This window comes from Ictidomys tridecemlineatus, unplaced genomic scaffold (assembly GCF_052094955.1).
Source record: "Ictidomys tridecemlineatus isolate mIctTri1 unplaced genomic scaffold, mIctTri1.hap1 Scaffold_110, whole genome shotgun sequence".
Classification (NCBI taxonomy): Eukaryota; Metazoa; Chordata; class Mammalia; order Rodentia; family Sciuridae; genus Ictidomys; species Ictidomys tridecemlineatus.
The window spans coordinates 56,206-344,563 of record NW_027521036.1 but is presented as its reverse complement, the minus strand read 5'-3'; the positions used below and the strand labels follow the sequence as shown (position 1 = coordinate 344,563).

At 35.3% G+C, this 288,358-nt stretch overlaps 2 protein-coding genes, 4 long non-coding RNA genes, 1 other non-coding gene and 1 pseudogene across 15 annotated transcripts; 1 reads left to right on the top strand and 7 right to left on the bottom strand.

Annotated features, from left to right (window-relative positions):
* Window positions 1–64,898: 64,898 nt before the first annotated feature.
* On the top strand, window positions 64,899–226,470 carry LOC144372485 (transport and Golgi organization protein 1 homolog). Of its 5 annotated transcripts, none has more exons than XM_078035837.1 (24): window positions 64,899–65,075; window positions 95,561–95,615; window positions 190,766–190,902; window positions 207,186–207,317; window positions 209,613–209,634; window positions 210,555–210,643; window positions 210,880–210,957; window positions 211,045–211,155; window positions 212,377–212,448; window positions 212,628–212,732; window positions 213,376–213,498; window positions 213,596–213,701; window positions 214,723–214,778; window positions 214,867–214,957; window positions 215,129–215,267; window positions 219,960–220,061; window positions 220,917–220,977; window positions 221,092–221,127; window positions 221,204–221,271; window positions 221,391–221,491; window positions 221,673–221,810; window positions 222,781–222,857; window positions 224,463–224,625; window positions 225,643–226,470. In XM_078035837.1, exons 1-24 carry the CDS (start codon window positions 64,914–64,916, stop codon window positions 225,924–225,926), a joined length of 2,508 nt encoding a protein of 835 aa, XP_077891963.1. In that variant the 5' UTR covers window positions 64,899–64,913; the 3' UTR covers window positions 225,927–226,470. The 5 variants fall into 5 exon arrangements, with proteins under 5 accessions (XP_077891963.1, XP_077891965.1, XP_077891968.1 ...); XM_078035839.1 differs by having other exon boundaries at window positions 224,463–224,563; window positions 225,643–225,866; XM_078035842.1 differs by lacking the exons at window positions 224,463–224,625; window positions 225,643–226,470 and adding an exon at window positions 222,983–224,456.
* Window positions 73,364–75,236, bottom strand: LOC144372487 (transmembrane 9 superfamily member 3-like; annotated as a pseudogene).
* Window positions 164,320–181,735, bottom strand: LOC144372488 (uncharacterized). Of its 4 annotated transcripts, XR_013432486.1 has the most exons (5): window positions 181,628–181,735; window positions 179,046–179,176; window positions 175,870–176,042; window positions 168,640–168,733; window positions 164,320–167,427 (listed from the first exon to the last, which is right to left on the bottom strand). It is a non-coding gene; the product is annotated as an uncharacterized LOC144372488 (long non-coding RNA). The 4 variants fall into 4 exon arrangements; XR_013432485.1 differs by lacking the exon at window positions 168,640–168,733 and having other exon boundaries at window positions 164,320–168,575; XR_013432483.1 differs by lacking the exons at window positions 164,320–167,427; window positions 168,640–168,733 and adding an exon at window positions 174,876–175,277.
* Window positions 186,131–231,214, bottom strand: LOC144372489 (uncharacterized). Its single transcript, XR_013432487.1, has 2 exons — window positions 230,512–231,214; window positions 186,131–187,642 (listed from the first exon to the last, which is right to left on the bottom strand). It is a non-coding gene; the product is annotated as an uncharacterized LOC144372489 (long non-coding RNA).
* On the bottom strand, window positions 193,928–194,034 carry LOC144372496 (U6 spliceosomal RNA). The gene has a single exon (XR_013432489.1). It is a non-coding gene; the product is annotated as a U6 spliceosomal RNA (small nuclear RNA).
* Window positions 231,215–231,306: 92 nt separating the features above from the next.
* Window positions 231,307–248,883, bottom strand: LOC144372486 (axin interactor, dorsalization-associated protein-like). Its single transcript, XM_078035843.1, has 4 exons — window positions 248,795–248,883; window positions 248,422–248,528; window positions 233,318–233,440; window positions 231,307–231,566 (listed from the first exon to the last, which is right to left on the bottom strand). Exons 1-4 carry the CDS (start codon window positions 248,881–248,883, stop codon window positions 231,436–231,438), a joined length of 450 nt encoding a protein of 149 aa, XP_077891969.1. The 3' UTR covers window positions 231,307–231,435.
* Window positions 248,884–257,939: 9,056 nt separating this feature from the next.
* Window positions 257,940–261,141, bottom strand: LOC144372484 (uncharacterized). Its single transcript, XR_013432482.1, has 3 exons — window positions 260,791–261,141; window positions 260,264–260,530; window positions 257,940–259,699 (listed from the first exon to the last, which is right to left on the bottom strand). It is a non-coding gene; the product is annotated as an uncharacterized LOC144372484 (long non-coding RNA).
* A 22,994-nt stretch (window positions 261,142–284,135) lies between these two features.
* On the bottom strand, window positions 284,136–288,124 carry LOC144372483 (uncharacterized). Of its 2 annotated transcripts, XR_013432481.1 has the most exons (3): window positions 286,453–288,124; window positions 285,795–285,923; window positions 284,136–284,488 (listed from the first exon to the last, which is right to left on the bottom strand). It is a non-coding gene; the product is annotated as an uncharacterized LOC144372483 (long non-coding RNA). The 2 variants fall into 2 exon arrangements; XR_013432480.1 differs by having other exon boundaries at window positions 285,795–288,124.
* Between the last annotated feature and the right edge of the window lie 234 nt (window positions 288,125–288,358).

The window sequence follows — 288,358 nt, the reverse complement described above, 5'->3', positions numbered from 1 at the left end:
TTGTAATTTAGTTTTTATTACCACCTCTGCTGACATCTATTTATACTGAGCATTATTAAGTACAAAAAATGTTCACATATTTTTTTTCACTGGGCCCACAATGTAATAATATTTTAAGGTACGAGGCATCATTATCAAAACTACACTGATGAAAGTATGAGGCCAGCTGAATACAGGAGGTTGACCTTGACCTTTCTTGATTATTCTGTGTAGTTGTAAAGAGAAAGAAAAAAGGTTTAAAATCATTATAACTATTTAAAAAGACAAGAAAACCATCTTTAAGAACTAAAAGAGGCTTTTTGTATATTTTGAATTCAGCTTTGCTTGAAGAAAGAAATCAAATTTAAAACAAAGTCTCCGTGTGAATATAATCTATTTGCCACTTTGAGCTCTAATTGGTTAACAGAAATTGATTTTTGCTTATTAATTTGCATCTTGTTTTGCCTGTGCTTCTGGGAAATACATAGACACATGGGTTTTCATGACTTAAACATCCATTTAATCTTTCCCCCTCACCATCATATCTGTTAAAATATAGACTTTTAACATTAGAAAATGACCCTCTTAATCAGGTTACATTCAGAACTCTGGATAAAATGTGGGAAATGCATTAAGCAATCTGTATTAACTAATTTCATTGAAATTAAATGGGGTCATCAATAAAATAAGTAAACAATCTTGATAAATGTAGCACACTATTCATGCAAATGTGTTGATGTTGTTCCTGAATTTCTCTGAATCCTGACCTTACCAAGATTGGGTTTGTGATTGTAACTCTTATTCCTTTAGGTGCATAACATTTTCACTATTACCAGTTAATGATTTGCAATTCTTATAGACTAAATTCCCAAATTGAAAATGACAGTCTTGTTGTGTTGAACACTAAATGTTCGAAAATAAGTAGAAAAAAGACAAAAAATGAAGAACAACATATTGAGCCATGATATGATTTAATTAGAAAATATTGTTTGATATATGTAGTTTTTCTTTTATTTTCTTGAGAAATATAGACTTTCAGATTTTCAATCTTTATTCAATACCATTGTACTGATATATAGATATAGATATAGATATAGATATAGATATAGATATAGATATAGATATAGATATAGATATAGATATATAGATATAGATATATAGATATAGATATAGATATAGTAAATATTATATAGATATAGCAATATGTTTTTATATCATATACTATCACTGATCTGCAATAATTTCATTTTGGAATCCTGTTTTCCTTGTTTATTTTTTCTTGGGGGTATATTGAGTTTTGGATATGTGAGCTTATAGTGTTCATCTAATTTGGAAAGTTTTGGGCCACTTTTCTTCAAATATTTTTTTACTGGTCCTCATCTTCTTTCTCTTCTTTCTGAAACCTCACTTGCATGTCCTTTAGTCAGCGTAATGTTGACCCATAAACTACTCAAGCTTTTTCTGTAGCTGCCTTTAATACTTTGTGTATTAAATTTGTATAGTTGAAGTCATTGTATTTTCAATGTCACTGATTTTTTTCCTTCTGTGGTGTTTCATTTGCTTTTAACCTCAACCCATATATTTTTCATTTCACACTGAAATTTTCAAGTTCTACTCATTATTATGTTTGTGTATGTGTGAGTTTTTATAACTTTTCCCTATATTTTTCTCCTTAGATTCATTATTACTATCAAATCCTGGAGTATTTTTGTTATAGCTGTTTAAGGAATTTGTTTGCTGATTGTAGTATTTCTACTACTTCTTAGTCTGTTTCAATTCAATGAATTTTATCCAATGTATAAATGAAATTTGATGTTTTTGTGTTTTTCCACTGATTTTTGGACATGACTTCTTTTCATTAGATACTGTCATTGCATTTATGATGTTGCTGAATATCTCCTTAAAACTTTGGGCATTCACTTGGCAGGCAGTTAAAATGCCTGTTTCTGGCTTGTTCTTGAATTTTCTTAGGAAGGATGTGAAGTAGTTAGAATTGCTATGTACAATGTAGGAAACTCACTTACATTTAAAATTTAGATACAAATCTATTTTTTTAAGGATAAGTATGCTGCGTGCAGAATTATAAATAAAAGTTTGTGGCACTAAATTGAAATTTTTTGAGATATGCTTATGTAAAATTCTTTTTTATCTAGAATTAAAATAAACAAGGCATCCTTTATTTTTACTTTCTAAATTTGGGAACCTTAGCAGTTGATTGTCAGGTTTCTCATTTATGTTTCTTTAATCCCTTTTTAATCTATCATTTTGAAGTTAGATGACCTGCACAGAGAGTTCATTAGAAGGGCTCATAGTACTCACTGAAGGGTTTTATACTCACAGTTTCAGTTTATTATAGCTGAAGATGCTGATGGAAGTCAGTCAAGGGAAAAGTACACAGTGCAGAGTGCAGGAAGGACCCCAAAGTGGAGCCTCTAATGGTCCTGTCTCCAGAGTCATGGATAGCATTTTTTTCCCAGGCTTTCTGTGAAACAGTACATGTGGAGCATGTCCAACCAGGAAAGCTCACCTGGGCCTTGGTAGGTTCAATGAGTACATGGTGGGAAGGAAGGTTCACTGGGAAAAGGACTTTTAGGCAAAGTCTTATAGGAGATGAGGTGAGGGAGCATGCCATAGATTTGGGGGGAAGTATGATTTATGGTTAGGAAAGAGTATGACCAAAGTCCTCAAATATAGAGTGTTTCAGGCATGTTCAAGAAAATAGTTGAAGCTAGTGTATTTGTACTTGAAGGAGAAAGGACAAAGTAGCAGTCATTAAGATCAGAGAGGTAATCGGGCATAGTGGCACACACCTATAATCCTGGTGACTTGGGAGGCTGAGGCAGGAGGATCTGAGTTCAAACTCAGCCTCATAAATTATTTTAAAGGCTGGGGATGTGGCTAGGTGTTTAAGTACCCCGGGTTAAATCCCTGGTACCAAAGTGGTGAGGGGAAGGTCAGAGAGATGAGGCAAGAGCTAATCCAGCTTGGGACTTGCAAGTGAGAACAAAAGCTTTGGCTATTGTCCTAGGAGAGATCAGAAGGAGTTGGCCAGAGTGACTTGATCTGTGTTATGTTTTAATTATATGACTTTCACCATTGGGTTGGTAAGAGACCAAGTGGAGTATGGGAAAAACAAGCAGGTAGAGTAGTTAGGAGGCTAAAAGCTAGAGTCAACTTCATCACCAGATACAGGTGGGATGTAGAGCCAAGGGGGTCCAAGATACCTGCCTAGATTTTGGCTTGAGAATCTGAAAAGATTGAACTTCTCACAGTTGATATGAGAAAAGTTGAGGGAGCTGATTTGGGGAGGAAAGTGAGGTGCATTTTTTTAAACATGTTAAGTTAGATCCTGGTAGAGCTTAACATAGAGATGAAACATAGGCAGTGTGTTTTCTAGACTGTAATTCTGGTGTGAGGGCAAGACAGGCTTCTGAGTAGGCAGACTTTGTTAAAAGCTGCAAGACTTGAGGAGCTCACAAAAAGCACAAGTACAGAGGAGTCAACCAAGGACTGACTTGAGATGAACAGCCTTAAGAGGGCTGGGCAACAAGAAACGAGTCCTAGGTGAGTGGGAATAAAAGCAGGTTGCTTGAAGCATTTCCCTGAAAAGCAAGCAAAGTGATGCAAGTAAATTATGAGGTTTATTTTTCCCCTTAAATGCTGTAAGTAGACCTACAAAGATCCAAGTCTAGCCATTTGATTTAGGTGAAGGTAGTTGGTGACCTGGATGACAGTACTTTCTGTGGACTGAAAAGACAGGTCCTGATTTGTAGGACTGAAGCCCCATAAGGCTTCTTGTCAATAATAAACTCCATAACACTCAAGAAGGCTGTTGAAGGCAAGGCCAGGGCATGCTTGGTAGCATTGGTATTTCTTATGTGAACTTATCTACCTTTTCTAAATTTAGAAACATGTGCTCTTGAGTTGCCCTTGGATATGTTGGAAGAGGAGAAGAAAAGAAAAGAAAAGAAAAGAAAAGAAAACATGTTTAGTAACTTTCCTATGGTGATAGGTTAAGGTCGGGGCAATCCAAAATTTTTATGGGATTGTATTGAAGAGACATGCCAAACACATAGAAATGATCTTCAGAGTTAACATGTCCAGAATTCTTCTATTCAGATTATATAGGCAGTCATCTATTCCATTCTTATGGAAGGGTTTCTTGGTGACGTTAGGGGAGAATGTGTTTTAGGTGTTTGATTTCATTATTGGTTTTACTTTAGTAGAGACACTGAATGGAAATATGTGTGTGTGTGTGTGTGTGTGTGTGTGTGTGTGTTTGAAAATAAAAACTATATAAAGCCATAAAGAATATGGATAATAGTTCAAGAAACTGTTTTTCTGCAATATGTATTTGTTCCCCTCTCAATTAAATTTGAGCCTTTCTGCTGCTTTGGTTTTGAATACATCTATCATATTAGTATAGGAGATTACTTGGTACTATGTACTGAATAATAGCTTTTTAAATATAGCATCATCTTGCTAAGCATGAAGTAATTATACCCATTTATAATCTCTCCTAATCAGTAATAAGTTTATAAGTATGAAGATTTTGTGATGTCTTGCCAAAAAAATGAGTTGATTGCAATTGAAATCTATTTTATTTTATTTTTATCACTTACCAATAACATCTGTGTGTGTGTGTGTGTGTGTGTGTGTGTGTGTGCATTTGAGTCTAAAAGGAGGCAAAATACTAAGTGCAGGTGAAGTTGGAACATTTCTGGTGATGCAATTCTTTGGCATAGACTTGTTTGATCCATGAGGACTAGCTAACCCCTTTTATCCTTTTTTCTGATCAAATCTCTTCTGTCTTTTATATACTGTTACTTCTGTTTCCCACAGACCCTGACATTTTTTTCTAGTCCCTGTAAAACTATGTAACTTTAAACTCAGCCCTGTTATCTGAGAGACACAATATACTACACTAAAATAGCACTGGATTCCGAGGTAGAGATATTTGGGTTTTTGTGACTACCAGATAGGTAATTAGTGGTCTTAGAGAAGTTTCCTTAATCTTGTGGGTAAGTTTTCTACTTTAGGAATAAAGGTGTTTTACATCGACTAGTATTTTGCTTACCACCAAACCAGTGGCCCTCTTGTCCACATGCAATACAAATGAAATACTAAGAATGAAAATAAAGTTGCAGACATGCAATTTTGCTAAAAAAGAACTTTGAAGAGACTTACTATTACCATTATAAGAGTGGAAAATTGGATACCAGAAAATTTTGATGAGATTTAATCTTAAACTTTAATGTTATCTTAGCAATTGCTACTAGCTTATTTCCCCTCTAATGCTAAAGGTATAATTTAGCTATGAATACCTACCATTCTACAAATGGCCTAGACTTGTGGTTCTCAAACTTTGTACTCATTTACATAACTACTAGGACCATTTCAAACAGACTGCTAGGCTCCACCCATGATATTTCTGTTTCCATATGTCTGCTTGGGGTTTGGGAATTGGTATTTCCTACTGTGTTCTAAGGTGATACTGATGCTACTTGTTTTGGACCATGCTTTAAAAACCATAGTCTAGGTAGTTTCTAATATTCTTACCATACAAATTTTGTGGCTATGTTAATTATTCTGTAATTAATCATAGCAATCACAGTGACACAATGAGAATAATGAATGAAGCTATTTGCCACCTACTAAAGACTTTTAGTTAGATTTTAGTAAGATTTTTAGTAAGTAGGATTTTAAAAGGCAACATATAAAATACATTCAATATAAGTAAATTTGAGGAAATTAGAACTGAAATATTTATTTTTGTCATACCAGTGCTACAAAGTATGCATTATTTATACAATTAAAATTTAAAACTATATGAAAGGATTTACATCATACAAAAAAACTAGGTTGCATAATTTATTTTCTTATAAACAAATCTTTAAAGTAAAAAAAATCATAAAATATTAAAAAATTACCCCAGAGTGATTGTTTTAAGGTCTCATGTATAGACTTTGTTTTGATTTTTAAATTTTGTATATGATTTATGTAAAAGGGAAATGGCTACATTGAACATCCTTTTTAATTTTAAATAAAGTGACTTCTTTTAAAAATTGAAGAACTCTCAAAATATTGGAAAGAATATTTTTCTAACTAGCAATAAAGGAAGGCTTCAGGATATAAATGCTCTGCAATTATTTGCTTTCAAATATAGACAAGGAGGTAATCAGACATAATTAATAGTGTTGCAGTATAACTTTAATGATAGTGTGTAAATGCCAAGGGAAAAATATCTGACCCTAGATCTGTAATCTCATAGATGTTTAACTTTATACCTTGTGCCCTATTTAGGAAGCAGATTGAATAAGCCAAAGGAGCAAAATACCTGCCTTTTAGTATTCAGCCATTACCTTGACAACTGGTAATTGGTATTAACTGTTGTTTCATTTATAATGTGACTGATTTTTATTTTAAGCCGGCACTTTTATTAACAGCAGTTACTTTAAATATATAATTGTGAGCATCTCAGCACAATTGGAATTGTACATGCAGATGACTAAAAAGTGTTATTGTAATTGCTTTTTAACTACAATATCCATTCACCAAGCAAATACATATGTTGTATTTAACTTTCTGAGGGTTATGGATATAAAGATTTATTTTTTCTATTCTTCATATTTTTTCTTTTCCTGACTTTTTCATCTCTCTATATTTATACTTAGCTTTAAAATTTTTTTCTTTTTAAACTATTCCTTTTTGGAAATTATATTTTAGGGAAATGGTATAGGCTGTCTTTCAAATGAGCAAATTAAAGAAATCATTATAGGAAAGGCTATATATTGCTTATGTTTCTGCCATTAATATATACATGATAACTTTCCTTATGGATATAAGTCTTTATATGAAGAGCATAGAAATTTAAAACCCCCTTCTAGGACATAATTAAGGACAGGATGCATTTTTGAATGGGAAATGAAAGTATGAATTTTCTACAAAGCTTTTACATTATCAAGATTCAGAAAAATATATACCAGTAGGGTATCTGTTAATATTCTTAACAACGACCCAACTGTCAGAGATGGTTACTCTGGGGGATACAGACAGTATTAATACAGGTATTGTATCAAAGATTTCACCATTAATTAGAGGATTTTTGGTAACTATCTCTAATAGTCCAAATGATGCCTCCTGCTTATAAAACTTAATTGGAATTACATGAAAAGCAGGGGCAAAAAATACTGTTGAGTGAATACTTTAAAGCAAGAAATTGTGACAATGACAATGTCAGAAGATAAAAGTTGAAAAAGTTCAGGAGATATGTTGGAGGTTGTATCTGCAAAATTTGATAATAATTGAATATGTGGCGGTACAATATGTGGAAAAGTCCATGATTCTGGGAGCAGCTAGGTGGCTTTTATGTCAACAGCACAGAGAGTATAATTTGGGTATTTGAAATGCCAGTGAACAATTAGGACTAAGTAATCAGTAGGAAGATGGAAGGAGAAATATAAAATTCAAGAGGCAGATCCAGATTTGGAAATCCTCAGGTTATAATGGAAGTTTGCAGTATAGGTATAGCTAGATTATTGGAAGAAAGTATATGAAAAACAATATTAGAACAGAATTGGAGCCTATTCTTTGGAACATCAACATTTGAGAGGAATGAGAAACCATTCTATCTAATCTTTAAAGAAGAAGTAATAGCTGTACTTCACAAAATGCCCTTCAAAATAGAGATGGAGAAACCACTTATCAACGGATTTTATGATGCTGATAATATAAAATCCAAAAATATCACAAGAAAAAAATTGGGCTCTATATTAGTCATGCATATAGTTATAAAATCTGCTAACAAAATATAAGCAAATCAAATCCAGCAACACATGATAAGAATGTTGTACCTTATCCAAGGAGAATTTACACCTGAATCCAAGACTGGTTTAATATCAGAACATTAACTAACATACAGTATTAAGAACATAAAGGACAAACACTATATTATCATCATTTAACAATATCCAACACAAAAAACTTCCATCAAACTAAGAACATAAAGGAAATCTCTCACCATTTTAATTGGTGGCTATGAAAATCTACAGCTGACACTGTACTTACTGGTGATGATGAAAGTCTGAAAGCTATTCCCATAAAATTAAGGGCAAGGAAAAGTTGCTCTCACTGTTCCTATTCAACAATGAACTGACAATTTTACTACCATAATAAGGGAAGATAAAGAAAACAAAGGTATCTAGACTATAAAGGAAAAATTAAACTTGTCCTTACTCACAGGTGGTGTGACTGTATATGCAGAAAGACCTGAAAAATCCATACCACCTTTTACAGATCTAATAAACAAACTCAGCAAGCTCCCAGGACACAAGAAGAATGTCCAAAAATCACTAGGGATTTTACCTTGGCATCAAGAGTAAAATACATAGGCGTAAATTCAACAAAAAGTGCCAGGCTAGTACACTGAAGATTAGAGATGTTGTTGAAAGAAATTAAGAAAAATATAAATAAATCAAGGGGTATTTCACATTCATGTATTTGAAGATACTTAGTATTGTTAAGAATGACTATCTCTTAAAAACTCCATTTTGCAGAAATGGGCATACCAATATTAACATTTATGGAAATGCAAAGGATCCAAGACAGCTACAACAGTTAAAGATGAGAACAGGAAGATTTACACTTTCTTCTTTTATCATGAAGTGATACTAATCAAGACAGTGTTATACTAACATAAGCATAAATATTTGGATTTATGGAATAGAATCATCCATTAAAATTTATGTTCATGTTCAATTTATTTCCAACACAAACAAAAATAATTCAGTGGAAAAGGATAGTCCCTTTAACAAACAGTACAGGAACAACTAGACACCCACATTCACAAAGACTGTATTTCAGACTACCTGTGTTTACCAAACCAAAACAAAACCCCCAAATCTCACTGAATAATTGGTATATGGTAAAATTATAAAATTCAGAAAAAATATACCTGTTAAGACCTAGGTTAAGCTAATAAAAAGCATAACAAAAAAGAAAAAAATGAACTAAACATAAAAATTTAAAAATATTTGACCTTCAAAATATGTTTTTAAAAAGATGAAAAATACAGATTTTCAGAGAAAATATTTGAAAAATAGATTTCTGATAAAAGACTTGTATACAGAACATAAAGCAAACTCTGAGAAATAAATCGTAACAACATAGCCATTTTTTCAAAAGCAAAATATTTAAGTAGTATTTCCACAAAAAAGATACATATAAATAAACATGAGAAGATATTCATTATTTATGAGGAAAATGAAAATTAAAAACACACTGAAGTATCACTTTACAATCCCTGAGGTGGCTATACTAATAGTATTGAAAAGAACAATAACAAATTTGGCAATGATGTGAGTAAATAAAGATATTGCACATTACTGATGGAAACGTCAACTGGTACTGCCACTTGGAAAATAGCTTAGCAGTTTTTAAAAGTTGTGAAATATATGTAATGTAAATATTATTTACATTCCAATAATTCCATGAGTAGGTCTCTAACTCCTAAGTAATGGAAACATCTATCAACACAAAGACTTACACTTGGGTTTTTGTAGAAAGAATATTCAAGTAATCAAAAAGGGAAAACATTAAAAGGTCCACCAACTTTTACATAGAAAAACAAACAAACAACAAGATTCTCCATTCAGTTGAACACTATTCAGCACTAAAATGAAATAAACTCCTGGGACAAGGTAGGACATAGATAATCTTCAAAAGGATTAGATGAAAGAAGTCTGACTCAAATAATTATATAGCGTATGATTTTCAGTATTTGGGAAGATGACTTTTAGTGTTGAGGTAGGAATGCAGAGAGTGAGAAGGCAGGATAGGACAGAGGTGGAAAGGCTACCAATTGCAAGGGACACATAGGACCTCTTCATAGTGATGGAAATATTTAGGGTGAATTCTGTGGATGGTTATACAACTGTGTCAATTTACTAAAAAGCATGCAATTGCATGCATTATGTGTTGTCTGAAATGTAATTCAAAGCCAAAGAGACAGTAAAAATTAAGGAAAAAAGGTATTTTCTTAATATGTTTTATAAGCAAACAGCTGTCAAAGCAGAGTGTAACTGCTATAAAAGTAATTTAAAAGTATGAAGGAAAGGCATGTAACTTAAACAGAGCTGTAGGCATACATAACACATTGAAACCTACTTAAAATGCAGAATGTATTTAAAATGTGAAAGCAAATACATTGAGAAATTTCTCATCATTATATATGCTAAATAGATAAAGCTAGTTAATATGTAAATATATTTAACATATTGTATAATATCTATTTTAAAAAACACTGGGGAAGGTGAACTGAATCTTAAAAAAATTAGGATGTTTATTTGTTTACAGTAGAAATTTAAATGAGAAGGATATAAATTATATTTGGCTCTTTAAATTCATTGAACTCAATGCCTCCTTATGGTGTATGTGGGCCTCTTGATTATTTCTAGACATATAGTTGATGAATTTTCATATATAAATCATTTAGATACCAAAAGTTAATACTATATCCCATCCAAATAAAGATTTAAAGAAAGTCACTGGCATTAATAACATGAATAATTGAGCAAAAGTCATGATTATAAATTAATTTAAACTAAACTTAAGGGACTCAGCAGGTTGAATATAAGAAAATAAGGAAGAACTCCCCAGAGCCATAGCTGTTGCCATGGTCAAGGCACCAATCAGAGTTTCCAATGAGTCAAGTGGAGAAGTAAGAGGATTAAGGAACCTGAATTTTTAGGAGGCCTCAGGCATGTCTGGGTATGGAGAGTTTAGAGATCAACGAAACTGCCCAAGTAAATTGAAAGGCATGCTACACAATATCCTTTTTCAGGAAAGAGACCACATCTCTTCCAGCTGCATGTGGAGACAGAGGAGAAATCAATTTTCAGCCAAGGTGCAGGGGCAGCAGCTGGGGTATCAGATTCCTGGAAGTTTGGCCTGAAACACAGGCCTGGCAAACCCACACTGCATGACATAGAATGTGCCTAAGCTACCAGGAGAAAATCAAATGTGGAGAGAGGTTCACACAGGATACTACTAGTTATGGAAATGCACCTGGCTGCTATCCCCTTTCCCCTCCACCTAGGCTGTTTGCTGGACAGGCTGGGAGAGACATGCCTGGCCAGGAATTTGAAGGGGGATGGTAGGAGAGATTTCATTTGGATATTGAACCCAAGACCAGGAAAAATGAGGTTCACAAGTAACAAAATGTACTAAGAATTGGCTCCTCCACTACATGAGTAGAATACAGAGGATATCCCTGATATATAGTATTCCAGGGTGGACCAGCAATTGCTGGGCCCTGGAGGTGCACGGATTTAAAATTTCCAGACCATCTGGCATTCAGTGAAGAGCCTGGAGCCTACTTAAGCTTCAACCCCAACCCCACCTTCTGGAGTTTCACCTACAGGATTACCTCTTTCCAGCAATCCCACCCTGAAGGTGAATCAAGCATCACACACCAGACAACCCCACATAAAACTGATGAGTAGGGAAGTTGAGACACCAGGAAAAAATATTCTTTAACTTTTCATCAATTCTTTTCTTTTCTCTGTTTAATTGTGACCTTAGTGGTTCGTGAACATTTATACATGTTCATATTTGGTTTTTTTTAATCATTTCTAGCATTTTTTCAGCCAGTTATTTTTCATGGATTAGTCATTTTGAGCTCTAGGATGTTTGAATAATATACTTCAGTTTTGTGTTGTATTCTTTTATTTTATATTATATTATATATTATATTATATTTTAAATTTTATTATTTTTGTTATATATTTTATTTTCATATATATATATATATTTTTTTTTCTCACTTACCAGTTTCCCTTAATTTCTGTTTATTGTGATAATTAACACTGTAGGCATCATAGCAGGAAATGTTTGTTTTAATGATTGTTAATATTTGTCTACCCTTAAATGGTGAGGTAGGGGAAACCTTCAGGGATGCTATAATTCCACAGGGTAGAAATTCTCCTGGCTTCGATCTATACTGTTAGATGAGTATACCTATAAACAACATGAAAAACCAGAGAACAAATCACCTTAAACAAACCAAGATATTTCAATAATAGAATTCCTCAAGTCATAGTGGAAGAAGTATCAGAGAAAAAATTTAGAATACACATAGTAAAAGTGATCAGTGAGATAAAGGATGATATAAGGAGTAAAATCAGAGTTAAAATACAGGAAGTGGAAGATGAATTTCTCTTCAATAAAGAGAAATTCTGAAATAAATGAAGAAGAAATGACTGAAATAAATGAATCAATAAACAAAATTAAAAATTCAATGAAAAGCATCACCAATAGGCTAGAACTGTTGGAACACAGAGTTTCAGGCAATGGAGACAAAATATGTAGTATTAAAATTATGCTTGACTGTATTAATCAGAGTTGTCTAGAGGAATAGAATCAACAGGAAGCATAATTATAAAAAGGAGATTTATCAGGTTGGCTTACATGACCAGAAGTTGGACAGTCCACAATAGTAGTCTGAAGCTGGGGAGCTGGAAGAACCAGTAGCTGAGCAGATCAAGAGGCTAAAGACCCAGAACAAGAAGCATCAATGATGCTACCCTAGTCCAAGACTGAAAGCTTCTGGAGAATCACTGGGAGAGTCCACTTTGAAAGACTGAAGAATCGAGAGTCAGATATCCTCAGACAATCAAAGTAACAATCAAGAACCCATTCAAGAAGAATTGAGCTTACATCTGCTGCAGCTTCCTTGTTCTTTCAACTTTCATTTTATTCAAGCCATAATCCTATTGGACAGTGCTGTTCATGCTTAGGGAGTGTCTCCATTTCATTTTGCTATCCCACATGCCAATCGTTCCTAGACACACCCTCATTGACACACTAATAGCATCTCAGTCCTCAGCATCTCTTAATCCAATCAAGTTGACAATTCAAATTAATCATTACAATTTGACCATGGAGAAAAGATGTTAAGAGACCAACAGAACTTCCAAGATATATGGGATAGCATGAAAAGACCAAATTTAAGGTTTATTAGGCTAGATGTAGGCTCAGAGATACAAACCAAAGGAATGTAAATTTTTTTTCAATGAAACATCAGAAAAATTTTCAAAATCCCAAAAAATGAAATGAAAAATCAAATACAGGAGACTTACAGGACCCCAAATATACAAAATTACAACAGGACCACACCACAGAACATTATTATGAAAATGCCTAACATAAAGAACAAGGATAGAATTTTAAAGACTTCCAGAGAAAAAATGACAGGTCACAATTAGAGGGAAATTAATCCAGGTCTCAGCTGGTTTCTCCACCCAGACCCTCAAAAGTAGAAAGTCTTAGAATAATATACACCAAGCCCTGAAAGAAAATAGATGCCAGCCAAGAATAATACCCAGAAAAATTAAGCTAAAGAATTCACAAAGTAATAAAAACCTTCCATGATAAACAAAATTTAAAAAAATTTACAACTAAATAGCCTGCACTATAAAACATACTGAACAAGATATTTCATAAAGAAGGAATCAAAAATACAACTGAAAACCAGCAAGGAAGAAACTACACTAGAAGAAAAGTCAATCAAAAAAGAAACCAATTCAAATTAAACACCAGAAATAATACAAAATGACAGGGAACAAAAACCATTTCTCAATAATAACATTGAATGTACATGGCTTAAACTCATCAATCAAAAGACATAGACTGACAGATTGGATTAAAAAACAAAACCCAACAATATGCTGTTTCCACGTGACTCACCTCATAGGCAAAAACATCCACAAGCTGAAGTAAATGGATGGGAAATTACATATCATTCATACATATGGATCTCATAAACAAGCAGGGGTTTCTAGTCTCATATCAGATAAAGTGGACTTGAAGTCAAAGTTAATCAGAAAGGATAAAGAAGGTAATTTCTTCCTTCTTAAGGAAATTATATATCAACAAGATATAAAAATTCTAAATATTTATGTCCCAAAATATGAAGCATCTACATACGTTGAACAAATCTTTTCAATTTCAAGAATCAAATATATCACAACACAATAATACTAGATAATATCAACACACCTTTCTCACCCATCAATAGATTTTCAAAACAAAGCAAAATAAAGAAGCTATAGAATAAAAATGCAATTAAAAATTTAGACTATAGAGATAATATATAGAATATTTCATCCATCAATGACTCAATATGCTTTCTTCTCAGCAGCACCTGAATCCTTCTATAAAATACACCATACATTATGCCACAAAGCAACTCTTAGCAAATACAAAAAATAGAGATAATCCACATTCTATCGTATTATAACAGAATGAAATTAGAAATCAATGATAAAATAAAAAATACAAGCTACTCTAATACCTGGCAATGAAATATATGCTATTGAATGACCAATGAATAGCTGAGAAAATCAGGGATAAAATAGAAAAATATGAAAGAATATTGACTAATTAGAGAATGAGAATATCAACAAACATATCAAAATCTCTGGGGCACTATGAAGAGGGACTAATAGTAAAGTTCATTGCAATGAGCTCAGTCATTAAAAGAATAGAAATTCACCAAATAAATAACATATATATATATGTAAAATTTAAAAACCTTTTCATATTGGTTATCTTAAAAAAAGCCTAAGTACATAATTAAAAAGATAATAGCCGAACTAAAGACATAATATAAAGATATAATTATAAAATGTATAAAAATAGTTTTTATATAACTATACCATATATAAAAATGCTCTATCTGAAGTGCAGTTTGTTAAGATTTTCTCCCATTTTTGTAGGCTCTGTCTTCATGATCTTGATTGTTTCTTTTTGGTAGTGCAGCCATTATGACAATATTACTTCTGCCTATCCAAGAACATGGGAGATCTTTCCATCTTCTAAGGTATTCAAAATCTTTCTTTAGTGTTATTTATAATAAGATACATTTCAATATATTTCATATTTCATTTTCAATAAAGTGATTAATATATCTGTTATATTTCGAAGTATATCATTACATTTGTATTCCATAATTCTCAAAATCTTCCATTTCCAAATGATGCAATGTCTAATGAACAATTTTCAACAATTCATTGTCAGCTTAGCATAAAATATATTTACATTTCAAAATTATTGAGTACATAAAATTTACTGTGGGCACTTAAATTTTAGAAAAAAAATATTTTGGAAGCAAAATAAGTCTGTGTAATGACTTTGTATATTGTGAATTGGAATTTTATACTCTTGCAGTATATGAGTAAAAATGAATTCTATTTTGGTAACATGCTTACATTGTATGCCGACACATAAGCTTATGATTATAGTAGTTTAAATGTGCAGAGAAAGGTTATTTTCCTATAATAATTAAGTTATAAAGGCAGAATTTATTCTTTTAAGCTTGCAATGTGTTTAGCCTGTAAGACTTGAAAATTCTAAGTTGTTGTTAACATATTTAGTGGGGGAAATTTTTATTTCAGTATAACTTTAAACTTAGAGAAAAATTACAAGAATAATAGAGTACAAATAATTTATACATCATCTTTGCTTGTCCTTATCATTTGTTAACATTTGTCCTTTTCATTTTAGCATTTGCTCACTCTTGCTCACTCTCTTATTTTCTTTCTTTGTTCTTTTTTCTCTCATCCTCTCCTGTTCTCTATTTTTCTATGGACACACATACACACATGCACGCTTATCATTTGAGAGTACACAAATAATTAGTTGCAGCATCAAAGCATGCACTTCTAACCGTAAATATTTACTTTTATTCCTAAGAGTAAAGAAAAATTTCTTTCTGAACCAATAGTCTAAATCAGGAAATTTAATATTTTGCAAGGTTGTTATGTAACCCACGGCTCACTTGAAATTTTGCTCACTATCCTGCTAATGTCATCTATGGTTATTTTTGTTCTCTGCTTAGAACCTGATCTGGAATTCTAGATTGTTTTCAATCGTAACATCTTTTTAATTCTACTTCAACTTAAAAAAGGTTTTAAGACTTTTGTGTTTTATGACATTGACATTAGGCCAATTATTTATTGAATATTTTTGACATGTGTTTGGGGGTTCATAATTTTTCAGAAGATCAACATTTCATCAGACATTTTTTTTTTTGCAATGCATCATATCAGGAAGTACATGATTTCAGTTTCTCCTGTTCCTTGTGCTGTTAAATTTGATAACTTGGGGGGTTTTGCCAAATTTCTTCATTGTCAAGTTATTATTTTCCCTTTGAAATCAATAAGCTATTTGCGGAGATATGCGTATAAATCGCCTGTTTCTCATCAAACATTGATCTCCTAGATTCAGCCTGCATTGGTGATTTTTCCTCAAAGCAATTAACATTGTGGGTAAACTGTCATTTTCTAATTCCCTCATTCATTCTACATTTATTTTGCCTGGCAATTCTACACAGCTCTCTCTTCCTTGACATTTTAGGAGTCTTTCCATTTCTTTATATAATTATAGACTTATGGATTATTTTACTAATACTTAATTTAGGTTGATGCCTTGCTCTCAATTTGATCAGTAAAAGCCACTTGAAGATGGCTTTCTATGCTTTACATAATTCTCCATCATTTTAGTTTCTTTAATCTTATTTTTTTGTGGTGGTAGGATTAACCAATCTATATCCCCAGCCTTTCCATCATTTTTTGATAGCTTCCTTAAGTCACAAAGTATTTCATACTCATTTATATGAATTGTGCTTAGATTGGCAATCAACCGTTTTTTCAAAGGCCCTCGGTTCTTTTTGAGGAAAAAGTATCTAGGAACCAATATTAATAACTATATCTCCTAGGGTATCATTGTTTCTAAGCCTTATTTGCAGACAATGGTAGGAGACTGTCATCTATCTGTGTTATCCAGAAAAAGAAAAACAAATGAATGTATTCTGAGACTTTCAATTCCAATATTAACAGTTAATTCTAGTTCCAAATTTTTCATACTTGAAACTCATTTCTCCAAGAGTAACTTTCTTTTTTATGAAATCTCACCTCCATAATTGTAACATGGTTCCTCATTTGATTAATTCTGCAGAAATATGCAGAACAGATAAGTCCACTGGCACTATGATAAAGATGTCTGTTAACCAGAAGTCAGTATTTTTTTTTCAGTTTTGTCTTGTGTTTGGACAAAATATGTTATTTGAACTAGTTCTTTCTTCACTTTTCAGTGTGGACATTGTGTATTTATTTGAAGTATGGTTTGGTTCATTTATTACTATTTGATATTCTCTTTTATGATAACTGCCTTTTTTTCCTTATGGAAAGTTATCAATATTGTTTCAGCTTCTATTTTTGCCAACTGAAGTAAACATCCAAATCACAGTAGCATAAAAATTCCTTTAATTATGTCTATTGACCCTATAAATCCAGAATCCAGACAGGGCTCATGGAGAGGTTCCATGATGTCTGGATTCTGGCTTGGAATGTCTTGAATAATGGTATTCACAATGACTGGTTCTATTATAATTCGGAGGCTTCTTAAATCTGCATTTTGATGACTCTGGGTATTGACTGGGGTTGTTGGCCAAAACTGCATACATGGTGGGGCAGTCATCCAAAGTTGAATGTTCCATCACAAAACAACAAAAGTGCATCACTTTTTAAGAACTAACCTCAAAAGCCACAAAACATTACTTCTGCCACATTTTATTGGCCACAAGTGAATCACAATCCTGCCTAGACTCTAAGATGAGGGCAATTATACTTCTTGGATGATAGAATAGCTAGTTTCTTAAAGAGGGTACTGGATGCAAAATAGTGTTATATATCCATGGGAAATAAATATACTACCTGAAAGAAAAGTGACCACAACACTCAGAGCAACCAAGAGATCTTTATTGCAGCAGTGCAACAGAGGAGAAAAGAGAGAAAGAGGAGAGAGAGAGAGAGAGAGAGAGAGAGAGAGAGAGAGAGAACAAGAGAGAGAGACAGAGAAAGCGAGAGAGATAGCAAGAGAGAGAGGGGCCTGGCAGGAGGGAGTTTTTATAGTCCAAATCTAATGAGGTCTCTGGGTCTTCAAGCTGCCTTGTTGGCACAAGGGGGGTTACGTGTTCAGCCTTGAGCAGAGGGTTGAGTGTTCAGCCTTGAGCGGGGGCTTGGGTGTTTGGGCTTGAAGCAAATAGTTGATAAAGAACCAGAGGGTTTGAGAGGCCAGGTCATCCTGCAGCTAACTTTGTTTGGCATGCCCTGCAGACAGCTTACTCAGCCTGTCCGGCACCTAACACTACCCACTAGACACAAGAGTAAACATGAGTTATGAACTACTCACTAGCCATAGTAGTTCACATCTTACCACATGCTTCCTCTCAATAATACACATGAGTTTTAACTGAATCAGGCTCAGGCTTGTGGTCCAGGATATCATCATTTCAAATCGGCCTAGGCTTGTATAATTATCCTCAGATGAATTCTCCATTTGATCTCTCTTTTTATTTAAAGACACTCTTTTAAAGACTAGTAACCTAAAAAGACTTATCTGCCCATGCCCAACATACAATGTCAGAACAAGGATATACTTCTCAAAAAATTGAGGAAACGGGAGGCAAACAATAGGTATTTGTCCATAGCAGTTCTGAAAGTCAGTGAGGGACAACAGTCTTTCATTCCCTTATTAGGATTTGGTCTTTCATAGGATGAGGTGTATTCTCTGGATTATGGCTGTATTCCCTGGACTTTTGATTCTTTTTTCCTAATCATCCATTATTTTCTATAATAAATGGCTTGTATTTCGAAGTGAGTTATTATCCAGCCAACAATATGCCAGTTGAAAAAAAAAATGGGGATTCAAAGATGTGTTTTTATCTTCAGTCTTCCTGTTTCTTTCAGTAAAATCTGATATTTTTTTCAAAACATTATGGGATTAAAACATATGAATATTAATTTATTATCAATAAATATGGACAAAAAGACCCATAAAATATTTTTGAGAAAGGCATTTGTTGTTTTGGTGGTGGTGCGGGTCCTATGTTGTGAAAGAATTTCCTGAAAACTTGCATATATAATGGAGTAGAGTGGATCTGGGAGCATTTTTTAAGACTCTTTAACAAAAATTTTTTCAGTGAAATGGCAGATAAAATTATATTTTTGAGGTCATAATGAGAATCTTTCAGCTTCACCCTGAGTCTGATTTTTTAAAGTCATGATAAATCATGAACATTTAACATTTTTTTAAATTCTAATTTGTTATATCTGACAGCAGAATGTATTATAATTCTTATTACACATACAGAACACAATTTTTCATATCTCTGGTTGTATACAAAGTGTATTCACACCATTCCTGTATTCATACAAGTACTTAGGGCAAAGATATCTTTCTCATTCCACCATTTTTTTTTACCCCCATGGACCCTGCTTCCCCTCCCACCCTTTTGCCCTATCTAAAGTTCATCTCATTCTCCCATGCTACCCGTCCCAACTCTCCTTATATCAGAGAAAACATTTTTTTTTTGGAATTGGCTAACTTCACTTAGCATAATCTTCTCCAACTCCATCCATTTACCTGTAAGTGCCATAATTTTATTCCCTTTTAATGCTGAGTAATATTCCATTGTGTATAAATACCACATTTTCTTTATCTATTCATCTACTGAAGGGCATCTAGATTGGTTCCATAGTTTAGCTCTTGTGAATTGTTCTGCTATAAACATTGATGTGGCTGTGTCCCTGTTGTATGCTGTTTTTAAGTCCTTTGGGTATAGACTGAGGAGTGGGATAGCTGGGTCAAATGGTGGTTCCATTCCAAGTTTTCCAAGGAGTCTTCATAGTGCTTTTCAGCTTGGTTGCACCAATTCGCAGTCCCACTAGAAATGTAAGAGTGCGCCCTTTTCCCTAACAACTTATTGTTGTTTGTATTCTTGATAGCTGCCATTCTGACTGGAGTGAGATGAAATAGAATAGTTTTGATTTGCATTTCTTTAATTGCTAGAGATGTTGAACATTTTTTCATATATTTGTTGATTGATTGTATATCATCTTCCGAGAGGTGTCTGATCGGTTCTTTGGCCAATTTATTGATTGGGCTATTTGTTTTTTGCTCTTTGGCTTTTTGAGTTCTTTATATATCCTAGAAATTAGTGCTCTTATGGGTGAGTGGCAAAATTTGCTCCCAAGCTGTAGGCTCTCTATTCAACTCACTGATTGTTTCTTTTGCTGACAAGAAGCTTTTGAGTTGAATCCATCCCATTTATTGGTTCCCATTTATTAATTCTTGTGCTATAGAAGACTTATTAAGGAAGTTGGGACCTAATCCATCATGATGGAGATTTGGTTTTACTTTACAGTTTTACTTCAAATAGGTGCAGTGTCTCTGTTTAATTCACTTTGAGGTGAGTTTTGTGCATGGTTAGAGATAGGGGTTTAATTTCATTTTGTTGCATATGGATTTCTAGTTTTCCCAGCACCATTTGTTGAAGAGGCTATCTTTTCACCAATATGTTTTTAGTGCCTTTGTCTAATATAAGATAAATGCAATTATGTGAGTTAGTCTCTGTGTTCTCTATTCTGTACCATTGGTCTACCAGTCTATTTTGGTGCCAATATATGTACTTTTTACCTTGATTTTATTTAAAATTTATTATTTAAAAAATCATATTGTATAATTTCCAACATATAGTTTTCTAGGGTTATTTTTTATATTTTTTTTTACAATTAATTATTACTCCATTGTTTGGGTATAATGTTAAATCACAATTTCAATTCCTTCTGTATAAGTTAAAATTGATTCAAACAGTTTCCAGTTACAAAATTACTAATATATTTTGCAAATATACTTATTGTTGTTTGTATTGTTGTTTGTATTCTTGACCCAGCTATATATAAATATATATATATATAGCTATATATAAATATATAAATATATTTTGAAAATATATATGTATTTCATATATGTGTGAATGGTATTAATTTAATAACTTGAGATATTAAAACTTGTCTAAAAAGTTTGAATTCTATTATAAAAGTTCAAGGTCATATAAATTTGATTGTTAATTTTATGTGTCAACTTTACTGGATCATGGGTACTCAGGCATTTGATCAAATATTATTGGTTATGTGAGTGAAGATGTTTCTGGATGAGATTAACATCTAAATTGACAGATAAGTAAAACAATTATTTTCCCTAATTGGAAGAGCCTCATCCAATCAGTTGAAGTCCTGAATGATTATTGAAACTGGAACACTGGTCTTCTTAGACTCAAAGTATGACAGTATATTCACTCTTCTTCATCTTGTTGGTTTTCAAATTGGAACTTAAACCATTAGCTCCCTGGTTCTCAGGTCTTCAGACTCAGATTGATGTTACACACTAGTTCTTCTGGGTTAGAGTTTTCTATTGGTTCTGTTTTTCTGAAGAACCCTAATGGACTATATTTAGGAATGAAACAATTCTTGATACTACTTAACAGAAGACAGATTGGGGTGCATTCAGAACAAAAACACTAGTATAAAAAGAAACTTTCATGCTCTTTCAGGAATTATAAAAGGAAAATTAGAGTCTTAGAAGAATTTGTACAAAGAGGAGAAATGATAACTCTTTTGATTTAATTGATTTTGTTTTTAAAATACATGACAGCAGAATTTGATCCAGTTATCCCTCTCCTTGGTCTATACCCAAAGGACTTAAAAACAGCATACTATAAGGACACAGCCACATCAATGTTTATAGCAGCAGGATTCACAATAGCTAAACTGTGGAACCAACCTAGATGCCCTACGGTAGATGAATGGATAAAAATAATTAGCATATATACACAATGGAGAAATGATAACTCTTAATAAGAAGAGAAATGTCAGGAAAATGGAATCACTTGCTATTTGATTTGGATTGACTGGTTGAAAGAAAAGGAAGAATTGCTTTGAGTGGAGACAGCATATGGGCCACAGGGAAGAATGAATCCATTCCTTACTATTGAACTTGTATTATTTTATTATAAAGAAATAAGTTCCCAGATGTTGGAAAAGCTTAAATGAGGAACATATGGAAATACCTCAGAAATGCTGAAAAATTTCAAATAAATTCTTTTCCCCAAATTTCCCCAAATATATAAATTAGTGAGTCTCTATTGAAGTTAATTTTATAACATAGTAGTTTATGTTTAAGCTATCTGTTTAGACTGTCTAAAAGTATAAATACACTTATTGTTTCTGCTAAATTTAACATATTTGTTTCTGAGATGAAAAAAACCCTAATGATCATTTATTATTATTATGACTATTAATAACATGTGTGCAACAATGTGGACACTAAACTAAATTTTTCACAAGTTTTATTTTAATGAAAAACATAGCTTATTAAATAATTTCAAAACTTATAAGAAATAAATTTACTTTCATAGATTAAAGGGAATGGTGGTAATTATAAATTATTTGTGATTCTAACCTATTACACTTTGCACTTAGCTTAGCAACTGTATATTTACTTGCAATGAAGCCATAAGAAATTCAACATTTTGTTCATATAAAAGATTTGTTGTAACTAGATAAAATTTAAAAATTTATACTGAAAGAAAAAATTCAAAATTGCTTTTATTTCCGTTTAGAATACACTGTTATGTGATAGATACTCTGCTCTGATTATGCAAAATGAAATTCATTAAGCTATCTGGCTTATATATCAGTTATTCCTTTATATTAATATATGCATTTTCATAGATGGATCTCTGGATGCTGATTCATGTGCCACTATGAAACAAAATCAGTTATATTCTAATTAAAAACAAATCACTAATATGTATCGACAATCTCTAGCTTTGTTTACACTATCATTGAATTGAATTTACTCATTCATTGTGTAAACTAACATACACTTAGTCCCAGGTTTTAAGGTGGCTTGTATATAAGTTGCCAATTTTTATTTCCTTATTTATCTTTTTATGTCACAAATCTTATTCTTTTTGAAGGCGAGGTATCAGGGATTGAACTGAAGTGCATTTAACCAGTGAACCACATCCCCAGTCCTATTTTGTATTCTATTTAGAGACGGGGTCTCATTGAGTTGCTTAGTGCCTCACTGTTGCTAAGGCTGTCTTTGAATTCAGGATCCTCCTGCCTCAGCATCCCCAGTCGCTGTAATTACAGATGTGTGCAACTGTGCCTGGCACAAATCTTATTCTTATGTCTCAGGATATTCAATTCATTGAAACCTAATCATTTCTCCAACCCTGCCTAGTGTAAGTGCTAATACAATGCTAATGTAGAGATAAGATATGCTCATAAATGTTTGTGCTGGAAAGATTTTCATCTTATGGTATTAACCTTCTCTTTTTCTTACTCTACTTTGAATGTTGCAACTCATATTTGAGTTTCTTTTCTTAACATTATCACAGACACTATGCTTGAGCATATATTTTAGCTGTTAAAAATCAACTTTTATTTTAATTCGATGCAAGACTGACAAAGTTATCTTAGATGTTTAGTGAAATTATTGCCAGAATGTGAATCCTTATGGAAACATACAAGTGAAGTCAAAATATTTCAACAATTGTCATAAATGTTTGCTAATGAAGACAGTCTTTAAAATTCAAATGGTTTCAAACCCTTCTCATTTAAAAAATACATATTCAGCTAAAGAAAATCACAGTAGTCTTCATATTCCAACAGGCTTTTTTTTTCTCCAATAAATTATGCATGGCAAGCTAGCTAAGTTGCCAACACTGAGAACATGTTCCTTCTGAGGTGCTCTGAAAGCCTTCTGTTTGCTAAAAACTTACTTAAACACATTCAATGCTTCATACTCATAAAATTTCCCCAAAGCACACAAAGTCAGTTAGCTAAAGGACTATCTGCTGCTGGTGTAATAAATTCTAATATGAAGATATTTCTTCCAAAGAAACCCTTTAGTAATTACTGTTTTCTTATTAAAGGACATTTTATAAATAAATATAAATTGTTTAAATGTTGTTAAATACATCTTCAGGTCTATGTGGTATATTGTTAGATATTTTTCTTTGATATTAAATTGTTTTGTGGCAATCACTAGAACCTGAATGATTTATTATATTTTATTATAGCCAATGTATTAATCCCTGTGATATCACTTACCAAAGAAATTTGTCTAATTTTTTAAGAATTCATATATTGTCTTTCTCATTGCTACTGTTGTTCCTAATAAACTTGTACAGTGAACCTAAAATAGCATTTGGACTTGACATATTTTAGGGTTCTCTCACAAATCTACGGATCAGGGATACATGCCCAGGTGACAAACTTAGAAACAAAGGTTGTGTGTTAATGAATTCAGTAATGAACTTGAACTGTTAATTAAGTTTTATTCAGGAAGGGCAAGATTGAGGGAGTGAGATAAACTTAGTAGAAATTTATACAAAAGAATTAGTAAGTTTGGAAACCAGGAGGATTAAATAGGTCTTTACTAAATTAAATAGGTTAAATTTGTCTGTTACAGATTTAACTATCAGTTTGGTTCAGAATTCTGCCTCATAACATGAGGCAATTAAAACAAACTGTTGTATCTTGATAATGAAGTAAGAGTATAAGTAAGAGTATTGAGTAGATAACATTTGCAATTAAAATATTATGTTTAAAATTCTGCTTCTGTTCATATATTCCTAGTACAGAACTCACAGTCTGCAAAGAAAAACAGATAAAATATATGAAATGTCTGTTTTTAGGCATTGGTACAACAGGCAACCAGGGTTTCAAACATGAATTGAAAAGACACAAATGAGTCTTAAAATTGCACTGGGCTTCTTAATTGAAAGAAAAGAGGACACAAGCAGAGCTATGAAAATTTCTCTTCTGTTGAGAGGTTGTGGGAGGTTGAAGCAGCTGAAATTTACAGGGCAGATTGACTCAGGTTATTTACTGATCTAGGCCTGCACATTTTCAGCAATCCCAGCAAGAACAACTCCCAAGAACCTATAAATTAAATAATTCATACTGTTCACATTGTGCTGGAAAATATTTGCATGCCCTTCAGCCAGGTAGGAGATTGCCTTAAACACTAGATGTTAAACATACAATGTCAAGCATGCAATCCAAAATTACTGAACACATAGAAGGGACTACAGGGACCCATAACCAAAGAGGGAAATAGATTAATAGAAACATTCCTATAGATAACAGAGATAATGGAATTTTTAAATAAGAATTTAAACCAGATTATAAATACAACATACTCAGAGATCTAAAGGGAAGGAATACTGTAACTATGAGAGATATGTAGGAAAAGAACAAAGAGGATTTTTAAAAATGAAAAATGTAATGCTTAAAATGAAAAATTCACTGAGTGAGCAGAAGACAATGTAAGATGCTAAAGAAGCAGTCAACAATACAAGAGAACTTAAAGGCATTAGAACTAGACGTGATTTGGGCCAAGGTACACAGCTTAAAAAAATAAAAATAAAAAACTGAGAGGCTGGGGTTGTGGCTCAGTGGTAGAGTGCATGCCTAGCATGTATGAGGCCTGGGTTTGATCCTCAGCTCCACATAAATAAAATAAAATAAAGATATTGTGTCCACCTAAAACTAAAAAATAAATATTGAAAAAAACTGAAATTAAGTGAAGATAGCCCTAGTTACCTGTGGTACAATATCATACATGGTGCATAAACACAGTTGCAGTTCTAATGGGAGAAGAGAAACCATTTGAAGGAATAAATTTTAATAGATACCAGTATTTATAAATCAAAATAGTCAGTGACCCTCATGACTAATCACAGATATTACTGTATCAAAGACTATGCTAATAATTTTTCTGAAATCCAAGGATAAAGAGAAATATAAATTTATGCAGAGAAAGGAAATAGGACAAATGAGAGTGAATTAAGGTTAACTTCAGACTTCTCATCCAAAACAAATAATAGAGCTGGAGCTGTGGCTCAGCTGTAGCACACTTGCCAGGCATGTGTGAGGCACTGGGTTTGATTCTCAGCACCGAGTATAAATAAATAAAGGTGTATGAACAACTAAAAAATATTAAACATACAAACAAAAAAGTAGTCTGAATGACAGAAGAAGAATGTCTCCCATGAGCTGAAACAGAAAAACAAAACAAAACAGAAGCTAAAATGTGGCAAACTAGAATTTTGTATGCTGTGTAAATGTTGTTTACAAATTAATGTGAAATAAAGACATTTTAGAAAACTGAAGCTGAAAGAATTACCTAAGATTAAATTAGAAGTGAACTACTGTTTAGGTTTTACTCAGCAAGTTTACTAACGTTTAGAGAACTGGAATGACTATATCCATACCAGCTAATATGAACTTGAGGAGAGAGGAAGAAAAACATTTTATAATAACCAAAGTGTAAATTCATTAAGTCAAGGTAATCCTAGTGGCTTGGGAGCCTGAGGCAGGAGCATTGTAAGTTCAAAGTCAGCCTCAGCAACTTAGTGAGGCCCTGAGCTACTTAGAGAGACCTTCTCAACATGAAAAATAAAACTGAGCTAGGGAGCTGGAAATGGGGCTTAGTGGTTAAGAGGCCCTGGGTTCAATTCCTAATACAAAACAAACAACAAAGAAAAACAAAAGAAAGACATATATGTATTTTTTAAATATATAATTTTTTTTTCAGAAGAAAACACAGTATATAATAACTTCTGGAATGAGTTAAGATAGTATATAGAGAAATTTAGATGACCATATGAGAAAACAGGAAATTACTGAAATAAACAATCCCCAATGTAACAAATTGTGACTTGATGGGATTAATTGCTCTTAAAGAGGTATTTGATAATGAGAGTTTTCCACCTTTACTCTTCCTCCTTTTGTCATGTTAGGACTTAACATTCTTCCCTTCCAGATGCCATGTCATCTTGGAAGCAGAGACTAGACCTTTACCAGACAAGGAAACTTTCATCACTTTGCCATCATCTTGAGCTTTTCACTTCTAGAACTATGAGGAATAAATTCTTGTTCCTTTTAAATTATCCAGTCTATGACATTTTGCCATAGCAATACAAAAAGAACATCTTTAGCCAAATTGCCACTGCAGATAATCAAAAATCTAAAAATCCAGAAGGCTCTGAAATCTGAAACTTTTTGAGCAATGACTTTTGGAGCATTTCTGATTTTTGGATTTATGAATTAGGTATGCTCCTCAATTGGTAAAATGTATGGAAACATTGCAATATCCAAAAATTCTAAAATCTAAAAAAAAAATTATTCTCAAATATTTTGGAAAAGAGATACTTAACCTAAGTAGCAATATGTATTATAATAAATAAAAAGAGAACTGCAAAAATGATAAAAAACCCATCATGTGATTATAATAATTAATAGATCACTTAAATAGAAAATAATAATAAAATAGGACAGTATGGACATATTGACCCTAAGGGGAAAATAGAAATCATTGCTGTTTTTTTTTTCTCATGCAATTTAATTTAGAGCTATTTTCCTTACCAAAGTGATTCAAAGTAAACAGAAAATTTGGTATCTATTTTTTTTAATTGAAAAACATTCATTCTGTGTATTTATGGGGTACAATGCGATATTTGATATATGCATATATGACCAGGTTGTATAGCACAAATAAAGTAGCATATATCAAACTATTTGTTTAAAAGAATTTATTTATTTATTTTAGTTAGGTATATATGGAAGCAGAATGCATTTAGATTCATTGTACACAGTTGCAGAACAACTTTTCATTTTTCTGGTTGTACATGATTTAAGGTCACACCATATGTTCAGTCATACATATACCTAGGGCAATGATATTCATTTCATTCCACCATATTTCTTTCCCCCTTGTCCCTCTCCTCCCCTCCTTCCCCTTTGCCCAATCACAGTTCCTCCATTTTTCCCATGCTCCCCACCCCATTTATGGATCAGCATCACTTATCAGAGAGAACATTCAGCCATTGGTTTTTGAGGATTACCTTACTTTGCTTAGCATGATATTCTCTAAATCTAAGCATTTACCTGCAAATGCCATAATTTTATTCTCTTTTAATGCTGAATAATATTCTATTTTGTGTATATATGCCAAAGTTTATCCACTGATCAGACTATTTAACATACCCATCAACTCCTTCATCATATTTTGTAGTGAGAACATTCAAAATCTATTTTTTTTGCAATTTTGAAATATGTAACACATTTTTTACTATAGTAACCTTGATACACAGTAGATTTTTTAATTTAATTCTCTGACATCTGCTTCCTGAAGCCCTTTATTGCCTATTATGACAAGAAAAACTACATTAGCACTCTATGAGACAGAACTTTTTGATCCAAAATGTTAGAAAGACATTCAATAGAAGTTGTTCACTCTTATCCTCAAAAGCATTATTGTCTGTCTCTGGTGTGTAGCCTCTAATTTTCTCTTATTTTTCCCCACATTTTAAAAAATTGGTACATTATAAATATATATATATATAATGATGGGATTTGTTGTTACATATTCATTCATGCTCACACTCTACCAATATAATCTACCTAATATCACTCCCCAGCACTCCCTTCTCCCTCCTTACCACCCACCCCTTGGTCCCTTTCCTCTACTGATCTCCCTTTAATTTTTTTGAGATCTACCCCCATCTTTCTTTTTCTTTTTCCTGTCTAGCTTCTGAATATGAGAGAGAATATACGACTCTTGACCTTCTGAGTTCGATTTATTTCACTCGACATGATGGTCTCTAGTTCCATCCATTTTCCTTCAAATGAAATACTTTTATTTTTCTATACTTTTATTTTTCTATACTTTTATTTTTCTATATGGTTGAATAAAATTCCATTTACAATAGATCTGGAAAGCTTATTTCCTCTAACTAGAACATTGTGACCTTCTCACCATGTCCCTCCTTTTCCAGATTATTGTACCCACCATTCTATTCTCTAATTTCACCAGTTTGTTTATTTCAGATTCCATACATAACTGAAATCTGTAGTATTTGTCTTTCTGTATCTGTGTATTTCACTTAATACAATGTCCTCTACATTTTTCCACGCTGTTGCCAATGACAGTATTTCCTTCTTTTTCAAGACCAAATAGAACTCCACCTTGTATATATATTTAAATTTCATTGTCTATTATTTCATTCATGGACACTTAACTTGATTCCATATCTTGGTTATTGGTGAGTGCAGCTTATTCATTTTGAGCTATTGTCCTCTACTAAGTAAAAGATGCATCTTGGAATCAGGCATCCTTAGGTTCAGTTTCTAGATCTACCATTCATTGCTATGTGATCCTAGAAAAACTACAGAACCTCTCTGAACTTTAATCCTCATATTTTAAAAAGTCTATAAGACAGTTATAAGTGTAAATGACAGTTAATGTCAAATATCTAGTGGTTCTCATATAGTGACTACTCATTCATTGAAGGTTTTTACTAAAGGAAGAAGTCAAATCTTTCCCTAGTTGCCTCTAATTTGGCTACTTTGAAGCCATTTTACATGTTTTCAGGGCTAAAAGTGAAGTAGTCTTATTCCCCAGGGACATGTTACCTTTGAATGCTGTCCTGCTGCTTATGGCCAAGGTGATCATTGTCCTAGAGCTCTCCCTGGGGGTAACATGGTATGCTCCTCACAGAAGCTGGGATTTTTGCCCATTGGAAAAGGGTATCATTTCCCCCTGGCATCTGTTATGGAAACCCACCTGGAGCAGACACTAGGTGCTCAGACTTATGCTTTCCCTTTTAATTTTCACAAGCTGTACCCTGGTCTTTTCCACCTGTCTCTACTCACCTTGTTCCACTTCATTCCATATGAATCACAAGAACAATCTTCAATCTCTGAGCTCAGGATTTGGTTAAGCTTTTGGAGAATTTAAGATATGAGACATACTGACTTTATCAGATTGTGTGTCCATTCATACTGTTATTTGGCTTCTACACCAAGGAATGCTTCATGAGGAGTCTCAAAAATTATGGAAATGGCTTAGTTACCTCTTAGAACTTCCGCATATCTACAAATCGACTAAGAGTGATTTCTTGAGATAGATAGTGGCATACCATAGGGTAGGAAGCACCTAAAAGATGAAAGAATATGGATTTTTTTTTTTTTTTACATCTCAAGCTTTCCATAGAGAAGAGGAATCGGTTACCTAAGGCATATATGACAGAGGAGCTTGAGCTAGGGGTGATATTTGGGGCCATGTGTTTATTTCAACACACAAAATGAAACACACAAAAAGAAAAACATTCTGATCTGGTGATTTCTATTTTCCCCAGAAAATGGAGCTTCAGAAACAGGGAGGAAGATACTACCTAGGTATACATAGAGAAGAAATGATAAGGCTTTATCTACAAGGAAGGCTGGTAATAACTATTGTGTCCAAAATTTTATTGCCTTTTTTCATCTTCATTTTTGTTCATCAGAAAAAAATAAAATACCTCAATATTTAGGTATGAGATTCTACGACTTCTTATTGATGTCCTCTAAACAAATCTAAACTGTCCAGTTCTTTATCAGTCACAGATATTTATTCATTGACTACTAAAATAAAGGAAATTCATTGACTACTAAAATAAAGGCAATGAAGGAAATGACCAGGTTGTATAGCACAAATAAAAGAGCATATAACTGTAGCAGGCAGTTTTAGAACTTTTTTTCTTCATGGACTCTGTGTTCAAGTTCCTTCCTGCTTGAGGAAGTCTCCCATATGAAGCTCACATGAGATGGAATAAGAATAGACAATGTCCCTTCCTCCTTACCCTTCTTGTAGCTAGCATTTGGATGTATAATGTAGGCAGAGGTCATTTGTCCCCTGAAGAGAAAAACTTTACCCTGAAAACCAGTGACACAAAGACCAAAGGACCACTTAGAAATTATTTACCACAGTAAACAGAGTCCAGTGGTGATGTACAATGAGCAGAGAGGGCGTGGCCTGCAGCAGTGCCTATGCAGGGTCATTCCTGTGGCTTGAGTTGGACTCTGATTCTTGTTATTGAGTCTCTGGTGTTTTAGAACCTATTTCTTCAGTCTCACTTGGATATTTTGTCTGATTTCTGTTTCTTGTTACCTAACAAGGTTTGACTAAGGAAACATAAATACAGCTCCTTTCCATATACCCTTTCTCAAGGATTCAGTCTGTTTCCATCTGGTGCCTTTATTTACCATTTCGGCATAGTTTGCATGTTGCTGTAGTCCCAGCTCCTCTGAAGATGGGGTGGGAAGACCACTTGAGCCCAGGAATTGGAGACAGTCTGGGAAACACGGTGAGACCATGGACTGTGTAACCAAGCAAGGTTTTCCATCCTCACATCAGATGAAGTAGACTTCAAACCAAAGCAAAACTGACTTGAGAAAAAATGGAAGGTGATCCTGTGTGATCACCAAGGCTGCCTATGCTATCACTTGATTGTCAATTTTTTTTCTACACAAAGGAGCAGAAAATCATTTAATTTAGTGCAGAACCACGTGACATCCATGTTTTTTTACTCCTTGGATGCTAGAGGAGAATATTTTCTTCATTCCAGTTTCTGTGAAAGCTTATGTATCCTCCTGCGTCAATGCTAGCTGCAATTAAAGTTTTGTAGGCTGGGAGGTTCAAGGTTGAGGGACTGCCTCTGGTAAAAGCCTTCTTGTTGGTTGTATCTCTCTGTGGAGTCCCAAGGTGGCACAGGGACCATGGGGCCAGATAGAGCAAGCTTGCTTATTTGAATCTAGTATCTATTTCTAGGTCTTTGCCAAAACTAGATTGCCCTGAGTTTGAATAAACTCACAGACACAGCCATTCTGAAAATCATTAGAAATACTATTCAATAGCAGGGTAAAGAGCTGAATTAAGGCTAGAAAAAAAAATAAACTTACTTGAAAGATAGCTGGGGAAATATGAAATGCATTAAAGGAAATCTGCCATATGATAATGCACGGTCAATTGACAAGATTGTAGAGAGAATTTAAGAAGTAGTTGGAAATTTTCCAGTTGAAATGCATTTTGACAATATCTCAAAAATCTAGAAAACACTTGACTATTGAATACATTCACTTAGAGTTACAAAATAAACATGCCTTTGACATTTAACTGCTTTTAATTCACTATGGAAGTTCAGCATCATATTTTTACTCAGTCTTCATAAACTCAGTTAATTCATTGCCACCGATGTACCACTTTCCATAATAAACCAGAGAAATATGAGCACTTGCTCTGGGATTTTCTAGTATCACCATTTGGGACCATTTGATGTAAAATTGGCAAATATGACAAGATAGATTCTTTCTGGTGTCTCAGCAAGAGAGTGGTAGAGCCAGAGAATCTGAATACTTAGGTCTATAATGATGTGACTGTTCCCTCTTTTGGTTTTTAAATTTTTATTTGTTTTAATTAGTTATACATGATAGTAGAATGCATTTTTGCACTTTTATATATCATACATAGATGAGACATAATTTCTCATTTTTCTGGGATATAATTTCTCATTTTTCTGAGTGTACATGTTGCAGAATCATATTGGTCATGTAGTCACATATATACATACAATAATAATGTCTGTTTCATTCTACTGTCTTTCCTATCCACACATTCACTCCCCTCCTCTCCCATCACTTCCTTCTACCTAATCTAAGATAATACTATTATTCCCTAATGCCTCCCACCTTATTATAAATTAGCATTTGCATATTAGAGAAAACATTTAGCCTTTGGTTTTTTGGGATTGGCTTATTTCACTTAGTATGATATTCTCCAACTCCAACCATTTACTGGCAAATGCCATAATTTTATTCTTTAAAGCTGAGTAATATTCCATTGAGTATATATATACCACATTTTCTTTATCCATTCATCTATTCAGGGACACCTAGATTGGTTCCATAGTCTAGCTATAATGAATTGAGCTGCTATAAACATTGTATATAAAGTATATGCTTTATACTTTACTAAACTTAATCACAGGATTTTTAATTTGTTTGGAAGGAGAAGTGTGTTCTCAGGGGTTTAGTGTCACAAACGACTTACAGCATGCCCTTTGATAAATATGGAGGTGCTGCTCTTGACTGTGAGACCCTGGACTCATGATGCATGTACTCCTTACAGTAAAGTGGGACTCTCAAGACACTGGCTGTCCACTACAGATGAGGTGAGGAAGCCAATTCTTCTACTGTTCCTTGGCTTTTTAATTTCAGATTTGCCTTTTCAGGTGGCTTGAGATCAATTAGACATCTGTGTTTCTGCTTTCTCATATCTAATTGGAACGTTTTACTAGATAATTCTAACTTTGATTATTTTTATGAAGCATTTGCTGAGTCTCTGGGTTGAAAATTGGAAGATAAAAATTAATATCGCTGCTACCACACCTAATAATGATATCTCCTTTATATTTCTACTGTTAGTTTCATCTTGGCAACTCTGTTGCAATTTGGTTTTGTTCTATTCTTTCTCCTTCCTCATATGTTCTGTTCAGTTAACTATATTGTTTACTTACTGTATCCTAAGTGACATATTTACCTATTGATTTTTCTTTTTTTTCCAAAAGTTCTCACACTTCATTATCTCAAAATGGAAAAGAAAACAAATCAAACACTTAATTAAGCTTAAGGTTCACCCAATCAGTATTCTACTTTGCTCTGTCAATCCCCACAAAGTTGTTGAATTTATGATCGACACTGTCTGTCCTTGCTTTCTACCTTATTCTTCTGATGAATCTTTTGAAAATGACTTAACTGATCACCAGTACCTTTCTTAATCCAAACTCAGTAGGTTTTCTTAGTCCCAATATATTTGCCTTTCTTCTGTAAGACTTTGGTAAATTTTCAAACCTCCTAAAATCTTCTCCTTTCTCTGATTAAAAGATCTGACTCTCTCCTAATTCAACAGATTATATTATCCAAGAAGATCCATACAAGCATGACTTCCTCTCTAAATTTTGTTGTTTACTCTCCTCTTCCCTTAAATTAGTCACTTTCAAGCTTATAAGATGACTCTGTAGTCACCTTAGCAACTTATTTAGGTATAAACTTTTGTGTAAATTCCTTTGAATTTTCTCATCACCTTACATCACCTTTCTCTGAATGTGTACATGAGCAAAATGGTGATCAAAACAGGATTTTGTTGAAGCACTGAACTTAAAATGAAAAAAGAACAACATCTATTAGCACAGGTAATTTTGTTTCTAAAGTTTTGATATCTTAAAATGAAAATGTGGTTTTTTTTAAATTCAGTAAATAAAGTTGAATTTTAAAATGAGCATATGTACTGAAACTAAATAAATTTAAGTAACCCAGATAGACCTCCAAACCCTGCTCAATGGTTTTGCTAGACTATCAAGTATCCTGTAATAAATTTAAAAAGCTTCCACCTGCTTATGTCAGAGAAGAAGAAAAGAAATTCAATACAGAATTCATATGCCTTTGTGAAGAAAATGGATATTTGACTTTGGGTGAAATTATAAAGTGGAGAATAAGGAGATAAATTAACTTAATATCCAGAAGGCAGCTCAATAATATTTTGAAATAAGATCAGGAGACAATGTCATCACACTACCTGGATTTTTGCTAAGAACTAAAAGTTTGATCATCATGGTTGCATTTTGTGTTATTCAAAGCTATAAAGGATAATAGGTGTTTCTTAGTTGTATCATTCACAGAGCAAAAACTATTGATGGATTTCAATCTTTTTCTCAAAATTGTATTTTCATCTTTAAGAGGAGTAATGATAAGGATGACTTAAACAATTTTAGTTAAGCTTGCTATTTTTTATTGAAATCATTTTAAAAGTCGCACATAACAGAGTCAGTAAATAAAAACATATCTTAGAAAAACACACCTGAGCAATAATCTTGGTGGCCAAGCAAGTGAAATTCAAGCAATGAAACTAAGGTCATTCAGTACATTCCTGAAAGATGACTTAATAAATGTGGCTGCTTGGAGAAATGTATTGTGTTTGTTTCATCGTGATAAAAGCTATTTGTCTTTAAAACAAATAGAAATAACTTAATAAAAATAACTTAGCACCTCTCAAATATATAGGGAGTATGCTAAAGAGTGTGTCACAGGGAAGAGGAAGCTATTAGCTATTAGATCCTCTATTGATCAATTAGGATCAGAATATTTTTATGTTGTGATTTAGAAATTCTTTGGGATTCATGACGTAAAAAATAGAAATATGGTGTAAAAAGTTGTAAATTGATGTCTTTGCTATTATTTCCAACACACATGGGTTGTGTCCATGGTCACTAAAAGCATTTCAAAGCAGTGTTAAATTTACATAGTATTTATTGTAGGATTTTGAGTGATGTACACATCATAGAATATTTTTTTTCATACACTTCTTACCTCTGATTTTAAGACGGTGGAACAAATGAGGAAAAAAAGGAAGATAATACAAATGTTCTGTGAAAATTTGATAGAAAAATAGAAAGAATTGGAAATACTTAAGCTCTTACAATAAAATTTAAGTATTTAATATGATATATACTTTTTAGAATCTATTTTTTTCTATCCATCTTTCTTTCCCAGAGCACAGATCTATGCTTCTATGACATGATATAAAAAACAATATGAAGCCCAGTGTGGTGGTATACACCTGTAATCCCAGCAGCTTTGGAGGCTGAGGCAGGAAGATCAGGAGTTCAAAGCTAGCCTCAGCTAAAGTGAGGCACCTCCCACTAAGGTCAGTGGGACCTTGTATGTAAATCTAATATAAGATAGGGCTCGGGATGTGGCTCAGTGGTCAAGTGCCCCTGAGTTCAATCTACAATACCAAAAAAAAAAAGATAAGAAAGAAAGAAAACCTGGAATTATGTAAAGAAATTTAAAAACCATGGCTTATGGGATGTAGCCATGAAAGTTAACATCTTGGTTCAAAGAAGCATGCAGCTAAGACTAAACTATAAATTATCATTACATAATATACTTATTACTATAACTCTCATACATTCCAGAGTAAATTATGATTTTACTGGTAACATTCATTAAGTTATATATCACTGCACTATGTAAATTAAACATGTGAATCATCGCCTTGGGATGAAACAGGTGCACTCTAACACACATATAAGCTATACATGGGTGATGGTGATGATTCATTGTGAAGCCATCTCTTCAGTGAGGAGGGCACCCTTTTGAAGAAATATCTTCAGTATGAAGATCTATTTTAGCTCTCAGTTTTTCCTAAAGATATTCCATTTTTTCCTGCTGTACAATTACAGAGATTTAATGCTAGTAAAAACTTTTGAACACACTTCCACACAAGCAGAGTTTACTTTTATTCACTTTGAAGAAATTAACGCTACTATTGATTGCCCCCCCACAAAGATGTAGAGATCACTTTCAAATAGCTGTGTTATTGCTTATTATGACTTATTCTTGCTAGGTAGGAAAAAGAATGGGAATGGATATACATATACATATATATATGTGTACACGTATATATATATATATATATATATATAATGTATATATATATATATTATGTATATATATATATATATATTCTATATACATATATATATGTGATCTGTTACTGGACAATTAGGTGGACTCCATATCATGGCTATTGTGAGTAATACTTCAATGGACATGGGAATGTAGGCATCACTTCAACATACTGACTTCATTTCCTTTGGGTATATGAACAATAGTGGAATTTCTGGATCATATGATTATTGTATTTAATTATTGGAGGAAATTCTATATTGATATTAATAACAGATATACTAATTATATTTCTACCAACAGTTCACAAGGGTTCCTTTTTCTCCATATCCTTGCAACACTCATTATTTTCTATGTTTTTGATAATAGTTATTCTAGCAGTTAGGAGGTAGGTTTTGATTTTCATTTCCCTGACAATTACTGATGTTGAGTGCCCTTTCCTATACCTTTTGGTCATTTATATTGTCATCTGTTGAGGGAAGTCTACAACATACAAATACTAAATCATGAAAACAGAACACCTGAAAAGATCAATGACAAATAAGAATAAATCAGTATTTTTGAATATGCCATCAAAGAAAAAGCTGAGTCTTCCACAAATTAAGTCACAAAGGATCAAGCACCTAAATATAAGACTTGAAAGTGTAGCTGAAAGGAAAATATTAGAGAAAAACTCCATGTATTTTTTCTAGGCAAAGATGTTTTGGATATGACCTCGAAAGCCTGAGCAACGAAACAAAAATTGCCAAATGGTATTGCATTAGAAATAAAAGCTTCTGCACAGCAAAGAAAATGATCATTAGAGTGAAGAGATAACACATGGGCTGGGAGAAAACATTGTGAAACCATGCATCATTGAAACAGCTAATATCCAAAACATATGAAGAGCTCAATAGCAAGAAAACAAATAAGTTGATTCGAAAGGGAACCAAGGGGAGGAAGTAGGAGAAGAAAGTTAGTAGTGAATAGAATTGATCGAATTATGTTGTATGTATTTATGGATATGTAACAATAAACCCCATAATTATAATGCACTTTTATGGTTTAGTAATGAGGTAGGCCCTAAAAACCCATGTACCAGACACTGCAGGAATGTTCAATGGTGAAAGAGTTGGAGTGTGAGAATTGTAACTTAATCAGTGGGTCAATCCACTGATGCAGGTTAACTGGAATGGTAACTGAGTAGGTAGGGTGTAACTAGAGAAGATGGGTCCCTGGGGATGTGCCCTGGAAATGTGGTTCTCTCCTATGGCCCCTTCCCATTTCCTGGATCCCCCATGAGGGGACCAGATTTCCTCCACTGGGCCTTCCCCCATGAAGTTCTGCCTCGCCTTGTCCCAGAGTGATGAAGTGGGTAGTCCATAGACATATAGAGTCCTCTGCTACTGTGAGCCAACATAAGATTGTTCTCCTCTAAGTTTTTCATATTGGGTATTTTGGTCATAGCAATGCAAAAGCTGGTTAAACTATGCCTATATTTTGTTAATATAAAACATTATTTCATACAAAATAGGTGCTACTCTGATGAATTTTGTATTTGCCTTCTTCCTTTCTAATTTTAAATGCTTCCAATTTTGAACATCAGTTATTCTCATTTAAATGGTGTTTAACAGTAGAAATATCATTGTAAACCTTTATTTTTCAACTACCACAAAGAAGCTATCAATCAGAAGATGTTTGTTATCTTTTTTATTTATATGGTTTTTTATTCCATGCAACTTTTTATATTTATACTTTTAAAATATTTTTATTCATAACTTCACAAAAAATAAGTAATACACAGGTATCATCTTTTATATATTTTATACACCTAATAGTTACTATGAAATGACTACTTTTTGTATATGTTTATTCTTCTAAATTTAAACTGAGTTCATTCTAAATATCTCCACTAACTCACAATATTTTTTATCCTAAAATTACATCATGATCATTTATTGAGGCAGCAGTCAACTTTTCTAGCTTTTGTTAAACTACATTCAAATGACTCATAGTTGGTTTTGCATTTGACAGAGATTATTCAGTAAACTTCTGTCTAGCGAGATAATGAAAATCACTTCCACTGGGATTAAAAAGAGAATCTCATAAAATGTTATTATCACTGAAAGAAATAGTTAATAGAAATATCATGCCTTCTAAGAGTTTTTTTTTTAATAAAAGGCTAAAATTTCTACCCAAGTTACTTATATTCAACATTAATATATTCCATAACACTTTGGAAACATTTGTGTGTGTGTGTGTGTGTGTGTGTGTGTGTAAGCTTTGTCCATACCCCTAAAATCTATAACCATCTTAAAGGCTTGTTCAATGCCAGGGAACTTAAATGAAGAATCAAAAATCAAATCAGTGAATATTCTTATTATACGGATCCATTCAAATTCCAATAGGGGTTACAATCAAGTTTTTCAATATATGATTAAGAGCTGTCATGTCTTTCTGTTTTTCTCTACAAAACCATTTGTGGAGGTGTCTGGAATTCTGATGAAGCCCAAGGTCAATCCCCCTGAGTAGACTCAAATCTAGCCAGAGAATAGTTTGTCTGCTTCAGTTTACAAAAGAGAGACCAAACATGACTTATCTTGGCATGTTTGAGTGCTTCGCCTAATCCTAAAACATTCTCATTTTTTCTTCCATGAGCAAGCATGTAAGCAAACAAAACAAGACTATCTTTACCAATGATGTATTTGCCTATTAAAGGACAAGTTAATATGAGACTCCAAAGGCTGGCACATTAAAAATAAGTGTAGCATGGTTTGAATATTTCCCAAGAACTTTCTTGATTTTATATCAACATTCAAAACATTATAAAATAAAATATCATAAACTCAGAACAATGATGAAGATAATCAGAACCTCCTTAAAATTTTCAATGAAATAAGAAAGTGTGCAAAAAGAAGGATTTGAGAATTATTCCAAGAACTGGAAGAATTATTCAGAAATCATCTTCAAATTTGAAGGCAGAAATAGACAATGTTTTCCAAATTGAACTCTTATACCTAAAAGTGACTTTGGCATAATTATTGGGGTAATTATACAATTGAACAAAGGCATCAGAAAGCAAAACATAATCAATTTACTCTGAAGTTGAAATATGCAAATTATATTTTATTTTGTACTAAATTTTTGAACAGCATACAATTAGAAAATGTATATCCATGAACACTAAACATTACCATGCTCTATTAGAAATCTAAGCAACATAAATGTAGTTACTGTTTTCAGAAATAAATATCCATATAAGTTGTCATGGTTCAACTCTTCATATACATCATAATGACTGGAGATGTAATATTGACACTACCCTGGGAAAAGAATAATTTAACTGATTGTACACCTTAACCCTTCTTAATTTTAAATTAATTTTTCACTATAGGTTTATTACTGAAAAAGAGTAAAAAAAAAATACCAATGTAAAGATTTTAGTATGGTCAAAAAATTTACCATAAAAAATTTTAAACAAGTTAGAATCGTTGGCTCTGCAAAAGGTTGCAGAGATTTTATAGTGTGCTGTATTTTAAGGACCAAACAGAGTGAAGCAACATAGTCAAGCAATTAAAAATAGCATTAACAACATACATTAGGCCCCAAGCGATTGTAAGTAATCCAGCCAAAATATAAACCTACTCAGCCTTGAATTGTCTCCTTTCTTCAATGTCAAACTCATGTCAATAACTGACAATAGGTACCTTTCAAATACAACTCTTTTATCTATGGCAAATGGATGGAAAAATTTCTGAAGAAGATATCGAAAGAGCCAAAACATTTATATCAGAAGTTGAACACCTGAGGGTAATCTAATTCAAAGTACAGGTAATTTTTCAAACTAACTGGTAAGCCTCCAGAGTGATAGTTCAGCTATTAATCTACAAAAATATATCAATTTGACACAATTATGAGGGCAGTAAAGATTTCAGTTTATAGTAGTCAATTAACATTTGAATTGTTCTTACAAATATTTCACTAAGAACTTTCTACTTGAGGTTATGGCAGAGTAACTGTATTGGAGAGAATTCAATACCTATTTATGATGAATGGCTTTAGTAAACTAGTGACAGAAAGAAATATCATTACCTTGACAAAGTCATTTATGAAAACTTGTTACTATAAAAATTTTTACAAAACACACTGCTTTCTTCCTCAGTGTGGGAACAATACAAAGTTTGTTTTTATCACTTTAAGTAATTTATGAGTCAATATTTTATGGAATGTCTTGGTCATCACATACAATACAACAAGGCAATGAAAACCTGCAGATTGCAAAAAAAGTAATGTTGCCATTATTTATAAATGACAAAATTCTGGCATAGAAATTCTTAATGCATCTTAGAAACTTCAGTGAATAAGTAAATCTTTCAATGTTGTGTGATGCAAAGTCAATAGAGGAATTTTAAAAGAAAATTATTTAGAGAATTTTTTAATAGAAAATATATTTTAAACTTTTAATAAAAATTCAAAAATGAAGTTATACAACTGGTCAATGGTTATAAAAAGATGCTCATTAACTTCAGATTATTTTCCTTTTTTTCAGATAGGTTCAAGTTACTATCCATGTACATATTTAAAATTTTGTAAAAAAAAAAAAGTATATCAAATTGTACCAGATTTCTTTTCCTTTTCTATCAGTCTTCCCCCTATTCTCTTGCTTAGTTACTCATAAGGGTAGTATTTTAGTTCTTCAAATACTTTCAACTTCAGGAAAAGTTCTCTTGTCACTTGTCTTATTTTTCTACCACCTAAGCATATGATCATTTTTATCATTTTCTTCTAATTTAAGTTGCCAGCCTGTTTCTAAGTTATCAAACTCATAACATGGGTGAAAAAAACTACCCTCAGCATTTCCTACAAACCACTTCACACCCTGAGTACTTCACCACAAACTATCAATTTAATTGAAAGGTCCACAGTATAAATGGCAAGGGACTAGAAACTGCAATATGTGAGAACATATGGTAATACTTACGCAAATGAATTACAGCCTACACACAGTTTCCTCAGAGAATAGTGACATGCTTGGTTTGCTCTTTGCAGTTAGCCTGCCCCAAGATGGAGTATGGTATCAACTTAGTAGCTTCATGGTGGAAGAAAAGTCTATAAATCCATATGGATACTCTTCCTGAATGCATTGCACTTTCTATTTGGAAACATCATGTTTGCATAACCAGCTACTCCAACAGATTCTTTGCTAAAATCAAGAATAAAATCCACAGAAATTCTACATGAGATTGGTAGGTACAGAATTTCTTAAAAGCTGACAAACGAAATAAGAAATCAGCAGAAGAATAAAGATCTAAGCAGGTTTTTGCACAAAGTGTGGAATGGAGTTTTATGAAGACAAAAAAAAATTACTCCTCTATTCTGTAAAGAAAATGTCACAGAGGCCCAGGCCTCCTCCATACTCGACCTCACACCCATGCATTTTGGAGTCAGAGTAGATCTCTGTTGGTGAGTTTTTCCTTCACTGCAGGGGCAATTTAGCTCAAGGAAGGAAAGTGAGAATTGCCTTAGATTTAATGCCCCTGGAAACAGTTGTCAAGTAAGACATGATGGGTGAGGATTTGGCATCTGAAAACCTAACTCTCTTGCCCATCATGGTACATTCTGAGAAATGATGTGTACAGTGTTTCCTAGAATCCTCAGTACCATCAGGGTATTCCTTTGCCCACAGTGAATAACTTCCTTGATAATGGACACTTTTTTGATTTCCTTTCTCTTTATCTTACTTTCCCGTTCCCTAGCAGTATTTTCTGAAATTTATTTGTAAGTAACTAATCACATTGAGATTCTTGTTTTAGTGACTGTTTTTTGGGGGAAGACAAAAGAAGAGGAAATAGAACAATTAAATACAGAGAAGGATATCAAAGGCTGTATGTATGTCTTTGGTAAATGAAATATTTTAAAATTGCAAATAAGATTTATATAAATTCTGTTGGATAATTAGATACCCCTGAGTCTAAACCGAATAAACACATGTAATATTCCATGAGGAATATTAATCCAAAAAGAGAAATTTTAAGCACAATTCATGCCATTCCAAAGTTTAGAAAAATGGGGATGATTGTTCTAATCTCATATCTCTTCTATCACATACTTTACCTCTTAGCAAGCACAAGGAAAATTTTCTAATTTTGCTATTTTTAAAGTCAAATTCTGGGTATCACTTTTCATTGAAATTTCTGGAAATATGAGGGACTGGCTTTCTCACTTTTCACCTTGTTGTTTTTATATAGCCTGGTAATTCAATTGGCTTTCTGGTCTGTGTTATTTTGCCTCCTGTGTGGCTTGAAGGGTAATCTGCTAGCCTCCTGTTGTGGCTTTGATCAGGTATGTACCAAATTCTCATGTGTTGAAGATGTGGTCCCCAGAGCATTAATGTTCAGAGGTAGGGCCCTGGGGAAGGGACTGGATCATGAGGGCTCCCACCTCCCCAGTGGATTAACAGATTAATGGCATTAGTGGGAGATGGTGAAAACCAGGAGGGGGGACCTAGCAGAAGGAGTGAGTCCTTGGGAGCATGCCCTTGGAGTTTATATCTTATTCCCAGTCCTCTCCTTCCCTCTCTTCCTCACTCCTTCTTTCTCTGCTCTCTGGCTGCCACAACATGAGCAGTTCTCTGCCCTGCCCTTCTGCATGGTGTCCTGCCTTATCTCAGTCCCAAAGCAATGGAGGCAGCCAATCATGCACCAGAACTTCTGAAATTATGGGACAAACTAAATGTTTCCTTCTTTAGGTTTTTAATATAGAAAATATATTGGTCACAGTGATACAAAGCTAACACAGCATGCTTTCACCATCCTCCAACCAATCTACTGCCCATTCCTCCTAATAACATCTCACTACAAGAAAGTCAAGATGAAATAGGCAAGGAGGACCACTCCACACAGGCACGAGCGTCAAATGCACTCTCACTCCATTTCCAAGTCTCCATTTCTTTTGTCACTGACTGGATGAGCATTGCATTGCCTTTAGTTATCAAATGATAGCATCTATGATTTTATTTTGAATGTAGGGCAGTAGAAGGCCCAGAATTATAGAAAATAGGCCATATACTACAATTCAATTTTAACAAAATTTTGCAATATGATTTTCAGATAAAAGCACGGCTAGCAATTAGATTTTTATTTTTGCCATTTTGATTTTTTTTGGTGGTGTTGTTATGGAGGAGAATAGAAAAATAAGGGAGATGGGAGGTGTAGGATCATATATAGAGTACTTGCTTGCTTACTTGAAAATAAAAAAATAGAAACAGGAAAAATTTTCTCTCAAGATCAGGGTATATGAGCTAAAGGGCAAAGGGGCAAAGAGTAAAGATGTTGAGGAATTGTGGAAAGAAATATTCTGCAGTTTATTTTTCTCTCAAAACTCCTGCATGGAAATAACAATATGCTACACATGTTTTCAAAACCACAAAGAAAACTATTATAAGATTTTTTTTTAAGAATGGTATATGCTATAATATAAAATTAATAGGACTCTTATTATGTTATTGAAATTACCATGACAGGTGGGTAGAAGCAGAATATTTTCAATCCCTCATCATAATACAGAAGAGAGAAGACCCTCTGGACTTGCAGAAGACAGATACAACAAGGAGCATATCAATAGGGACCAAACATGAGCTTGATATTTCACTGGACATTTGATTTATTTATTCACGTAATTTCAATTGAGCAACTAGTATGCACCAATGTGATAGATAGCATTTGTTAAGATATAACACATTATGTATTTATGTTTTATTGGGGACAAAGGCAAAGAAAGAGAGAAAAAAGACTGGGTCAGGGTTGGTGTAGTTTGTTTAGTAAGGTGATCAAAGAGTGTCTTGATGAGAAGGGCAACTTTGAAAACGGATATAAAGAAAGTGTCGAACTGAAAATAAAGAATGGAGAAAAATCATCTGCAAAATCATTAGGGAAGCCTGACTGGCATGGTAGTGTGGGTAGCTGAGAGGAGGGCCAACTAGAAGACAATGAGATCAGAGAGATCTCAAAGCTGGAGACAATGTTCTTCTCACCACTTGGTCCCATCTAAGAAATAGCTGCCAAATCTAAACACATGAAAACATATTCCCATGTTTTCTTCTAAGAATGTTATAGTTTTGGTTTTACATTTCTGTTTTTGATACATTTGAGTAAATATTTTTGTGTGTGGTACAGCAGATTCAACCCAGGGCCTTACACACACCAGGTAAACACTCTACCACTGAAGTACACCCCTAGTCCTTTGGGTTACTTTTTTTTATTCAATGTTAAGTATTTTGTACTCAGTGTTTTTGTCTGTGGATGTCTATTTTCACAAGCACCATTTATTAAATTTTGTTTTTCTCCATTGAATTGATTTATCACTCTTGTCAAAAAAAAAAACAAGATATCATAGAAATGAATGTTAGGAGTATATTTTTAGACATTGAATGCTATTGATCTCTATATCTATCTATGTTATTACCACATACTCACGATTACTATGGCTTTGTAAGTTTTAAAATAAGAAGTGTGAAACTTCTAATTGTGTTATTCATTATGAGATTGTTTTGTCTATTCTAGTTCATTTGCATTTTGTTATGGTTTATATATTAGTTGTCCCCCCCAATGCCCATATGTGAGATAATGCAAGAAAGGTCAGCGGTGAAATGATTAGGTTATGAGAACCTTACCATAATCAGAGCCTTAGCCTTAATCTACTGATGTGGATTAACTAAACAATAATTGTAGACAGGTAGTGGGTGGCTTAAGGAGGTACATTATAGAGGGGTTGCCTTTGGGTTCTAGATTTTGCTCCTTTTGAGCTGAGCTCTCTCTGCTTCCTGGTACCATGTCCTGAGCTGCTTCCCTCTGCTGTGAATTTGTTCTTCATGTAGAGCCCTAAACAATTGACTGTCTATGGACTGAGTTGTTCTTGTCAAGTCTTTTGATTGCAGCTATGAAAAAGTTGAGTAGAACACATTTCAATATGAAATTTAGGACTAACTTTTCTTTCCATTCCTTTAATTAATTTAATAAAATTTTATAGTTTTCAGTATATAAGTCTTGTACTTCTTTTGTTAAATTTATTGCTAAATATTTTTGAGAGGGAACAAGAAAATAAAAGGAGGTAAGAGGAATGGAAAGAAGGCAGTTACGGACTTTTGATTTCAATCTGTTATTGCTTTGAGAGTAAAGGGGGTTTATTGTAGACAGAATGTAGTTGAATCTTGTCAACCCCTCAAATCTACCAATCTCTAGCTTCCTACTGGATATTTAATCCATTGATATTCAATGCAATTACTGATAAGCTAAGATTTATGTCATATTTTATTTCTCTAATCCTTTGTTACTTCATTCACTTGTATTAAATAGATATTTTCCAGTGGATCATTTCAATTTTCTTACTTCTTTAACTACTTTTTTAGTATTCACTCCAGGGTGTAAAATTTAAATCTAATTTTATAACAATCCACATAGATTAGTAGGATTTAGGCTAGGATTCCTATGCACTGGATCTCATCTTTGTGGCAAGAAATTAATGGAGGTAAAGACAGGGAGGGAAGAAGGGAGGGGGGGAAAGAGGAGCGAAAAGAAAAAAAAAACACAAAAGAATTAATAAACTTCAGAATTTTATGCTCACAATTAGTTTCAATGTTTTACAAAATATTTATCATTAAAATGCTATTTCCTCTCTACCTGTTATGGTTTAGATATGAAGTGTCCCCCGAAAAGCCCATCTGTGAGACAGCACAAGAAGGTTTCAAGGTGAAATGATTGGGTTAGGAGAGGCTTAACCTAATCAGTGAATTAATCAGGGAATAACTGAAGGCAGGTAGGGTGTGGCTGGAGGAGGTTGGCATTGGGGGCATATCTTTGGGGTATACATTTTACTATGATAAGGAGAGCTCTCTCTGCTTCTTAGGGCCATGTCCCCAGCTGCTTTCCTCTGCCACACACTTACTCCACCATGATGTTTTGCTTCATCTCAGGCTCCAAGGAATGAGTTGGCCCTCTATGGACTGAGGCCTCCGAAAAGGTGAACCCTAAAATAAACTTTTTCTCCTCTAATTGTTCTTGTCAGGTCTTTTCATCACTGCAGTAAAAATAAGCTGGCTAAAACACTGCCCTCAATAATATTATTGACATACAAACTACAAATTTTAAAATTATAAATTCATCAAAAAAAACTTATAATTACTATTTTATAAAATTTTCTTTTAAATTATATAGAGAAAATTACATACCAAAACACACTTCAAATTTTAGTATGTAAGTATGTTTTATGGTGCTTTTAAATTATTACTGTGGATTTAAATAACTCTGTACTATCCTATTTTTTATGTAATGTAAATGTTTCATTTGATCATAAAAAACTTTTATAAAGAAAATATGATATCAAAAATGCTTCATTTGTAATACCTCTGAAATAATAAAGGAGAAATTAATAACAATTTTTGGCAAAAAAATTTTAAAAATAGAGGAGGAGATTAATTCGCCAGTTTATTTTATGAGGCTAGCATTATTGTGATAGTAAAAACCAACAAATACATAGCAAGAATACTCTGTATGAATCTCACGAGTAATATAAATGCAATAGTCAGGCACACAAGTTAACACCTAAGTACCACAAGATTTATGAATGATAATACATAATAATAATACATAAAGTATGCTTTATCTCAGGAAACTAAGTTTGGATAAGTTTGGATTGACATCATTCAGCATATTCAGAGAATTAAGAAGAAATAATTCACATGATGTTCTGAATAAATAGAAAGCTTTTTACAAAATCAATAACACTTTATAATTAAAAACCCTATGCACTATATAATTACATGGCCAATGTAATTCTACAACATATACAATCAGAAGACTGAGAAGTTATACTCCATATATGTATGTCAGAATACATTCTATTATCATGTATATATCATAAAAACAAATAAAAATAATAAAACCATGAACAAGAATAATAACAAAAATCTTCAATCCAGGAATATTTTGGGAACTGACTCAAACTGATAAAAGGCATCTCTGAAAACTTGTAGCTCAGATTATACTTCACGATCAAAGACCAAATGCTTTCCCCTAAGACCGGGATCAAGAAAGGATGTCTGCCTCTACTATTCCTTTTCATTATCCCACAGGGACTCTAAGTCTAACTCAGAGATTTTTCCTCAGGGCAAAAAAGGTGGCAAAATACCTTCTAGTTACAATTGTCTTCATATATCAGCCAATTGTAAACAAGAGCATCTGTGTGGAGGAAATACATCACATGGAAGCAAAGCACAGTGAACCACCATAATTCTGAGAGAGAGAGAGAGAGAGAGAGAGAGAAAGAGAGAGAAATTAATGTCTAATCTGTAGTTTTTCATGGACACTGTAATAGCGAATGTTTTCTTAGAGTCTTACTGTTTTGGTACATTGGTCAGAAAACAGAAGCCACATTTATAATGTGAACAGGAATTTTTATTAAAATGTTAATAACTATTAACATGAGAGTGCCTGTTAAGACAAAGAGAACTCTTAAAATATCCCCAAAGGAGCAGATACAGGAAGCATCCACCAACTCTAGGGCTTATGGAGTAAATATATAATAGAAACCCCTTCAAGGCTGATATTCAGAATTAGTTGGGGAACGTGATACTGTGGGCTACTAGGATGTGGAGACTTTGATGAAGTGCCATCAACCCAGTCTGATGGGTAGGGCATTGATGGGAATCTGTTCCTGGAGTCCCAGAGAAACTCATGAACAAGGAGCTTGCCTATGTGCCAGCCAGAAGGGCTGAGCAACTCTATACTGAGAGGGCAGCAGGACTGACTGGAGATTCTTCTGATGAGATACAGGCAAAATGAAGAGTTTGCACTGATGTGTCTCTTGCATAGTTCAATCATGGAAAATACTCATTGGGAAGGACCTATTTGCTGATAAGGAAGCTAGAGGGGAACCTTCTGCTGGTAGCTGTGCCATAGGAGCCAAAGGAAAACAAGCAAGGAGCAACTTTTAAAACCAGTAAGAGTATCCTTCCTTATGTACTCTCCCTCCAGTATCTTCTGACAAGTCTGTCAGTGTGCCAGCTGGCAGAGAAGAAATAACTGTGGCTCCAGCTCAACTACCGTGAAACCAGGCAAAGGAGGGTGGATCTGGCAATACACCTATCACCAGCACACTTGGCTAGAGGTACACACATCCTTCTTTTACCTCCAGGAAATGGGAATGCCATTGCCCGAAGTGAGCTGAGCTTTCTTTAAAGAGGATACCACTCTCAGAGCTCTTTATTCTCTCGTCTGTGATCTTGCATTCATTAACAGTGGATTAATACTCTTGTAACTTGCTTAGAGCTAACCCTAGGATGTACCCGTATGTGGTGTTCATTCTGTATTTCTTTACTGAAGTTGTCAAAATCTGTAGATAAAAAGGACACCTCATTAAATACCCTTTTCCAAAGGCCTGTTAAATTTTGATGGTTTTCTTATCTGATAATGTAAAAGCACCTGAGAACTGAGCATAGGTGTATGTGACAGAATCAATGCAATATAACACAATTCTTACATTTTTTTTTTCATGGTTGTCAAAGAAGATAACATAAAGACAACTGATGTAGTTATGCAGAAGCAAAAGCTGACAAAAGAGCACCTATGTTTTAAATCAAGGACAAGACAATTTATCTTTAAATTTAAATTCAAATTGGGATTATGTTTTGTACTAGGGATGAAGCTCAGGGGCCCTCTACCACGGAGCCACTTCCTGGGTCCTTCTTATTTGTTATTTTGAAACAGGGTCTTGCTAAATTGCCCAGGCAGGTCTTGAAGTTGGGGATCAGCCTCCTGAGTAGATGGGATTATTGGTGCACGCCACTATGCCCGGCTCAAATTAGGTCTAATCAACAAAAATATACAGGAACAAAGATATTTTCTTTAATGTCAGTCTGCTATTTTCTTTTTGATACATCTTGTAGATTGAAACAAAAATGTGAAACTAGCAGAAATAAACATCTTTATCTAACAAAAACACAGTTTTGGGTATAGAGTAAGTTCATAAGTCTAAATTATATCAACAACCATTTAGTAGTATATGATAACATTTATGTAGTCTATAGCAATCATGAATTTTTGGTAGAGGCCTTTTATATGTAAACTATATTCTTTGTTATTTCTCAATTTTTTTAGTTAAAAGTGAAAAGAAATTCAATGGATTTTTCTCTTTTGACTCAAAATAGTTCTAAAAAGTCACAAATATCTTGCTTTTGGTTGAATTTCAAAATAAAAATAGAGTCACCAACTACATTTAGCTGCATATGTATGTGTATACATATGTATACACATATATATATATATGTGTGTGTGTGTATATACACACAGGCAATTTTGCAAAGAATGAAAATATATATGTACACATACATATATACACATATCTGCAAAGAACAAATATGTAACAAATATAAATATATTCACATATTTATATAATTTATTTTATAAGTAATTACATACTTTCTAAAAATAAAATATCATTACCCATATTTATATCATCAGTTTTGGAAATTTTATAGTATGATAACTGTGTTATTTGAAATAGAAGTCTGCAACTTCTGTCATAAGAAATAATAGCACTTTGAAAAATGGTTATTGTAATTGCAAGGTTGAATGTAAGGTATTTATTTCAACATTGCAAAATACATTTGTAAACGGAAAAAACTGTGCTCATGTTTAAAAATCTAACAGATAATGTCTCGGGTACCTTTGTACAACTCTACTTAGTTTGATTTCTCATTTTCACTTGAAATTTTATAGTTCATAGAGGTCACACTCATTCAATAACCATGTAGTGATATACAGAGATGCCATAAATTTATTTCATTTTGGTACTATTGTTCTTGTAAAAATGTCTCTATTACATGAATAATACAAGTAAGAAAATAAATAGAAACAAAAGCCACAGTGATAACCACTATGGAAAGATGATCAATGTCAACACTTGGAAAAAGATTATTCATATGTGTACATGATTTTTGCTTCTTAAAGCAGAGAGTAAAATGTACATGACCTCTTGTAATTCTTCTTATATTCTTTTTTGGGAAAACAGTCTTTTATTTTAGCATTTTCTTACCTGCTATGAGTCATGACCACACAGCTCAAAGGCGTTCAGAGAAAATATATTAATATAAAAGTAACAGAGGTATTTGTGGGTAGATTACATTTACTAAAGAGGAAGGCTAAACTCTTCTCTATATTGTCAAGTCCTTCACCACATTGAAGTCTTCTCCTGCAATTACCTGACAAAATTAACACTGTATATAATAAATAAAGTTCTCACCAAGAAATAAAAATTGAGGCCATTTTTGAGATTTCTAAAAGTTGTCAGTAAATCTCAGATGTGCAAATAATTGACAATTATATTTTTCTACTGAAATCACTATTTGAGTCATTTGTTATAATGTGAAAAGAAACTACTTTTAAAAATAATCCATTGTATTGCTTTCTATTCTCTTGTAAGTACAACTAGTAAATATGTAATTATGAATAGTAAACTCAAGAGAATTCTCCTTTCTCATGAATAAATAAAATGTCTTATTTTCTAAAAAACAATTTTGTTTTTTGTTTGTTTTGTTTTGAGCATAAAAATGTAGGATTCAGTCAAGTGAGAGGAGAAAGAACTCCTGCAGGGTGAGAGGGGACCCAATAGGGGTTATCCAGCAATATTAGGTGATGCATGTCTTAAGTGAAAATGTTTCTACAATCTTAGTTGTTCATTCAAATTGTATAAATATATTGCCATATATATGGTAATACACTTAATGGTGTTTCATGATATGAAATTCATACTAAATCAAAATTAGAGATCACCAATGTAAAAACTTCATAGCTGCTTCTAACATGAAAAAATGCTAGGTAGGAACTCTGAACATACTTATCACATTGAAAAACTTTGTGTCTAAACATGTCTGCATCATGATTATATTAATCAGAGATTTCATAAATAATAGAGCTCTGGAAACACATATATGATACAACAGTGACATAGAAAGCAGATCAATATAAAGTGCTCAAACTAAAGCACCAAATAAAAGAAAGATGAAAAAAAAGGGAGAGGATATGAGTCAAAAGTGATAGTCATAATATATGTATAATTGAAATTTCATAAAGAGAGAATAAGCCCAAAGGAATATTTGAATAGATGTGTCTGATAATTTTACAAAAAACATAACATAAGACATGATCTTATTGGTTCAAATATTGAGGTGAAATCTAAATTGGATAAATACAGAGAAAATCGCTTCTAGGTGTATTACACTTGAGCAGTAGAAACTCTCTATATAAAGAAAATATTTAAACAGAAGTTATCAACAACTTGAGAATAAAACATTGCCTTGAAAAAAACAATAATGAGTTTGATCAATAAAAGCCAGGAGAAAAGGTAATGGTATCTCCAAAGCCCCCAACCATTATACAAAATAAAAACAAAAATGAAAGCTGTTATCCTAAAAGTCTGAACCCAGTGATAAAATCCATCATAAATGAAGGTGAAGTGAATTTTCAAAGAACAAATTGGGCATATTACAGATATAACTGTGTTAGAAAATATTAAAAGAAGATTTTTCTGACAAAAGGAAAATGATCCCAGGTGAAAACACAGAAATATGAGAAAAAATGAAAAGCATACCAAAGTTAAAGTAGAAGAAATTTATAAAAAGGTATAACCTGCAAACCTTAACCATGGAAATATTGATGCAGCTCTCCAAATATCAGGCAGTATTGCCTTTCAAACAGGGGACATTAGTAAAGAGCTGAATAACCTAAGGATAAAGGAGTTAAAATATTGGAGTTATATCACATTTCCAATTCTGAATGCACCCAATAAGCTCATTTCAAAATACAACACAACTTTTTTCTCAGTGAAAAAGAGAAATAAAAAAAATCTTTGAATAGTTGTGTAGAATCATCCCATGTGTCTAAATAGATGATAAAATCAACAGAATCATTTTCTATAAGGGCTGATTAGCAAAATTAAAAAAAATTAACTGCATCTCACAATGACACAATTTATATTCTTTCATGTACATGTTATACATCCAAAGTGATCAAAAAGTCTTCATAACTTTATAATTAAAACTATTTCAAGAGTGTGTTCTCATAAGATATCTCACTTATTTAGTGGATCTCATGGAAGTAGAGAATAGAGCTGAGGTCACTAGGCTGTCTTGCATAAGCAGTAACGGATTAGTAGAAGAGTTCTGTGAAGCACAGATATCAGAGATAGTGACTCAGGAAGGTGCCTATGCTCATTGCCTGACCTAATTTAATACTTTTACAGCTGCTCAGGTGTGGTGTTGTGATGGCAGTCCAAGTGTTGGGACGAAATTTGCAACAGTGATGACCCAGCAACCACTAGTCAGATTTTTGCAAAACCCCTTCCTCACCTGGTTGACGTGGCTCAATTAATCATAAATTATTTATGAATAAGGGTATGTAGGGAACAAAAGCAAAGGGACATGACTGATTTCCACTGACAAAGTAGACTGTTTTACTCGTGGATTTCTCTCACCATCTGCATTTTCTAGGTCTTTCTTCTACAAGATTAACTGGGGTTCCCAGACCCTGGACATTCCTGCAGCAACTGAGAGATTTAATATTATGAACCTTGTCACGCTGATCTATTTCTGACAGCATTTTCCCTTTTAGACCTTCTTTTTGGCTTCTGGCCTTGGTGAGGTTTGAATGTCCTGACAGATAAATGAAGCAATTTCAGCATTTTTGAGTCTGAGGTTTTGATCTGTTCACAAAAGGAGATAAAATGTCTTTCTGGAAAAATATCATGATGAAAGTCATGTTAGACAAAATCTTAAGAAAAGGCACATAGGATGCAGAAAGAGGACACCAACCACAAACAAGCATTTTACCAAAGAATGACCAGGGCTTTATGCTAGTGGTAATGATATAAATCTAAATGCTGGTATCTAAAAGTGGATTTAACCTTGAGTAGGAGCATGTGTACTGTGCCACCCAGATGAGTGGATCTATAGCCAGGCAGAGGAAGAGAGGAGAATTAAACATAATAGAAAAATTAAATATTTTAGTGATGGAAATACAATAGTTATTATGATATAAAACCTCTACAGTAGTATTTTAATGTATATGCACGTATACATGCTTTAGGTATTACAACTACAGAATAAAAATATAAACTTGTCAATAAGATACTTTAACCAAATCTACTTTTTTGATAAAAAGTAAATCAAACTTCTTAATAATAAATGCTTCTTTTTAAATTCAGTATTCATCAATGTCTAAAATCATAAAAGCAGTTGAATAGTTTCACAGATATTTCCTTAAGATGAAGATGCTTTTAAATAAACTGTGATATTCCAAAAGGATATCTGAAATTGATGTTGTTACTTAATTCTTCATCATAAAATTATGAAACTTTTTATACCTTGAAATATTTTAAAATAATTTTTCCATTAGAATTTTATTTTTCACACTTAGAAGCATAAAATTTTTTGAAATATTTTTCATTATAATGATTATATTTTAGTGTCGTTATTCAGGGATAAAATATTGAGTGTTACAATTAAATATTTCCTCAGTAATAATTATATTTGAAAGAGTTAGGGGTCAAAAATTGACTCTCCATATCATATGCTCTGTTTGATGGAAAGTAGGTTTTATGGTGCTTTTCAAAACTTTAGACATAATGAATTTGACTTTTTTTCTATCTCTCTGTACACTATTGCCAACGCAACAAGTGAACAGATACAAGAGGAACTTCCAGAATGCAAACAAGAGTGGAAAGATGATAGACATGGATATCACAGCAGCCTTGCGCTGAATCTGGGGATGTGGATATGTGTTGGTGTTTACATCACACATAAATTAACTGTACAGCATTGCACCCTTGCAGATAATGCACTTGATGAACAGGCTGAGTTTTCATTTGAAGCAGAGTAGCAAGCTTGAGAGCTAACAGTTAATTGATTTGAAAATAGGGGGAATTCTTTCTCATTACAAAAAAAGTTGTGATTAAAAAAATACAACATCACTATGTGTTTGCATTTATCTATATAAAACTTTTACCTAGTTGTTTTCCTTTAATAGGATGTTTTATTTCATGCTGATTTAGATGTTTAACTTTGGTTGAACAGAGACTCTACGAGCTAGCACCTTTATTATGCCTTGGTATCCTAGAGCAGATACTAATTTCTGAAATAATCTAAAAGTTCAAAAAATTCAACAGTGCACTCCTACAATGAGTTATCAGCCATTTTATATCACAGCAACCTTGTTTTTATGCCAGGCAAGGTGGTGCACACCTGTAATTCCTGGCTCAGGAAGCTGAGACAGGAGGATCATGAGTTCAAAGTCAGCCTCAGCAAAAGGGAGGTGCTAAACAAGTTAGTGAGACCTTGTCTCTAAATAAAATAAAAAACAGGGCCAGGGATGCAGCTCAGTGCCCCTGAGTTCAATCCACAGTACCAAAACCAACCAACCAAACAAACAACAACAACAAAACCCCCTGATTGTATTTATAAAGAATCATTTCATAAAGACTTTAATACTTGAAAATAATATTTTTTTAACAATTCTTCAAACCCCTATAATTGAATAGTATAAAAACTGTTTGAAAAAGAGTATCTGAGATATGGTGGTGGTGTCTATAAAGATCAACATCCTGAGCCTGGACAGAATGAGGATGGGTAAGTGCCAGATGGAAGGATGATTCCAGCAAGGAATGGAGTACACACCATGGACAATGTCATTGGTGAGTAAATCAATGTGCTATCAATGGTTTAAGAAGCTAGTCTCAGTTTAGTATAAATAGTTTAATGGAAACCAAATTGAATATATTAAGAGAAAAAATAAAGTAAGCTTTAAGGAAAGAATCACATGTGCAAAAGTTTTAATGCCCTGTTACTATATGTGAAGATGCACATGGCCAATTTATTAACTTTGGCATCCTTTGAAATGGATGAAAAGTCACTGATAACACACTGTTCTTGGCTGCTGATGTGAAGAAAGGTTATCATTTAGTGCAGATTGTGACTCTTCTTGTGGCAGTGAAAGTGCATTTTCCAGAAAGCATTCCAATATCAAGGGAAAAAAATCACAAAAGTTAACAAACACTGAAAAGCATTATGGATTTCATTATGATTGTCTATAAGAATATGTAAATGACAATGCCTGGAAGTATTTTATTGATCTATTTATTTTCTATTTTGGCTTCTCTCCACCCATATATCCAATCAAGGCGCTGAATTAGATAAAAGCCTTTTGTTGTTTGCAAGATGATTTACACAAGGGCCCAATGTGGATCTGTGTGGTTGGATCTAGAAGGTATTTCTTCTCATGGTGTTGGCTAAAACAAAGTGTTTGGACAAGATCTTTTCAAAACCTTCAATTATGGCAATGGTCTCATACTGGTTTCCATGCTCACTATCTTATGATAGATGCATACAAATAATGTCATGTTGACAACATGTTTAGCATTTCCAGTGCATCCAGTTATTGTCATTATGTCTGAAACCAGAATGTGATCATAGAGCTATGTTACACATTTACATATCAATTTCCTAACTTAGTTTTAATATATATGGAGATGTTCACGATTCTTGATGTACTACAGACTACAGATGCTCCTTGACTTATGATGGGGTTACATCCTAATAAACTCAATGTATTTGATACCCCTATGTGAACGTCTAGTGCGTTCGGGTCCCTGGGTAAGGGTCACAAAAAACCAGGACACAGGGGATGCAGAGCAAAGGCTGCAAATGCAACTGCATGCTGACGTTTATTTCTCAGCTCCTTTTATACATTTCTTGACATAAGGCAAACAATTCCTTAGTTACATAGTGCCCGCATTGCCCTAATAACATGCTTCAGCAAATATACAAAGCTAAACTCTGATCGTTCCTGTTTATTTGCACAGTAAAGCTAAGAGTTCTTTTATAGAGTTTTATAGAGTTTATAAAACCCTAAAGCTGCATGTGTTTCTTTACTATGTACTGTTCCCAGGCTAAGTATGCCAAGAGCCTCTCCCTTTTGGCCCAGGTGTACAAAGCTTGTGACTTAAGATAAGGGGAAGAGAACATTTTCTCCTCCTAGCTTGGCTTGCCTTCAGCTGACCTTTGTCTTAGCCACTGCTTTAGCACAACCTTGGGCTTTAGGGGGCTTCAACAAGCATACTGAACCTCAACACCCCTAAGCTTAGCTTAGCAACACAGGGATCATAGCTCAGCAACACAGCACATGCATGGCTGACTGGGGGCTGTGGCTGCCTGGCATTATGGGGAGTATTGTAGTACATGTCACTACCTGGGGGAAAAAAGCAAAATTCAAAGCGAAAGCACAGTTTCTATTGACTGTACTTGGCTTTCACATGATAAATAAATTTAAAAAATCTTTAGTTTAAATCATAGTACATCAGAAGCTTCTGTGCATCCTATAGGTATCTGCTGGAAAAATCACCTTTGCCTGTGGAAATACAAATGTCCTTTAAATTACTATTAAAAACAGCATGATCTACACATTTCTGTAAAAATGTATATGTCTCTTGGAATTAATATGTTATCATGGACTAAAATGTGCTATACTGATGATTAGAATTTAAAAAAAAAAAAGAACTTGATTAGTTAAGGCCCCAAACTCTGTCCTGGATCTATCTGCCCAATGGGCACTTTGCCAGCTTTATTTATAATAACTATTTTCTTCCCTAATATTCAAATATAACAGCTAACCAATGTTTTCATTTATGATGGTGGCTTTGAAATTAATTGTAGTATTTAACTGGCATGGGTTTAACAGTTGGATTTTATTTTTAATGAATATTTTTAGAAGATGTGTCAAGGCAGTGTTAAATATGCCTTAAGCAAATAGTAAAAAAATTGATTTTTGTAAATTAAAATAAGCAAAACTATCACAGTTTGGGCTTAAAATACACCTATTAAGATACCATTTAATTCACAAACATTATTTCTTACAGCATTTGTAAAAAGCAATTATTATTTTTTCCCAGAGAACAGATTATTGTATCTGATAATTTATTCTTCATTCAGTTCAATTAAGCTAAACAATTTGGTGAAATGTTTTTTCAATAGTATTTGAAACAAAGCTGGGAATAAAACAACACACATGTTATTAACAGTCTGTTATGCACAAGTCACTATGCTGGTGGACACAAGAGAGACAAGTGTTAGAGACACTCCTTTGAGAATCTTACAACCTGATGGGAACCTATAAAATCAAACCCAGTCATATTGACATTGCTTTATATAATTATAAATAAAGAATACTGATTAAAACTATAAGTAAAGTTTGGTGTATATTTATTGAAACGAGACATCAAAATTTAATCAGTAAGTAAGAAAAGATTTGATAAAGAAGGAACAATTTGTGATGGGTCTTAATGATGGGTAGGTTTGCATGAATAGAGATAGAAATTGATGCTGAACTTGGGCCTAACCTGTGCTGAGGCTCCCTTGCAAATCTGCATGGTCAATCTGGGCAGAGACTGAGCTCCTGCTGGGGTCTGCAGGTAGTGTGAAAGACCAGGTCTTACCCTGTGCTCCTGCTCCCGTTCAGGTCATAGAAGCTGATGTGGGCCAGTACTGAGCCCCAGCTGGTGTCTGTCTGTGGCCAGAGGAGATCCTGGGCCATGCCTGAGTTCTGGAGAGAGTTCCAGTGGGCGAAGGCATTCCTGAGCTCCAGCATGGTTGGCTGGTGGGTGCAGGTTGTCCAGACCAAACCTGAGCTCTGGTGGAGGTCTCACAGAGGTTTTATGGACCCGGGCTACCCTGTCCCCTGGCTCTTGGGCATGTTGGCAATGTAGATCTAGGCAGAACCTTAGATCCAGCAGGGATCAGTTGGTGGAGGAATGGACCCTGTGTTACCCTGGGCACCATCTCCTGTGCAGGTCGGCAAGGCGTACCTGTGTGAGACCTATGGCTACAAATTTCCTAGAAAAAAACAGGAGAAAAAAATCCTTCATTGTCCAGTCATTCTCATTAGTCTTGGCAATGATTTCTTTCTTTTTTCTTTTTTACTTCCTTCCTTCCTTCCTTCCATCCTTTCTCTCTCTCTCTCTCTCTCTCTCTCTCTCTCTCTCTCTCTCTTTCTTTCTTTCTATCTTTCTTGATACAACATCTATAGCACAGACAACAAAAGCAAGAATAGATAATGGACAACATCTGCCCATAATACAGAAGGGGACAAAAATCAGTGCAGGAGACAACCTGTAGATGTGAGGAAACACTTGAGTCTGAATTTCCAAAATATATAAGAATGTCCTAGAGTTTAATGGGAAAAATGTTACCAATCCAGTGAAACTATGGCCCAAGAGCTGAGAGAGACATCTCTGGAAGGAGGGCTGTTTATGATTGTAAGCAACCCCCAGGAAAGGCATGGGTGTGAGCAATGCAATGGTGCCCAATGACTTTCCCCAGGGACCTGAGGTCTGATCCCTAGCCAATGGGGACCTTGATTACAATGATCAATTTCATGGTAAAATTTAAAAATTTGCCATAATAACTATACATAAGTTATTTGAGTTGGAATTCTTGGGTTAAAGGAAAGTGTGCACTTCAAATTTTGATATATATTTTAAACTTCTCTGCAGAAGGGTTATGACAATTTTTCATTGCAATTATCAGAGCATGACAATTCCATTTTCCAACACTGTCAACATTAGGTTTTCTCATTTTCTTTATTCTTTTTATGTGATATGCACACACACAAATGTACTTTATATATTCTTTGGATTACTATATTGACATGAAATGCCATCTCAAGTGTATGGTATGTGATATTTTATAAACAGCCTACATTTGTCTTTTCGCATTTTTATTAAGGTGTTTGTTTCTTTTTCTTGAATTTTACGAGCTCCGTATATGATTAACCTCTAGTGAGCTGTTCAGAAACCCAAAGGAACATCATCAAAGTACTGTTTTCTACCAACTGGGAACAATTTTGCCTCATGTAGAGAGCCCTTTGCCAGCTTGGGAATTCTGGTTCTATTTCCAAATTTCAGATGTGAAATCAAATTTTTCAGATGGGGTATTCTGGTGAATATGATTGATATTGGTGAAAGTCAGGGAAGAAATCTTCAATATTTTACAATGATGTTTAATTTTTACATGGATAACATTTGGGTCACCCAAATCAGGCTTAGGTAATATAAGTAAGTCTCTTGCATTGAAGAATAGAGTCAATCCATGATGTCCTACTGAAAGTAAATGTGAATAAAATCAAGAATATGAATGAACTAGTTTTCTTTCTTTTTCCTTCCTTCCTTTATTTATTTATTGTTTTGGCTATTTATTTATTCATCAGCTCCTGGGGGGTTTCCCCTAGTGGGATTGATCCATACCTAATTAGGATCCTGGCAGCCATGCAGATCCATGAGGAGGATCTGGCCTTACCTGAGCTCCATTGGGAGTCTGCTGATGGGTGCATACAGTCCTGGGCCCTGCCTGAGTTCTGGAAGTGTCTGCCAGTGGACTGAGATAGTCCTGGGATGAGCCTCAAATCTGGTGAGGGTCTGCTGGACTCAGGCCTACCCTAGGTAAGGACACCCATGCAGTTGCAATAGGCTGATCTAGACAGAGCCTGAGCTCCAGAAGACGTCATCCAGTGGTGGGATGGTCCTAGGCTTACCCTGAGCATGAGCTCAGGAGAGTTTGGCCAGGCAGATCAGATCTAGGCATAAGCTCCTGCAATGGTTGGCTGGTGGGGGAATGGACCTGTGGCCATTCTGTGCCCAGGCTTCCACTGCAGGTCGTCCTCACAGATCTGGGGTGATCCTGAGCTCCCAAAGATGTGTGGCAATGAGTGGAGGAAGTCCTGGGCTGAGCCTAAGAACCACAGATGTCAGGTGGTGGCAGGTAGAACCAGGGCTTTCCCTGAGGCCTGGCTCCTGGGCAGAGCTTGAGGTCCAGGTGAGGTGTGCAGGTGGTGGGATGGAACCAGTCCTACACTTGCCAAGGTTCCCGTGCATGTTGGAGAGGCAATCCTGAGCCAAGCCTAAGCTCCACCTGCTATCTAGCAGTGGAGAAATGAACTCAGGCCTACTATTGGACTCCCACAGGTGTACTAGGATAGTGTGCGCTGAGCCCAAGCTCCAGCAGGAGTTAGCAAGTGAGCAGAGGCAGTCCTGGCCCGGGCCTGAGTCTGGTGTGCATCTGACCATAGATAGAGGTGGTATTGGGCCGAGTCTAAGCTCCAGCGGGGATCAGACACTGGTGGGATGGCACTATGTCTATCCATGTGTAGGCTCCCAAGTAGGTGGACTAGGCTGATCGGAGAAGAACCAGAGTCCAGAAAGTGTCTGCCTTTGGGGTGAGGCTATAGAGCTTGTGGCCTGAGCTCTACCAGGGGCCTACTTGTGGCAGTTGATCCCAGGCCTACCTTGGACCAGGCTCCCACACCTGTCAGCACTGCTGATCTGGGTGGGGTTGAACTTGGGTGATTGATTGTCAGTGGGTAGAGTCATTCATGAGCAGAGCCTGAGCTTTGGTGCCAGTCTCATGATGACTGGATCGACTTGGGCTACCCTGGGCTCTGGCTTTGTGTCCTGCCAGGACACTGAGTTGGATCTGGTTAGAGCTGGAGCTCTGGTGGGATTCTGCAAGTGGCAGGATGGAACTGGGCCTCCCTTGCACAGGATCCTGCGCAGGTCAGCAAGGCCAATCTTGGCCATGTTTGAGCTCTGCCTGTGGGCAGAGACGGTCCTGTGTCTGGCCTTAGGGCTGCTTGGGGCCTGCTTGTGGCAGTTGGTTTAAGGCCTAACTTGGGGCAGGCTTGCTTGCCTGTCAGAGGGAGATCTGGACTGGGGCTGAACTTTGGTGACTGTCTGACAGTGGACAGTCATTTCTGGGAGGAGCCTGAGCTCAGGTACCAGTCTGAAGGTGACTTGATGGACTTGGGCTACCCTAGGCTCTACCTCTGTCTCCTACCATATTGTCGAGTTGGATCTGGCCAGAGCTGGAGCTTGGTGGGGGTCTGCAGCTGTCAGGATGGAGCTCAGCCTCCCCTTGCCTGGGCTCTTGTGCAGGTCAGAAAGGAAAATATGGGCTATTTATGAGCAGCAGGGGACTGCATGAGGGTAGTGGTGGTCTTGGGCCAAGCCTGAGCTCCAGCAGGGCTCAGACAGTAGAGGAATGGAACATTCCTAACCTTTCCCTGGCTCTGGTGCAGATGCTCCAGCTAGACCTGGGCTGGGAATGAGCTCTGGAGAGTGTCTTGCCTGTGGGCAGAGTCGGTCCTGGACCAAGCCTGAGCAGAGGTGGAGGTCTGGTGATGGCCATGTGTTCCCAGTGTTACCCTGTGCCAGGGCTCCTGTGCACATCTGCAAGGGTTAACTGGTTGAATGCTAAGATACAGCAGGGTGTCAGCTGTTGGCAGGTGCTGAGGGCCATTACCAAGTAGGAATGACGCATCAAAATCCTTGCCAGCGTACCCCATGTTAAATGGACTTGCCTTGGAAATTTGCTGCGACCTTGCTTGTGTGTTTGAGAAAGGTGACCCTGCTCAATCACCAGGGTGGATCCAAGATTAGGGTGTATTTTGCAGGAAGTATCCCCGTCCTTGGGTTTAGGGCGTGACAATAGGAGTTTTAGGGAAGTTGGAGGTTGAAGATTATTCCTGCTGAGGGTAGGGCGTGCCTGCTGCCTGAGTTCCCGCTGAGTTCTCCTGGAGAGAAAGTATTTAGGACTTGAATTGTGCGGGAGATGGGGATTGCCCCTGTACCTGTGTGGAGGCAGTGTGAGATCGGGAATAAAGAATCGCTGTTTGAACCTACAAAGGTGTGTGGTGGCTCGTGATTCTGGTGCCAAGCCGAGACCTTGGCAGGCAGGAGGGAACAGGATCTACCCTGTCAGGACTTCTCAGTGGATCAGCAAGGTGGATTGGGGCACAGATGAGCTCTGGCAGAGGTGGGCCTTTGGGCAGAGACTGTCTTGTTTCTGGCCTGATCTCTGCTCAGAGCCTGCTTGTGGCAGTTGGATCCAGGCCTACCTTGGGCCAAGTTCCTGCACCTGTCAGCAAGGCTGATCTGGGTGGCTGCCAAAATGACTTTTGGTAGGGTAGGCCTTTGGGCAGAGACTGCTAGTCTCATGGTTACTGGATTGCCTTGGGCTACCCTGGGCTAGGACTTCATCTCCTGCCATATCATGGAGTTGGATCTGGGTAGAGCTGGAGGTCTGGTGGGGTTTTGCCTGTGGCGAGATGACATTGGGCCTATCTTTGCCTCTGCCTTCAAGCAGGTCAGCCGGGCCAATCTTGGCCGAATTTGAGCTCCACTTGTTGATCGGAGGTGGTCCCGTGTCTGGCCTGAGCTCTTCTTGGGGCCTGCTTATTTCAGCTGGTACCAGGTCTACCTTGGACTATGCTCCCGTGCCTGTCAGTGAGGCTGATCTTGGTTGGGGCTGAAGTTCTGCAGCTGTCTGTCAGTGGGCAGAGTAGGTCCTGGGCAGAGCCTGAATTCCAATGCAAGCCTCTTGATGACTGGAAGGACAGGGCAACCCTGGACACTGGTTTTGTCCTCACAGGTCCTCATGGTGACTCTGGACTGGATCTGAGCTCCTGCAGTGGTCTGCTGGTGGGCAGAGGCAGTCACCACGGCCCAAGGCTCAGCTCTGGGGAGGGTCAGCCAGTGTTGGGATGGACCTGGACCTACCCTTTCCTGGGCTCCATACAGGTTTGTGAGGCTGATCTGGGCAGAGCCTGAATTCCAACAGGTGTCTGCCAGTGTGGGGACGTGGTCCTGGGCCAGACTTGAGCTCGGTGCAGGTCTCCCAGTTGAGGGATGGACACTGGCCTACCCTGTGTCTGGCCTCCTGCCCAGGTCAGCGGGGGCAGATCTGGACTGTACATGAGCTCTGGTTGGTGTCTGCAGGTGAGTAGAAGCATTCTGGGCTGGGCCTGAGCATCCCACTGCAGCTCCAGTGCATCTGGAAAGGGCCTGAGCTCCGGTGGGTATCTCTGGACCTTTATTTTATTCATTTGTTCATAGAAGGTACTGAGAGTCAAACCCAGTGCCTCACACGTGGGAGACAAAGGTTCTATCACTGAGTCACAACCTCAGCCCTATTTGCTTCTTGTTGACCTTTAATCATACCATATTTTTGTTCTATATCATTTTTTTCATGCATGAATTTGAATTTTAATAAATAGCTATTATTTGATATCACCAGCAATGCTTCCCAAGCTGGCCCCAAATCAGACCTTGATCCTCAGCAGGATTACATCCCACACATCCACATCACCTCTGGCATAGGTGCGAAAGAGAGATAACTAAGACATGGTCCATGACTCTCAAGTTTTGGGAAAAATTGCTTTGAAGAGGTAAAGGGTAAGGCGACACTTGACAGAGATCTGCAGAATTTAGAGCAGGTATGTTTTTGAATAAGATTTATGTATTGATAGTTTGTTTATTTCCTTTTTGCTGATGTTGATTTATCTGTAATTTGTTTTTCATTTTTCTTTTTGGAACAGGGATCCAACCCAAGGCTTTGGGAATGAGAGGCAAGCACTTTGCGGCTTTGCCATTGATCGCTTCCCAGGCCATTCATTCATTGTCAGCGTGGGAATTTGGGGCTGATTCTATGAATGAATCTACTATGAATATTAAAAAGAGACTGACCAATGGCATTAGTATGTGTCCGACCCAATCAGCATAACTTTGGACCAATAGCATTGGTACTTTTTTCAAGTCCTAATTAGCATAAGTTTGGACCAATAGCAGTGGTACTTCCTTCAAGTCCTAATTAGCATAAGTTTGGACCAATAGCATTGGACCAAGTGCTATATAAACCCCTTGGAGGCTGTTCTGCGAAGAGAAGCTGCCAGTCCATCCAGATTGCCTCGCCGGAGCCTCGCCGGAGCCTCGCCGGAGCCTCGCCGGAGCCTCGCCGGAGCCTCGCCTCGCCGGAGCCTCGCCTCGCCGGAGCCTCGCCTCGCCGGAGCCTCGCCTCGCCGGAGCCTCGCCGGAGCCTCCCCTGGCCGGAGCCTCGCCTCGCCTCGCCTGGCCGGAGCCTCGCCTCGCCTCGCCTGGCCGGAGCCTCGCCTCGCCTCGCCTGGCCGGAGCCTCGCCTCGCCTCGCCTCGCCTCGCCTCGCCTCGCCTCGCCTCGCCTCGCCTGGCCGGAGCCTCGCCTCGCCTCGCCTGGCCGGAGCCTCGCCTGGCCGGAGCCTCGCCTCGCCTGGCCGGAGCCTCGCCTCGCCTCGCCTGGCCGGAGCCTCGCCTGGCCGGAGCCTCGCCTGGCCGGAGCCTCGCCTGGCCGGAGCCTCGCCTGGCCGGAGCCTCGCCTGGCCGGAGCCTCGCCTGGCCGGAGCCTGGCCGGAGCCTGGCCGGAGCCTGGCCGGAGCCTCGCCTCGCCTCTCCGGAGCCTCGCCTCGCCTCTCCGGAGCCTCGCCTCGCCTCTCCGGAGCCTCGCCTCGCCTCTCCGGAGCCTCGCCTCGCCTCTCCGGAGCCTCGCCTCGCCTCTCCGGAGCCTCGCCTCGCCTCTCCGGAGCCTCGCCTCGCCTCTCCGGAGCCTCGCCTCGCCTCTCCGGAGCCTCGCCTCGCCTCTCCGGAGCCTCGCCTCGCCTCTCCGGAGCCTCGCCTCGCCTCTCCGGAGCCTCGCCTCGCCTCTCCGGAGCCTCTCCGGAGTCCCGAGGAAGTTCCAGCCTGCTTTGTTTCCCGGAGATGGTTCCTCGACTTTGTAGAGACTGCCGAAAGAAGAAGAAATGGTTGAGGATCTGCTGGGGTCTGCTGCAGCCCTGCGTGGAATGGCCCGCCATGAAGAGCTAGGACTTCTCTCTGCTGCCGAGGCCTCCCTGCCCCTCGCGGGCAGCGCCTACCTGCCAGCAGAAGCCATGGAGCTTCGTCTTCGAACTCCGGTTTCAAAGGTATTGTTATATTTTAGATAATTAGTCTAAATATTGAAATTTGTTAATTTTAATTTCCAATAGTGAAAATTATGAGATTTATAAAGAATAGAAAATTATTTCCCACAGTTCTGGAGGTAAGAAGCCAGAAAAAGTCTGTCCCAATAGTTGAGTCATCATTTGGCAGAAAAGTGGGAGAGAGTATACCCACTCTTAAAAGCCCTTTTACTTTCCATTCATTTGATGTTGATTTGAGTGTTATTAAATATGATTTTATTAATTTTCACTTATTGGTTGTTTAAATTATAAAATCCGTTTTAAAGATTTTTTTAAGTTGTTAATGGACTGTTTATTTTATTTTGTTTATATGCGGTACTGAGAATTAAACCCGGTTCCTCACACATACTAGGCAAGTGCTCTACCACTGAGCCACAACCCTGGCGTTTTTTTTGGTGTTAAGTTTTGTGAGTTCTGCATATATCCTAGGGATTAATGCTCTGAGGTGCATGTGGGGAAGATTCTCCCATTCTGTAGGCTCTCTTTTCACATTATTGATTGTGTCCTTTGCTGAGAATATACTTTTTAGTTTGAATCTATCCTGTTTATTAATTATTGAATTTACTTCTTGGAATATAGGAGTCTCCTTAAGGAAGTCAGGTCTTAGGCTGTCATAGTCAAGATGTGGGCCTACCTTTCCTTCTATTAGGCACAGGTAGTCTGTTCTAGTGCCTAAATTTTGATTCATTTTCAATTGAGTTTTGTCAAGAGTGAGAGAGAGGGCTTTACTTTCTGTTTTGTTTTATGTGGCTTTACAATTTTCCCTGCACCACTTGTTGAATAGACTTTTTAAATTTAATGTATGTTTTTGGTGCCTTTGTCTAGTATGATATAACGGTATTTTGTGAGTTTGTCTCTGTGTCTTCTGTTCTGTACCGTTCATTGGTCTCTCTGTTGTTTTGGTGCCAATGCAATGCTGTTTTTTGTTACCGTGGCTCTGTAGTACAGTTTAAGCTATACTATTATGGTGTGTCTTACTTCACTCTTCTTGCTAAGTATTGCTTTGGCTATTCTGAATCTTATTTTTCCACATGAATTTCATGGTTGCTTTTTCTAGTTCTGTGAAGAATTGTCTTTGGGATTTTAATATGAATTCCATTAAAATTTATCCCCAAGCACAAATTAGTTAAAACTGAAAAAGAATCCCAGTTCACTATGGACCTGACAGCTATCTGGTCACTGGTGTCTGTTGAGCCAGCTACTATCTCCTGCACACTGGGTGGTGGCTAAGCTGAGGTTATTTGTTGCATTTCGGTGTTAATGGTGTCTTAGAGTTGAGTCTACTCTGCATGTTGGTGCTGACTTCTAGATTCAGGCACACTTTTGCCACCACACAACCTGGGATACTTTTCTGGTTTTTTTAAACTTAAATGTGTCTGAAAATTTCTTTGGGTCCTTTAACCACTTTGCTTGATCAACGTCTGTGTGCTAGGCACTACACTAGGTGTGGAGTACAGAGTGAATAGGCCAAGTCCTTGCCATGGCACTCAATGAAGTTTGTAGGATAATCATAGCATCTATATCTACCTCAATGTTACTGTGAAACTTAGAAGACGGTATGTCTGTTAATAACTGCAGTGCTGAGGACTGTAATATTGTTGAGGAAATTCACAGACGATTTCATCAGGCACCACCTTGTTTTTGTCTGGGAAGTCAGAGCAATATAAAGTTGTTACTTTTTCTGTAATAAAAACAGACATTGTTTTATTAGTTACACATGACAGTACAATTCTCTGGACAATTCGTACATTTGAATCAAATGGGGTATAATTTCTCATTTTTCTGATTGTACAGGTTGCAGACTCACATTGGTCATACACTCACCTATATATACATACAGCAATAATGTCTATTTTATTCTGCTGCCCTTCCTATCCCCCCTTCCCCCCTCCCCTGAAATCTCTCTACCCCATCTAATGTGATATACTTCCTTTTTTTTTTCTCCTCGCAACATCATACATGTATTCTGTATAATGATGAGGGTCTCCTTCCATCTTCCGTGCAATTCCCCTTCTCCCTCTTTTTCCCTTCCACCTCTCTTTCCTATTTAGTGGTAACCTTCTTCTCAATGCTCTTCCTCCCTATCCCATTTTGAGTCACATCCCTTATATCAGAGAAGACATTCGGCATTTGTTTTTTAGGGATTGGCTAACTTCACTTAGCATAATCTGCTCTAATGTCAACTATTTCCCTGTAAATGCCATGATATTGTTATTTTTAGTGCTGAGTAATATTCCATTGTGTATAAATGCCACATTTTTTTATCCATTCATCTATTGAAGGGCATCTAGTTTGGTTCCACAGTCTAGCTACTGTGAATTGTGCTGCTATAAACATTGTGGCTGTGTCCCTGTAGTATTCTCTTTTTAGGTCTTTTGGCTATAGTCCGAGAAGGGGAATAGCTTGGTCAAATGGTGTTTCCATTCCCAGATTTCCAAGGAATCTCCATACTGCTTTCCAAATTGGCTGCACCAATTTGCAGTTCCACCAGCAATGCATGAGTGTACCTTTTTTCCCACATCCTCCCCAGCACTTATTGTTGCTTGACTTCATAATGGCTGTTATTCTTATTGAAATGAGATGGTATCTTAGAGTAGTTTTGATTTGCATTTTTCTATTTGCTAGAGATGGTGAGCATTTTTCATGTATTTGTTGATTGATTGTATATCCTCTTCTCAGAAGTATCTTTTCAGGTCCTTGGCCCATTTGTTGATTGGTTAATTTAATTTTTGTTGTTTTAAATGTTTGAGTTCTTCCTATACTCTAGAGATTAGAGCTCTATCTGATGTGAGGGGTAAAAATTTGTTTCCAGGATGTAGGCTCCCTATTCTCCTCACATATTATTTCTCTTGCTGAGAAAAAAAACTTTTTAGGTTGAATTCATCCCATTTTTTGATTCTTGTGCTTTAGGTGTCTTATTAAGGAATTTGGGGCCTGCCCCCACATGAGAAAAACAGACATTTAACACAGTTTATATCTGAAACCTGTGAATTTCAGGGATCCCTGTGAGTTGCCTGTCTCCAGGTCAGACACACAGTTCTGTGCTTACTCAGTACAGGCTTGGAGACCCTTGAAGCTTCTCCTATAACCATGAGAGCCAGTGCTTCATAGTCGGTGGCAAATTCCGAGTCTCCAGCTCACATAGATGACATATCCCTATGGTGCTGACTTCCCCCCAATCAGTTCATCTCCTGCCTTCACATACTCACTGGCTGCCATTTAGCTGGAAGGCCCTGTTCCATGATGGGAATGTTCTAGACTTTGCCTTAATTGTTCAGAGCTCTTGGAGAGGGGCCTGGCCTTTCCTAATCCCCAGAACAGTGTGTCCTCTTCATGGTCCTGTTATTACTGGCTGTGAGTGTGCTTTTTGCAGATGGTGGTGTACTGCAAGCTCATACCAGATTCATTTTGTGTCCTCTTCCTTATAGCACTTAGCAAGGTGCTGAGAGTTGGTCTGAAAAATGACCCAAAACTTCATGACCATATGGTTAGGAAAACCTAGGGGTTGGAGGCAATGATAGTCTGGAGAGAAACCAATTCCTCCTAGGGAAACACATGCACAATCAAACTTCATTTTAGTAAAACAACATCCTGCACACTAAAACCAAGTAATTCTGGATGGATTTCGGAGAGTTAAAAAAATGAAGGGAAAACAGAAGTAGAACATAAAATTGAATAGTTTTTCAATTTCTGCTTGGGATCCGGTTGTCACTGTCAGATCACACTGTGCTCTAGCTGGGGATCATGAATATATCACATGAAGTGAGAGATGTAGAAACACATATTCAGTTATTTGTCTTGTTGCGACACAGCACATTTCCTTAGTCTTTTATGAGGGAAAAATTACACATTTCCTTTAAATATTGCTCCTAATGAATGCTATGCTAAGGCTGTTCTGCCTCAGCCAATAAAGACCTGGGCTTTGTTCAGAGGGTCCCAGATTTTTAGAAAAAGGCTAAGCAGCAGAGAGAGAGACACATATCAAATCAGTTGTCAGAACAGGACTCCACCATGACTGTAAATATTGAGCAATCACTTCTGGTTCTGTGATTTAGTATCTGTGCTGCCTCTGCATCTGGTGGTCTCTAACTGATAAGCTGGCTTTTGACATTGGCCTGCATGAGGACACCACAGGTGAAGACTTGGGGATGGTGGAGAGCCTGGCTGGGGTTGGGTTGGACCATTGTGTGAGATGCCATGGAAGATGCATTAGACCAATACCTGGTGGGTAGAATCAGGAAAAAGTGCTTTCTTCTTGACATTGATAGAGGGAAGGAAGTCTGAATTTTTCCTAATGGCAATCCCCAGGTAATTAGTTGGATATTCAAACTAGGTTTCAAACTCTACTCTTTCATGAGTTTGGAGGGGAAAACTAGTACTTACTATTTAGCTTACTGGGTGTTAACTATCATAGTGTGCACTGGTTAGTTTATAAAATATCACTGCATATCTCTCATTTTAATCAGATTTTAAGTTTACACATGTAAAGTCCTCAATGTCAACATACAAACAAAATAGAGAATGAGAACCTCCTTCATTTCTCTGACCATAGGCCATTGTGCTGAATTTAATATCTGTTAAGGAGATACGCATTTCCATATTTTTGAAACAAATATAGGTATATATTAACATACTTATACTTTTGGAAAGTCAAAATAAGAGAACTCTTCTCAGTTCTCTGAGGATTTAGACTTAATTGATAAACTCAGAACCACATTTAAATAAATAAATAAAATTAAGGCTCATTGGCAAATAAATAAATAAATGAAAACCAATAGCATACATTTTCTGGAATGCTATTGCACAGTAAAGTGGTGAGTATTGATAACATTTAGATATGGTATATTTCAACAAGGTGGAAGAAAAGATCCCACATGTTTTCACCATATAAAAAGGGGAAATGTTTAAGGAGGTGGGTGTCTAACCTGATATAAACATTGTACCTTATTTGGTGTATCAAATCATCACATGGTACTCTATAAATACATAGAATTTTTACATTTTATATATCAGCGACAAATTTAAAATATTTTCCATATTCTCTGAAGTTTTGTAAACAAAACATGATTAAAAAGTTATTTATTAATAAATAACTTCTGAGAATCCTAGGCACTCTCATTTCATTTTCCATAGGCTCAGTAATACTTCTGTATTTTCTCTAGGCTTTTGGTATTCTCATCTAATATATTTTGGCACACTGTTAAATGAAATTAAAGTGAAGGTTGCTCTTCAGCAGACATATAAGACAGGTTCTGGAGATTGTGTTCCTATGATAAGATGTTAAGATGATACAGTAAGTCCCTTCCCCTGCATCAGATCCCTTGTGATACTCTGCACCCCCATAGATCTACTTTTACTGAATTACTGGATTATTTATTGTATTTGTTGTCTGCTTCTCTTCATCAGAATGGCACCCACAAGGCAGGTGACTATTTTTCTTGTTTATTGATGTATCATAAGCTACTGTGAAACAGTGGTTGGCAAATAAATAGTGGTTACAGTATAAATGGTTGTGTGAGTGAATGCAAAACTAACTACAACTCTAAAATGTGGATCTGGTGAATAAAGATAAGGAATTCTGCCAGGTGACCTGCAAGTAAGAGAGATTGTGTAAGGAAAGCGTCATGAAGCACAGGCTACATATTGATGCTAAGGATGCTTCAGAAATATTATTGGATTAGTCTTCATTGACTCATGCAAAATTAACTTTAACAGGAGATTTTCTACCTCAGGGGCAAGTCTTTTGGGATAAAGGTCAAGGCAAGGTGTATATCCCTATCTGAGCTACTCTTTTCTTTGGCTCTGAATGTAGATTTAAATGCAGAAGTACATGGAAAAGTAAATCCCCTTTTCTTAACAAATAAGATAACTGGGAATCAGCAGTTTCTTAAAGCAAACTTTTTCACTTTCCCCCTTTTCCCAAAGCAGCAGATTTCTGGTCTCACCAATCAACTAACCATGTGAGTTGGGGGAGGAGGCATCTGCATTTGTCACTGGGATCAGTTCCCTCACTCCCAGGGCAGGTGGCTACAGACTCCCCAGTCCCCACCCTGTAACAACTGAAGCTTCAGACAGCCTTCCTTCCAAGAGCACCTTCCCAGTGGGTGATCTGGTGACACAGGGGAACCAGGACTCTTCTGGGGTCTAGACTGACAGTTTCCCTGGACCAGGTAAATGCTGCCTGCTGGGCCCTGGCCAGGCATCCTCAGCTAATGGGATAACAGAAACAAAGTTACAGTCCCCTGTCAGGGACAAGAATGAAGGCCAGGGGAACTGGGGCTGTTATTGCTGCAAAGCAGATTTCTCTGACATCTCCCTGCATTTTGCTGTTTTTCCCTAGTGGTGACCAATAACATCCTAGGCTGAAAGAGTTTTGTATTGTCTGGTTGTGCAACAAAGGAAGGAGAAACAGAGGCCTGACCTTGTGTCTCCTATTTATTTCTTCAAAAAAAATTCTCTTGTTCTGCAAGGGATAGAATCCAGGGCCTCACATATGCCAGGCAAGTACTGTGCCCCTGAGCTCCACCCCGCTGCCATCTTATCTTTTTTTATGCTCCATTCAGTAGTCAGCAGCTGTGCTGGTTCTTACTTCCAGTGCATCCAGAACCTGGCCTCCACTCTATGCCTCCATTGCTCTGGCCTCCCTGGTCAAGCTGTGGCCTCTCCTGGTGCCTGGGATGACCCCAGTGGGCTCTTGGCTTCTCCACCTCTAGATTTCTATCTGTAGGAAAAGACCAGTGGAGGGTATACTTCCAATCCTTTCCTTTTTAAATGAAGCACTGCCACTACTAAAGTTTGAATCTGGAATGATCCCTACAGGCCCAGGTGAGAAAGCTTTGATCACAGCCACAGGTGCTATTGGGAGGAAGTGGGATCTTTAAGGGGGAGGCTAGTGGGGAGCTTCCTGTTAAGGGCCTCCTTTCATGGGACTGAGGAATCCTGGTCTCTTAATTTCCCACTCTCTGCTTCCCAGCCACCATTAAGTGAGTCACTTGCCAGCATGCACTGCCAGGTAGATATGTGGTTTCACCCCAGGTCCAAGAACAACAGGGCAACCAACCACGGAGTGAAGCCTGCAAAAGTCAGCCAGAACATACCTGTGTCTTTTAAAGCTGATTACCTCATATATTTGTCACAGTAATGGAAGGCAATGAAAGTACAAAGCAGGGGAGGGGACCACAGAGAAAAAAAGTGTAACTTAGTGAAAAATTATGTGGAACACCCTAGAACCAAGTCAACAACAGCACCTTGTCAGCATCCCACATGGCTGCATCCTAGACCTAGTCCCTCCTTCCTCCGGAAGTAACCAGCACCAGGGCACACAAGCTCAAGGGCTAAGACAGACACCCCATACACCACTTGGTATGTCTTTGTGCAGTTCTTGGTTTGCAGGTTCTCCGCCCTGTGTGTCTTTTCCTTGGTCTCTTTGTTATAGTGGCAGGCCCTGGGATCCATGGACGTCCTCACATCTGGATTTTGCTAATTCATATTTAGAATATTGCACACATCTTTCTTTCTCTTTCTTCCATATCTCTTGCAAAATGGCAGCTGGATGTAGAGACCTGTTCAGAGTAATCTGTGATGCTGAAAAAAGTTCTGAATTTTAAAGTAGATATTGGGACCTGAGGCAAATAACATTAAAAACAAGATCATGATGCTAATGTCCACCAATTGAAGCTCACCAGGCTGTCACCTGTGGTCAGAGTCAGTTTACCTAGATTTCTGGTGGCTCCACAGCCACACAGAAGCATTTCAGAAAGAAACATGGAGCAGTGACCCTTAGAAGATTCTGTCTTTTATTCAATGACTCCACGATGTGAGTCAGGACAGGGGCAAGAAGTGAGGCAGCTTGGTGATTGAGCATCTTCAATCACTTTTGTACTTTTGTCTCAGGGGTGGGAAGATTACTGGAGAGTCACAGTCCATGTTGGTAAAGAGGTTGCTCGCTAAATGGCCATTTCCCCTTGTTCTGGGCAAACCTGGGGTAGGTAATGCCTGGTAAGAAAAAGGTTGGCTCCGTAATTTCTGTTGCCTCAGAGTCAGTTTTTGATATGACCACCATGTGGTCCTGCCTGAGGTTTTTGTTCTATTAGGAGTGCTTTTGTTGACTTGTGGAGATCATGGACGAGCCACCTATTATCAGGAAGGCCATTTCCCTTTCTCAGTTCCTTTCAGGGTTTAGATGAAAACAGCACTGACTTCTACCCATATAAAAGAGAAATTGATCCAAATTTCCAGGTTTTCTTGTGTCTCTAGTCAATTTACACATTAGTATAGATTTTTTTGACAAAGGCCCTTGTTCCCATGTAAACAAGTGCTCCACACATTACCCCAAGGCTGTGCTAAATACCACCATATATCCAAAGTAAAATGATGTTTGAAGTAAGCCATACATCTTTGTTTCAAAAAAAAATATTAGTAAAACGAATACGTGTAAACAGGGATTGAAGTTGATTCAGCAGAGAGAAAACTTGTCCACTGCCACCTATAATCCCATTTAGCAAGAAGTATGTGCACACAATATCACATAGATGGTAACAATGCAAAGGATGGCCAGAACCAGCATTATGAAGTCATAGACATAATAGATGTGAAAATGAAATACATTTCAATAAAGATAGAGCCAAAAGGTAAAATACTTCCCAGGCAAACAATAACTGCAGGCTACATAAAATATTTTTTCTCCAGTATAGGACAAGGCACAGCATTGGCACAACAAAGGAAGTTGGGCTGACCTAACAAATTTCAGCCAAGTATTATACCAATAAGATTTAGATTTTTGTTCCAAAAGGAATGGCTCTTGAAGCATGGTAATAAATAAATATAAAATTGAAGAAGGCCTGCAGCACACTGAAGCTGGGATAAGGAATGCCCCAGTGAACATCTGTTTTACCCATCTCCTTTCTCCTTGTCTAGCATACAGACTTCTTCCAAAATAATCATTCATTGGTGATGTAGCAGCATAGAAAAATATATAAATCTTCTATCATTGCAATAATAATAACAATGAGAAACACAGGAAATATCTGAAATCCAGAACCAAGTAGAGAGGAAAATATTAGCTGGTGTCTTGATGATCTAAATACATCTCCATGCACCTGTTTCTATCCATATCCATCTCCTAAGTCTATCCATGTCAGCCATTTCTTCATTACTGAACCAGACATAATCTTTCCTTAAGTTCTCATTAAAATCATTGAAACTAAGCCTATCAAGAAGATCACCATCCTGAAGGAGTTGAAAATTAAAAACCAATGAATCCCCTGTTGAAAAAAGGATGGATCACAAGATATTTGTGCAATCGTTCTTCAAATTTTACATCTGAATTTTTCCATTTTACCAAATATGACATCTGTATTTTGGTATTGGGAACAGTTTCACATTTCCTCCAACAATTAAATTTCCATTAAAATCTATTTCAAGCTTTTTGTAGGTCCAAAGATAACAAACTTGTACATTTTCATCTGCTTCACCAATAATACCCCATATTGCTAAATCAACTATGTGCATCTGGTACCAGTAGTGAATTTTGATAGCATAAACAAAGGCATCTCTTTTCTTTATCAAAATCAATTTCACAGTAACTGGCTGGCATCACATCATCTTTAAATTTAATATCTAGACCACTAAATTCCATTTCAACTCCTTGAAATGTTTCTCCTAGAGCTTCATGGTAATGACTGTTACTTTTTTTGACCCCACACAGATTAGAAGTGAAAAGTACTTATATGTTTCGAGGCAATTTTGGAAGGGTCCAGCAGTTTTCATCCATAAGACAACTTCTTCTGTATCTTGAAACTGACTTTCCTGCCTTGCTCCAGTTCACCATTCTGAAAACCATCCAGTCCTAAGTGAAAGCCACTCCTAGAATTCTTAACATCCAATCTTGAATGTGAAAATGCAATTAAACCACCGATCAACTTTAGACCAAATGCAAGAGATTGTTTTGGGGCCAGGCCTTCCACTGGGAAACTGGAGACTTTAAGGTCAGAAGTGGCCTAAAAGACTACCATATGGAGCCTCTGCTGGGAACATGTGTTGATGCTCCTCTGCCTGGGCCCTGGGCAGCAGCAGCAGCAGTGCAGCAGAAGCTGACAGGCCAGGAGCGCCCTGCAGAGGCCTCATCCTGAGCGCTCATGCCTGACTGGCCCATCAATTGCTCTGCCTTTGGTGTTTGTGCGGCAGTGATTCGCATCCACAGGACACTGGCAGACTCAAGGCCTGGGCCCAGCTGCTCTGCTGATGCCCCTGCCTTAACAGCTCCTGTGCCGCCCTCCTGATCCTGCCAGCCTCTTTCTCTGACTCAGCCACAACAGCATTGTGCAGATTTAAGTGAGTTTTTGAAAAATGCTTATCCCACCCCCAAAAGATAAAAAATTCATAGGGACAAGGATATCACTTGTTCTCAATTTGAATCTCCCACACACCAGGCATAGAGCTTGCCAAAGGTGACTATATTTTTTGAAAGAATATATAAATAAATTTCTTTCAAATAGGTGAAATAAAAAGTAAATGAAGAAGTAATGAGTTGAGTGGAGTCAAGGAAGTAATTTTAAGAATGCTGTAGAGGGAGGGGTTGACAAAAGACTGAAGACTGGACCATGCGCCCTGATTGACAGACTGTTGGATCCTAGTGCCCCACAGTGCCCAGGAGCTGATCAAGGATAGGAAGCATTCATCACAAGACCTGATGGGGAGTCTTTCCCTGATTGTGTAGTTGGCTGCGATCTATTAGCTTACTTTGGATTCTAGTTCCATACTGTGTATATAGTAATTGTGTGACAAGCCAGAGACCATCTGTCACACAATTACTATATGTGCAAAGACTGGTTTTCAGACTGGATGGTTTTCAGTATGTGCAAAGCATGTGAGCATTAAATAAAGGCTGTTTTCATTTCTTCAGCTCCCTGTGCAGTTCTTTAGCATAATAGAAGATAGATAAGGAAAGCAGACAAACAGACATTTTAAAGCAGATTTTCAGAGTGGTCATCAATATATCATTATTGTAATTCTTCAAAGTTCTTGGTATTTTTTAATTGTATATCCATCAGGAACAAATCTAAGCTTATTTGTCTAAGGTAAGGAATTAAGGAATTTGTTTTTGCCTCTTATTTACTAAACTTTTTTAAAAGTCCAAGTTTTTAGAAAACATTTATTCACATGTCAGGCTTGATGTTGGGGTTACTAAGATAAAAAAAATTGATTTTTATCCCCAGGAAGTTCATTGTACATGGGAAATAGAGATGCACAAACCATGCATTTCTTTACACTGTGATAAGTAATATAATAGAGGTATTCACACAACGTATAAAATTGCAAACAAAGGCTAGAGGCATTTTATTTAGCTTCAAAATTGACTTTGGCAAAGGAGATTTTGTAAGGCAACTGTAAGAGTTTCTTTGTTTGAAGGAAAAGAAAATAGGAATCAGAGGGTGTGTGTGTGTGTGTGTGTGTGTGTGTTTGCAGTATCTTCATGGGGGGGTATAATTGGTATTTCAAGTGTGTTCAAAGCATGTGAAAAGTCATTAAGATTTCATATAGCAGTTTCTCACTTTTCATTCTATATAGCATTTCTGTTTAGTAATCATTGATGAGATGCTGTGGCAGACAAACCGGGGCCATAATGACTCTTTATTCTAAGGATAACGTGAACCCACTGGATTTTATTCAGAATTGCTTCTTAGCTTTTCTTTTTCCTTTCCTCTTTCTTTCTTTACACCACATACTCTTGTTCAATATTCACAAAAAGAATATGGCCTCCTTTAAAAGATTTTGACAATTCTAAATAAACATTATAAAACAATTATGATTTTGTCGATAATATTTTCCCAGTTACTCTATGGTGAATGATTTATTTAATTAAAGATGTCACCCTCCTTTTACCATACCCCCCCAACTCTTAGATGAAATTGTTATATGATTTCTTTGCAGTCACTGTGTTGAAAATAAAAGATTTAGGATCAGTGTGGTTAGTGGATAGATAATTTTCAGAATGAACTTAGGGGATCTGTTAGGAGTTTACTGTGTACTTCACGTAAAAATGATAAATGCCTGAATTGAAATAGTAGTGGTAAGAGCAGAGAGAGCAGGGTTGGTATGGGAGATACTTAAAGAGGTTGGATCAATAGGACTGGGTCAAAGTTTGAATGTGGGTTGGAAAAGATAGAAATGTTCAAGTTGACTGCCCAGGTTCTGACTCAGCCTTTTGGGTAGAAGGTGACCATATTACAGTGTGTTGAAGGGTTAGGTTCAGAAATAAGATAGGAAAAATTCTGAGTGTACCTGGGAATCTATTGATTTAGAGATGGATAATGTATAAAGTATATGGACATATTGACTGTAGCTCAAGAGAGAGATCTGATAGGCAAACAAAGATTTGAAGCTCATTGCTGAACAGACAGTAGTTGAAGTTATAGGATTGACTAAAATGTTCCAGGACAAAGTTAACTGGGATCATAAGAAGAAAATCCCATATTTACAGGGAGGAGGAAAAATAAAACCTGAAGGATACTAAACAGAATATCAGTGTAGTAGGAATTAAAGAAAATTATCAGAATCTTGGGAGATGATAGAGAAAATAATTTTAAGATTTTAAGATTATTCAAGAAGAAGGAGTCAATGTTAAAAGTGATTAAGAAGTCAAGGGGGTTAACCTCTACAATTGTCCATTTAATTTTGATGTTAAAAAAGCATAATGGCCATCATGAGGTGGCATTTTAATTTTTTTCTTTTAAAAAAGTGATTTCATTTAGAAAGAGAAAACAGAACGAAACCAAAAGTATACTGATCACAAAAACATCTACTTAATTTTCTAAATGTTACAAAACCAATTGATCATTTTTATGAAAAGGAAGAGAAATGGGTGTATTTTATTTGCCACTTCCATATCATTATTTCAGTAAATTGTTGATTTTAGTAAATCCATATTACTAAAAATGACAAAACTGCCTTCTCAAATCTTTTTTTTCAGGACATTAGCTGTATTTTCTTTATTATGTTAAGGTATAATTCAGAATGTTATTTTCTAACATATTATTAACAATTCTAGATTCATGTCACAGGGGTTATAGTTTGAAATTTTTCATCAAACTATTAATTCATTTTAAAGCAACAGCAACCAAACCTTGTAGCATCTCTTACGTGATTCACCAAATTAATCAGCAATTAAAAACATCAAGGAAAATGTATTCCCAGAGTGAGAATCTGCTCTTTGATTCAGGTCTTCAAGTTTAACTTCTAAGTATGGGAGACAACATATACAAAGTTAAAATCTGGTGTCAATGAAGACAGGAAAGAGGAAGAAACTATAAAGTTTCTCCTCTATTCCCTAACAATATCTGGTAAACAACAGGTCAACAAGTATTTCAAATTAATGTGAACACAAAGCTCAAAATAGCTTTGGCAATACAGGAGAGCAGAGAAACCACTCAACTGTATGCCAAGGACAAAAAATCAGATGAGAGGGTACAGGTGAAAAAACTGGCAGCAGGAGTAACATTTTGAGATGAGGAAGGAAAGAGATGCTTCCCTGGATTTGCCCACATTCTGAAGCAGGATTGTGTGAGTTATGCTTCCTAGATTTGTAGCACTTACAACATGCATGGCTAGTAACTCTGGAGATGTTAAATCAATTATGTATTTAATCCCAGGTCTCAATAAATTATTTCCTCAATAAATAATCTCTTCAATTAACTAAAGAAGATTCCAAGAATACATAGCATTTCCTATGTGAGGGTATCCTTTGTGAATAAATACATGTCTTCTTATTTCTTTGGTCTCTGTTCACCCAAAGGGCAGAGACAAGACAGCTAAAATGGGATTTATTCTCTCAATAAATTTAGCATTAAGAGTCTTTAGCCTTCAGAACATCTACAGAGCAATGGAATTATCTAATTCATATTAGGAGGGACAGAAGATTGTGTCTCTATAGAGTCAGAGAGGCACTCTAGATACTTCAGAAAATTATAAGCAGAGAACTTTCCAAAATCTCCTATGAAGCTATATCTGGTAAATGTAATTTACTTTCTAATTGACTTAAAATATTTTCAATTGGGAAATGAATTAGAATGTATAACTAAATATTTCAATAATCTAGCACAATGCATGACTTTAAGACTTGGAAAATCACAGCACATGTCAATATAAGCACATGGACACACACATGATTTGTATATTTCATTTAGGATATGACATAAGGAAATGCAAGATTAAATTCTGACATGGAAAATTGTCAAGTCTTCATGAAATTACATGCAGTTGAAGAGATTTAGAAAAGGCTTCAACTTGATGTGCATAAATAATTTTTGAAAGAACTGCAAAAAGATACATTGTAAAAGAGGCATAGCTCTAGAAAGTTTATTAAACCAATGATAGCCAAAGGATGCCAACAAAGAAAAAGTATTTCGATTTCTGTGATCCTAAAGAACATCCTAGTTATTATTAGAAATAATAAAACATTATTTCATAAGATTGATTCCCAGTTTTCCAAATGTGAGAGCTGTTGGGAACAAATTAAAAAGCATTAGAAAGTGCATCAAAATCTCTGTTTGGAATGAATAAAATTGACACTAGAGATGTTGAGGCAGTTTCTTAGCTCCTGCTTGTGAAACCCTGGCCACATATGGGTGACTCCTTTCTGACACCCAGCTCCTATCTATTATTCAACCAGATTCATAGGTTGTATGCTACCTAGAAAATAACCCTTCCCTTGCTCCACTTAACCAAAATCTTACATGTTTTCAGGTTGTTTCTGAAATGTCACCTGCTTCATAAAGCCTTTTCTAAATCTCTTCAACTGAACGTAATCTCTCCTTCCACTGCCCTTGTAAAGAATCTCACTTCTCACCTTGTGACATCCATTTGTGTTATTGCCCACACTCCTTTTCAACTTCCTAGAAGGAACACAGTTTCTTGTTGAGATATGTATTCTTTCTCCCCTTAGACCAACATCAGATAGATGGATAAACAGACAACTGATGCTCAAATATTTTATTTTTAATTCAATTAAATTACAGAGAGGAAAAGCAGGCAGGTATAAAAGGATTTTAAAGGACAGACAGAAGACACTTTGGCCAAAATGTTGTTTATCAGAAGTGTGCAAATGGGCCTAAATAGAAGGTATCCTGCCAGTCTATGGATGGACGAATTCTCTTTTGTCCACACATGTTTTTAATTTTTCACTCTTATCACCATGGCTTGTTTATTATATTTGTGTCTTACTCACTTGCTTCCTACAGTTGATTTTCACAATGGTCATGTGCCAGTTGGCTAGAGCATGAAATGTTTCTTTGTGGAAGTCAAAAGTGGTACAATTACAAGGTCATTTTATCTCTGCACTTTTAATCAACCATTTAATTCATCCTGATATTTGACTTTTGTGTACTTCCAACTCATGAACATAATTTTACTTCTGACTTTAGATCCCATTTTAGAAATGTCAGCTCTGAGTTTTGAGTATTATTCTTCTTGGCTCTCCTCACTCTGACTCTTTCAACCTTGGCATCCTCCTTTGTAAGATCATTTTAAGCATTTTTTATTGGATTAAATGTAAAGAAGAGCCAGGGCATGGTATAGAAGACAGTATTTGTGATTGCTTTTCAGTATTACTTAAGTTTTGAATTTTTTTTGTCATCTAGCTCTTCCCCTTTAGTTTGTCAGATGGCTATTTCTGTGCTAAGTGGTTCTGAAGTCTTTGTTAGGGACAGTTCTGTTTCTATAATGATCCCTTAAATCAAGTGCAATATAGAACATTCAAAGATGTGATTTTATCTTCTTCAATTACTCATTCACTCCAAATTCCAATATACAGTATATAAGTAAAACTTCACAGAATTAGTTAAAAGTCTTTACGTGATTAATTTCAAAGTACATGTAAATTTATTTCCATGGAATATCAAGATTAAAAAGATGATATTCTAGAAGGTAATATTGTGGTCCTAAAATAAACTTTGTATATTCTGAGATAGTCTATACCATAGCTTTCAAAAAAATTTAAAAAATGTGAATTGAATTAAGATTCAAAATACATTTTAGGAGGAGTAAATTATGCATTTAAAAACCATTATATGTCTACAGTAGAAAGGATGTGCATAACATTAATTTATTTTAAAATTAATTACATTTAATTAAAATATAGGAAAATATTTCATGATAAGAAAATTAATAATTTGAGAATAACCATTTTTCAATTTGATAAAGGTTGTCTCCAAGCAAACAAGCAAGAATAAAAACATGCACCACCAACAAACAAACAAATGATAAAAATACCTACAGCCAACCACACACCTAATGAGGAAACACTAACTGCTTTCCTTCTAGAATTAGGAATAAGGTATGTTCACTTTTTCACATGTTTTCAACTGAAGCAACTGAAGTTTTACTGAAGCTTCTATTTGAGAAAGTAAAGCAAAAAAGAAAGGAAGGAAAGAAAGAAGAAAGAAAGGAAGGAAGAAAGAAAGGAAGGAAGGAAGGAAGGAAGGGTATTTGCATAAGAAAGAAAGAATTCAAATTACTTTTATTTGCCCAGAAGATTGTCACTTATGGAGAAAAATTACATGGATTGCACAAATATACTTCAAAAATGAATAAGTTAGTTTACTATGATTGCAGGATACAAGATAAATATACAATAAAATTGCATTTAAGTTAGGCACAATTAGACATTGAAATAAAACAAAATAGCATACATAATAGTAAGTTATATATAGTTACAAACATACAAAAAGTCAATTATGAACAATTACCAACAAGACATTTAACTTAACTTTTACAGAAAGAAATGCCATTGAAGTAATGCTCAATATTTTTGTCATTTGGGAAATTTAAATATTAAAAACACAAGATTACAGACATTCCCATTAGAATTTCAAATAGTTAAAAATTAACAAAATGTGATAAAATGCAATCATTAATTTTTATGAGTTGGCAAGGAGAAAGGGAAGGGAGTAAATTTAAGGTATGTTAGGAAGCTTTTAGGTGTGATGGATTGATTTTCATCTTGACTGTATTTATGGTTTCATGGATGTATCTATGTTAATAATTAAGTTGACTACTAAACATATCCAGAGTGAATTAGTAGATATTTTCCAGCTAACCCTGATTTAGAATGCTCATTACAACGTTTACAGGTTTACAGCGAGAGACCAAGAACATATCTTCTTACCTCAAGAAGAATGATAAATTTATAAATCAGGAAAATCATACCTGAACATATATATGATATATTTATGTTTGGATATATGTTTGAATATAACAACTGGTTGTAAATAACACCCCTATTTTAGCTCTCTTCCCCCCTGCCATTTGAAAGATGCTCTCATGGATGTGTACACATGTCAAAATTTATCCACTGTACACTATAATAATTTCTATATATATGGAAATTCTCTTTTCTACTTATGCACAATTAATGAATTTGTGTGTGTGTCATATTTCATCAGTTTCTTTAAAGTTTGGAATTCTAATAGGTATGTAATGGTATCTTAATTTGTGTTTCTCAATTTGCAAAGGATGTTGAGACTTACTTCACACACTTCGTGTGTGTGTGTGTGTGTGTGTGTGTGTGTGTGTGTGTGTGGTTGTGTATAATATATGTATTTTATATAGGTTTATGTATATGTATATATATGAATTAGGTTCAAAAATTGAACATTAAAATTAAATATTAAATTGCTTCCCTGGTAAAGTTAGAAAATACACACAAACATACATATTCATGTGACATAATTTTATAATTTTCAAAATGGGTCAAAACATAAACACACATATTTATGACACAAATTTATCGTTTTCAAAGGGTTTTGAAACATGACACCTATTTAACAAAGTTGTTTTGAAAATTAAATGAGTTAATGAAATTAAGATATTTAGAATATTATCTAAGCCCAAGGTAATTATTTAAATGCTATATATTCCTCCTGCTTACAATTGGTAGCTCTATGTAGCCATAATGATTTTTAAAATGCTATCAATAAATGTTGTAAAGAAATTTTAATCTTCCCCTGTTAATCCAATAATGTCAATTGGGTAAGTATTACTCTTAAAATCTGCCTCTCTAGATTAATATTTTAATATTCTAAATGTACCTAAATAATGCAAAAAATATATATTTTACATTTTCCTTCAATGGTAAGTTCTTTTGTATATCTATTCAATTCTTTTGTGATTTGTCAATCTACTCTATTGACTTTCCACTATGTAAGTTTAAATTATAAACAATTTTGACATAAATGAAATTGACCTTAGATCCTCTCATGATAGCAGGTCGAGATTCATCTGGCTAAAGTTTTTTTTTTCCTGGTGACACATCTGATCTGTTCACAGTGGAGCAAAAGAGGAAAAATTGATCTAGAAAAAATAATTATACCTTTTCAAAATGCTATTTGATTATTTAAAATTTGTTTTAATGTTTTTATTATCTAATATTGGAAGAGGTCATGTATAAGTAAAACAAAATTTACTTACAATATATAAACAATAGGGAGGCAGAAGAATAAACATCTATAGCTGTAAATCACAGTGTGACAATTTAAATATTTATGTTGCCATGATGACATCCTTAGTGCCTATTTAGAATCGTGATGGACATCTTAAAGAAATAAATATTTCTATCTTATTCAATGGGCATAGACTCACTCTCTCTCTGTATAATATATATGTACATATATGTACATGTAGTGTGTACTGGCATGCAAGTTTTATATGTGCATTTCTATAGAAAATCATAAGTAGACATAACTATGAATATTTTGTATATGTATGTAATATTTTACACTGTATTTATATACAATGTCTGATAATTAGCATATGTATGTTCAGGAATACATCTACATATACATATATATGCTCACACACATCATAGCTTTATTAATATTGTTCATAAACACAACTAGTAAAACACTATGAATTTACTGTGCATAGGCATGTAAAGTATATGTGAATGTTCTTTCACAATGTGCAAATTATAGATATTAAAATTGGTTAGGCAGGATTGAAGAAGTAAATGAGAATTGTTAAATGAGGATTTGGTCAATGCAAATTTTGTGAGCTGTACATAAATTTTGTAGACCTAATGATTTTTGAAAACCATTTCCAAGGCTGTTTATGGCTCATATGGAAATCTAAATGGAATCTTACAGGAACTGGATTAAGGAATTAAGTTCTTGTCAAATATTGCTGGTCTCTGCTTTTTAATTTTTCTTGCCCTCAGAGTTCTCTTGCCTTTAATACATGTTTATACTTTGTAGGCCAGAAGTGGAACTCTCTAGCTAATATTTTTTTCTTCCTATTGTGCAAAGAAATCTTCTTTAATGCTTACATGGTTATTTGAATTTTGTAGTAGAATGCTGTGCACTACAGTTTTGTTTTGAAATGAATGATCCTCTTTTTTTGTTTGTTTCAAGGTAAATGATTTTCTGCAGTTTTGTTGTGCATCCTTAGGAGACGACTCATCCCATTGCTTAGATGTAGAAGGGGATTTTTTTTTTAAATCACTGCTGTGAACAACTAACTGCTTGATCATCAATGTTCCTCTTTTTCTTCTCCTTCCCTTTGTAGTGGTCTTAGTCCGTGCCTGTCCTCCATGGCACATCAGGATTTGACAAACTGGTGCTACTCAGAGTGGAAGCAATGTATTCTTTGTTAGAAAAGTTCCCTCTTTCTCAGAAGTCACATAAACATCTTAGGAAGAATGGTTGATTAAATTGGCTCTGCCAGGAGTTATACTTATCTGAACACATACTTTCTTTGTGTAGGATTTGGAAATTCTACCCAAACCCCACATCCTTTCTCTATAGAAGGTAAAATTAGTCTTGATTTCTTCCTGTATGTGCAAGCTTTGTTCTTTGTGCAGTTTCCATAGAAAGAGTGATTTTCAGTATTCAGGTCTTATCTTTCAGTATGAAAACTTAGTTATTGTTCAGCATTTTTAAACTTCCAATTGGGCCTTTGTCTTCTAGACAGTAAGTAGAAAGTTGTACTTCATAAATGACATTTTACTTCATTATATCGTTTCTTCCACTAAGCCATAGGTTGTGCATACATTATAGTTAGGTGAAATATTTGCTTAGAAGATAGTAAAAATCAGCTGAAAAATGATGTGCTCACCTGCCGAGAGCCTATTCTAAGTGACTTTACTTTTCCTGTAACATTACAGAAAAACGACACTTGGTCTTCTTTAGGACTAGATCAAGGGGATTTTGGAAACCATAGGTTTCTCCAAATACAAGGCAGTGTCTGAACTAAAGGCATACAAAATACTTTTTTGATTGAGTGAATGAAGGGTCAAAAGCAGGAAGAAAAATTAACTTTTGGTTATTTTAAATATTATGAAAATAATTATATCTTAAGTTTACGTGAATGTATAATTTGGAAATGATTATTCTCCTCTATTAACTATTAAGCTTTTGTTGTATTTACACCTATTTTGGAAATTATTCCATAGAGCATGAAAATTAGGTTTTGTATACGTATTTAGAGATTGATTAACAAATTATAATAGATTTTTTAAAAATTATGCTTATTAACCCTGAAAGTCAATCATTGACATTTAAAAAACAATAGTATAAAAATTGTGAAAGGGACATTATTTGAAAGTGGAAGAAGGATTATAATTTTTCCAGGTTACCTTTATGGGGTATAAATGGAATATGTAATATTTTGAGAATACTTTGAATTCTGAAATTTTATCATGTCCAGGTTAGAAATATGCAATGCAATACTATCCTGTAGGTAGAAGCAGCAAGCTATAACTCTCAGTCAACCACACAATCACAAGGGTAAACTGTGGATGCCCCAGCTTACACTTTGTTCCAGCTTACACTGCATTTCTAAGCTATGGTGTTCATTAGATTGAGTATATTAAATGCATTTTTTTCTTCAATTATTTTAATTTCACAATGGGTTTATCAGGATGTAACCCCGAAGTCACGGAAATCTGTAGTTCTCTCCTCTGTGGTATATATATGAATACACACACACACACACACACACACACACACACACACGTGCACAATTGCTGGGGATCAAACACAGAATCTCACGTGTGCCAGGCAAGTACTCCATCACTGAGATGTGCCCTCTGGTCCCTTTTCTTGGTTTTTAATGTTCCATATGATAAATGTTCTTAGTTCATCATGCTTAGCCAGAAAGTAACAATAGCCTATCATATAAAACAGCCATATTTTAGAGGACATTTGATTAAAAAAACCTGATAATTTTGCCAAAGACAAAGTTTCCAGTGATAACAAAATAAATTCTGGTTGCAGCCAAATCATTTTTGTTTTGCATTGTGCAGATGTCTATAATATTTTTTTTGGATAAATGCTTTCTGTCAAATTGGCAATTTTGCTTTTTCTTTCTGAAAATTTCTTTGGAATACAAATGAAATTAGATTTGTTTTTTTGGGAGGAGGGGTACATGTGAGGAAAAATGTCTGTATTATCTATCACTTGGTATTCCCCACCAGTCCTTCATGTTGTATTAACTATGTTTTTGCACATTGGAAATAATTCCTTATAAATCCAGCTGGCTTTCATGTCTCCATTATTGGTTTACAATTTGTTTCAGTTATATATAATCATGGAGCAGCCCCTTTAGTCAATAAGATGTTGGTAATGTTTTGTTGCAAACTATAAGGATGCTATAGGTTTTATTAGTTACAAATAGCTATTGCTAAAAACTAGCAATAGCATATTTATAAAAAGCCCTGTAAAATAGCAATATCTTTTTCCCATATAGCAATACTCAGGCAAAAATTATATTTTCTGTCTGTAAATATTAGTAGATGAAACATTCAATAGCTAGCCTTGCTAAAATATTCTCTAGGAAATGAAAAAATAAATGTATTTTGAACCCTATAGAAGAAAGAGAAGCACAATGTACCTTCACTTTTCTAATTTTACCTTGTTCTACTAAATATCAAGTTTTTGCTATGAATTTTGTCAACAGTATTTTAATAACTCTGCTGAAATTTCAGATACAAGTCTGTGATTACCTCCTTATTTATGTATAAATAGCACATCATTGGTAAAACATATACATGGATGGTGATTATTTATATATATATAAATGTGTTACAAGGAATTTCTTCTTGTAACCAAATTAGAAAAGTATATTCCTATGGTCTATGATATAAATGTAGCTTATTTCAGGACAAACTACCTCTAGTCATTAGATTGTGAACTTTAGGAAATTTATGAAAGTATATTTTCACTAATCTTAAGTTCCATGATAAATGGTGTCTGTATTTGAGAAAAATCAAGGCATTTTAATTTAATTTTGTTTTAGTTTTGCAGTGCTGTGGATATAGTGCAAGGTCTCACATATTCTAGGCAAGTATGTACCATTGAGCAACATCCCTAGCCCGACACTTCTATTTATTATTTATATTCCTTAAAAATCATGACTTTTCATTCATTAAGCTACTTATTTTGAGATAATAGTAGCATACATTTGTTTTAGTCAGCTTTTTTGCTGCTGTGATCAAAATATCTGCCAAGAACAATTTTAGAGGAGAAAAAGTTTATTTGGCACTCATGGTTTCAAAGATTTCAAATGGCCAACTTTATTGTTCTGGGTCAGATGTAAGAATACCATGGCAGAAGGTTATGGCAGAAGAAAGCGGTTCAGGACATCCAACCAGGAAGCAGAGTAAGAAAAAGTGTACTCATCAGGGACAAAATACATGTCCTAAAGGCATACCCCAATGATCTACCTCCTCCAGTCATACTCCACCTGTATTTAGTTACCACCCAGTTATTCCCTATTGGGGGATTAATTCACCAATTTGGTTAAGACTCTCATAATCCATTATTTCACCTCTAAACCTTGCATTGTCTTGCACATGAGCATTTTCAGGACTCCTCACATCTAACCAACAGCAATATTCAATTATAAAGCTAATGCATAATAGATCTTATCTATCCTTTATCCACTCACCACTATAGTAACATCTTGTCAGACTGTAGTACAATATCACAACCTGAATATTGACATTTGTTTTAATCAGTTTTTCTATATTGTAACCAAAAAATCCTGACAAGAACAAAGTGTATTTGGAGCTCATGGCTTTAAAACCCTAAATATAACTTCACCTTTAGAACTTTAGAGGTCTCGGTCTATAGAGAGCCATTTCTATTGCTCTGGGCCCAATAGAAATGGCAGAAAAGTATGGTGGAGGAAAGTAGCTCAGGACATGGCCATCAGGAAGCAGAAAGCAGTTCCACTTTCTAGGGATAAAATATATTCCCCAAATGCCTCCCACAATGACTCACTTGCTCCAGTCATACTCTACCTGCCTAGTTACCACCCAGTTAATGCATTCAAGTGGATTAATGCACTGATTAAGTTAAGGCTCTCATAACATAATCATTTCACCTTTAAAGTTTCTTGCATTATCTCACATGAGTTTTGGGGGACCACGTAATATCTAAACCACAACATGATGCAGTTAAGATACAGAATATTTCTCTAGTCACAGAGATCTCTCCTGTGGCTTTTACATAGCTATAACCATCCCCTCACCATATCCATTGACAACCACTAATCTATTGTCCATCTCTATAAATCTGTCACTTCGAAAACATTATATAAATGGAACTCTACAGTGTAGGATAACTTTTAGGATTGTTTCTATTTTTTCCCTCAGCATAAATCTTTTGACATTTATTCAGATTCTTGAATGAGCATAAATTTTTATTTTTCTGGGATAAATGCCCAGGATGCAATTGCTGAGTCATATCATATTTGCATGCTTAATTTTTAAGCAAATGCTAAATTCTTTTTCAAAGTAATTGTGCCATTTTATATCTCCATTAGATATGCATAAGTGGTACAGTTTACATTCTCAACAGCATTTTGCATTGTCACTATTGATTATTTTAGTGATTCTGATTGGTATATAGCCATATTTGATTTGTGGTATTAATTTGCATTTTCCATTTACTAATGATGTGAAACATCTTTTTATATGGTTGTTTGTAGGCTGTATAGCTTTTTTTAATATAAATTCTCTGTCCATACCTTTGTTTGTTATTGCTGTTGCTGTAGTTTTAAGCATTCTTTGTGTATTCTCAACCCTAGTACTAAGCTGAATTTGTGATTGGTAAACATTTCTTCAAGTCAGTAGCCTGTCCTTTCATCTTCTTTAAAGAATGTTTTTCTAAGTAAAATGTTTTAATTTCAATAAAGTCTAACTTACTATTTTTTTCTTTTCTGAATCATGGTTTTGGTGTCAAATCTAAGAACTCTGCCTAATCATAGTTGTGACAAATTTCCTATAGTTCTCTCTAAATATTATATCATTATATCTGTTACATTTAGGCCTCTGATCTACTTTGAGGTGATTTTATATGAGATTTGAAGTTTATATTAAGGTCTTATTTTTGTTTAAGGAAGTATAAATATCACAACACCATTTATTGGGAAATTTAAATTTCTTCTATTGCTTTGATTTTTTAATTTGTCAAAAATGGAGTATATTGTAGTTTGTATTAATTCCATGTTCCCTTTTCTGTTCTATTGTACTATGTGTGTTCTGCAAATAATAAAACAGTCTTGACTGTTGTAGAGATATAATAAATTTTGAAAGTGATTAGATTTCTTGTTTTATTCTTTTTCAAAATTATTTTGCCTATCCTAGTTCTTTGGTTTATTCATAAACATTTTAGAATAATTGTGCCTGGGGGCTGGGGATGTGGCTGAAGTGGTAACACCCTCACCTGGCATGCATGGGGCGCTGGGTTTGACCCTCAGCACCACATAAAAATAAAATAAAGATGTTGTGTCTACCGAAAAGTAAATAAATAAATAAATATTTAAAAATTCTCTCTCTCTTTAAAAAAAGAAGAATAATTGTGCCCGTATTTATATAGCTTGCTATGATTTTGATGAAATTTTATGAAACAAGTATATAAATTTGTAGGAAATTGCTATATTTCCTCTCTTGTTTCCAATCCTTCTACATTGTATATTGTCTCCTTTATTTAGGTTTTCTTTGGTTTATCTCTGTTTCATCAATATTTTTTTGATTGAACATATAAGTCCTGTCTATTTATTTTGATTTACAGTTTTATTCTGAGAGATTATTAATGGCCCTGTATGTTTAACCTTTATATTTACATGTTTATTGCTAGTGTATAGATATAGAATTAATTTGTATATATTGGTCTTATATCCTGAAACATTGATGGGCTCAGTTACTAGATGTAGAAGATTTTATCTCTTTGATTCATCAGACAGGTTTACATAGTGAACTGAAAATAGTACAAATATTTTTTCTGATCCACATTCCTACTATTTTCTTTCTTGCATTATCACAAAATCTTTCAGAACTATGTCAAATAAGATTAGTGATAGAAGTCATCCTTATTGTATTGCTATCCTTAGGGATAAGGCATTTATTCTTTCTTCATTGACCATTTGGTAGTATTTTCCAGTAAACCATCTGGGCCTTGAGAGTTACAGATGTATTCAAATTATGTATTTCATATTGGATGGGCGTGGTTGTCCTTTAAAAAACACTGATCTATTTCATCCTGTTGTCCAATTTATGAATGTATGGTTCTTCATTGTACTGCTTTATTTTCCTTTGGGTATATTTTGAAATTCTATTGATATGTCATTTTCTTATATTGGTAATTACTTGAAATATTGCTTAGTTTGACTATTTGAGTTGTTGGTCATAGATTTTTTAATTAAAATTTGTATATGTGGGTATTATACAATTATACTCCTGAGATTATTTAAATCTTAAAGTTTATTTTGTTTTTCTCAGATTCTACTCTCACAGAGGAAGGGGTTGTCCTATCTAATTATATGCAGGGTAGAGTAGACATGCAGATTTCTCAATCTGAAGTGGGAAGAATGCCTGGTTTTCCTCTGGGCCCCTTTGATACTACCAGTGATTAAGAAAAACAGGAGTGCCGTGTTATTGCTCCTCCACTACCACCAATGGGGGATGACTTCATTTCTACTGGAAAATAGTGAACAATCTGGCTCTCTATCGACTATTCAAGGACAGCACATGGGTGAATACAAAGGAATTATGTAACATGAACAATAACTTATCAGAAAAAAAGCATGTTGAAACAACAACATATTTTTCCAAATAAGTGATTATTGGAGAATTCCAATGCACACTACAGGGGTTAGAAAATAAACTTAGGAAAATTTATAACAAGGAGGAAAATGATGAAATATAAAGCCTTGGACTCTCCTTTCCATGATACACAAACTGTTTCACTAGTGGTAATTAAATTGATGCCATTTGTGAGAAATCCACAAACTAGTCAGAATTTCCCTGCATCCAGGTGAAAGCAAAATCAACCACATCAAAAGTAGTAGAGAGACTGGAGACACCCTGTGGTCCCTTTCCCTTGCATGGCACCATGTAACAGAAGAAAACCTCAACTCCAGGTTTCTCTCTAAGGAGGAAAAGGTTTTGATTACACATCCAATATTGGAACTTTTCCTAGTGCTGCCTGAGAGATTGGCTTGGGCCTTTGACAGGATCCATCAGCAGGGAACAAAGGAGCATGGCACTCATCATAGCTTTTGTTCATAGCCCAATACAAAGCAAAGAGAGAACAAATAATCAAAATGCTCCCTGCGAAGGAAAAGTGTGGAACGTAGCATAAAACACTCCAATTTCTCCAAGTCATACCTGGGGGATTGGATTTGGTATTATCTATTGTTGAACACTGATGACAACATGGCCTGCTCTAGATAACTAGGTGCCACTAAGAACAAAATCTATGGTTCTGACCATCACAACTGTTTGAGGGGTCCACAGAATCTCTGGCTGGTTTAATCGATGATGTATCTTCTCCTGTGAAAAACCAATCTATGAATAGAAAAGGTAGCAAATTTTCTCTTGTGTGCATATGAACACAAAGAGTAAAAGACAATGAAGAAAGAGAAACAGTATTGAAACAAGGAAGAAGGTAAAATCACAGAAACTGACCCAAATTAAGCAAAGATATATGAATCTCCAAAACAAGAATTTAAAATAACTACCATTAAATTGTTCAATGAGAACAGGAGAACAATAAATGAATAAAGTAAAATAGTGGCTGGAAATTTGTCTCAAATAGGGAAGGAAATGACATTTAAATCCAGGAATTCCAAAGGACTAGAAAGAAGGATAATTCAAAGAAGTCCAAACTGAGATATAATCATATCGCCAGTAGTTAAAACAGAGAATTTTAACAACAGTAGTAGAACACCAAACCCCCACGTATAAGGAGATTGTCCTAAGACTAAAAGCAGATTTTCAGCAAAAATCCTGCAAGATAAAAGAAGTGGGATGATTTATTCAAAGCACCTCAAGAAAAAAAAATAACATAGCAACCAAGATTACTATACTTAGCCAAATTGTCCTTCAATAATGAAAGGAAAGACAAGGACATTTACAGACGCCCCCACAAAAATGCTGAGGACTTCTTCGGCATTTTAAATAATGTTTGTGTTTTTGTTGTAAAAACAGAAAAAAAATTTCTAACATTCCTAGGGAATCACAAAAATCCCAAATGACCAAAACAATCTTAAGAAGGAATAGCAATGCTGGAGGTATAGTACTTCATAACTTCAAAATATATTTAAAAGCTACAACAACCAAAGAGTATGTTAATAGCAGATGTACCAAAGGAATAGAACAGAGAGCAGAAATAAACCTATACTTACATGGTAAGTCTTCAGGAGAGATTCCAAGAATACACAATTGGAAAAGGATAGTCTCCAACAAAAAATGTTGGGAAAACTGGATATCCACATACAAAGTGTGAAATTATACACTTATCTTATATTGTGTGGAAAAAATACTCACCATGAGTTGAAGATTTCAACCTATAATCAGAAACCAAAATCTCTGGAAAAAATATGGAGGAAAACCTTTATGACATTGGTCTTGGTATTGACTTCTTGGATATGGCACCAAAAGCACAGATTTAAAAAAAGCAAAAAAAAAAAAAAAAAGAAAAGAAAACAGGCCAGTGTAACTACATAAAACCAAATCATTTCTGCAATGCAAAAGGAACAATAAATATAGCAAAAACACAAGCTATAGGATGGAAGAAAATGTTTGCAAACCATATGGTAGGCTATTAAAATCAAAATTATATAAAAAGATCCCACAACTTAATAGCAAAAAAATAATAATTCAATTAAAAATGGTCTAAGAGTTGAATAAATATTTCTACAAAGGGAAATAAATTCCCAAGAAATATATGGAAAGATGTCCTTTTCACGAATTGTTATGAAATTGTAGAATAAGATATCTCTTCTCATTTGTTAGGTTAGCTATCTTATGGGGAAAAAAAGAAGATAGCAAATGTTGGTGAGGATATGGAGGACATGTAAACTGTGTATACTTTTGTACTGTGAATGTAAAATTATATGTATGCTATAAAAACAACATGTAGTTTTCTCAAAATAATAGAACACCATATCAACTACCAATGCCACTTCTGGGTTATGTAAAATATAACTTAAATCATGATCTTGAAGAAATATTGGCACTCCTATGTTCTTTGCAACACTATTCACAATGGTCAAGATGTGGAAACCATTTTACTCTCCATTTCCCAACAAAGTAAAAAGAACACAAATGAATGCAGCTGTAGAAGATAATGCTAAGTGAAGTTAGCCAATCCCAAAAAACAAATGGCGAATGTTTTCTCTGCTGTAAGGTGACTGACTCATAGTGGGGTAGGGAGAGGAAGCATGGGAGGAATAGACAAACCCTAGACAGGGCAGAGGGGTGGGAGGGAAAGGGAGGAGGTAGGGGGTTAGCAATGATGGTGGAATGTGATAGACATCATTATCCAAAGTACATGTATGAAGACATGAATTGGTGTGAACATACTTTATATACAAACAGAGATATGAAAAATTGTGTTCTATATGTGTAATAAGAATTGTGATGCATTCCACTGCCATGTATTTAAAAAATAAAAGCATTTTCTTTTTTAAAAAAAAACATGGTATATACATACATGAAATTTTTCTACTTTAAAGAGAAGAAAATTCTATAATATATGATGAGATGGATAAACCTTGGTGATATTATGCTAAGTAAAATAATCCAGTCAAAGAAAAACAAATACTATATGATTTCTCTAAGTGAGTTTCTAAGAGTTATAGAAGTAGAGAGTATAATGATAATTACCAGGCGGTTGGTAAAACGAGAAAATGGGGAATTGATAATTTAAGAGTATCCAGTCTCAGTTATGCAAAGTGAATAAGTTAGACAACTACTGAATAATGGTCATGTGCTGTACAATATCATTTTGGTCAATAATGAATCACATATTCAATGGAGATCTCATAAAATTCTAATGGAGCTGAAATTTTCTATTACCTTGTATTTTTACTGTATTTTTCTGACATGTTTAGAAAAATAAACATGCATGTTTATGTAACTGTGTTATAATTGCTGATAATATTCAGTACAGTAATATGCTATGTAGTTTATAGCCTAGGAGTGATAGATTATTTCATATGGCCTAAGTGTGTAGAATGCTTTACCATGTAGGTTTGTGTAAGTACAGTCTGTGATGTATGCACAACAGTAAAAATCATCTAATAATACATTTTTATCATTATGTGACACCTGAAGGTAGTGAATATAACTCAATTGGATTGTGTTCCTACTAAAAAAATATTACATGGTACTCTGAAAAATCTTTAAAAGGTAGATCTCATGTTAAGTGTTCTTATAATAAAAATAAAACTAAATCATATTAATGTGAAAAACAGACTTGAGAAACAGATGAAGAGACAGCTATGAATTTAATATTATTACCCAATGTAGGGTGATAGGTCAGGATATATGGAGAAAAAGTAGCAATCAACCAATAATAATTACCTCAATTAAAACCTTAAAGAATTTAAAGAAACCTGGGAAATTTAGAAAATGAAATTTAACAAAGAACTCAGGAAAACTCTTTTTTTTAAGAGAGAGAGAGAGAGAATTTTAATATTTATTTTTTAGTTTTTGGCAGACACAACATCTTTGTTTGTATGTGGTGCTGAGGATTGAACCCGGGCTGCAAGTATGCCAAGCAAGCGCGCTACTGCTTGAGCCACATCCCCAGCCCCAGGAAGACTCTTTTAAAATATATCAGTTAAAGTTCTGACTTTTAAAATTCTCAAAAATACACATAGACAAGAAAAGTTAAAAAATAAAAGTTAAAAATAGAATTAAATTACCATTAATTATATACAATATGATTTTTCTACTTAGAACACCAAGAATACTTGAATTAATAAGAAAATTTCTTTAAATTTCTAGTTTCAAAATACTTTAAAGATTTAATATCATCCATAAAATGATAATGATCACATTTATTTGGCTCTTACTATGTGCTTACTTTTTACTTAATAAAGTGCTTTGCATAGATTATCTCAAAGCAGTATTATGATATATTTATGATGTTATTATTTTCATTTTACAGATAAGAAAATGGAGGCAAAGAGAAATCATGAAACCAGTCCAAGATTACAACACTGGTAAGTAACTCATGAACAGTACACAAATATTTCTACTCTCATACAAAATACAATATTTAATTTCTAGGAATTTGACTTACATGATCACAAAATTAAGCTTGATTGGAACATAGAAGGTAGGAATCGAGAAGAGTTACAGGAGCTAGGAATCCTTAAGAATTGTGACACCTGGCCCCCTAGAGAAATCTTCAGATTATTTCAGGTTTTCCCTCCTGTGTCTTTACCTTCAAAGTTTGGAAGATAAACTATCTTGGTGCAGCTTGGGGCAAGTGTCTACTCCTGTGTTTTTCATTGGCATGAGAAAGTAGTGGAAGATCATTGATTAGAAGCCTCACTACAAATACATGGATTGATTGGGCAAGCAGAATTAGGCAGGGAAAGGGGCTCAAAAAGAATTAAATTCGGTGTCCATTTAAGACCCCAATTCTTTAGAGGAGAAGAGCAGAGCTAGGTGGCAGCGGGCAGTGTAAATGTACAACCACAGTAATGAAAGGATTGATTTTGCTGCTGGAACCTGAACAAATTCTCTGCTTTCAAGATTATTCGAGGGTTCTCATGTGGGTAACAGTCTATCTCAGATTCATTCTAAGTGGCTCTTTCTCTTTCTATCTTGAATCAAATGAAAGACTCTGCATAGAAGTATACTCCAGAGAGTTTGAAGGATTCAAATATTGTTTTTTTTGCTTGGTCAAACTGGTAACTTTTGAAAGTACCACTCTTATGGTACTATCAGTCACTGCACGGAAGTTTAAATTTTATGAACAGAATATAATGTATAATTAAATTGCTGCTACTTTGGTGTCATCTATTTTATGAGCTTTAAGGGGTTTTTAATTTGGATCATGTTGTTATTTAATGTGCCCTAAGAAGGACTTTGACTAGACATATTATTATAGATACTAGAGAAATTTAAAGATAAGCCTCTTAAGTAAATGTTTTGTGAGAACAAAATTTCTCACCTTTGGCACTACTGAATTTTGAGGGCAGATAATTGTTTGCTTAATGTATGGAAAGTGTCTTATGTAATTCTTGTAGAAAATTTACTTACATCTCTGGCTTCTACTTAAGAGATATCAGTAGCATCCTTAAAGATGTTGCAATAACAACAACAAAAATATCTCCAGTTATTGTTGAATAATCCCCAAGGGAAGAAATATTGCCAGTACTCCATTATGCAAGATGAATAAGTTCTAGAGATCTGCTATTTATATCTGCATGATGATGTTCTCCAGTCAATGATGGACCATGTATATGATTATACCATGGTGTTCTCATAATCTTATAACAGAGCTGAAAATTTCTATCAGCTAGCAATTTTACTGTTACTTTTCTATGTTTAGACATATTTAGATACACAAATACTTAGCACTGGGTGGCAGGTGCCTTCAGTATTCTGTATGGTAACATGCTGAGCAGGCTTATTGACTAAGAGCAATAAGTGGTATCAGAGAGCCTGGGTGTGTAACAGGCAACATCACTTAGGTTTGTGTAAGCACACTCCATGGTGTTTGGATAATAACAAAATTGTCCAACAATGTTCCTGAGGCTTTATCCCACCATTAAGTGACACGTGACTGTGGTGAAAGGCACTGAATGGACCTACCATGGTAGATAAAAGAGGGACTTCTTGACAATGGACTAGTAGAACACATTCCATTCACAGTGCTCAATAAGGTTAAGAGGACAAATTTCTACCAGTGTAAGAATTTTCAGTTTTGGTGTTCCTTAGGAAATTGGCATGCATACTCTTTACTTAGCAAGCCATGGTAGGAAGTGATTCTTAACTGTGGAGGCACAGTGATATTAAGACATTAGACTTTTAAAATAATACTGATTCTCAGGCCACATTCTTGATGAATTACATTAAAAATTCTGGTGGTTGCTATATTTTGGAACTGAAATGTTCCCCAAAGGTCCATGTGATAAAGTCTTGGTCTCTAGGCCATGGGAATACTGGGTGCTGATAGAGCCATAATGACAGGGGGTCTAGTTGAGGAAAGTTAGGTCAAGGGGTCATGAACTTGAAGGAGCAATTGGAAGCAAAGCTCCTTCCTCTCTTCTTTTTTTGCTTTCTGGCTTGGATGAGGTGAACAGGCCACATCTTCCATGAGCTCTGCCATGACACTTTGCCCCCATGAGCCTAAAGCAACTGGAGCAGTGGCCATGTACTAAAACTTCTGAAATCCTGAGTCAAGCTAAATCTTTTCTCCTTTCATCATTTCAGGTGTTTTATCATAGTGACAGAGAGTTGACTAATACAATGTTATAAACAATTTTTTTTAAAGTCCGCTAAGGGATCCTAACATATAGCAAATTGATATAAACTAATATGAAGTGAATCTCCTTGAAAATTCACCCAAATCAAGCCCAGGAATGTATGCAAGAGTATATAAAATTTATCACAACTGATTTCCTGCTTTACTACTTATAAGCTTGCAAGAATTGCATCATTTACAGAAGGCCCAGTGACAAAGTGCTCCAGTGGTTCAGTTACAACATCATGGCTCCATTGCACCACTGGTTGATAATAAACTAAGAAAAATAAACTTTGGAAAGAAAATTTACAGACTAGGGTACTTTCTGATAAACTGGTAATTTAAATATCTATGTAGTTCTATTTATCAATATTGGATATAACTCTGTATGGATTCTGACATTGTACAAATTAAAATAGAAAGCTAGGTATTGTATTTTTAGCATTATTCAGACTTCAACATCTGTGCTACACAAATGGCCCTGGATTTAACAGGAGAACTAATTCATTCTCAATCTGCTTTTGACTTGTAGATCTAACTTGGAAGCAATTTTTTTCATAAGAGAATTTAAAATAATCAAGTATATATATATATATATAATACAGGAGTCCTTAATATCAGTCAAAGATATTCAGACTGGGTGTACTGGGTCAGAGTTATACAAACTAATTACAAGTATTTGTTTCTTGGGGCTTATTCTTAGGAGAAAAGGAATAAAGAACAGGATAAAAATGAAACAAGAATGTGGCTCCTGTATGCAGCACTCTGTAGCCCAGATTACAAGGCAAATTTAGCCCCACTTTGAGGTAACGTGGACCACATTTGTGGACTCCCTATCAGTATGTCATCAGCTTATTTGGGGAGGAGGGAAACATCTCTGAGATTATGTTTTGTTGAGTGAAATTCTATGGGTAAAAGGTATCTGGTTGGTTATCAGCTAACATGCAACAGCAGCTATGGAACTAGTGTGCCCATTGACAAGGAGGATATGGGCCAGTCACCAGGAAAATTCATTGAAGTACATAACATAGTCACCTCATTTCATTTAATATTTTCAGATGCAGCACTTTAAATATTGGATCGAGGAACTTGAACTGGACATACAACTTTAAGATATGTACATTTTGGTACATTTAAATCATGTACAATCAAATCTCTATTATTTTCATGTGGACTTATGAGACATTATGAATCAGTGCTGAAGGTATACTGCTCATGAAGATACCCACATACTTCCAAAATAAAATATGCGCTTTTATGTGGCTAAACCCCTTCCCCTTCTAAACTGAGAAACAGAAATCTCCAAAATAAACAAATATTTCATAGAGCTCATGCATTCATTTACCCAAAAAATGTTTATTTATAATACCTTCTACATATTTAACAATGCTATGTAATTTTTAGCTGAAAGTGCAAAAAGCAGATAATTTCTACAGGCAGTTCTCCAAGTTGTGAAGGATGATAAATTTAAATCCCTCCTACTAGCTTAGGAGGAAATAAGTGCTATAGGGAAATATAAAGAAGGATAATGGGATGGGAAGTGGTAGGTGCTATTTGAGATCAGAGGGGTTAGAAAGGCCTTTCTGATAAGTTGATTGCTAAACAGAGAGCTGAGCATGTGAGGAGCAAGCATTACAGACACAACATTTCCTAGATAAAAAGTGTTTGTTGAAAACACATAACACAAAATGCTTTAGTGAATCTGGGGGTTCTTCATGAAGGCACAGACAACTCTTACAGTTAACATGACATAGCACCAGTGGATGCCCATCACGGTCTACATTAGTGACAAGTGGTCTCTGAGTTATACCAAAGGAAAGAGGCAGCAACACAGACCTGATGTCTTATTTAAGGACACATGCTCTAGAGTTTGATTTAAAATAATAAAAGAGATTGCCTACTGTAGGTGCTAAGGAACTGTTTTAACTCTGATGCATGACCAATAAAACAAATCCTCATTATTTTCTCTATAACATTTAGGAATAATTTTATCATAATTTAGTGCTTATAAAATCTATTTTTTCCCTTCTAAAACATCGATGAATATAAAGGGGCTACTGATTCTAAAAAGTTTCACTTAGATGGACATAACTACTTCAATCTTGGAAAACAAAACAACATAACTACATTTTATGACTACAAAAGGGATGAAGAATGATGTTAAATGAAACTCTCCATGGGATCTCATAAAATGAATTAAGTAGCAATTTTAGACTAAATTGTAATCAAGGAACCAAATATTTACGTAATTTATTAACTATGTAGAAACTAAAATTTTTAAAAAGTCGTGGCACATTATTGACAGAGTTCTTACAACATCCTAATGGAAAAAGACATAAAAAACTTTTTTCTATACATTTTCAATAAAAATACCTTTCAACTGCTTAAAGCAGCTTTTAAAAATATCACTGGTGTTTTATTTAAATATAAGAAAGTGTTTTGTTTACTTAATCATATTATACCTGTTACACTCAAATTTTTAAAATGTGACATATGCAACATAATAAATTGCATATAGAAATATTAAAAGGTTGTTGGAAACATTGGCTGTTTACCAAAGCACATAGTTAGGCTTTATGTTTAAAATGACATTCAAATAGCCTAAATCATTAATGGAAAATCAAGCCAAGTTACTACAATAATGTCCTTTGTTAGAATTTGAGACGCTTTTTTATTCTTATTGTCAGATTTCTGAGTGAAATAATTGTTGTTGGGAATAAATGGAAATATTTAATTTCAAATAGTATCATCTGTGAGTCAATTACTTAGAGTGTTATGGGCAGATGGTTTAATCAGAGAATTGAAGCAAGATGAGTCTTTCTAGCTCTTTATCACTAACAATACATGGCTTTACAGATCTAAAAAGATTCCCTGAATTTTGACTTATGAACCAAAAATTATATCTGCTGAAATTTATATTTGGAAAAGCCCAGATTGTGTGTGCTACTGATGGTGTATATACCTCTCTTCAGGTTTTATTTCAATCATATCTATGTTAAAACAGGTTAAAGTTTTAACATAGATTATTTTCAGAATCTAAAATATTCCTCTAGTCTTGAGCAAAACTCATTTATCCAAAGTTATTCTAAATAATGATTCCAGAATAGATATTTTCACATTCAATGTTAATCATGAATGTTATAGAAGTACATTTATTTTAAATTATTGGGAGAAATAACATTAAGATATTGGTAAAAAAACTCCATCTCATATTCACATTTTTAAGTGAAATATATGAATCTTCAAATAAAGACCTCTAAGTAAGAGATTAGTAAGAATACTATTCTACTCACTAGAAAAATAAATCTATGCAACAACTGAAATTATTTGAAAATTCCACTATCAATTGTTTGACACTAGAAATAAGCAATTAGACATACTTACTGACCTAAAAATATTCTTGAAAATAATGGCAATTGATTCATCAATTGATAATTCCAAATATGCATTTTCTATTTTTTAAATACATTCCATTCTTTTCATCAGGATGTTGTTTTTGTAACATGAATTAAATCCATGACATCTGCATGACTGTGATCATGCTAATCTAGCATTTGTATACTAAGATTCATGAACTCAGGTCAAAAAACATAATATAATATGAAGGCAAACTAAGAATAGTGTTTAGGTTATTTTTCTACCAAATGGTAAAAAAATATGCTGTGTCTTCCTTTAAAACATGTGACTTTCAGAGATTTTGGGGTAGAGTTTATATGAAGTGAAAGATATATATCTGTGGGCTCAACCAAATTATACAGATTTTATTTAAATCTTTTTAATAATTGAATATCTAAGTGCCCAACACAGTGTCAAGTCATATTCTTTTTTATGGTGAGAAATATCCAGTCACTCAAGCAAAGACTTTTTATAAGATTCCCTAATTTATAATGGAAACAGCACCTCAGTAATGTTTAGTTTAGTATCTAAATTGAGAGTTGAATATTACTGAGTTATCCAGAAAATAGGACAAATGATTCTAGAGGATGATGAATCATATGTCTAATAATCTGAGGATTTTTTAAATCTTTTTTGTTTCTGAAAGAGTAGATTAAAAACCTTGAAAACTTTCAGCAACTCTAAGTAAACTACATTAAAATCTTGACTAATAAACTTTTAGATAAGAACAAAAGCATAAAGGAATGAAATCAGAAGCATGATCAGAAAGTATGCTGACCATAGATTGGTTGCTTTGATCCTACATTTAAGTAGTCTACTTTAGGAAAAGTTTATGAGGTACCATAAAAGTGGACAAAAAAAATACAAGCAAAACAGGAAAGGATAAGGTCACAGATGATATCTTTCTTACATAATGTTCCCTCACTAGCCAAAGATGTGGATCCTTCCCCAGAAACAAGAAATTCCTGGAGAAAATAGCCAAGTTATTTTTACCGAGGTAAGCTTGTGAGGAAAATACCTGAGAAAATCAAGATACAGGAGGAAGGATTTACATTGGCTCACAATTTCCGAACCTTCAGACCATGATCAATTGATCAATCTGTGATGAGGCAGAAAACCATGGAAGGAAGGGTCACATCATCAGCAAAGGTGGTCACATCATTGAAGCCAGGAAGTGGAGAGAGCAAGCAAGAAAGGGGCTGGGGACAAGCAATATTCTTTCAGGGAACACCCCCAGTGACCTACTTCCTCCAACTAGCTCCCACACCCTGCAGTTTCTACTACCTCCCAATAAGCCATCAGCTATAAATAATCAATGGATTAATCCATTTGAAGATGTCAGATCCCTCCTGATCCATCCCTTTCTAAGAGCTCCACCTGTGCACATTGCTGCACTGGAAACCAAACCTCCAGAACCTCTGGGAACCTTCCAGAGTCAAACTATAAACATTGCTTCAATTATTTATTGCTTAGATTACTTATTGTTAAATATTCTATTGATTAGATTATTTATCATTAAAACTGGAGTGTACCTTTTGTCCCACAATGGATTAACATGGAAAGAGGAAAGTATAGTGGTTGCATTTCTTAGCTGAACCCCATTTTTTCTTTATAATGAGTTGCTGCTATAGAGAAGTTGTAAGTTATTAAGTCTACACTGTGACATAATCCTCTTATCATTTATATGAAAATATGATGCTGACATAATTGAATAATTTAATTAACTTTTCATTTCTACTTATCACACTAGTATTTCGTGTTTTTATATATTGGATTTCTAGCAATAGTTCTCTTTTTTTCTTTAATGTCTTGATTCCTAGAAAACCTATGAGCAAGCAAAAAAAAATAACAAAATCAATGATAAAGAGCATAATCTAGAGAACTCTCAAATCTGTGATTGATTTTTTTGGTTTCTACTTTTGACTTGGTATGATCTTGCCATTGGAATACCTTCTGTCTTAAAGGAGAAAAGATGTTTGTTTGCCTCATAGGCTCAGTTTTAGAAAACTACCAGAGGCTACCCTTGAGCTGAAATTAATATGCCAAAAACAATTGCCATTTCCTTCATTGACAAAGCAAATCAGCATTAGGTATGCAAAGCCATTAAGAGACCTGGATCAACTTTATCTGCTTTCCAACTTTTATCAAAGCAAACTGACATCAGATTTACACTTTCATATTAATCTAGGTGAGCAATTGTCAATACTGGCCTGAATTGTAAAAACATTAAGAATAGGCATTTAAGAAAGGGAAGCTGTTATTAATCTGTTAAGAATGATAGCACCTTTGGCTTGATCTTGTTTTGTCACTATTTCTTATTGACAGCAACATTTTTCTTTTTTTTTTCTCTGTTGCATATTTCCAGTAATGATGTTAACTTTTAGATTTTCTTTTTTCCTATGAATAGCTTTTTGGTATTTTTTAGTCTTCCTATTCTAAATTCAATCTATGCCAATGGTCATATTAAGAGAATTTCACCATTCATCTCCAAAACATGACTATGAATATGTTGCAATGCAATTAATTTACATTAGGAGTCTATAAATCTAAATTTTAGTCTTGGACTTCAAAACAACTATTTGTGTAAATTAAGGAAATCCTCTGCATAAAGTTTTATCTAAATAAAATGGAGATGTTGGGTTACTTAATCAATATAAATTTTCTGTCTATGAAAGTTGAATTTATCTTTAATCATAAAATATCCACAGTAAATTATATTGAATGTTGAGGGGAATGTTAAAAAAATAAACAGATCCAAAGATGATGCTGTTCATGTCCAATTATTTATATGAAATATACTGGTCTTACATATAAATAATAATTTAAATTAAGAAATTGATTTAAATTAAGAAAATGATTTTCAAGCACATATTCATCATAAATTTGAGTTATCAGTTTACTGTCATATCTTCCAGGAACAAATAATTCCTGGAGAAAATAACCAGGTTATTTTTACCTGGTCCCTATGTAAGAAAAATGTCTTATAGAATAAAAAATTGCTTATAAAAGAAAATATAAATATCAAAACGAAGTTAAAATTTAGAAATAAAGTTTTAAAAACAACAGAGAATTGGATATTTAAGAAAACTTGAAAAAGTTTTAGTTTATAAAATGAATTTTATTTAGAGCAAATTGAACATAAAGAATGCAATGTTCCTAAATTTAAAAATGATTTTTTTTCTTTCCCATCTCTGGCCTTTCTGCTGGTAATGTTAAATTTCATCTCAGATACATGCTCCGGAAAACAACAGTGATTAAGAAGTCAACCCCAACTTTTTGTTATCCTAAATCCTCATCTTTGGGGTTTATGGAAAACAGCATATCTCAAAGAACCATCCTTTTGCAGGTGAATCTCTGTCCAGCCTGTTTTATGATTCTTGTTAAGATTTGCAGATGGCTCCCTTGTTCACCTGTGACAAAGTCAGCCATGTAACTTCACCTCTTATGTCCGAACCTGCCAACAAATCTAGACTGACCTTCTGCATCCCATTCATTGTCTCATGAATACCGAGTTTAGAATTGTTCCCTAGGAAACCAGCTAGATGCAAGGATAAATATTTCCATTTTAGCCGTCTTTCCTGATTAAAAAAAAAAAATCCAGTTGTCATCTCTCTACTTTAACTTGTCAACCTTTTTTTGCTGAGACAATGATTTTTTTTTATTTCCCCATCTCAATAACTCAAATAAAATTAATCTCCATACTTTTGGGGGTTTTGTCTTTTATGCTGCTTTCCATTCTTCTCTTATTCGTTGTTTTCACTTCTCTTCTTCTTGTCTTTAATTTTTTAGATTATAAGAACCACAGGGTTTCTCAGATTTTATCCATGGAGAGACCTGAATCAGATCAGACACTTACCTTGCCTCACTAAGCCAGAAAGAATGATGAGTAGCAGATGGGCACATATCTACCAAAATGAGACAGGAGATCAAATGTTTACTAAAATAATAATAATAATGCTTTTCAGCTGAATAGCATTAGATGTTGATGGACCTTTATTTTATTCATTTATTTATATGCAGTGCTGAGAATCAAACCCAGTGCCTCCACATGCTAGACAAGTGCTCTACCACTGATCCACAGAATAACGTTGTAAGGGCCACACAGCACACAGTTTTTATCAGAGAATTTTTTGTCATCATTACAAAGGCTTGAATTTCAAATTTTCGTTAATAAGCTCCTCAGAATAATTGAGGTCCAAACTAGTCAGAGCCAACTTAAAAAAAGTAAATGTATGAACGCACATTGTGCATTGCGTTTGAATTTTAACTCGTTTCCATTTTATGCAATATATACGATTTCTTTCTGTCTTATTCACTCTCTTTCTCACTCTTTCTGGCTCTCACTCTCCACTGCCTCACACACACTCTTTCTCTAACTCACACATAACAAAAGAATCGTATGTAAAATATATAACTCCTTTATAAGCTGTTTTCCCATTGTGAGTGGTAATTCAATCTATTAAAATGTCTGAAATGCTTTCAGTATTAATACAGTTTCTCCAGCTTGAGAATGATTCTTTCATATTCCTTTAATTTGTAGCAGTGACTTATATAAAGAAATGCTGATTTCAAAGAGTTCCTGGAATTCTTGGCTTCTATAAACATAGCTCACCCTATGCTACAGCTCTATAGCATTTTTTAACCTCTAAAATATTTACAGGTGGGCATATCTCAAAAGATTTTATGTGGATTGGAAGCAGAAAGGCACAAACATTCCTGTCTCTCTCCTGTTCTGGAGGAATCCTCTCCCTCTCCTTGGGCAGGCACATTACTCTAAGTGATAGGGTTCATGGCACCACACAGCATGCTTTCTTGGATCAACACCAGCTCTTCAATCCCAACATCTCTCAGAGTGTATTTTGATGAATAAATTACCAAACTAATGAGACACACTAAGAGGTTAAGGATTGATGAAGTACTTAATCTTTTTAAAGAAGGACACAGCATGAAACACATTCCTCCAAATAGATACAATAAACAATTGCCTAAAACCTAATTAGAATAAAAATATGGAGAAAGGTGCACAGTCTTAGAATTTGTGCACCAGACAATAACTTAGCATATTCTGCAACAATGGAAAAGCTTCCTGTCTAGTGCCCTTATTTATATTTGAATGAGGTGAGTCGCAGGAGTTCACCAGGAGAGAATAATGGTATTTTAATATGGAATTTTAATATAGATTCATGCCTTTTGGGTCCATGAAAATTGCTTCAAATATAGCTTTTGAGCTTTTTTAGAACTTGCTCAGCCTTGAAGAGACTTAGCAAATATTTTGGAAATCAGTATATACACTTTTTGAGGCATTATGAAATGCATTTAGCTTTTTAGATGGAAACTTTTCATATAATTTATATCAATAAAATTTTAAAATTTTTATTGATTTTGAAAATTAAAAATAAGTTGTATATCTTTAATGAAAGGTATAGTGAAAACTGCTACTGGTGAATTGATTTTTATGACAAATCTATATTTAAAAATAGGATGTTAACAATAGGAATTAGGTAGCACAGTGAACCAAGTAATACACCTGAAGTAAAATAAAAAAAAATATGACAAAATGAATAGGCATTTTAGAGAGCTGAATCTATAAGAGTCTAACATTTGACTTGGTGATGTACATATTTACTGGATGCTTCCTTTCAAAGTTGATAGTGTAACACACTAATTTCTGGGTATCATCGCTGATTAATTATATCATAATAGTGCTACACAATATGCATTTGGAGTAATGTCCTTTTAGTCTCTAATTTTTCGTATTGTCTTTTGAGTTGAATATTTGGAATGTATTACTAAGCGTATCTACTTCAGATATCACTATGGTATTTAATAAAGCACAATTGCATAATCCAATTTTCCTTTTCTCAAACTCTGAGATCTGTTGTGAATCCTTTTTAACAAAGGGCTGTGTCCAAACGGGGATATCTGCACACTAGGTTTTACTCTTTCCTGATAAAGAACATGTGAGATATACCATCCTCTTTTCTTTCCTTACATTTCAACTGTATAACATTTCCTTTTCAATTATTTTACTACCTGCATGTACTTTGGGCAAAAGAGAAACATGGGCCCTATTTATTCTTCTGAATCTCAACCTCACGGTAACTTTTTAAACCAAAGTAAGTGTGCATTAAGTGTTTGTGATCTAAATGAATTCAATGTCAACCTTTCCATTTTCCAAATCAGACAATAATTAGAATATTTTTTCATTTGATCTATAAAAAAAAAAACCTTTAACTTGAACTTTTGACTTGATGACATTAAAAAATCTATAGTTTTCCAAAATACAGATATACTTTTTGTTCTGTGTAATATAAGAACCCGTGTAGTTTCCTTTTGAGTAAATAGATATTTTAAAAATATTTCAAACAATAGCTAAAACTACTGTGTTTTTCTAAAGCCATGAACTTTTTCTTTGCCAATAGGGAAAAAATCTAACAGAAAGAGGTAATTCTACTTTAATCTCTAAATCAATACATAATCATAGAGTGAAATTACTGAATTCCAATGAATTGATAGCTACTACTCCATAGTGCATCAATGACTGCCAAGCTTTCCTGTGGAAACAACGAAGGAATAGGCCAGTGGGCTAGAAAAATGTTTTAAAAAGAGAGAAGAAGAAAAAAAAGGCAATCAACCAGCTAAGTAATTCCACTGCATGAGAGAAAATGATGAGATATATTAAATTCAATCTTCGGGCATCATATTGCCAACTCTCAGAAAGTCAATATAACAAAGTAAACATTTTCTAATTTTTTTGTGTGTATTTTTGTGTAGTTCAGTCCAGAAAATAAATTGAAGCAGAAAATAAAAGGAGTTATTTTTCTGTTTCCTCTAGTCATAGATGGTTTTAAATTGGCCCTTGAGACAGACAGACATTTTCAATCATAGAATCAGATCTAAGTGACTCAGTGATTTTTTTTCCTCCATGAAGAATTTTTATTTGATTTTCCAGCCCAGTTTTTTTCCTTCTATGTGTATCGGACTGTTTAAATATAGTGTCTTCCAAGCACACTACATTTAAATTCCTATTTCTAAAGAGTCATGTCAACAACCTACTTGAGCATTCATTAATTATTTGCATTTGTAAAATTCTTTGTGTTAAAAAAGCACTTAAGAAAAGCTTTTGCAGATACAGCCTTTTTTTTGTTCCCATAAAACAGTGATATAGTCCTAGCAAAGGATACCATGTGCCAATCTCTTCTTTTAGCTTGGGAAGTGGTTAGTTAAAATTACCTAGGAAATACAATAGGGATTTGTTTCCTCATCTGGTCTTCCTTCGAATGGAAGCCATATTTGAGCTGTGCAGCAAAGCAGAGGGAGAAGCAGAGAAATTAGAGAAGCCAGCAAACAGATGGCTTAATTGTGTAGTCCACTCTGTCACCCAGCCATGTGCTATTTTGGCAATCCAGGAAATGTTCTTTCCAGGAACAGCAGGAGTGGCTATCAAGGACAGCAAGTATGTTTTTATAGTAATACCATTGGCCAGTATCACTGAATACCATAATACAGACAAACCAGTAGCTAACAGCACGGATAGTGGTATTAACTACTTAACATCACAGGTATAATAATATTGTGTTGTTAATGCCATCTCTAGTGATATAGTTGCCTTCCTTTCTCACTGTATCCTAAGAAAGTAGGACATCACAATAATCCTTGAGTGACTTTATAATCATTTTTAAACTCTAAGACCAACTTGTGAGGTTGTGGAGTGTTATTAAAACATCTACACATACAATAAATATTATTGTTTTTTTGTTTGTTTGTTTAAAAGTGTTTGGCAATGTTTATTTTTTTCCCTAGTATGATGAAAATTTATAATACCATATTTGGTCATATTTTAATAATATTAAAAATATTTGTGGTATAGTCCCCAGCTCTTACAGAATATTGGATGATAATCAGGTTGAAATGAAAGCTGTATGATTTTCAGTAATCAGATTAATAATAAGTAAAACCAAATGAATGTATTAAAAAAAGAGAAATATTATATCACTCAACAATCTATATTTAAAAGATTTGTAGTGTGTGCATGAAGAGATAAAGAAGTAAAAAGAAGGAGGGAGGCAATATATTATGGATAGTACTTTTACATTTCAGCTTTGAAAAATAATTTACAGCTTTGTAAAATACTTAATTTTACTCATTTATTTAAAAAAGTATATATATATATATTGCCTATGGATATTCATACATGATTAATATAAGAACCAGTCAAGTTCTGAAAGAAAGAAAAAAAGAAAAATATCTGTATTTGGTATAAAATGATCTATTAACTGTCATGTCTCTTTATTTGGCAAACATCTGCATTTATTTCCTTAGAAATATAAAGAACTTCATGTCTAGATGTTCACATAACCATCATGCAAAGGAGGACTATTATAATTAAAAACACAACTAATACATAGTAAATACCATAAAAGTAGGAGGAACATTTGGATTATTAATCCTTTTTAAATTTTGAAAATCATTTTCCAAATTTCTTTTTTTTCCAAGAAATGAACAATATATTTTTTAAAGTTGACTTAACCTTTTGTGTCTGCAGATTCCCCAAATGTAGACTCAACCAACTACAACTGGAAAATATTAGGAAAAAGAATTATATCTGTATTGAATATTGGCAGAGTTTATTCCTTGTCACTATTCCCTAAACAAGACAATATAGTAACCATTTACAAAGCATTTACATTATATTACATGTTGTAAGTTATGTACAGATGATTTAAATATATAGGAGAATATTCCTAGTTTACATGAAAATATTACATCATTTTATTTTAGTTTTTAAATTTTTTATTTGTTCTAATTAGTAATACAGGATTGCAGAACACACTCTGATACACCATACACAAATGGAGCACAACTTCTTCTTCCAAATTCCTATTTCTAAAGAGTCATGTCAACAACCTACTTGAGCATTCATTAATTATTTGTATTTGTAAAATTCTTTGTGTTAAAAAAGCACTTAAGAAAAGCTTTTGCAGATACAGCCTTTTTTTGTTCCCATAAAACAGTGAACAATCCAAAAACCTATAACTATTTTATTGAGAGAGAGAGCAGGGAATGGTTAATGAATTTAATATTCCACACAGAAACTTAGGAGGTAGGTTGAGGGTCACTACATGGAAGCCATCCTCAAGTCCACTGTATGTTATAAACACTTTTACATAATTATGACCCAGATCCCTGAATTCTCTAACTAAAAGCTCTAACTTCCCTTCATTCTCCCAGTCACATTGAGCCTCTGTTCACAATCTTGGATTAGCTTTCTCAGCAGCAGGCCCTGATGCAAGAATTTAGGTACAAGTGATTTGTTAAGGAAGATCCCCAGGAGAAAGCCAACAATTGATTTTCCTAGAGTCCAGACCCAGCTGGAGCCCTCAGGGAGCTCCTCAGGAGATGCCTTTGTCCAGACTGGAGGCCAGGGAAACTGCCTCTTCACTCCTCAGTCACTGCTGGGTTCCTAGCTAGGCAGCCATGGTCAGTTCATCCATTCTTATGTCTTTCCCTCAGGACAAAGTGCCTGAGAGTGGCAGGAACAAGAAGTATGCTGTAAAGTGCTCTGAGGGACAGACATGGTTGCCCTGAGACTATCCAAGGGGTCTGAGGGTACTACGAATGTCTGCTACAGCCCCATTTTGCCTAAGCACAGAGGGTCCAGGTCTCCCTGAGTTACTTCTGTGAAATCCCAGCAAGGGTCTATCTCCTAGCAGTAGCTTGTTACCTGTTCCTTCCTTCTGACTTCTGAGAGACAGTCTGCCCCTGGGCCCTTGGATCATTTGGTGACTGCTTCTCAGAGTGGTCAGCTATAAACCTAAGACTGGTTCCAGGCTTTTCTTTCTCTTTAATCACAATTAATACTGAAGGCAAAGCTGTGAATGGAGTGGACCTAATTCTGCCTTGATAACACAACTGACTTACAAGGCAGAAAAGGAGAACTGAAAGAGCTCCTAAGTGCTCTTGGTTCTGTTATTCCTTAGAGTGAAAATCTCTTTGGCTGTTTCTCTGTTCTGCCCACCCCACCCCACCCCACACACACATTCTTGAGATCTAACCTGCTCCCTGGCCTAAATAAATAAGAACACTCCTCTTAACTGGTGCATTAATAAACCCTATTTAAGGGACTATAAGAATATTTTTAAAGGGTCATTATAATTCTCCAGGGAAAGGAAAGACCACCATAGTGTCTTACATACAAAAAAGAAATCTTGACAGTCTCCAATTTCATTTATGTACCTGTAGTTGATCCATCTCTTCTTACTGTCTGAATAGATCTGCAAATAGGGCCTTGTTTGACATACATACAACTAATTATTCACACAAAAGATGCAGGGCAGATATTAGATAGATCCTAGAAAACAGAAACTATTGTTGCTGCTGCTTCTTTTTTTAAATTCAGCATTGTTTTTTTCCTAGTCTACATCATTCAATGCACTTACCACTTGTACATTATTTTTGAAAAGCTTTAGCAAGTTTATGTAATTTTCATCTATCACATAGTTACTATATGGCATTAAACCACAGACTGCTTTCTGAATTATACTACAAATATGATTTTTCATACAGTTTTAGTTTTATAAACAAAATATAGCATTTTTTTTTCAGGGTTTAGGAAACCATTTGCCACATTGTGTGGCCTCTCAGTGTGTTCAGAAAATGCTGCTGTGTTTGGATATTGTTCCTCATTATAAATCCTTCCTTTTTAAGACAGTAAGGAGAACTTGCTTTAGAGTCTACCTGAGTGTTCAGACAAAAGAGTGCATGCCAAGTCCTAGAGCTCAGCTGTGAGAATTTATTAAGAAGGGAGCAATGTACGGAGGAAGGCATGGAACCTGTTCATGAGAGAGAGCATGGTGGGATTGTGGCTGACTTGTGTGGGTGATATTAGTAAAGATTCTGGCATTTGATTCTAAGCACTGATTGTATAAGCAGTAGACTCATCTCCAACTTGCTAACATGAGGATAAAATTCACACTGATCTGTTTCGGTGACTAAAAGATTAAATGAGATATTTCATTTATCATACTTAAGTGTTCTTAGCACAGAAGTAGTTCTCAGTATAAGTTAGAATTTTTGAGACAGAAGAATGAGAGGAGAAGGAGGAGGATGAGAAGAGGGAGGAGTAGGAGCAGAGTAGATAAGGGTGATTATGATATTCTTTCTCTAAGATGCTTTAATGATCCCCCAGACATTTCATGATAGAGGTCAAACTCCAAAGCCCATGCCACAGTGGCCTACATGAATTTCACCTCTTCTCTTGACAAAACTTTTCTTTTTCCACATGGGAGACAGATAGATTCATACATAAGTTACATTCACCTACTTCCAGCTTGTGAATATATGACATTTGCAGAAGTTTCAGTGCCTTTACTCAGGGTATGCCTCATTTATCTAGAATTGCCCTTTTCATGGCAATTTAAGTCACTTGTTCTTGAAATGGAAACATCTCTGAGAAGATTTTGATGATGTAATTTGAATTGGTGCTTGTCTCTCTTCTTTTAGGGTGATATGAATTTCTCAATCTCCGTGTTTAAAATCATTTGGACTTAAGGATTTGTCACTAACCCTTTTGAGAGTATGAAATGGATCTTATTGAAATGGCACCCCTCTGCCTTTAATCTCAGAAAGCCTCCATGAATTAAAAGAATTTTGTTGGAAACATTTGGTAGGATAAATAGGAGACTCTGAATCAAAAAAAAAAAATCTACTGGTGAGAACATGTATTCTACCCAAGCCCTACAAGAACAATCTATTATTCATTTTTAAATGTGTGCAAATATTTCCCTATTAAACACCATAGCAGAACTTATTCATTAACCTGTTCCCAAGAGGCCACTGCAATTCCCCCTCCCTTACCAAATTTTCTTTATCCATGATGTCTGCTTTATCCCCCATGACTCTGCAATCCATTCCAACCTAGAATCACTACCACCTCCACTATACCTCCAGACACTTTTTAAACAAGGTCACCAATAATCTTTATGTCAGGAAATATAATGAGCCTGTTATGGTTTAGATGTTGTGTCCCCCAAAAGCTCACATGTTACACAATGCAAGAGGATTTGGAGGAGAAATGATTGGATAATAGCTTTAGTCTAATCAGTGAATTAAGCCCTGATGGGATTGCCTGAGTGGTAAGTGGAGGCAGGTGGGGTGTGTCTGGAAGAATTGGTTCATTGGGGGCGTGGCTATGGCGCATATATTTTGTATCTGGAGAGTGGACTCTCTCTCTGTCTACTTCTTGATCATGACTTGAGCTGGTTCCTTCTGCCACATACTTCCTCTGAGATGTTCTGCCTCACCTCAAGCTCTGAGGAATGGAGCCGGACCTCTATGGATGAAGACCTCTGAAAATGTGAGCCCCTAAATAAACTTCTAGAGTTGTTCTGGTTGGCTTCTTTCATCACAGCAGTGAAAAAGCTGACTAAAACAGAACAGCTTTGTTTCTTTACTTGCTAGATATTCTACCTACTTCAAAAAAGTTTGAAACAACTTTTTTTAAGGCTTTAGAGACCATTTTCACATTGTGTGGCCCCCATGCTCTCCTGCTGTTCCCATCTCCTAATTTTAACCTTCTTCTCAGTCTCCTTTCCAGGCTCAATTTCTTCTATTGTCTTTAAATCTTAAATTTCTTCATGGCACCATTTAAGATCTGTATCTCTTCTTTCTGGATAGCCAGAATGATGTTTTCAACACTAAGTGCATCGATTTCTCTAATAAGAAGCCATATATTAGTGGTTGTCACTGGTAAAATATCAAAAAAAATATATTCCAAAAGCACACCATGTGTAAATACTATATAAATATTATATAAACTCTGTATAATACTATAAAAATGCCAGAGACCAGACACATGCAAGAGGCCAAATGTCCTGATTTCCTAGAGAGAATTAGAATCTACCATTTGTTTAGGAAACAAAAGTGTAGAAATACTAAATATGTGAGCCTAAGACATAGAACATATATCTGATACCTAAAACACAGCCTGTAACTTGTAAGTATTCAAGAAATGCTTTCTGGGTGACCAAATTAATACATTTAACCTTTAATTATATATATATTTTTCTTTTTCTTTATTTGGTGAAAAAAATATACATTAAGAATGGGCAGGCTGGGGTTGTGGCTCAGTGGTAGAGTGATTGCCTAGCACATGTGAGACACAGGGTTGAATTCTAAGCACCACCTAAAAATTAACACATAAAATAAAGGCATTCTGTCCATTTATTAGAAAGAAAAAAAAATAATTGGCTAGCTGGAGCAGTTTGTATGATCGAATGATTATTTGGTAATATCCAAAGCATTCATAATCAGGAGGCAGTTGAATCAATCAGACTTGATCAGGGATTGACCTTGACCATATCAGTTTCACAGAGCTTCTTCCCAGCACGGTTGATCTGGTCTTTTCCAGTCTTCACAAGGAACATCAGTTTGCCACTGTTTTCTGTATTTCTCATGACAGGGTCAGTAGTCAGGGAACACTTGATAAAGGTACGGTGGTCAAGTCTGTTTCTCCTAATGGTATTTCTCATTTTCATTGTGGCCTCTGGAGACACAATGTCTTAGACTACCAGAAAGTGGGTGAAATATATGGACTTACTCTTCCCCTGCTTCCGGGGCTGTATATGCTTTTTAGCACAGCTGCCTTCTTGGTCTTCAAAACATTTGCTTTCGTTTTTGCTTTGGGAGAGGCAAGAGTTTCCTTCTTCCCTTTCAGCACCATCTTGCTTCTGGTGATGACTTTGAAAAGTTCAGTATTAATCATTTTGTTCATGATAACAGAGGGTATTCCTCAATGAAATGTTTGGGTATGTTTACTGGATGAATTAATGTTCACTGTGAAAAAATTAATGAACGAGTAAATTTAAAAACTAGCTGTTGTATTCTGAATATTAAATTACATTATGGTGGGGCAAAAATATTACTAGACAGAGGAAATATATATCCTTCAAATTGTTCAAGATTTCTAGTTAAAAAGGAGGATAGTGAAAATAAGTTCATGTTTGCATCTCAAAACCTCACATATGTTATAATAAGATTACACAAATTAATATTGGTATATCTTTTAAGAGGTTGGAAAACAAATAATATGTAAGAGTCCCAGAGAGATAGTGTATCCTCTTAAGAAGGTCCATTGTATTATGTAGTGGTGAAACTTGAGACTCATGTGATATTTTCAAGATACCAGTTTGGTTCTTCTACTGTTAAAATTTTGCCAATAAAACCTTTACCAATCTCTTGAACAATAGAAAAGATAGCGCATTTAGGAACCTAAGAGTTAATGACATTATCCAAGTATCCTAAGTGATCAGTTCAAATCATCCCTAGAAGTACATTTCTTGCGTCATCAAATGGACTTCATATTCTAAAGAAGAGTTTTAGAAATATGACTCCTGATCATCAAGGCTGATTAGTGTAAGAAAGTTAACATAAACTTATATTACAGGAGACTCATATATAAAACATACTAATTAGTAGTCTTACATTGGAGATTAATCACTTTCCTAACTATAAACTTTTCCTTTACTACACAGACCTTCTCATTGTTACAGAATGGGAAAACTTGAAACTGCAACTTTAGAGTAATTTGTTATGGCTGAAATCAGAACAAGGGAAGTAGAAGGTTTAGGAATATTCTTTTTATATCTTGTATGAATTAACCAGTAGCATAACAAAGAATATGTCTCTAGAAATAGAAAATGTTTTAAAATCAGATGTGTTGGAAAAGTTAGAAGTATATTTAATAAATGATGCTCTGTGTGTGCATGTGGCATGTGTGTTTGTGTGATATATATATGTATGTATATATATATATATATATATATATATTTCAGTTTCACAGATGTTCAAAATAGGAATGAGCTTAAATTATATGCACTGGTTATAGCCTTGTAATTGACTTAAGAATTCATATTTTAATTGGGTTAAAGTTTATTCCTAGAAAATTTTATTATTATTTTTTTTAGAGAGAGAGAGAGAGAGAGAGAGAGAGAGAGAGAATTTTTTTTAATATTTATTTTTTAGTTCTCGGCGGACACAACATCTTTGTATGTGGGGCTGAGGATCGAACCCCGGGCCGCACGCATGCCAGGCGAGCGTGCTACCACTTGAGCCACATCCCCAGCCCCTAGAAAATTTTAAATTATCAAACTAAGCAGAGAGTTCATGGAGGTATCTGATACCTTGAGGGGAAAAAAAACTCTCAGGGAGCAGTAGACACTTTCATTCTAATCATTTTAAGGCAAAGCTTCAAACTTATATAGTTTTTTGTTTTCTGATGGTTACATCAGTTCCACTTATAACACCAATTGTCCTTCCTTGTTTATATAAACAACTTGCCCGAAAACCTTATTCCTGATTCATTCATTGAGCTGATCCATAGGTATCATACACTGGTTATCCAACTTTTGCATATATCAAAATTATCCAGAATATGTATTAAAATTTCACATTACTGGGATAAGCCCTGCTTTTTCTCATCCTCATGATCTGAAAGATATTGGCCAGGCACAGAAGCTCACAATTCAGGAGGTTGAAGGAGGAGGATCACAAGTTTGAGGACAGCCTCAGCAACAACTTGGAAAGACCCTCAACAACCTAGAGGGGCCTGTCTCAAAAAATAGTGAGACCCGGGAGCAGAGGGATGTAGCTCAATATGGATCAGACACCAGGCTTTGTGAAAGACTCTCATACACTGATTTCATGACATCAGCCAATGTCCATCAGTCGCATTACCCTTTGATGTTGGCTGGGCTGGTGTCTGTTCTCATCCAAATGTCAAAATGAGTTATCCTAGAACTCCTAATCTGGTCTAGATGTCAAATGGTATAATCGGTGGTGTGTGTGTATCCAGCACATGTTCAAATGGAAAGACATCTATTCTCATCAGTGGTTGCTGAAGTACTGTTTAGCATTCAAAAATTATTCCTGCTACAGCAGTTCTTGATCCATCTATTTCCTAAAGAAGAATCCTTTCTTCAGTTATTTTTTTTTCTTTCTCTGGAGAAATATATCTGCTCAAATTTCTCAAAGAAACAAGGCATACTTTTTGCAAGTCAATAAAGCCTTGAAAGACTTGAAGTCTTTACTGGAAGACTTGGAAATAGAGAAAGACTCAGCCTTTCCTTGTTTTCTTTGTATGTAGGATTGACATAGTCACACATCTGTAGTCAAGATTTCACATTTTAAATCACCCAGTTCCTTCTAAAAGTGTCATAAGTATTCTTAGGCCCAATATTTAAATCTTGAAACTTTCTCTACAATTAATAAGGTTTGCATACAGAAAAGAAAAAAACAATCACTGAATTTAGAATTTTAAAAGAAATTTTCTATCAAGGGATTGTTAAAAAACCAAGATATAGGATCAGAAGAGGCAGATTTTTTTTTCTTTTTTTGCATTACAGATTTTAAATAAGTAGTTTAACATTCTACATTCAGTCATTTTAAATAAAACATTTAACATTCTATATTCAATACATGCTAAGTATACTTTCTAGCATGGTAAGATGGTAAGAATGATGGTTGGTGATGGTGATGAGCAATGAAGAATACAGGGACCATGGAGATCCAATCCATCTCAATGAGTGAGTTCTTTCCCCCTGTTCACATGTGCCAATGATGGATGTTTCTTGCATATAATACAATGCCTCCAGCTGGAACTTGCATCATGATTTTAATGAGGGAGGTGCATATCTTGGCTACTTGTCTGTTTAACATTAACTTCGAACAAAAGCATGTTAAGCACAAGTGCTTAATTGTTTTTATAGATATGCTTTCTCTCTGTGTTTGGAAAAGTACATTTGAACCACAAATTATATGTATTTAACCTGATTTCAACAATCTAGAGTGCTTTATTTTATAATATCTACTATTTAACACATACTCCTTCTCTCTTCTTTCCTTACCCTTTACACTTTTGCCTTTAATTCAAATTATTACTATAACCTCTTCCATCTTCTAACTTGAAGTAATTAATTTTATGATATACTTGGAAGTAGTTGCATATCCAAACACTAATGAATCTTGTGTTTATCTCTTTATATTTTGTTGTTAAAAATTCTATCTAATTAACAAGGGGCACACTGTTGCAACATGTACCAAGCCTTCATTTATTTGTGCATTTGTTTCCCCTGGGGGCATATAACATTTTGAAGAGAGAGAGAGAACTAGGGTGGAGGGGTGGCAAAAGGAAAAAGAACCTACATATTTTTTTGTGTGCTTTAAAAATAAAATAATTAATAGTGATAAACATAAAACAACTTTTTTTTCTCCCCTAGAAAAGCTGTTTTTGGAATTTGCTTTCTTCTGTCATCTTCTATTATATAGCAATTCCTTGGGGGCACTGTAGTTTGTCTCTGCTCATTGGTTTGAAAGCAAATCTTGAGCTCTTCCATCAGTGTGCTGTACTCTGTTTTCCTATATTCATCATCATAATTTTGATGTCTGGGTATCGAAATTGTTTCAGGGCATAACTGGATAGGTCGTACAATCTCCCTGAAGGTGGTGTTATTCTGATGTGGCTGATGATAAATCTGAACTCACCAACAAGGGTATCCATGCAGAGCAGTAAGCAATGACTTTAATAAAGATTCTAAATGTTCTTCTGATTAAACTGCTTTCCAAAATCCTTTGATTTTATGAAGTCAGTTTGGGTGCTTTTGTTTCTCTTTTGTTGTTTCATTCCCCCAGACTGATTTCTCTTAAAAGCTAAAGCTAAAACTAAGACAAAAATTACTGCTATTTGCCTATAAATCACTTTTTGTCTTGCATGTGAAGCACATACTGTAACTGTTGCTTATAGTAGAAAAAAAGAAAATAAATGAGTCCTTGATTTTCCTTGTTACTAACATTTTCTTTTAACCTATAGACAGGGTGCTGAATAAAACTCTAATTATATTGATAAAATTTGAAATTTATCAATTCAAATTGATAAAATTGAATGAATGAATGTTGACTCATAGCTGAATGAATGAGTGGTGGTTGATTGAAGGCTGTCACCTTAAATAATGGTCTCTCATTTCACAAATGCTGCAGTCACCTTGTACACTTTTAATTCAAAATTTTGGAATTGTTTTTTAAAAATAGGTTATTTTTATGCTTTCATTTTTTTACTTCCTTGCTTTATCTTCCTACTATCTCTTTCTTTACCTTCCCTCTCTCTCATACTTTTCTTCTGATTACTTCCTGGTTGGACTCCTAGAGGTAAAAGCCACAAAATTATAGCTGTTTCTTTTATTCTGGGTCCCACTGGAGTTTTTAATTCTCACACTTGTCCAAATTGAACCTTCAGCAGCTCATCAATTACAGTTTAATCTGCCTACCCCAACAGTGGTTCCAACAAAAATTTTTGCTTCTTGGTTTTTATTCCAGCAAGGTGTGTATTTTTGTATTTGCCTGTATTTACTCTGATTGTTGGGGCATTGCATTTACCCTCTGACCTTAGTTCTCATTTGTATCTAGGAAAACTTATCAATTTTTAGTTTGCTCAGCCCTTTTCTTATTACAAAGCCAGAATTGATGACTGCTAAGCTTTTTTCATGCTAGACCAGATATCAGAAGTCTCTTTGAGTACCTTTGAATGTAAAGGAAATTTAGAGCTTTGCAGAGAGTCTGGTACATTATAAGTCTTCTCTCATTTTTAGTTGTCAATGTTACTATAGTTAATGCATCATATCCTATTATTTTGAAAACTATATTTTTAGATTTCAACAATTCTGAAATTATGATATGGTGTCTTACATTTACTTGTATTTAATTCATTTTGCTTCTGACCCTGACTCCACCAAAAGAGAAGCTAAGAGACTATTGATAGAGTGAGATCTAGGTATTTGCCCCCTCCTTATGTTATACCTCCAAGATTCAGTCTATGCAGTGCCATTCCACTGAGGCCTCCCTATAAAGTACAGCCTGTAACAATACTAAACCAAGTTTTACACAAGGCAGGTTCACTGGAAGCCCACCAAGATTTGTCTGAGCCCTGTGTTAATCAGCTTTTCCTTATTGTAGCAAATACTTGAGATAATCAAAGATAATCAATGGTTTGAGAAGTTTCTATATACGATCAGTTGGCCCTCATGGCTTTGGGCCTATGGTAAAGCAGCATATCATGTGGGGAGAGCATGTGGAATTCATGTTGATCTCCTAGTGAAGAAATAAAGAGAGAGCAGAAGAGGAAAAGACCAGGGTCCCCAAATCCCCTGCAAGCGATGCCCTCAATGATCTAAAAATTCCCACAAGGCCTCACTCTAAAAATTTTCCTCACTTCCTAGTTGCAGCAGGCTGGGGATCAAGCCTTTAACACATGAGCCTTTGGGAAACATTTAATATTATAGTAGACCAAAACTTATTTTTGATATTTCTAAACTGTGATGGCACAACCATCTAGAACTTTCTCTTCTATTTCTCTTTGCATCTCTTTCTCTTTCTCTGAAGTTTAACAGAAGATAGGGAAATCTTCTAGGCCAGAGAATGTTTTTAAGGAGCCTTTCTAATAAATGCAAACATTAAAAATAAATGATAAAAAATTTTCATAGTTTAATGGGCAGCATTATTTCTTGCATATATACACATATATAAAAATATTAGACAATTGGCAGCAAATTATATTTGATCAAATTATACAGTGGTATGCTGAAGACAGCTCTTACTGATCTGTGAAGAAGATCATGTGTGTCTCTTCCCTCCTGTGTGTCCAGTGATGTGAATTCATAACTTGAAGTTAGTCATGGAGGGAGTATTAAGTCTACATTTGCCGCAGTCTGGCTGGGCACAAAATAACTGAGCCACCACACAAATTTGTAGATTCAAACAGCAACTCTTTATTGCCGAACTCTCACTGACACTCTACCCACACTTCCCGTGAACACACTGCCTCCATCCAGCTCTGGGCACCAATTCTCAGAATACCCCCCCACCCCCCACCCCCCAACTCAACGGGAACTCCAAAGGAGTGGGCTACTAAGGTAGCAGAACATGCCCTAATCCCAGCAGGATCCACCCTAAACCCGGAGCCACTTTAATCCCTGATCAGGGTCACCTTTCAACCCAAAATGCCATGCGTCATTCCTACTTGGCTATGGCTCTCAGCATACATTAAGATGCAAACATTAGAAATTAGCATGCCAGCCCCAACAGCCAGTTGTAAAACTGTTATCAGAACACTACTGATTTTATCTCTGAGTTACCAACTTCACTCTGGAAAAACTTTATATGCATATGATTGATCTCATAAGATACCAACATGTGAAGTTAAAACATTTTAAAAATGTGCACATATCACCATTTATTTAGATGCTAATTCTCAGCATAAAGGTTTATACAAAATAAAAATTATATTCAAGTTCATAATAAAGATATAACTCCAACAATTTTTTCCTCTTCCTTTGAAAAGCATTGAGTTTAAAAGTTTTTAAGCAATGTTTTTTAATAGCAAATCAAGTGATAACATTTTGTCTGTAGGTTGCAGTATGGAAATGTTTATTAATTCAGAAGACAAGTAGAACTAAGATTTAAGTGAAATTAATTGCATACTAATAATGGACATATCAGATTTAAACTTCAAAGTCCATCTTGCCTTCTGGTTTGAGATTATGGAAGCATCAAACATAGAGAAATGAAGGAAAATATCTGCTGTTCATCTGGCTGCATGTCCTAGAGGAATACTCTAAGCTTGTAGATCCTTGTCTAATTAGGAAATTCTGTACTTGAGTGGGTGCTGTAAGGTGATTTTTAATGTAAGAATTGAACTTATGTAATCCTGCTTCTATTTTATTAAACTATCGTAACCTAAGAAACTTCTGATCAGTTTATGATTATTTTAAAAAATATTCATTCTAAATGTGTGGCAATTACCTATGGAAAATATTAATCTTGAAGTTAATCTCCAGAGAGGAGTCATCAGGAGCCTTTGAAGGACACACACACACACATGCATGCAAGTGCACACTCATACACATACACACACACACACACATACACATTTAAATTTCTAACTCTTCATTTAGAAAGTCTTGGAAGACTGGTATTTGAAAAAATGAGAAGACTCTGGCTAGCAGAAACAAACAATAATGATCATAATGTAATACTTACTTATGATCTGGTCAATCAGGTCATTCATGGTGCCAATTTTGAACCTTTATTTCTTTAGGGTTGAGAATAGTGTTACTCATCTCTCAATAAAATGAATAAAAAAACCCAGAAATTAAAGATAGTACAACTTAATGTTTACTGCTTAGTAATGTTTACTGGTTAGTATCTTCATTTGCAAAATATTTCTCATATAATTAAATATCACATATTTGATATTCATATACTCTTTAAATGTTTTTAGATTTTAAAATTCTATTAACTTTAATATATATCTTTCCCTTTTCATTAGCCAGTCTTTTACAAGAAATGTGCAGAAGAAGATCACATGTGCCCCAGAAGGCTGACTTTAGTTTGGTGAAGGTAACAAACAAACAACAAAGTGTGTCTTGAAGCTCTTGAGTTATAATTTAGCAGTGAGGATGAAGGGTCCTTTGTTTTCATTTAACCACCTGAAATCAGCAATCATATTATTAAAAGAGGCAGGCAGGTGATTTTTGTTCAGATTAAAAGAAAAAAATATCTTTCAATTCTAAAGATAAAATCAGTCAGAGGGATAATATTCTGAACTGAATATATAATTAATATGATTAAAAAATTAACAGAAATTTCACTCAAGATTTGCGGTTTGCCTTCACACAAATAAGAAGAGGAATTTGTTTTTATTAATCTGGACATATCTAACACTAGAGACAGTGATCTTTCTGTTTCTCAACAGCCGCTGCGTATCCTGCCACTAAACATGGGTTTCAAGTTTTCAAAATGAATTATTTTTGTGTAACTATGTCAGAAATACGTGGACTCTATAAAGTTTAAATAATTATTGAATGTGGCAAGATATTGAGTTAAATCAAGTTTGATTAATAAGACCTTGAACATAATATATATAACAACCCCAGAACATTCCTTTTGTCTGAGTTAATGATTATTAATATCATTCAACCTGTGATAGAAAATGAAAAATAAATGCATCATAAATATCAGTTACTATAATGAATACCAAACAAAAAATATTAGAACATAGAGTAGATAAAGTATATGAGTCAAAAAAAATCCCATTTGAAGTCCAAGTCATTTTCCCTACTAGTTGAACTTAGGACTCCTTCTTTTTTCAAAAGAGTACTTTCTTCATCTGTGAAATAGGATAATATTGCCATGTGTTCAGTATGTTGAACCTTACAGAAATGATTTGGCTTGTGAATTACTCAGAAAAACTAGCTTTAATAGTTTTCAAGATATAACATTTCAAAGAATTAAAGTACCATAGCATAGTTACAACTTTTCAAAGGTGTTATTTTCTATTTAATTCCATAAGCTAGTGAAAAACTTATCTTGTTATTGGAGGGATATAAATAAAAGTTAATTTAGACTTTTAAAATGTATCTCTTAGGGGTTGGAGTTTTGGCTCTGTGGTAGAGCACTTGCCTAGCACATGTGAGGTACTGGGCTCCACATAAAAAGAAATGAATAAATAACACCACATAAAAATACATGAATAAATAACAACTAACATTTTTTTAAAAAATGTATCTTAGAATTACAGAATATGTGCATTTGTGCATACACACATAGAAATTCCTATTTGTCTGATATGTTATTATTATTAAAGTAACTCAAGAAATAATACAATTTTGTAATAATTTCATTATGTTTTTTTTTAATGTGGTATTGGGGATTAGAACCAAGGGCCTCTTGTATGCAAGGCATGCTCTTTACCAACTAAACTATATCCCAGCCCTCATGATGTACTTTTAATAGATTTACAAATTATTCCTAATGAAAAAATGTTTAGTATCTCTAAAGTAGATTTTCAAACCTATGCCATATTCACTTCTGAATCAAATCACAAAATAACCCTTCCGAACATTTTTGGTATTCATTATTTTTTCATACTTTCTTTGATTTACTTGGGAAAAATAACTGTATTTTTCATCATTAATTTAATATCACAATATGATAGATCTTACTGCTCCATCTACATTTTAAAATACCAAATTTAGAAAAGGATCTGTGTCTGTACTCTGTTGTGTTTTTGTACGTTATTTTTCTGTTTAATTTTGTTACAAATCTATTGAATCTGGTTCACAGATGCATTTTATTTGGTTAGAACAACTGGTATTTGTCTCCATGTTCATGTTTTTGCATATAAATGTACAAATAAACAATCAAGGGAATGAATATCTTTTTGTTGGGGTGTGCATTGTCCAGTTCACCATAGGCTCTGCCCCCCTCCAGTGCCTCATTCTGAGCAGTTTCACATTCCATGTGCCAGGAAGATGGATGAGTTGTGACTCCATCTCTAGAGGTCTCCAGATTGACAGAGCCCTGTAATAAATCATGACCATTGACTGGTTGAGACACAGTCGTTTTAGTGTCCTCCAACACTTTTTCTCTGCTTATTTTTGTTGTTGAACTTATTGCTTAAATATATGACAATTATTTATTTTTAAAACCATGCAAACTAAATTGATAGACCAATAGAGATCATAGTGTTCTATGTAACAGATGGCTAAATCTATGTAAAATATTCAGAAGGTTTTTATTCTGATGACATTACATTTATCAGATATAAAAAGCAAAACAGCTAACTTTTGCTATGAAAGCACTTTCAGAGAAGAAACTGAGATATTTTCACTTTTTTATGTGTATCTAATGTAAAAATGAAGAACTGAGTTTTGCTAATTTCAAACTACAATTTTACATACATATGCCCTTGGTGTATACACTATCATTATTGTTTCCATAAAAGGGCAGGTTCAATCAATTCTAATTTTTGCAAAATGACAAGCAGACAGCATTTGTCATTGCCAAGACTAATGTGGGCTTGTACTTGGTCCTTTTCCAAGAACAGCTCTTCTAAGGGTCAGCAGACATTTAAAATTTATTTTTGAATTTTGTGCTTCTCTTAGTAATTACAATACATGATGTCTTATCTTTAGAGTTCTAAGTTTCTAAGGAAAGAATATAACATGTATATCTATATATTCACATACATACATATGTAAATATAAAAAATGCATCTATGTGCAATAGTTATATAATTATATTCATGTTTATGTGCATGGACATGTATATTCACATGTTAATGTATATATACATATCCCTACATCCCTTTTGCATTAGATGGATTTAGGCATTACGTCTAATAACACTGTAAGAGCATAATGATTTGTTTGAAAAGACTGGGCTGATGGATTGTAGGAATCAGCACTGAATCAGAAAAGAGATCAAAGGAATTGAAAAAGATGCTGACAGTGGAATTTGGAACAAATGAAGACAAGACAGTCTAACTTTTGTGAAGTTTGGTCAATACAGAAGGAAACATTAATTATGTCTGTCTGAGATGGAAAAACAGGGATTGTACCTGGCATCAGAATCTATGTGGTTGTCATTTATGTCCTTCTACACAAAAAGATTCAAAAATTTAGTACAAGGTAAATAAGTGTAAAACTTAGGTTTCAGGTAAAACTTTTTTTCTTCCAAGAAAATCTCTAGCAAACATGCTGTGTTTTAGTTCTCATCAGAAGTTATGGAAATTGTACAGAAAGCTTGGGGATTTATGGAGTGCTTGATACTGGGTGCTCTGATGGAGTAGGAGGTTAAGCATGCATTTAAAACAGGTTGGGAGAAAACACCCGGAAATGGAAGAGGCAAGCTCCCCGAGATTGGGGAGCAAACAGCCAGGTCCCAAGGACTCTATGCCCAAAACTTGACAAAGAAATTCTCCCTGGACAGCTGAAGGACAGAAAAGGAAAGCCAAGACATCTAAACAAAAAAACATGTATTAGGGCTGTTCCTTCTTTAAAAAAATATTGTTTTTTTTTAAAAATAGATGACAGTGGAATGTATTACAATTCTTATTACACTTATACAGCATAATTTTTCATATCTCTGGTTGTATATAAAGTATGTTGACACTAATTTGTGTCTTCATAGTGTACTTTGGATAATTATATCTAACACATTTCACTATCCTTGTTAATCCTCTTCCCCCTCCCTTTCCCTCCCACCCCTCTGTCCTATCTAGAGTTCATCTATTCCTCCCATGTTCCCCTACCCCACACCACTATGAGTCAACCTCCTTATATCAGAGAAAACATTTGGTATTTGTTTTTTTGGGATTGGCTAACTTCACTTAGCATTATCTTCTCCAATGCCATGCATTTCCCTGCTAATGCCATGATTTTATTCTCTTTAAAATTCCATTGTGTGTATATTCCACATTTTTTTTTATCTATTCATCTATTGAAGGGCATTTGGGTTGCTTCCACAGTTTAGCTATTGTGAATTGGGCTGCTATAAACATTGATGTGGCTGTATCCCTGTAGTATGCTGCTTTTAAGTCCTTTGGGTATAGACCCAGGAGAGGGATAGCTGGGTCAAATGGTGGTTCGATTCTCAGTTTTCAAAGGAATATTCATATTGTTTTCCATCTTGGCTGCACCAATTTGCAGTCCCACCAGCAATGTATGAGTGTACCTTTTTGCCCACATCCTTGCCAACACTTATTGTTGTTTGTCTTCATAATAGCTGCCATTCTGACTGGAGTGAGATGATATCTTAGAGTAGTTTTGATTTTCATTCCTTCTTATAATCAAGAATAGTTCAGAATCTTGAGTTCCAACTGGCCTCATGTAGGGTTTTGACTGAAGTACAGGTATTGGAGAGATGGAAATAAAAAACTAATATTTATGGCTAAGAATTAGTATTTAAATAATCAAGTTTAAATGAGCCATAGTTCAGATTAGTAAGTGAATAATTTTAAACGTATAAGTATCATTCTTTTATACAATTGCAGTAATAATTCCAATTTATAAAATAGGTATGCTTAAAATGTACATGCATATAATTATTGTTTTAATAAATTGTGTTGGTTTTAGCTGCATAAGGAAATTCGCTTAATATATATATGTGTATATATGTATCAAAAAATATTATCAGAAACGTGAACTTTGTTCTTCGGTGTATATCTTATATTTTTATAGTGATTTACATTTATAACATGTGTATTTATTTTCTCATCTCATTTGAATCTCATAACTCTGCAAGTTACACAGAAGCAGTATAGTTAGTTATATTTTATGGAAGTGGTAGAGATTAAGAAAAAGAAATATTCCCAACATCACACAGCTTTCAAAAATCAATTCTCAAGTCTGGGGCTGTAGCTCAGGGGTAGAGTGCTTACCTAGCCATGTAGGACACTGCGTTCAATCTGTATCACCACATAAAACTAAATAAACAAAATAAAAGTATGTCCATCTACAACTAAAATATGTTTAAAAATCAATTCTGGACCTTGGGACATCCTTGTATTTTTTTTTCTCTCATTCTTCTTTTTCTGTTTCTGCACAGGATGTTGCCTCTTTGTTTTGAAAAATGCATTCCTTCTTCCTAAGAGTTTCAGCGCAAGGGTGGAGTCTAATTAGTGAGAGAAGGTTGCCTTCTCCTTGGTCACATCAGCAATAGTTTAGCCCATTCCCTCAGCATGCAGCACAGCAGCTCAGAGCTGGAGAATATGGCTTCCCTTCCTTACACCTGGCTCCTCTCTCTGCATCCCTTGTTACTTGTGCTCAGTTTTCACTCTGAGCCTCTGATTCTGTGCCCAGGAGACCCCTCCCATTGCTGTGTGATCCTTCTTTATAGAGCTTAAACTGTAAGTCATAGAGCAGCCTATGTAGTAGCCCATGAGTACAAGGCATGCTGGAAATTTCCTCTTCTTATTTCAAGTCTGTTGTTACCACCGAGATTCTGTTTTGCTGCCACTCTGGAAGAACATAACTGACAGGGCACTTGCAATATTGAGGATAGCCTGTTACTACACCTTGGTTTTAGATGGTGCATAGTTCCTCATTGCTGCAGTGATCTGTTTGTCTTATAAATGATTTCAATGTTCAAGGCATGTATCTCAGTATAACTCTGTGGCTTAAAAGATTTCAGTCACCAGAAAAATGAGACACCTATCAATCTTACATTAATTACTTTCAGGTAAATAATTTTGTGACTGGACAATTAAATTATTATTTTTTTCTTATTGGAATTACACAGTGTTTCACATGTAGAATAGGTTAAATTGTAAATTGTGAACTAATTTGAAGAAACAAGCTGCGATCGTTCATTTGGGAGAAATTCATTTCAGATTCCCAAAGACTCATGCAAACCTAAATTTAAAAATAAAATCAACCTGTTTGCAGTTTCAAGGTTGTTTTGAGATGAAGCACATCTGCTTGACTAAAATTTCTAGTACCTTACTTATAATTTCTTCTCGTACAGCTGAATTCCACATACTATCTGCTCAGTAAATTAACTTAAAACCCTGTGGTGGGTAAAGTGAAGTAGTATCACCTTAAAAGCTTGATTATTTAATCATACTTTAGTTGAATTCATGAGTTGTTTTTTCATAAAATGATGTTTGACCTTTAAAGTATCAGAATTCACAAAATAACCAAGAATTACAACATATCTTAAAGAAGAGTGTATTTGGAAAACTTTGCCAATTGAATGAGTGTTAAGTTGAATGGGAAAAGAGAAGGGAGTGGTCGATAGATAGATTTGATGAATAAATGAATTATATTGAAATGGAAAAGAAAGATTATAATAAAATAGGTTACTAGTACAAGTCAGAGGGAAATAATGGATAGAAGAATGTTATGGAGACTGAATACTATTTGAAAATTCAGATGGTAGAAGCAAGTAGAGAGAATTTGAGTGACAGTTAAAGGAACACAAATGTGAGAGACAGCTACAAACAACTAAGCTACAGAAAATAATTCACATGGTTTTCCCTAATAGAGAAGCAAACTGCACAGATGAAATATCCCACATTGATCAAGGAAATTCACTCTTATTATTTCTGTATGATCCTAATTTTTTGAAAGCAGACAATCTGGTGAATTTATATCTTGTCAACTTTATTGTTGAATTTTTCAACAAGCAATGTTGAAACTATGTACGTACTGTTGGTATTTGATTGATGGGGATTCAGGAATATGATCATGGCTGTTTTCAAATGAAGAAAGCCATGTAGTGAGCAGAATATATTCCTTAAATTTTAACAGGCAATACCAGAGCCTATACTTAGGACAAAAGTACAGATATTGAAGAAGTCAAGTTAACTCAAAAAACACAAAAGTTCTTTTTTACTTATTCATTTTTAATGAGTATGGACACAACACAATGAAATGAGCTTTCCAATGAGGAAACAAGGGGATAATCATGGGTGTATCTGTGGTTTAAAAGTTCAAATAGGTGAAGTCTCTGAACTTTCTAAAACTTATTAGAAGAGAAGAAAATGGTACCACTATTACTATTAATAGCCACAGTTTACTGAATGCTTACTGTATTTCAGGCATTATTTAATCTCATTATAAGTTTTTTTTTTTGAGAAGGGTGAGAGTCATCAAAGAGCTGACAACAGTCTAAAGAAAGTCTGTATAGAATCATGCTTTAAAAGATTAGGTAGGCTACTGGTGGTGTGGGTGGATTGTAAATATTGGCTTCTTGAGCTAGATAAAACACAATGGCATGAATATCTGAACCATTTGTTAAAAAGATACTGATAACTTCCTGGGAGTGATGGCACATTACTATAATCCCAGTGGCTCAGGAAGCTGAGCATGAGGATCACAAGTTCAAAGCCAGCCTTAGCAATTTAAAGAGATCTCAAGCAACTCAGTGAGACTCTGCCTCTAGATAATATATATATATATATATATATATATATATATTATGTAATATATATGTGTGTATATATATGTATATATATATAAATACATCCCCTTGTTTAATATATATATATATATATATACACACACACACACACACACACACACACACATATATATATATATATATATATATATATATATATATACACATCCCTATCTTTAAAATATATATATATATATATATATATACACATCCCCATCTTTAAAATATACATACAGAGATCTCTTTAAATTGATATATATATATATATTTTTTTTTAAAGATGGGGATGTGGCTTATTGGTTAAGTGCCCCTGGATTCAATCTCCAGTATCACAAAAAGAAATAAAAAACCTAATAATGTAAAGAAGGTACTTTCATTGTAATTTGAAAATGGTCTAAACAAACTTAAATATTGATTAAGACCCTGGCTATAGAAATTACTATTTAGAACATCAGATGAGTTGTATGAAGAGGGCAGAGAGGTTGTAGGAGAATAATCAAAACATTAGAAATATTAAAAGTAGGGTTTTTAGTATCCAAGCAGAATAAATAAATTTAATTGGCTTCTATCATATTCCCTGAATGTTTCCTTCTAATAAAACACTGTTATTTATTAGTCCATGATCAATTTATAAGATACCAAATCTGACCAGGCACTACTATTTTCTTATTTTTAAAAAAATAATTTTTAGTGTCAGTAGATTTTTATTTTACTTTGTGGTGCTGAGAATCAAACCCAGTGCCTCACACATGCTAGGAAATCACTATACCACTAAGCTATAACCCAGCCCACTACCATTTACTTATTTTATCATTAAAAGTATATTCTACATATATTTTAGTCTACTCATTCTTATTTCAAGGCACAATAAGAACAATTTCAACATGGCATATACTTTAAATAAGTATCATAGAGTGTATTCTGCCAAAAGCTTTTCCCTTCCTTTTCCTTTATTTATTTATTTATTTTTATTTTTTTAAGAAACAGAAATTCACTCTGTCTCAAATTGAAACCTGAGATGGGATTGTTCTAAAGAATTGACAAGCAGCATCAAATAACATTTTTGGGAAGGAAATTCAGTAGAGTGCAGTATCATATGAAATAAATTTAAGAAGTGAAGTAGCTGGAAGCAGATTCTTTTTCTGCTACTGTGTTCCAAAAAGTAGTTTTCCTTTTTGCTCCCATAACTAACTTATTTAACCTCTATTTCATAAAGACTCCAAACAGAAAGAAAATTATGCTAGGAGTAATAATCATGGGTGTATCTGTGGTTTAAACAGAAGTGTAAACAGAAGTGCTCCTGCTAGAAGTATTCAAAAATAATCTTAATAGGAGTAGATTGCTTATGTATTTTTAAAGATCTATTTGACACAGTCATCACTGACACAATTAGTAGTAGTACACTCTGATTTATTTTCATTAGGCAAACAGAAATTTCCACTTTCAATAATGTGTTTCCTTTAGAGATCACCTATACTTAAATTATTCTTCTTGGAGACAAGAAGTTTAGTTTGTAAGTTATTTAAAGATTTTAAAAATATTCTTAGATTCTGGACTTCACCCAAAACCTTGTAAAGACTTAAACAAAAAGTGATGTTCTAAGTATTTTTAATTAGTAAATATATGGAATGTTAGGTTCCAAAAGAGGATATCGGAGTTTCTGTGATGTTTCCTGCTTACTGCCAGCATTTATTCAAGTGGGAAGATCCCCTAATCTAGGGACGAGAACCTGAAATTGTATAGATTAAATTGTTTAACATAAAGAAATCTCAATGAGGCTTTGAGAAGTCATTTTTGAAAAACCTGTTTAAGTCACTAGAAACCATACTTACAGGTATACTTTCTAGAGATTTGTCCATGTCATTTCTAAAAACCAATTAACGAGAGAACAATTTTTCACAATCTATCATTTAAAGTAGTAACTATAGCAACTATATAATTTTTATCATTTCTATTCTGGCAGAAACACAATTACTCAAGATTTATTGGTCATTTTTATATTTTGGCTTCCACGTTTCTTTGAAGAAATGTTTTAATATTTTATACATTAATCTGATACAAAAAACTGTAATAAGCAATATTTCATAGTGAAAGTTTGACAATATTCCCTTTAATGTTAAGAACTAGAAATATGTGACTGTTCCAATAACTGTTCAAAATTAGATATTCAGTACAAAGGCAAAGAAGTAAATCATACGCACATGAAAGCAAAAATATCAACAACCAAAATTCAGTTATTTTGTATAGATCATGATCATTATGAATGAAGACACATTGATAGAATACATAAATAAATTATTAGAATTAATCACAGAGTTTAGATATGGGCTTAACAAAAATCAAAACACTAGTGCAAAAATATATGGAATTAAAAATAATGAAAAAAAACCCCAGTTTGAATGACAGCAAAAATACAAGTCGTCTAGAAAACTTACTATAAAAAGCTGTAAAAATGTATTTTTTAATATACCTAAAAAAATTTAAAAAGTTAAATAAATGGTGGACATACAGGTTCATTGCTCAAATAGTCAATAATAATCAAAATAAAAATTCTTCCAAACTTGTTTAATAGTAATATCCAATAGTATGTGAATTTATGTGTATACATGTATATTTACTTAAATTAATTATTTTAACCTAAAGTTAAAGGGAAGTAAAAGGAACTAACAGTATCTAAGCTAATTTTATGTAAGAATACACAGGGAGGAATCTCAGTACAAAATATCAAGATTTATGATGCAGTTATAATTATTAAGAGTACAGGGTTGGTCAAAGATATATAGACAAATGTAGCTGAACAAATACACAAGGAACTCACTCCTACACAATCACATATAAGGGAGTCAATGGGGAAGATATTTCTAAATATGTTGCCTTGGAGTTACTGATTATCATCCATTCTTTTTTTGTAAAGTGAGAATTAATTTTTTTCTATATATTATAAACAAACATTAATTCTATATAGATTTAAAATCTAAATATGAAAGGAAACCGTAGAATTTTAAGAAGGCAAAATAGTTTTACAACCGCAAAAAAGGAATGGATTTCTTTATTGAAAAAACAAACAAACAAAAAAAACACAGATGAAAATCATAAAAAGGAATTGCTGGAGGCGGCTACCTTTGAAAGGAATTTCTATATATCAAAATATACAAGAAAAATATAAAACATGCCCCATATATAATAAATGCAAAACACTTCCAGAACATGTGAAAACCTCTCATGAGTCTATATACAAAAATGATAAAAATCTAAATGTAATATGCCAAGAGTTTTCTACATGCACTGCATAGAGGGGATGGTCTAAAATGAATTATAATTGTGTAAATTATTAATCAGGAAAATGCAGATATAATTATTTTCTGATACATACATTATTTTACACAAAGAGAATGTGAATGGCACACTTTTTGCCTTAATGTAAGCTTGAAATTGTCCCAATTTTTTCTAAGCTTTAATTTTGTAGATAATTAGTCTACAAGTATTTTCTCTTTATATATAACCTATTTTTATGACAATTTTTATCACTCTTACAATTTACACATTTCATAAGACTGTGACTTATTTGCCAGACACTTAACACTTAATATTTTTTATGTTAAAAAGTAATTATACTTAGAAACTTAAATATGTGTGTATGTATGTGTGTACATATATATATATATATATATATATAGTATTCATACATATGTAACAAAGTTTGCAAAGAAAATAGACTATAAATAATAAACTTTCAGGAAAAAATATATTTCTCAGTTTTTACCTCTATAATAACCATAAGGATTCCTATAGAAAAGATTTCCCAAATTAATCCTCCTTTTTTTTCTTTTTTTTTTCACTTTTCTATCTTCCATATTTTTTATTTTTGGAGTATGGAGAATTTCCTGGTATTCTCTTTTATTTAGTTCAATGATTTTGATTTGCTTTTCTGACTTATTCAATCTATTTTTCACAGTTTTGGGGAGAAAACATCCCCAGCAATCATGATTTATATTTCCAACTACCTTAATTAGCTATATTCCATGTGACAATTGCCAGTTCCAGATTTACCCATGCAACATGCTTTCTAATTTTCCAAAAATTAAAATAATTCCTATTTTTCTTGCACCTACAATTATTTACAGAGTATGATTTGCTGAATTCTCATTTTGCATGACATAAAAATGTGATCATTGTATAATCAATGTTTTTCGATTTATAGATTTTTTTCTTTTCTCTTTAATTCATGTAAATGGAAAGGCCTATATAACCAAAATTAATATATGAAGTCCTCTGATTTTTTTAAAAAAAAGGAGGGGTGCAAGAGCATAGAATAACAGATGGCTAAATTTAGCATAGACAAGAAAACTATAAGAAAAACTCAAATACAAATTATAAAGTCCCATACTTACACAGATATGAAGACTTTCTTCTATAGGCTCAAGAGCAAACTCAATAACTGAAAGCAGAACCAGTGAATGCAAAGATAGACACTGGAAATAGAAATTAGCTTTGAAAAGCTACAAAAAATAAAAAAAATGAACAAGGTTAAACAAATTCATAAGTGAAAAATAAAAGAGAATACAATAGCCATATATTAATAGTAAAGTTCTAACACATATAACTGACATCTCCTCAAGAAGAAAGAATGAGAAGGGAGGAGATAAATGAGGAAAAAATAAATAATTGAAGAAATAAAGGCCAAATTTCAAAATTTCCCTCCTCTCCTCCCCTCCCCTCCCCTCCCCTCCCCTCCCCTCCCCTCTCCTCCACTCCCCTCCACCTCCTTCTCCTCCTCCTCCTCCTCTTCCTTTTCCTCCTCCTCCTCCTTCTTCTTCTTCTTCTTCTTCTCTCTCTCTCTCTCTCTCTCTCTCTCTCTCTCTCTTAGAAGTGGATATCCAATGCAGGAGAATAATCTCCTATTGAACTACATTCACAACCCATTTTATTTTGAGACAGGGTGTCACTAAGTTGCATGCACTGGCCTCAAACTTGTGATACTCCTACCACAGGCTCCTGAGAAGCTGGGATTACAGGCAAGAGCCCCTGTGCTTAGCCCATCAATGTTTCTCTATATTGAAGGACAGGTATCAAATCATACATGCAAGTCATAAAAACACCAAATAAAGCAAGAATGAAAGAAATCATATAAATATTTAAAAACAAAGACCAAGAGAGAATCTTGAGGGCAACCAGAAAAGAAAAGCCAGACAACATACAGAGAAACAAATATAAAAAATACAATAGAAAATCTAGAAATGCCTTTAAATTGTAGTGTTGAACAATAATAACAGCAGAAAGTTAATCTAGAGTTTTAAATAGTAAAATTTCCTTTAAAAATGAAGTAGAGGGCTGGGGATGTGGCTCAAGCGGTAGCGCGCTCGCCTGGGTTTGATCCTCAGCACCACAAATAAAGATGTTGTGTCCGCCAAAAACTAAAAAAATAAATATTAAAAAAACTAACTCTCTCTCTCTCTCTCTCTCTCTCTCTCTCTCTCTCTCTCTCTCTCCCCCTCCCTGTCCCCCTCCCTCTCTTCTCTCTCTCTAAAAAAAAATGAAGTAGAAATAGAGCATTATCAGAGAAAAACTTGAGGAGCTCACTACTAGAGGATCTCATTTACAAAGTTGTTAAAGGTTTTCATAAAAGGAATGCTACACTGTATTGGAATTTTAATATTCACAATGAAATTATGTATGTTGGAAAATACAATAAATGAGAATTAAAAGTAAACTTTATTGGCCTTCATATTTATAATGTCTCGGAAAAATAACTGAGTGTGTGAAGCAGAATAATGGCCAAGTATACTTTTTTCATAATTTTTTATGAAACACATAAGAGATTAAAAAGGGAAATTAAGCATATAGTTTTCAAAATTCTCGTATAACACATAAAGTGTTTCATTTATTAGAAATTATTGATGTATTAAATAAAGATATATGTTTTAATCATAGGATAGCCAATAAAATTTGAAAAGGGATAAAAGCAAAAAGTGAATAGAGGAAGTAAGAGGGAAAAATACTAAATCAGTCCAAAGAAAAACAGAAAACAGGGTAGAAGAGTGAGAAAAAGCAAAATGAATAAATAGAGAACTGCTAAAATATATTAAATTTTGATTCTATAATATCAAAATGTCACATTAAATGTGAACCAAATAAATCTACCAATTAGAATGAAGAATATTTCAGACTGAATAGAAAAATATGATACAAGTGTATCATTAGATTAACTTTAATATAAAAAATTATACCTGGATGATTTTCAACACATACTTTAAAGAAATAAATGGTGTCAGTTCAACTATAATATGCTAAAGAATGAAATTGGATCCCTAACTCACATCACACACAAAAAGTTACTAAAAATGGATTATAGATCTAAATGCAAGATTAAAACCAAAAAAAGAAAAAGAAAAAAAAAATACAAGAAATTTTTCACAATATTGGGTTAGTAACAATGTATTGAGTAAGATGCCAATAAGCAAAAGCAACAAAACCAAAAACATACAAGTGAATTGGACTTCATCTAAATGAAAATCTTTGTGATGTAAAAGATAACTCAAAGGATGGAGAGTCTATTTGCAAAAAAGAAAATATGATAAGAGACTTGCGTCTGGAATACTTCAAAAACATTTAGAGCTCAAATACTAAAAAAAATAATAATGATATAGGGAAAAATTGAAATAGATATTTTTTAATGAAGATATAGACAAATGTTCAATATATACAATAACCTTATTACAGATATTCAACATTACTGGAGATGCAAGTAAAAAACACAAAAGAAATACCACTTTTCACCCACCAGGAAGGTAAAACAAGATAAAAAAAAATTAATAAATAACCAGTGTTGGTGAGGATATAAAAAAACCAGAAACTTATTCACTGCTGGTAGGATTGTAAAATAGTACAGCTGCCTTGAAAAACAGTTTGGAAATTTCTCACAATATTATGCATAGAGCTACTGCATAATTCAGTAATTCTTCATGTAGGTCCTTGTCCAAGAAAAAAAATACATAGCCATACATATAAGAAAACATGAAATTTTTATGAAAATTTTATTCATACTAGACAGAAAATGGATACATCCCCAATATTCATATTCCCATTCAAATATACATTATTTTACACACAGTGAATAAATAAATAAAATGGGATATATCCACCAACTGGAATTTTATTCAGCCAAAAAAAAGGAGACAAAATACATATGCATGGTATAACATGAACTTTGAAAATATTATACTAAATGAAAGAAGCCAATCACAAAGATCACATATTATATGACATTATTTATGTCAAATATCCATAACAGGCAAGTTCATAGAGCCAACAAATAGGTTAGTGTTTGGTTGGGGTTGAGTTATGGGGATAGGAATAGGGAGATATTTCTATTCGATACAGATTTTCTTTTAGGAAAAACAAAAATATTATAAAGTTGATTGTAGTGAATATTCTAAATATTCACACAGTTTTATGGTATACTCAAACCACTAGACTCTCAATGTTCTACAAGTAAATTACGTGGATGACAGTCATATCTCAATAAACTTGTTTCAAAAAGTTCAAATAAAAAGATGTATACTACTTAAATAGTAATGAAAAGAACTAGATTAATATCAGAGAAATAGATTTCAGTACAATATCACAGGGTTAAGGTAGAAATTTGAATGATGAAAAGATCAATTAAGAGACTATAACAGGTATAATTGTATAAGCACTTACCAACAGAGCTTCAAAATAAATAAAGCAAAAACTGATAAGACAGAAATATGACAGAGATATATCCACAATTATAGCTGAAGACTGCAAAACTGCTTTTTCATTAATTGACTTAACAAAGAGAGACAAAAGCAGTAGGAAATAACTGATCTAAATGCAAGAATTAAAACCAAATTCAATAGATATAAAACCATTCAAAATGATTGATAAAAGTTTTTCAGTAAATGAAAAACTTTATCAATTTGAATTAATTGACATAAAAATCTCCATGCAGCAGGAGCAAAATACTTACACTTTAAAAATGAGCATGTACCAAAGGAGACCATATTCTGGATCTTAAATCAAAATTTAACAAATTAAAATAATAGAAATTACACAAAATATATTCTTATAATACAAGGGCATTAAACTAGAAATTGGTGATAGAGAAATATTCATATATCTTCAACCGAAAATTAAATATCACACTTCTAAATAACTGAAGAGACAAATAAGTAGTCTCAAATGAAATTAAAATATATTTGTACTTTTTTGAAAAAAAATTAAATAGCACATAAGACTAGAGGCAAGAAGATGAATAGAGGTATGGTGAAATTAATAGCTTTTAATAATTTTATTAGAATAAGGCTCGAATTAGTAACCTAAGTATCTATTTTAACAAAGTAATGAAAGAAGAACAAAAAATAAATGAATAAATAATTTAAATTAAAACTTAAATACCCAATGAAGAAAGAAAGAAGGAAAACAAGAATAGAAATAAGAAAAGTTAAGTAGAAAAACAGCACAGATTATAAATAAAACCAAACTCTGATTCTTTGAACCAGGCAGTGAAATTAATAAATCTCTAGCTGAGATAAGAAAGAAGAGAGAATATTCAATTTATCAATCACATGAGTAAAAGAGTGGGTATCATTTCAGCCCATATAGATACTACATGAATAACAAGTCAATACTACAAACAACTCTATGCCCATAGATCCAATATTTAGGAGAGAAGGACAAGTCTTTGAAAGGCAAACAAAAACAAAAACAAATGCCAAAACTAACCCAAGAAACAAATAATATGAATGGCTTTATATTTATTGAATAAATTTAAATCACAGTAACAACAAAATGTTTTTTTTTAAAAAAGAAAACAAATGGGTTCACTGGAGAATTTTAGTATACATTTAAAAGGGAAATTCTAATAGAAAAAGCTTGTTCTCAAATCCATGTGTCATGATGTGATTATCACACTACCAAAATTGGATGAAGATATTACATGAAAAGAGAGTACAGATTGACATCCTCATGGATATAGATAATAAAACCATCAATGAAACATTCATATATTATAGTTGACAATATATCACATATAAGTAGTTTTTATCTCAACAACTAAAATCTGTTTTATTGTTCAAAAATTAACAAACATGGACTGGGGATGTAACTCAGTGGTGGAGGCCTTATTTAGCATGAGCAAGGTTCTGGATTTGATTTCTACTACCATGAATTTCTAAAAATATAAATTATTATAATTTATACAAAAAGTTCAGAAAAGAAAAAAAATGACCATCTTTATAGACTTAGAATATGGTTGAATAATTTAACATCTATTCAGCATATTAAAAATGTCTATTGTAGGAACACACTGATGGTAGGATGCATCACTTTTACACCTGGACTGAGACAGTTCTCTGGGGATGCCTGGATATCTGACTTTGAGTCTTAGCTAAGATAAAGTTCACAGGCCCACTAACCAATTACCTACTGGTCTATGAAGTGCTGTTTAAAGTTCAAAAGTACCCTGGAGACACAGGCAGCCAGCATGTTTGTTCATGGCTTTTAACTTGTGTAATCCTTTAGCCAGGTGGACTTGGTTACATGACCAGTAGGCCATTAGAGACCCTGCTGGGAACTTCCATCATGAGTTCTCCTGAGGCCAGGATTCCTTGCACAAATTTTGGATGTGTAATTTGGAGACAAAGTGCATGTTGTGTGACTAAAATGAACCCTGAGGAACCGCTCCTTGATGTCTCTCAAACCCTTGGTGCTTGTCTGTACTTTCTTCTCCTGTATCATATGCTTTGTTTTATGGAAAGCTTTTGCCTGAGTACATTCTGTGATAATCTTTGAGTCACTTCAAATATCAAACATGAATAATCTTTATAGAAGAGGATTTATTTAACACAGTAATAGGTGTCCACACATATCAAAGGTAACATCATACTCAATAGTGACAAGGTGAATTCATTAAGACTGGAAATAATTCTATTCAACATTCTACTAAACCTAACAAATAGTTCTAACTATTGAATAGGCAAAGAAAAAATGAAGGCATACAGAGCAGAAAGTTAAAAAAAAATGTCTCTATTGGCATACAACATGATTGGCTATGTGGAAAATATCAAAGTATATAAAAAAACAACAACAACAAAGATTAATGAGTTAAGCAATGGCATAGCCATAAGATACTAAATTGATATGTGAGAGTCAATTTTGGAGAATAACATTTGGGCTGGATCCTTATAGATGACAACAAAAAGAACTATAGCCCACAAACACTGTACTCCATAATTACTAAGATTATTTTAACTATTCTAATATTACTTTGTTTGTTAAATTTGAAGACTTAGGTAAGTATATTGTTGATAACCGAGAACTAAGTTTCTCACTCTCAGGAAAAGAAAATACAAATAAAGACATCTTGAAGACTAGAATAAAACCTGTGGTTTTCGTTGGAGACTCAGCTCATTTTTAAAATGCAAATACATAGAGATACAGAATACATATGGACACAGAAATAAATATAAATGTGCACATGAATAGAGTAGGTGTGCAGATATATTTTCTGGTTCTGTATATTGAGAAAGCTAAGTAGCAGCTGCACCCCAGAAATATTGGCCAGAACTTTTGTTCTAAAATCATTTTCTAATCAGAAGAACAGAACTCCCTTAGATGGTTTCTAAGGCTGGAGAAGGAAAAACCCAACAGTAATGTAAGGCACCTTATATCCAAATAGTCAGGGAGTGTAACTGAAAGATAAAGGACAAGTTGAAAGGGACACAATCCAGTCCAAAAGGCATTTCTAATGGCCAAGGCTCTTGTAATTTGAGCACCAAAGTACTTAGTATTCTTTCATGATAATATACAAAAATATATCTATGATCAATTATAATATAAATAAATAAATGATCATTTAAGAGAGAAAAGGGACAGGTCCCTCTTAGGGAAATTTCCAATTCATATATCTAAAAGGAATTAAAGAATTAGAAAACCACCTCTAGAGTCTCATGGCAATATCTGGGCCTCCAGCTATGTACTGGAAGCTATGTGAAGGTTATATTCGATGTTTATACTAGATTTCAGCTTTAATTAGAGCTTAAAATTATTTCAAAATAAAAAGGTAGAAAAAAATTTTTCAAGTAAATTTGCAAATAAAAATGAAAAGATTATTTTATAAATAAAAGCTTAAATTTAAACACTCCATTCCACCATCCTTCTCACCCCACACACCCCTTCCCTTAATTATAAAAAAAATAAAAATAAAAAAATATATAAAAAATAAATAAATAAACACTCCCAAACTTTTTGGGTTTAAATGTGGTATATAATTTATCTCTGTTTTTACATTTTTGCTGCAAAGCCTAGCTAGTGTCTGTATTTTTCTGTTTCTTGGTTCTTCTCTGCTTATTTATAATTGGAGCACAGCTTTGGACTGAAGCAAACAGAAAGGTATTTATTATAAGTGTTCTGAGAGAGTTGCACACCACTGAAATTCTCTCCTTTTCTCTCTCATCATGATTCTCTTTGAAAAAATGACTTAATCTTGACACATCAGTCTGTTACCACATCTCTGCAAAGACTGCTTCTGAGAGAACTTAACTCGCTGGTTTAGAGCCACCTTGTTGGGAGACAGAGTTCCTCAAAAGAAACACAATCTCAGAGAGTAGCATCCAGGAAGACAAAAAAAAATAAGTGTCTCCAAACCTAAACCAAGTAAAGTATATTTCATATTTTCTTAGAATAGTCAAGAAAAAGAAAAAAAAATGGGGCAATGAAATAGCACAAAACAAATTGAAATAGGATTTTTGTGACAGTTTAATAATGTCCTTTCATATTTAATAACACAATTATAAATGTTAATGCATATATTCAAGGAAAATCTGAAAGGAACTCTTTTGAAAAAAATAAGTAACATTGAAATAGTCATAGAATAATTTAAAATTGTTCTAATATTGATTTAAATAATTACCTATACAAAAACAGATCCTTTGCTCCACTGTTAAAATGAAAGCAACAGCAAACATATTCGCTTGCTAAGTTAAAATCCAAACATGATATTTTTCCTTATTTTAAAGTAATAATTATGTCATTAATTATTTTCACCTCTAAATTGTTATATGTGCTTTTCATTTTGGCCCCTTGCTATTTGAATAAGGTATATTGTTAATCTGATAAAAGGAATTATTGTTAATAACTCTTCCTATTTTTTTGCCTTTCAAAAATGTTGGCTTTCTCCTTTAAACTTGTTTTCTAAAAGCTTGCCCATAACTGAATGTTCTTCTGATGTGACTAAAACAGAGCAAACACCTGCAACAAAGAAAAAAAAGAAAAAGGGAAAAACTCTGAATTTAATTTGTGCCTCTGCCTATAACAAGTAGTGTGACCCTGAATGCATTGATACTTGACCCTCAATTTTCTCACATTTTAATTGGTAATAAGAAGGCTTGCTGTATTATTTTGCTGCTTCTTTTTGCCTAGTTGGGCACTATAATATAAAAAGGGCAAACAGGGAACAAAGACAAAACATAGATTAATACCCTGACCAAGTCAGGCTGCAAAATTCTTTTAGCCTCCCAAGCTGCTGTTGGAGGAGTTTGGTGGTGAAAGATAAGAACTATCCCCAGAGAAAAGGATTTCTGAATAGTACAAGAGACTCTTCCATGTGAAATTCTTCCTGGAAAAGCCCCTCCACCCCCACATTGCTCCAAAAGAGAGTGGTTATATATTTCACCTGGTACAATCCATCAGGAGAGCTGCAGAAAGTAATTTACAGAAATGTTGTAGCAGTCATTTATTTATTGATTTTTTTTCAGAGTGTTGGCGGAAACCATTCAAATATTTAGGTAACTCAAACATCAGCTGTACTCCAGCCTTCCTGGGCCAGCTGTGTTTCAACCTCATGCTAACTGATGTACTGAACAGTTCTTTTCTGTCTTTTAGTTTTCCATGTATTCTAGAATTTTGTGGCTATTTTGTATGTGAGTTATAACTCAACAAAAATTTAAATAAAGTATAGCATCACTTTAAAATAAATATGAATGAGACACACACCTTTTCTTTTTCAAAGTTCCCTTTAGACCACAGGGACAAACAATCATGCCCTTCTGGCAAGCCAATCTTCCTATTATTTAATTACACTCTTGTTTTCTGGCAAGCTTTTAAAAAACAAGTTTAAAAAAAGAAAGCCAACATTTTTGAAAGTCAAAAAAATAGGGAGCATTATTAACAATAATTCTTTTTATAAGATTAAGAGTATACCTTATTCAAATAGTGAGGGGGCAAAATGAAAAGAAAATGTAACAATTTAGAGGTAAAAATAATTAAAAATTTAAAAATATTAAATTTTTCTTCCCTTTTCCTTAGGAAAATAAGGACCTTCTCTAAGCCCAGGTTCTTGACTCTTGTATTTATTTGGCAGAGGTATCATTTTCAAAAAACAATGTCACTACTGTTAAAGAAAATTAATTTGCCAGGTGTCAAGGACATAATTTTTTTCTCTAAATTATCACATACTAATTATTGAACATCTTGGTTTCCATCTGTCCTACATCTTCCTTAGCTTTTCTTGGAGGTTTATAAAGAGCAGCCTGTCATTTGTGCTCTGTCTTCCTTTCTGAACAGCTAACCACATCTACTAAAGCATGGTGTTCTTAGTGCTTCTCCTAGCTACACAGGGGTACATCTCTGTTGTGCATGGATAATTGCATGCTTTTAGAACTTTAGTCATAGTTTAAAAAGCAACTTTTTGAATACTTCACTTAGAGTGCACACTGTGAGAGCAATGTTTACTTATGATTCTCTCTGTTGGTTCTCTGGATCTTTTACTTGAGTGGAGTAAGTAATACATAAAAATAGTAGAATGTTGATATATATGTATATATCACTGCTAGTTTAGCCTCATATTTATCTCTAGGTAGGACCATCTATGTTTTCATTTGAGGAAGATTTCTCCAAACATAATCTTGCTTGATATTGCTATTTTGGTCTTCCTTTTCTTATCTCTATGAAAGCTGTCTTATCCTACCACCCTTAATTTCACCTTGATAGAATATATTATTGGATGTTACTTTTTAAAAACTAAAATACAGAAAAATTTGCTTTTTGATATTAATTTCTATTTGATCTCATACATGCATACATTCTTGGAACCATTAGTACTGAGAGAATACAGTATACTTCCATTATCCCAAAGAATTTCCACAGGTTGCTCCTTTATATTGAGACCCTAAAACACTCCAAGCCCTTGCAATCATTGATCTTTGTTCTCTTCTATGGTATGCCTTTTCCAGAATAAATGGACTTATGTATTTTATAATCTTTTGAAGCTAGATTCTTTCCCTTGTTGTAATGTTTTTGAAGTTCATTTATGTGTGTATTGAGTGAATTAATAGGTTTTTTCCTTATTGTTGCTAACATACCATTGTGTGGATGTACCATAGCACATGCATTTATCCACTGAAAGATAGTTGAATTGTCTTCAATTTTTGTCCATTACGAGTAAAGCTTCTCGCTACACAAGTCTTTTTGTGAACAATGTTTTCATTTCTCTTAGATAAATACCTATGAAGTAGGATTACTGGGTTATATAGAATATCTATCCTTAATTTTATTTTTTTTAAATCACCAAACTTTTTCTAAGTGGTTGTACAGCTGCCCTTGCCTTCAAATTTTTTGCTTGATTTAGTACTTATATAATTTTCTTTTCTCTTATAAGAAAGGAAAATTGCAGCTATTTTCTAAATGTGTTTTTAGACAATTAATATATACGATGGGAAGACTTCCTCTTTATTTTAACATAGTAGAAGTTGTTTTATCTTGCATAATTAAAAAATACATTTGGTATATTTTTCTTCTGCTGACTCACTGTATAATCTCTTATTTGCTTTTTGATAAAATTGTGAAGAAAAAACAATCATGTATTATATCCTATCATCCACCTTGTAGGTATGATAGATTGATTTGCTTCTTGTATTGTAGAATAAGATCTTGATACTGTCACTTCTACATTCAGAACATCTGGACATATAACATGAGTTATAAATTAGAAACCTATCAGTAATAAACCAATTTATGAATTAGAAGAAAACATAATATGAGAGTATATATGTATTATTTGCCTTTCTTAAAAACTTTCCTGAATTTTAGGGATTGTTACAGTTGGTATCTTCTCTGGTGCTCTCTAATCCAATAAGGTCCTCCAAGTAGAACAGGTATCAATGAATCTGAAGTCCTGATCTTACAAGAGGGGATGTTTTTAAACTGTCACATCAATGATCTACAATAGAAATGAAGGTATGCCCCCAAAAGAGCTGAAAATTTAGAATCTGTGTTGGTTTGAATATTGCTATGCTTGCATTTTGTACCTTAATTCAACTATTTCGAAACTTTAGGTAAGTTTTGCAAATTTTTTAAAAATTTTTTCTCCTGAACTCCTACATTTTGGATTGCACATAGCTGTGGCAGACTCCTAATTACTGATACTATTCTTTTTATTCAGGTATTAATAAAGTAGGCAAGGAGAATTTTTCTAACATCTTTCTTCTATGAGTAGCTCCAATGTAATTCTGGCACAGGCAATCTTCTAATCGGTACCTGGTTTATCTATCCTACACATCAAGATGCCAACTTCCCTCAGGTCAGGGATTTGCCTGAAAAATGCCCAATAGAATGTTCATCCAGGGCTATGTAAAGAGAAAGATTATAGGGTGGCTGACGGAATTCACAAAACATGATGAAAAGTGTATACCAATTACAAAAAATTCTCTAATTGTAATTACACATGAGGAGCTGTGTATTATCCTCATTACAAACACAGTGAATAGTTTCCAGGTATGTCTAAAGGAAAGTTTTATTTTTGGTCCAAAATCTATGCTGATTTGAATTTGGTATCTGCTTTATTGCTTTAGTTCTATGCCCTATGTTTTTCTTGTCCCTGATAGAACACTCTGGAAAAGCATTTTTCTAATTTTGGGATCCTTAGTCCTAACTACCCTCATTTTCGATCTATAATTGCCCACAATTTTACTATCAAGAATTTTCCCTGTTCATCATTGCAGTTTTGCTTAATTAATATATTCTGTAAAATGTGACCTCCTGATTACTTAACTCTTCATGGTTTGCTGTATTATTCAGCTATCAGAGGCATAGGGTAAGCCAGCAGCACCATTCTGAATCCTTCTTGTCCAATCTTGTCTCTAGAGGAAGCATGTACAGCTTTGTATTTTTTTTTTTGCTGCTGTTACCTCAATATCAGGTAACATGCTTCCACACGATTTTTCATTTATTTGCTTTATATATGATATATTTCTTTTTTTAAAGGCAAAGATTTAGCTAGTTTACACTTATTTTCATCTTTATTTCTTTTTTTAAAGGCAAAGATTTAGCTAGTTTACACTTATTTTCATCTTTACGCTTCCGTCCAACAAAACAAACACATATGATGTTCAATTCAGTTTTCCTATTAACCAAAACATCATCTTCAGAAATATGTCTCTATAGATGTAAAGCATCATCAATAAATTATTTTTAAATATGATGTCTCAAATGTTACATGAGCCATCATATAGTCATCTCTAGGGGAAAGTATGGTTCTATAATTCTATTAATATAATTCTATTAATAATTTCTCTCTGTGTATTTTAGTTACAAATGATGAAATGAAAGATCTAAATGTAGAGCAGCTTAAAGCACATTACAACAGCAAACATCCTCTGACTTGGGCAAGATTTATAGAATCCAATGCTTCTGAATGGAAATACTAGTTCTGTTTCATAGGGTTGGATATGGAATTGAATATTTTCACATATAAAAAAAAATTATAAATGTGTGTAGTGGAGAGAATCCATAAAGTGTACATTGCCATAAAAATAGTTACTTTTATATTATTCTTTGCTTTCTGTACACCGTGTCTGAGAGTTTCATATGGGTTATCACCTACCTCATTGGATACTTACAACATCTCTGTAAGAAGATACGATTATCTGCATCTTACACATGGAGATGTGAAATAAAGAAAAGTTATTTATTCAAGTTGGCATTGCCAATGATTGAAGGAGGAAAATTTAAACATGGGCAGTAAAATTTCAGAGCAAATTTTCAGTCACCAGACACCAAACCAAACTATTGGGTAATAAAGTATGAAAGTCAGTTAGGATAATGAAAAAAGTTTACAATAGTTTGGGATTGGAACCTAAGTAGGATTCAAGTTGATATAGAAAGGAGAAATACAGGGACTGGCAAGTAGAGGTCAGTAGCACAAACCTTGGGTTGATATTTATGATATTAGTGCAATGAGTTCATCTCTTTCAAGATTTAGTTTGAGAGTTTTTCCAAAACTAGAATAGTGTTAATACCTAGTCAAGATAATGTTAATGATAGTAACACTTCAAAGTGAATTGAAGATAAATATTAAATGCTAAGTACAATTACTTTTAGAGATTTTTTGAAGAAATTGTGCAGAAAAATGAAAATATTGAAAAGAAACTTGTGAAATCAGAAAAATCATAAAATGTTGCTTACTGCATCTAATAGACATTTTTTTCATGTGCAGCAATAACTGCACAATAACATCTATGTTCTTATTCTATGACTATTTTATTTTTGTTTAAGTTGTTATGTCTTCTTTTAAAATTAATTAATTAGTTAATTTTAATTAGGTATATATGACAGCAGATTGCATTTTGATTCATTGTACATAATTGCAGCACAATTTTTCACTTTTCTGGTTGAACACAACATAGCATCTCACCATATATGTAGTCATATATGTGCCTAGGGTAATGATATCAATCTCATTCCACCATCTTTCCTACCCCCATATCCCTTATTTGCCTCTCTGTTTTGAATCGGTTATTTAAGTGTTTAAGTTTAAATTCCATGAGCTGTCCATTTCCTTGGTAGAGTTAAATGCAAATTCATCACCAATCTCTTGTTTGATTTAGGAGAACAGATTTCATTCTGCATTGTAAATAAGGATACTTTGAATATGTAATAGGAATGCTAGTTCTCTCTACCCAATCCTCATTCTAGACTTTAAGTTATTCATAGCCACTATTCCCATAACACTTAGAGTGATTATATCTATTGCCAACTTCTATAAATCATTAAGATCAAATCTAGCAATTCCCTGGCACCAAATCCCAACTTTCTACATAAAGCACAACTGGGGGAGGCTTAAATAGATTAAGGAAATGAAACTGGTAACACGGTCACTAGAAATTTAGTCTTTATTTACAAATGCTTTTCATTTCTTTCCTTACTAGTTCTTATTCACAAGACTTGGTTGTCAACAAAAAATTCTGTGTAAATTCCAAGAGTCCAAGTGTGATTTTACTGAGGAAAACTTATTCCACCCAACCTTTTCCCCACAGTTTTACATAATGAGGTAGCAGAGTCACTTCTCACTTAACAACACTGTGCAGTTATTACAGTTGATTCAGCAAGGCCTTACAGACTGGATTCATAAAACAAGAACTTATTGAATTCAAAAAGAGGAATGATGAAGATAAATTGAGAAATGTCTAAATGAAATTAAAAATTATTACTTTCTCAGAATTCAGAGAGTGGCTGGCAGTGGTACGCAATATCCAGTTAACAATGTTAGGAATAAAAGGTATGTATGTAACTGATAAAGATGGATGTCTTACTTTTGTGCATATAACTTGAGAAGTTTATAATAAATATTGTAATAATTGATCTTTCTTTATGATGTGCAAGTGTTAAATGACACTTGATTTATGATATCAACTTCCTGCCTTTGGCACTGATGGATGGTTCTCATGTTTCTTCTAATAAAAGAATGGTCAAGCCTTCAATTACAAATACCAAGGTGGTACACATAAACTAAATGGAGCTGGGAGCAGTCTCTACCACCACCTTCTAATATTAGCCCAGACTAAAACCATTTCTCCCATGCATGTTGACAACAGGAAGATATCACTGCTGATTAATGAGACTTGGATTACTCTGTCATAGCAAAAGAATGGGGCAGGGGAATTTAAACTCTTTTTTTAATAACAGCTACTTGGTTACCTAAATAAGTATAAAGAAGTTTCTGAAAGATTATTAATAGCTATATTGACATTCTGATTGAAAGTAATTTTTTAGGAGGCATGGGTATAATTTAGTAGAGATTCTTTTGGCTTTCAACCACAATTTCTAAGAAATATTTCAATTATTAATGTCATGATCTATATGCAATCATGGTATCTGTGTGAAATTTTTTCCTCAGCTCAGATCTGAGTTTTTTCAAAGATAAGAATTTGACAATTTGGAGCTGCATCATTATGGCTCTTTAGGCTAAAATAGTTAAACATAACCTAAATTGCTTAAGTAGATCAGGGTATGTTGGGGAATATTCTCTCATTTGTACCCAGAGCTATGATAAGGCAACATTTGATTTTATAGACCACATTTGAGACATAGGTTCTTGTAGTTAGTGAATTTTGTCTTTTGTTTTCTTTAAAATTCTAAAAGTATATTATTTTTTTAGTTTTGACCCTCATTTAAAAAATATATCTTTGTTCCGCCTCTGAAAGACTGATTTGTAGATTTCAAACCTCATGAAAAGATATTTCAATAGAAAAATAATTCAGAGTTTTGAAAACAGTAATTCAAACTAAGTTTCTGTGGGAAACACAATCCCTAAATTTTGTTGTTTTCCTGAACCCAATGCTATCTGTGGCAATTAATTTAAACAGCTACATATCCATAAAAATATTTTATCCTCTGTCTTCTACCTTATTAAGAAGTGTCCCCAATGTGAGAAGGTGTTACATAAATTTAAATTCAGTAATAAAGAGATATTTATTTATATTACCCTTGGAGTGCAGAGACTTAGGTTAGATAGAGCAGGGCTGTCACAAAGGAAACTTGCTTTTCTGCACTGTACGTATGTGTTTCACCATGTGTGGACATTTGTATTCTTTAAATAAAAACTCTTAAACATGGTATCAGATTTCACAAAATAAACAAAACCAGGTAAACATGATTCAGAAACTGAACATCACCTAAGCTTCAGTATATGTTCTCCCTTTGGCCATTACCTCTTTAATGACTCCTCTGAATTAATATGGTAGATATGAACTTTATCTTTTTATCTCTTTTCTTTTTAAAAGAAATATGTAAGAGATAAGAACTAGTCAATATAGTTCTCTTCTAAATAACCATACAGTATGTGCTTTATTGTGTCTGGCTACTTGTACGCAGTTAACATATTTAGTTTGTTTTTTTTTTTTTTTTTGCTATTTGATATTCCGTTGTAGGAATTTATTTATTTAATGGTTGATGGGGTTTGGGAGAAATTTCAAGTTGTTGTTGGCTTTTTGTAAACATCGACACACATTACTGATGGGTGTATGTTAGGAGTGAATTCTGGAGACTGGGTGACATACACATGTTCAGGTTTTTTTAAATATATGTATATGTATTTTTAGTTGTCTATGAACTTTTATTTTATTTATTCATTTGTGGTGCTTAGAGTTGAACCCAGTGCTTGCAAAATACTAGGCAATCATTCTACCACTGAGCTACAACCCCAGTCCCCATATGTTCAGTTTTAATAAATACTTTCAGGCAGCTCTCCAAAGTGGTTGCACTTGCATAGACTAATAGCACAAGTGTATGAGATTTCTAATCTTAAATTCTCACAAATGACTAGCATTTTTATGTGTGTGTTTCGATTTTAGCCATTCTTGTGTTTTGTGTGTGTAATTGTATTTTTTTATTGTTTCAATTTGTATTTCTCTGCAATTTAATACTTTTTCATAGGCTTATTATCCATTAGTTGTTCTATTTAGTGGTCTCTTTTGAATGTTTATTTTTTTCCTGTGTTGTCATTTTTAATTAATTTATTGTTTTTCATATATCCTGTATATAAAGTTTTTGTGAGATATATGCATTTCAAATATTTTTCTCCAGTCATTGCAGTGAGTAACCACGCTCTTAAATATTTTTAAGGCAAACAAATTATTAAATTTATTGTAATCCAAATGAGTAGAACATAATTGACAACATGTCTGCATCTCTCTCTCTCTCTCTCTCTCTCTCTCTCTCTCTCTCTACTGAAAACTACCTGTCAGAAGAATGGTTGAAATCAAAACTTTCTTGTAAACAAATTAGTGACCATATATCATAGCCTTCAAGCTTGTGGCATTCACTAGCAGGATGATAAACTCCTAGCCACAAAATGATTTTGAAGTAGAATATACCTGGTATTATGGTTTAGATGTGAGGTGTTCCCAAAAATTTCGTGTGTGAGACAATGCAAAAATCTTAGAGGTGAAATGATTGGGTTATGGAAGTCTTAACCCAATTAATCAGAATCGTCTCTTGATAGGGATTAGCTGGGTGGTTACTGTAGGCAAGTTGAGTGTGGCTGAAGGATGTGAGTCATTGGGGGTGTGCTTTGGTGTATACATTTTGTCCATGGTGAGGAGACTCTAAAACCAAGGCAACAACTTTTATGTGAGTAATGTTACCACACATATTGAAGAGGAATAGGATATTTTATGAACTTCCTAAGACTTTTCCAAGAAAGTACATTATTTTAAAAATACTAATTTTCCTTGCAAGAACATTTACAAAGCTTCTATGTACCCTATATATTTTAAAAAAAACATATGTATATGCATATTTAAATATATTCATATCAGGTCTTACCGTAAATCATTACAAAGAGACAGAGCTATATCATTTTTTGCTTTATTTCATTTTAAAAATTAATAAAGAGAGAAGATTTGAAAATCCTATTTGTTCTTCATAAAACATTATATACTCAGTCTCATATAATCTGACACATGACCTAAAATTTTAAATTTTTTAAAATAACTTTGCACAAATGTTATTTTAATAGGGGATATTTTGAAAAAAACTACTTTGCACATGTGTTATTTATGAGTATTATTTAAGCCTCACTTGTCTCAATTACCAAACTCATAATTGTGAATCATAAATCTATAATTCTATGAAGCCTTTTCTACCCTTAATATGCAAAAATATTGCTAATATATTTTGCTGGTAATTGGATAAGATACAAAGCTGGGATGTAGAGAAAATTGAGAAATGAATGTTTGCCTTGACATATTTTATATTATTCCCACTTTACTATCAATTGGCTAAGTGGAGTTTTTCCAGGAGAAATAATAAACCATTATCAATGGCTTTGACTTTGATAGATTCCTAAACTGGGGAGTCTTTTTAATATTTTAAAGCCAAGCATATTTTTTATGTAAAAAGCACACAGATATCAAATTTAACATTTTGTTATATAATTAAATAAAAATACCACTTTTAAGTCTAGATGGAGTCCTCTATTTAATATGGAGGTTAAACACAAGAATATCTAAAGTCATTGTCAGTTTCTCAAAAAACAGTTTGATTTATATTTATTTTCCAAACACATACTTTGATGTAGGCCTAGACTTCTGATCCAGAAGCATGCAAGACATTATCTTATCCTGGGAGTTATTTTGGGTGGGAGCCAGTCTGCCTCTGTCATAAAGAAACCTATATATGATTCCTAAAGGATACTTTCGTGCAAAACTGCAATCAATGAGTCTACCACGGAGAGTTAACTGCAAAACATATCCTTTGACAATTCAATCTTTGAGTAGAATTGCTTACTACTAACAACCTGGATGCAGTAGATTGTGCACCCAAGAAATTTTTAGTTTCATATGAGCTGTTTGCTTAAGATAAACAGAAAAATTAGTTTATCCTTTAGAATTAAAATATTTATTTTGGTACTTCTTTTTTTGCTTGCCATTGTAATGTTGAAAATAATATATCTTTATATTTATTCTAAATTCAATTTCCTTCTTGCTTCTTTCCTACCACCACCTGAATTTGATAGGTGCAGAGTTTTAATTCATTGTAAATTATGTTTATAATTTTGGAGGTTATGCTTTAATTTGTATTTCTCAATTCATCATCTTGATGCTGACTTACAGATCATGAGTAAATGAACAGAGGTCTGTAGTTTGTCCCAACTCCTTCCCTTCATTCTTCCTTCCTTTTTTCCACTTCTGACAGTTCTTCCCTTGCTTTTATGGGGTCATAGTATTAGTCATATGCATTCTACTCTCTAAATCAGGTGTTCCATGGTTTTTAAACAAGATGAATTTAAGAAGTAAAAAAAAAAAGAAAATATCCTCTAAAATTTATGGTTATATTATTAAAATTCACTGCAGATTTTTCATTCTACCACTAGAATATATCCTTGCTATCAATATTTTTTAATTTATACTTACTGACAAAGTAAATCTCTTATCTTTTTAGACCAACAGGAGTAAAACAAATTCCTTAATGTTTGAGGATCCAATGCTAGCTAAAACAGAGTTTCATCCATAATTTTCATACATAAAATTTACTTTGGTGATTAAGTTCTAAATATAACAAATAAAGGCTTAGCAATATGTCTTTCAAAGAATGTATTAGTAGCTGGAAATGAATCACCCATTAAGATTTCCATTTACTCTTTATGGGAGTAAAAGACACTTTCACAGTAATCATTGTTTTCAGAAATACTAACTTAAAAGGAGCAAAAAAAGGGTCTAGTATTTGTGAATAGATGTGTGTATGTATATTTCAATCTTTTCAGACTGCTATAAGAAAAATACCACAGACCATGTGACTTTGACAGCAAAACCTATTTCTCATAATTCTGGAGGCTTGAATCGAGGCATTGGGTGAAGGCTCACTTCCTGGTTCATACTGATATATATATATATATATATATATATATATATATATATATATATATATATATATATATGCATTCATATACATACACTCATATATTTTATATATATATATATACATACAAACATATAGGCACCTAATATAGGGACCTACCTGTCACACACACACACACACACACACACACACACACACACACGCATATATATGACTCACACAGCTTACATATTTACATTTGGTCTCTTGTTTTCTAGATATGTGACCTTGGACGATTAACATCTCTGAACCACAAAGATCCTATCTCAAAAATGGGGTTAGTAATCATTCTGACTATTTAAACGGTGGGAAAAAATTGAAAAAAACACTAAGGGGAGGTTTTTGTTTTTTTTTTTTTTGGATACCAGAGTTTGAAATCAGGGATGCTTGATTTTGAGCCACATTCTGGGTCCTAATTTGCATTTTATTTAGAGACAAGGTGTCATTGAATTGCTTAGCACCTCACTTCTGCTGAAGCTGGCTTTGAACTCATAATCCTCCTGCCTCAGTCTCCTGAGCCACTGGGATTACAGGTGTGTGCCACTGCCCTGGCTATAGGGAGTGTTTAAAATACACAATATTGTTATTATCATCTGTTTTAATGGACATTCAACTTCTACTAAAACTAACTTTATACTAACAGAAAGATTCAACCATGTTATAATGGTGACTGTATTAGCAATTCATCTTTCCCTTAACAATTGTAATCTAGAAATATAGGTCAATTTAATTAACATTAAATTTGATGTTAATAAACATTAATTGGTGTACTTTATTTTTTTACTATTACTATACACAAACGCAGTTATACTTTTAACAAGCTTCCCTCTCCTTTTTTCTTCTTCTTTTTTTTTAAGTTTAACTTCTTCTGGCAGAGTATTTGTTTCAAAAATCATGCAAACACAAAAGATTATTTTTTAAAGTAATGTTGATATTGATTTAGATTTGTGGTCTGCTTACCAACTTGGTAACAATGTTATTAAACTTGTGACTCAAATTTCTCATATACCAATTTTGATGATATGCATCTACCTTATAGAATCGGTAGGAGTCAATGAAATAATGCATGCAATAAACTTTCACTTTACACATATTATACACATAATAAATGGTAGTTTTTAAACTCATAGTTTTAAATTAACAACTATAGTTCCTAAATTACTATAAAATGCTTGTTTAAATTAGAAAAACAAATATATATATATATATATATACACACACACATACACACACACACATACTGTTTGGAGTGTTATAAGAGTTTTAGTCTAGCAAGGCAAGTATGGCTCTTGCCTGAAGAGAAAGATATTAAACATTAATAATATGCAACACTCTCAATTGAATCATGTTACGTTCTCCATGTCAACATGTTCTATCTTTAATTAACTGCATAAAGGTTACATTAAATGAATCAGAAGGAAGATTATACAGAGCACACTTCAGACTTTGCAGAGTTTTATCCAACCATAATCTTTGCAATAGTGATATTCTGAAGTGTCAGATGAATTGAAGGAGGTGTAAAAGCATAGACATTTAATGAGTGCTTTATCAGTGCTCTATCAATTTATATCTAAACTTCAATAAAATAAATCATTTCAGTGTGGTTTACCTCTCAGCACATTGACGTGTGCCATGATGGTTTATTATTTATGTATGTGTGTGTGTGTGGTGGTGGGGGGTGTCTACTATATTATAAAAGAATAATATCATTGGATCAAATTTTAAAAGTAGGATTGCTAATTGTATCAAAAATTTATTCAAATTTATAAAATATTACAATGATACTGTACATTTGATATAAACAGAGACAAATAATCAAGATAAGGATATGATCTTACCCTCTTTATACTTACATATGCTATGGTCTGAATGTTGGATTCCCTGAATCGCTAATATGATAGCATTAGGTCATGAGGACTCTAACCTCGTGAATGGGATGACTATCCTTACCAGAGAGACCCCAGAGAGCTAGCTCTTTCCCCATGTGAGTATGCAGTGGGAAGGCATGTCAATGAGGAAGCAAGTCTTCATCAGGCAAGCCTGGTGCCTTAGCCTGGACTTCTGTATTTCTAGAACTGTGAGAAACAAATTTCTGTTGTTTATAAGTCACACAGTCTAATGCACTCTGTTATGGTAGCCCAAACAAACTAATATGCCCATAATTACTTTTATAATAGTAATGAAATACTTATCTAAATTACAGTTTATTATATTAAAGAAAATAAATCTCATTAACAAATTCAATATACCCAAAATGTGTGAACAGATAATGAGAATCAGATTTATTTACTTGCCTATTTTCTTATTTATGCACAAATTCTTCCAGAAGGAATTACGTTGTTAAAGGTTATCATTTAATTGATATATAAATAAGAAATAAAATTTCACATACACATCACAAAACTTTTGATAGAATGATTTTAAAAAAAATCTTTATTTTTTAGTGTAGTTGGACATAATACCTTTATTTATTTATTTCTATGTGGTGTTGAGGATCAAATCCAGGGCCTCACATGTGCTAGGTGAGCACTGCTGAGCCATACCCCCAGCTGTTGATGGAATATTAATTGAAAATTTTCTCATGTGTTATACAGTAATACTTGAAATAAAAATTTTAGGACTCATCATTGGACTTAAAGTTATTAAGAAGTAAAACCCAGACAGTTACAATTCTAAGTGAATTACATTGGAAATGCTGTGGTATCTAGTTGTAAATACCCTGAATACAAAGTAGAAAGCTTTGTTCCCAGAACAATGTGGACCTCATTGGACTAGCAGTATTTTGAAAGTCAGCACCTGTGACATCAGACAATGGTTGCTACTTTTCCAAGGACGTAGATAAAAAGCAGTATTAAAATTATCCAACTCTTATCTACCTCTTAGAACACTTTAATTGGCTACTCCACACCATCCTCCATTAAAGATGATGCACCATTATTGGAGGTTCACTCTAGAATCATCCTGTAAGTAGTGGAGTACCCACTAGGATCCTATCCCTCACTTTTTCTCTTTCCACTCAATTCCTATGTTTTAGGTGTTGTCATTTAAATCCCATGGTTCTAGATATCATTTTACATGGTAGTAAATCTCAAATCAACATCTTTGGTAACTATTTTCCAACTAAGTACAAACCATCATCATCTGTCAGCTGAGACTCTTTAAGTTTCCTCTACAAACTACTCTCCTCAAATCAACTAGACTGACTTTGGCAAAAGGTATAAGTAACTACTGATTTCTTGCTTAAAAGACCTGTCAGTCAATCCTGCTGCAAGAACAATACAATCCATCTCAGATCAAAAATAATTTAAAAAGATATTTCCTATCCATCCACCTGGACACACACACACTCATACATAAGAGTTATTAAGCATGTTTAAATGTTTTCTAAATTGTACATAACTTTTTTTGTGTTAATCGTGGTGGTAGTACTAATGATGATGAAGATTCTGATGAAACAATGCCCTGACAAGACCTTTTGTCCTGGGAATACCAGTAGGTAATTCCAACTAACAATGTGACACATAGTTTCTATCCAGAACTAAGATCATATATTTGCCCTACATTGGGCTCAATTCTCTCAGTGATAATGTGGTTAAAAACTACTGATTTTATTAAACACTGTGTAAAAGATTTATAAATGCTACTACATATGGATTTCTTAGCAATGTATAGAGTGCACCAGATGACTTTAGAAACTTTGCTTAAATAGGCAGAACTGATATTCATTTCCTCTTTTCTACTCTTTTTATTTATTTATTTATTTATTTTTCTTTTTTTAATTAGTTGCTCATGACAATACAATGATCTTGACATATCATACATTTGAATCAAATGTTACAGGATCTGATTGAAGTTACTTACAGAGGTATTCTATCTCTAACTTAGTTAACTTTTCTGTTTTCATGTATTTTAGTTAATTTCACAATTTTGTGGGTTAACTTTTCTGTTTTCATGTATTTTAGTTAATTTCACAATTTTGTGTACTCTTAGACATTCTTAGAAAGTAAACACATATGTGCTTATATAATACATATGTATGTACACACAAACATGCAGATACATGTAGATACTAATAATTTTCTCATTGAAATTTTTGTAAAAACATTTTAAAAGACTTAAAGAGATACAGCATACATATAAAATATTGAGTTTTAGTAGTGTAGGTTTTGTAAGTGCTGAAATTAATAAAGCTGAGCTTAGCTGAGATCAAGTTTGAAGGTTCAAATTCCATTATTCTCAATCTTGTTTTATTTGTCTTCCTGAAGATCTCAATAGCTTTAGTCATAAGCAGATTTTTTCCTCTCATAAAGGTCAGCTTCTACTACTGAAATTCTGATTCAGCACAATAATTAGACTCCTGTTACTAGGCAGATGAAATTTTCAGAAGATCCTTCCCATATACATAGTCCACTTAATATCAACATTTTCTTCATTAGAATATTACCAACTTTTCTCACTTCCACTGAATTGAGCTCAATATGTGTAATATTGCATAATTTGATGGCAATTTTGTTCAAAAATTGTAGTCTTAAAATATTTAAAAGAATAAGTGTGGTTCAATCACTTAAGAAATAAAATATTTCAATTCCATTGAAATATTCTCTAAATAGTAATCATTTTGCTTAATTCAGTATTCTTACAGTTTGGTAAGAACTTACATTATGCTTTATTTCTAAAATATACTTTATATCTATTTTATTAAAATCCATTCAAATGTTTTATTGTCTATATTGTTTTCCAAATTGCTAATTTTTCTTCAATGTCATTTTGAGAATAATACACCTTGACTATCTTACTAATGATCATCCATCTCACACATATTGAATAAATTCTACATATATGTGTGTATATACATATAAATATACACACACTTATGTATGAACCTTTTTACTTTATGAAAATATAAAGGTAAATATAAATTACCTTTAAATATAAAAATTTAAAGGTTGCTGCTAAATTTTCTTTATTATAAGTGATTCTATGAGCATATGGCCTTGTACAGCTGCCTCTTTAGAGAAAAACTGTTGGGTTTTGAAAAAAAATATATATATATACACACACATACATATTAAGTTTATCTAGATATCATAAAGTTACTCTTCAAATTGGTTGTATTCATTTAAATTCCCAATAACAGGACACAGAAATATTTTTGCTCCATATCCTTGTCAAAACATGTTATTGTCAGACTTAAACGTTCCCAATCTCTTAGTGTGAAATGGTTTCTTATAGTAGTTTTAACTTGCAATCCTCATATTACTGTTGAGATTAAATATTTTTACACACAAATCACGTTTCCTCTTCCTTCAATTTTCTGTAGCTGTATTTTGTTCATATTATTGGATTACTTTCATTTCTCTCCCTCTCTGCTTCCTTCTCCACTTTCATCATTCTTTCTTCCTTCCTCCCCTCCCTCCCTCCCTCCCCCTCTCTCTTCCTTCCTTCCTTCCTTTGTAAATCAACTACATAACTAAGCATGCCAATTTAGTTGAAATGACATTCGAAGCCAACCTCTCTCAGGGAAGTAAGCAGTGTGTTGATTTACATTCTAGTATAAACTTCTAATCCAACTGCTGATCAACAACAATCAGCTAATTGGCTATTTCAAGAAACATTTTCTATTACATAGTATTAACAGAATTAATTTGGTAACAGCTTTCCCTTACTTTTCTTAAAAGGCTTATTTAGTTTGTACTTATCAATTTCTTGAATGTTTTGACAATTAAAATTAAATCACCATTTTTTTCCTAATAGTTTTTTTTTTTGGTGTGTATTTTTGGGGGATAGATTTGAAAGTTCTGATGAAACATTTTCTACTTGTTATATGATATTTTTTTTCTTCAGTTACTATTAGAAGAAATTTTCCAAGTCATACAAATTTTACATTCATCCATATAGGGAAAGTCATTGTATTTTCATATCACTTGAAATCTCTTCTATATCCTTAATATGAATGACAAATTTCATGTCTACAGATTGGGTAGGGGATGCCGGTATAGCTAGTGAAACTTTATGTCAGTGTGCATATGGGAGGATGTTTTTCCTATATTTTTACATTTATTTTTGCCCAGAATCACACATTTCTCTTATTTTTTGCATTGAAATTAATGTATTATTGCCTTGAAGATCTTTCTTCCTTATAACTCATTTTTATCCTTTAGTATTTGTTTTCCTTTTGAAAGACATGCTTGAGATTTTTCTCAGATTTGAATGTTACCTCTCTGCGAATGTTTATATGCTGCTTTTTTCTATAATAATACTTTGACCATGTACAAAATTATAGGTTTTCAATTATTGTTTTTCTCATAGGTTGAAAGGTATTATTTATTCTTTCTTGAAAATGACTTTTCAAAACTCTGGTGTTAGTCCTGGTCATCTTTTATTTCTTTCTGTCACTGTTTAAAATCTCCCTGGCATCTTTTGTGTTTTATAGTTTTAATTCTATGTGTCAAGGGATGAGTTTTTCTCTTTGTCATGTGACATCGTTTGGAAGATTTGTGAATCTCCCCAAATAGAGTTATTTTAATTATTAGTGATCTACTTACACATTTAAACTGTGACTATTCCATATCATTTATCTTACTTTGGTGTTTTTAATGAGAATATTTTCAGGACATATAATGTGTTTTATTGCTAGATACTAAAGTTTCATGAATTAAATTAAAAACTGGAAATTATTTTGTTTATAAAACATGTGTGAAATGGTGATATAACAGAAATATTTAAGGAAATATATTATTTGAAAACTAAAACAAGAGAAATGTTTAAGAGTTTCACCACAGGTAGATGAGAAATCAAACACATATAACTTTTCCAAGAAGATACTATCTTTAGTCATGCATTTAAAAGCTCAGAAAGAAAATCTGGCAAAGGAAACTCATCTTCATTTTGTGAGCAACAAATAGAAACACATTTGCCTCTATCTACTGAAAAGAAGGAAAAATATTAACCACTGAATGTAATATGGACAAAGCCTTATCTTTAATTATTCAAAATTAAATGTTCACCTTTCATGTGAAAGAAAAGAAGGGTATATCTCTACAGATTGTTGAAGAAACTTTATTTGGTGTTTTAATCAGCTATTGGTTGCAATGTAGAGAAGGAAAGGTTTATTTTGACTCAGGGTTTCAGAGGTCTCAATCCATGGTTTTCTGAGTTCATAACTCTGGGTTAAAGGTAAGGTAGAAAATCATGGCAGAAGGGTAAGAAGGGGATATGGAAATCAGGAAGCAGAGAGAGAAGTCTACTCACTAGGGACAAAATATAATTCACAAAGGCAGGCTCCAGTGACCTACCTCCTCCAGCCACACTTTTCCTTCTAGAGTTACCACCCACTTAATCCATATTGGTGGATTAATTCACTGATTAAGCCACATCTCTTATAATCTAATACTTTAGCCTCTGAATGTTCTTGTGTTGTTTCATACATGAGTATTTTGGAGGACACTGCATATCTAAACCATAACATCTGGGAAGCAAACAAGGTAATTGGAATAAGGAAAAAAACAAAAACACTTTCATTGTGCAAATTCTGTAATTAATACTTAATTCTGTAGAGATGACCTTAAGCATTTTGTCTATTGTTAATTACTATAAAAATAAAAACATTTAAACATATTTTAATTATTTTTTTCCTAACAAAAAGTGCCTGTTTCTTTCTTAACTTGAAAATTACCTTTTTGGTGGTATTTAAGGAACATTATGACATTATAGATTTCCTGTGCTGAGGCATCATGCTGATTCATACAAGTAGAGAGAAAGTATCACACTATGATGTGCCAGCCTCTGAGACTGAGGAGACATATTTTCTTAACAAGCCACACCGAGGAATTTTCTTCAGTGTAAAATCTCTTTTATTTTTTTTTCCAATATGATTCTTCTAAAATACATATATTTCAAAACACCTCACTGAAAAAAATTTTTACTGGGTGTTAAAGGAAATGATCTGGATTAAAATACACATATCTGATCAGTACATTCTGGAAAACTGATGTCATCACATGTGAATAATTTTAAAAATACCTAAAAACTTTAATTTTAAAACTGATACATTTTCAGAAAATTATTAAATATTATGTTGAATTGTTGCAATTGAGTTAATCAGGATTTTGTAAGTATTTTGTATTAAAATTTAATATTATTTGTTTAAGGATAAAAAAATTAAGTGTACCATTTGAATTTGAATAGTAGAATTAAGAAACTAAGAATAATTAAGGAGAAAGGCAAGGGAATGGAACAGTATGAGAAACACAATCTATCTCTCATCACTAATCATTACTGAAAAACTGTCAACAGAAAATGTCTAAATGTCTTCATTATCCAAGAAACATAAATCATGAAGTAGTAGTATAAGCCTGATATTGGGGACATGAGGGAAACACAAAAAGATTTGAGAAATGAACAAGTAAATGTGGTTGCCACTAAGAAAAACTGTGATTGAAGCAGCTACCAGATGGATCCTTCTCATTAAATCTTCTATATGCCTAGGTTTTTCTTTCCTTTATTTGAAAACCATGTTTATGCATCACTATGGAAAATCATCAATAGAGTTTTATCAAGTTGAATATATCTATCATAGGGTCCTACTCAGTATACAAGATAGTTCTGTGAACTGAGGTTTTTTAAAAAGAAAATGCTGTAGGAATTTGTACACCAAACTAATACCTTTGTTAGTTTTCAGTATCAACCTGAAGAAAGATATGTTCATGTTTCTCGTCTTGGGTCAGGGGGTTATTATTTCTGTACTAACATACATGCTATATAAAGAGCTATGAATCTTTTCAGGAACATTCTTGATCTGGTTATTTATGTCTATCCTGTCTATTAGAAGCAGGCATGAAATTTTTTTCATTCAATGTAGCAGTCTACATGGAACAACAAAATGAATGTATTCTTTAACTCATAACTTCTATATCAAAATATAATAATCATAACACAAGCACATATGTATTTTGTATTCACACGTTTTTCTATTCATTTTCATATTTAATTACATAGCAGAATATAGAATTCAAGCAGAATATAGAATTTCTCTAAAGTCACACAATTAGCATATTGAACAGACTACCGTTGTCTTATTTATTTATCTATTGTGATTTTCTTCTAGATCTCCAATGACATTTTTAATCTCATGTATTTGAGAAGCCTTAATTGTCACTTCTAGATAATATTGCAAAATGTTTTTTCTCTTTTTGGGGGTGTTATTTAATTAATAAATTAATTACTATGTTAATAAATTAGGCAAGTATGTTGATATTTCCAGTTATTGATTATTATGTAACAAACTATTCCAAAGTTAAGTAGCTTAAAACAACCACCATTTTATTATGACCCATCAAGAATTAGGGGGAGAGTTCAGCTGGGTAATTGTTCGGCTTCTAATGTCATTACTCTATAACACTCAATTAGCTAAGAGTTGTCTGCAGCATCCAATATGACTTCACCCACACAATGTGTATAGCTGTAAGGCTAGACTCAGCTCACACTGTTGACCTACCTGCAGCTTCTTCACTATATGATCTCAGGGTTTCAGAGTTTCTTAAGTAGCTGCTGGCTTCATATAGTTGTTGGCATTATAAGAGGTTTTGGTGAAAGCTAAGAGCCCTTTCTTCTTTGAAAATCCTAGACCAATTCACCCTATTCCACTTGCCAAGCTAATTAATTAATCCAGCTTGTTTAAAGGGGAATTGAATTTTTCCTGCACTCTCAATGAAAGGAGTAGCAAAAGATTTGCCAATATCTTTAATCTATTATGATAATTTGGCAAAATGATGCTTCATATCAGTATTCTCTATTTCTCCTAAATTTTTGAATTTTAATATACAAAACTCAGAGTATGTGCTCCTTCATCATTCCACACCTTTGTCTTCAGATTTTCAAATTATAGCCCTGTCAAAATCATGTGCTTATTAAATTTGAAAATGTATGGCTGTGAATGTGTATTTCACACTTTTATTTTTATTCTGACATACTAAACATTTTCCTACAGAAAGTTTAAGAATTGATCTTGAACAAAATTTATAAATTGGTATAAACAAAATAAAAATCGTGAAAGATGCTGAGAGATTGAACATTTTCTATTGGAGTGTATGAAAACTTTAGCCCCCAAGCACTCCCCTCTGGTCCATCTGAAAATCCCAAATGGGCCAATAAACAGTAGCTAAGCTGAGACTCCAGGCTTGCTTTCCCTGCATTCCATCCCCTACAAACATCTGTTTCCTCCTCTTTTCTAACATTTTTAATAGTGAACAGCACTGAGCTAGGTACTTGTCTATGCATGTATGATGTAATATTTACAATTCTTATTTACTAATTTAATATCAAATCTAGGCATTAATTTAGTAATCCAATGAAGTAAGTGAGATACAATTTAAACAAAGAAATAATAATAAAGAATCTTATATTTACATTCTTCCCAAATTCTCAGATTTTGTAACAAAGGACTAGAGAATAGAAATATTGAAAAATGGCAGATTATAACCATTTTGTGAAATAGAACATTATTTTGACTCTAACGTAAAATATTATTTATATTAGCTATCAATGGCTGTATGCCATTATTCAAAATTTAATTGCTAAAAATATTACACACATATTATTTCATAGATTTTGTGGATCCAAAATATGGATGTGACTTAGGTGGATCCTTCTTTTACAGGCTGCAATGCAAGAGTTGAGCTGAAGCATCATCTCAGGCTTGAATATGGGTTGGCTCCCCTTCCAACTCTCTCAGTGACTGTTGATCAGGTTCATGTCTCACAGGCTGAGTAAGGTAATTCGTTCCTTGGTGGCTATTGATGCTGCTAGCCATGTGGACTCCTCATAGGACAGGCCAAAACACAGCAGCTGGCTTCATCAGAATGAGCAAAAGAAGCTCCAAGACATTAGGACACTTTTTAAAAAATGATTATCTATTATTACATGTAGTACCACACCATTTTTAAAAATTTTGTTTGTTTGATTCTTTGTTTGGTATGCAGGAGCACTTAACCACTGAGCCGCATCCCCAGCCCTTTTTATTTTTTATTTTGAGACAGGGTTTCAATAAGTTGCTTGGAACCTTGATAAATTGCTGAGGATGGCTTTAAACTCATCATCTCCTGCCTTAGCCTCCCAAGTTGCTGGGACTACATCACTTTTGCAGTATTTAATTCCTGAGAAGCAAATCATTAGGTCCACTACATACTCAAGAGATTACCAGAGTACTAATACCCTATGCAGGGATAACTGGAAGTCATTTAAGAAGCTGTCAAGGATAATTATGAGCATATTTAAAACTTTTAATTAATTTACACTTCTCTAAGATAAATATATTGTCAGTTTTTGTAAGTGTAAGCTTATTTCTTGTCAACTGACATATTTGAATTATGATGTGTCTTTATTTCAGTGGATAAGTGTAAGAGTATAAATCTTTGGTTTGAGTTCTTTTATTTATTTATTTTATCTTTGCTTTTTCTTAGCCTCAAAATACCAAAGCTCAATGAATCATCCCATCTTCATTGTGTTCAGCTCATAAATATTACAAAATATTTATACCTAGAAAAATCACAAAGTATTTATACTTAGAAAATGTTTTTTTTTATATAATCTTTCAAAATCATGTACAATGGAAGTATAACCCTTGTATACATCTAGCCAAATGCAAAGCACATATTTTAGTTTCATTAAGTGTTATTTAGGGCCGGAGCACAAAATCTATAAACATGGTTCCAGAGTAAGATACACACGGCATATGGTGTCTTAAGTAAGTTGAAGCACATAAAAGGAAAATCTTATAATTGTTACACTTAGTAAAATTAGCACAAGCAAAGTTAAATAAAAAGTTTGAAATTTTTTAGTAGTAATATGAAATAAATATTATTTATCTATAATAAATGATATTTCTATTATTATAATGATACTTCTGTTATTATTATTTCATTGATTCCGTAAAATTTATAAAAAAATAGAATATTATGTAACATTGGAATAGAAATTCTCTTGTTATATAGTTGATGATTATTACCAAAACAGGATTGACATAGGTGACAATGTTAGTTGAATATTAAATGACATTATGTTTTCTACCTTTCTCCTTTAACTTTAAAAAAATTTGATATTCATCTTTAATGACCACGTAGAAGATATTAGGATATATAGATCCTGAAAAAAATTTAATTTGAATGTTTTGGTTGTACTTATGTATAATTAATTCTTTTATTTATATAGAATTCAAGTACTTTATAGAAAGCTAAACATTTTTATAAAAAGCATTTGTATTTTTTTCACTTTTCCTTCTTTGAGATCACTTTATTCATTCTTGGCTTTCAGGGTATTTCCACCTTTTCTGGGCAGTAATCTGTCTTTACTTTCATTATATTATGGGGGAGAAAAGATGCTCTTCAAAGGATAGGATCACCAATAAAACTGTTTATGACAATTTGGAATGGAAAGATTATGTGAAGAAAAATAAAAATGTCAAAGGTCTGCATGTCAATGAATTAACTGGTGGGCACATGGTCATAAGATTTCTAACAATGATGGATGATGTTATACTGAAAAGATAAACATGGAAAATTAGTCTGTTTTTACAATAAGCAGGTCTTTACTTCCTTAGTAATTCCGGTCCTTTATTATCATTTTATAAGGGTGAATGTTAAAATATTTTGTTAATGTACTACTCTTAGAATCTATTTCCAGATTAACAACAACAACAAAAGCCTAATGCAAATGAAAACATTGGATTACTATAAAACCCATTATGTATTTTATCTACAGTTAAATAGACTTATTTGTATAAATACCTGTTTAATTTCATCAACTTATAATTAATAACTTTGAAGTCTGTTTAATTTTTGTAAATATGTAGATAGTATAGGTAATACTATTTTCCTGCCATGCTAATACAGTGTTATAACTCTGATTTCTATGACTTTTGTTGCTCCCACAGTTCCAACTAGTAGGAAATCCCAAACCTCCATCTTCACACAACTTCCCCCCATCCATTAATTTAGTTCCTTCTGTGGGTTGAATGTTTGTGTTTTCCCACATTCATGTAATGAAGTTCTAAATTTGACTATTTGACAAATCTGCTATTTGACAATGTTTGGAGGGGCTTTACTTTTTTTTTAATTTCAAGTACAGGATGTTTTATTATGAACATTTCCAAAATACAAGTTTTTAAAAATTCCATTATTAGTATGTACATGCTTGCTCCAGTAACCAATATTTTTAAAAATATTTAATACTCCTGCTTTGCCAGAGAGTGAAGCATTGTTCACCCTTTCTATGATTCTGTAAACTAAGATGCTTCTTCCTCCTGTCCCCAGGACTGTCAGAGTTGGAGAGGAAAGGCTACAGTTTCATTCACTTCCCACAGCAGGTTACCACAAATGTTTGCAAATTCTTTTAGAGGAAGATAATAAAAGATGGCATATCAGAAGGCCTTACCCCTTTTCAAAGACATCTGCAATATCTCTCACCCCACATGCACTTCCACAATGTGATTTTGTCACCTACTTTCTGCTGCTTTCCCAAGAAATGAAGTCTTTTTAATCTCCTTGAATCCTGGTGATCTACAACTACACAGACCTCTAGAATATGGCAGAAAAGAAGTTGTGTCCATTCTGGGTTCAGCCATCAACTGGCCTAGCAGCTTCTGTATCCTTCCATTTGGATCACTTAGTCTTGACTTGTTCCATCTGAGAAACCAAACAACGTGCTATGAGATTTACAAGCCAAGAGGAGAGACCACATGCAGGCATACTGATTGACCAACAACCACTACTGCCAGCCACAAGAGGCTGCCATCTTGGATGACCAGGACAGTCTAGTCTTCAGATGACTGCAACCCCAGCCACCATCTAACTGCAATGACATGAGCTATCCCCCAGAGTGTCATTTGTTTTTAATCAATACAATTTAAAAAAAATCCTCGTTGGGTGATGTGGCTCAAGCTGTACCATGCTTGCCTGGCATGCGCTGGGTTCCATCCTCAGCACCACACAAAAATAAAGATGTTGTGTTCACCAAAAACTAAACAAATAAATATTAAAAAATTCCTTTTCTCTCTCTCTCTTTAAAAAAAATCTGACTTAGTCCTATTATGATGTTTCACAGATGGTAAAATGGATGCGCAAAGAAGAGTGGGAATTTTGAATTGTTCCTTCATGGACACAGTCACCCATGTGGTGGCCAGGTCTGATATTATTATATATACATGACAAATTGGAATAGGGGTATCTAGTTATCTATTACTGTAAAAAATTTTCTCTAATTTCAGTGGATTAAAACAACTATTTATCATCTTTTACCATATTTCTGTGGGTTGAGTGGATTTATTTAACCTTTAATTAAGTTTTAGTGAGGTCAAAAGGTGAGTTCTGATCCAGTGGGATCAGTGTATTTATAATAAGAGCCTCCAAAATTCCCTCTCTTTGTCTGTCTCTCTATCTCCTCTCTCTCCTCTCTCCCTCCTGCCTGCTTCTACTATGTGATGATAGAGGCAAAAAATGGTTATCCAAAGTCAGGAAGAAAACCACCATGAAAAGCTGAGTTGGCTGGCAAAGTGATCTTGGAATTCTCAGTGAGAAAATGAATTTCTGTTGTTTAAGTCCCACAGTCTGTGGTATGCTGTTATGGCAGCCTGAGCTGACTACAGCAGCCACCATTTCACTCAGTCCACAAGGTGCCCTCAACTTTCTAACAGGAGAACCAAGAACTACACCTGGAAATAAATTCCTTTTATATTTCCTTCTTTGTTCCTTGATGAAGGATGGGCTGCTTTTCCAATGCTGTCAGAAGGAACTGTTTTAGTTGGTTTTTTTTTTCATTCTTGAGACCAAAAGACCTGACAAGAACAATTAAAGGAGAAAAGTTTATTTTGGGGGCTCACAGTTTCAGATGTCTCTTACCATGGATGGTGAACTCCATTCCTCAGGACTCCAGGGGATGCACGACATCACAGCAGAAGGATATGATAGAAGAATTCAGGTCAAGACATGGCTACTGAGAAGCACACACAGAGATTCCACTTGCTATGGACAGAATGTATACCCCACAAGCACACCTCCAAGTACCCACCTCCTCCTGCCACACCCAACTTGCCTACAGTCACAACTCAGTTACTCCCTATCAGGGGAGATTACTCACTGATTAGGTTAAGGCTTTCATAACCCAGTCAGTTCACTGCTAAACTTTCCTGCATTGTCTCACATGTGAGCTTTTTGAGACATCTAATAGTGAAACCATAGTAGGACCTGACAGGCAATGTCTCAAAGACTAGAGTGCTGCTGGCCCATACTAAGCCCCTAGGATGACTAGCTCTTGTATCTTAGAATTTCATGTTAAGCCATTTTTTTATACTGTGTATCTGCTGGCTTAGGGTATCAGAGAATGGAGGATTCCTAGAGAAAGGAATGAACGCTTCTCAAAGAACCATTAGGCTCTGGACCCACATTCTGAGTCTCAAGACTTCCTTCATCATTCTTGTTTTCTACCTAATGACACATATGTCACAAAGACCCGTATAAAGCATGCCTTTTGTTATTTTATTAAACTATGAAACTTACAACTCTATTTTAAATTGCATTATCTTAAAAATGCTCATATAGGAGCTGGGGTTGTGACTCAGTGGCAGAGTGCTTGCCTAGCACGCATGAGGAAATGGGTTTGATTCTCAGCATGCCATATAAATAAATAAAATAAAAGTCAATTGACAACTACCATGTTTTTTTTTTTTAAAGTTGAGGTAACTTTTGAAAATATGTGAGTGAATGTATATGTGTTCAACATATATATTAGAATATATAATTATACATTTTAGTACACTTACTAATATAACAGCTGGATTGTTTTGATATAATGGAAAACATGAGTAATTTAATTTTTGATATAATGGAAAATATGAGTAATTTAATGTGTTTACTTCATAGTTAAAATTTTTTATTGCATAGAACAATTTTCAAGGTATAGGTTTATAAAATTACTCAGGGGATATACTTCAGGGAACTATCCATGAGAAAGTAAAATTATCAGGGAGTTGAAGTTTACTAATAAAGTTCACAATGATTACTTATTGAATATGATTGAATTTGACCTACACTTTTCTGGAGATATCACATCACTACCACATTAAATAATGCTTATAGTGTGTCTGAAGAACTAGAATTTCTTATATTATACCTCTGTTCTATCTGGCCCAAAATATAAGTGTCAATCAGAAGATGAAAAGAGAGAAGTTGTGGAAACTCACAGGTCATTTGATATCAGTGAACACAGAACTGCCACTGTAAAGAATTTGAGTAAACTGAGCTAGACCTTCAAAGATTGAGTGAGCTTAGAAATCATATTCATATCTCACTAAATTTTTGTGAGAGTGAATGAGTTTGTACATGAAATATCTGGGGAGCAGCTCTGCCTATATTCTTTGGAGTTTTATAGATCTTTATAAAAATTTCTAATTGTGTAATTTAGGCAAAAATTATTAATATCTCTCTCCATCAATTTAATCAGCTTTAAATTATTTTAAATGACTGCCTCAGAATTACTTTGAAAATTATATAATGTGTGTAAGATCTTCATGCCTTAATAGATTCCCGGAAAATGATAAGAATCATTACTTGAGAGTTGGGAACACTAACTTATTGCTTCTCATATTTATTTCAGCAAGGAAAGGTGCACATTAATGAGAACATCACATGCCGATGTGGTCTGAGCCTTTATTTTGTACATTTGTTCTGTCAGTCACATGGGTTAGACTGCAACTTGAACTTACACCTCCTCTATCCAGTTTATGAGCTTGGGTGAATAAACACTTAAAATATTATACAACCAGAGATATGAAAAATTGTGCTCTATATGTGTAATAAGAATTGTAATTCATTCTGCTGTCATATATAAATACAAAATACTATGTAGATGTAGAAAAGAAAGGAAAAGCATGTTTTATAATTTATTTTTAATTGGTAAATGAAGGAAATATACATATGCAATATAAAAATGAGAGAGGAAAAATCAAAAATAAATTTAAAAATTAGATTAGCTACCTAATTACAAATAAAAAAAAATTCAAGACTAACAGTCAACTTGAATTCTGGTTCCTTTATAGCAAGAATTATCTTTATTCATCTTCATATTTATAATGGTCCTTCACTCAGCACTTTACTCAATAAACAGTAGTTGATTGACTGTCATTTGAACATATGCTGACAGCTTATTTCAATTGTTCATATCTTAAAATAACCCAACACATTAAATATCTCTAAACAATGTCTTTTAATGATTGACAAGCTTTATTAATTAATATAGCTTGTAATGGACTTATTAAGATCAAGCATAATTGGGTTCCATTTTGACACCTTTGAGTAATACATTTTTTATCCATTGTACTGCTTTTTAAGCCTTGGCAATCTTAATGGCATGTCTGAGTCACCTTTTCTGTGGCTTAATGCAATATCGGATAGAGGACATAATGAGTGGAAATGTATTTAAAGGTACAAATATGCTCCTAAATTATCATTCCATTCTGTGACATTTGGTAGTTAAAATCTATTCCAATTAAACTCTTTTGAGATAGTAATTTATGATGAGAAGCAAGAATATTCAAAATACTTAAATGCTCAGAAGCTTTATTCTATTAAAAGCATAGATGTCCAAGAAAGATTTCAGAGCATATCTACAAGAAGCAGAATCTGCCTATGGTAAGGATTATTAGTGACATTAAGTTTACATAAAGTATTTATATTTCTAAAATATTGCTAATGTATATGGTAAACAATATAATTCCTCATTGTGGGGTATATTTAGATGACATTTTCAAACAAATAAACATGGATATGTTTAAGCCATTTAGCTAAGGTTCAAATATTTCTTATCAAAATTTAATTAAAGTTTATTTTTATATATATCAACCTTTTTTGGTTCAAATATTTTGCATATGGATTAAGTATCACTAGTCAGGATGAGTAGTTTTGTTTAGTGGAAATATGACTAAACAAGATAAAATTGAAATTGTTTTATTTATTTTAGAAAATGGCTTGAAGATGCAGTTCTCAAAACGAATTCCGTGAAGTGTTTGAGTTTAGGTGAAATCCTAATATATTGAATCAATATATATTCTCAGCAACACTGTGTGTCTGGCAGGAAATGAAACAGACAAGGTAGTTGCCCTTGTGGAACTGATGTTGAGGGACTTCCATCTCAAAGAAATGAACATACACTTAATAGGTTAGATTATGATAAGTGTAGAGAGCAGGATAAAGCAGTTTAGGAGGTTGGAGTGCAATGACATGAGTGGATAAAATTTTACACAGTGTATTACTGGAAGGTCTCTCGAATAAGTAGTTGTTAGAGCAGATGTAATGCCGTGTGAGTGAGCCATGGACTACCTAGTGGCCGAGTCAAGAAAAGAACAAACATAAGGGCCAGTAGTGTTAATGACCTTGGAACTGTAGGATGGTTGAGGAGTCCAGTGGGCTTGGGGAGGAGAAGAGAAAGTTAGAAGATGAAGCTAAAGATGTTCAGAGCAGTGAGAATGGTGGACATTGCAAAGACTTTGGAATTTATTCTGAGTGGGGAAAGTGGTTTGGGGAGGGTTATGAATAGAGATGAAAATGGCAATGAATAATTGGTAGCAACTATGTATCACTTCAAAATGTTAACCATATTAAAATGCATTATATCAGTATGATGTTATATATACATTATTGGATGTATTAAATTCTTATTTCAAACATGTATCATATTTTGAGAAAATATAATAATTATTTTTCCTAATTTAAAAAATCTTGATGCATATTACTTTTGATGAATATGCTAAGAATACATTAAACATTTTAAACTGTTTTAAGGTGAAGTTTATTTGTAAAACTCTGATCTAGACACATAAGTTTGAAACATGTAATTATGCTACTTAATTGCCCAATCCTGAGTCAATCAACTGAATTTCTTTGTAACTTGCTTTTGTTTTTGTTTTTCTGCTATAAAACAAGTGTATTGGTTTGGATGACTTCCAAGGACACTTATAGCTTTCATGTCCTGTAAAATTTCTATTTTCCCAACTATCAGAGAAACTTCTAAGGAAGTAATATTCTCCAAAATCATATTTTAAATCTTAATAAATTTCAGAATTTGGAGAATCATTGATTTCTTGATGTAAACCACCATAATACTAGAAATATTCAATACTTTGATATTGTATACTTTGCTATTATAAGTAATTTATAAAACTATACTTTGTGTATACTTTGCTATTATATATACTTTGCTATTATACTTTGCTTTATAAGTAATTTATAAAACTAAATATACTTTGCTATTATAAGGTTTGGTGCAAGAAACCTATGAGCAATCTTATGCAAACATTGCAAGCTCCAAAAAGTGTTACTTTTTTTTTCTCTTACACACTAGAAAGCAGATATTTAAACAAAGGAAAATAGCTCTATAAGGCAACATACCAATGTGCATTAAACTCCTTATGACTTGACTTAATTACATGTATTCTTTTGTAATTTGTCCATACATTCTTTTTAATTTTCTTTAATTTTCCCTGATCAGACATTTTAAAAATTTTCTCTAAGACCTGAGGTAGTAGGACTCATTTACAATGTTCCTTTGCTTCTCTGGCAGCTTTATGTAACAACTGATGCTGAGCAATCTTTACTTAAAGTTCCTCATCCCAGGCTCCCAGTTGTCCAATTAAAAACAGAATCACTGCATGACATTTGAATTATTTTTATACACCCAATGAAACTATGTCCAGTTTCCATTTCTGCAACTACCAAGAGAGAATCCCTTGTAAACACATTTTTTAAATGAAATAAATTCAGGAATACATTCAAATTAGGAGCCAGATATATCTTTAAAATGAGTGTTGTTTGAATAAACTGAGATTAAGAAGCACAAGGGGCTGGGGTTGTGGCTCAGAGGTGGAGCGCTTGCCTGGCATGCTTGAGGCACTGGGTTTGATCCTCCTAGGTTTGATCCTCAGCACTACATAAAAATAAAAAAAAAATAAAAGGTACTGTGTCAACCTACAACTAAAAAATAAATTTTTTAAAAAAGAAGCACAAATATTCATTTGTGTATGTGCGTGTGTGTGTGTCTGTGTTTGTTGACATTTAAGGATGAGGGGACGTTTCTTTACTATGCACTTATGTTTCTAGTTTTCACAGATACTTTACAAATAGAGAAGCATGAGGTTATGTTTGAGATATGAGGTATCCCCCCAAAGCTATTATGTAAGACAATGCAAAGAAATGTGGAGGTGAAATGATTGGATTATGAGAGCTTTTTTTTAAAAAAATAATAAATTTATTTTTAGGTGGTGCTGAGGATCAAACCCAGTGTCTCACACATGGTAGGGAGAACTCTACTGCTGAATAACAACTCCAGCCCATAGATTATGAAAGCTTTAACCTGACAACTGATATGGATTAATCTGGCTATCACCATAATCAGATGGAGAGTGGCTGAAGGAAATAGATCACCGGTTCATGCCCTTGGGGTGCTGCAGTCTGACTGGGCACAAATAACTGGTAGGTCACTAGACACTTGTAGGTTCAAACAAGTCTCTTTGAGGTCTGGTGCTAAGTCCTGAGCTTCTTTCCTCTACCATGCCCTTCTGCTTCAACTTTAGGCCCAGAACAATGAACAGAGCCATTTATGGATGAAGTCCTCTCAAACATTGAAGGCTAAATAAATTCTTTCTCCTTTAAAATTTGTTTTGTCAGGTCTTTCTGTCAAAGCAGTAAAAATGATGACTAAAACACCTGACAAAGTGGTGTACATAAATGGGAAGAAAAAATATGTGAAAGACCTAGGGTTTAGAATAATCACAATTCTGAGGGGTGAGGGTATTGTGTTCCACTCCTTAGTTTTATAAGTAGAGTTTTTTTTTTCTTTTTCCCTATTTAAGTAAATGTAAATGATTGCTTGTCATGGGTCCCAGAAGCAACATATCAATCTTAATAAGGATTTCTGTTAGTGATAACAGTAGGATGAGATTGGAAAGTGAGAATGCAGTGCTCGTTTATTGTGTGGTCCTAGTGCTAAGTAAATGGCAGAGGACATTTGATATGAGAAAGGAGCTATGATGTTTGTTTGGCAAGTAGAAAGAAACATTAGGGAAACGTGAATGACCAGCTAAAACTTGTAGACCAGCCTTTAAATTTTTATTTTGTGTTTTAACTGCTTATAAATCCAACTGCCTTACTCTCAAATGTTTACTCATAGGTTATGAAATCTCAAGTTTATGACATCTAATTCATATCATATTGTGGATAATGTCATTCCATAATTTCTGGAACAGATAACTTTGAATAGGAAATTGTGGTTATTTCCAAATGGCTTAAGCTAAATTGATCATAATTGACCACAGGTTGTCCATCATTCCTTGTATGAAAACTAATAAAATAGTTATTTGACTTAAAGACTCATTGGTCTTCAGATTTAGCATTTTCACCCATGAAGTGAAAAAGAATCTCTTATACAGCTAGATAAAGCATTCATGTAGTTGTTTTTCAATTTTCTTCTTGAATCACATTCTTAAGACCTATAATATAAAAAAAGTAAAAGGACTGTATTTTAGTCAGCTTTCTGTCACTATAAAAAAGTATTGGAGACTATCAACTTATAAAGAAAAAAAGGCTTATTTTTAGCTCATAGAGGATCCAGTCTATGATCAGTCGGCCCCAAGACTCTGGGCCAATGGCAAGTCAGCTCACCATGGTGGGAGTGCATGGTGGAGCAAAACTACTTAGCTCCTGATGAGCTGGAGAGCAGGAAGGTGATTGGGGTCCTAGTATATCTTTTAAGGGAACACCCCCAATGACCTCCTACTAGGCCCCTCACCTCTTAAAGATTCCATTACCCCTCAAAAGGCACTTTATCACATGGGAATTTGGGAGAATTTGATATCTAAACCATAACAGGCAGTTAGTGTAATACAATGTAAAATAAACACATAATTTTTTAGAATGGTAGTAGTATACAATCTATGTGATCTTTGAGGGAAAATCAAATTCTTAAGACATTGAAAGCATGATTCTAATTTCCTTAGCACTTCTAATAATTTCTTAATCTTTTTCCAGCAGTTGGTGACCATTCCAACTTGACCTATCTTTACAGACTTTGGTGGACAATACCTGGGATTGGTTCATAGTCTGAATGCTGAAAACTACATCTCTCAGACTCCTTTGCAGTTGGTGCTCTGCATGTGCTCAGGAATTTTCTACCACACACATTCTCATGGAAAATACAAAGGGAAGATCCTTCCACAAACTGCTTCTTGACTTTGACCAGAGGAGATTTTTAAACTCTGCGGTTAGGAAGAAAACATAAAGGTTATTTGAACGTGACACAGCAGAATGAGAACCATATACAGTATCTTACTCGTTCATCTCAAAGGAGTAACTAGGGCAACAAGAGAATGAGGAACATAAGAAAAATAGGTCTTGCTGTCCATTTGCAACCTGGTGGGTACCAGAGTAGAGGCTTTCAAATAAAGTAAGTCCCACTGTGAGACACACAATAGCTAGTTTCCTGTTCTCAGGTTCAATAGTTAGAAAATGCCAAAGCTGGGATCTGAGCCAACTCTGCTCAGACTAGTGCACTACAATACCTCCACTTCAGGAGACGTCTGTATGATATACAATCACATCTTTGTACTAATATTTTTGTATCTTTTCTGGTTGGGCTAGGATTTGTGTCTTTGTTTAACTGACTCTGGTCTAGGGTTATGTTCAGTGTGTCTTAAACCATTCTTGTCTGGTGCTGTCTAATATGGGGCTGCTCTGTTCTCTATATCAGGGTCTTTATAATTAATTGCAAAAAATCATCAGTCTATTTATTGGTCTACAGTAACTAGAAATCCAGGTTATAAATATGCTGCTGACAGTCTTGTTGAAAGGATGCAGCCCTCCTGAACTTTCTTCCTGTAACCTAAAGGCCTCCAGGTATTTAGCACTCTGGGAGTAATGTAACTGAGGGCTTTCGGGTCCTGAATTTGTGTTTCTGAGCTCTTTGCTTGCTGCCTTCATGGTCAACATTCTCTTGCTTGAGGGGCTGGGGAGATTTTTTTTTTGAAGAAACAGGCACTCCTGAACACTGGGTCAGAGCTGAAAACAAATAGTTGTCATACTTCTTAGGAAGTATCACGGGAAGTATGCACTTAAATCCCTTGTCTGGGTAATAACAGTTCTGGTTTCTATGCTTGAATCATTTTATGTCCAAGAATCATGTCAATATTGGTTTTAAAATATGCATGCCATCCAAACTGGTTGTCTACAATTTTTCCATTGAAAGTGTTTTTCTTAACTAAATATTTCAGCATTTCCCCTCACATAGACAACAAAAAATGAGAAACTGAAGCTTATTATGAAAATAAACATTTAGACATCATCTGAAAAATCAAGATTAAATTCAAACTGATACAATAAATTATACTTTGCTTTTTTGACAGATCTCCAAAAATGCATTTTTGACACATTCTGCCCGTATATTCCAATTTACTAATTATAACTCAATTTAAAAATTTTTTAAAGACTGCCTGCTATCTGCTTTGTCCATGAGAGTATTCCCTAACCCTCTAACCCTAACACCCAACCCTAACCCTAACCCTAAATCATAACCCTAACCCCTAACCCTAAACCCTAAAACCTAACCCCAACCCTAACCCTAACCCTAAATCCTAAACCCTAACCCCTAAACTCTAACCCCTAAACCCTAAACCCTAACCCCGACCTCTGACCCCTGACCCTAACCCCTAAACCTAAACCTAACAATAACCCTAACCCTAAAACCCTAACCCTAACCCTAAAATCCTAACCCCAAAACCCTAACCCTAACCCTAAAACCCTAACCCAAAAACCCTAACTCTAACCCAAAAACCCTAACCCTAAAACCCTAACCCAAAAACCCTAACCCTAAAACCCTCACCCTCACCCTCACCCCTAACCCCTACACCCTCAATCTAAACCCTAAAGCTAAACCTAACCCTAACCCCAAACCCTCACCCTCACCCTAAACCCTAACCCCAACCCCATCCCCAACCAACCCTAAGCCTTAGCCCTAGCCACAGCCCCTAACCCCTAGCCCTAGCCCCAACCTCAACCCTAACCCCTAACCTTAACCCTAGCCCCAGCCCCTAACCCATAACCCCTAACCCTAACCCCTAACCCTCTAACACTAACACCCTAACCCTAACCACCCCAACCCTAACCCCAACCCTACCCCTACCCCTAACCCTAACAACCCTAACCCTAAACCTTAAACCCTAACCCTAACAACCCTAACCCTAACCTGAACCCCTAACCTCTAACCCCAAACCCTAACCCTAAACACAAACCCTAACCCATAACCCCTAACCCAACCCCAAAACCCTAAAACCTAATCCCACCCCTCACCCTAAACTTAACCCTAACCAACCCTAACCCTAACCCTAACCGTAAACCCTAAACCTAACCCTAACCACCAAAACCACCCTAACCCAAACCCCTAACCCCCTAACCCCAACCCTAACCCCGAACCCTAACACTAACCCTAAACCCAACCCCTGACTCTAATCCCTAACACTAACCCTAACAATAACCATAACCCTAACCCTAAAACCCTCACCCTCATCCCTCAACCCAAAACCCTAACACCTACACCTTCACCCTAAACCCTAAACCTAACCCTAACCCAAAACCCTCACCCCTCACTCCTCACCCTAAACCCTAAACCCAACCCCAACCCTAAGCCATAGCCCTAGCCCCAGCCCCTAACCCCTAGCCCCAACCCCAACCCTAACCCTAGCCCCAACCCCTAAACCTAACCCTAACTCTAACCCTAACCCTCTAACCCTAACACCTTAACCCTAACCCTAACCCCAACCCTACCCCTAAACCCTAACAACCCTAACCCTAAACCCTAACAACCCTAACCCTAACAACCCTAAACCCTAACCCCACCCCTCACCCTAACCCTAACCAATCCTAACCCTAACCCCCTAACCCTAACCCCTAATCCTAACCCCTAATCCTAACCAACCCCTAACCCTAACCCCCAACCCTAACCCTAACCACCATAACCCTAACCTTAACCCTAAACCCTCACCCTCACCCCCACCCTCACCCCCACCCTCACGCCTAACCCTAACCCTCTAACCCTAACCAACCCTAAACCCTAACCCTAACCCCCTAACCCTTAACCCTTAACCCCTAACCCTAACAATTTTCTCCATTAAATTTCCTCCTGATCAATAAAGATAATTAGAAATGCAATATCGCATAGGCTTAAGACAAAAATAAAACCAATACAATTTTATGAAAAGTCTACTTACCTCTACATAACTCTTCAAAAAAGGGTCCCAAACTCCAGGAGTTTTAATCAATCCACAAATATTTACAGATGTCTTTCAGCTGTCACTGAGCATACTTTGGGTTGCTGAACTGTATGCATAATCATTTTCATCTGCTCGAAGATAAAAAAATTTTTAAAGTCATTTGGTGAAGGCCCAGAGTTCAATACCCAGCATCACAAAAAAACAAAAAAGAGAGAAAAGTCGTTTAGTATTGAGAACTTCTGTTAAGACAATAGTAAACTGAGCTATTGTTAAAAGAATAATACATCATGCTCAAGTGGGATCTACTCTAGGAATGCAAGGTTGGCTTAACAACTGAAAATCTCTTAATGTAAATAAAGATCTACTGATCTAAACCAAATCAGTAGACCAAAGAACAAAAACTACATGATCATCTTGTGACCATGGACAATCTAGGAACTTTCCACAATCTGATTAAACAGTATCTATGAAAAACCCACAGTAAACATGAAATTTAATAGTGATAGATTGGATGCTTTTTTTCCCTAAAATCAAGAACAAGATAAGAATGTCCCCTCTCACTATTTCTATTCATTATACTGGAGGTTTTAGCTAGGGCTTTCAGCAAATTATAGAAAAGACATCTAGACTGAAAAGGAAAACTATATTTTCTGTCTAGAAAATTCTAAAATTCCATTAAAATTTATTAGAATTAATAAATGAATTCATCAATGTTGCCAGGTACAAGATAAATACAAAAAATGAATTTACAATGAAGAAGCAAACAATGAAATTAGGAAAACAATGCCATTTGTAAAAGCATCAAAAACTAAAAATAAAAGGTGTAAGTTTTACGAAAGAGATGAAAAGTTCCATCTGAAAAGTAATATTGTTGAAACAAATTTCAAAAGACCCAAATAAATATAAAGACACCTCAGATACACAGGTTGGAAGACCACTATTGTTAAACTAGTCTACAGAGTCCTATCATTCCTATCAAAACCACAGGGAATCTTTTTGTATAAATGGACAAGCTAACTAACTGCATTGTAGGTTTTTTAAAATTATATATATATTTTAGTTGTAGATGGACACAATACCTTTATTAATTTATTTATTTTTATGTGATGCTAAGGATTGAACCCAGTGCCTCACACATGCTAAGCAAGCACTCTACCCATTTAACAACTCCAACCTGCAACTGGCAGTTCTTTTAAAGTAAAGAATAAATTTGCCAAGGCCTGTAATCTGTTCAGCTCAGTAGGCTAAAGCCAGGTGGATCACAGTTCAGAGCTAACCTCAGCAACTTAGCAGGGCCCTACGCAACTCAGTAAGACCCTGTCTCTAAATAAAATACAAAATAAGGCTGGGGGAAGTGGCTCAGTGGTTAAGTGCCCCTGGGTTCAACACCTGGTACCCCCCCACATACCCAAAAAGCATTTAATTATGTCAGAAGCAGCCAAAATAAATAATCCATTACTCAACTATTACTATGTTCCAAGCACATAAAGATATTTCCCCTTAATTTTAAAAAATTCAAGCCTAGAGAAAGAAACAATAAAATGCAAATAACAAATACAATACAAATAGTAGTAGCTAATATTTATTGGATCTTTACTACATACCTGGTCTATTATTTAATTTGGGGCTAGGGATGTAACTCAGTGGTACAGTGCCTGACTAGTGTGCATGAGGCCCTGGGTTCTATCCCTCCCACACAGAATCACACACACTCACACTACATACTAATTGTTTTCTTCCACATTATGTTGAAAAAACTAAGGGAGTGAAATTATGAAACTTGTCCAAGGTCACATACACACACACAAAATGAGGACAAGGAAATTCAGAGAACATAAAACTACTAGGCATGACTAGAACTAGGACAAGAGATAGGTAGGAGGCAATGATATTGCAGGTGGCAAACGAAACTAGAAATACAAATGCAAAAGCGAGTTTGGAATTAATCCTCAAGAGGCTCAGTTTCTCTCTCCCTCATTTCCCACATCGACCCAAGCATTAAAGCTTCTGATCCTACCACCTAGAATTTCTACAATATTTCCTCTTCTCTGGAATTCTACAACACCCTGAAATTGTGTTAATCACTGCATTAGCTTTCTAACTAGTTACCCTGCCTAAAATACTGCTTTTCCACATTACTACCAGAATTAAATCCTTTAAAGTCAATTTCCGGGGTTAAACACCTAAGTTTGAAATAATATGTGACTCTGAATGCGACCCAGCATGTACTTTGAGGAGTTATAACACAAATTCTCTTTTCAAATCCTCAAAAACCAGAATCAGTAACACATGGTTGCCACAGTAACCAAAGCTTCTCCAGCTGGCTCACATTTCCCAGAACCCAAGGTTTTAGAGCATAAGGGGAAAAAACTCGGAAGGAAAATCCTCAAAAACCAGAATCAGTAACACATGGTTGCCACAGTAACCAAAGCTTCTCCAGCTGGCTCTCATTTCCCAGAACCCAAGGTTTTAGAGCATAAGGGGAAAAAACTCGGAAGGAAAACACGGGTAAATCCAAGCACACCCTTTTTGTCTTCTAAACAAGTAAGCTCGCAATTATACTCGCGGCACTCACCCACCTACCGCCGGAGCTCCGCAGGAAACCGCCTCCACTCCAGAAGAAAGCTCTCACCGGAAATTGTGAGCGTGGGCTTGCTCTGAGCATGCCCCAAAACCTGCCTTGGGAGCATGCGCAAAACCTAGCCCCGCCCCAACTCCTCCTTTGAAGGTTGGAACGAAGTTGCCCGCCCCTTGAGCCGCTACCGGCTAACGGAAGTGAACCAAGAACTGACTATAGGATGCTGCCTTCCCATTTGTTTGGCCAGAGATTTGCATCATTCTGTCCCATCCAGAAGGTGTAAGATTTCCATTGCAAATAGAGATTGTGGAGAGGGGACGGCGGCTGGACTAGGGGAGTAAGATGTCACTTTACCTGGTGGTCCTTTGGATTTTGCTTCGCTTTCCGACGGGAGTGGTGGTGCACACCTGTAATTCCAGTGGCTCAGGAGGCTGAGGTAGGAGGATTTTGTCAGTTCTACCTTTGGTTAAACAATCCCTGCGAAAGGAAACCACATAAGCAGTAATAAATACCTAGAGCAAAGGACTCATCAGGTTATGTAAAGCCAAATCATAGAATAAGGAAAAAATAACAAAGAATTTTTATTTTAAACCATTAAGTTTATTACACAGTTAACTAAAACACACAGTGCATCTGTTTCTACCTGATGGATCATCTCCTTTTATCCTGAAGAGGTTCTTTTAGCATTGTTAATAGTAGAGATCTATTGGTATTGAATTTTCTTACTTTTTATTTATTTTAAAATGTCTATTCTGCTTTCAGTTTTGAAGAGATTTATCCTGGATTAGCAGTTTTTGTCTTCTAGCACCTTAAACCTTTCCATTAACTTTAACCTCTCATTTCTGATAAGAAGTCAGCTATCATTTTAGTCATTTTTACCAATGCATAACACACCACTTTTTTCTAATTGCCTTCAAGACCTTTTTCCTTCTAATTGATCATTTACAGTTGACTCTGATGCATCTAGATGTGATTTGCTTTGTAACTAACCTTAGTATTCACTGAGTTTCCTAAATCTCTTGACATCTTTTTTGTTAATTTGGGATAATTTTAGTCATCATTGTCTTAAATATTTTTTTTCTGTACAATTTATGCCTCTATTCTTCTAGAAATGTAATTATATGTATGTTAGGTCACTTTGTATTGATAGTAACCAAGTCTCTATTTTTTTCTTTCTAATTTTTAGACCAGATAATTTTTATTGGTCTATCTCCAAGTTAACTTTTTGCTGTTTTTGCACTATACAATCTGATGATAGATTTGTTTCATAAATTTTTCGTTTCCAATACCGTACTTTTTATTTCTTTTAAAAGAAATTTTTCATTTATATGTTGACACCCATATCTACGTATTCATTATGATTAAGCTTTTCTTTAACTCCTTGAAATTAGTTATAAAAACTATTTAAATTTTTTCTGCTAATCCTAACATCTGGGTCAGCTCACGGAACTTTTTTTATATGTGATATTTTCTCTTGTGGTTCTCATTTTTCTATCTTCTTTGCATCCTGGCAAAATTTAATGATATTCTACATGCCTATAATCCCAGCGACTCAGGAGGCTAAGGCAGGAGGATCAAGAGTTCAAAGTTAGCCTCCGCAACTAAGGGATGCACTTAGCAACTCAATGAGACCCTGTATCTAAATAAAATGCAAAAAAGGGCTGAGGTTGTGGCTCAATGGTTAAGCACCCCTGGGTTCAATCCCTGGTACCAAAAAAATTTTTTTAATTATATTCTGGTCATTTATAGATGATACATCATAGGAAGTCTGGATTATGTTTTCTTCCTATAAAGGATATTCTGTTTTATGTGTCATGCAGGCTAATTACTGGTGAATTGTTTTGATCATATTAGATTTGGTATTATTATTATTATTATTGTTATTATTATTATTATTTGGTTCCAGAGATTGAACTCAGGGTACTCAATTACTGAGCCACATCCCCAGACCTATTTTGTATTTTATTGAGAGACAGGGTCTTGCTGAGCTGCTTTAGCACCTCTATTTACTAAGGCTGGCTTTGAGCTCGTGATCCTCTTGCTTCATCCACCTGAGTCACTGGGATTATAAGCATATTCCGTGCCTCACTAGGTTTGGTATTTTTCTTTATTTCCATATTTCATGGTGCATTATACTTGTACATAATGGTGGGATTTGTTGTTATGTTTTCATACATATGTACAATATAGTGATAAAACTTAGCCAATATCATTCTTGAGTATTTCTCTTTTACCTGCTTTCCTCTCTCCCCTGATCCCTTTCCTCTATTCTACTGATCTCCCTTTGATTGCCCTCAGATTCCTTTCACACACACACACACACCTTTCTTTTCCTTTTTCCTTTCTGGCTTCCTCATACATTTTCAGCATGAATCAATTTTGGTTTCAAATTTAGGTCTACCATTTTCCCTTTACTCTTTTTTGTGTGGTTCTTTTTGCTAAGGCTTATTTATGAACTCTTAATTAAGTACCTGATATATTAGTGAAGCTGCTGCAACCTGACTCTGCTGAAAACCTAATTTCTTCCAACATTGCCATTTAGCATCATCTTCAGTCTCCTTTATAGCAGTCAAACTCTGCTAAGCCTTAAAGAGTCTCATCTGGTACATTCATATCAAAAATAAATTTCCTCCAGGCTTTTAGTATTCTCTCTCTCTAACACACACACATAATCACATTGCACCCACCATAAATAGCTCAGACATTCTTGTCCACAAAATTCCAACCACTATGATAATCTTGCACTTTGATAATTTTCTCCTTAACTCAGTATGACCACCATCTTACTTGAGCTTCATCCCTCTGAAATTAATACCTGAAAATGTTTAGTTTTTCTAGTTTTATACTCTTTTGTGTCAGGAAAACAAATCCCGTACAGTAGAACTATAACAGTTTCAAGTAAAAGTACTAAATTAGTTATATCCTTGCCCATCAATAGTGGTAGAAGAACTTAGGTGAACTTACATAGAAACTGCAACATCTTACATATTCAACAACAATTTCATTGCCCATGGAACCCAAAATTAATTGAAAGAGTAAACCCCAAAATGGATATCTGAAAAATAAACTGGTCAAAATTAGTAAGGCAATCAGAGTTAAATAATCATATATTTTACCAATAGCACTAGCTTAAAAGTATGGGTCTACAATAAGTAGAAAAATACAAGTTAATGGCTAGAGTCATAAAAGTTTCTATTATGATAGGCAGTCTCTTATGATGCTTTAATATTATATGATAGTTGTGAAATGATTACAAACTAATAATGAACATAATCTATTTGCAGATTAAAATGTTCTTCCCTGTATTATCTACAAATTTTAGATACACCTCAAAATGCCCTGGAAAAGAAATTTCTTAAGTCTCATCAAAATGAACTGCCAGGTTTTTTCCTACATTTGACATGACACAGTGCCAAGATTTCTAGTCCTGAATACACACTTTCTATAGGGAAGAGACATATATCTTGGCAATTAATAGATCATTTATCTCATTTCATACAGCCAATTTTAGTCGTAAGAAAAGAAATGTTTATGTATTCATTCTGCTGACTTTAGTCTATAATCTAATCATGGATCAACAAACTTTTTCTGAAAAGAGACTGATAATAAACATATTAGACTTTGTAGGCAAGTCTTAATTGCCACTCAAATGCCAGTGTAGCACAAAAACAGCCTAGACTATGGGTAAATAATATAAGCTTCTGTGTTCTAATAAAACTTTGTTTACAAAAGCAAGTGTCATTGTTGGACACCGTGGTGTGCTCCAACAGTCACAACTACTCAGAAAGCTGAGGCAGGAAGATTACTTGAGCCTAGGAGTTCAGGCCAGCCTGGGAAATAAGAAAGAAAGAAAGAGAGAGAGAGGGGGGGGGAGAGGGAGGGAGGGAGGGAAGGAGGGAAGGGAGAGAGAGAGAGGAATGAATGAAAGAAAGAAAGAAAGAATGAAAGAAAGAAAGAAAGAAAGAAAGAAAGAAAGAAAGAAAGAAAGAAAGAAAGAAAGAAAGAAAGAAAGAAAGAAAGAAGAGAAGGAATAAAGGGAACAATTTAAAAAAACAGTGTCAGGCTTACAGCTATGATTTGCTCAACACTGTTCCAGAGTATTAATGTTATGCTCACAATAGATGTTTGGCTAGGCTGTATACATACATACATACATACATACATACATATATACATGAAAGCAATTTTGTTCTTTTGTTTGCTTTCTTTTATTTTTTCCATTTTTTTGTTGATACATTATAGTCGTAAATCATGGCAGTATTTGTCGTTACATATTTCCACATGCACAATATAACACTACAGTTTGGCCAATATCATTCCCCAGTATTTTCCCTTCACTCCTCCCTCTCCTGGTCTCTTTCCTACACTCTACTGATCTCCATTTGATTTTCACTTTTTTTTCCTTTTTCCTCTCTTGCTTCCACATCCGAGAGAAAACATAGGCTCCCTTGATCTTATGAGTTTAGCTTATTTTGTGTAACAGAATGTTCTCAAGTTTCATCCATTTTCCAGCAAATGACATAATTCACCTTTATGGCTGAATAAAGCTCCATTGTGTGTATATGCCACATTTTCTTTATTTATTCATCCTTGATAAGCACCTAGTTTGGTTCCATAGTTTGGCAACTGTGAATTGTGCTGCTATAAACATGGGTATGCATGTACTACTCTAGTATTATGACTTTAATTCATTAGGATAAACATTGAGTAGTTGTATAGCTGGGTTATATGGTGGTCTCCTGCCTAGTCTTTTGAGGAACCTCCATACTGATTTCAATAGTGGTTATATTCATTTATAATCCTATCAACAGAGAAAAAAGTGTCCCTTCTTCTCCACATTCTCTCTAGCATTTATTATTGTGCATATTCTTTTTTTTAAGTAGTTGGACACAATACCTTTATTTTTATTTATTTATTTTTAATGTGGTGCTGAGGATCGAACCCAGGGCCTTGCACGTGCTAGACAAGCAATGTGCTGTTGAGCCACAACCCCAGCCCCATATCGTTCATATTCTTGATGGCTGCTATTCTGACTAAAGTGAGATGAAAGCTCACTGTAGTTTTGATTTGCATTTCCCTAATTGCTAATGATGTTGAACATTTTTATAGATTTGTTGTCCATTTTTATTTCTTCTTTTGAGAAGTATCTGTTTAATTCATTTGCCCAATTAAGCTAGGTTATTTGAGGTTTTGGTGTTAAGTTTTTAAAAGTTTCTTATATAGTTTGGATATTAATCCTGTGTCAAAGAGTAGTTAGCAGGGTTGGGGATGTGGCTCAAGCGGTAGCACGCTCGCCTGGCATGCATGCAGTGCAGGTTCGATCCTCAGCATCACATACAAACAAAGATGTTGTGTCCGCCAAAAACTAAAAAATAAATATTAAAAAATTCTCTCTCACTCTCTTAAAAAAAAAAGAGTAGTTAGCAAATATATTTTCTCCAATTCCTTAGGTTCTTTCTTCATGTTACTAATTGTTTCCTTTGCTGTGCAGAAGCTTTTTAATTTGATGCCATTCTGTTTATTAACTTTTGTCATTATTTTCTGAGCTTTAGGAGTTCTAATAAGAAAGTCATTGCCTGTACCTATATGCTGGAGTCTCAAATGTATATTTTCTTCCAAGGATTTGCATAGTTTCTGGTCTAATTCCTGGGCTTTTGATCTCTTTCAAGTTTGTACAGGGTCTAATCTTATTTGTCTACATATGGATAACCAATTTTCCTGGCACCACTTGTTTAAAGCCTGTCTTTTCTCCCAATATGTTTTTGGCATCTTTGTCGAGAATCAGATGAGTGTTAACTGTGTTGGATCTTTTTCTGTGTCTTCTCTTCTTTCCCATTGGTCTATGTATCTGGTTTTATGACAGAGCCATGCAGTGGTTATTTCCATAGCTTTGTAGTACAATTTGAAGTCAGGTATTGTGATGATGCCTCCAGCTTGCTTTATTGACTTAGAATTGTTTTGGCTATTCTGAATATTTTATTCTTCCAAATGGATTTCAGGACTGTTTGTTCTAGTTCTGGAAAAATGACATTTATTATTATTATTATTATTTTAAATTTATATATGACAACAGAATGCTTTACAATTCATATTACATATATAGAGCACAATTTTTCATATCTCTCATTGTATACTAAGTATATTCACACCAATTCATGGGTATTTTGATGGGAATTGCATCAAATCTGTATGTTGCTCCTAAAACCAATTTCAAACATATACAATCATATTAGTAGTGATTTTAGTGTCCAAAAAGAGATCTACTAAACAATAATTACTGGGCTGGTTTGGTGACTTGTAGTCCTAACTACTCAGAAGGCCAAGCCAGGAGGATTGCTTGAGTCCAGGTGTTGGAGATCAGGTTAGGCAACATAGCAAGACCCCCATCTTAAAAATAATAATAATTACTGATGTCAAAACACATCTCAATCATTATGCTAGTTACCAACTCTTCATTGTTTTCCTTGAAACTCTAATATACAATTAGTGAATGTCAATTTAGGACTAATTGTGCTGTTTTATAGAGGAGAAAGCTGATTATAATAGTAAGTGAAATCATCTGTCATGAACTGATTTGTGTTTATTTAATCACAATTATCATGCTGATGACTCTACATATTAAGTCTCCACCTATAGTCCCCTAGGTGCTAATTTTAAAAAACGTGAGTTTTCATTAAAAATAAGAAAAGAAACCCCTCCATATGCATTTCAATAATTCAAATTGTATCATAATTTGACTATTAACACAAGGGAAAATCAATGCAACTAATTCAGATTTAAATTCAAGATTACACAGTGCAAAAGAGGGAATAGTCTTGGAAAGGGAAGTAGAAAAATGTAAGATCCCTCTTAGAGGTCAGAAAAAATAAAATAAAATTTCCTTCAGAATAACAACTGGACATAAAGCTTTCAAGAAATGTTAGCTACTAGCTTTCTTCTCTGACAATCGGTTTTGTCAGTTGGTTCCCACTAAGTTGTGGACTTTTTCCGACCAGGACCAGATATCTTGTCTTTTGATTTTCATCCACTCCCACACCATGCTAGGGCTTTGGTAGCACAAAATGAGAATTAAAAATATGCTTTTGAATTAAATAATTTCTTCCCTTACGGATAAAGATAAGAATCTCAAGATCTTAGCCTGAAGACTAATGTCCATCTCTCTGCCCCCACCTGTCCCCGCCTTAAAAAAAAAGCAGGCCACTGTCTCCAGTTTACACCCTCACTCACAGTTCTATTCACCTTCCCCTTTCCTAATCAGAGGGATCTTGGGGTGGGGCTTCAAGGAACCTCAAAGAGATTGAAGGGGAGGGAGCCTGGAACCATAGACTAGCTGTGACAAGTCATGGGTGGGATTTGGTAGTTCAGAAAAGGAGGTACCAGACCAGGAATGGGGGATGGGAGTGATGGTGAAGTGGAGTGGGCTAGTTTAGGATGGACCAGAAATGAGACATTAAGGAAAGCCAGAAAGGACCAGTTGGCAGGGGGGGGGATGGGTGGGTGACTACTAGAATCATGTGGAGGGTCGCTTGTGAGGTCACAGGAGCAAAGGCAGGTGATTGGACGAGAAGGAGAGTTCTAGTTGCCAAGGCAGCGACTAGAGGAGAAGGTCTTCAGTCCATGAGAAGGTCTTGACTAGAGAAGGACGGAGCTCCAGCTCCGTGTGTTCTCCAGTAGAGTCTGTGGATTGACCCCCAGATATCCCTGCTGAGGTGTCACCCGGGAAAGGCTTAAGCCTTCCCGGGCGCCACCCCTCTGTGCTTTGCTACCCACCCCACCCGCCCCCCTGAGCCCCGCCTCCGCCCCCTGACGCCCGCCACAGCCTACTCCACCCTGTCACCGACTCCCCAAGGTGACCACAACATGGCTGCAGCGCCAGTGCTGCTCTTCTTGCTGTTCGTGCTGTGGCTGACCTGGCGAGTGCCGGGCCAACTGGACCCGAGCACCGGCTGGCCCTTGTGGAAGCACAAACTCTGTGCAGATGACGAATGCAGCAGTGAGTCCACAGGTGGGCGGGCAGCCCAGGGTCTCCGTGGTGGCTCTTTGGGGCCGCATGGGGCTCTGATCCCCCGGTCCCCTGCCCCGTGGGCTGGGCTAGGGGGTCGTAGGATGACGGGTGGGGCGCAGGAGTGACAGAGCCTCAGGACCCTGCGTGTGTCCCCTCCGGCTCTGCCGGTGCCTCAGCCAGCCCGTTCAGGTTGCTGAGATGCTGAGCCTATGGTGCAGACTTCACCAGCAGTCAAATTCATAGACCAATAGTGAATGGAGGGCCTGGGGTTGTAGCTCAGTGGTAGAGCGCTTGTCTAACATGTGAGGCACTGGGTTTGATTCTCAGAACTGCATACAAATAAATAAAATAAAGGTCCATCAAAAACTAAACTAAAAAAAATTAGGCAAAAGCTTAAAAAAATAGTAGTGAATGGGAATCTCAGGGTTGAGAAAGACCTTAGAAGCAACTGGTCCAACTTCTTAATAACTGCATGTTGGACTCCTGCTGTTTAATCAAACGTACCCCAGGCTGTAACTCATACTGAAATTCCACCCCTACAAGCTCTCAGTTCTTACTGGAATTCTACCTCATTCACAGAGCCTCAATGCAGGTCTGTATCCAATTCCCTTTAGTCTCTCTTGATATTTCTGTGTTCTTTTTAAATAGCTGTCATCTGTGCATTCAATAAATAATTGTTGAGTATCTCTGCCAGGTGCCAGATACTGTGTTAAGCCTTGGCTCATTCCACCTGCAAATCTGCAAACCAAGACTCCCTCTATTTCAGCTTTCCTAAAATTTTAAACACAAGGTTTCACCAGCACTAAATCCATGTTTGTTGAATGTGACCCTGGTCTATATATCTCTGGTTTTAAATTTTCCCTTGAGTGAATATTGTTCTGGTAGCAGTTCTATGGCCATTGAAGTAGTGGAGAGTAGACTAGAGATTGTTCATTTTATAATTGAAGGGTCTAATAGCTCTAATTAGGATTATGAAGTTTTCTTCTCTGTGTTAATTGTCTTTAGGAGAGCCAAATATTCCAGGCACTGTGACTCATATATTTAGTGAAACACTCGATGAATATTGAAACTGAAGAGAGACAATTCTTATTCTATAGCATAAAATAAAATAGCCATTTCCCCTTTCAATTTTAGAGCTACTTATAACAGAAGGTACTCCTGTTGATGCTGCTGATACAGAAAACCAACTAGAGATAAAGGTGGAAGAGCCAGAAGATGCCACCACCATACTTTTCTTGTTACATTCATTCTTGCTTTATTTGTCTAAGATGGTAAGTTTGACATAGTTTCTTCAATTAGAATGTTGATTATTTATTAGTTTTTAAGTGGCTTCTGGTCATGAAGTGAAGAACTTAAAATGTCTTTATGAAAATTACTCCTGATCCTTTGAGTAGATAGCTCCTGAAACAAAAGCCATAGGGGTGTGGCTTTAATGGCTACTTGGTTTAGCACATGAGGAAGATTTGCTGTCTACCAAGGCTGGACATTTGCACACCTATAAAAACTTGGTTCTTCCCCTCAGAACCTTTCATTCTGGCAGGGAGATAACAGCATTCACTTGAAACACAGTAAGATAATGACAGAAAGAGAGGTATTTATTCGATGGTAGAACATTATTGTCCATAAATGCATTTATTATGGTTGGAAGGGTGATCAATAAGGTCAGAAAGTGGTTGAGATGTGTTTGAAGCACAGGCAAAGGGCAAACAGGAGTCTGACATGTGGTTTGTTGTTGATTAGACAGGCTGGGGTGGTGGGGGAAGCTGGCAGTCAGAAGAAATGTGTTCAGAGAAATGGAAACATGAAGAAAGGATATTTGGGGAGGGCAGGAGAATGTGAATAGTTGGTGTTGTAAAGTGTGAAGTTGGAGGGGGATGGGCCTGTTGGAGAGGCCAGCAAATCTTAACTGAAGTCATGAGCCAAAGTAGCATTAGACCATTAATAGTGGGGATCCTTAGAAAGTTTTAAGAATGAAAAGGAATTAGGTTAGATCTGTTTCTTAGAAAGAGTCACTTAAGGCTGATCTTTCTAAAGAAAATCATGATTCAAACAAGACATTTAATCTGTCTAGAAGCTTATCTAAGCATTTTAGGACTTACCTCCCCCCCATTGGTATTTGTTGATATTGGACTTTTAGAATTTAATTATAGGAATGAGAAAGCTTTTAGAGGTTGGAGGTCCTAGGGCCTTTGTGACAGTAATCCTCCTCAACTGAAGTTGTTTCCTGTAGATTGTGTTATTTCAAGGCTTGTGTAAGAAAGATGATGTTGTTGTTTTCCTTGTAAAATGTATAGATTTTGAAGCCAGGTAGATGTGGTTTCAAATCCCAAGGTTATCATTTAGAAGTTTGGGCAAATAAGTAAACTTTTGAAAAAAGTTTTCCTCATCTGAAAAATGTAGATAATGCTTACTCCAATCATAAGAATTAAATGATTTGACAAGGTAAAATGTCTGGTGAGGTGTCTGGCATTTTGAAGGGTTTTACCCCTACGCACCCCCTAATTCTCATGTAGGCAGTCAGAAGGTGGTATAAATCAATGAATACCTGGGGAGGAAAGACCACCAGGGTGGAAAAGATGTGGTGGGGAGAAACAAATCATTTTTCAGTTGGCTCCATGTTTGTTCATGATGGTGGCAGCCATCTGGGTAAGGGGTATGTACAAGCCAGGCAGTTAGAATAATGATATTTCCAGTGATTAAAGCAGTCTTCCACAGTCATAATTTGATTATCAGAATGAATCAGCATCACTTGGAAAGTTAACAGCCTCACGATATGGAAAGGATTTCTTTATTCATATTTTTAGGTATTCACAGAGCCCTCCTCTAGGTCTAGGTCAGGGGACACGAATGTGGTGCAGGTGTGTCAGTGATTGTACGGTGATAGGTAAGACATAGACGTGAGTGGCAAAGAAGAGGCACAATGTTAAAAGACTGATTTGAAAGGAGATTTCAAAAAGGCATTTTGATGGCCCAGTATGTACAGGACATTGTGTGAGGACTAAAAGAGTCTAACAGGTGTAAGGCATGATTGTGATTTTTGAAAGCCTTAAGAAAAGGACTTAACAAATATATGCAAAAATTATGAACAAATCAATGTAAAATCTTAAACAAGTAGTATGATATCTGATAGAACTGGAGAGTAATAGGCTCTGATGTGTTTGGGAGATGTGCACCAATCAGGTTCATTGATCAATGGAATCTTAGTAGAATCTTAGTGTTAGAAGAAACCTTGGAAGGCTGTTAGTCTAGTTTCTCACTCATTGCTGTTATTTTCTTTACTGTGGCCCTGACGAGTAGTTATGAGGCCTGTACACCAGTATTTCCTAGCATGAGTCACTCTCTTACAAGGCTATATGTTCTTCTGTTGTCTAGTTCATCCTTGTATTGACTCCAAATTTTCCTCCACATGATTTCCTCTATAAAACTGAATTCTTTTCTACATAGAAATCCTTTAAATATTTGAAGTTATATCTTAATTTAAAAATTATTTTTAGTATTTTTATCATGGAAACTTTCAAATAAGAGCAGAGAGAATAGTAGGGGACTATAGGTAACCATAACATACTGTACATTTTAGAATACTAGAAGAAAAGGTTGTGAAAGTTTTACCATAGAGAAATGATGTTTGAGGAGGTAGATATATTTAACTGATTTAAACGTTACATAGTGTAATCATGCATCAAAATGTCATGTTACCTACTTCAATAATTATAATGTTTGTTTCTATGTACTAGTTAAAAAATAAATTTAATTAGAAAAGCTTTAAAGAAAAGCACAGAGAGTAGTATAATGAACCCACGGGCCATCACCCAACTTAACAGTAATTCCTTGATAGCTAATATCAGTGAGTTTTTTTTAATTTGTTCTAATTGGTTATACATGATAGCAGAATGCATTTTGATTCATTGTATATAAATGGAACAAAACTTTTCCTAGTTGTACACAACACATTTGTATTCCTACATGTACCTCGGGTAATAAGGTTCATCTCATTCCACCATCTTTCCTATCCCTATGCCCCGTCACCTGTCCTACCTCCCCTTTGCTCAGTCAAAGTTCCTCCATTCTTTCCATGCCTCTTACCACCCACCTTACCCCCATTATGGGTCAGCATCCACTTTCAGAGAGAACATACAGCTTTTGGTTTTTGGGATTGGCTTAATTCCCTTAACCTGATATTCCCATTCACCCGCAGATGCCGTAATTTTTTTCTCTTTTAAGGCTATAAGTAATATTCCATTTCATATATGTACCACAGTTTCTTTATCCATTCATCTGTTGAAGGGTTGGTTCCACAAAACTATGGAATGCTTCACAAATGTGGGTGTCATCCTTGCTCAGGGACCATGCTAATTTTTTCTGTATTGTCCCAATTTTAGTATATGTGCTGCCAAAGCAAGCACACTCTGAGTTTTAACAAATGTAGATACCCATGTAAAAACTACCATAATCAAGATATAGAACAGTTTTTTCACTAGAAAAGGGGTTTCCTTGGGATCCTTCCCAGTGAGTTCCTTCACCACCTGTTCCAGGCAACCACTGATAACTTTTTTTTTAAACTATAGATTCATTTTTCCTACAGTACTATTTCATATATATGCCACTATAAATGGACTCATTTATATCTAGGAGTGCAATTGCCTCCTACGTTTAATGTATGTTTTTATCTTATGTGATACTGTCAAGCCATGCTAAAAAATGACCATAATCATTTTATACTTCCACCAGCAATTTAGGAGACTTCCACTTGACTTCATCTTCACTAGCACTTGGGCCATTCTAGTGGGTATGTCTTTGTGAGTTTATTTCCTGATAATTAATGATATTGAGTGAACTTTTTTTTTTCTTTTGAGATAGGGTCTCACTAACTTGCTTAGGCCCTTGATAAGTTGCCAGCCTCAAACTTGGGATCCTCCTGCCTCAACCTTCTGAGTTGCTGGGATTACAGACATGTGCCATGATGCCTGGATCAAATACTTCTTCATGAGCTTGTTGACCATACTGTTTTTGTATGTCAACTCTCTCTGGCTAGCTGGAATCCAGACTTCTCCCAGCTCAGTGCCAACTGTGGGATTGGTTAGCTTATAGTTGTTCTTGGCCCTCGCAGGTACTGCTTAGAATGTAGCCCCAAACTGAAGACCACCTCCATGCAGATTTCTGGAACTCTCTTTCTTTGTGGCTCCCATCTTTCTGGTAGTTTTCTCTACATATTTTTGGCTGCTTAATCTCCTGGAACTCTGGTCTCTCTCTCCTCAGTGAGACTGTTATGCCCTATTTGGGTTCCCCTTCCCAAACTGAGGTCTAGAGGGTGCCTCCAGGTGAAATGCTCATCTATTTGTTCTCCTGCTCTTAGGGGTGACAGTTGCATGTCCCTTGTGGCTTTCTATCTGAAAAATAGCTCTTTAAAAATATATTTTCACTGGGCATGGTGGCACATGCCTTAATCCTAGTGGCTCGGGAGGCTGAGACAGGAGGATCATGAGTTCAAAGCCAAAAGTGAGGTGCTATACTTAGTGAGACCCTGTCTCTAAATAAAATACAAAATGGGGCTGAGACTGGGGATGTGGCTCAGTGATCAAGTGCTTCTGAGTTTAATCCCTGATACCAAAAAAAAAAAAAATATATATATATATATATATATATATATATATATATATATATATATATATTCCAACTTTCTGGTTGCTTTCAGTGGGAGAACAAGTCTCATATAAGTTACTCTCTATTGATTTATCCTTTTGTTGTAACTTTTTGCGATAATTGAAAAAAATATGTTTGTGGGACTTCTAGGATATATTGTAGCTTTGGTGAATAAATGACATCCCCCTGGTACAACAATTTAACCTGTTTTCTCTATTGCCTTTTTTTTGTTTGTTTGTTTGGTGGTGTTGGGGATTGAACCTCGGGCTCCATGCATTCTAGGCAAGTGCTGAGCTAACAACCTCAGCCTTTCTCTGTTGCTTTATATTTCTTGGAAATTGGTAGTCAGGTTTAGGTTCAATTCTGTTTCTTATGAAAACTTAATAAAATATTGCATTGACATCTGCATGTCCTCTCCTTTGATGTTGACTACTAGTCAACAGTGACCTTGGTGAGATTTGCTAATATATTACAGGTTGCAAAATAGCAATGGTCTGAGTTGCTGGGATTTTTCTTTCTTCATTTAAAGGCTGGGATGCCTATACAAATAAAAATTTATGATTGATTATTCTTTCTTTCTTTCTTTTTTTTTGTACTGGGGATTAAACTCAGGGGCACTTGGCTAGTGAGCCATATCCCCAGCCTTATTTTGTATTTTATTTATATACAGGGTCTCACTGAGTTGCTTAGCAATTCGCTTTTGCTGAGGCTGACTTTGAACTTGCTATCTTCCCTCCTCAGCCTCCCGAACTACTGGGATTACAAGTGTGTGCCACGACGCCTGGCTATGATTGATTACTCTTTACACAGATATTTGGTTTGTATAGTTAAGGCAGGAGATAAACATTTGATTCCTTTTCTTCATTACTTTTCAGAATAGTAAGGTGGTATTCTAGCATTATCAAATGATACCCAAAGGGGCTTTTGAAATCTTTTTAACTTTTATTTAAGAGTCAATATGACGTCATGCATTTAAAAATATTTGGTGTGTTTAATCCAGTTAGGAATAGTAATTGTTCTTACCTGATGCTCAATTTCTCCCCCTTTTGCCTTGTAGAAGCCTCTTTATCTTGGCTCCTGGGACCCTTTGCCACCACCTAGTGGTCATTGTTACCTATTTCCCTTGCTTTTGAACTATGAGATATTCCAAGTTCATCTTAAACATTCCCTGTCCAGACCTTGAAGGAACTATTTCTCTAAAAGAACTTTGGTTCCTTTCAATAGGAAATGATATTTAGAGGCTACATTCCAAGTACTAGGATTGCTTATTGCTCAAATTGACTGTCATTTGTAGGCCTTTTTAGTGAACGAAGCTCAGAAATATGTGGGGATTTTTCATCATGTCATTTAGATAATTCCCATGAAAATTCAGGAGAGATTTTACTTCACTTCATCTATCTTAGATTTGTGTTTTCTTTCTCTGATGTTGGAGTTCCAGTTTTCAATGACATCAGTATAATTGTTTACAGTCTTGTGCCACTTAATGACATTTTGGTCATTAGTGCATAATAATGGAGCTAAAAAATTCTTGTCACCTAGTATTTTTAATATCTTTTTTGTGTTTTGATATGTTTAGATATATAAACATTTACAATGTTACAATTGTCTACAGAATTCAGTATAATAATATCTTATAGGTTTTTATCCCCAAAGCGATGATATACCATATATGAATACCTACGTGTGGAAATGGCTATATTTTCTAGGTTTGTATAAGTATGCTCAATGATGTTTACATGCTGAAATTGCCTAAGATGTGTTTCTCAGAATTTATTCCCATCATTAAGCAACACAAGACTATATTTATGTTATTTAAAATACTTTCAGGAATGTATTCCTGAAATGAAATTCTCTTGTCTTTAAGCTATATCCCACTAAGGTATGTTTGAACTAATTCATTTCTGTGGTTTGTCACCAACTTGATGTCACAGGTTGTTTCATTTTTGCTTTCAATATTTAGGTATTACTTTATAAAGATTTTTTTGTTTATTTTACAATTATTTAAATATTTAGAAGAGCCAAAGTTAATTTGTAAAAATAAGTTGTTTCTGTTTTCTAGTACTGGTGATTGAACCCAGGGCTCCTATCCACTGAGCCACATACCTAGCCTCTTTATTTTTTATTTAGAGATAGTTCTCACTAAATTGCGTAGGGACTTGCTAAGTTGCTGAGGCTAGCTTTGAACTTGTGATTCTCCTGCCTGATTTTGAAAGAATTCTAGCTTTTGTCCCAGTTCTGTCTACCCTGATGTTACTCTCTTTTATAGTTAACTTTTAAAATTTATTTCATTATGTATTCTGTTATTAAAAAAATAAGCAAATGAGAAAAGGGATATGTAGCTCAGTGGTAGAGCACTTGCCTACCATACATGAGGCCATGTGTTCAATCCCCAGCACCATAAAAAGAAAAAGAAAAGCAAATGATTTTTACATCTAGCTATGATAGCTTTATATAGGTACTGGCTTCACCTTCCCAACTGAAACAACTAAAATAAATATGAAAAAAAAACCCACAAACAGATAAAATTTGAAGATCCAGCAACATTGAAGATCAAGCAACAAAGAATGATTCTGGAAACATAAGGAACAAATGCTGTGAGCTCTTTAGTTTTCCCAGCTTTTACTATGTTAAGAGATTCCCAAGCCATGACAAAGAAGGGGAAGTCAGGCAGAACCAGAGGATACCTTGAATTGAGAGATGGTGCTGAGATTCCAGGAAAACCGAAGTGACTAGAATTCACAGGGTGGAGTACCAAAAGAAGGTTGCTACATTGAGAGACAATTCTGGAAATCTGTGAAAGGCTCTCTGAGTGTTCAGCAGGGTATTGATCTGCACATAAGTGTGATGAAACTGCTTAGCAAGTCAGAGAAACAATCTTAAGTGATTAGAAGGAACAGGTCCTAACACAGGGACCAGAATAGCACCTGGAAAAAACTATCTAAGGAAGTTGGGTAGAATAATCAGAAGGGCGTTACCTCGGACTGACTATTACAATTTATGTAATACCTAGCAAATATTCAGACCCAAGAGAATCAAATTGTTTCCAGTAATTTAATTATATACAAAATATTAAGAATAGTAATTCGTAATGTATGGCATCGAATCAAAGCTTACCAGGCATGCAAAGAAGCAAGAAAAATACAATCCACAATGATGAGGAGAAGAATCATCCAATCAAAGCCAACCGAGAACTGCCGGAGATGTTAGAATGAGGTAATGGCATTTTTTAAAAAGTTATTACTACTATATTTCGTGTGTTAAAAAGGTAAAAAGAGATATAGAAGATACATTTTAAGAAAATCAGACTTCTAGAGTTGAAAATATATGATAAACACAGTGGATGGGATTAATGTCAGAATAAGCATTTGTGATGAAATTGTTAGTGAACTTGAGGACATAACAGGAGAAGTACCCCAAATGAAACACAGGGAAAATTTCTTCTGTTAAAGAAAAGTGAACCAGAGCATCAGTGAGCTGTGGGACAGTTTCAAGTTGAGCGTTGAGAGGTATTCAGAAAAATATTTTAAGAAATGATGGCCAAAAATTTTCAAAAATTTGTGAAAACTGTACATCTGCAGATCCAAGATATTAAAAGGAACTAGAGTACAAAAAGCATGAATAAAGCTATATCAAGGTATATTATATCATAAATAAATTGCTCAAAACCAGTGATAAAGAGCAATCTTAGCAGTTAGAGAAAACATTTATGTAGAGAAGAACTAAGGATGACATCAGATTTCTTGTCAGAAATTAGGCATAAGAGAATATAGTGGAGTGATACCTTTAATATATTTGAAGAGTAATAATGTTGGCTGATAATATCATGCCCAGTGAAATATCTTTCTAAAATGAAGACTTGTACTGACATACAAGCTGAAAGAATTCACCCTACACTTGCACCAAGACAGCAGATGGAAATAATGGAATAAAGGAGTAAAGAACACTGAAAATGGTGACTGTGTGCATAAATATTTAAAATAATTTTTCTTATTTGAACATTTTAAAAAGTCATTGACTGTTTAAAGACAAACATCAGTGTAGTATGGGATTTAGAAAACATGTAAAGTAAAATACATGACAACAGTATAAATCTCAGAAGGGTAGTAATTATTGTAACGTTCTTATTGAATATGTGAAGTAATACAGTATCATCTGAAGGTATATTGTGACAAATTAAAGATGTACATTCTAAACCCTGAAGCACTAAGATTAGAAAACAGAGTTATAGCTTAATAAGCCAATAGAGGAATCACTAAAAATACCGATAGTGGTATTTCTGCAAAAGAAGACAGAAAGAAAAGAAAAAGAACAAAGAACAGAAGGAACAAATAGAAGATTATATTAAGCTTACACCTATGCACAGCAGTAATCCTATTAAGTGGAAAGTATCTAAATACATCAGTTAAAAACAGAGATTGTCATATTGCCTAAAGAAGCAAGACCCAAATAGATGTCTAAGGGAGTAACACTGTAAATAGACACAAAGAAGTCAAAATTAGAATGATTGAAAAAGGTATCTCATGTTAAACACTAGTGAAAGGAAATCTGGAGTAGCTACATTAAACCAAAAGAGGTTGTGGGGCAAAATATATCATCGGGACTCAAGAAAGTTATTTCCTAATGATAAAGGAATCAGTCAAGATTATATAATAAACTTAAATGCTTGTACTTTTAATATTAGACCTTCAAAATACATGAAGTATAAAAATTGATAGAATTATGAGGAAAATGATGAATCCTATAGATTACATTTAGAGATTTTAATATCCTCTCCTCAGCAATTGGCAGAAAATGAAAAATAAAAGTAAGATTGTAGAAAGTGTGAATGACATAATCAATCCATCCATTTGAAATTAATTGACGTTTATAGAAAACTCCCAAGGAGCTTAGTGCACATGGAACATTTACCAAGATAAACTGTATTCTGGATCTTAAAAAAATTATCAGTAAATATAAAAGTATTCAAAGTCAGGCAAAGCTTGTTCTCTTAACACAATAAAATGAGAAATCAATAATGGAAAAATCTGGAAATTTCTCAAATATTTGAAAACTTTAGTGCCAGACTGCTATATATATATATATATATATATATATATATATATATATATATATATATATATATGAACAACACAGTACATTTATTTTTATGTGGTGCTGGGGATCGAACCCAGTGCCTCACACATGTGAGGCAAGCACTTTACCACTGAGCTACAACCTTAGCCCCCACTGCTAAATAATTTTTGAGTCAAATAAATCAAAGAATAAATTCATATTTTGAGTTCAATAAAACTGAAAACAACATATCCATTTGTGCAATGTCACTAAAGCGTTATTGGAAAATTTATAGCACTACCAGGCCCAAGATAGCTTTATTAAAAAAGAAGTCTCCAGTCATTGACTTTAGTTCCTACTATGAGAAACTAGAAAAGGAAAAATAAGTTAATCTCCAAGTAAGCAAGAAAAAAAGATATAATAAAGACTATAAGTCAGTAAAATTTTAAAAAAGGAAAATAAGAGAAAATCAATGAAACCCAAAGCTAGTTCTTTAAGATGAATAAAATTGATCAACATCTAGTGAGGGAAATAAAAGAGGAGACACAGATTACCAATATCCGCAATCAGAGAAGGGATATAACTACAGATTTCACAGATACTAGACTGATAATGGGGATATTATGAACAGTTTATGTTAATTAACTTGACAATTTAGATGAAATGAAGAAATTCTATTTAAGCCACAAATTGCAAAAGTTCACTCAAGAAAAACAGACAACTTCATAAACCTTGTTGACTATTAAAGAAATTGAAGGTATAGGTAAAAACCTTTCTACAAAGAAAAAAATATAAGACCCAGATAGCTTTATTGGTGATCCAATTCCTGTAAGGAAGAAATGATACTAATTCCTAATAGTATTAGTAATACTAAACCCTTGTAGAATATTAAAGCAAGGAAATATTTCTCCTATGAAGCCAGTGTTATCACTACACCAAACCAAGACAAAGATATAACAAGAAAAGAAAATCACATACCTCTCAAGAGATCTCCAATGAATCTGTACAGAAATTCTAAACAAAAATTTAAGTCGAATACAACAATATGTAAAAGGAAAATACATCATAGACAAAAACTAGACTGATGATGGGGATTTATGTCAAGAATCCAAAATTTATTTAACATTTGAAAATCAATGAAATTTACCACATTGATGTACCTAAAAGCTGAATAAGAGAAGCCATAGAAAATACATTATTCCATACACATATCCCATACTCTTGTTTAGCTCAAGAGATACAAAACAAGCATTTAAAAAATATAGCAGAGGGGGGAAATGTTGGGGAGTAATATTGGCCAAATTATATTGTTATTTTGTGTGCATGTACAAGTAGGTGACAATAAATCCCATCGACATGTAAAAAAAAATCAGCCCTGATTATTATTTAAAAATTTTTTTTAGATTTTGATTGACTTTTATTTTATTCACTTATTTATATGTGGTGCTGAGAATCGAACCCATTGCCTCACACATGCTAGGCAAGTGCTCTACCACTGAGTATCAACCCCAGCCCCTCAGCATTTATTATTGATGTAGAAAAACAAATAACAAACTAGGAATAGAAGGGAGCTTAAAATATCCTCTGAAAAAATGCAGCTAACCTCATACTTAATGGTTGATAATTGAATACTTTTCCCCAAGATCAGAAACCAAACAGAGATGTCCACTCTCATTACATCTATTTAGCATTGTACTGGGGTGCAGTAAGGAAATAGCTAGTATACTAAGGCAAGAAAAAGAAATAAAATGCACTCAGATTGGAAAGAAAGAAATAAAATTCTCTTTATTTTCAGATAACATGAATATATATAGATACAATCTGGTATGATCTAGAAAAAAGCTATTGTAAGGTTGACAGATAAAATTTACATCTAAAAGCAATTATATTTTCTATATATTAACAATGAATAATTAGAAATTGAAATTTTAAAGATTTCCATGTACAATAGAATAAAAATATGAAGTATTTAAACATAAACGTGGCAAAAACTAAAATGTATATATTAAAAACTATAAAATATTGCTGATAAAATTAGGTATATCTCTCCTAAATGGAGAGATATACCTAATTTATGAGTCAGAAGACTAAGGTGTCCATTCATCCCAGTTTAATCACCAGAGTCAACATTATTCCAATCAAAATTCCTGCAGAGTTTTGTAGAAAATGACAAACTGATTGCAACAGACCTAGAATACGTGGCTTCAAGACTTAATCTAGGCCTGGGGATGTAGCTCAGTGGTAGAGCACTTGCCTAGCATATGCAAGGTCCTGTGTTCAATCCCTAGTACCATACGAAGAGGAAAAAAAGAAAAAAAATATTCTAAAGCTACAGTAATCAGGATTGCAGACAAAACATTGGAACAGAGCCAAGAATTCAGAGATAGATACACAATATATATGGCAACAGTCATTGACAAAGATGGAAAGACAAGTAGAGAATGGGAAGTTTTTCAGCAAATGGTACTGAAATTACTGCATATTTATATGCAAAATATTGATCCATGCCTTGCATTAGACACCTGAATTAACTCACAGACTTAAATATTAAACTCAAAACTACAAAACCTCTAGGAAAAAAATAAGAGAAAAATTTTTGTTGAACTTAGGTTTGGCAAAGATTTCTTAAATTTGACAACAAAAGCATTAAAAAGGATTTGACAATGTGGGATTCATCAAACTAAAACCTCTGTAATTCAAAATACACTTTGAAGTGAATGAAATAGACAAAACACAAGCTGGGAGGAAATTACTGTAAAGCATTTATCAAGACTTGCATCAAGAATATATGAAGAACTCTTAGAACTCATTAGAAAAAATATAGTCCTGTAAAATAACACTTCATCAAAGAAGATAAACAGATAGTAAATAAAGACATTAAAAATGCTTGACATAATTATCAGGGAAATGCAATTTTGAAGCATAAGAGTTACCACTACACACTTATTAAATATCTAATATTAAAGACAATTGTGCTGAGTGGTTGGAGATGGAGGAACTGGATGGGTACACAGCTGGTGGGGATATAAAGTGGTAGAATCACCTTCTTAAAAAGGTAAACATATACCAGTCATATCCAACCATTCTTTTCCAAAGAAAAGATAAGTTATATAGCAATAGGAGGAATTTTATATTTGTAAAAGCCCCAAACTGGAAAAAAATCCAAATGTCTATCAATAGATGATAGACAAATTGTGGTATGTACATATAATGAAATGCTACTCAGCAATAAAAATAGATGATAGATAAACTGATGTAGATGAATCTCAAATTATGCTGAATAAGAGAAGCCATAGAAAATACATTATCCCATACACATAAAACTTGAGGAATACAAAGCAATCTATTAAGATAGACATTTTGCTGGAGGAATGGGAAAGTGGGGGGCAAGAAGGAAGGGTGACAAAGGGCAGAATTACCTAGAGAATGAGAATATTTTTGGAAGTAAAGGATGTGTATATTATCTTGATTATAATGGTGATTTCATAATTTCATGTTAAAATTTATCAAATTGCACACTTTAAATACATGTAATTTATTGCATGTCAATTTTACCTCAAAGCTATAAGAAATAATATACTCATCTTTTTTCACTTTCTAAGATACAATTAGTATTCTACAAATATTTTTCTCTACTTCATTTTAAAAATATATATTCTGGAAACCAGCTCTTAGCAGTATTTAAAATTATTTTCTTTCTTCTTTGGTTTATTCAACAACTTTCATTGATGACGGTTGTTTCAGCCTTTTGTGACCATCTTGTATTATTATAATTAATGCTTGAATAACATAGTTTTGTAAATACAAGTTTTAAACATTTGTTGTTGTATTCCCAGTATCTTTAGAAGTTAGGGCTGGGGGACTATAGCTCAGCAGTAGAGCACTTGCCCTAGATACCCTTCCCCAGCACTGAAAAAGTTAAAAAAAAAGTGCGATTGTTGAGTTAATAGGTAAATATATAAGCAGTTTTGGGAGATGTTGCCAAATCTCATTCATAAGGGTTGTATCATTTTGTATACTTATCTGAGAATTTGTATTCCCCCACATTCTCTCACCTACTGAGTATGTGGTCAAACGTTTGGATCTTGCCAATGCAAGTGAGAAATGGTATCTTGGTGTGGTTTAATTTGTATTTTGTTCATTATGAGCTAAGCAGAGCATGTTTCCATATGTTATAGCTATTTGCATTTCTTTTCCTGAGATCTGTTTATTTCTTCAGCCCATTTTTGTATAGGTTTGCTGGCCATTTTATTTATAATGTTCTTTATATTTCAGGAACATGATTCTTTGGACAATAATAGGTTGCAAATATTTTTTCTCAGGTTGTCATTGTCAAACTGTGTGTGTGTGTGTGTGTGTGTGTGTGTGTGTGTGTGTGTGTGTGTGTGTGTGTAGCAGGTTTAGATACAGCCAGGAAAGATTTTTTCAATGAGGCAGGTTTTGCCCACTCATAATACATAGAAAATTTCACCCAATATTTTCTAGTACTTGTTTATTTTCTATTTTTACATTCATGTTTCTTATCCATTTGTAGTTTATCTTTTGAATAAGTAGAGAAAAATCCAATTTTATAATTTTCCATGTGGTAACGCTACTTATTAGAAAGTCTATTTTCCCCAAACTAACTTTTATTGTACCCCAAGTGTCCAGTTGGTTCTGTTTCTGGATTCTCTCTTCTGTCCCACAATCTCTATGTATTCTTGGGCTTGGACGAGGGTACATGAATTAATTATATAGTCTGCCCTCCCTGTACCCTTCATTGCTCTTCTTTTTCAGTGCTTTCCTGCTTATTCTTGTTCTTTTGAATTGACTATAATCAACTTGATGACAGATTTTTAAAGATCCACATATGTTCATTCCCTCCCCAAGTTAAACGTCCCCAGTTTCTTCAATTTTTAGCACGTGCTTTTCGGGGGCTATTCATGATTCTGTTCTTTTCCACAAGTCATGCAACCTTAAAATGTGGCATCCAGAAATGAAGCCACCGGAGTGGGGTGATAATGACATGATTCCTTAGGGTAAGGCTTTTTAAAAAGAGTGTCATCCACAATTGGAGAAAGTAACAGGACTGGATTGAGCAGGGAAGGAAAGCCCAGTCCAAGCAGTAGTCCTTTATAAGGGAGCAGGAGAAGCTTCTCCTCTTCTGTCTGCACTTTTGGGGCAGGTAGGTACCTGGTGTCTCAACACGTTGACAAAAGGGTTTTGCTCTGGGAGGAGCTGGGAGGCCTGACTTTCTCCTTTTTCCTAGTCTCTGCCTATAATCCCCTTTTGCTAGTTCCCTGGCTTCCTCCAGGGCCTTCTAAATCGCTGGTCCTCTCCCAGTTCCGGGGACAGGTGAGCCTCTTTCCTTCTGGAGTCCTTTCATTTGGACTCTTCTGCTGGGCTCTCCTTGCGCTGTCCCCCGCTGGGCTCCGCAGTTGGTTCTTTCCACTCCCTGCCCGCCCCTCTGCATCCTCTGTCCTCTCACTGCTGTGGGCCCAGGGGCTTCCTCTGATGACGCGTTTTACTTGCGTTGGGCGGAAAGCGCCTGCGGTGGAGGAAGGCAAAGTTCACTCCCAGTACCTGCCCCCTGCGCTGGGTCCTACCGAAGTAGGAAACGGTGAAAGAGGGTCCTGTGCTGTTCTGCATGGAAGCGTTGCTTCCGCTCAGCTGTCCCTACACCATGGACTCAGTACCTGCCACTGTGCCTTCTGTCACTGCTTTACCGGGGGACCCGGAGCTCCTGGGACCCCTGTCGGTGCTCTACGCAGCCCTCATTGCCAAGCTACTGGAGGTGACGGTCCCATTCCCAGGGAGGGACCCCAGCTCTGGCAGGCGGGTGGCTGAGTTCTGGCGGAGTGGGTGCACTGACTGTCATGGCAACGGAGAAATGGAGTGTGTCGGGCCCAAGGCAGGCAGGACTTGAGTGTATTGTTAAGCGAGGCCGGTGAGAGTGTACTTGAGCTTTCCCCACTTGCACTTTTTTTTTTTGACGGAATAGAGGTGACAACCTCATGGTATGTTCCGAAATGCAGCCAACAATCCAAACAGCTAAGGTTACTACAGGTGTTTTCCCTACGGAGACTGCTGGGGAATTGGGCCCAAATGACAGTTATCTCCTATTACGTGTAGAGGGCGGTGAAAACAGGGAAGAATAGGCAGGTGTTTACTGCACTGCCTTTGAGCAACCATTTAAAATTAGGCTTTGAATTTTATAGAAGGATGTTAAATTCAGAGAAGTTTAAGCCAGTTTTCAAGAGTTGTCTGAAATTACATGTCACTTATCTGTTTATATAAGAGTGGAATGGAAGTAAGATTTAAAATCTTATATCATCATTGTTTTTATTTGTTGCCATAAAATTAATTAGTTCTTTCATATATTTAAGTTTTTGTCTTAAATGAATTTTTTAAATTATAAAAACCAGGTTATCTAAGAGAAAAGAATGATCCAGAGGGATTCTAGCCAGGTGTTAGACAATGTGATGATATAGGGCCTGTTACAAACTGGAAATGTATGCTCAATTTAAAGTATTTAGATTCGGGCTGGGGTTGTGGTTCAGTGGTAGAGCGCTTGCCTAGCATACATGAGGCACTGGGTTGCATCCTCTGCACCATATAAAAACAAAACAATGTGTCCACCCTAAAACTAAAGATACATAAATAAATATTTTTTAAAAAAGTATTTAGATTCATTATACTTGAAAACACTGCAAGCCAACAAAAAATGTGAGACTGCCAGTATCCTCTCTCTTGAAGAAGCTATTGGAAAATATTGAGGAGGTTGATTTCTGATGAGGAGGTTGGTTTAGAATTGCCATGATTCTTTGTGACTGTTTTGTTATAAATTTAAGGTTTCCCATTTCTTCTAATTTGTCTGTTTCAGCTGTTTACTACATTGCCTGATGATACTCAACCTGGGCCTGATTTTTATGGACTACCATGGAAGCCTGTAGTTTTCACTGTTTTCTTTGGGATTGTATCCTTTGTCATTTTTTTTTGGAGAACTGTTCTTGTTGTGAGTAAATTAACTTACTTATACCTCAGCACATAAGCACAAGGATTATTTTATATAGTCACTGCCCCCCCCTTTTTTTTCTTTTTCAGTTGCTAAAACACAAATTAGTGGTTTAAGTCAAACTAACCTTATAAAATAATTTAGTGTGGGTGCAGTTGGTAGAACTGGTAATTCTTACAGCCATCCTGACCAGTAGTTTCATATGTATCAGAAGTCTTAAAAGTGGGATAAAAGATGGGATAGGTTAGATAAATATCCTTTTATGTAGCATATATGTCTAGTAATCTATCTTAAAGAAATAACTATGCTTTGAAGATTTTGGTAATGTTTTTCAATGGAACAGTGTATTAGATTGAAGACTTAGCACAACATAATTCATTTAGGGGTTATTGTATGTTCAATTAATGGAATAGTAGGCAGATGTATTTATTTCAAAGCTTTGAGGTACAGAAAATGCTCACAATTAAATGTGAAGTGGGGAAAAAAAGCAGAAACTAAGATTTAAATGTTGATGAACTGTATGTTAATATAAACACATATAAACAGGGGGAAATGCTGCAAAGAAATACAGTAAAATGAGAAAAAGGAGATGAGATAATTTTTCCAGTCTTTTATATAAATTTTTCCCAGATTTTATGATTTGATCATATGTTCAGAACATACCTTTTTATTTGGAAGTATAGATTATGTGTTGTCCAAAAATCCATTAAATGTTTTGTTCATTAAGTCTTTTTTTTTCCTGAGCAGAATTAGTCTATCTCTGTGTATATGTGTACATATATGTATAAGTGTGTGTGTGTGTGTATATATATATATATATATATATATATATATATATATATATATATATATATATATGTGCTTATACATACTTATGTTTGTACTGTAGGTCATTCTGTTTCATAGTTATTTAACATAATTGGAAGAAAATTATTTTAGGTAAATGGACTTTGCATATGAAAAGCCTAACAGTTAAAGAGGTCAAAAGCATTGGATACAAATCTTTTCAAATCTGATTGTTCTTTTTCTGATTTCTTAATTATATCAGACATATCATTGTTAAGATAAGTTTCCTCTCCTTGTACAATTGAGTGTAAAATCTCCTAGAAAGTATTCCCTTCTTAAATAGAAGAATCGTTTGCCTGGATTCCTGTGAGGAATTTTCTAATCTCATTGAACTTTTTCTCAGCTAAAAGGAAAAAGGAAATAGAAGGATAAAGAGAAGGGAAAAACATGACAACATTTTATATTTCTCTCTCTTGTTTCTTTCATTTCAAAAACCCTGGTACCTGTTTCTCTTTTCACTAGGTTATGTGGGATCTGGTTCCTAGCTTGTTGCTCCTCAGTTTCAGCATTTGACTTTGGAACTTTAGTCCTTACCTTAGATGACTGCTTTTATGCTACTTCCCATTTTCCTCTGTTGTCATTTTGAGTAAAAGGTTAGCAAGGCTATGACATTAAAGAAATGTTCATTTCTTTCTGTGTTGGAGTTTTCTGAATGCAATTTCCTATTACGAAGATCCCATGGATGATCCATGGACACATCTGAGTATCCCATCACCATTTATAACATTTGAAAGGACAAGTAATATGCTAAGTTATAAAGAAATTTAGTGATGTTTTAAAAAAATTTCTGCTTACGTTTTATTATCAGGTAGTTTATTGCTGTCTTTTGGAAATGATTGTTTTTGTCCTTTCCAGAATATGTTAATTGTCATTTCTCTTGTTTCTTGTGCATTTTCTTCTAGCAGTCTTCCCTTTCAGAATTCTTGCTATACATTTAGTGGTTTGCAGAAATAAGATGATGTAGCCTCTTAGTTTCTAAATTCAGCCAATAGCCAAATTTAAATTGGAGTTCTAAGATGTTTTCTTGTGAGTGAAAGTGGCATATCTTAGTACAAAGATTATGCCTTTAATATTGTTTCCTCAGATTCCTTTTGAATAGTCATTGTTTCTAGACTTTATCCTGGTTATTTAGAATTGTCAAGTAAATGATTTTGAGTACACACACACACACACACACACACACACACACACATACACACACACATATTTACTGTGAAATAAGGTGCATATCTTAGTGTTTTTATGTCAGAGGCTATTTATGAAATATCACTACCAATTAAATTTAAAAGGCTTGTTAACCTTTACTTATTTTTAATCCTATAAATTATTATCCTGAACCAGAATGTTATTAAATTCTCACTTGGTTATGATTCTGATTGTTGTTTTAGGAATGCTGTTTCTATTGAGCAGATGTTTGATATCAAATTTAATCTTTTTTCTCTCTTCTAGGTAAAAGATAGAGTATATCAAGGTAAATTTTTAGGTCTCTTAAACTTGTAATAACCCTTTGTATTGGTGTTTGATGTGTGTTTTATGTATGTTAGAAGTAGATACAGTGACTTTTAATGTCTATTATCTTTTTTACCTCCTGAAAATTTTACTGTTCCTAGGTTGCTAGCATGGATAATAGAGTAGATGATGATGGTTCCAACTCTGAGATAGGAGATAAAGAGGAGGAACAAATTGTGGATAGGGAGATGATAAGTTTTAATTTGGGGCAGATTAACTTTGAATATTGATATAATGCAGATGTATTACATTTGAAGAGTATTTCTATGCTAATGATTTAATCATGCATAAAGTAATTGAGTAGATAATTTAAAGAATGTTAATGTGAATCAGTATGTTTTCATTTCTGTTTTTCTTTGCAAAGAATTAAATGATTCCATTTTCTGAAAAGAAAGTGTTTTGAGAAGGGAGGAATATCAAGCTACAACACTTTACTGTATTTCCCATCTGTGAAATAAGCTTAAATTTAAATATCATTTTGGATGGGAGGGGTACCTGGGATTGAACTTTGGGGCACGCTACTGAGCCACATCCCCAACCTCCTGTATTTAGAGACCAAGTCTCACTTAGTTGCTTAGTGTCTCGCTCTTGCTGAGGCTGGCTTTGAACTTGGGATCCTTCTAGCTCAGCCTCCTGAGCCACTGGGATTACAGGTGTGTACCATTGCACCAAGCAAAATATCATTGTTCTTATATTTTTCTTAAATTTTAATAATTTTTATACTCTTATTGCTAATAAGCATAGATTTCTTTTTAAAAGCATAATAGCTATGCTAAGAAGTATTTCCTCATAGTACCATATAACATGTCTTTGCTTTTAGTAGATTGAATAATTGAATTTCATTTAGTGATTGTAATAATCTTGTATATTTCCCCCTTTTAGTCAATGAACAGCAAATTTCCAAAAAGGTGAACAATTTCATAAAAGAAAATGAAGAACTAGTGCAGAAATTGTCAAATTATGAACAGAAGGTATAATTATTTTTTTGTTTCTTTCTCCTTTGGTTCTAGCTTGAATCATTTCTACCTGTTTTAATTTAAAAATCGTATTTTAAAATTTTTTTCATTATTTCCTACAAATCATCCAAATTCTAAGCAGTCATGTATTAAGTACTGCTTTCTTCTGGAAAGGGTCACTTGTCTGGAAGTAACTTGTATAGTAGCACTATAATTTGTGTATCTTAATTCTGAATGCTTTATTTGCATAGGTGAAGGAATCAAAGAAACAGGTTCAAGAAACCATGAAACAAAAAATGATTCTTTCTGATGAAACAACTAATTACAAGGTAAAAATCCCTTTTTTGGGGGGAATTACATTCTAAACTCAAAAGTAAATGTAATGAGTGAGTAATCTTGACACCTATTTTTTCCAGGATAAAATGAAGCTTCTTGAAAAAGCTAATGAACTTCTGGATGAGAGAGCTAAAAGTCTTCATGTTATGTTAGAATCTGAGAAAGAACAGAAAGCTAAGAATCAGGACTTGGTAAGAGTTTTGCTGCTAAGTGTTACTGCAATTTGGCTTTTGGAATATTTTGTAAAATTGGTTAAGTTAAACTTAGTCTAGCTGTTAACTAAAGTAAGATTAGGAGCCAAGGAAGTTGAACCCACTTCTGCCCATTTTGTGGAACTTTTAAGTACTGATACAACAAATTATTTTTATGGGCCTAGGAAATATTTTTATTCTCAACCTTGGATAATTTTCATATTGCTTTGCTCTGCCCTTGGAAACATGCAGAACAACTAAAAAACTATTGTCCAGTTGAACAGTATTTGTTTACTTTTTACTTGAAAGAGTAATGAATTAATCAATTTTCTGTACTTAAAAAAATTTATTTCATTTTCAATTCATGTTTCATTTTCAATTTTTATAAGTTTCTATAATTACATAAAAGTTGCAAAAGATAGTAGAGAGTGTGTTCTAAAATATCCTACCCCCAAGTAAGCTTGATCACCTAGCTGAGGTAGTATTTATCAGATTTCTCCACTGTAAAAATTCTTTCCAATCCTTTTCATATTGTATTCTTTGGAAGTTACCATGCACAGCCCACAGTTAAAGTATGAAGAGTTACAAGCTCAGGATGCAGCTCATGGTAGAGCACTTGCCTAGCATACATGAGGCCCAGGATTCAATCCCAGGCATTGCAAACAAAGATTGCAGAGTTATATCCACTTCCTTAAGGAGCGGGTATATTTATAAATTTTTTGGATTTCTTCTGTATGTGAGATTAGTCTATTCTTCCTTAAATTTTATCATTTTTTACTTCAGATAAGAAAATTTTAAAAATGATCTTGGGAAATTTTTTTCTCTATCACTAGAAAAAAATTACTAATTTGAACTGGTTTACTTGAAACAGTAATTAATTAGTTAATTTTCTATGCTTTAAAACATTTTATTTACTTATTGCATTATGATTTTCTATACTTTGACCTTTTTTTTCTGGTTATCTCATAAACAGTAAGGTTGTGGATGCCATGAAATATTTATGACTTCATTTTCCCTCATCTCTTTCAGTTCTTGATTTTTTGCTTAGTCCAAAGCTGGATCCCCTGCATTTACCTGAAATGTAATGGGATGGCTTGACAAAAATTTTGTTGTGTTTATCTTTTTAGTATATATATGTGTGTGTACACACACACACACATATATATCAGTATTTCTACTGAAATCCTAATGCATATTTTGTGTTCTGTTTTCACCTGGCAGATAATGGAAAATAAGAAAACTATAGAGAAGCTTAAAGATGTCATTTCAGTGAATACTTCTGAACTTTCAGAGGTAAAGCTGCCAACTCTTGCTAACGGATATTAATACTATATCTTAGTTTTGTTGCAGACCAAAAATTTGAGGTGTGCTAAAATGTGCAAAAAATGAGAACTGTATGATGTGTGGTTTGGGAAAGTATAACTTTGTTTTTTCTTTGGAATTAATTCACTAACTGTAGTGTTTTGCATTAGCTTCACATTGTCCTTAATGAAGCTAAGCTTTGTGAAGAGAAGGTGAAGTTGGAATGCTGTCAGCTTCAGAAAGAAAATACCATGCTTAAGAAGAAGAAAGAGCAGGTAAATAAAATTTGATGTCATACATAATGTAAACTAGAGAAGTGAATATCATTATCTTGTATCTTTTTTGGATCTGTTTCTGAGGTAAGGAATATTCATGTAGGACCTTTTCTAGATATGCAAAGTTTAAACAATGCTCCCCAAATTGAGTGCATATATATGGTCTCCATCTGTTTTGGATTTTTGGATTATTGCTTTTCTTATCAAATGTCAATCAGTTATTAACTTGCATAGCCTCAAAGAAACTTTTTAAACCAGAAAATTAAGTATTTTATGATCCTCTTTTGAGTAGTTACTGATTCACCGGCCAAGGGAAGATTACATGATAAGGAATCTAAATTTAGGAGACAGTCATATGTGCCCAGCCATTCCTGCTGGAGGTAAATTATTTGAATTGGCAGCAATTTTCTGGGGAATGCAATAAACAGGGTCAACTTCCTGATAGCTCTGATGTTCTTACTGCAGCTGTGAGAGTTGAGGCCACTCTGCCCTCTTCCTTAACCAAGGTCTCAACCTCCTCGATTGAGGGAGGCCACCGAGGAGTATGGCTCTGTATTTCTTTGTCTAAGTCTTGTAGTCCTGATGTATCCAGTGCAGAAACCCCTCCCTAACCCATAGGAATTCATGTGTTTTGACTTTTCAGTTGCAGCAGGAAGTGAAAGACTGGAGTACATCACACGCTGAGCTCAGTGAACAAATGAAATCATTTGAGAAGTTACAGAAAGATTTACAAGTAACGCTTAGTCTTAAAGATGATACTATTAATGTAAGTTTATACTCCAAATACATGTTTCATCTCATGAATTCTCCTGAAATCTTTGAATTAAAATCGAGAGTCTTCCAACCTTTTGCTTCTTTTCTAGGCTCTAACTAATTACATCACACAGTTGAATCGGTTACAATGTGAATCTGAATCTGAGGATCAAAGTCGAGATGAGTCAGATGAATTAACCAATGGAGAGTTAGCAGGTAAGATCAGTCTCAGGGAGGTTGAATCCTTTTTTTCTTTCCTGTCTTTAATTAAGTATACAGATGCCACTTTTCAGCTGGCTGAATTTCTTCTTAAGCTTCAGGGTTGTAGACACATATCACTGGATCTATAGATATGTCTGTTGCATTGGCAGAGGTGGGTTGCTGGGGTATAATGTAGCAATAGGCATATGAAGAACACTTGACTTTTCCTATCCCATTGAAAACTAGTAAGTACACTGCAGCTACAATAGTCACATCCTATACCTCTAAGTATTGAACATTGTACAGTAAGAGAAATTTATTTATTAACTTATGCAGATGATACTTGATTTTGATACTCATCATCTCTATGGCTCTGTGGTTTTAAGTCCACAGTCAGTCTTAAGAGTCCGGAGGTAGTTGGAACCATAAACTAAGGCTGTGAGAACAGAGGCTAGAGACTATCAGAAAGCTAGAGAGGGAGTGTAACAATGTTTACTGATGAGGAAAATATTTCCAGATGTTTTCTCCCAAGTTGGATATTGCTTACATAGCAAGTATTTCAAACCACACCTGGTAGTAGATTCAGGGAGAAAATAGAGGATTGAATCTTTCAAAACAAGACACTTACTTGCCCAGGTGAAGATAGATCTGAGAGAGAAGAAAAGCTTTTATCTTACAAGAATAACATAGATAACATTTTAGTTGTGCAAACTAGAAATTCACCTTTTTAAAAAAAAAAACAGACACAGTACTTTTATTTATTTTTATGCTGAGGATCAAACTCAGTGCCTCACACATGCTAGGTGAGCACTCTACCACTGAGCCACAACCCCAGTCTGAAATTCACCTCTTTCTTTTTTTTTTTAAATCTAAGCTTGCAATTCTCTTAAAAGTCATTAGTCTAATCAGTTTAATTATTTAATTGATTTTTTTTTCTTCCGGTGTTTGAACACAATCATTCTTTAGTTTGGGGAAGTTAGGAGAATATAGAGTTAAAAGTAAGGAAAGGAAAAGCTAAAAGTCTTTTGTTTTTTAGGTGATCGGAACGAGAAGATCAAAGATCAAATTAAGCAGATGATGGATGTCTCTCGGGTATAGTTCTTTGTAAGAGTCCCATAGTGCCTGTGAATTCTTCCTATGCCTCACTTTTAAGAATACCTCTCTTTTCTGCAATTTTTAGACACAAACTACAATATCAGTAGTTGAAGAGGATCTAAAACTTTTACAACTTAAGCAAAGCACCTTGATGTCCACAATATGTAATCTAGAAGGTGGGTTCTTCTTGAGAAGAAATTGCCATGTTGAAAAGACTTAAAATTTTATTGGAAAGATAAAGAATGGCTTCTTGCTTTCATGCTTCTTACTTTTCTTGGCACTACTCCCTCAAACAAGTTCTTAAGTCCTTGTACACATATAGAGATAAGCTGTTTTATCCTTTACAGACCAAATAAAGAAATTAGAAAGTGACTGCAATTCACTACGGTCTTCTAAAGCTGAACTGGAAGAGGAATGCAAAACTCTTAGGCAGAAAGTGGAGATTTTAAATGAACTCTACCAGCAAAATGAGATGGCACTACAAAAGTAAGATTTTCATTGTTTGTTATTGTTATCACTGTGTGAACTAACAGATAATTTTATCTTTTCTTAAGATTATTTACAATTTTTTCTAGTTGTAATAAGTAGAGATTTGTCTTTTTTCCTTTGTGTTTTGTGTCCTATAAGTTGCATTTTTCTTTCCATCGTCAGTCTTAAGAGTCCTGAGGTAGTTGGAACCATAAACTAAGGCTGTGAGGACATCGTAATCAATTGTCAAATTCATATGAAGGCAGGAAGTGGTAAACTGGTATTAACAGTCACTGATGTGGAAATACCTCTCAAAAGATCTAGGCCCTTTCTATGATCCCACTATTTATTTTAATTACCTTTCATTGTAATCAGTTATGTAATTCTAATGTTTTGAACTTTTATCTCTAACTCTGGACCTTTAAAAATACTGAGTGATTTGGAATGACATGTTTTAGTAGAATAAAAACTTCAAAAAGGAATAATATTTACTTATTGATGGTACAAGTTTTGGACTTGAATATCTCAGATGTTCACACTAAAAATTGAACTGTGGCAAGGACCTTAGGAGTTATGATTACAGAAGTACTTGTTTGTAGTATATATTTATATATTAATCTTCTCAGTGTGGAGCTAGTTATTTTTTGAAAGTTCATTTGAAGTTTTTAATCCACAAAAATACTTGAATTCTCTAAAAATAGGTTTTTTTGTGTCAGATTTTGTTTGTTTGCACCTGATTTTACTCTTCGGCATATATATATATATATATATATATATATATATATATATATATATATATATATATCTTGTTAAAGCAAAGACAGACCTTCTTATAGACCTAACTATTTTTAGGTATTTTGACTTCTGTTGCCTAATTAATGCATTAAATATTGAAACCTTCCCATTAACTTTTCTAAAATTCTGTGATCTCCAAGCGACCTTTTTAGAATCTCAAATTTTTGTTCAGGCCAGTTCTAAATGCCTGGCCTGTTTCAAAGAAACATTTCTCATTTTATCACTTTTTATTTAAGAGAACACTTGTTTTCTCTGTCCCTACTAGTAATATGAATGACCTAAATGGCAATTAATTTTCTTTGTAATGCAGTTAAATTATAGCACTATTTTCCTCAACTCCTCCAAAATTCATTCAGTCATCATCTGTGGTTTGTACTCTTTTTACTCATCCCCAGGTACTATGTTAGTTCATGCCTGTGTCATCTTTTCTGTTTCTAACCTAGGTCATCTGTCTTCATTCTCCATTATTTATATTTTTATATAATTTATTTCAAATTCTTAGTAATTTTCTCTATAGCTGCTTGAGTGGACTTTCTAAAATATGTCTGTCCATGTCAATATGTGCCTGTGGTTTATGAAGAATTTGCTTTCTATTTGATGACCTGTTCTTTTTTTCTTCCTTGTATCTTTTTAATAGTTTAAATATTTTTAATTATTTTCCTCATCCCCTGTATAAGCTTGATGTAATCATAAATTATAATGGAATTATAATTATATAATTGTAATTATATAATTATAATTATAATTTTATTCATCTTCTCATAATTTAAAGGCCATGGTATATATTCTGGATTTAATAAAAACCTGACATAGATTAATAGGTTTATTATTTTTTTTATGGGCTTTAAGTAGCTCCCGAATCAGATAACTGTTGTGGCATTGTATGTTAGTACTTCATATACTGTGAACTCCATAAGACATTCATTCAATTTATACACATATTTAAAGTTTCTGTAGTTCTGCATTCTACACTGTTGGTTTCATATTTGAAATTATTTTCATTCTATTTGAACATTGTCCTTTAATGATAGATTTGATTAGTGTATCAAAGTAGTACAAGGATAAACAGAATAGTATTTTATCCACTAAATATTGCTACCTTTATAATCTGTATTAGGTTGACATGAACTTCATGATTAGAGTTAAAACCAGTTTCCATTTTTAAAGGATCTCTCTTTTGGCTACTGAATTTTGACTGTTACTTAGTTTTAGCAATTTAAAAATATCCAATTAATTACCATCTGTTCTAAATTTTTTCTTTATGGAGTCCATTATCATTGTTGTTTGGTCTTATCCCTCCCCTAGTTCCTGTAGTCATTTCTCTGTTTTTTTATCAGTTTTATTGGGAAGTGCCTAGGTGTAGTTTTCCCCACCCCACCCACTTTTTCCTCTTGCAGTTATGTTGTTTGGGACCATTAAATATTTCTTGAGTCTTTTTTTAAATGTTGATTTTACCTCATTCTCTCTTCTGATTATAATAATGCATATTAGAATTTGATTTCCCCTGCCTCCTACATTCTGGATTTACTTCTTCTGGATATTTTCTTCTGACCTGTCTTAAAAGCGCTAGGATTTATTTTACTTCCCAAATCTGCTGCTAAAATCATTCATTGAGTTTAGGATTTTAAAAAGTTCAGGGTTTAAAATATTATTTTAGTTGTAGATGGACATAATATTTTATTTTATTTTTTATAGAATTTTTTTAAGAGAGAGAGAAAGAGAGAATTTTAATATTTATTTTTTAGTTTTTAGCGGACACAACATCTTTGTTTGTATGTGGTCCTGAGGATTGAACCCGGGCTGCACACATGCCAGGCGAGCGCACTACCGCTTGAGCCACATCCCCAGCCCGACACAATATTTTATTTATTTTATGTGGTGTTGAGGACTGATCCCAGTGCCTCACACATGTGGGGCACGTGCTTCACCACTGAGCCACAACCCCAGTCCTATTTCAGTACTAAGGCTCAAACCCAGGACCTTGAGCCATGTGCTCTACTATTGAGCTACCTCCCCAGACTCCTTGCTCTTTCTCATAAGGGACTAGTGTCTTACTGCTTTCCAAGCTATCTTTAATCTCATCATTCTGCCTCTGCCTCCTGAGTATCTTCGATTGTAGGTAGGTCACCACACTCAACTATTTCTTGGAAGGCAGCACTCTAACAACTAAACTATATTCCCAAACCTGAAATTCATAATCTTGACTTTACTTTTTTGAGTATATAAAGCACAGTGATTTTAAAACATGTGCGGATAACCCCATTAGGTGGTTTCCTTTTCTGTGGGATTTTTTTCTCACAGAATTTTGTCTTATGGAGTGCCTGATCAGTTTTGATTGGCTAACATTGTTGTGATAATTATAGATGAAATTTGAGGACTAAGATGAAGTTATCTTTTTATAGAAAAGTGTTGAGGTTACTTGAGTAAGATTGTCTGTCACTTTAAACTTAGTCAGCAATTAAGATAATTCAAAAATGACTTGTCTTTTCAATGTTTCAGTATTGTTCCTTTTGGATTTTTTGCCTGTTCATCACTTAAGTGTGCAGTACTTTCTAATCTAAACTCAAAGGCTAGGGCTTTTATTAAGGGTCCCTTTATTTGTAGCCCCAAACACTTGTTTTTACCTCTAAGCCCAGGAATTTGATGAAGGCTTAGTTCAAACTCATTATATCTTTGTGTTATCTTCAATATGTGGGTAAATCTAGGAGAAAAGTACCTTAAAGTGCCAGCCTTACTTGTAATTCTGAGATTCCTTTTTCTAATGGATCTTGGCCACATACATATATCTTCACTGCCTTTTTAGCTTGGATCCTTTCAAACACATTTTTATATTCTTATAAAGATGTTTTGATTGTTCTTAGTGCTCTCAGACTAACTCTTTGATAATTGGAAACAAAATTCTCTCTGTCCTTCAAGATTCAGTTTTCTCCATATTCCTTCTTAAGCCAGTGGGGAAAATTATTATATTCCTTTAGGTGTCATTTATACCTGAAACAGTGAGATCTTTTATTCTTTAGCATCTTACAAGGTAACTAGTATATTATAGCCACTCATAAAATACTTGCTGAAGAATTAAATGAGAAGCTATATAAGAATATATAATCCCCTTTTTCTATTTGGTATCAATAATCCTTTTTTACTATAGTTCTTCTGATTTATGGAAAATTAAGTTTCAATTTAATTATCTTTTGAATTGGAACTATGGCTAAAGTAATACAAGGATAGCAGAAAATAGTATTTTTTAAATCATTAAATGTGGCTACCTTTGTCTCAGTAGATGAACATCTTGAGTTTCATGATCAGAGTTAAAACTTGTCAGTAGATAATACTCTGATCGTGGGTCAGTTTGGCTTATTTTCAGACATTATCAAAACTCAGGTTTGTCTTTTTGCTTAATTGCAATTCTTTTGAAATAGATATCTAAAGTGTGAAAAATGTTCTGTCGTTAATTGCATAGCTAAAAAGACATATTCTAGAAGATTTTTTCTTTGACTGACTATATCTTTATTATGGTACCAGTCTTGGATTGAGAAAAGAGTTCCTCCATGACAAAGATATACTTAGTGTCCTACCCATGGCAGAAACGAGAAAAGAATTATCCCCTGCTTTATCCTAATATGTTTAATTATGTTAGGTTGATCAGTCCTGATCTTCCACATTGAAGTAAAGTGAGTTTTTATTATCTTACACACAGGATACTTGCCCCTGGGGCACATGTTGTTTTCACATTTATTTTATTTACTGGTAAGTAGAGAATTAAGAGGAGAAGTTAGAAAATGTAAGTGATTTGCCAGAGTTTGATTTACGAAATTGCAGGTTTGAATTTCTATTTTATGTGCCTAAGCATTTTATAGAATTGTGGGAAGTGATATTTACAAAGAGAAACTTTTGATTTGATAACTGGCTTTATTTTAGGAAACTAAGCCACGAAGAATATGAGAGACTAGAAAAAGAGCAGCGGCTGTCAGCTGCAGATGAAACGGTGGTTTCCGCTGTACAGGAAGTTAAAAATTACAAGTGAGTTCAGTTTCTAAAGGAGGGTGTCAATGTCTAATGATCTAGTGTTAGCTTTCTTTTTTAATCTTTTTTTACATTATGTAGATAGAAGAAAATAGCATGGAAGTATAAATAACGAGAGGATATGAATACATTCAATTCACACAGGAGAAAAAATAAATTTCAACTTTACAAATGAAAAATGTTAACAAAAAATTTACTTACACCCAATGGGGGAAAGATCATAGGGAACTTGGTCAATGCAAACAATTCTGTGGGTTTTGATTGTTGTAGTAATTCTTTAAGAAATCAGTTTGCTGTGTGATGTATCAAGACCCACAAAAGTGTGGCATTTGATAGACCTTGGAAATCTTCTATGGATATAATTTGAAAAAAATAAAAAATGTTTTAAGGAGGAAGATATTTCTAGCAGAATTACTTGAGAACACACTGATGAACAGTTACAGAAATTATAATTTATCATTCAGAATCTTTAGCAATTAAATGATAAAGAAGTTATTAGTATTAGGTTTTTATTTTATTTATTTATTTATTTTTGGTGCTTTACTACTAAGCTACATCCTTAGACCTTTTTTTTTCCCTTGAGACAGGGTCTCAGTTGCATAGGTTCCCACTTAATTGCTGAGACTGACCTCGAACTTGTGATCCTCCTGCCTCAGCTTCCCAATCATTGGGATTACTGGCATGTGGCATTGCACCTGGTCTGTAGTTAGTATTAGTTTTGATCACACTGGATTCATATAACCATAGAAATGTTTTTCTTATGTATGATAAAGTCTTTAAAAGTATAGCTGATGGAATAAAGGGAAAATGGTCAGAATGTTTCAAATGTTATTCAATTGTTGTAATTCTTAGGCGGAGAATTGAAGAACTGGAAGAAGAACTACAGAAAACCGAGCGCTCATTTAAAAACCAGGTAGTAATTAATACTGTCCTATAGTTGCAGAATTCTTTGTATCTAATACAGACAATTATAGGCTATTATAATGAGTCCCTAAAAACATATTTTTTAATGTGTTGTCTTTTTCAGATTGCTGTGCAGGAGAAGAAAGCTCATGATAATTGGGTAAGATTTTTTCCCCATTTTCTTTATTTTGTGCATAGCCTACCGCAACTGAATTTGAATATTTTCTCTTTAATAGCTCAAAGCTCGTTCTGCAGAAAGAGCTATAGCTGAAGAGAAAAGGGAAGCTGCTAATTTGAGACAGAAGTATGTGATTTTGGTATCTTACTATATGTTTTATAGTGTTTTAAGGTTATGCTAGATATTATCTATGAAGGAATAGATTGCTGTTTCATAATTCAGCCCATTCTTTCTCAATATTCAAGACTATTGGAAATGACCCAAAAGATGGCAATGCAGCAAGATGAACCCATGATTGTAAAACCTATGCCGGGAAGACCAAATTTACAAAATCCTCCTCTGAGAGGTAGGGGGCACTTTGTAAAAGGAGCTATTTTATTTCTTGGTGCAGAATGTATGTAAATTACTTTTTATTTCTGTCTGTAATGATTATGAAATAATCTGAATGATTTGCTAAAGCAGGAGGTGAGGGTTGGTGTCAGGGAGAAGGCTACCTTAAAGTAGTAACACGGCATTGTTGTCTTTAGGTCCACTGAACCATAATGGCTCTTTTGGTCCATCCCCCGTGAGTGATAGAGAATGTTCCCCTCCACTGACAGCAGAGCCAGCTGGAAGACCTCCTTCTGCTACTCTTAATCGAAAAGATATGCCCAGAAACGGATTTGGTGAGCATTCACATGTTGCTTTATAGTAAACTGCTTCAAGGTTTTGTTTTTTTTTCCCTTTTGAATATTCTAATAAAAACATAGAATTTGGGCCTGTACAATACATAGAAGATAATTTCTTACGTTATCTTAGTGAATGTTTTCTGTAAAATCTGTTCTAGAATAGAAAACATTTTTTTTTTCCTGGAGGTCCCTGTATTGTTTTTTTCTTTTAAATTTTACACTGTGAAGTGTAAACCTTTATCTTTAAATTAAATCTCTATGGTGTTCCTTTCCAAAATATTATAAAAGTAGCCTTAAACTTTATGTAGCATACATATTTCCAACATGAAATACTGAGTCTTATTTCCAATTCTAAATAGGACTGTAGCCTTGGTAAGATTGGAATTCAGGTTATACAGACTAAAGAAAAAACAGCCTACACATACTTCAAGTCTATAGCTTAAAGTTTAGGACCAGTACTTATTAATCTGCTGTTCTATCAACCCAAGGCAGTTCTTTATTTTTCTTAAGTCTCTTTATAAATTGTGATTTATGTATTGGGCAACCCATTTTTTTTAAAAAAAATATTTTTAATTGTAGATGGACATGATATCTTTATTTATTTTTTAAATGTGTGCTGAGAATCAAACCCAGTGCCTCACACATGCTAGGCAAACACTCTACAACTGAGCTATGACCCCAACCCCTGGGCAACCCATTTTTAATGTTGCTTTCCAGTTATTGTTGAACCCTGACCTGTCCACCAGTGGTTTATTTCTTCTGAAAAATACATACAAGGGCTCTGATCTTTCTTTCCCAAGGGTCAATGGATGGACCTTTACCTCGTACTGGTCTTCTGAGGCATCTGGGAAACCCATTGCCTCTGGTAAAGGACCAAGTAATTTCAAAGAATCTGTAATTGTGGATGGAGGATTTTTATTCTTTTCATGTTAGAATAAGTCTGAATCCATTCTTTGATCTCTAACAGACCCAGGATGTGGTCCATCTCACATGAACAGCAGCTCCAGAAGTTCTTCTCCAGCTAAGGTGACGAATGAGGGCAAGGTAAGTTTTGTAGTTACTGTGAATCATGTGGTCATGCAGGAACATGTAGCTTTCCTACAGTACTTTCTCTTTGCTTTATCCTTCTTTGTGTTCTATTTGTACTATCCCATTTGTTTTTTAAAAAGCAAACTGTTCCCCAAGAACCTGAGACCCCCTCAGTCTCCACCATTACTTCTTTGACTGAGCATCCAGTTGGAGTAAGTACTTAGAGGTTGAGAACTGAATTGGGTTTTATTCTGTGCATTTCTGGGAAGGATATTCAGAGCATGACACTGATCTTGTTTGCTTTAAACTGCATGCAATATTGAGCTTACTTTTCTCCTTAACTTGGGAATGTTGCTTAAGTGTGTACAACTATAATGAACTACAGAATGTAAAAAGTTATCACTCTAACTTTATATGGTGTTTTGTGTTGAATCTTCTAAGGCAAAGTAAATTCATTATAAATTATATAATTCATCATTTTTATTTTTGTTTGGAAGAATGTTATTTAAGAATTCCTCCATTTGTGCAAACCCTATTTTGAGTGATTTGAATTAGATTGGTATCAGATTTTCTGAAAGTGAAATACTGTTTCAGTGAAACAATGATAATCTGAAATGACCTCTTGAGCCAGTCCCAAGCAATGGTCTCATTTGTTCACATAAGTGTATTCTCTTGTAACTGTGTTGCTATTATATCTGGTAGGTCTTCTGAAGCTCTATAATAAAATAAATTTTTAATTGTTTAGTTTCAAACCCACTACTCATAGGAAATGATAAATCAATATCTCAAATGGTGTACAGTAAATGAAAGTAAATATTAAAGCCTTTTCTTCCTAATTTGTGTATATAGCACTGTGATGGAAAATACTTCTCAAGTTCCAGTGTATATATATTCTAGGAATATACATCTCTGGAGAAATCTAAGGGCAGCTTAGATAAGACCCCAAACCCCTTTGTAGTAGAAGATTTAAAAGAGAGCAAAGACCCATTGTTAGAGAGGAGTAGAGGTGGGAAAAGCATGGCTTGGAGGCAAACCTGGGATTGAGTTTCTTTAATATGCAGTGTGGCCTTCAACAAATTATGATATTCCATTTGCTTTTGTTCCCTCTTATTTAAAACAAGACAGTCTACTTAAAGATCTCAGAGGTTGAATAATATATGAAAGACTTACCGAAGATACTCTGAATAGTAGCTATTATTACATGGGTAGAGAATGGATTTTTCATTTTATTCTGTTCATTCTTAATATGGAAGTAATGAGCTATTGTGATGAAAGGGAAGTGATGGGGAGGGGGGGAGTCCCTTTGAAATAGATTGTAGTGAATACAACATGACATACTGGTCAGAAATCACCTCTGTTAACAACCTCTGCCAGTCCTCTTGCCTTTCCCTTTCCTGTGCAGATATAATCAGTAACAAACTGGTCCCTCTTGTGGCATCCTTCCAACTTCTGTAAGCTGTCAGTGGGAATACACAGGAGGGGTGGGTAGAGTTTTGTTGCACTGATGGTGTTCTCTGGACAGGTGCCTGTTTTGGGTTTTAGCTTTTATCGGTGTTGGTACTTTGTCTTAATACATAGGAATTTTAAAACTTTTAACTTCTTTCAAATCTTAAATTGCAGGTTCATATGGCTATGAATGGGCCCCCTCCTTTCTCAGGGGTACCCTTCATGGGCCCCCCCATGGGACCCCCAATGGGATGGCCTCCACCACCTCCCATTCGGTATGGACTGCCACTTCAGCTCGGTGGGCCTTTTGGGCCTCAGCCAATTCCTCCACCTTTTGGTATGATGATCTGAATAGTAGTGATTGACTTATAAATCACATTCATCTTCCACTTCTATTGCTTGCTAAAACAGTTGGTTGCTATCTCAGGTCTTAACAATGAAAGGATAAAGCTGAGTACATTTTAACTTTTCCTCCAGTTTTCTGGCACATATGGGACACTACATAATCTTATACTGAGATAGGCAATAGCTATCTCTCATAGACAAGGATAAGGGGCTATATACAGAAAAGCCAGAAATATTACTTCTGCAGATGTTTGTTGAAAATCTGTTGATATGCACTGCAATAGATGGAAAGGTGGATGAGATGCATGCCATAACTTAAAATTTTGTCACAGATATGAAAATCCTACAACATAAAGTTTGTAATCACCCATAATGGAAGCATAAGCAGTAGGTTATAGAATATAGAAAAGGAAAAGTCAAACCCTCCTTACCTTGAGAAAAGTCAGAGGGAAGTGTTAAAGAGGAGGATTTAACAGTGATCTAATAAATGTTGCTGATTTAATTAGGTGGCTGTGGAAGGCCTTTTCCTGGAGGGCCTGCACCTTGATTCTGATGGCATGTGTAAAGTCCATGCTGAAATACTTCATGAATTTTTAATGGATAGAGTAATAAATAGTGGGATTTCCTTTTATCAAAATTTCTTTGATGTAGTAAAGTTCTTATTTCATAATCTATCATCTTTTCATGGTAATATAGTACTTCCAAATATAAATGGAGCTCTTGTGAGATAGAAATAATTCTGCAATTATATAGTAGGAAAAGAAAAACGACAAGCCTGGAGCTAGGTAGAGCCATATTTAAATCCTTAATATGTTGCTTCATGGCTGGTTGGCCAAAGTCTATAACCTAAACTTGTTCCATTTCAGTTTGCCTCATCTGGCAAGTCAGGATGTTCACCAGTTGATGTTCTAGGCTTGAGAGAAATTAAAGACTATAATATCAACATACTTGAAATCACCCTAGTTCAGAAATTTCTGGGTATTTACATAACTTCCTTTTTATTTTCCAGGTCCTGGTATTCATCCACCAATAGGCTTCAGAGAATATGCACCAGGTGTTTCACCTGGAAAACGGGATTTGCCTTTTGACCCTCGTGATTTTTTTCCAGAACCTGCACCAGCACCATTTAGAACTTTAGGCTCATTTGGACCAAGAGAGTACTTCATTTCTGGTGCCCCATTACCACCTCCAACTCATGGTCCCCAAGACTATGGGCCACCACCTGCTGCAAAAGACTTAATGCATTCAGGCTTTAAAGATGAAGCTCCACCTACACCTGATTCTCAGGTGTGAGGGATGTTCACAGGCCTTAAAACAGGGCCTGTAAATTTAACCTCTGACACTTAGTCAGAAAATGGACTATGAACTATTCATCGAGTTAAAGGATTATTGGCTTCAAAATATAAAAGTTTATTTTAAAAGATTTATGTTTTTAGAATAAAGCTGCCTTGGCGCAGTATACATTTTGAGCCAAAATATTTTCCCCCTAAATATCCCCACTTAAGCTAGAGTATTCTTCCAATTTTAAAATGTGCAATAAGGAATATCTTTGTTTTAGTTAATGTAGCATATACAATTGCTAAATGATTTAGAATGTCATAATTATGGACATTTCTTGTGGAAATGCTTTAAGAACATGTATTTCCATTATCCTATTTTTAGTGTATTGCAGTTGATAACAGAGAAATGGTGTTTTATAAGCTTGATTTTTTTCTCTTTCAATATCTGGTCGCAGAGACTGTTACGCTAAAAATGTTTACTCAAAGATCATAAACTTCATTTTCCTTCTTGCTGAAGTTCTTTGTTGTAATAGTTCATAAAAAATTGTTTATTAATATTTCCCAAGTGTCTGTTGATTCATTGGATCGTCATGAGACTTTGTGCCATTGGGGAAGCATGTAAACTCACTCTCAGAACTGAAGATGGTGACTTGGCAGCATATTCCCTGTTGCTCACTGTTAAGGAGGCTGGACCTTGGTCAACTGTGGACTTCTATAGAGGATTTCTTTTACTTGTGAGAAGTCTTGTGGCTCTATTTTTGTAGCACATTCCTGTACTTTTTTCTAACCACTGTCTATGTGAGAATGGTTTTCTGAGAATGAGTTTACATTAGTAGCAAGAGTTGTTTGACCTGAAGTTCTACTGCTTTTGCCATTATTGCATTATAACAGTAAAATATAAGGTGGTATGTTGTGTCTATAAAATAAGGAAATTTCTTTTTAAAAATGTACACAACACACTCTTCTCTTTCCCATACCTTGCCACTGATTTTCAAGGAATATGATAAAAAAAATTAGAAAAGTATAATCCTCTAAGAATGAATGAAACTCATAAACTTATAATGTCTATAATCAGCAAATATGGGCTGAATTAAATTCTTTTTTTGATAGATACTCAAATATATTTTATTTAAAAATCAATTAAAGCAAATCCTGAATCTGTAACTACTGTCTTTAAAACAATGTTTCTAAGAACTAGCTCTCCAGAACTGTAATATTAATTACGGCAATTTTAACAGTACATTTTAAGAGGTTTAAGATTTAAATAAAATTATAAAAGCCTAGTACTTTTTTTTACTGCTAGACCATATTCTTCCATTCTTTTAAATTCTAGAAAGTAATAGGATTGTTAAAACCTAGAACATAACATATCATTGTTCTTTTTATGTCCCCTAAGTATTCTCAAAATAGGGGCAAAAGCTTCAGTGTGAAACAAAATCTCTAAACTACTGAAGATAACTCAGAATAAAAAGAATTTGAGTCCTTTAGGAAGAATTCAATCTACATAACCTCCATTTAATATTAGAAGCAGCAGCTGTGTGTGTAAGAGGAAAACCATATAATAGCTTATGCCATTTTTAACCATGTAAAATAAAATTTAAGTCACAAACACCAATTTTGAATGTATCTTTAAACCTCTACAGGACACAAGGCAATGCTGAAGTTACTAAAACTTCTAATTTTAAAATAGCATTTAAATAAAGGTGATGTCAGCTAGGAAGATAGATTTTCAAGGAAAGGCAGATTTATTATTTTATTCAAAGCAACAGTAGTTTTCCCTCTAAAGCCTTTTTTGTATTTATTCTATTAGTAAGTTATAATGCATTCTACGTAGTTTATCTGAGCAGTTCTGAACCCACCCATAGTTGCCTCTCCTTACATCCATCTGATTGATTGTACCACTTCTGTAGCAAAGCCCAAGGTATCTGCCCATATACAGGTTGTGTAGAGAATACTGTCCCCTGATTCAATTATACTTTTGTATCTCAAAAGTTTTAGAAGTCCTCTCCAGCAAATTGTGTTTCAGTTTAGTTACTAAAATCATTTAATTTGTGAAGCAGTAGTGTTTCAACCTGAAAATATTACTGCTATAGTTGTAATTATTGTCCAGTGACTCATCCCCTCCCACACTAGAAAGTAAATTTAAACAACTAATTTGTGAGATACAGATTGCTTTGTGTTAACTGCTTCAAGATAAAATCACCTTTTTTGGGGGGGGTTGGTCAATCAGGTCTGAATTAAAGCTAAGCTGACGACAATGTTCAATTTAAGTTTGTTTAATGCTGATGAAAGACATTCATATAAAGCATCCTCTTTTTTTTCCATATAACCCCATTCTTTGGTGGCAGCTGGGGTTGTGGCTCAGTGGTAGAGTACTTGCCTAGCACAGGCAAGGCCTTGGGTTTAATCCTCAGCACCACATAAATAAATCGAGGTTAAAAAAAAGCATTCTTATGTGAAGGATGCTAAATATTTCTTCATATAAATTATCACTTTGAGGGGCTGGGGTTGCATGTGAGGCACTGGGTTTGATCCTCAGCACCACATATAAATATAAAGGTACTGTGTCCATCTACAACCAAAAAAAGTTTGTTTTTTTTAAATTATCACTTTGATATACATATTTTATAGTATGAGAAAACAGAAAGAACAATGTATCAGTTTTGCTACATTTTAATAGTAGATTTTAAGGAAGCAACATCAAACATCAGTAACATCAAACAAAAAGGTACTGAGCACTCCACAGGGTACAGAGTAGAGTGCTGCCAAGCACCTTGGAAAGTTTACATGACATGGAGAAGATGAGGCCCTTCTCTTGAGAAGTTTACAGTCTGGAAATTTTGACTACTCAGAGTTTCGGTTGAGTGAACATTTTATTAAGGCAAATTCTTCATTTCCTAGAACTACTGTATACTGAACTATTTTTGCACTTGTGAAATTAACCCAATCCAGATGAAAGAAAAGACTAAATTTGGTTGAGAATTCTTTCAGGCTCATATAGTTTTATTAACATTCATCTAGTAAACAAAACTGACCTAACAGACAACTGAAAAATTAAAGACTAGATCTCTTGAAGTGCAAGGGCTAAAATAACTGTTATTCGTTTTAAAAAGCAAATTGATGGTATGATTAGGGTTTACACTAGTTTAAAAATAGGTCAAGTATTGCATTCCCTTCATGCATTGTTCATTTAAAATAGTGAATATTAAAATACATGGGTTCTACATGTAACCCACAAAAAAGCTCCTCACAAATCTTTATTTTCTGTGTATCAAATATCCACCTTGTGTACTATGACAGTTTTATATATGTCTCATCAAGTTAAAAGTAATGTAAATAGTGAAATTATAATAGGCTAATAACCTGCATATTTTCATATGAATGTCAATATATCTAAATAGGAAATAAATGGCAGTCGTATCTACCTATATTAAAAAAATAGAATATCTTTCCAAATTTTGCATACTCATCACTTTATAAAGACAAGGTATGCAGGTTTTAAGGTTTCACAATCAGTTGTCAGAAAAACAGCAGTTGTTCCTGCAGTATCTCATTAGCATCTGACTCAATTATTTTTAGATGACATGATTTAGACGACGTAAACCCACTCAAAAATTTGTAATTATTCTGAGAGAGATAGTTTTAATGTTAACCCTAGAATCATTTAATGTTAACCGTAGAAACAATAGCAATGTGATATAGAACAACTAATCAACATGACTAAAAATATGCTCACTTTCAGAAAAACAATCTGGTCATCTGGAAAAAAATCACAGCTACAATCTGGGGAACACTCCCATATAAGATATTGATCTGATCAAGGCACACTATTTCTAAGTAGAACTATCAGATGAGGGTGAATTTAGGCCAGCTCTAAGGAACAGCCTAAAAGACAGACCATAACTGATCCAATTTCCTTTCAAAGCAATCTAATACTATCCTACCCACTTCAATTCAAAAGTTTGAAGTTAATTCAAATCAAAAGACCATATTGGAGCAAAAGTGAGCAAATGTGTAAACTCTAGCACATTCTTATTGCTGTATTAAGTTTGAAGATGAGCATACCTACCACAGCAATATTGTTCCAGGAAGCAGGGTAGGAACAGTGGTAAATTAGGAAACAGACTATTAATTGCACAATTAATAGAAAAGTAAAAACAAGTTTCAAAATCTACAATAAATCTGTATCTAAAGGAGTCATAACAATGAGGTGCTGGACTTTAGTTCTGTGGTACAGCTTTGCAATGGACTCACTGGCCTATAGATATGGTTCACTTCCTGCCTCCTGAAGGATGAATATGCTACACAGAGCTATGATGGTTTCTACTGAGTGGTAAAATTCACAGAAATTCCACATTACTCATGTCAGAATCATTCCTTGTGCAAAGTTTGATGTAGATGAAGATAAAGTGGTTTCTTGGTCAATAATTGCAATTTCTTTTAAAGTCAGTGGGTTTCTTGTATCTGTAACCACAATAGATTTAAAATACTTTGATGATTGATCTACTCCAATGTTACATTCTCGATAAGAGGGACTAAGAAGAAACATGAACTAGTAACCATTAGAACAGTATGAATCCTATATGTATATCACTTACAGTTCTATTACAGTTGGCCCAGGTTTAATCTCATCCATCTCCATGAAAGCAAAACACTTGATGCTGGTAAACCTTTTTTAGGCTTGTAGTGTTTGAAATCAAAGAAGATAGCTGCACCTAAGGAATTAAAACAAACAACATAAGCCAGAGACCACACATTTCTTATGTGTCACCAGAAGCCTATGATTTTACAAAGTAACATGTGTCAAACAGTCTGATGACACAACTGTTGATAACTCACTGTGGCTGTCACTCCAAGCTCTGGTACTAGCATGTCTGAGTGACATTTCTCCATATCATTTAATTCTACAAAGTACAACAAAAATGTATAGCAAGAATGTAAGTTATGTACACAGGTAGAATCATAAACTACCAAAGAATATAAAATATTAAATACCACAAGAAAAACAGAAGTTACTTAAGTATCAGCAGTACCTATAGAAATGGTTTCAATAAGCACCTGTATTAGATAGAATAGAAATTTAAGAGTTCCTTTAAAAAAAATTCTACCTTATATCATTTCTCTCCCTCCTGAAACCACGCCCAGATTGTCCTTTCCATATTCTTACAAACTAACTGCCAGTTATAGTATCTTTTTACCCAATGCATCTTATTGAAAGAAAAAAAAATAATTCTTTAACTGTTAGAAAGTAATCATTAGGTTCCTAAAAGGACTTAAGGTAATTATTAGGGAACCTGCTTCCTTAACTCTGTATTATGAGAAAAACTTCCCTATCAAATAATATTTAACCACATTTATTACACAACTAGATAATGCAACTGCTAATTCTCATATTTAAAAAAAATTTTTGATTTGACTTTAAGTCAATATTCATAACTATGTGACATAAGATCTTGTGTTAAGTATACTATGAACACAAACCCAGATAAGTACTGTGTCCTTAAGAAGTCAGTAACTGATAATTACAAACCTTTGGTTAATTTTTCAATATGCTTCTGGAGCTCAATGTCCACATTAAAATGAACATATGTATCTTCTTTTCTTGAAGCCACAGGAGTATCTTGCACAGGAGTTAAATCTATGTCATTCAGATCTGGAGAAACAATTAAGTTTCTGCTTATGAGCATTCACATATACAGACGGAAAATATAGAAACTGCAAAGGTTACAGTTCCTAAAGAGGCATGGAAAGAGCTGAGAGGAGATTCTCAGGCTAAGAGATTCCTATTTGGTGTGAGCAAGTATGTGAGAGTTGTTAAAGTTCATGGGGTATGTGGAGATAAATGAATATAGACTGGATAGGAGACCTCATGAAGGGGACAAGGAAGCCTTTACATGGCCCAAGTGGACAAAACTTGATCTTCATAGTGAAGTGGTAGGAAGCCTTTACATGGCCAAGTGGACAAAACTTGATCTTCATAGTGAAGTGGTAAAAAGAACAAACATGTTTTTTTTTTTTCATAGGGAATATCCCACTATATATTTCTATGCCAAAAAAATCTGGAGTATATAATTTGCCACAATGGAGCTCTGCCACCAATTTCTAACTTTGATCAAGTATATGACTTATTTAGAAAAGCCTTTAAACCTAACCTTATCATAATTTCCCTGTTAAGAACCAAAAATGGATGAGAACAGCCAACAAAAACCCTTTGGTTAATGAATAATTTTTCATATATATTATCTAAATTCTGGTTATACTGTTTACAACATACCCTGAATTTACAACAACCAGATGGCACGTTATATATAGTTTTAATTTTCCGGGTTTAAAAATCTCAGTTTAGTCAAATTCAACATGGACTCATTTAATAACTCCTCAGTGTTTATGTGTTATTCATTTATGTGTCTCAAAAAGCTCAAAAAACAATTTAGTACATTTAATAATTAAAAAAATATTTACATAAAAATATTTCAGTATAACATATGCAAAGGTAATTTAACATTTACAACATCATTAAATATTTTTGTGTTTTAAGTATACTTTCTCAATGAGTATGCAGTTTTGTAAATGGCCTATCAAACAATGTAAATATTTTCCGGTACACTATATATTTGATAACTGGTAACCTCGGAATTTAAAAGTGTACCAGTATTAGTGCTGTGGATTATGTTCTTTAAATAAATGTTTTTCTTTGTGGTCATATTTTTCTTTTAATTAGCACTAATGAACCCATGGATCTGACTTTATTTCTGCAATTGATAAAAGTTCCTCCATTTAATTTCAGCACCGATCTGTTCCTTTGGTGCAAAACTACAGATTAAAATAAGCCGTTTGTACTAACTATAGTTATTTCTGTAAAATGGTATAATTTATTCCTTAATCACATCATCATCCCACGGGATTGCTTTCAGGGCATGGATGTTATGGTTGCACCCTACTTCCCTGTCCCCTGATTTTCATCTGCCTCTGTAGGATTCACCTAAGTAGATACCTCAGTAGCACAGGAAGAAGAAGGGGCTGAAGCAGGAGAGATGGGAAAATAGGAAATGGGGCTTTGTGGAGAGAAATGAATATAGACTGGATAGGAGAAGGTGAGGGGTGCTATTGTTAATCTATATCCTGAAGACTGTAGCTGCTGTTAAGGACAATGTGTATGTTTAGTCTGCACATTAGATGGAATCTGAAGAGCAAAAATCTATACAAACTCAAAAGCAAAAGTGAGTGTATAAGTAGGAAATATTTTTTGTAAGTCTTTCGAACTATGTTCTGTTATGATCTCTTCTAGGATTTTGCCTCATTATAGAATGCATTAAAGTAAGTTGTCACATATACAAGACCATCCCCTGTCAAAAACTTTGTCCCATATGAGAAAAAACATAATGCAATTTGCCAGTTATTTACCCTTTATACTAACTGTAATATAGGGATCGATGCACTGTCCAGTGTCTTTCAGACCAATTTTCTCAATCCTGATAGTGAGTAATGTCATTCCCGGTTCTGATGGCAACCTTGGTAATAAAGTACCTGGCAACAGAGAAACCTCAGTAAAAGTTAGCTCCACCAACAATTCAGAGTAAATACTTTGACAAACAGAAGATATAGCCTACCTCTTAGGAACTAGCTAGGCATTATGTATTTTTATTTCCGAAATTCATGAACATCTGATGTTATACTTTTTTAGAAAAATATTTAATTTTACACATAATATATCTGCATTTCCCAACCATAAATCACCTTTAAGCAGAAATAATCATTTCTATAATAATAGTATATAGTATGTATAATAAAAGTATGTTAAAAAGATTACTTGAGGAAGCCCAATTATACATAATTGTATAATATGCTCACATAATATTTATATTCCATATGTACTTCTATATTATACTCAGCATCTTAATATGAAGTGGTAGAACAAAGACGAGAAAAGCTTTTAAAATACTTGTTATACTGTTCTAAAGTCTGAGACATTTAATATCAGAGTTGATCAATACATTCTTCTCTTTAGTTACTCCTAATAAAGAAAATAATTTACAATTTGATATTTATGTTTTAATTTAACTATATAGTCTAACTTCTATTCTTCATTCTATTTTGTATGAGTTATTCTCTCAGAAATTAGTACTATAGAGACTGCCATATAAAATGGCCATTTGTATAACTGAACATTTTCCCCAAAACCAACTAAAATTTTTAAAACTAAAAACCTACCCAGAACAACATGACAACATTCACCCACCAAGGACATATGAAGGAAGAAATCAACTGTTCAGTATGTTCCCTTTTTTGAAACTAGCAATAGAGAACAGATGCAAATAAGCTGATTTTAATCAAGTATGTATACAGAACCTCAAAATACACTTAACAAAAGATTTTGGTTGATGTTTTTCAAGTTTCTATTCAACAATGTGTTATGCTACTTTTAATGATGAGTTATTTGAAATACATGAAGCAATAAACACACTACATTTGAAAATACACATTTGATTGATGGCAAATGTGGCTTGAGAAAATTTTGGGAGGTGATGGGAATGTTCTCAACTTGTATAGTGATGACAGATGCAAAACTCTATAGAGGTGTCAAAAATCGATGAATTTTATACTTACAGAAGGGAAATGTTATGAAATGCAAATTATACCTCAACAGTGCTGTTAAAAATGTATTACTTTCTAATTTAAACAAATATGAAGACAATACAGACAAATGCAATAATGGGAAGGCCTGGAGGCTGCAGTCCACTGTTGCATTAACAAACCTAAATGGGCTCAGGCTGATATCATTAAATATATACATAATACCTTTTATGCATCTTCTTTGATTGACAAATGAGGGTACTTTTAGAAGAGGGGCTTGTACCTGGACATCTGGGATGAACTTCAGAGAGTTAAAAAACACCTCTGAAATTTTACGAAAAATGTGAATATGTATACATTTATATTTATATACATACATATTCACATGTATGTATATCATATATGAATTTTTCTGCAGAAAAGTTCATTCTATTATGTAGTACATGGCTGTATAAATATGCTACAGTTTATGTACACATTCTTGTGTTGATAGACATTTGAATTACTTCAAGTGTTTGGATATAGTTAACAAGGCTATAATAAATACTCTTCTGAACATCTTCTGGTTCCCATAAGCACCCATTTCTGAAACAGAGGAATCACTAAGTCACCTGGCATGTTACCTCCATACCTACTATGTAATGACAATCCATTTCCCAAGGTGGTTGTGCCAATTTTTATTCCTAGCCCAAGTGCAGTAGTGTTCCCATTGCTCCACATCCTCACTAGGTACTGTTTTCTCAGATTCTTCATGTTAGCCAATTTTGGTATAAAGAAATCAATCATTTGAATTTGCATTCCTCTGAAGATTAATAAGGTTGAGCACCTTTTAGAATAAATCAAATATATGATTTCCTCTTTTCTGAAGTGTGTTCAATTATTTTGCTCGATTTTTTATTGAGATATCTATCTTATTGAGCTGTAGGAGGTCTCTATTATTTTGCTGGACAAATGTTTTACAAATAGCTTCTTAGTACTTTTCCTTTATAAAGACTTTTTGTTGAAGTAGAGCATATACATTTTAAAATGTACAAATTGTTAGTACAGTTTGCTGAACTTCCACAAAGTTAATACACCTGTATAACTAGTATCAGATCTAGGAAAGATATGATCAGCCTCCTGGGAGTGTCCTTCCCCCCACCATATCCAATTCACTCTTCCAAAAGATAGCAACCATTGCTAACTTCTAACACCAAGTATTAGTTTTGAATGTTAAGAATGACTTTTCTCTGCCATGGTGTCTTCTGATTATGATAAATACTTACTGCTAGTAATATCAAATTTCTTAATATCTTCCTTTACTATCAGTGCTTTTTATGTCATATTTAAGACAACTTACCCCACTCCAAAATCATAAAGGTATTATCTTGAAAGCATTTTATTGTTTTGCCATTCACACTTAATTCCATATGTCACACAGAATTATTGACTACAGTGTATAGTAGGGGCTTTAATTTCATTCAATTTCACATAAATACTCAATTGTCTCAGCACTACTCATTAAAAAGACTGACATTTTCCACCACTGATCTGCAGTCCCACTTCAATCATAAATCATGTGGCAATCACTTTCTGAGTTTTCTATTCTGTCTTACCGGACTGTTTATCCTCTTACCACTAATACAGTATCTTCATTCTATAGCTGCAATAAAAATTCAGATGAGTTTCAGAAAGAGTCTATCTTTATAAACTGCTTCTTCTAATTTATGAACTAGTATATATCTTTACATTTTAAAAATCATTACAATTATTTAATAGAATTTTATTTGACCTAAAAGCCTTCAGAAATAAAGACCTAGAGATCCAGGGAAAACTCCTGTTTTTATGTTTATGTTCCATGAAGAATGGATGGCCATGTAGAAATGACTGGAAAAGGGGGTGTGAGCTAATGGTAAAAGGCTGCCAGGGTCCCAGCAAGCCCTGTCTGGTCATCTTCTTGGCCTTCTTTCCTTCTGGACCTAAGGCAGGTCCTGTCTGGAATGAGGGTTTTTAAGAGAGGGGGGAAGGGAGGGTAGGGGGACAGGAAGGGAATAGCAGGGAAAGAAGGAAAGAGAGAGGGAGAGAGAGAGAGGGAGAGAGAGAGAGAGAGAGAGAGAGAGAGAGAGAGAGAGAGAGAGAGAGAGCACTTTCTAGGTTTTATGACTGGCTTTGGGAGAGAAGGGTGAACGGACAGGAGGGCAGGAGGAGAGCAAAGGCTTTGCTGCTGAGCTTGCTTTTGAGATTCCAATCTCCTTCAGTTAGAAGTTCTCAGCAGGCCAAACCCCACCCTTTGGGTTATCATATTCTGATCTGACCCTGCCCAACTTCCCCCTCTCCCTCCCTCCTCCTCCTTTTCTCCTTTTAAGAAGGGAATGTGTAGATCTTTCCATCTTTTAAGATCTTCTTTGATTTCTCTCTTTAGGGTTCTGTAGTTTTATTGTATAGATCTTTGACTTCTTTAATTGATTCTCAAGTATCATTTTTTTGAGGTTATTGTGAATGGAGTAGTTTTCCTCATTTCCTTCTCAGAGGCTTTGTCACTGATATACAGAAATGCCTTTGATTTATGGGTGTTGATTTATATCCTGCTCCTTTGCTGAATTCATTTACTATTTCTGGAAAGATCTACCTTGCTCTTGGATAGGCAGAATTAATATTATCAAAATGACCAAACTACCAAAAGCACTATATAGATTTAATGCAATTCCAATCAAAATCTCAATGGCATTCCTCATAGAAATAGAAAAGGCAATAATGAAATTCATCTGGAAAAATAAGAGACCAAGAATTGCTAAAGAAATCCTTAGCAGGAAGAGTGAAGCAGGGAGTATCACTATATGAGACCTTAAACTCTACTACAGAGCAATAGTAACAAAAACAGCTTGGTTTTGGCACTAAAACAGACTGGTAGACCAATGGTACAGAATAGAGGACACAGAGACTAACCCACAAAATTACAATCATCTTATTTTAGACAAAGGTGCCAAAAACATGCACTGGAGAAAAGATAGCATTTTCAACAAATGGTGCTGGGAAAACTGGAAATCCATATGCAACAAAATGGAATTAAACTCATAAATCTCACCATGCACAAAACTTAACTCAAAATGGATCAAGGACCTAGGAATTAAGCCAGAGACTCTTCGTCTAACAGAAGAAAAAAGTAGGCCCTAATCTTCATCATGTGGGTTAGGCCTCAACTTCCTTAATAAGACTCCTATGGCACAAGAATTAAAACCAGGAATCAATAAATGGGATGGATTCAAACTAAAAAGTTTTTTTTCTCAGCAAAAGAAAACAATCCGTGAGGTGAACAGAGAGCCTACATCTGGGAGAAAATTTTTACCCCTCACACATCAGATAGAGCACTAATCTCTAGGGTATATAAAGAACTCAAAAAGCTAAGCACTGAAAAAACAAGTAACCCAATCAAAAAATGGGCCATGGACTTGAACAAACACTTCTCAGAAGAGGATATACAATCAATCAACAAATATATGAAAAAAATTTCAACATCTCTAGCAATCAGAGAAATGCAAATCAAAACTAAGATACAACTCCAGTCAGAATGGCAGCTATTATGAAGACAAACAACAATAAGTATTGGAGAGGATGTGGGGAAAAAGGTACACTCATACATTGCTGGTGGGACTACAAATTGGTGCAGCCAATCTGGAAAGCAGTATGGAGATTCCTTGGAAATCTGGGAATGGAACCACCATTTGACCAAGCTATTCCTCTCCTTGGACTATACCCAAAGGACTTAAAAACAACATACTACAGGGACACAGCCACATCAATGTTTATAGCAGCACAATTCACAATAGCTAAACTGTGGAGCCAACCTACATGCCCTTCAGTGGATGAATGGATTTTTAAAAATGTGGCATATATACACTATGAACGTTTTTTAAAGAGAATAAAATTATGGCATTTGCAGGTAAATGGATGGCATTGGAGAAGATAACGCTAAGTGAAGTTAGTCAATCCCCAAAAAACAAATGCCAAATGTTTTCTCTGATATAAGGAGGCTGACTCATAATAGGGTAGGGAAGAGGAACATGGGATGAATAGATGGATTTTAGATAGGGAAGAGGGGAGTGAGGGAAAGGGAGGAGGCAGGGGATTAGCCTCCTAATGAATGTGGAATGAATGTGATGGACATCATTATCCAAAGTACATGTCTGAAGACACATATTGGATGTCAACCTACTTTATATACAAACAGAAATATGAAAAATTGTGGTATATATGTGTAATAAGAATTGTAATGCAAAAAAAACAAGTATATGTATAACGTGAATTGGCATGAACATACTTTATACAAAGATAAAAAAAGTGCTCTATATGTGTAATAAGAATTGTAATACACTCCATTGTCGTGTATTTAAAAAAAATAAAATCAATAAAAGAAAAAGAAGGGAATGGGGAGTGGGTAGGGAAAAACTGTGGAATGAAACCAAATTAACTTTTCAATGCACATATGTGAATATACTATAATGAAACTCATCATTTTGAATATCTATAACATACTAATTTTAAAAAATGTAAATAAATAGATCAGTAAAGTAGATGAAAGGGAACAGTGGGAGGGAGGATGGGGAGGGTGAAGGGACTTAATTGGAGCAAATTATATCCCATGCATTTATAATTAGTCCAAATGAATCTAATGTCAAGAATAACTATTATGAACAAATGAAAAAAAGAATAATGACTTCACTGTTTTTATAAAATGCATTCTCATAAACAATTCAATTGAGAGAAATGAAAAAAGTAAAAGAGAATGTACAATTCAACATCTCACCAACCATAACAATTATTAAGTCACTCTTCCATCTTTTTCCCTAATTTCAAGATTGCTCCAGTTTCCTTTTCCTTTTGATATTCTTTTATTTCTTTCAATAAAGGTTTATTTTCTACATAAAATTCTTATATTTCTTTTGTTGAATTTATAATAAGGTCCTTGATATTATTTAATACTACTATAAATATTATAATAGTTCATTTTCTAAGCAATTATTACTTGTTTGAGATAAAATTGATTTGTCTGTACAGATTTTCTATCCAGGAACCACATTATCTTATTAATGAGTTATGAATAGGTTTTTTGCATATATTCTCTATATATTCATAAATGTGCAAATAAAGAACATCCCCCCTTTTATATTTCATTTTCTTGTCCTAGTGCAGTAGCTAGAGCTTCCAAAACAATGCTGATGAAAAGAAGTAATAGACACTCTTGTTTTGTTCAAATTCATCATTAAACGATTTTGGGCTGTAAATGTCATGTAGCCATGTTTTATCAGGTTAAGGATGTTTTTCTGTTCTTTGACAAGAATTGTTTAAAATCAAGGCTGTATTTCAAACTTAACTGAAAACTTTTTCTGCATTGTTGACAACTTTATGAAATCTTTCCCCTTAATCTGCTAATGTGAACTACCTTGATAAATTCTGCTAACAATAATTTGAAAAATCACTCATTAGTTCATGGAGATTTTCTGAATTATTTTCTACAGCATCCTATGTTTATTCAGTCAATCTTCATATGGCAGTTACTTTATTTCTAACTTTTTATCATTATAAAAAACACCTAAACAGAGAATCTTGTGTATATGCAAATGTTTCCTCCTCTTTTTCCTGTATTTTGGGGGTGCATCTTCAAAGTAAATTCTCAGGAATGGGATTGCTAAGGAAAAAATATGTACTTATATGTTGTTAGAGAATGCTCAATTCCCCTCCAAAGGAACCTCACCATTTTTCTGTTCCCACCAGTGATTAATAAGTACCTATTTCCCCTAAGACTCACCAACAGTAGCTTTAATTTCTGTTTTTTATTAAAAATAAAGTTGAGTATCTTTTTATGTTTAACGGATGTTTTTTAAATGTGTGTGTGTGTGTGTGTGTGTGTGTGTGTGTGTGTGTGTGTGTGTGCACGCTCGTGCGCTCGCTCATATTGTCTGTTCCTCTCATGTATTCTGCTTTGGTTATTACAATTAAAATTTTTCTTTATATATTAAGAATGTTGGGTTGGGATGTAGCTCAGTGGCAAAGTGTCTGCCTTGCATTTGCAAAATACTGGATTCAAACCCCAGTTCTAAAAAAGACAAAAAAAGAACCCACCCCACCCCACCCCCCAAAACCCCCAAGAATGTTACTTCTTTTATGTATTACCTCTTTACTACCTTTTTTGACATTCAAAAGATGATTGCTTTACAACTTTCAAAGTCTTTTTGATGTTAAGATTATTTTTTTCCAAGTTGATATTAAACTTGTTGTTACTTTGGGGTGAGTCAATTTTATAACCTGTCATCATCTAGGTCTTTCAGTTGAAATGGTAGGGCTGATGCTACATTCCTTACCAACAATCTTTTTGCCTGAGACTACACAGTAAGGTTTAATGTAATCATTATGCTTCGAATAATTTAATATGGAGGCAGTGATTTCAAGTCTGAATTTCTTGTTTAATTCAAGGTAGAATAGCAAACATTGTGTTCCATTATGAAGGAAGCTGAGTGTAATTAAGATCATAGATTACATAGAAAGGTGCCTATTTAAGGTGTTTCAGAATGGTCTATGATGTGCTCTCTCTCTCTGCATGGTCAACTCCTACATACTCAGTGAGTCCTAAATCTGGCTAGATTTATTGAATTCCCTCAGCCCTTCTTTTTTGCCAACCTATGACATTGGTGCACATCTCTAATCATAATCATGTGCTTTTGGCTCTGTCTTGCTGACTACACAATAAGCATCCTGAAAGGTGTGGGAACTGTTCCTTTTGTAGTATGCACAAGGAATAAACAGATCTTTGTTGAAGAAATATTTTATTGAATGAATGACTGAATTTTCAGTTCTAGAGGTTATCATGCTCTAGTAAACAAATGGCTAGAGAATCTATATCAATGAGTGAAGAAATAATAAACATAAAAGAAGATCAAATGCTAAAATAATACCATACCATCTATATGCATGTTTTTGCATCAAAGATAAAACCATGATAGTTGTAAATTGAGCCAATGCATTAAAAGGAAGATTTCTAAGTGAAGAATTAACATATCCAATTACATAGTGTAATATGAGAACAAGTCAACTACATTCATAAAATTCGAAGACTAACAAGGATAAGAAAGAAATCACTACACACAATCCAGTGTAAACTGTGCTATTCCAGCTAGATCATCTGCTCTCAGATCTAGAGCAAAGATTAGAAGAAATGTTCTTCCACATGGAATTGCTATGTAAATAAGAAATAGCTAACACTTGTGAGTATTTGTGATGTGCCACATACTATCCTAATCCTCTCATCTAATCCTCACAACAATAGTTTAGTTCTATTTTTCAGAGGTGAAAAGTGAGGCATAGAAAAACAAATTATCCATAATCACACAGAAGTTTGGCTACAGAGTCCATGCTTTTAACCATCATGTGTCATTTTAACATCTTTATTTTAATTGTCCCTAAAGCCTTAAAAGGAACTGCAGGAGAACCTCCCCATCTCAAGCTTCTGCAAAGTTCCTTTTGCCATGTAAACATAACAGTCACAGGTTCCCAGGATTAGAATATAGACATTTTTGTGAGGCCACTATTTATGCCTCATACTTTTAAATATGGAAAATTCTAAATGGCTACAGCTGTCCAAACCAAGTTTTCAATAACATCCCATGGATGTTATTGAGCTGTCACTAAGAACTCCAAGTAAGGGAGTGATTAAAAAAGAGTAACATTTGAACTTTGTACACTGGGCAATGCACATTCACAGGAATGGACAGAGACTGAGCAGCCCAGATAGCAATATGATAGGTCTTTAACACTCATATAGCAGTGAGCAGCAGGACTGTGTTCATTTGGTTAATTCCACTTTCAGTTTTTACTGCAAGACAAAGGAAGCCATTGATAGCTGGTGAGCCCGAAGTTGTACTGAACACAGAAAGCATGTCTTTTTCTGACTTATCTGCCCCCAACCACCTCTTATGCACCAACCAGAGCAAGCATGCTCTCACTGGTGTCAAAAAGAGTTGGAAGGAATTACTCAATTCAGTGTGATTTTCTGCGAGAGGAAGATTCTAAGCCTAAACCTAAAGACAACTCTGATAAAGTAATGACAATGAATTAGAAGGTTTGGAACCATTTTACCACACTACTGTAATAGGGGATACCAAAAAGTCCATCTTGTTGATGGAAACTGTTTATTAACAGGTGGTACTTGGGTAAAAACTCAAGTTGTTCTATTTCATTGTGCTTCATCTGTGGAAAACAATTTGTGAAGGTAGCTATGGATCCCCCAAATGGCTGTTTGTTAAACATAGACAAGTTCCCTCAAGAATGTTTTAAAAACTGTGTAAAAGCGTCTGACCTAGCCAAGAATGTTACAGCCACTGCCACTGTGGAGAGGAAAGGGAATTGTGCAAGTAAGGCCTCGGCCTCTGCTGGTCACCCCACAGCACTGACACAGACCAAGCAATGAAGCACCACTCTACCTGCAACAGGTACAGAAAAACAATGGGAGAACATCTGAAGCCCCCCACCCCCTGCCCATAACTTCTTTGTTCCAAGAGGATGCTGAGAAAAATGAAGGTCTAAGTATCAAGTAGGATGGCCATAGAGATCATGGAGAATCAGACAATGAAAGGACCACCAGCCTGAGGATGAGTCTGGAGTGACATGGATATGAAGGTCAATGGGATCCTTAAGACCCTGTCCTCACATGCAGAAGAGGAAGTCATTCTTTTCTTTCAACTTTTTTATTTTTGCTTTTTAAAAATTTCTATTGTTTATATCTCATATCATACTATAAGGACAATTTCTAGTCCAAAATTGGAAATGGCATGACAGTCTTCATTCCAAAATAGTACATCATTTTCTAGGTCAGAACATTAAAAGAGGAAAATTACCAAAGATTATATTTTTTAAAACACTGATTTGAATTTGCTTTTTACATGATATTGTACAAATGTTTGTCACAGGCATTTACTTCAATAAGAGGTGAGTCAGTCTTCATTTTGCCTTGGTGCTTGGTAAATTAAATGTCATGAATAAGGAGTACAAAATTTGTTGTCCATACTTTTAGGACAGAGATAAACCTGATATCTAAAATGTAAACTAAGCATTATCATATGTGTGTGATTAAATATTTATGTCTTCTTTGTTTTAGATTTATCATACTTGTAATTAAATTCAGATGTTTGATACTACAAATTCAAAGTCTGTCACACACATTTTTTAAGTGCACATTTCTTTGTAATTTTAAAATCCAATAAAAATGATATATATAAAATAATATTTTCTATTATTTTGGGATAATTTTAACATAATTTAAAATAATGGTATTATCAAATCATTATTTGGTCATAACATTTTGTAAATGGCACAAAACATGAAATGGGTCTTAAAAATCTAGCAAGAGAAAAATTTTGCAATTTGTACTGCACATCTGCAATTTGTACACACATACAAATTGTGTGAAAATATGAAAACACATGCACAATTTCTTTTGGTTGGTAACTGATTAGTAGTTGAGAAACTGGTCCAACCTTTCAAGATAAAGAGTAAAATCATAAGAAGTTTGTTCACTTTGAAATTATATTAAAAGTTTGATAAAAATCTTAGGGGTCATTAGCATTCAAATAATAATATTTCTAGGTCTGTGAAAAATTATACCTGATTAAAGTTGTTTGTATATAAGTTATATGAATATATTCTTGTTTTTATTTTCTTTATTGACTGGTACTAGAAATATGTATTTTTCTGTGTTCAGAAATATGTGATTTGGATAATGGCTGAATTCTTAAGTGTAACCATCATATCTGGAAAAAATAATAAATACTCTCACAAAACCTAAGATGAATCAGTGGGTATATGCTTCATACACAGATGCCATTTAGCATGCAAGGAAGAGTTACTACAGGTGTTGGGTTAAAAATTTGAGTGGCCAGAGGACTTTCAAGACAAAGCAGGCCAGATGTTGCTTAGAGCCTTGATGAAGAGCATACTCAATAGAAATTTCCTATAAACCAATTTCTGCAAAGCTCTGGAGAAAACCTTTTGACTTCAAGTGACAAGATTCATGGATTAAAAAAAACTTAGCCAGACTTAGTGGTGCATGCCTGTAATCCCAGGAACTTGGCAAGTTAAGGCAGGAGAGGCCAGCCTGGGCAACTTAGCAAAACCCTGTTTCAAAATAAAAAAAAAATAAGTCAAAGAGCTGGGGATGTAGCTATGTGGTAGAGCACCCCAGACTTCAATCCCCAGTACTACAAACAAACAAGACAAATTATAAAAAAGAAATCTTAAAATGTTTCCAAAACTGCTTGAGAGTAATAGAATATTAACAAGCCTTAAAACTATTGAAAAATAGCTAGGAGAACTTCCAGATAACATTGAATGGTATTTTCCTTTCCTTTCAATATAAGTACATGACTGGATAAGGGACTCTGGCTCTGACTGTTCGGCTCAGTCTGAGAATTTGAGACTTTGAGAGAAAGGAAGTGCACGGAGAGCCAGAGTTTAACTGCACACTTTGGTAGTATTTACTGCTTAACCCTAAATATATTCTGAAATTCTGTGAAATAAGGATGCCCTAATATTCATGGAACAGCAATGAATATTTTGTTGCAGTTTTCAACTTCCTATATGCATGAGTAAGAAAAACACTGCACTTTAGCTGAAAATGAAATCCATATTTGCTTAACTCTCAAGTTCAACTCAGAATTGAATATTTATGCAGGAAAGAAACAAGTACAGGCTTGATATTAAAGAAGTAAGATTCACTCTTCATTTTGAGTTTCAAAAAACAGTTTTTGTACATATCTAAGACTATATAAAAGATGAATAACCAATACAAATTTAGAATAATGTTGAGATTGCTAGGCTTATGTTTAGGTCACTCAGAAATGTTTTTTTAAATTTTGTCTAAAATTGTGTCATGGCTATTTGTGCATGTGGTACTAGGAAACAAATGTAGGGCTTCACACAGGTGAGGCAAGCACCCTACCACTGAGCTACATCCCTAGTTCTTTCTATTTTGAGACAAAGTCTCTCTAAGTTGCCCCCACTGGCCTCAAACTTGCAATCCTCCTGCCTCAATTTCTTAAGTAGCTAGGATTATAAGCATATAATCCTGATCAGCTATTTTTTTTATTTGTATTACTTTGGTTTATCATTTAGAAGCTTTAATATTCAAAATGATAAATAAGTTTTCAGGTAATAAATAATAGGTTATAAATTTATATCCTCTATTTAAATGAAATCTACTGAGATTACCTTAAGAAAATTAAACTACTATTTGTACTTAAGCCAGTTAGTGTTTAAAGCAGTACACAAAAGTTACTGTTTGTCTTATGAGAATTGAAGGCTTTGAAAATGATATTAATGTCAAAGAAAGGTTTAACAATTTTTTATTCTTTTCAAGAAAGGTTGGATAAAAATTCATTTTTAATTTTAAATGGGAATAAACTACTCTTGGTCATACCATAGTCATATATTATACTTCATCTCATTAGCTTAACAGTAGTAGTGTTTAGCATGTGTGTTTGTCAAAACTCATAAAGCTGCACACTAAAAAAAGATGCCTTTTATATATGTAAGGGACACCTTAATCAATATTTTTTCAAAAGATCATAATAAGCTAGATGCTATGGCACAAGCCTGTAATCCAGGTGACTTGGGAGGCTGAGGCAGGAGGATCCCAAGTTTAAGACTAATCTCAGCAACTCAGTGAGGCCCTCAGCAACTAAGTGAAATCCTGTCTCAAAATGAAAAATAAAAAGGGCTGAGGATGTGGCTCACTGGTAAAGTACCCCTGTGTTAAATCCTCAGTACCAAAAAAAAAAAATACAACAAACTTACAATTATATAAATTACATAAAATAAAGATAATAAAAATGTTATAATTCTTAGGAGCACCCTGCCATGATAATATAGACACAACAGCCTTATCATGAATGAAATCTTGGATGTCCACAGTATAACAATTTTCCCCATTCTACAATTAAGTTAAAGGTCAAATTGTCCTTCAATGACATTTTTAATTTTATAATGACACAGGCCCTGGAAAATATGATCGAAAATCAAATATAGCCAATTGAACTATATGTACTCTTTCTTACTTTGAGGAAAATAATTCAGGGAATAGAAAGGTTTAGTGAGCTTTCTGTATCTCTGAAATAAAATACCAAAATGCTATATCAGAATACAAAAATCTAATTACTTTGGGCTTAATCTTTCATAGCAAATAGACTTAATTTACAGAGTTTCTTTTCAACTCAGCAACCTGAAACCCATAAAGACCTTAATCTGTCCATTTCATGACTTACATCATCTGCTTCAAGGATCTTGTTTGCTACAGAAGTATAGCTAGTGAACAAATAATCAAACCAGAAATTTATAGAACTGGAATCTATTTCAAGTACAGCATGTGGTTTGAAAAGGAAATAAAAAATACAGAAAAATTTTAGCAAATTTATTTACCTCATCATCTCAGCAATCTTGAAATTTCCTACAAATATGACAAGTAAAATATAGCTCTTTCTTCATAAGGACAAACAGATTGGAAATAATTACCTTGTATCAAAGAAACACTAACAATAACATTTTATAGTGACTGTAATTTTTCCAATAACCCTATGGTGTAGGACTGTTAGCACCATTTAGAAGTGATAATGAAAATACAGTAGCCACCACTACCCCAGCAAATGAAAAGTATCATGCCAAATGCTTTGTATGTGGTGCCTTAATTTTCATTGTAACCCTATGAATTAGGCATTGTCAACATCTCCTTTTATAAAGAAAAAAGTACAGTCACTCAACTACTGATTGGCAGATGTTAGACTCAAAAGCGCAGGTATCTTGTTTGTCTAAGCCTATACTGTTTATATTTCAAACGTCTTCTACCAAAGAGTATTTAAATTACTGGAATATGACTTTAATTATGAAGTTTTCTGGATGATATGTATATTATATTTAATTATACCATAAAGCATAAAAAATGCATCACAATAGTACAGTGTTATTTCCACACTTCCAAAAAATGAACTAGTTCATCAGAAGTAAAAACTGTGCACTGTATAAGAACAGAAGAAATTATAGAAGTGGAAGAGGCAAAAAATTCACTCAGGGTGCTTGACTAGGGTATTTTACAACCTTGTCAAATCTTCCACAAATAAAAAGAACTTGCTATGTATTCTTTATTTCCCTGTTAAGGGCAACTGTATAGTATCTGTTCCTCCAGGTCCAGGTTTCACAATCATGTATGATTATTTAAAGAACAGCTAGATATATAAAGAAAAGAATTAACATAGCAAACAGTTACTCTAGAAAGCCTACTTACAATGTTGGTCCATGGCTAGCATCTGGGAACCTGGATTTCAGCAGGATTCCCATCATGCCCTGTTAAGAAGATCACTGTGCCTAAACCGTCCATGCAAACAATATGGTTTGTGCTGAACACTTGCTTTCTTCCTGGAGTCTTTAGTTTTGGTTCATGCTAACCCCAATAAGTGTCTTGTGCACTGAATCTCTACAGTGTTTCCCCAATAGACAATATTTTTCATTTTACAGGTGTGAAATAATGTTGAGAGAATCAAGTACATATTTGACTCTGCTGGGAGAGGACTCTTAGAAGTTTGGTTTCCTCTGGAATTTGCCTGTGTGCTTTTACCCTTTGCTAATTTTGTTCTTGTGTTTTCTTGTTGTAATGACTCAGAATACAACTGTGAGTACAGCTATATGCTGAGTCCTGTGGGTCTTCCTAGCCAATCACTAAACCCGGGATGTTTTGAGGATCCCTGACACAAATAGTAAGATACTTTCACAATAAACCATTAGCTACTGCTATCAGAATGGCCATGATAATTTGCTTAAGATTGGCAAACCTGGAGATGTTTTACCCGCCACTAACAAGTACAAAAGTAAGTTCCAAACACCTGACCTTGAATTATATAATGTACATTTTTTGTACCCACCAGGCACTCTAGCAGGAAAAGAATCAGGAGACCCTGCTCCAGCACCACCTTCTTCTTCATCTTCTTCAAATTCCAAATGCTCTTCCTCACCAGGGGCTGAAATTCTCCTATATAAAAAAGGACAGAAAAATTAGTGAGCTACTCCACTTAATACACCAGCTAACCCTCATAGCCACTAACTTCCCAGATAAGATGCTGATTATTAGGTTAATGTTGATATAAATGTCAATGTCAATCATCTCATTGCTACCAATGGTATCAGCCATATCACCAATACCAAATTTGATAGGGAAAAAATACAGAAATATTTGAAAAACAGGCATAAAATAGATAATAAAATCAGAAGATAAAATATGGATGCTTATTTATTTACCTTAATGGGACAGGCTGAACATCAAATGGAAATTCTTTATTATATGTGAGAATATTCTTTAGGACTAGAAAAAATACATAGACCAACATTAGACTTATATCATAATCTTAGACTTATATATTAGTTAGTCTTATATGTTATATCTTAAATTGATACTTTTAATCATATTTTATAGTGTATTAACCACACATTAATATATGTATTTTAAATTCAGAGCTTCACTATCATTTCAAGACTCTGCAATTGACTACTGAATGTCATAGCAAAATAAAAATGTCCATTGTGGACTGCAGGTACCAGTATTTTCAGAGTACTGTAAGATCTCCAAGGAAAGTCTCAGAGCCCTCATAGAAAATGAACCATAAAATAGTTCTCCAATGTACAAGGTCCTAGGTGATATGAGGTACCAGTGAAAGAGAATACCTCTTCTCCTGAAGTATTTTAATTAAAAGATTGATACTGAAGATGACTAATTAAAGAGAAATAGATAATCACATCTTATTCTTTATCCTCAGTAGATTTTCCTCAATACTTATCACACTGGTAAGGTTTGTAGAAGCAAGGTTATAATTCTAATATTCCTTTTATGATGAAATTTATTGTATATGTGTAAATACATATATACATGCATATATATATATTTTTTACACGTGTGTACACACACATACACATACACACACACACACACACACAGCAGACTTTCTCCTCAGGGAAGTCATCAAACAACATAATGCTATTACCTCTTGTGTCCTGGTTGATTACTTTCTGGCATGTAAGCCTACAGACAGATGTTCTACAATTCTATCTGTATCTGGAAAAGTATTTTATGAAATTTATTGTTTCATTCCCCAATTTATGGGTTCCTAGTGACTACCTGCAATTATTTCAAGGTGAATATTTAGCATTATTAATTGTGCAACCCATGGTTTTTACTCTAATTACTCAGACTTTAATTTTGGAGTCTTGCAGATTTGAGTTAAAAGGAGTATGGCATATTGGATTCCTAAATAAGGAAATTCAAAAAGAACAGGTTGTAATTACATAACTTATTCCAATAGGAGTCAATCATCCAGTGAGAAAAAAGTTGGAAACTTGTACCTAGATTCTCATTACTCACTCTTATTCTCTCTCCCTTTAGCTCTTCCTCATCCTTTATCTCTTTCTTCATCTCAATAAATGCATACCGAGTACTCACAATGTTCCAATCACTGTTTTAGGTGCTAAAGATACACATAGTTATCAAGAACTCATATCTGGACCTTAGACCTTACTAAGGAAAAGTAGACAATAAATATGCCAACAAATAAACAAGATAATGTAAGATTGATTAGTGGTATGAAGGATACAAACAGGATGCTGTGTAAAAGCAGAGAGAACTTGGTGGAGTAGCTAAGGTAGACAGGGTGCCTTTCAAAACTATACTGTAAGAAGACATTTGAGCCAAGACCTGAGATGAGAGGAATCATCCACAAGTGGCTCTAGCATAAGGGCTTCCCAGGTATTAGAGAACAGGCTGGAGCAACAACAAAGGTTCCAAGTAGGAAACAGTTTGTCTTATTCAAGGCACAGAAAGGACTGTGGGAACTTAAGTCTGACAAGCAAAGGGGAAGCAGCAGGAGATCAAAGTAGAAGGTTTAGATCAAAACCTAGCCCTACAATTACAACAATAACTTCAACATTTACATAAATACTCTAATCTTCCCAGTTCTAAAATGAGAATGCTACTTCCTTTACAGGCTAATGAGAGAATTACAGCCTAAATAAATTTATACAAAATGGCAAGGGAAAATCTAAAATGGACATTCACTCTCTCCATGACCTTCTTGATCTAGTTGACTAGAATCCTAATATTTCTTATCTCACTAAGAAGTACTGTTTATTTTTTAATATAAGAACATCTTTTCTATACTTCTGCATGATCATTGTTACTAAACTGTTAAATGAACTCAATATTAATAAGTAATATTAATAAATATTGATCACTTACACAACAATGGAATAGATACCAAGAATGGGGAGCAGGTAACAAAAAGATCATGTCTCACTCATATCAGAAACAAAAGCACAGAAATGATCATATTGTAATAAGAGTTTAATGAAATGGGCAAAAAAATCAACCATTAAAAATGTATATAACAAAAATTTTTAAAAGTTGATCCTGTTATGGTAGCATGTGTCTGTAATTCCAGGTACCAAAAGCCTGAGTCAGGAGGACTAGAAGTTCATCTGCCTAAGCAACATAGGGAGACCCTGTCTCAAGAAGCATCATGATGGCCCCCTGGTTCTGACAAGGTTCACATGGGGCGAGGAATGGACCTGTCCCAGGTTCTTCTCCTAGATGTCTGGGGCCACAGATCCATTCAATGGTTATTTCAAATTCTCTGAATTTGTAACTGAAATGAATCATCCATGGACTTAGTGAGTCACCTGTGGAATCAGGGATACCCTAGTAGAGAGGGTCAAGTACAATCTTCTGACACTACTTTCCCCAGACCAATATGTTTAAAATAGTATCCCATCCTGGAGAACACACATTTGTCCTCTACTAAGTGTATCACTTCACCTTGAGCTCACACCTGTGGCTTTAGAAAGTGTACCCTATAATCCGCATGAACCGAAGAATCCACTGGGCAGCAAAGGGTGTGAGTGTGGGTGGGGGTACAGTAGGCCTCAATCTACAGGAACCCCTCCTAAACACCAGACCATCTGAAGCCACAGGAGCATAAAATATGCATCTGCAGAATCACTTGGGAAAGACAGCATAAGGATGGGCACCAACACTGGAGACACAGGAGATACCCTAATCTAGGGTGAGAAAACTAGGGCATAGAAATCTATGCCAGTGCCCCATTCATTGGCATGTAGTCTTCAGTTGCTCTCATGAGTACTTCATATAGAGACAGTTATAGTGTGGCCTGCAGAGGCCTGCCACCCCTTACTATCTGCCTTTATGGAGAAAGTAAACAACTTGTGCCTACTTTATACCCTTATATGATGCTGGATCCTCAAGAGTTAGATGAGGCTAGGATCCAAGGTCAGAAGTCTATAGATGCTACTACAGAAATGTATAGATGTACCATTGCTGTTAGGGGACAGACAGATGAGGAGGGTGGGAACACACGTTTAGAGAATAATTCTATGAAATGTCCCACTGTGCTGATTCCCACATGCTTTCTTCACCCCCACATGCTTTCTTTGCCAAAAACCAATTTACCTGCAGCCCTGACTAACCAAAGTGGAAAGAATATGTCTTATTCTTCAGCAAACTATTATCTACAAGGAAATTCAGGCAGGAAGTAACATTGACAAGAATAACCCAAGTTATGTGTCCCTTCACAGACCAGATTCTGGAAGATAAAGATAATTCCTCCTAACCATAAAACCTGTAAAAATGATTAAGAATCCAGATAGAACCAGTCAGCATGGGCCAAGGTGACAGAGTTGTCATGGCAAAGCAGACTTGAAATTCTGATGTCACCCTGCTGTCAGTCAAGAGCCAAGAGGTGGGCCTGGTGGGACTCTCTGGAAACTTTCCTGCCCCCACCCCCCAAAGAAAGAACTGGAGCACAGGAGAGTGCTCTTTGTCTCTCCCCTCTGAGAGGACCCACTCTCTCCCTTGAGAATGTCCCTTTTCCTACTTTGAGCAATGTCTGAAACCTTTCTGAGTTGATCAAAAGAATCAGGGTTTGAAGATGGGGGTCTTCCAGCTGCCTCAGTTTTTAGGAAGACCCCCAGCTGTATAACATCACCAGGGTCATTAGAGAAATGGGGCCCCTGCTCTTGCTTTAGGATCTTGGGTGAGGTGGGGGATGTTTGCAGGGTATGTCCTCAGGCAGAGGCATATGGTGCCAGGTGGTCCTGGTGGAGGTTAGGGTCCCTAGGAGGAAGGGAACTAGGGAGGCCCTGGATGGGGCGTGGCTAGATGAGAAAAGGAGTGAAGGGAGGTGAGCTGGGTGGTGGCTCACTGAATCACAGAAAAGTGATTGTGGCTGTTGGCTGGTGAGGCTCTGTGGGCGCATGTGCTGAGATCCCCAGGCAAAGTGTGGTGGGAAGTTCAAGAGTCAACAGCCTTGGGATGCTGAGGGTTTGCAGTGGGTGAAAGAAAGTCTGTAGAGCAGAGCTGGGTCTGGGAGTGTCTGTTGTCCTGACCCTGGGGGGATCACGCCCCTGTGCACGACCACACCTGGTCCTGGGGGTTGTGGCTCTGGCTCCGCTTCCTGGCTGCGAGATGTCACCAGAGACTGCCAGCCTGTGGTCTCCTTCCCTATTGTCTCTCCCACCTCCTGCCCTTTTCTTTCTCGCTCCTCTCGAGGGCCTCAGGAGAAGAGCCAGACACTTGCACCAGGTGGGACTGACCCCGCGGGGGCGGTGGAGGGGCCTGGGGAGGGACCCAGGCTCAGTCCTGTGATCTGGTGTCTGGACTGGAACCCTGTCCCAGTGATCCTCTGCCACACCCCTTAAATTGTAATGTGGGAACTCACCGGTGCTGACAGAAAAGAGCGGTGAGGGTACCCACATCCATATCTGGACTAGACAGAGCGCAAGAGGGTGCCGAGGTGTGCGGTCCACGCGCGGAACGGGGCGCGTAATCCTTCTGTGCGAGGGAGAGGGGCAGGCCGAGGTGAGGCCCGAGGACCGCGCAAGGGACAGGGGCGGGGCAAGGTGAGGCGCAGGGACCGCGCCCAGGACAAGGGCGGGCGGAGGTGAGGCGCGAGGACCGCGCGCGGGACGGGGAGCTTGACAGGGCGGGGTGAGGTGAGGCGGGACTGGCACGGAGACCCTTGGTGCGCAGGACAGGGGCGGGAGCAGGGTGCGGGGCCGGTCGCAGGTCTGGGAGGCCTGCTAAGGGCGGGGCAGGTAGCGGAGCGGAGCTTCCCGAGGCTTCTCCTGCCTTTGCTGCAGAGGTTTGGTGATAAATTTCAGACTTTTTACTTAACGGACAGAGGCCGCTTTCCCTAGGTTTCTACACCCGAGTTTCAAGTCTCCCCCCTTTTCTTTCCATAGAAAATGGTTTTATCAAAAACATGTTTTGCAACTTTTTTCCAATCGAGTTTTGCTGCTTTTTTTCCCCTTCATTTTAAACGTGTGTTTAAAAAAGCACAGGAGTTTTGTGTGTAGTGGTGACGTCTTGTCGGGTAACCTCTGCTGTACTGGGGGGGGGTGGACGAGGAGAAAGTGCTCATTTCGAGCCTGGAAGCTGGATCAGGCGAGCTGGGGCGGAGAAGTCGGCCCTGCTTAGTCAGGTCCAGCACACTCCCAGCTGTTTGCCACCAAAGCAGAGACTCCTTCAAGCTTCCGGGCTGGGACTGTGTTTTTGTTCTGATCTGACAATAAGATTGATTGACTGTTGGGCACTGCAGAATCAGAGCAGTAGACGACTAGTACATTTATTTTTCTGCAATCGGACAGGCAAACTCGGAATAGGTTATAGGAACAATGTTCTCACTATGAAAAGGAGAGCTGGGTTAATGCTTATTTTCAAAGCAAATATGAGCCCATATACATTCAGTTGTTCTCAGTTTATATCTTAAAATAATACATATTCAAGATAGTCCCAGACCATTGCGTTGTACAGGTACTTTTCTTTTTAACTCTGTAAGGCAATGAATGGAATGACTGACAATTTATATGTAAGTAGCTGTCTGTTGATGAAGATAAAGAAAGTCTCCTGTTAGTTATTTTAACCAAACAAAAAACAAAACTTTGGAATAACCATATGTGTATGAACCTCTATACAATTTCTTAGAATAAATTGCTGTGCAAATTGATCCAATTTAAAACTGCATCATTTCATCGGGGCAATTTTTTTGTAAAAACTTGTAATTGTTAAGGCCCAGCTTTGGAAAGGGAAGTGGAACTGTTACTATGCTAGGAGTGCTAACTGGTACAACGATTTTTAACACAAAAGTGACATTATTCATCAACTTCCGGGGGGAGGGGTGATACATTCTCCTGTGCTAAGACTTCCTGGGAGGATTACAAAAATCTAATCAAACTTTATCTTGAGTGTGTGGCTAATACCAGAGGATACAGGCTTGCATGGGGGAGACACTTTATGCATACTATAAGTTATATTTTAATTGTTTGCTCATGAAATGTGAGGATGTGATATATATATATATATATATGTGTGTGTGTGTGTGTGTGTGTGTGTGTGTGTGTGTGTGTGTAGCAGGAATTGAACCCAGGGGTCGCTTAACCACTAAGTCACATCCCAAGCCCTTTTAATATTTTATTTAGAGACAGAGTCTCACTAAGTTGTTTACTTAGGACCTTGTTAAATTGCTGAGGCTGGCTTTGAACTTACAATCCTCCTGCCTCAACTCCAGAGCTGCTGGGATTACATGCATGCATCATCACACCCAGCTTTCTTTTTTATTTTTAGTTGGCTGAGCCTTTAATTTTTATAATTTTTAAAAAATGGATAACATTGTATGTATTTTTATGTACAATATGATGCTTGAGGTATGTATATTTATTTCAGTTTTCCTAGTTAACTTTGTCCTGTGAGTTTTTCCAAGAGGCATCCAATTCAGAAAGTCCCATCAGACTATCTGGATTGGTCTCTCTGCTGCAGCTGTTGAACCATTAGTGCCGCTGTATGCCCAGGATTGCTACAGCTGCCCGGTAAATATTAGAATTTTATAGTGTTCCCTGGGCCAAAGCATAGGCCAACCACCAAGATATGCACATCTTTTGCTGTGGGCTCTTTTTTTTTTGCTTACAGTTGCTACAGTTAATCCAGTTCTGAAAGTTCTCCCAATTTTTTTTTGGGGGGGTGGCAAGAGAGGGGCCTGCCTCTTGTGAAGAGCCCCAAAATATCAGTGAAGCTGAATGTCCACCTCCACCTCACATTTTCCACTGTAAAAGCTCTTATGTGTAGGGGGATGTGTGTGGTTTCATTCCAGCTGGGGGACGGACAGCATGGGAAAAGCTGTTTCACTTACCCTTTGAATCCTGCATTTCTTGAGAAACGTTGTCTAGGCTCACTCCCAGGGTAATGTTCTTGTCTTTGGAAATTTGCTGGGTGAATTTGTATGAATGGGGCAGGATGAAGCTGAAGCACTCCTATTTGTCGATCTTCCTGATGCTACCCATACTAATTATCTTTGAGTAGTTAACATACATGTAAGTTTGTTTGTTTGTTTGGGGTACTGGGGATTGAACCCAGGGGCACTCAACTACTGAGCCACATACCCAGCCCTTTAGACACAGAGTTTCACTGAATTGCTTAGGGCCTCACTAAATTGCTGAGGCTGGCTTTGAATTTGCAATCCTCCTGCCTTGACTCTTGAGCTGCTGGGATTACAGGTGCCATTGCACCTGGCTATATATTACTGATTTTCAAATGGTCTGTGTTATGGTCTAGATGTGGTATCCCCCCAAAGCTCATGTGTAAGACAATGCAAGAGGGTTTGGAGGAGAAATGATTGGGTTATAGCCTTAATCCAGCCAGCGAATTAATACCTGATGGGATTACTGAGTGATTACTGAAGGACAGTGGGGTGTGGCTATGGGGTATATATTTGTTTCTGGCAAATATTTCTCTCTGCTTTCTGATAACATGAGAGCTGCTTCCCTGTGTCACACTCTTGTGCCATGAGCTTCGAGGAATGGAGCTGGCCTTCTGTGAAATAAGACCTTGGAAATTGTGAGCCCTTAAATAAACTTTTCCTCCTCTACAGTTGTGCTGGTTGGGTCTTTTAGTCATAGCAGTGAAAAAGCTGACTAAAACAATCTGTGATCAGTATGAATCAATTTTGCAGTCAGAAATTACAATAATTAGTTATAAACCATCCCTTTAGTGTCTGGTTCTTTCCATTTTTTTCTGATCACCATCTCTTGCTTCAAACTGGGTGCTCCTTTTGTATTGACATTCATGTTTGTCAGCTTCAAGCACTGAATGATTTTCTGCCTTACTTCAGTTTGAACAATAATTCTAGAGTTCAGCCAAAAGGAGTGAATCTTGGACTTAGAGGAAGAGAATAGACCTGATAATAGGAGTGCCCCTGGGGAGAGCCAGGATAATGACAGTCCTCAGTATTCTAGTAAATTCTAATTTCCTGTGCAAATAAGTTCCATTCCTGGGCTTTGATGAATGTGCAGACAATAAGATTGGCCACTGTTGGAACTGTGTTATGTGTTAGGAGCCATGTGTGAACTGTATGCAAACTGTACAATGTTGGAGCCATTAAGGCAGGGAAGTCAGTCTTCCAGGACTCCTGGGTAGAATTCTCTAGTTGGAGATATCCCAGATCATGCTGGGATCCTGACCTGGCTCTAAGCTCCTGTTCAAACACAGCCACTGGAAATAGGCATAACCTGCCAAGGATAAACAACCTGTTTGTCTCCACTCTCATCCTGTCCACCTTCCTGCCCCAAGGAAATCTCTATCTATCCCCTTTGTTCTGTACCACTATAAATAAGCAAGCATGGGCTTTTTCTTTGTTAGAAGTCAGACCCCTCTGGTCAGCTAAACAGGTCATGACATTGCTTTGAAAATATATAATTCTTGCCTTTTGCTTTTATTTCACAGCAGTCCATCCCTCTGATGGGTACCCACTTCCTCACCCAAGGAGGATGTGAGCGACGTGTGGTAATGTGTTATGGGCAATGGGCACAGGCCAGTCCAAATTCTGAGAGATTTCTTAGCCTGATAATTACTGCCATTTGGGCCAGATAGTTCACACCCTCTACCCAGTTGTAATAGCCTAATTTGCCTCCAGAAAGTGCCAAATGTTCCACTGATGGACAAAATCATCTGTAGTTGAGAAGTGCTGGTTTAGAGGAGAGTTCTAGAAGGACTACCTAAGTCTTCTTGTTATGAGACTTGGAAAATATAATTTTTTGTAAAAGATTCTTGAACCAGTTTTCAAGACAAATTGTGAGAACTCCAAGAGGAAACAAGTGTGCTCCTCCAGCTCTTAAATAGGCTTCCTATGTTGGGTGTACAGGGGCAACAACATTTACCTGTTCAGATGATCTCATGTGTTTCATACTGACATGAATGGTAGACTAATCTTTTGAAAATATTAGGTAATATTTACTTATACAATTTTACTTTTTATTAAGAAATAGAAATTTTTGATATTGGAAACTGAATCCAAAGGCACAGTACCACGGAGCTATACTGCCAGTGTTTTGAAATTTATTTATTTTTGATACAGTCTTCCGAACTTGCTTAGCCTCACTAAGCTACTGAGGCTGCAGGCTGACTCACAATAAGGGGAGGTTCTCGGGATTAGACAAAGGTAAATGGGGAAACAGAGGGGGGTGGGAGAAGGAAAAACAGTATGAATCAGACATAACTTTCCTATGTTCATATATAAATACATGAACAGTGTAACTCCACATCATGTAAAAACCGCAACAATGGGAAGTTATACTCCATGTATGTATGATATGTCAAAATACGTTCTACTATCATGTATAATTAAAAAGAGCAAATAAAAATACTAAAAATAAATAACTAAAACAAAACAAAAATATTATAAGAAAAAAAAGATGCCATTAAAAAAAAAAAGTTTCTGAGGTTGGTTTTGAACTTGTGATCCTTCTGCTTCAGCGTATTCAGTCACTGGGAACTTCACTGGTAGTTTTAGAGAAGACTGAGAAGTATGCATTGGGAAGGGGCATTTGTGTGGTGAGTTACTCACTGGCCATGCCAAAATAATACAGAATAATGATTTGGAGAGCAGTGGTGTCACTCTAGGTCCAATTGTGAAACTAAAACTAAAGTAACTTATAGAGGCAATGTTTAGTATGAGGAATTATTAATTCTAACAGTGATTATCTATTGAGAGGGAAACAGCTCTAAAGATTCATAGATGATGTGTCTGGGGAGCAGCCCTTATCCCCAAGGCTGCGGCAGAGCCCTTAAGGAAAGAATATCTGAAAGAGCCTCCTGCCCACCTCCAGGGCTTCAGATCCAATCTTTCTTGGACAGAACATGCCTTGTTCCTCTGGGTTGCAATGAAGGTTGCTAAGAGCTTTTGTGCCAGGTGTCACAACAAGATGTTAATATATCCACATGTCACTTCACTCTATGGCCTTAATCATTTGTGTCATAATATCTAGTGAGTTAGCAGAGTTGACTTGTGGTTTCTGTCCATCAGTAACTTAATTATATACAAAAATAAGTGTGAATACATAGATAAACCTCATTAAACCAAGATAAATATCCTTTTAAATCATCTTCCTCTATAAATAAGGAAAATGAGTACAGGCTTTCCAATTCCACTCAAATGGAGGAAAGTTTGTTGGAAAGAGTGGCAGAGTAGAGACAGTCATCTAAGGACACTTCTTGCCACCAAGGGTGGTCTGATGATGTTGCCTTCCCATGGTCCACAGAAGACATAGTAGATTATGGAACAGCTTCTACACATTAAGGAAAACTATTAACCTGTGTTATATTTTCCCAGAGAGCAAATAACTCCTCAACCAAAGATCTGGAGCCAACACCCACCAGATTCTCCAGATCTGAGGCACTGCCCCACTCAGGAGGAGACTCCTATGTGTCCCTCCTCTCACTGCACTGCTGTGCTACCTACAGTGGCCTCCTCTACTCAGCAGCAGTCATTCCAGCACTACTGTGGAATGGGCAGTGCTCAAGGCTAAGGAAGGGCATTACTTCTGTGGAGAGATATCAGTGGCCAGGGGCTTGGGTGAAACTGGTGGGACACCTGTCCTAAGGCCCTACCAGACTGAGACAGCACCACCCAAAGGCCAGAGGACAGACTATTCCTCACCTTTCATGGTGTCTGTTGATTTCCTATACAACTTGATGGGCATGAAGATGATGATGACTGACGACTAAAATTAAGACAATGATGATCCCTAAGCTGGTCACTGAAACAGATGAGGTACGTGGAGACCCACTGGTAACTGGGACTGTTGATGTTGGTGCTAAAACAAACAAAAGAGCAAAATCCCTGTCAAAATTAAAAATATCCATTGTTCAGCACCTGTTTTCCCCATACAGTGCATTCAACTCATATATACTGACTCATCATGGGACAATTATTCTACCAGGTCCTGGGGCTACAGAGATGAACAGAGGTTGTGCTATGTCCTTATACAGCTCACATTACAACTGGAGGGGACAGCAAAAGTCCATCCAATTTGTTGTAACAAGAGAAGGCCTGGAAGTTTACAGAAATATATATATATATATATACCTGGGAACTAGTTGGCCGACCATTAATGACTGCATCATTGATTAATGGACAATGGGGGCTTCTGTAAAGAAGAGACCTTGGGAGGTGAGATGAGAAAGGAGGCTAGTGACAAATCCACATGGCTATCACTGATTGTCCAGTCAAGAAGCCGATGAAGAAGTCAGTCATTCAGCCCATCAAATTTTCCATTATATGCACATGCTCACACCCCACAGGGAAGTCATCAGACCTTTAAAGAGAATTCCCACATCTTTCCCATCCTGCTGAGTTTCATAGTAACTCAGCTCTCTACCTGGCATTTCCTCCAAGTGCTCTGAGAATTCCCCGAGCCACTGATTGCAATCTCCCATGGAGACCTTCCTTAAACGTTCTGTCAGTTCTTTCTCATTCTCCAACTTCTCCTTGATCCCTCTGGCTCTAGGATTAATCACTGTCCACTCCATGTGCATCACATTTAAGTAGAGAGATGGCTGTCCATCAATGCTGAAATTCCAGAATGAACCAATGTGATTTTTTCCTTCAAACTGACAAGACATCTTGGCCTGCAGGGTGAGATGACCTGCAATACACAACAAAACTATCATCTTTCACTCTTGATAGATTCATCACCTCCCAATAAGTTGAGCATTTCTCTGCACATTTAGAGGCCTTTATTCTTTTCTTCCAGATTTGCCCTTTCTTGCCCATTAAGCCCCACATCCCTCTAAGGCTGGGCCAATGTTAATCTCTTTTACACAAATACATCCAGAGCCTCCTCCACATGTACACTCCATCCCTTCCTCTCTCCTGTTTTATCTCTTCACCCCATTCCATACTTACCCATGGTCTTATTTTTTTTCCAAGTCCATGTCAAGCAGGATCATCCTGAGATCTTGCCTCAGTTCTCTCAGCATTTCGGTCAATTGTGTCCATGTTTTGGTGGCATTCACCTCCCTTCCCAGGTGACCCAAAGGTTTGATCTTATTGCTCTCACAGTCATACTGAAGGAAAGCAGTCTTATCCACTGAGCCCTGCACTTCACACCAGGACTCCCCAGGTCTGGACTGAGATTTGACAGTGAAGTTGAGGCAAAGAGAGTGGGTAACTGTGAGAGAAATATGGATGTGAGGTTCAGGACAGGGAGAAGAGGGCCATTAGTTTCCATCCTTTTGTGACTCTCAGACTCCCTCTGAAGGGCCAGGCTGGCAGATAGAGGACTCTTTATCCTAGACCCCCTTAATCTTCTAGATCCTTATTTTGGTGTCACATTTAACTGAGATTGTAGGATGCTCTTGTTCTATCAGGGACCCCTCACAGGCACAGTGTTACTAGGAGAAAATCTGAAAGCACTTTCAGTGACCTCTACTAACTTTTGGTTACAAAAAATACAAGATGGTATCTGTCCTCCTGAAACTTAAAACCTAGCTGAACAGTCAGTATTTCCAACAGAGAGAAAAAGGAGGCATCAGGGATCACAGGTCAATTCATCATGGTCTTGGTGTTCAGGCAGATCATCATGGAGTAGATACAGGAACATGGCAGCAGAAGGGAGCTGCCACACAGGAGCACAGAACCTAGTCTGGTGTCCTAGGCTGGTGCCCTATGAGCTGAACATCAGATTCCAGGGAACCTCTCTAGCCAAACCACACCCTTTCCCCATTCTTTAGAAGAGGTATCCACTTATCTGTGCCCAGCATGGAGCCCCAATCTCTTCTCTCTGTTCCCAACCAGTTCTTTTTTATTTTTTATTTTATTTTTAGTTTAGATGGACACGAAACCTTTATTTTATTTATTTATGTAGTGCTGAGGATCAAACCCAGTACCTCACACATGCAAGGCAGGTGCTCTACCATTGAGCTACAAACCCAACCCCTAACCAGTTCTTGCTAACACTTATGACTCACAGTCTTCCAAGATTCTACTAGCAGCATAAGTAGCAAAAGAAGATAGCTACTGGAATATACTGGAGACTTTCTATTGAGAATAAGTCTCAGAGAAATGCGCAAAATTAGCCTCTAGGGTGTGGGCATGCCCCAAACCTACCATTGGAGGACTAAGGACCAGTCTATTGAAACTCAATGAAGAAAAAGGTTGTTTAAGGCATGTTTAGCAGGTGATGCAAAACAGAATTACTTATTAATAGAATTCTAAAAATTAGAAATGCAGATGTTAAAAAACAAAATTCACTGTGAATACCCAGTCTCTGTAGGGGAAGCAGAGCTTGCTGGAGGTTATATGAGTTTCTTCCTTCTACATACTGCTTCTTCTCTTTTCCCTGCCTCTTTTGCTATCTGCTTTCTTCCCATGTCTGTATTTTTTCCCAACCTCACTCTCCTCTGTCCCATTACCTCTAACCTTTCAAACCCGTCTTCTTAAAGACTGAGATCCATTTGCATTCAATACCCCACAATGAGAGATTCAGTCAATACAGACACGAGCCCTAGAGCCCCAGAATTACCTTTTTGGTTGAGAAATAGAGGCTGACAAAGATGATCACTTTCAGGTGGATAATGATGAAAATGAACACAAGTAATTTTTAAGAATGGTCTTTTGATGGGTGGTGCAAAGAATGAACTGCACCTTGCTGAAACAAAGGCAATGGATTATGAAGGCAGTCCCAGTAAGGCAATGGTGGCAGTTTTGAAAAATGTCTGTGCAGTAAATAATTTCCCTTGGAGACTTGAAAATTATACCATGTATGGTCTTGATATGAAGTGTGGTCCCTGGTCTATGCACACTGTGGAGGAAGATCCCAGGTCAGAAGCATAGAAGGATGTCAAGCTCTTTAGTGAATGTGAAAAGCAGTTGGACCCTAGAAGCAGTAGTAAGGTTCAACAGAAAGCAGTAAAACTTGTTGCTACTAAAGATGATGATTTTGTTGATGAAGAAACTAAATAAAAGCACTAGTGAGGAAACCTCTTTGTGACTCTCCAGCTAAAAATGCACAACAATGACATAAGAACAGGGAAGATGAAAAACCACTGACACCTAGATCAAGAGGTCAAGAATCCTCCAGAACACAGGGAAAAACTCCTGAAAAACCAAAGACCCACTTCTGCCAAAGCAAAAAAACAGAAATGAAAGAAAGTACAAAAGGGTCCTTCTCTTCCCAAAATGGAAGCCAAGTTCTTCAATTATGTGGAGAGATGTTTCTGGATGATTGATCTGGAGGCTATTCAAGATCTCTGGTATTGGAGGAAGTTTCTTTAAGGAAACAGTTTACCAGTTTGTCAAAAGTTTCTGTCTTAAATCTCTAGATACATATGATCTACTAAATTGAATCAGGAGGGCATAAAAAATTTGAATGTACCAATTTCAAACAATGATATTGAAGACACCATCAAAATGCTATCAACAAAGAAAAGCCTAGGACCAGATAGGCTCTCAGCCAAAATATACCAGAACTTCAAAGAAGAACTTACACCAAATTATTTCATGAAGTAAGAAAGAAGAGGGACCTTCCAAACTCATTCTATGAATCTAATATCATCTTGATACCAAAACCAGACAAAGACACTTCAAGGGAAGAAACTTTCAGATCAATATACCTGATGAACATAGATGCAAAAATTCTTAATAAAATAATTGCAAGTAGCATATCAAAACATATTAAAAAGATACTGCATCATGATCAAATGTGGTTAATTCTAGTGCTGCATGGTTTTTTTCAACAGATGGAAATCAATAAATGTAATTCAATAGACCTAAAGACTAGAATCATATGATTCTGTGAGTACATGCAGAAAAAGCATTTGACAAAAATCAGCATCCATTTGTGCTCAAAACAGGATAAAAATAGGGATAATCGGAACATAGCTTACCATTGTAAAAACTATCCATGCTAAACCCAAGCCAACATCATTCTAAATGGGGAAAAAATGAAAGCATTCACTCTAAAAACTGAAACAATACAGGGATGCCCTCTTTTTCTTACTCCTATTTAACATAGTTCTTAAAACCCTAGCCAAAGCAATTAGACAAAAGAAAGCAATTAAAGGAACATAAATAGGAAAAGAAGAGCTCAAACTATTCCTATTTGCCAAGACATGATTCTCCATTTAGAAGACCCAAAACTCCACCAAAAAGCATCTAAAAGTCATAAATGAAATCAGCAAAGTAAGAGGGTTTAACATTAACACCCATAAATCAATTGCATTCCTACACACCAATGATGAATCAGCTGAAAGAGAATTTAGGAAAACTATTCCATTCACAATAACCTAAAAAAAAGAACAAACAAAAACTTGGGAATCAATCTAACAAAGAGGTAAAAGTCCTCCACAATGAAAACCATAGAATACTAAAGAAAGAAACTGAAGACGACCTTAGAAAATGGAAAAAAAAATCTTCCATGTTCTTGGATAGGCAGAATTAATATTATCAAAACAGCCATGCTACCAAAAGTCCTATACAGATTTAATGCAAGTCCTATTAAAATTCCAATGACATTCTTCATAGATATAGAAGAAGCAGTCATGAAGTTCAGTTGGAAAAATAAGAGGCCCAGAATAGCCAAAGCAATCCTTAGTGAGAAATGTGAAGCAGGAGGCATCACAATAGCAGACCTTGTATTGTACTACAAAGCTGTAGTAATGAAAACAGCATGGTATTGGCATAAAAACATTTATGAAGAACAGTCCAGTATGAAGGGAATATATAGAACAGAATAGAAGAGACAAACAAATAGAAGAGACAAACCCACATATATACAGTTATCTCATACAAGATAGAGGCATCATGAACATAAATTAGAGAAAAGACAGCCTCTTCAACAAATGGTGCTGGGAAAACTAGAAATCCATACATAGCAGAATGAAATTGACCCCCTATCTCTCACTTTGCACAAAACGCAACTCAAAGTGGATCAAGGACCTTGATAGTAGAGCAGAGACTCTGTGCCTAGTAGAAAAAAATATAGGCCCATCTCTCATCATGTCAGCTTAGGAACCAAATTCTTCAAGAAGACTCCTAAAGCACAAGAAATAAAATCAAGAATCAATAAATGGGATGGCATTAAACTAAAAAGCCTTTTCTCAGCAAAGGCAACAATTAAGAACATGAAGAGAGAGTTTATAGAATGGGAGAAAATATTTGCAACTTGTACCTCAGAGGATCATATTCCAGGATATACAAAGAACTCAAAAAACTTAAAAAACAAAATCTATAAATGGGCAAAGGAAATGAACAGGCACTTCACAGAAGAAGAAATCCAAATGGTCAAAAACTATATGACAACATCTCTAGCAATTAGAGAAGTGTAAATTAAAACTAAACTTAAAACAAAAAAGATGTCCAGTGTTCCATTTAGGATTTTGGAATTCATCACATCAATAGACTTAAAGAATAGAATCAGGAAAAGGCCAGGAAATATATTCTTTCTTAGAGTTTTCTGAAGGAATACAGCCTTACAAAGAAATGATTATTGATTATAACCCTGTGAGAGTTTGGTGTTTACATCTTCAGAACAATGAAAGAATATATATATGTAATTTATTACAGTAGCAATCAAAATCTGGCACAGTGTGTTTAAATAGGTCACAGAATGAGGGGAGGGGAAAAACTCAGGTTGAGAAGGTTCAGGACTGTTCCAGCAGGTGGAGGTATTACAATTTTAAATAGATACCTTTACAAACAAAATGGTTAAAGGGGGAAATATATATATATATATATATATATATATATATATATATATATATTATATGACAATTTTAAAAATTAAATAAAGAATAAATGAATAAAGGATTCAAAAGGGGGAGGCATAGAAGGGTGTGTCACCTGAGAACTAGATGTGAGAATGACACAAGTAGATTCCTCAGGGAAGAACAGTCCAGTCTGAAAGGATGGCAGTGCAAAGGCTCTTAGGCTAGAGAATTCTGCAATATGCTGAAGACCAGCGAGTAAGCACTGGGGTAGGGACTAAGTGAGCAGGGGACAGAGTAGGGAATGGTTGGCCTGACTATAGAGATACCTAGGCCTTTGGTTTTTACTCTGATAATATTCAAGTGACAAATACAAGGGCTATGTGCCTTATTCAAGTTTCTTCATCTATTTGGTGAGACAATTCAGCAGAAGAATTATTATAGCCTGAATATTTGAGTTGTCCTCAAATTTATATGTTGAAACCTAATCAACAATGTGTATTAGGGATTTAGGATAAAGAGAGAGAAATATGGAATCTTAAGGGAAACACCCTCAAGCCACTGAAGTGCAGAATCATGCCACCGAGATGCAGAAGACACAGTTGCAAACCTTGGCCCGTGCCCTTGTAAAATGAGGGAAATACACAAGTGCAGAAAAACTTGGGAGAAATTTTGCAGCCCCACCCTGGATCCACCTCCACTCCAGCTTCTAGTACAGCTCATCTCTAAATATTGGGCCCCCAGCCCAAGTCAGGGCTGCTCCTCACTCAAGTCAGCTGCGTTCTCCCTTGGATGTGTATCTACTTTCCTAAATAAAGCCCAGTCTATATCTTTGTCTGGCTCATGCTGAAATTCTTCTCTGATGCATATGCCAAGGACTCAGCTAGTCCTGAGCTGAGTCAGCCTGCTTCATGGAATCCTCAGACCCCTTCTCCAGAAATTTCTTCTCCTGTGACAAAGTCATTGGTTGTTGGGAGTGGTGACTGAAGTATGAGTCTTGAACTGTCCTGTGACAGAGGTGATGCCTCTCTTGGGAACTCTCAGGGAGAAGGTGCTATTGAGATAGCCCAGTTGCTGTGGTGACACCCTGCTCAATAGGAGGTTGTTAGCCACAGAGTTATCCAGTTCTTGACCTTGAGGTTCAGATGCCAGCTGTTCAAGGGTAGAAAGTTATGGGTGCAAGCTAATTATCATAATTGGGCTGCTTATAGCTATGATCTTGATTCTGCTTGCTTTAAAGAAACTTTCTCACAAAACCCTTTTAATGATAAAACATATAATAAATGTGCTGAGCTGACTCATGGTCACTGCACTCCACCAGAGTGTAATATCTACCAGGTCCAAGCTTTTTCTCTCCCTCTGTGTCTGTCTTTTTTTTTATGGTGCTAAGTATGAAATCCAGGACCTGTGCATGCAATGCAAGCACTCTACCATCTATTTGTCTTTTCTAATCCCCTATTGCCCCTCATCTGGTTTCCTGAATTAACTGCAGTGCAGGTCGCAGCATTAGGCCATGAAGATGGAGTCCCTTAAGTATAAAATTAGTTTGCTTTTAAACGAGAAGGTAGGGGTTGGGGTTGTGGCTCAGTGGTAAAATGCTTGCCTTGCACATGTGAAGCACTGGGTTTGATCCTCAGCACCACATAAAAATAAATAATTAAATTAAAATTATTATATCCATCTACAAGTAATATATATATATATATATATCTTTATATATATATATATATATATATATATATATATATATATATATATATATATATATAAAGACAAACTTGCTGTAGGAATTCCCCTTGCCCACTTTTGCCAAGAATGAGTTCTGTGTAGTCAAATAATGATGAGACCTATGAATGGGGCAACTCCAGAGTGCACCAAGGCCAGAGTGCACCTTCTGGGCTGGGATGCTAGTTTTCCTAGAACATTGTGCACTCGCTCCATTTCCAGGCCACTTCCAAGATGGGTGTGGGGAATGGGAATGGGTCATGTTAACATGCCATAAATCTCATTGTTCTTATTGAAATTTGGCCATTTTTCTTGAATAAATTCTCCTCACGTTGGTGTAAGTTTTGATTGATTTTCAGAGGCCTGACAAAGCTGATTGTTGAAAACATTTGTACTTGTTATCAAAAGTTCTATGAGGAACAGATTTTTAGGCATCCTCACTATACCATTACACAAGGCCTGGACTTAGACCAGGATAAAAAGCTTCTGCACATCAAAGGAAACAATTTTCAGTGTGAAGAGACACTGTACTGAATGGAAGAAGATGTGTGTAAATGGCACATCTGATGAGAGGTTAACATCCAGACTACATAAGGAACTAAAAAAAATAACAACCCAACAACCTGATTAAAAAATGGAGAAAAATCTGAGCAGACATTTCTCAGAAGAGACACACAAATAGCCAACAGGCATATGCAAAAGTACTCAGTACTAAAAATTGTCTTTGAAATGCAGATCATAACTACAATGAGATATCATTTCCCTCCACTAAGAATGGTCATTATTAATACACAAAAGATAATAAGTGCTGGCTTGGAACCCTTATATACTATTGGTGGGAATGTCAATTCATAGAGCCACTAGGAAAAGCAGTATGGAGTGTCCTCAAAAATTAAGAAATAACACCAGGATATGATCCAGGAATTCCTCTACTGGGTATTAGCCAAAGGAAATAAATATAGTCTATCAAAGACACCTGCACTCCCATGTTTATTGTAGCACTATTCACAAAGGCCAAAGACACCTGCACTCCCATGTTTATTGTAGCACTATTCACAAAGGACAAAGAACAGAAACAATCTACTGATGAACAGATAATGACCATGTGATACAAAACACACACTGGAAAACTATTCATCCATAAAATGGACAAAATCCTGTTATCTTCAACACAATTGATGGAAATAGAGATCATTATGTTAAGGAAGTAAGTCAGGCACAGGAAGACTAGTACCATATGATCTCATTTGAAGATAGAATCCGAAAAAGTTGATCCCAAAAGTTGAGAATTGAGAATGGTTCCAGAGGCTGTATATGGTAATTGAAAAAGGAGGGCTGGGAAAATGTTGACTGAGGGGTCCTAAGTTACAGTTACAGTTATGTAGGAGTAAGAAGTTCTGGTGTGCTATGGCACAGTGGGGTGAGTATAGACAACAACAAAGTCCTGTGTATCTCAAGTAGCTAAAAGAAAGGATTTTGAAAGTTTTCACCATAAAGAAATTATAAATGCTTGTAGCAACAGACACATTTAACATGATTTAAATCTCACACAGTATTAAAACTTCACATGGCACCTCCTTTAATATATATAATTTTATGTTTATATGTAGCAATTAAAAATAAAACAAAATGAAAAACCTGGCAAGAAGGGCATCAACATTGTCTAGGAGGTCACTGATGATGACTGGTAAGGGCCAAAGTGCTTGCTGGGTGACAACCAGCAACTATTTGGGGAAGACAACCTGGGAATGGGCACCAACATTGGAGACACTCTATCTAGGGTCAGATGACTAGGACAGTGGGCAAATCTAGTGCCCCATCCATTTTCATGTTGTCTTTAGTTCCTCTCACAGTAAAGCAGAATTGAGTATTTGATATAGGGACAGGTATAGTGTGTTCTGCAGAGTTGAAAGTGCTTACTGTCTGCCTTTACTGTCTGCAACTTGTGCCTACTTTATACCACTATAAGATGTTGGCTCCCCAAGAGGTAGACTACATAGGCTTAGGATCCAAGGTCAGGAGTCTATAGATGCTCCCACAACAGAAACGTATAGATAGCACCTTTGCTGTTAGACAGTTGACAATGGTGGGAACATGATGTCAAGAGAATAATTTAATAATAATTATAAAATGTCCCACTGTGCTGACCCCCATATGCTTTCTTTGCTAAAAAGCAATTTATCTAACTCTGCTGGACAGGATATGTCACATTCCTCAGCAAAGTACCTGTTATCTGGAAGAAATTTAGGCAGAAAATAATGTTGATAAGAGGAACCCAAGTTACTTTGAAGGGAGAGCTATGTGAAGGGTGTTTCACAGAACAGATTTTGGAATATAAAGATAATTCCTTCTAACCATAAAACCTATAAAAATGATTAAAATTCCATTTAGAACCAGTCAGCATGGGCCAAGGAGAGAGAGTTGTCATGGCAAAGCTAACTTGAAATCTGATGTCACCCTGATGTCAGTCAAAAGTCAAGAGGTGGGCTGGGGTTGTGACTCAGAGGTAGAGTGCTTGCCTAGCATATGCAGAGCCCTGGGTTCGATTCTCAGCACCACATAAAAATAAATAAAATAAAGGTATTGTGTCCCACTACACCTAAAGTGTGTGTGTGTGTGTGTGTGTGTATATATATATATATATATATATATATATATATATATATATATATATATATATATATATGCCAAGAGATGGGCCTGGGCAGGAAACTTTCCTGGGATCCCCAATACAACTGGAACACAGGAGAGGCAGGTTGTCTCTTTCCTCTCTGAGAGAACCCACTCTCTCCCTTGAGAGTGCTGCCTTTTCCTTTTCCTATCTCTTCAATAAACTCATTTTTGTTATTCTGGCAAAATGTCTGAAATCTTTAGGACTTGATCAAAAGAATTGGGGTTTGAAGAGGTCTTTGCACTATCTGTTTCTTAGATGACCCCAGCTCTATACCATTACCAAGGTCATACTTGGAAAAATGGGGCCCCCTCCTCTTGTGTTAGGATCTGTGGGTGAGGTGGGGATGTTTGCAGGGTATGTCCTCAGGCATGGGTATATGGTGCCAGGTGGTCCTGGTGGAGGTTAGGGTCTCCTAGGTGGATGGGAAGGTAGGGAGGCCCTGGATGGGGCATGGCTAGATGAGAAAAGCTGTGAAGGGAGGTGAGCTGGGTGGTAGCTCACTGAATCACAGAAAAGTGATTGTGGCTGGTGGCAGTTGAGGCTCTGTGGGCGCATGTTCTGAGATCCCCAGGCAAAGTGTGGTGGGAAGTTCAAGGGTGAAGAGCCTTGGGATGAGAGTCTGTAGAGCAGAGACGGGCCTAGGGATATCTGTTGTCCTAATCTTGTGGGGTCACGCCTCTGTGCACCTGGCCCTGGTCGCTGTGGCTCAGGCATGCTTTGGGGAGACAGCGGTAAGGCTGGGAGACATCACCAGGGATTGCCAGCTTGCATTCTCCTTTCCTCTTGCCCCTCCCATCTCCTGCCCTTACTTTTTTCTTTCCAGCTCCTCTCAATGGCCTGAGGATGAGAACCAGACAAGATAAAACTTAAGGGGTGGCAGAAAGTCATGTGACAGGCATCACGTATGTACACCTGATGGCAGGACTGAGCCTGGGTCCCCTCCTCAGGCCCCTCCACCGCCCCCGCAGGCTCAGTCCCACCTGGTCCAAGTCCTCTTCAGTTGAACTCACCGGTCCGCGCCGGCCAGAAACACTCGGGCAGTAGAAGCAGAGCTAGGGTGACAGAAAAGAGCAGCCAGGTGAGGGTATCCAGAGCCATGTGTGGATTACACTGGAGCGCGAGGGGGTGCCTGTGTGTGCCGGCTGCTTTTTAAAAGATCCGCGGGCGCGGGGGCAGAGAGCGGAGCTGGGCGTGGAGACTTCTATACATTGGGCTAAGACCGGTTTGGAGGCAGGAGGCAGGAGTCAGGACGAGGCGGGAAGCTGGATGCTAGGCGGGTGGCCCATAGCACAGACCTTCTGTGGGCGCAGCTTGAAGAGGGGTGCCGGGCAGTCCCGAGGAGCTGGGGCCAGGGGTCGGAGCTGGGGCCAGGGGGCGGGGCTGGGGCCCTGGAGTGGGGCTCTGGGATCCACCCGGAGCAGGGGGGAGCGGGGTTCGGGGCGGAGTGGGGAGCGGGGAGCAGGGAATTTGTGCATGCTGGTAAGGGTGAGCAGGGGGTGCTGGGAATTTCTGGGTGCGGGGGAGGCGCGGGGGTGTGGGCCGGGCTAGGCACTGTGGTGGGCGTGCATCCTGGAGACTTTCTAGGCCTCCGCTTTAGTACTTTACTGAAATTTCTCTTTTCCTCTTGCCCGAGACTTTTCACTGAAGGGAGTGAGGCTGCTTTCCCTTGATTTCTGCATCATCGTTTCTAGTCTCCGCCCTTTTCTTTTCCATAAAAATGGTTTGATCAAAGTAGAATCACACCATTCGTGCCTTCATACATCTTCATGTACTTCATCATCATTCTAAGTACATGTATGAAGACACGAATGGTGTGATTCTACTTTGCATACAACCAGAGATATGAAAAAAGTGCTCTATATGTGTAGTATGAATTGTAATGCATTCTGCTGTCACATATAACAAAATAAAAATAAATAAACTAAAAAAATTTTTTAAATGATTTTATCAAAAACATGTTTTGCAAGTCTTTTCGTCCCAAACAAGTTGTGCTGTTTTTTCTTTCTTTTTTTTTCTTACATGTGTGTTTAAAAAAGCACAGCAGTTTTTTGTCTAGTGGTAACGTCCTGTCAGGCAGCTGTTGCTGTACTTGGTGGGGAGGTGGGTGAGGAGCAGGCGCCCACTCAGATCCTGGGACCTGGCCCAGGGAAGCTAGGGGGCAGAGAAGTGGGCCCAGCTTAGTCATGTCCAGCACACTCTGCTTTTCTTTGCTACCAAAGCAAGCGACACCTTTAAGCTTCTGAGCTGGGATCATGTTCTTGTTCTAATTTGACAATAAACTAGGTTGATTGTCGGACACTGCAGAATCAGGGGAGTTGATAACTAATACTAGTGGCTTTTCAAATACATTTATTTTTTGACATCAGACAGGAAAACTTGGAATGAGTTTGGGAACACTTCTCGTTAGGGAAAGGTGAGCTGTGTCTAGTATTAATGTTTATTTTCAAAGCAAATATGGAGCCCATATACGTTCAGCTGTTCTCAGTATATATCTTAAAATATTACATCTTAAAGATCCTCCCAGACTAGCTCATTTTATAAGGACTTTTATTTTTCCTTCTGCATGGCAATCTATGGACTGTCCATCAGATTTATATGCAGGCAGCTCTTTGATGAAGATGAAGATGGTCTCCCATTAGTTACTTTAGCAAAAAGAGAACATTGCAATAATCATACATGTTTAAACCTGTATACAATTTCCTAGAATAAAATGCTGTGCAAATTGATCCAATTTAAAAGTGCATCATTTCATCGAGGGCAACTTTTTTGTAAAAACTTGTAATTGTTAAGACCCAGCGTTGACAAGGGAAGTGAAATTGTTACTATGGTAGGAATGCAAAGCGGTCCAATTTTTCTCAACAAGAATGTGACAGTATTCATAGTGAGCCTAAAATTAACAAAATTTCCAGTGGAGAATAGATTCCCATGTGTTGAAATTGAGTTAAGACTCCCTGGGAGGATAACAAATAATCCCATAAAATTTTTTATCTTGAGTGTGTGGCTAAGGCCAGAGGGTGCAGGCTTGCATGAGAGATAAATTTATGTAGTCTATAGGTATATTTTATTCTATTTAAAATTTTTTTGGGAGCTGAGGATGTGGCTCAAGTGGTAGGCTCTCATCTGGCATGCTTGAGGCACTGGGTTCGAGCCTCAGCATCACATAAAAATAAAATAAAGATATTGTGTCCACCTAGAGCTAAAAAATAAGTATTTAAAAACATTTTTAGTTGTATATGGATTCAATGCCTTTGTTTTTATGTGGTCCTAGGATTGAACCCAGTGCCTCACACTTGCAAGGAAAGTGCTCTACCACTGAGCTACAATTCTAGCCCTATGGGCTATATTTTAATTGATTGGGAAATGTGAAAATATATATATATATATATATATATATATATATATATATATTGGGGAGGTAACAAGGATTGAACCCAGGGGCACTTAAACAAGTGAGCCACATCCCCAGCCCTTTTTATATTTTATTTAGAGACAGGGTCTCAGTAAGTTGCTTACTTAGGGCCTCAGCCTCCTGAGCTGCTACAGGCATGAGCCACCATACTGACCTCTGTTTTATTTTTAATTGGCTGAAACTTAAATTTTTATTATTTTAAAAAATGGACAGATAATATTGTGTATATTTGTCATGTACACTATAAAGCTTGAAGTATGTATACTTACTCCATTCTTCCTAGTTAACTTTGTCCTGTGAGGTTTTCCAAGAGGCATCCTATTCAGAAAGTCCCATCAGACTATCTGGATTGGTCTCTCTGAAGAACCTGTTGGACCACTAGTTACCACTATATGACCAGGATTGCCACAACTGCCCGGCCAGGTCAGAATTTTGCAGTGTGCCCTGGGCCAGAGCATAGGGCATCCACCAATATCTACACATCTTTTGCTGTGAGTTCTCTCTCTCTTCTGTCTTTGTTTATAGATGCTACAGTTGATCCAGTTTTGAAAGGTTTCTCAATGTTTTTAGTGGGGAGAGACAGGGGCCTGCCTCTTGTGAAGGGCTCCAGAATGGTGGTGAAGCTGAATGTCCACCTCCACCTCACATTTTCCACTGTAGAAACCCTGGTGTGTAGGGGGATGGGCCATGTGTGGTTTCATTCCAGCTGGGGAAGGGAGAACTTGGGAAAAAAATGGTCTCTCTTACCACTTGAACCTTGCTTTTCTGGATTTAAATGTTTGTCTCCGGTCACTCTTGTCTGTGGATATTTGTGGGGTGAATTTTTATGGGAGGGGCAGGATGAAGCTGAAGCACTCCTACATGGCTATCTTCCTAATGTCACTCACACTAATTATCTTTGGGTTGTTAATGTACATGTAAGTTAATTTTGTTATTTATGCATTCTTACTTTTCAAATGGTGTGTGATCAGTATGAATCAATTTTACAGTCAGAAATTAAAATAATTGGTTATAAACCTCCCTTCAATGTCTGGTCCTTTCCATGTTTTTCTGATCACCATCCCTTGCTTCAGACTGGGTGCCACTCTTGTATTGCCATTCATGTTTGGTAGCTTCAAGTACTGAATGATTTTCTGCCTAACTTTAACAGAGACAAGAATTCTAGTGTTCAGCTAAGTGGAGTGAATCTTGGACTTAGAGGAAGAGAATAGACCTGGAAACAGGAAAATGGGAGTGCTGGGTGTGGGCAGAGAGCCAGGATAAAGACAGTCCTCAGTGTTCTCAGTGAGTTCTAATTTCCCGTTCAAGTAAGTTCCATTCCTGGGCTATGATGAATGTGCACACAGTAAGACTGAACAGTATTCATGTTTCAGACAAACTTGAATAGTGGGCTAACCTTATGGAAAATATTAGGTAATACCATTTTCATAGTTTTACTTTTTAAAATTATTTTATTTTTATGTGATGCTAAGTATGAAAACCGGTGCCTTGCACATGCTAGGCAAGTGCTCTGCCACCAAATTACAGCACCATTCTGTGGTTTTACATTTTTTAAAATAAGTTTTTATAGTTGTAGATGGACACAATACCTTTATCTTATTTAGTATTATGTGGTGCTAAATGTCAAACCCAGTGCCTTTCACATATAAGGAAGTACTGTTAGTTGCAGAGCAGGCTGAACAAATTTTAGCTGTGGGGCAGGCTGAACACTCAGCGCTCACCTGTCTGGTTCCCACCCTTCATTAGCCCTTCCTTTTGGGATGATTATTTTGCACCTTTTCCCTTTACTTCCTCTTGTTGTTTTTTAATTTGAAACCCACACCTAGCCCATGCCCAATCTGCTTGAAGGCAGAAGATGACACCCTTATCAACTACAGTGTGACCCAATCACTGTACACCAACAAGGCAGCTAGCACAGTAAAGAGCTATTAAAAACCTTCTCCTGCTGGGCCCTCTCTCTCTCCTCTTTTTCTCCGAGTCAATCAGACACTGCTGCAATAAAGATCCCTTGATTGCTCCGAGTGCAGTGATTACTTTTCTTTCACCATGAATAGGTATAAACCTGTCTAAGAGAAAGACAGTTTACTGCAACACAGTCTTACCTTTGAATGGTTTTTCTGGATTATTATACAATTCAGAAGTTGAAGTAGGCCTATCAGGAGTAAAGTATATGAAGGATCCCGTATGGGCAGGCACTTAAGAAGATCAGGGTTCTCAACCATCAGGAACTAAGCATAAGGTGCCAAAGGTGTTGCTGCTGGTGTGCAAGGATAGCAAGACACCAGAGGAAAGGGTCAAAAGATTTCAGTCTTTAAACCCAGAGCTGGAACTCCTAGCACTGTTCCTCATCCTGGCCCCTGTCAGCTGCAGGTCATCTCACTGTGGGTCATGGACACCAGCCCTAAACCTGGGGGAAAATCACAGAAAACTGCCTGGGCTCTAGAACAATAGCCAAAGAAAGCCTGGACTCTGTCCTGCCTTTCTGCCCATTTTGTTCTGGTGTGTGTGGGGGGTGGAGGTCTCTGGCTACAAAGGATGTGATAGTAGGTCCCAGCTCTGTCAGTTTATGACTTGGGGACAGGAATAGTCTCCATTGTTAAGATCTGACAGGACACTCCATTTGGCCAGGGCAAATTCATCACTGGGACAAAGCAGTGTTCTTGCTACAACACTATCCCATAAACTAAAAGCCTGGGGAGTCTGGCAGGACAAATAACTGCACCCAGAAAAGAAAAAGACAGAAACTAAGGACAACCTGTGTTCCATAGGCAGCCTCTGCAAAGGGATCTTCAAGAATTCCTAAAGAGAAAAATGGAAAGGGCTTCTTTCATTGCATATCAGTCTGCTAGTATAAGAAAAGGCCCAAATGGAGCCTCTGGGTACAAGTGACAGTGGGGAACTCACTTAAAGTTGATGGCATTGTGATAGTGTTCATGGAGACAGGTCAGGCTCAAAAATGTCATTGAAAGCAACATAGGAGAAAAAGATTAAATCATAATTATTGTATATGTTGGATTGTCCAACCCTCTCCTGGGATGAAATTTGTTATGTAAATTAAATGCACAGATAACATTCATAAGGATTGTTTCAGAATATAAATTTTAAAAAGGTTCCCAAAATAGTAAATATAAAAGAAAATTACAGGTATAGAAATACATTTTTTAGTATGGAAAATTAGAAGGTAAGAGAAATGTTTCTGAATGAGAAAATATTTTGTCTGGTAAAGTAATATTCTTGTGCTAACGTCCCAGATTAAAGGTGACAAAACTAAGGATGTAAAGTTGTGAATGTCTAAGTAAGTTACAGAAAGTTTGGGGAAGGGGAAGGTGTGTGTTTGTTTAATTTGGCTATAATTTATCTATCAAGATAATTTTATTCTATTTGTTGGGCTTGTGGAAACTAAGTCTTAAAGTAATTAAGGTTTGTATCTTTTTGAAAGTCTGAAATAATTACTTTGTAACTTGTTAATCAAACAACTGTTACTTAAACCTACCAATATAGATGTCACCCTAAGTATATGTGACTAGGTATAATGTATTCATTATACCTAGTCACATATACTGAGAACTATGGCTATCTAAGCCTTGTATAAGTATTATGTAAAAATTTATAAAATGAGGGGCTGGGGTTGTAGCTTAGCAGTAGAACAGAGACCCTGGGTTCTTTCCTGAGCACCACATAAAAACAAAGAAACAAATAAATAAACAAACAAAATAAAGGTATTGTGTCTACTTACAACTGAAAAATATTTTTTAAAAGTTTATAAAATGAAAGTATATGCAAGTTTACTGGCAAGATAAACACTAAGTGCTCTCTTTTATACATTGTATCTGACATTGAAGGACCATGCTCTCAATTGAAGACCTGTCTTATATATGTTTGCTTTGAGTAAGTCAATTTCTTATCATTAACCCTGTTTCCTAAATGTATAAGAAACTTAAGGCTATTGATTTTGTTAATCCATAGAGACCTGTGATTACTGTTACTATACACTCTGGATTCTAAATTGCACTTTAAAGTTAAACTTAGTTGAATGCAAAGCTTTGCAAAGTTAGTGTTCTCCAAACTAAAATTATGTGTAGCAAAATCTCTTATTTGTATAAAAATAACAAATTTGGTTGGTATTTATTCATGTAATTTGAGGTTTTATAGCTGTATCAAGTAACATTTTGAATAAGTTATATATATAATTTGGTGTTAATCTTCACATTGGAATTGGAATTTAAATACATTTTTGGAAGCTAATAATGAGAGTCTGATCTGTTTAAAGGTGAAATTGTAAAACAGGGATGCATTTTGCTGCTTTTTTCACAAAAAGAAAGTTAAAATTTCTCTTAGTCTTTGTTTAATTTATGTTTCAGATGTAATGTTGTATTGTGTTTTTTTGTCAGGATCCCCATCTTACCTGAAATAAGAGTCTGCATCCCACCTTACTACATGTTAGAATGACTGCAAAATAGGCTAGACTTGAGATCATTTAGAGTTGTGATAGGTGGGATTATCTAGAGTTTGATGATAGCTCCAGTCTGGTGGGGGCCAGACTGGTTGGCTGGGCAAGTTGATAGCAAGATGCTCTCACACCCTCTTACAACCTTCTGACCAGCTCCATCTGTCGCTGGACACTTCAGGACTAGTGGTGCTGGGAAACTTGGCTCTCTTCAGCATTTCCAACCAATGCTTCCCCCAGGCAAAATGCCCCTAGTCTGTGAAGTTTCACAGGATTGCCTGGACATGAATGACCCATGCAGACCCACTCACTATCTGACAGATAAGGATGTAAGATACCCCAGGCTCAGCCATGTTGCAGTCCCAGAATCTGAACACCATTTCACCTTGCAGAAAGACCATGAGGGATGTGCTCAAAGGAGGGACCCTGCAAAGAATTGGCAAGATGGTGGCCACCAGCACTCCCAGCAGGAGGACCTTAGGGCAGCCAAACACTAGGCACCCTGGCATAGGACATCTAGGTCTTGGCTGGTGTCCCCAGACAGAGTTGGCTGCACCACGAGGTGAGGTGGTGGTGGCAGCAAACCTGCAAGCATCCTGACCCCATCCCCCAGGCACTGGCCAGTGTCTCAAGATGGAGATGGCTATGTGCAATCAAATCTGCAGGCAACTTGGCAATGGACCTCTGGGTGCGGGTGGAAGCAGCAGGACTAGTAATTGAAAGTGAGGTCAGGTTGAGGTTTTTGCGGTTAAAACAACAACAACAAAAAATCACTATCAAGGGTGAAGTTCACTGGGGTAAAATTTCATACCTTAAGCACAAGAACATTTGTTTTGAGCCAGCAAAATGTTTGAGATTGCAATCTAGACTACCTGTTAAGAGTGATCCTTACATTCTACTTATATGAACCAATTTAGCAGAATCACTGGTTTTTGTTTTGTTTTGTTTTGTTTTTACTCTACAATATGAAGGAAATATAAAATATCATTCATTCTCTACCAAGACTTTTTGGTCAGAGTTCTGCAGGGAATCAGAACCAAAAGACTTATTGTAGAAATTGGCTTGTGAGTTATGGAGCCAAGAAATTTTAGTGTTTGTCTGCAGGCAGGAGAATCAAGAAAGCAAGGGGTATAATTTGGTTTGAACCAAAGACCTGGGACTGAGGGCTGATAGTTTAAGTCCTGATCTGAGTCATGGAGACTGAGAAATAGTGAAGGTTTTTCATATCCCAGAACCAGGAAAGATGGACATCTCAGATCATGCAGAGGAATTTGCCCTTACTATGACTTTTGGTTTTGATGAGCCCCTAAAAGGACTGGATGATGCCTGCTTTTACTAAGAAGGGAGACTTTGCTCAGTCTACTGCTTTGAGAGCAAATCTTTGCCAGAATCACTGTCAGAACACCACCCAGAAATAATGTTTTACCAGCTATCAGGGTATTCCTTAGGCAGTGTGTTGACATATAAAATTAACCACCACATTCATTGCATTAAAAAAATTGTCAATTCATTAAAAATTGTTTAAAAAACAGAGATGTTTATTTAAGTACAACAAAACATATAAAGAGAGTCCCTGAAGTTAAAAATAAAGTCTGCCATGGTATTTTACAAACAATATTGCTTGCACCATCAAGGTTGTTAGCTTTCCATCACTGTGAGGAAACTACTGAAGACAGTAAACTAAAGGAGGAAATATTAGTTTCTGCCTCACTGCTTCAGAAATTTTAGTCCAAGTTTGGTTGACTGTATTGCTTTAGGGTCTGAGGTAGGGAAGAATATCCTAGCAGTAGGATCTGTGGCAAAAGAGACTGCTCCCTTTATGGTAGCAATGTTAAATAATTTATTCTTTTTGAAAGTAGATACGAGGGGGGGAAGAGAGACAGAGAAGAGAGGAAAGAGAGGGAGGAAAGGGCCTGGGACACAAAGAGCCCTTCAGAGAGTGACCCAGCTCCTGTCCTCATAAAGTTTTCCTCACTTCTCAATAGCACCATAGTCAATACATGGATCTTTGGGGGACACCCCAGTTCTAAACGATAACAAAGGTCAACTCAAGGTGTGGAGAAATATTTGGTTACACAAACCAAGATGGAAACTGTTGAGATTTCTTGTTCCAATAGCCAGAGGCTAAGTGTATATTTCCACAGGTTAGCGAAGGACATGGCTTATCACATTAACGAAAAGTGCAGAATTGAACTATCACAAAACACAATAAAAAAGCTCAAAGTTGGCTTTTCTGCCCGCGGATGCAGCATAGAAAGCATCGTTAAAGTCTCTTTTCCTGCTGCCATCATGTCTAAATCAGTGTCCCCTAAAGAGCCCGAACAGCTGTGGAATCTATTCATTGGAGGGCTGAGCTTTGAAACAACTGATGAAAGTCTTAGAAGCCATTTTGAGCAATGGGGAGCACTCACGGACTGTGTGATTGTGAGACACCCAAACACCAAGCGCTCTAGAGGCTTTGGGTTTGTCACTTGTGCCCCTGTGGAGGAAGTGGATGCAGCCATGAATGCAAGACCACACAAGGTAGATAAAAAAGTTGTGGAACCAAAGAGAGCTGTCTCAAGAGAAGATTCTCAAAGACTGGGGGCCCACTGAACTGTGAAAAAGATCTTTTTGGTGGCATTAAAGAAGTCACTGAAGAACATCACCTACGAGATTATTTTGAACAATATGGGAAAATCTAAGTTATTGAAATCATGACTGACCAAGGCAGTGGAAAAAAAGGGGGCTTTGCTTTTGTAACTTTGATGGCCATGACTCTGTGGATGAGATTGTCATTCAAAAATACCATACTGTGAATGGCCACAACTGTGAAGTGAGGAAAGCCCTGTCAAAGCAAGAGGTGGCTAGTGCCTCATCTAGCCAAAGAGGTCAAAGTGGTTCTGGAAACTGGTGGTGGTCGTGGAGGTGGTCTTGGTGGAAATGACAATTTTGGTCATGGAGGGAACTTCAGTGGTCATGGTGACTTTGGTGGCAGCCATGATGGTGGTGGACATGGTGGCAGTGGGGATGGCTACAATGGATTTGGTAATGATGGAAGCAATTTTGGAGATGGTGGAAGCTACAATGATTCTGGGAGTTATAACAATCAGTCATCAAATTTTGGACCCATGAAGGGTGGAAACTTTGGAGGCAGAAGCTCTGGACCTTATGGTGGTAGAGGCCAATATTTGCCAAATCATGAAACCATGATTGTAATGGTGGTTCCAGCAGCAGCAGCAGTAGCCATGGCAGTGGCAGAAGGTTTTAATACTGCCAGGAAACAAAGCTTAGCAGGAGAGGAGAGCCAGAGAAGTGACAGGGAAGCTAAAGGTTACAATAGATTTGTGAACTCAGCCAAGCAGTGTTGGCAGGGCCTAGCTGCTACAAAGAAGACATGGTTAAGACAATACTCATATGTATGGGCAAAAAACTCAAGGGCTGTACTTGCGACTAATTGTATAACAGGTTATTTTTAGTTTCTGTTCTGTGAAAAGTTCAAAGCATTCCACAAAGGGTATTAATCTACTTTGTTTTTGGCACCCGGGCTGTTGATTGCTAAATGTAATAGTCTGATCATGACGCTGAATAAATGTCTTTTGAAAAAAAGCTCAAAGTTGAAGTTACAGGATCTTCATGAGGGTCATCATATCCTGGGGTATCGGGGATCAATAGGTGGCAAAGAAAAAGTGGGTGTGGCTGCTGCAATGGACAGGAGAGTGAAAGCAGCTATCAGAATAGTCCATCTCTTGCAAAAGAGGGTATAGGCCCATTGTGTCCCTAAAAGTGAAATACCTGAGGGTCTTCTAAATCCTGACTGGATGTGAATAAGCAAAAGAACCATATATAAATTAGGGGTTTGTTTGAGCCATTAAGGCACAGAAGCCACTTTTCTGGGAACTCCTGGGTGAAATTCCCCAGTTCAAGAAAGCCCAGATCATGCTGGCCCTTGTCTTGGCTCACAGCTTTAGGACCAAACAACCTATTTCCTTCAAGATCCTTGCAACACCAAGAAACAAGCACCAAAACAACCCTCCTACCACATTGAAAACTATCTACTGACCCCCTTGATCTGTACCACGATAAATAAGACAAGCATGGGCCTATTCTTTGTTAGAAGTCAGACCCCTTTGATCAGCTCAATGGGTCACACCTACCTTTGAAAATATATAACCTTTGCCTTTTTGACTTTACTTCTTGATATATTACTTTCATAGTTTTTGGTGACCTTCACCCTTGTGAGATAGGCATGGTAACCATTACACTATGGTGATCCTCTACTCAAAATCTGAATCCCTCTAAAGCTAACAAGCTACAATTCATTGCTTCATCAATAGCCTTCAGGACAGGAACCCTCTCATTTTCTTAACAACTAAAATGTCAATAGCCAAAGTTAAATGAGAAAAATTCCAAAGTTAATAAAGAACATTTAAATTATGCTTTTTAATGGATTATTTTAATGGATTATTATGTTTGTTAGGGATGATGCTAACAGTAGTTCTGAAAATTATTAGAACAAGAAGCTGGCAATCTGAAATAATTTATTTCAGTGTTCTCATAATTGTCAGATTTCAATGTGGCTTATCCATCCAAGCAGGCCTGCCTTGTAATTAAATCATATAAATGTTTTATTGGTTCTAATGTAATTCCTAAACAGGTTAAATCAAATAAAAGCTTTGATAAGTATTTGTACCACTCCATACTACCTTTGGAGCTCCACTTACAGAAAGTTATAAAAATTATTTTATTTTTCTGATTTGTAAATGTGTGTACATAATGCTTATGTCTATGTTACATGATATTAAAATTGACTTATAAATCAATAAGCATGCTCATATTTTAAAATTAACATAAAATGGACCCAAATAGCTTTAATTCACTTGATTTAAAAAGTTTCAATTGAAATAGGGTAGAGAGATAAAAATAAAGATATCTTTAAAATTATTAATTCAAAATTTTCCAGCTGGTTAAATAATTAAGTTGGGGTTCAGTGATAGAATGCTCCCCTAGCACATGCGAGGCGCTCGGTTCAATCCTCAGCACCACAATAAATAAATAAAATACAGATATTAAAATAATAATAATAATAATAATAAAGTTGTTAATCCCTATGATATTTAAAATTTATATCTATTTGCTTCTAACAATTTTCTTTAACAGGAAAAAGATAATTAATACTGTTATCTACATTTGTTTGATGTCTTGTATCTTACAGTTAAGAATAAATACATTTAAGGTAAAGGGGAGTAATTATATGTCTTTATTAAAACAGGTACTTATTGATTTGCAAGGTTAGAGTGCTAGAATGTCATCCATTGGATGCTAAAATATCATCTACTAAATATAAAAACATCAGATCCTATTAACTAAAATATACTTAAACTTTAGATGTGTTTGTAATTTGGTTAATATAAAATAAGATCTAAAATTCCTTTATTTTCTATGTCCTCATGAGAACCAAGGGGCTGGGTGTTAAACTTCTATCAGGTGTGATTTATATAGAAAGGTTTAAGAAAAATTTCACCCAATAAAGTAAAAGGCTATAAATGTCTCAGTAAATTAAAACAAAATATGTACAAAATAATTTTCAAAATGTTTACATATAGCTAAATTGGTTACATGAAATTAACACAATCAGCTGAAGTTATTGAAAGATTTTTACTCTTTAAATCCTGCTAAGTTTCTGACATGAGGCCTATTTACCAATATAGATAAGATCTTTTCACAGACCTTTATTACTTGGGCATTCTAACTAAAGGATAAAAGAAATAAGAAATACTGAAAACATTAATCTACTCTCATTCCAATAAAATAATTTTTTATGTCTGTTGAGTTTTATTATTTTAAAAAAAACTAGTTTTAAAGGATTTAAGGTATATAAAATTTTGTTTAAACAATAACTGTTATTTTAAAAGTACCACATTACATTCCATATTTCAAATTTTTCTTTAAAAGCTAAACTTGGTTAATATAAAAAAATCAGTGTAATTATGATAATTATTAATAACATATTAATTGTATCTTTATTTCCCAAATATACACGTCATTAAAGTACAAGATTTAAAAGAACATTTTACTAAGCTGATGTTCTTCAAACAAAAGTTTCTACAACAATAGCTCTTAAACTATATAATAATAACAAATTAATTGGAAATTAATGGTGTTATTTAATATTTTATATTTAAATAAATACGTTATAAAATTTTACGTTACTCTCTACACTGAGAAGTAAACTATATTTCGAAAAGACAATTAAGACACACTGGCTTATTTAAAAGTTAACAATATGAAGTATATAATTTTTTTTGTGTGTGTGGTGTTAGGGATTGAACCGGGGGCCTTGTGCAAGGGAAGCACTTTACCAACAGGTCATGCCCTGCTTTGAAAATATGATTCTTGCCATTTTGTATTTATTTCTTGATAGATTACTTTCACAGTTTTTATTTCACAGCCAGCCCATCTCTCCCATGGGTACCTCACCCATGCTGGATATGAACGGAGAGCTGTAGGCTAAGTTAGAATACATGATGACGTACTGGAGGCCTCTGGATTTGTACTTCAATCTTCATCTGCTCTATGGAGGAAGAGCAGGGAGTAGACGGGCAGAAGACCGTTAAGGCCAGTTATTTAACTGAATCACATTTTCAGAAGTTTCTTGGGAGCACCTTTAGAAAAGAAACAGGTGTTACTTCGACTCTCTGAAGAAATTCTATCTCAATTCTTCTGGGTGCTCACTTTGGGATATGTATTTCCCTCCATCCATTACCCAAGGATCCAACAGCCTCTATCACCCTCCTCCCTTCTTTCCCACAGGCCAGAATCAGTTCCTGCCCTGCTATAGGCTTTGGTCTCAGGACTGAAGCCCTAATGACTGGATCTGCTCCCTGACTGGAAGTCTGCTCCTCCCCCGATAGGAGGGTCCATAGGACCTGGGGATGCGGAGAGTCCGGCCAAAGAGAGGGGATATGGAACCTAGTTCCCAGACTTTGGGTGGGGTTGCAGATGACATGTTTCTTCCCCCTTCTCCCTCAACCTCTCCTTACCTGGGAGCAGCAGAGCTCTAAAAGTGACTGGCCCTGCCTACTCCCTCCACTCTGGTTAAGTCAGCTGGAGCATCAGACCCCAGCAGCTGCTCAGCCCCACCAGTCTCTGCAGAGGCTCTGCTCAAGGCAGGGGCTGCTGAGCTGGCTCAGGATCTGGAGTCTGCAGGAGGCTGGGTTCCAGGGCCACAGCCCAATCCTGGTGTTGTAGGAGTCCCCAGAGAACTGGCATCCTCTGCCTTCATCCTGAACAGACTCCACTCTGTTTTCAACTCAGCTTCTGGAAATGAGCCTCCTGTGGAAATGCAGCCCTGAACTCCAGCCTTCCAGGTTGGGCTGGGAAAGGCCTTCCCTGTGCCTTACCCTGGCATTAGCCATAGGACCCTCTCTCTCCCTCTCTTTTATATATGAACATAATAACTTTATTTTAAGTTTAAACTCAGTGCCTAACACATGCTAAGCAAGCACTCTACCACTGAGCCAGGACCGAGGTCCCAGGACCCTCTTCTTTGACTGTGGGTATGAAGTTCCTTTCTCTGTACACACTGAATGGAGATACCATGCTGCCATCTTTCAGGATTGGGTATTTTCTTCCTGTGTTCCTGTTATCTCCACACCATGCCCCACTGTGTCCCTCTTATAGAAATCTGGTCTGAACCAGACCTGCATAAGCTAAAACCCTTTAGAATCCACAGGCGGCCTTGGTATGGTCACTCCTCTTTCCCTTGGGCCCTGACAGGGAGGATTTCTCAGAACTCAGGGCTGAGCATGGTCAAGCTATTGCTTCCAGTGACTGGAGGCCTGATTCTTCTGTCTCACCTCAGAATGGGAAGGACCAGTCAAGGTACAGACTAGGATCTTGGGAATTTACTTGCCTGTCCTCATTGCTCCCCCATCTCCCCCATCCCTCTCTTCAATCTGCCTACAATACCTGTCAGAAAAAAAATTATGATGCATCCTATGATGAGGATTCTAGTGATTAAAGGTACTGAATTCCAGTGATTAAAGGTACTGGCTGAGGACTTCTCAGTGACTGTGTCTGGGGTGGTGGTTGAAGGTCCTGAAATGAAAACACAAGAGTGTTAGCCCTTCTTCAGACCAAAATATGAGGACATATCTGCTTAGATCCTGCTGCCCCAAGTCATTCAGGAAGGCAGATCTCTGCTATGTGGCAGCTGCTGTGACAGGTCCTGAGAAGTGAGGGAGACAGGAAACAGGCCATGTCTTTAAGGGGCTCATACAGCTAATGGGAGAAGCCTGGGTGACCATACAACTCATCCTTCCTGGTGGCAGAATATGAGGAGACCCATGAGGATGGTGGTGGAGAAGCTGACATGTGAAGTGATTTAGAGGAATTTCCAAAAAGAGACGAGCACATGTCAGACCCAAAGAATGTGCACTAAAAAAGACACATTAGGAGGTGAGAAGGGAAAAAGATAGGAAGACTATAACTATGAATGTTAACCCAGGTCTGACTCATGCTTGATGGATTGTACACACACACACACACACACACACACACACACACACACACACACACGTAGCAGCATCTCATGTGAATCCCACTTCTTCCCCCTCCTGCCAGTTACCTGTTGGCTCCAACTCCGCCTCCCATTCCTTCAAGTTCTGAATCCAGGTTCTACAGTCACCTATCGAGGACCTGTGCAACAACTCGGTCACCTCCTTGTCATTTTCCCACATTTTTTTCATCCAGTTGGACCCAGGATGTATCTCTCTCCACTTTCTGTTGTCTGAGTCAAAAAGGAGCCACATCTGTTCATTGAAGCCAAACTTCCAGGAGCTGTTGGATTTATGCTGACAACACATCCTGCCCTCCAGGGTGTTCACACCTGCCCCCATCAGAGAGAAATCATCCTCCTTTCTTAACAAATCCTTTGTCCAACTCAGTACCACCTTCCCTGTTTTCCTTCTAATCTGGCTGTGTTCTATCCTCCAAAACAGCTATGTCTGGGCTTTTAGAGGGACCAACATCTAACTCTTTTTTTTTATATGCACACAATCAATTTCCTTCAACCAATATCAGCTCTCTCATGTCCCTGGACTATCCTTACATACCTCTGGCCATGTCATTTTCTGCTTTAATGTCAGCTAGTTTCTGATTTAGTGTATTCCCAATATCTCTCAGTGAGGTTTTCTGCTCTTCCCAGGTGACTGTGGCACTCACTTTCCCTCCCAGGGCACTCAAGGAGTTAACCTTGTCCATGCCACAGTCATAGGAGAAAAAATTCTTCTGGTCCACCTGGGCGTGGACTGTACACCATTGCTGTCCAGGTGCTGCCTTAGAAGTCATAGCAAAGGGAGTGAGTGCCTGTGAGGAAAAAAGGCGGGTTGGACTGGTAAGAAAGGACCCTTTAGGCATCTCCTCTCCATCCCTCTGAAGGGCTGAGCTGGCAGAGCAATAATGGCCCTTCCCAAGCTCTCTGCTTCACCTGTTTAAGGTGAGCATGTTCCCCTCCTTTGAAGTGGAGGGGACAACAACCTCATGTCCCAGGACATAGCCCACTTCCCCTCTGCCCTTTGAACAATGCCTACACGCAGCAGCACATCACCTTGCAATGGTGGTGCCAGGCCTGCTGTGAGGGAAGGGCCTGCCTGGCAGAGGACGATCAGACACAGGAGAAGGGACTGTGCATGCTGAGTCATGGTGGGTGCAGTGAGGATGGGATCACAGCTGCATGAGAAAGAGTTCATAATTATGGTTCATAGCTTTTAGCTTGACTCTTAGGAGATGGCACTACTGTCCCAGGAGATTGCCTTTTTTTAGGTTGGAAAGTGATATTGTAATCTGAATAAAATGAAAAATCCATAGTTTGAAGAAAGGTAGTAAAGGAAGGAATCAGAAGCATGTGCTTTGTGGCTCAGAAAATTGTATATGCCAGGTTAGATATACTAGAAAAGCCAGAAAAATGACCAGTCCACTGTGATTTTTAAGCAAGCCTGGGAGACTCTTGTTTATCAAGTGTATTAAAAATATCTAGTATCCAAACCTGAACCAAAATTAGTGGAAAGGAAGAAATAAATAATAAGTTCAGAGCAGAGCACAAATAATGAATCAGAGACTAAAAAGGAGCACGAGAGAGTAATGAAATAAGGAGCTGGTTCTTCAAAGAACTAAACACAGGTGAAAAGTCAGTAGCTAGACAACTAGGCAAAGTAGAGAGAAGACTCAAATTCAGACAAGAAAAGGGAAAGGTTGCAACTGACACCACAAAAGTACAAAGAATCATTTGAGATTATTAGGAACAAAGATACCCATGTTTGTTATTATTTGCAAAAATTTGGTAACCTAGAATAAATGGAAAAATTCCTGAACACGTACACATATATATCTTACCCAGCCAGATTGAATCATGAATAAATAAAAAAGCTGAGCAGACCTATAATAAGTAACAAGATTGAATCAGTAGTAATAGCCTTCCAGAAAAGAAAATTCCAATACAAGAGAGCTTTACTGCTAAAAGTTCTACCAAATAT

Coding starts and splice junctions, on each gene's coding strand:
- LOC144372485 (XM_078035837.1), top strand. CDS start 64,914: ATGGTTGAGGATCTGCTGGGGTCTGCTGCAGCCCTGCGTGGAATGGCC. Junction 212,449..212,627: donor ATACTTCTGAACTTTCAGAG/GTAAAGCTGCCA, acceptor GTTTTGCATTAG/CTTCACATTGTCCTTAATGA. Junction 224,626..225,642: donor GCCAATTCCTCCACCTTTTG/GTATGATGATCT, acceptor TTTATTTTCCAG/GTCCTGGTATTCATCCACCA.
- LOC144372486 (XM_078035843.1), bottom strand. CDS start 248,883: ATGTTGGTCTATGTATTTTTTCTAGTCCTAAAGAATATTCTCACATAT. Junction 248,529..248,794: donor GTTCAGCCTGTCCCATTAAG/GTAAATAAATAA, acceptor TTTTTTATATAG/GAGAATTTCAGCCCCTGGTG. Junction 233,441..248,421: donor TTTTCCTGCTAGAGTGCCTG/GTGGGTACAAAA, acceptor CTCTGTTGCCAG/GTACTTTATTACCAAGGTTG.